Source organism: Mustela putorius, unplaced genomic scaffold (assembly GCF_011764305.1).
Source record: "Mustela putorius furo isolate JIRA1106 unplaced genomic scaffold, ASM1176430v1.1 tig00000596_pilon_pilon_pilon, whole genome shotgun sequence".
NCBI classification, from domain to species: domain Eukaryota; kingdom Metazoa; phylum Chordata; class Mammalia; order Carnivora; family Mustelidae; genus Mustela; species Mustela putorius.
The window spans coordinates 10,111,074-10,384,367 of NW_025421428.1; the positions used below are offsets into that span (position 1 = coordinate 10,111,074).

Here is a 273,294-nt window from a genome sequence, read left to right on the forward strand (position 1 = left end):
CCTCCCCTCCAGCTCTTCGCCGTCCCGGAGGGGTTTTTCCCGAACTTGGAGATCAGCGCACTCCCCTGCTTACAGCCCTTAACATAGACGACTGGGATCACCTCTCCAGCCTCTTGTCCTCTCTCTTGGCCTCCCTTCCATTCTCCAATCAACGCAGCTTAAAGCATCTTTGGTTCTTGGAATGATCCCCTTCTCTCCTGTAGCGTTCCCAACTGAACGCTCTTCTTGCTATATCCATACCCAACACACTTCTTGCTATCTGGATGCAACACGCATATAGATACATATATAGATACATATGTATTATATATAATATATTTATAGTCCTTTATAACCTTTAGTCCTTTATTATACATGTATATGTATATAATATGCATGTGTAGCTAAGAGCTAAAGCTAAAACTTTGAGGACAAAATATAGGAGTAAGTCTTGGTGCCTGGGTTAGGCAATGGTTTCTTACATGACAGCAGAAGTATCAGTGACAAAATGTAAACAAATAGGATTTCATAAAAATTAAAAACTTTTGGGGCACCTGGGTGGCTCAGCCATTAAGCATCCGCTTTCTGCTCAGGTCATGATCCCAGGGTCCAGGTATTGAGCCCTGCGTCAGGCTCCCTGCTGACTGGAAGACTCCTTATCCCTCTCCCACTCCCCCTACTTGTGTTCCCTCTCTCACTGTGTCTCTGTCAAATAAATAAAATCTTTCAAAAAAAATTTTTTTTTTTTTACTCATGGGGCGCCTGGGTGGCTCAGTGGGTTAAAGCCTCTGCCTTCCGCTCCCAGGGTTCTGGGATCAAGCCCCACATCAGGCTCTCTGCTCAGCGGGGAGCCTGCTTCCCTTCCTCTCTCTCCGCCTGCCTCTCTGCCTACTTGTGATCTCTCTCTGTCAAATAAATAAATAAAATCTTAAAAAAAAAAAAAGAAGGTGACAAGATAACTCAGAATGGGAGAAAATACTTGCAAGTCATATATATGATAAACAACTAGTAATCCAAAATATGTAAAGAATTTGCAACAAAATAACAAAAGGGCAAATAACCCAATTTACAATAGGCAAAGAGCTAAATAGACATTTCTCCAAAAAAGTTACACAAATAAAAGTCAGTCAGAGAAAGACAAGTAACATATGGTTTCACTCATATGTGGAATATAAGAAATAGTGCAGAGAATCATAGAGGAAGGGAGGGAAAGCTGAGTGGGAAGAAACCAGAGAGGGAGACAAATCATGAGAGATTCTTTACTATAGGAAACAAACTGAGGGTTGTTGGAGGGGAGGTGGGTGGGGGATGGAGTAACTGGGCGACAGGCATTAGAGAGGACACATGACATGATGAATACTGGGTGTTTTATGCAAATGATGAATTACTAAACTCTATGACGTTCAGTCATTCTGAACTGATGATGTACTCTATGTTGGCTAATTAAATTTAAATTTTAAAAGTTGTATAAAGGACCAACAAGCATGAAAAGATGCTCAACATTATTAGCCATCATGGAAAAGCAAATCAAAACTACGATGAGAGGGGTGCCTGGGTGGCTCAGTTGGTTAAGCATCGTACTCGTAGTTTCGGCTCAGACATGATCTCAGGATCCTGCAGTCAAGCTGTGTGTGTTGGGCTCTGTGTTAACCTAAGAGTTGGCTTAGGGTTCTTCCCCCTCCCCTCTGCTCCTCCCCTGACCTCTCTCTCTAAAGTAAGTTAAAACAACAATAACAACAACAATGAGATACAACTTCCTATTCTTAGGATGGATCTGATCAAAGAGACAGACAATGACATATTTCTGAAGATGTAGGGAGATGGGAACCCTCATATATTGCTGGTGGAAATTTCAAAAGGTGCAGCTGCCTTAGAAAATAGTTTGGTAGTTCCTCAAAAAGTTAGTTACCATATGACCCAGCAATTAAACTCCTAGGTATATATCTCTAGGCAATGTTCCCAGCAGCATTATTCATAACTATTATGAATTATTTCCTCCAGAAGAGGAAACAACCCAGATATTTATCAACTGGCAGATGGGAATGAGATGGCATGATATGTTCATACAATGGAATATTATTTGGCAATAAAAAGGGAAGAAGTACTGACAGGCTGCACCATGGATGGAACTTGGAAATGTGCTAAATAAAAGAAACCAGTCCCCAAAGGCCATACATTGTATGAGTCTATTCATATGTTCAGAATAGACAGATCTATAGAGACAAAAAGTAGATTAGTGGTTGCCTAGGTCCGAGGAGTGGGGAAAATGGGAATGATTGCCAGTGGGTACAGAGCTTCTTTTGGGGTTGGCAAAAATGGGTTAAAGTTGGATAGGGGGTGTCTGAGTGACTCAGTCTGCTCCACAGGAGGCCTGCTTCTCCCTCTCCCACTCCCCCTGCTTGTGTTCCCTCTCTCGCTGTGTCTCTCTCTGTCAAATAAATAAATAAAATCTTAAAATAAAATAAAGTCAGAGAGGGATGATGATTGCATGGTTGGTGGATGATAGTTCTATATGTATGACTCTGAATATTCTGAAAATCACTTGTAGAGGTTAAGGATAGGCGGACCTGAGATGGTCCACATTGGCATGAGGGTTATTTATGCAATCAAAGCCTAGCAGACGGGGCACCTGGGTGGCTCAGTCATTGAGCGGCTGCCTTCAGCTCGGGTCATGGTCCCAGAGTCCTGGGATAGAGCCCCACATCGGGCTCCCTGCCCGTCGAGAAGCGGTTTCTCCCTCTCCCACTCCCCTGCTTGTGTTCCCTTTCTTGTTGTGTCTCTCTCTCAAATAAATCAATAAAATCTTTTAAAAAAGAAAGATGCAGATGCAGGAAAAGCTCTTTACTCCCCCTGCCTGACTTGCCCCCCCCAACCCCCTGCCAGAACTGCCTTAAAAAAATTGATAGAGAACCTGCTCCAGGAAGAGAGCTATCACCATAGATAACTATATTATACCGTGAGTATACAGCAGAAGTATCCGTGCAAAAGAAAAAAAGATCCAAAAATTTTGCCGGACAGTAGTGACAGTCCTTGGCCCCTGCATTTCTCTCAGCTCTGGTTTCTGTCTCTCAGTCCTGAGCAGACCAGTCTCTCTCCTCCCCGAGTAGTGTCTCCCATACAGTCAGGTGCCCTTGAATTGTTCACTTTAAACATACACTCTGAATGTGCAGTATATGAATTATATCCCAATCAAGTTGTTAAAATGGACTTATTTTTTTAAAAAGATTTTATTTATTTATTTATTTATTTATTAAAGGTTTTATTTATTTATTTGACAGAGAGAGATCGCAGGTAGGCAGAGAGAGAGAGGAGGAAGCAGGCTCCCTGCGGAGGAGAGAGCCAGATGCGGGGCTCGATCCCAGAACCCTGGGATCATGGCCTGAGCTGAAGGCAGAGGCTTTAACCCACTGAGCCACCCAGGCACCCAGATTTTATTTATTTATTGACAGACAGAGATCACAAGTAGGCAGAGAGGCAGGCAGAGGGATAAAGGGGAAGCAGGCTCCTCACTGAGCAGAGAGCCCGAGGCGGGGCTCGATCGATCCCAGAACCCTGGGATCATGACCCAAGCCTAATGCAGAGGCTTTACCCACTGAGCCACCCAGGTGCCCCCAAATGGATTTATTTTTAATTTTATTTATTTATTTTTATTTTAGAGAGAGAGTTTGTGGGCATAAGCGGTGCGGGGAGGAGGAGAGGCAGAGAGAGAGAGAAAGAGAATCTTAAGCAGGTTCCATGCCCTGCGCAGACCTCAATGCAGGGCTCCTCTGCGGCTCTACCTCACGACCCTGAGATCATGACCTGAGGCCAAAATAAAGTCAGATTCTTAACCCGTTGAGCCAACCAGGTGCCTCTATCCCTTGTTTTTTTTTTTTTTTTTTTTTAAAGATTTTATTTATTTATTTATTTGACAGACAGAGATCACAAGTAGGCAGAGAGGCAGGCAAAAAGAGAGAGAGGAGGAAGCAGGCTCTTCGCGGAGCAGACAGCCCGATGCGGGGCTCGATCCCAGGACCCTGGGATCATGACCTGAGCCGAAGGCAGAGGCTTTAACCCACTGAGCCACCCAGGCACCCCAATCCCTTGTGAATGGAGATACAAACATTCTGTTAGGAAATTTTTTAAAAAATATTTTATTTATTTATTTGACAGACAGAGATCACAAGTAGGCAGAGAGGCAGGCAGAGAGCAAGGAAGGGAAGCAGGCTCCCCACTTAGCAGAGAGCCTGATTCCGGGCTCCATCCCAGGAACCTGGGATCATGATCTGAGCTGAAGTTAGAGGCTTTAACCCCCTGAGCCACCCAGGCATTCCCTGTTAGGAATTTTTAGCAGAATAAAAACTTAACAAAATCAACTGAATTCTCAGTAGAATATCCTGCCGCACAGTCTGTAGTAATTTGTTACAGAAGTCCGGGGAAATGAAAACAGTAGCCTATATAGAAAGTTCTAGGGAATCTAACAAAAAAGCTTCTCAAACTAGTGAGTGAGTATAGCAAGATTTCAGGAAACAAGATCAATAAAAGCAATTAAAAGTAAGTAATAAATAATAATTTATTATGAATTAATTTTATTATAGGCGCCTGGCTCACTCAGTCAGTAGTACATGTGACTCTGGGGTTTGTGAGTTCAAGCCCCATGTTGGGTGCAGAGGTGACCTAAACAAAACTTTAAAAAAATTAATTAGTCTTATTATTATGAACGATAATAAAATAAAATTTAGAACAATGGTATCTCTGTATTCCAGTAATAAACAGTTGGAAATGGAATTTAAAAATACCATTTGTGATATCATCAAAAAATACGAGATAGTTGGGGATAAATATTACTAATTATGCATACGACCTCTCCACTGGAAACTACAAAGCACTGCTGAGAGAAATCAGAGACCTAAATAAACGGAGAGGGATTTTATGCTCATGGAGCAGGTGATTCGGTAATGTTCAGGTATCAGTTATTTGAAAATTAATCTATAGATTCAGTACATTCCCAATAAGAATCCTAGCAACTTTTTTTTTCCCCCAGAAATTCACAAGCTGATTTTAAAGTTCGTATGAAAAGCAAAGGATGGAACAACTTTGAAAAGGAAAACAGGGACGCCTGGGTGGCCCAGTGGGTGAAGCCTCTGCCTTTGGTTCAGGTCATGATGTCAGGGTCCTGGGATGGAGCCCAGCATCGGGCTCTCTGCTCAGCAGGGAGTCTGCTTCCCCCTCGCGCTCTCGGCCTGTCTCTCTGCCTACTTGTGATCTCTCTCTCTCTCTCGTCAAATAATAAATAAATAAATAAAATCTTAAAAAAGAAATAAAAGTAAAATAAAAAGACCAACTATACTAAGTGTTGGGGAGGATGTGGTGTAACAGAGATTCTCATACGCTGCTGGTATGGGTGAAAAATGGTAGATCCATATTGGAAAATGGTTTGGCAGTTTCTTAAAATTTAAAAATTCATCCAGTCTTTCCAGTCCAAGAAAAAAGAAAGCATATGTCCCTATAAAGACTTGTGCATGAATATTCATAGCAGCTTTAGTTGTAATAGTAACAAATGGAAACACACAAATGCTCATCCACAGGTGAACCGATGGACAATGGTGTATTCACATAATGGAATTTACACAGCTGGCTCCGTCCACAGAACACGCAGCTCCCGATCTCAGAGTTGTGAGTTCAAGCCCTACACTGGGCGTAGAGATTATTTAAAAATAAAATCTTGGGGTGCTTGGGTGGCTCAGTTGTCAGGCGTCTGCCTTTTGCTCAGGTCATGATCCCAGAGTCCTGGGATCAAGCCCAGCTTCAGGTTCCCTGCTCGGCGGAAAACCTGCTTCTCCCCTTGCTTGTGCTCCCTCTCTCGCTGTGTCTATCTCTGTCAAATAAATAAATAAGGCCTTTAAAATAAAATAAAAATAAAATCCTTTGAAAATAAGCAAATAATTAAATAAAATTATTAAAAGTAGTGAAGGGCTGATACATGCTACAGCGTGCAAAATCTGAAAATAATTATGCTGACTGACAGAAGCCAGATAAAAAGGAGCACACAGCGTATTCCCTTTTATATACAATTCTAGAAAATGCAAACTAATCTATAGTGACGGAAAGCAGATGAATGGTTGCCTGGATGGGGCGGGTGAGGGTGTACAAAAAGAGGAAAAAAGGCAGGAGATAGGAAGGGTGAGAAGAATCTTTTGAGGGCAAAGGATATTCTTATTATTTTAATTGTGGTAACAGTTTCACAGTCACTATATATATATATATATATATATATATATGTCTAAACTTATGTAAGTGTACACTTTAAACATGGGCAGCTTATGGAACATCAAATATATCTTGCAGCTGGTAAAACTGTATAAAAATGAAACCAGTGGGGGAACTGGGTGAGGAGTACAAAGGATCTTTCTGTACTATCTTTGGAGCTTCCTGCAAACCTATAGTATTTCAATACAGAAAGTTAAAGGGAGATTTAAAAAATTGTATTAGTACTTGTTAAATTGCTCTGGGAAAAAAAGCTATATATATATTTTTTTAAGATTTTATTTACTTACCTGACAGAGAGAAAGAGAGATCACAAGTAGGCCCAGCAGCAGGCAGAGAGAGAAGGGGAAGGCTTCCACTAAGCAGAGAGCCCAATGTGGGACTTGGTCCCAGGACTCTGGGATCATGACCAGAGCCAAAGGCAGATGCTTAACCAGCTGAACCACACACAGGTGCCCTGGTCTAACTCATTTTTTTTTTAAGATTTTATTTATTGATTTGACAGACGGAGATCACAAGTAGGCAGAGAAGCAGGCAGAGAGAGGGGGAAGCAGGCTCCCTGTTGAGCTGAGAGCCCGATGTGGGGCTTGATCCCAGGACCCTGGGAACATGACCTGAGCCGAAGGCAGAGGCTTTAACCCACTGAGCCACCCAGGTGCCCCAACTCATTTTTTTAAAAGATTTTATTTATTTAGAGGGTGCCTGGGTGGCTCAGTGGGTTAAAGCCTCTGCATCAGGCTCCCTTCCCCCTCAGCCTGCCACTCCCCTTGATTGTATGTACTCTCTCTCTGTCAAATAAATAAATAAAGTCTTTAAAAAGCAAACTCCATATATGTTAGGAAGATTCACATTTTTATCACAAAGGGTGCATATTTTTCCCCTATGGATGTTTATCTTTTACTTTGCCACATAGAGATTTTAAATTTTATGTGGTTATTTATGTCTTATCTTTCATGGCTTTTGGATCTTGTGCCTTCATTCCCTAAGATTATGAACATTTTTCTATATATTTCTTCTAATCCCATAGATTTTCTCCTTGTAGAACTGTAATTCATTTAGAATTTATTTTTCTGTCAGATGTGAGATAGAAATAGGACTTTATTTATTTATTTTTTTAAATGATAGCCAACTGTCGGTAATTCTCTTAACATACTGTTTGTGTTTTTCCCTGTCTTCCTAACTACCATTTTAAAGAGCTGACTGATACTCTTTTACTTTTTTTTTTTTTTTAAGATTTTATTTATTCATTTGACAGAGAGAGATCACAAATAGATGGAGAGGCAGGCAGAGAGAGAGAGAGAGAGAGAGAGGGAAGCAGGCTCCCTGCTGAGCAGAGAGCCCGATGCGGGACTCGATCCCAGGACCCTGAGATCATAACCTGAGCCGAAGGCAGTGGCTTAACCCACTGAGCCACCCAGGCGCCCTTTCTTTTTCTTTTTCTTTTCTTTTTTTTTTTTTTTTTTAATCTGGAAACAATTCTTTTACTGTTGTGCAATTATGACATTTATTTATTTCTTGTATTTCCTACAAGAACTTAATCCTCGTATTCCACAGAAACATTTAGCTCTGTATCTACCACACAAGTGGGTGCAGAACTGTGGGGTTGACAAATAAAGGGACAGATACCTGTGTGCGGGCTTCACGGGAGCGGAAAAGTCCTCAGAGCTGGAGGGCGGGTTTGAGGTTTCCCAGCCCTGTGACAAAGTTTTCACCCATCAGTGGATAAATTTAAAAAAAAAAAAAAAAAAGGACATAAGCACATATGAGCCCCTAGGTGTAGAGAAAATCTTTGTAAGGCTGGCAACTATCTGTCCTCGGGAATGATCCTGAAATCTGGGCTTTTTCTCGTGTTCTGGTATGGGAAGTTTCACGTTCAACTCCGAAAGCCAAGGAAACACTGAACTAGCGGCGTGCTCATCCCTCCCGCAGTCACCGAACCACAGCCATGGAGCCCTCCGCTCGGCGCGGGCACTGCTGTCACAGGCGTGCAGGACTCAGCCGTGAAAAGACCAGCCTGGAGGCCTGGGTCGTTCAGCAGGGAAGGTCCCCATTCCCGAAACAAGGACGCCAGTTTATGGCCGCCGAGGGCCGGGTAAGGAAGAGGACAGGGTGACAAGTGCACTGCAGAGATGGAAACGGAGGCCCAGGAAAGCGCAAAGAATAGGCCTCGGGAACACAGTTCGGGCGGTCACCGGCGCGTCCTTAACTTGGGCTGCGGGGCCCGCGAGACGGGTGGGGGCGGGGGCAGGGGCGGCACGTGAGCGGGGCGGGGCCGGACCGAGGGGGGCGGGGCGAGACGAGACGGAACGCACGCGCCCGCCGCTGCGTTTCCGGTCGGAGGCCTTTGCAGACGGCCCCGCGGCCCCAGGGGGCGGCGGCGGCGGTGGCGGCGGCGGCGGCGGAGGCGGCGGGGGGATCCGGAAGTCAACGCCATGTCGAGTCTGCACAAGAGCAGGTAAGGACCACGGGGGCCGACCCAGGCACACCACTCCCGGTCAGGCCGCCCCTCTGCTTTGCAGGCGCGGCCAGGAACCCGGGAGCCCCCCTCGCGGTAGAGGGTCTTGGGCGCCCACTTTCCAACCTCATTGCCTGCGGGCCTGAGAGGGCACGGAGCGGAGGCACTTCTGCTCCCCGCTGTCACCCCATTTCTCTCCCTCATCCTGCACCCCGGGTTTCCCTCTTCCCCTCGTGTCTTCCTCATCCAAGGCCTCGAAGCTCGGTTCCCCAGCTCCCCCAACCCCACCCCCGTTTCTGTCTCCCCCTCTGCCCCAGCACCCTCCCCCCTGATGCTCCCTGTCCCCCGCTGGCCCGTTTCTAACTAGACGCGCTGGAGAACCTGGATTCTCCAGGCTCCCCTCCCCCAGGCCAAATCCCTCAGCACCGGCCAAAATTTTGCTCACTCTTCAATTCTCCTCCGCCGCTTGTTCTTTAAACCTTTTGTCCTTGCCTGCGGGTTAGCCCAGAAGTCTTCTAATGGTTATATATTTGAGCCTGGAGAGCTGCGTGCAGATTACACAGGCCCGTTGTCTAGGGATCATGTTACTCCTGGTTCCTAAGGTTCCTGGAGTTCAGATAGTGGCCCTGTGGGCTGGGCTTGGCCAGCAGGAAGTGCCCAATAAATGCTCGCTCACTAAATATTAGAAATGTGTCTGATTTCATGATGTTTGCTTGAGAACCTCTAGACAAGAATACCTCTATGTATTCTGGGTTTGAAGGAAGGAGTGATCTGTAGTTCTGTCGTTCCCCAAAGATGCCTTTGGCCAGGACCTTGACAGCTTTGCTGTCTTTCTGTCCTGAAGGGACAGGAGGAACGGGTTGAAGACGGGTGATATGAGAGCTCTGGGCTTCAGGAGTGATCACTAAGTCTGTCACTGTGGGGTTTGGGTGTGTGCTTCACCTGCCTCCCCATCCCGCCTTCTAGGATTGCAGATTTCCACGATGTCCTGAAGGAGCCCACCATCGCCTTGGAAAAGCTTCGGGAACTCAGTTTTAGTGGTAAGCGGCGGTTCCTCCGGGATCAGAGTTTTCCTAGAGCAACGCTGTGTGTGGTTGGAATGGAGGAGACAGCCCACAAGGCCACACCTGGGCAGTTCTTGGGGGCCAGGGTGCCTCCAGGGACTTCGCCAGATTCTGTGACTCTGAAACAGCCCTTGACAACCCTGACCACCAAAGACATGTCTGTGGGCCTGGATGTTTCCTGGTGTTTAAATGGTGCTTGCTGCTTGCCGGGAGTAACTGGAGAGCGGGTCTGGGAGGCTGGAGCTGCTGCAGTGTCTTCCTCACTCCTCAGACAACTTCCTGTGTTGTAGAATTTGGTTAGCTGCAGAGTGGTTTCTGGTTCTCTCCCAGGCTCGGGGATCAAAGCCGACTCAGGCGATCGTGAACTTTGGTTAAGGCCTTGAGACCCTGACTCTAGGAGCCGAACTTCAGCAATGTTTGACTTTGCCCTCCCGGGCCTGGTTACCCTGGTAACACAGAGATTTCTGCTTATCTTTTAAAATACCCTAAGGTGTTCTGTGCAGCTTCTTGTTACTGCTTGGCCCTTGTGACTTGGTCAGCAAGGAATTCTTGAGTTGCTCTTCTCCCCGTGCGGATTCTGAGGTGGAGGCATTAGCTCCTGTTCGTGGTGTTGGGGGTCTGGGAGCAATAGCTGCTTTAGCAAACTTCCTCACAGTCTTGCCGCAGCAGTTTGTTTTTTGTTCACGGGTGATATTTAGACCCTGAAGACCTTGAGGGGGTCCCGGGGTGTGTACTGAGCTGGAGACTCTTCCAGACCCTGGGGGAGCCATTCTGCGGGAGCTGTGGAGTTGGGACTGTAGGATTCACACACACCCATATTTGAGTCCCTGATTGCTCTGTGCTAAGCATTGGTTTCCTTATTTGGAAGATGAGGACACCGATGCTAATCTTGCCTATTTACTAGAGTTATAATGAGGGTTAAGTGAAGCAGTGGGCATAAGGCACAAAGCACTTACCATTTATAGCTTAATTTATGTTCCACAAGTATTTATGGTTTGCCTTCTGTGTGCTGTGTCCCATGCTAGAGAAAGGGACTATAGGACGCATTTGGCTCTTGTCTTTCTGGGGCTTACCCAGTGCTTGGGGTTACAGATGTTAAATAAATACACAAACTGTGTTATAGTCCTGATTGTGATGGACACTGTGAAGGAGAAGTCACGGAATCAGTATCGCTTGTAACGAGAGATCTGACTTTAATTGGGAAGAGATGGTGGTGGGTAAACACTGCTCCGAGGAAGAAATACCGAGAATGAGAAGGTGTTATCCTCAAAAGAACATTCCACACAGAGGGAGTGCGGGGCTGGGGACAGGGGTCACGGAGAGAAATACGCAGGATTAGCATCCAGTCCAGTCATCTTTCTGACAGAAAATGAACCTGGAAGAAGTACTTCTTGCGCATTCCATTTCCTGCCAGCTAGCTCTGAGGTGGAGGGCTGGGGGTCTGGGGACTCTGGCCTGGGGCGTGACTCTTGCCTGCTGTGTCCACAGGCATCCCCTGTGAGGGCGGACTGCGGTGCCTCTGCTGGAAGGTGGGTGTGCCTGGGCTGGGGCGTCTGCTCTGCTGAGAGTCCTTGGGTTCCTGCATGGGCTATCCCCACCCCAGCCCCTTCTTCTTGTTCTGCGCCTTTCCTTGCTTGTTCGAGGAAACTTTTCTGGGAAGTTGGGGGTTTTCTGTTCTTCTTGGCATCCCCTCCAGGATCCCCTTGGGGATGGAACGCTTTGTATTTGCCAGAGAAGCCCTCTCCTTCCTGGTTCATACAGAGAAACGGAAGTGATGCTTCATGGGACAAAAAAAAAGGCCTTGCTTTGCCCACGGCTCTTAGCTGAGGTGGGAGCCAAAGCCCAGTGCCTGGGTTTCCAGCCTCTTTGAGCACCACATTTTATTATCATTTGGAAGTCTGTGTGAAGAAAAGCAGCGGAAAGGGCTGGTTTGGGGTCAAGGAGGAGGGAGTCAGTGGAGGGAAAAGGGAAGGCTACCCTAGTCTACACCTCCGTTCGTGGGTTTCAGCCCGTCTGGTCTGCTCTGGGCTTTATTAGGCATTTTCCGTGAGGCCAGTCCACCTCCATGTACTGTCTGGGATTGAGCTGGAGAGTCGCCAGAGCTTTATTCCTCTCCCTTGTGCAGATTCTCCTGAACTACCTCCCCTTGGAAAGAGCCTCATGGACCTCCATCCTGGCCAAGCAGAGGTGAGACCATGAGCGAGGGGGATGATGGGAGGCCTTTGTGTCAGATCGCAGGTCCACGCTCCCGGGATGGGACCTTTGGGATCATCCGTGTCTCCTCTTCTCTTCCACAGGGAGCTATATTCTCAGTTCCTGAGAGAAATGATTATTCAGCCTGGCATTGCCAAGGCCAACATGGGTGTGTCCAGGGAGGATGTGACCTTTGAGGACCACGTGAGTAAGGATGACAGCAGGGACCAAGGCTACAGAGTAGGGAGGGATGCAGGCTTTGGAGCTGGCAAGTTCCCCAGCCCCGGAGGACAGGAGGAGCCAATCTGGGTCCCCTCTTGGCCTACCCGGTACCTCCTTTCTGCGTGGGGCCCCTTGGCCCATGAAAGCTGTTGTCTCTTGTTTCTACTTCCCGGGCTCTGGACCCAGTAGAGAATGTTAAGTCATATCTTGGGCTCCGAGGCGTGCGTAGCTCCGAGCCGGGTCCTCGTGTCGGCACGGTCTCCTTTCCACCCCACCTCTGTTCCGTGGGGAAGGTTTTGATTTTAGAGTTGAAGAAAGTCAGAGCAGGCAGGAGTGAGGATAGACTATGTTCCTGTGGCCAAGAGGAAGCCTCATTCTCTCCTCAAATACTGAGCCCCTCCCCATGTGCAGGAAGTGAGGATAGATGGACCCAGGCTCCGAGGATTAGGAGGGGCGATTCAGAGTGTTGATGAGTCACATTTCAAGAGACCTAATGATACCCCGTGCATTCATTCAAGCGTTCAGCAGCGCCTGGTGTAGGCAGCGTTCGAGAGCGGCAGCCACAGACAGAAGGGACGCTCCCTGGCCAGCAGGGATGTCGTCAGGACAGACTGCGGGGCTCTGCTTGGAGTTAGAACGTGATGTGGGAGGCTCCCCGTCTGGCTCACGGGCTGTCTCAGAGGCTCAGCAGGGCCCCTGTGGGATTGTTGGTTTGGGGCCTCTGCTCCGGCCCCCAGACTGGAGTCTGTCGGCTGACATCCTTGTCGGACCTAGAACAGAGCCGTTGATTCTCTCCACACAGCCGCTCAACCCCAATCCTGACAGCCGGTGGAACACTTACTTCAAAGACAACGAGGTGCTGCTGCAGATCGACAAAGACGTCCGGTAAGTGGGGCCCTGGGGGGTCAGGAGCTGGCCCATGGGACTGTTGGGGAGTTTCCCAGTCCTGTGCTTTCCAGCCCATGCCCACAGGTGGGTGTTTGAGGAACTAGTGGGTCATCCAGTAGGTGGGTCCAGGCCCCAGCAATGTCGGCCTGTGAATGGGGCTGGCAAGCGAGGTGAGTGCTTGACGCTCCTCTTGCCCTGCCTTAGTGGCATTGGTGCCCCAGGCGTGTACGGATGGTTCATCCGATGGTTCCGGCAGCAGGTACTGAGGCCCTGCTTTATGGCAGGCTCCATGCCAAGCTCTGGGTTGAGCATGGAGTCGACAGACATAGCCCTTCTTAGGAGCTTAGTACCTGGTGGGGAGGACGGGAAGGTAGTTGTTCAGCAAGACATCTTCCAAGTAACTAGCATTTGTGGTAAATGCTCTGAGAGGAGAGTTCAGGGCGCTTTTTACAGTTTGGGGGAAGCCTTGGCTGAGGTCTCAGGAGTGGTAGACCTTGGGGGATGAGGAAGAGAAAGGTCGTGGCTGGGGAGAGCTGCCTGCAGGAAGGCCCTGGAAAGCGCACAGAAGCACATTTGAGGAGCAGTGTGAAGGCCAGCGTGCTTGAAGCCACACTAGAGGGGGGGTGGGGGTTGGACCTCGGACTTGATCCGGAAGACATGGGGCAATTGTGCAAAGGTCTTAAGCACAGGAGTGACGGGGTCAGGTGGGTGTTTTATGAAAAGTGGTGAGCTACAGTGTGTACGTGGGTGTGCTTTTCCACTAGGCAGAGAAATGTGGAAACACACTTGTGCTGTCCTGTGGGGTTGGCGGGTCTGGCCGTGGGCGGGATCTCCCACAAGGCTGTGTGAGGAGCGGGAAGGGAGCCTTATCTGCAGTGGGGCTGAATGGTTGGAACTAGAGTTCTGGAGGCTGTTTGGCTGGTTTCAGTTCCGCCTTCAGCGGGTGTCAGCTGAGTCTCCAGGCCCTTGCCACGCTGGGTGCTGCTCCTCTGTCTCTGCTCATTTGGCCCAGGCCTGTCTTCAGAAGGCCCCAACTGGATACCTGGCCCAGTGTGGCTCTGCCAGGATGCCTGGGGCTCGTCTCCTGCATTCTTTGGCTGGTGTTGGGGCATCCTCTGTCCAGAAGGTGTCTTAACCAACCACATCTTGAACCCGGTTCTAGAGAAATTGGTTCAGTCTCACGCTGGTAGCGACTGTAGCACGTCGCGCAGTGTTTCTGGAGAGCAGGTTTGCAATGTGCTGTATGTGAGAAGTCTGGAAAACGTGCTTCTGCTGTCTCACGGACACGAGAAAAACCTGGTGCCTTAAACTCACATGGTGCTGTGTGTCAGTGATTCCTCAGTCAGACCGGAAGCAAAACAAAAGCAACTCTGTCACATTCTAGAAACTATCTCCCACCTTGATTTGTTCTCTCCCTCCGTCTTGGACATCTTCCTGTGTCAGCTGTATATGCGGTCCTTTTATACCACGTGCAACGTCACTATTTTAAACCACGCTATACCTAACACCCTGGCATATTGGATAAATGTATATTTTTAAAGATTTTATTTTTTGTCAGAGAGAGAGAGAGGGAGAGAGAGCGAGTGTGTGCCTGCACAGGGCTACCTGCACACAAGCAGGGGGAGCGGCAGGCCAAGGGAAAAGCAAGGCTCCCTGATGAGCAGGGAGCCCAATGTGGACCTTGATCCCAGGACCCTAGGGTCGTGACCTGAGCTGAAGGCAGATGCTTAACTGCTTGAGCCACCGAGGCTCCCTAGATAAATATTTTTGACATGGAGAGATGTTTGTGGTTTAAGAGAAGAGTTGGAGGGCAGCCCTCTTGTGTCCCTTCCCTTCTCGGGAGCTTTGTACTATCACTTTGCTGTTGCTCAATAAATCTTGCTTTGCTGCCCACCAAAAAAAGGAAAAGAAAAAAAAAAAAGATTTGGATTAGAAGATCATAAAGACCCCGAAAAGTTTATATGTGTGTGTATCTATTTACAAATAACACATAAGAATATGGGTATATTTGTGTGTGGATATATATATAAAATACGTGTCTTGCTCTTTAAAAACTAACCTTTTAAAAATAAAATGTTGTTTTTTATTTTATTTTTATTTTTTTATTTTTTTTTTATTTTTAAAGATTTTTATTTATTTGACAGACAGACCACAAGTAGGCAGAGAGGCAGGCAGAGAGAGAGGAGGAAGCAGGCTCCCTGCTGAGCAGACAGCCCGATGTGAGGCTCGACCCCAGGACCCTGGGATCATGACCCGAGCCGAAGGCAGAGGCCTTAACCACTGAGCCACCCAGGCGCCCCTAAAATGTTGTTTTTTAAAAACACATAAAAAATGCCTTTTGGGGGGCGCCTGGGTGGCTCAGTTGGTTGGACGACTGCCTTCGGCTCAGGTCATGATCCGGGAGTCCCAGGATCGAGTCCCACATCGGGCTCCCAGCTCCATGGGGAGTCTGCTTCTCCCTCTGACCTTCTCCTCGCTCATGTTCTCTCTCACTGTCTCTCTCTCAAATGAATAAATAAAATCTTTAAAAAAAAAAAAAAAAAAAATGCCTTTTGGGATACTGGTGCACCCCGCAGTGGGGCGCTGATAGAATGCCCCAAACCTCCACCCTGAGTAACAGAACTCTCTCCTGTTTCCTCTCGACAGGAGGTTGTGCCCAGACATATCTTTCTTCCAGAGAGCCACCGAGTACCCCTGCCTCCTTATCCTGGACCCCCAGAATGAGTTTGAGACCCTTCGAAAGCGGGTGGAGCAGACAACGCTGAAATCCCAGACAGTGGCCCGGAACCGGAGTGGAGTCACAAATGTGAGAGCCAGCCTGGGGGCCCCAAGGGACCTTTTCCTCCATGCCTCCCTTGGAGCCCTGGCCACTGGCCATCAGGCCTCCGACCGTCTGCCCTAACAGTTACCCAGAGCGACTTTGGGTAATTTGGTCCTGCCAGGTTCACCTCTGGGGTTCCTTGTACAAGTCAGGTCTCCAAAAGCTGGGTGTCAGGGGTTCCGGGGGAGGGCCCTGCTGTGCAGTGTAGGAGTAGCAGAGGAGATGCCTCTTGAGAAAGTAACTACCTGTTGATGTGGAAAGTATGGTGGGAGCAGTGATGGCGGTGGGGAGCTCACCTGCCCTGGCCTGGCCACGACTTCTCTGAGGAGATGACATTTAAGCTGAGCCCCCAAGAACTAGGAGGAAAGCTCATTCCAGGAGGAGAGGAGGGCATACGTGGAGGCTTCAGGCAGGAGAGAGCCGTGGTGTGTTCGGGGACTGGGGGTGTCCAGCCTGGCTAGATGCTGGCAAGATCAGTGGTGTCGAGGCTGGCTGGGGCCTTGGTCCTGAGGGCTGCGGAGCCTTGCAGCATTCCTGGCAGGCCAGTGACACGATTCGGGTCTGCTTCTGGAAAGGACTGCTGTGGGCCCCATGAGGGTATTGATCAGAGGGGTAGGAATGGAGGTTGGGAGGCAGCTGCATTCTCCAGGCAAAGGCATGTGAGGGCCAGGGTAGAATGGGGGGCTGGGGTAGAGCTGAGAGACTTAGGAGCTAGAATTTTTTTTAAGATCTTATTTTTTTAAGTCGTCTCTGTACCCAGTGTGGTGTTCAGATTTACGTCCCTGAGATCAAGAATCGTGTACTCTGCTCACTGAGCCGGCCGGCTGTTCCAGGAGCTAGAATTAATAGGACTTGTACTGGCCAAGTCATGCTGAGTGTTTGAATCCCGTTCTTCTAGCAGATTCTGTAACTCTGAGAAGTTGCTTGTAGCCAGATGAAGCACATTGCCTTGTTCTTTGATTTACACCTGTGCTTTGTTATGTGGAACTCCCAAATTGTTCCTCAAAATTTTTCATTGTCCTCCAACAGTGGAAAAACCTTTCTCTGGAATCACCCAACAAACTAATGACAGATAATTTCAGAAGCTTTTGGCCTCCCAAGTAGAATGACTGATGAGGTCTCTGTGTCTCTAGGAGAGCAGCCATTTTCTATTTCAGAGGTGACAAGGGCAGTTACAACTGATCCCTGGGTCCCCCATTCTGGGACAGAATGCTTGGTTTTGTGGGTGACCTTCTTACTCACTGCTGATGTCTTGGCTATAGGGCAAGGTGGGGATCTGACTTCATTCATTTCACTATAATAATTGGGGGTTTGAGAGCCAAGGTCTTACCCACTTTAGGTTCCAGTCTGGTCTTCATGGCAGAGAACCTGACCAGAAGCTTCATCCTTGGACCTCGGAGCCTGTGGTTGGACAGTTTAGTTGAGCATCCATCTAACTTTGGGACAGTAATACCTGGTGACCTTCCTGGGCTTCCATCTCCTCTTCTATAAACTGGACATAATCATTTCCAACCTCCTAGCTTTTAAACTGGCCAGAGGTTGAAATGAGCTTGTGGCTCTTTAGATTTTGGGAAGGCTGGAAAGCGCTTCTCTGAGGTCTTGGCTCTGGGCCCTGTGGTCAGCCACTCTGGGTGCTGCTACATAATGCAAGCATTTGATGAGTAACCCAGCATGTTTGTTTGTTTAATATTTTATTTATTTATTAGAGAGCACGAGCAGGGGGGAAGGGCAGAGAGAGAGGGAGAAGCGGACTCCTCACTGAGCAGGGAGCCTGACTTGGGACTTAATCCAGGACCCAGAGATCATGACCCGAGCCGAAGGCAGATGCTTCGCTGATGGAGCCACCCAGGCGTCCCAAGTGACCTAACATTTCTGAGCCTCAGTTTCCTCATTGTGAAAATAACATCGAGCAGATACCGTCGATTGTACAGAGGATTTGATGGCTTGTAGAGCGCCGTCTTGCATTCGGCAAACTCTCAGGAAATGTTAATGATGTGTGTATGAGCACACGTGGATGCATGTGCATAGGAGGGAGAGGGACTTGGTCTTCAGGACCCTGTGCTTCAGGGACGGCTCCATACGCTGTCCCTGCCCGCACTGGCCTGTAGCTCTCTCACCCTGGGAACTCTGGCACCTGACTCCTCACAGAGCCCCTGAGGCTCCTGTTGGCACCTGCTGTTGGAGACCTCTGCCCTGCTTTACGAACGGCCCCCTGGAGCAGGGATCTTCTTCTATTTACTGCCAACTTTTTCTTTTCCTTTCTTTTCTTTTTTGTTTAAGATTTATTTTAGAGAGAGTGAGAGAGAGGGAGTGTACGTGTGCACTCAGGGGACGTGCAGAGGAAGAGGAAGAGAATCTTAAGCCGACTCCCTGCTTAGTGTGGAGCCTGGTGTGGGGCCGGAGCCCACCACCCTGAGATCATGACCTGAGCCGAAACCAAGGTTGGATGCTTGACATCCTGAGCCACCCAGGCTCCCCTCTAACTTTTTCTTAATGGAGAATCTGAGGAGCGCCTGGCTGGCTCAGCAGGTAGAACATGGGACTCTCAATCTCAGGGTTGTGAATTCGAGTCCCTCCTTGGATGTAGAGATGATTTAAATGAATCAAACTTAAAAAAAAAAAAAAGAGAGAGAGAGAGAGAGAGAGAGAGAAAATCTGAAACTTGCAGAGAAGTTGAAAGAAGAGTACAGTACTCAACTATATACTTTGCACCTGAATTCAACAGTTGTTAACTTCCTGCTGAACTTGTGGGTATATTCTGTATGGAGTGAGTTGCACGTGGCCTGACCCTCGCTCCCCAGGTATGTCAGCAGGCATCTCCTGGGAGCGAGCAATTCCTCCTCCTTAACCGCCATCACATCTATGAAAATTAATAATTCCACACTAACATCCAGTATCCAGGCCATGGTCAGGTGTCCTCCATGGTGCTGAGAATATTTCTATTGTTTGACTCCCAGCCAGGACCCAGTCAAGGTGTATATGTTGCATGGAGATGTTACGTTTCTGTAGTCTTGTGATCTAGGGCGGCCTCCACTGTCCCCCCAGGTGTAGTATTTGACTTTCTGAAGAATCTGGGCCAGTTGTCTGTTATTTAAAGGTTGGTTCTTGTTGTTGTTGTTGTTATTTTTAATTTATTTTAGAGAGTGTGTGCATGCACGTGAGCCAGGGGGAAGAGAAGCATGGGAGATGGAGACAAGTAGACTCCCCACTATGCAGGGAGTCTGACTCACAGCTGATAGAGGGCTCAGCTCTAGGACCCTGAGATCATGACCTGCGCTGAAATCCAGAGCTGTATGCTTAACTGAGCCACCCAAGCGCTCCTGTTGAAAGATTTTTTAAAACAGTAAAATATGGGGCACCTGGGTGGCTCAGTCGGTGAAGCGTCTGCCTTTGGCTCAGGTCCTGATCTCCAGGTCCTGGGATCGAGCTGGGCATTGGGCTCCCTGCTCAGCAGTGAGTCGGCTTCTCCTTCTCCTCTGAAATCCCTCTCCCTCTGTGATTGCTTTCACTCTCTCTCAAATAAATAAAATCTTAAAAGAAAAAAAAAGTAAAGTATAACTTACATGCAATAAAATGCCAGATCTGAAGTGTACAGCGGGGTGAACTTTTTCTTATGTCCGTATCTTGTGCTGCCAACCCAGTCAAGACACTGAACATTTCCATCATCTAGAATGTTCCTTAGTGTCCCTTGCCAGTCAGTACGCCCTCACCTCAGGGGCAAGTGTTGTAGCTTTTATCACCATAAATTAGACTTTAGTCCAGCTGTCTTGTACAATGTCCCACATTCTGGATTTGTCTGCTTGTTTCTCCTCATGGTATTAGACACATCTGCTTTGCTCTGTATTCCCCATAAGCTGGAAGTTGGGTCTAGGCTGAAGGGTGAACATATCTGAACACATTATCTGTAATGCCGCCTGCCTTCCCGGGTCCTCTCCTCCCACAGATGAGCTCCCCGCACAAGAACTCCGCGCCGTCCTCCCTGAATGAGTATGAGGTGCTGCCCAACGGCTGTGAGGCCCACTGGGAGGTGGTGGAGCGCATCCTGTTCATCTATGCCAAGCTCAACCCTGGCATCGCTTACGTGCAGGGCATGAATGAGATCGTGGGACCCCTCTACTATACCTTTGCCACTGACCCCAACAGCGAATGGAAAGGTAAAAGGGCTCATGGCTGCCCCCATCCCCCCGGCGTCTCCCTAGAAAAGTGGACCAAGGAAATCCAGGCTGATGGGCCTTATCAGGCTGTGCAACTCTCTTCCCTTCTCTGGGCCTCCATCTGCCCTCCTTCAGATGGGAGGGGTTCACCTGGATGGTCTCCGGGTTCCTTTGCAGCTCAGGTTTTCTAGAATGTTGGAGGCATACTGATCCCTCTCTATTTATCACTGAAATCCTGGTAGAGGGGATGAGATTAATATACAGGAAGCTGAATGATTGACAAGGAATTAAATAACGATTGGGAAGATGTCATCAGAAGAGCATGTGATAGTTGCTAAGTGAAAGTACAGTGTTGCCAGAAGACATGAGAAGCCATGATGTCCTTAGTGTGGGGGTAGAGCATGGTCAAGGAGCGAGGAGGGCCCGAGTCCAGCCGGGAGGGTGGGTGGCCCGGAGAGGCTCAGAGGTAACGGGGGAAGCTGTCCTATGAGTGAGAGTTGGGATGGGTCTCAGGAGAGCATCAGTTCCCTTGCAGCTGTCCTCCCCCTGCCCCTGTCACCAGAGCACGCCGAGGCAGACACCTTTTTCTGCTTCACCAACCTCATGGCTGAGATCCGGGACAACTTCATCAAAAGCCTGGACGACTCACAGTGTGGCATCACCTACAAGATGGAAAAGGTGTACTCCACCTTGAAGGACAAGGACATGGAACTCTACCTGAAACTGGTGAGGGGCACCAGGACCCCTGGGCCAAGGCAGACAGATGGGAAGGGGCACAGATAGCGGGCCTCCTGAGCACCCCAGGCCCCGGGCAAGGTCTGGCTTGAGTCTGGAGATGAAAAGTGGCCACTCCACTGGGGACCGCTGGCCCAAGTGCTGTGGCACGACTGGGAGACAGAGGCAGCAGTTGATGTGGAGACTAGCAGGCTGGGTGTGAAGAGGAAGTGGGCAGGGGGCCTGTCATGGGCCAGGCACGGCATAGGCTGTTTACTGTGTGCTGGATGCCTTTAGCCTGGTGGTAGTCCTCTGAGAAAAACGTAGGAATGTCATTCTTAAAAATCAAAAATAATCTAAAAAGTTACTGGACTGGCATTCCCTGTTTATTTCAGAAAACAGTTTTGTGAAGAGACATTCTATATAAACAAAAATCATTTGAACAGAAAAATACATATAAACAGGTCTTTTTAAACAGAAATGGAATTATGGTTTTGCTTTCCCTAACAATTTTACTGTTAATATTCCCTGGGGCTGACCAGAGGCTCATCTTTCTGGGGAATGATGGCCCATAAGGCTGTAGTGTAGCGGAAATAAGTGAAATGATCTGTTTCACATGCTAATAAACACAAGCCCAGGCTTTTTAGTAAGTGCCCGATAATGGGTCTGTCTGCTGCTAAATCCCATACCGTATCTTAAAAATAATTAGAGCAATCACTTGTAAATCTAGAGAGCTTACACCAAAGCTTGGATTTCTGGCTTCTCTTGACAAATTGGAAGATCTGACAGCACTGGCTGGCGGCAAGCAGCGGCTGCCCCTCAGCTGGCTGAGGCTCTCCAGGCACCCCAGTGCCTTTGCCCACTCAGTGTGCCTGGCCCAGGCACATGTGGCTGGTGTGATAGGCCGCCTGGCACCGCGTGGTAACCAAGCACCCCACCCCATGCCCGTGTCTCCCCAGCAAGAGCAGAACATCAAGCCCCAGTTCTTCGCCTTCCGCTGGCTGACACTGCTGCTGTCCCAGGAGTTCTTGCTGCCCGACGTCATCCGTATCTGGGATTCCCTGTTCGCTGACGACAACCGTTTCGACTTCCTCCTCCTGGTCTGCTGTGCCATGCTCATGTGAGTGTGATGGCCAGCAGAGGGGTTGGCGGGGCCTGTCCTCAGGAGGAGTGAGCTACCGTGGGCTGGGAGGAGGGAGTGGGAAGGGGCCCGCTGGGCCTGCACTCCACGGCCTGGGGTTCCAGCAACTTCTCCGCTTGTTTCCCTCAGACTGATCCGGGAGCAGTTGCTGGAAGGGGACTTTACCATAAACATGCGGCTCCTGCAGGTAATAGGATCTGGTGTGGTGAGCTCTGTCTTTAGCCGAGAGAGGCATGTGCTTACCAAGCACCCACCCACGCCTGTGGGTGACAAGCTGCTGTGACAGGCTGGGGTCAGGAACCTGGGACATAAGCGTCCAAACCCTTGGGCAGATCTGGGCTGGATCTAGGTTTGAGTCCCACTTCTGCCACTTGAGTGTGGTGTTGCCTTGAGTGAATGACTCGGCATCCCTGGACCAGACGCTCTACGGAGCTTTGTTGTAACTGGGACACAGTGGCCCCAGGTCCATCGCAGTACTTGTTGGTGCGAGTGCTCGGGCCTGGGGGAGGACGGGGCACATAAGGGTTAAGAACCTGGTGCCAAAGCAGACAGCTGTGGGTCCACGTCTTCGTGCTGCCATGCCTGAGCCAAGTGACCACCTCTCCAGGCCTCGCGTTCTTCAACACCTGGCCTGGGGTTGGTGTGCAGTAACTGGACTGGCCAGGTCTGTAAGAGAGGAGGTGACCCGTGAACTAGTGTGCCAGCAATGTCCTGTCCGCTCTCAGGCGGCTCGTTACGAATGCGCTTGGGTTTGAGGTTAGGAGAGAGATGGGGGGTGGGGGTTGGTCCTGGTGCTAAGGAAGACGCTGTGATCCTAGCTGGTGCTGATCGGGTTGGGCTGGTGAGGGCTGCAGCAGGTGGTGTTCACTCTATGCGGGGGTTTGGGCAGAATGCCGCCTCTGGTAGCCTGTGGTCCTTGTCCCTGAGGCTGGGGGCCCAGGGCGGTGACAGGGCCCATGGGAGGGGCGTGGCTGTGGCAGAGGTGGTGAAGGGTGACTGACTTCAGAGGCACATTGTTGACCTTTCCCATACCTAGGATTATCCCATCACCGATGTCTGCCAGATCCTCCAGAAAGCCAAGGAACTCCAAGACTCAAAGTAGCCCGCTGGCAAGAGGCCCAGGTTTGGGAGAGAAGACACCGACCCCTGTACCGTGGCTTCTGGGACACACAGGAGCCTCTGGGATCCCAGCCAGCCCGAGGGGAAGCTGCAGGACCGGCCCGCTCCGGGCCTCCTCATTTGGCCCTCACCCTAGGCCGCGCCCCTCTGGGGGCACACTGTGCCATGCTCCTTTCTAACCACCCAGCCCTGGCGCTCTCCTTCTCTTCGACCCCGGGGACCTTTGGCCCAGGCTGCCGAGCAAGGCTGGAGCTCATGAGGTGGTTTCTTGGGGCTAGGGCACACTGGGGGCACTGGGGGCTGGCAGGGGTCCTCCCCCGCCTGTGCTCGGCCGCTCCCTTCCTCCTCTCCTGCTCAGATCTTCTGGGCTCTGGTTGCAGGAGGTGCTGGGCAAATGAGCCAGAAACTGCTTCTGGTTCTTGGTGCTTAGGCTTCTCCGTGGGGAAGGTGACACTGTGAAGGAGCTAAGAAGCTGCCAGGCCCAGGTCACGCCCTCTGTCCCTCTCCCACCGAGTGTGTGTTTCTGTTTGTAGTCATGGGTGTGTGTGTGTGTGTGTGTCTTCATCCCCCAGGTGTCTGCTGCTCCTGTGTGTGCGTCTGTCACACTGTGTGAGGGGGGTGGGGGTATCTTTGGTCCCTCGAGGTCTTTCTTCTTGGTCTCCCTCCCTTCACAGAGTATGTGTGACTCTCTGGCTCTGTCTGCCCCTCTCTCCATTTCCCTCTGCCCTTCTCTCTTGGGGTGCCTTATCCCCAGCCACTTCACCCCCCTCCCCTCCATTCCATGAACCCCAGAGACAGAATGAAGAGTCTGGCTGAGCAGAGCCCCTGGGGTCAGCTTTGGTATGTTCCCATCCCCAGCCCTAGGCCCCTGGGTCCCACAGACTGGGAGGGAGTCAGTGCCTCGCTAGAGGGCCCTGAATCTGCTCCCAACAACAACCTTGGACACCAAGAGCTGCTGAGAAATGGTGGCCCACAAGGCCCCTTGCCCTCCTTTCTGCCCAGGGCTGGAGGAAGATGAGGGAGAACCGCATCTTCCAGAGGTTCCCCGCAAAGGCCCTTGTTTCCCAAAGGAAAAGGATGCACAAATGGTACTGTGCCAGGGGTTGGGATCCAAGTGCTTCAGAAGACTAGTCATTCCCATGGCTTCCAGGTCCCGCCCAGGGCGGTGAGTCCCATAAAGGCTGGGGGCGGGCGACGGGAGCCTCCCTGGGCCAGTGGTAGCTGAGCTTAACAGCCCTGGATCCTGCCAGTGCCAGGAAAGGCATGTTTCCCCCAAGCAGGGTGAAGGAGCTGCTGGCCCTTCTTCCCTGGGCACCTGCGTGGGCTGCCCCCAGGATTTGGGACGGGGCGCCCTGAGCAGGAGCAGCCGGCTTCTCTTGCCCCTGGGCCGTGGGAGGAGTGGGCTTATTTTGACCAAACCCCTCCTCCTCCTGTGAGGAAGCAGGTGGCTTGTGTCTGGAAGGCTGGGCAATGTAGCAGGGGTCCTCAGGCTCTCAAACTGGCCAGCGGTCTTTTGTCCCCAGAGCCTTCCCGAGTCTGGCATCCAGGACTTCGTGCTGCCCACCCAGGCCTGGCTGTGGGCCAGGAAGAGCTGTCCCCAAGTGGCTCCTATACCAGGCTGTACCTTGGGACGTTGTGCACATGCCTTTTTGCCTCCTCCTCTCCCAACATACAGTGTTTGGGAGATTTTTTACTATTTATTCAGACCCCTGGTTATTTATTGCCTACTGGCTAGTGCTTGATTCGGAGGTGAAGGGTGGGGCCAGGAGGGTAAAAAGCCGTTGGAGATAGTCTTCTGACTTTCCAAGTCAGAGTCTGCATTCTCTCCTCCTGCCTCTGGGACCTTCTTGATTTCCCAGCAGGTCCCGGCTGGGAGGGCTGTGAGCTCTGTACTGGAACTGGAGTAAGGGATACCGGAGGGCCGGTGTTGAGAGGGCTGTTGTGGCCTCCGGACTGCAAGACCCCAGCATGGCACAGAGACACACTTCCCACCAGCCTGGCTTGACCTCTTCCCAGAACTTGTCAGCTGGTGGTTCAGTCCCGACTTTGACCCCTTCCCAGTCTGAGGCTTGGGCCCCAGCCTGGGATGCAGCAGACTCTGCCCAGGACACCTGATGCATTCCCTCTTGCCTGTCCCTCTCCTTTCCCTCCTGGGGCCATACTACTTGAATCATTGCATCTGATTCGCCTCATTGGCAGGCTTAGGTCCAGTGCTCTCTCCTTGACCTTGGGATGAAGGTCAAGAGCAGAGGGATCGTGTCCAGATTGGGCTGAGCTCTCCAGATTCTCCAGGGAGGCACCTGAGAGCCAGAGTGCCTGAGGCTTCCCCATTGGGAAGCTGCCCCCAGGACTTTGGACACTTAAGAGATTGGGCTGTATGAGCTCAGCAGGTCTCGCTGCGGGCTCAGAATGTGAGTCTGCTTTTGTTCTTTTCATCAGTTTTATTCCTTGAATCAATGCTGTTGATGACAAGTTGTCTTTAATAAATCATGTGTTCTTTGCAATGAGCTTTGGTGTTGTGATGGGCTGAAACCTTTGAGACCTCAGAGAAGGACAAATCTGAGTAGGGGTAGAGTCCAGAGACTGAGAGTGGGCAAAGAAAAGGCGGGGAAATTCTTGTTGAAGAGCCCATTCAAGTCTTCTCATTCAACAATTGCAATTTGCACCTGCCAACGAAGGGCCAGTGGGCTAGGGAAGGAGGTACTTCACACTCGATCACACAGCAAGTTATTTTTGAGATTGACAGAATTTTGGAATTCAAGTAAATACAATCCGGACTGCCCACAATCTAGAGAAAATCACTGAGAACATGTTAGTCTTTGCTTTATCATTGTCGTTTTCTTGATAAAATTTTGCGTACTGTCTCATCCCTGAGGTTAGGTGGTAAGCAAGTTGCTGATATTTGCGGGCTATATAGTATTCCCAAAGACTAAAGAATGAGTCCAGCCTCTACTTGGGGTATTTTGCTTAGTTCACCCTCCATTAGGAGTAATACTGCCGCGTTTAAAATCCTAGCGTTCCGGATTCATTTTCCCAGGCGCAGCTCTCTAAGTAGGTTGAAAGGTATGAACCTTTTAGGGCTGTTAAACATACTGCAAGGCTGTGTTCTAGAATCGTGCCGGTTTCCCACCCAACCAGCCATTCCCCAGCCGCCTGCATCCTTGTCCTGTTGCTCGGATTTGCCTATGTCCTAGAACTTTTGACGTACGGTGTAGTGGGTAGGAGGGTAGATTTTGGTGTCAGACAGACCTGGGGTCTTGTCCTTGTTCGCTTGTTTTGCCAAGTAGGAACTTCCTCTCGAGGTTCTTCTGAAGGTTAAGTCAAGTAGTGGAAGCGGATTAGATCAGTGCCTGAGACTTCTCAGCGCGCCTAAGTCAGAACTCGGCCGCGCGGAGGTCGGGGTGCTGTCGGGTGAGGGGCGGGCGGGGCGGGGCGGTGGCAGCCAGTCACGAACCAGGAGCGAGGGGATACGCCCGCACGGTCCCGCCCCCTCTCTCGCGGCGCGCGTCTTAAAAGGGCAAAGAAAGGGCTCCGGGACATTCGCTCGGCGCCAGTCCTGACCCATTCTCTTGGGGCTCCCTAGATTTTCAAAGCGTCCGTGAATGGAAACGACGAGGATCCCACCCTCTCGCGCCCCTATCCGGCCTCCTTCCCGCGGTGGGCCCCGTAGACCGGCGCGGCCCCTTTAAGAGCCTGGCGGTCGGCCGCCGGAGGTCGCGGCGTTCCCCCGGCGCAGCGGGCCGCTCTCAGCCTCCGCTCCGGCCGCGCTCTCCGCCATGCAAGCGCTGCGGGCAGGCCTGACCCTGGCGCTGGGCGCGGGGCTGGGCGCGGCCGCCGAGAGCTGGAGGCGCCGACGGCGGCCGGACGCGCGGGAGGCGCCGGGGCTGCTGGGCCGGCTGCCCGTGCTGCCCGTGGCCGCGGCAGCCGAGCTGCCCGCCGTGCCCGCGAAGCCCGGGGCCCCGGTGGGCACCGGCGAGCTGGCCAAGTACGGGCTGCCGGGGCTGGCGCAGCTCAAGAGCCGCGAGTCGTACGTGCTGTGCTACGACCCGCGCACCCGCTGCGCGCTCTGGGTGGTCGAGCAGCTGCGGCCCGAGCGGCTCCGTGGCGACGGCGACCGCAGCTCGTGCGACTTCCGCGAGGACGATTCGGTGCACGCGTACCACCGCGCCACCAACGCCGACTACCGCGGCAGTGGCTTCGACCGCGGCCACCTCGCCGCCGCCGCCAACCACCGCTGGAGCCAGAAGGCCATGGAGGACACCTTCTACCTGAGCAACGTCGCGCCCCAGGTAGCGGCCGCGCCCCGGCCCCTCAAAGACTCTCGGAGCCTCGGCTTGCGCTGCGCGGAGCGGGGAAGCTGCCGAGCGCGCGCTGCGGCTCAGGCGCTTGGCTGCTCAGTCCGCGCGCCCCTGGCGGGAGGCACTGAACACCGGGCCACCCAGCACCCGCTCCGCAGTCCGACCTTAACTGTGGGCCTCCGGGCACCTCCCTGAGCTTCAGTTTCCTTGCAGCGCCAAGGAACCGAAGACAATGCGTACAATGTACTGAGCACACTTCCCGGCCCTTGGCAGGCATTCAGCAGGGAACTGAGGCACAGAGAGGCAAAGGGACTGGCCCATTGTCACACAGCAGAAAACTCGGGCCGTCTGTCTAGAGGACCCTGAGCCATTGTCCCTACTACCCTGCCTTGCCTCCCAGGAGTCAGAGGAAGTTCATTTGCAAAGCCAGCTGTTAGCAGTCACTGTGTGCCCTCTTTCAGGCCCTGTTCAAGTAGGGCCTGGAGGCTTGACTTGGGCTCTGGATAAGGCCCAGGGGGTCTGAGTCTGCCATCTGACTTTTGCGCTCCCAGTGTCACAGTTCCCTGCCCATTTGACTTGACACAACAGGAGAGCTCAAGAGCAGACCCAGGAGTTCAGCTGGGATCTGCATAAGGTTCAAAAAGGAGAGGGTAGGGCTGGCAAGGCGCCTTCCCATGGGCCCCTGGGGATGGGCACGGGGAGCTTGTTACTCTCTCTGAAGAGGGAGACGTGCCTCTTTCTTTCCTTGGTGTGGCTTTTTGGACCCGAGAAGCTGTTTTGAGGCCTGGGATGTTAGTCCTCCCATTCCGTCTGGGGGCAGGCTAGCACCCCCTGAGCTCTGTTCGGCTCCACCCTCATGGCCAGGTGGCCTAAAGGGGTCTCTCCTTCCTTGAACCCATTGCCTTAACATCTGACAGTCTGAGCCCCACTTCTTCAACCAGGTGCCCCATCTCAACCAGAATGCCTGGAACAACCTGGAGAAGTACAGCCGCAGCCTGACCCGCACCTACCAAAATGTCTACGTATGCACAGGGCCGCTCTTCCTGCCCAGGTAAGGCTAGAACTTGGGGTGGGGGGCACTGGGGATGCCAGGGCCTACCATTCACCTGAGGCCTCCTCCTGCCACTCACCCTCCAGGCCCGCCTCAGCTTCTGGGTCCACCTGCAGTCCCAAGTCACATCATCTGGTTTCTTGCCAAGGGTGTCCGTCCCCTGCACTTCTATAGCTAGAGGCCTATGGGATACCCGCCAAGATGGTCTCTTCTGCCCCTGGCAGCAGGCCCCAAACCTGCCTCTGTTCCTCTCTCCTCACCTCTTGCCATGTGCTCCTGACTCCCCTTCTGTCCAGATAGAAAGCCTTGCACCAGGCTCTTGCTTTCAGTCTCCTCTACTTGGAACAACCCTCCTCACCCTTCTCCCGAAGCCAGGGTTTGACCTCCATCTCCCTGATCCCGAGTCTTCACTCTTGTCCCTCTGCAGCCCCACCTCCGAGGTAGAAGGGATCGAGCTCCCCTGGGCATGCTCAGTGAGTTTTCTGCCCACTGAAGACAGACTGGGGAGGCAAAGGGAAGCCATCAGCCCTGGAGTCCACAGGCTTCAGATGGAACCCAGGCCCTGACACCTGGTCTCTGGGTGCCATGGGCAAAGGACCCTGGAAAGTGGGCATAATAGCCATTCCCTCCCTCGTGGCTGCTTAGGGGTCAAAGGGGGGATGGGGGTCATTGCAGTAGGCGCTTGGCACGGGCTGACCGAGGCACCGATCATTAGCAAGTGCCTCCTGCGGCCTGCTGGAAGGAGTAGGCTCTGCTAAGGGGAGGATGGGAAGTCCTCCGTCCCGTGATCTGGGCCCCAGGCCCAGTGCACGCCCCAGGCCCAGTGCACTGGGAATTCAGGGTCTAGCCCACTTGGTGCCCACCCTCCACAGGGGAGGCAGACCGGAACTCCCGGGTCTGCACGAATGAAGGTGAATGCCCACGAGGCCTGGTTCTCTTAACAGCATTTATTGCCACCCCCACCCTGCTGACCTGTTGCTGGGCCTGAGGAAAACAGGGGAAGGGTGTGTCTACCCAGCAGGGAGCACCTCCTGCCTCCTGGGGGAGCCAGGAAGGGCATGGACGCCTCCTGCTGAGGGGGCAGTGCTACGGGCTGACACAAGGTGCAAGTCAGGTGCAAGTCAGGTCAGGGAAGGCTTCCTGGAGGTGCAGCCTCTGGTCCGACCAGACCCCTTGGGAGCTCAGAAAGGCCACGTGTGCCCCGCTCTGCCCGCAGGACGGAGGCTGATGGGAAGTCCTATGTGAAGTACCAGGTCATCGGCAAGAACCACGTGGCAGTGCCCACCCACTTCTTCAAGGTACTGATCCTGGAGGCAGCAGGCGGGCAAATCGAACTGCGCTCCTACGTGATGCCCAACGCCCCCGTGGACGAGGCCGTCCCGCTAGAACGCTTCCTGGTGCCCATTGAGAGCATCGAACGGGCGTCGGGGCTGCTCTTTGTGCCAAATATTCTGGCGCGGGCAGGCAGCGTCAAGGCCATCACTGCAGGCTGCAAGTGAAGGCTGTACCCCGCCGGACTGGGGGTGCTGGGTCGCATTAAAGGTGGTGATTTTTGGAGACAGAAGTCCTGGCTGTGTCTGTCCCAGGGGACCCTCAGGAGCCTTTAGCTTCCCTCCTGCTTGCCTTGCTGTCTTCTGCCTGATGGCACCTTCAGCTGGGCCGGGCGCCCGCCTGGGTGAGGCCAGGCTGCAGGGCGGCCAGAGAGATGAGGATGGCCTCCTGGAGGGGGAAGTGCGGCCACGGGCTGGGGTCGGGAGGCTGCCAGGTGCCTGGCTGCCAGCCTCACCCACCCTGCCAACCTCGCAGGGCTCGACTGTCCGGGACCCACCGCCAGGGGCACGCTGCCCTCTGCATGGCCCCAGAGAAGTTAAGAACAAGCTCCCCCCCATCCTGCCCATCTGCTGCGGGCTGGCTGCATGCCTTACCCCCACCCCACTCCCCCCACCCCCGCCGGAAGGGCCTTGCCTCTCTGCTTCTCACTCTTCCCCTCTGTAAATGTGTTCCTGATATGATAATACCTACCTTTCACAGTCAAGGTCAGGGTCAGGATTAGGGAAGTTCTCAGCCCACAGGACAGGGTGGGTTTAGGGGTTCCTGCTGGTAGGGTGTGCCCTCAGGGACAGACTGGAGCAGTCCACCTGTGTAGTCCTCCCTTGGAGACTACTGGAAGCCAAGGGCCTCTAGCATGCAGACCTCCCAGGACTGAGTCTCCCAGAGCTGGCTGCATACTACCCCCCACAGCACTGAGGGGCCAGTGAGGCCCAGTGTGGAGGGCTGCCCTGCCCACCATGGTCACGTGTGAGGAAGTGGAACACTGAGCATACAGCTAGGGAAACAGGCCCAGAGCTGGGACGGCCAGGGTCTCCTGGGTCACCCAGCCTGGGAACAGCTGGGTGGGCAACCGCACCCAGGATTCTGGACGCCCAGCTCACCCCTACACTATCCCTGCTGGAATTCACAATGGTGCGAGGCTGAGGCTGTCAGGAAACCATCTCCAGGGAAGGCTGGCTCGATACCACCCCTGCTGGGACAGACCCTGGCTGGCAGCAGAACCCTGAGAGCAGCCTGGGGCAGGAGCGGGAGGCAGGCAGGCTCACCTCAGTGCGGATGGTGCGGCTGCCCTGGCTAGGACAGGTGTTGACATACAGATCGAAGAGGACGCTGGGTTCAGCCACCTCTAGGTTGGGGTCAGCCTCCACTCCAGCTTCCAGCCCCTGGAGGCCCCCAAACACCACGAGAGCATGCCTGGCACCACAGGAGGGAATCGGTCACTGCTCACCGGGCCACACCGAATCTAGCTAACGAGGGCCTTCAGCCCCCAACTCCTGGGACACAGTAGGGGCCCTGTCTGTACAGCTCTGCCCCCCACCAGACTTGTTTCCGGCTCCACTCCCGCTACCCTGGTCCTTGCCCCAGGCTGTACCCACCTGAAGCTGGGAAGCTGGGCAGAGGTCACATCCGAGCCTCTCTCTGACGTCCCAATGGTCAGGTCATACCCGTCTTGGAAGGGGGCCTCAGCAAACACAGCACCTAGGGGAGAAACCAGGTCACTGGGGGTCCTGCTCCAATGCCACAGCCACTGGGCTACGTGTATCTACGTACTTGGGGAGTGTGGGAGGGTTTGGGCCGGAGAAGGGGACTCAGGTAAGGGAGCCACACCCAGCCACACAACACACATCCACCATTCCTGAGACGTCTGCGACTCAGGAGGGAGAAACCACACCTGTGCTAGACGGGGGACACAAAGCAGAAGATGGGTGGGCAGGAGATCTGAGACCACGTATTACACCCTATACCCATCTGGTCCTTTTGTTCCATTCCCAACCCCACGGCAGACATTTCTAGTGATCACGAACGACCCTTTTCTCAGGAGTCCTTTACGGTATTCCAAGCAGCACAGTCAGGAAGATCAAGGCCCAGAAAAGGGAAGGCATTTGCCTAAGGACACACAGTAATGTAGAAGGACAAGGACCCTGGTCTGCCTTTTGTGTCAGGCAAGGTTCTCTGTGGCCTCCCAGAGAGGGTCAGCTCTTCAAAGGAGGAAGCGCTGCACTTACTGAGGCAGGAGGCCAGTCGGACTGTGTAGCCCCAGTACAGACCGGCTTTGGTGCGAGGGTCCTGCGACGACACGACTTTTCCCCGGTAGGTCTTGCTTTCTGAAGAGGAAGTGGAGAGGCTGTGAAGATGGGGCAAGGGACAAGGCGTAGCAGGAGGCGGCTCTGAGCCCTCCGGCTGGCCAGGCTGGGAGGTTTCCAGATACCTGGGAGCTGTTTCTGGTTCAGCTGGACCGTTACCCGAAGTCCAGGCTCCAAGTTCTTGTCAATCTTCACCTCCTGGGGAGAAGCCAGGAGAAATGGGTGCTATTCCCCAGAGGGCCAGCAGGTGTCCCTGTTCTCCCAGATGCTGGGGGCAGGGGGATCTGGGCAGCTGGCAAGGTACCCGAGGGGTCCAGGTCAAAGGGGTCCTTTGTCCCCTTTCTCTGACACCTGGGCCAGGCCTGCTCTCAAGAGACCATTTGTGGTGTGCCTGGGTGGCTCAGTCGGTTAAGGGGCCAACTCTGGATTTCCACTCAAGCGCAAGATCTCAGAGTCCTGGGATCGAGTCCCAAGTGGGACTCAGCACTTAGTGTGGATTGAGTCTGCTTCAAGACTCTCTCCCTCTCCCTCTGCCCTGCCCACCCCCCACATGATCAGGAGTAGGCTCTCTCTCTCTTTCAAATAAATAAATCTTTAAAAAAAGAGACCATTCGGGGCGCCTGGGTGGCTCAGTGGGTTAAGCCGCTGCCTTCGGCTCGGGTCATGATCCCAGAGTCCTGGGATCGAGTCCCACATCGGGCTCTCTGCTCAGCAGGGAGCCTGCTTCCTCCTCTCTCTCTCTGCCTGTCTCTCTGCCTACATGTAATCTCTCTCTGTCAAATAAATAAATAAAATCTTTAAAAAAAAAAAGAGACCATTCTTGCAAAACAACTACCACAAGACACACTACCACACTACCACACACACTACCACAAAGATAAATGCTCTGGGCCTGGCACAGAGCAGGAAATAGTTCACGAGATGAAATCCCAGTCTTCTGTTTTGAACACATGTGGCTATGCCACTTCCTAGCTACAGCAGTTTGCGCAGCCACTTAACCTCTGCGAGCCTCGGTTCTCTCCTCCATCAAAGAGCAAACCCTCCATAAACAGCCCCTGTGACACAGCCCTGGGCCCGGTGTGGGGTCAATTGTCTGTGACGAATGACAACCAATGTCTGTGTTTCGTGCCAACTCTGAATTCAGGATAGGGCACTTTCTTTCCCTTCTGAGGTTTCTCTCTCCTGTTTTCTCCTTTCGTCTGGGTCTTGGTCTAGGTCATCCTGGTCTGCATTTAGCCTGTCATTGCTGGTCTGCTTTTTGAGGGGAGGGGACCGTCCACCTGGAAGGGTTTCTGTCTCGACTCCAGAAGATTTGAGAGTAAGCAGGTGGCAGACGAAGGCGCCAATCCCAGTGTGGCTCTGCGTCCTGACAGAGCTGCCCCAGAGGGATTCTGAACTTATTTCTATAGGGTTTTGGTTGGGGTGTTTTGGGTCTAAGCATGAGGACTACCTTCTGTTCATTTACTTTTTAAGAAACAGTACATTTGGGGGGCGCCTGGGTGGCTCAGTGGATTGAGCCACTGCCTTCGGCTCGGGTCATGATCTCAGGGTCCTGGGGTCGAGTCCCGCATCGGGCTCTCTGCTCGGCAGGGAGCCTGCTTCCTCCTCTCTCTCTCTCTGCCTGCCTCTCTGTCTACTGTGATCTCTCTCTGTCAAATAAATAAATAAAATCTTTAAAAAAGAAAAGAAAAGAAAAGAAAAGAAACAGTACATTTGCTCTAGGCTTTAGCTACCAACCCCTGTTTGGGAGCACTTCTTTGGCCCAAATCTACATCATGGGTGAACTGCAGGCACAGATGCCTGGGTCCAGGGCTCCCTAGACCCTGCTTGCCCTCTGTGGCCGCCGCGTGTCCAGAACGTATGTCCCAGCCTGCTCTCCCCATCCCTACCTTCTTCATGCCACAGTTGACAAAGGACCCATGGCCTGGCCGGGTGGGCCGGTCCACCACGATGCCTTCTCTGAACTCGGACTCCTCATCCTGACGCATGTGGTGAGGGCTGTCCAAGGGGTTCAGAAGCCCTGTGTGTTGGGAGACGCAAAGGCACCTAGTGGTATGGCAGGAACACTGGAGGCCCGGTCCAAGTTTCAGGCCTGCCACAGACCTGCCACTCTCCACCAGGCACAGGCCTTGCCCTGCCTGGGCCAGTTTTCTCAACTGCGCAGCCATTTCTCAGGGTCTGGGAGATGAACCCTGAGAAATGGGGGTCAGTACCCCCTTGCAGCCTTACCTGCAAACTGGAGATCCTGATGCTTGGGGAAGAACGCCTTTCTTAGGTACCTAGTAAAGAACATGGACCTCAGGAAGTTTGTGGGGGAGGCTGCCCCTGCCTGACCTGCACCTCGACCACCCTGCCCGTCCCTGTCAAGTTCAGGGAAGTCCGCCCTTCACGCCCTCACTGTGGACACTCCAGGTACTGCAGGATCCGAGCAAGCTGCACGCACGCCTGCCCTTTCTTGCCGACTCCCCTGAATTCTCCCTCCACGGTCCTGGAAAGAGAAAGACAGGGTTTCCAGAGCCTACTGTGGTCCCTTCGAGAGTTCCTCTACCCAACCTGACCCTTGCAGTGCCCCTGCTTTGTGACTTTTCCCACCAGATTCACCAGGGACAGTGTTCTCAGCCCAGGCAGGTAGGCAGCGACAAGGACCAAGCAAAGTCAATCCTAGCAGGCCCTCCCTCCTTGCTGAGGACCCATGCACTGTTGGATGGCCCCTCACTTGGCATCCTGGCCTTCTTCATCGAACACTACAATCTCATCCACACAGAAGATGGTGCAGGCCCTGGCGATCTGGCCAGCCAGGTAGGTGCGAAGTTCTGGTGACTGGGCATTGTCCAGGATAGAGCCGGGCAGGGCCACGCTCAGGGTATAGGGCCGACCTGGGAAGTGGAAGGGCATTCATGGTCAGTCTGAGAGGCTAGGGCTGAGCTTTCCCTCCCTCCCTCTAATCCCAGAGCCCAGAGTTACAGAACTTTCCCCCTGGGAGGAATTTTGAGGCCAGCAAAATAGATCCAACTCCTCTTTCCAGGCCTCAATCTACCCAGGAGGAAAATGGACCTTGTGGTCCCCAAGGCTCCTGTGAGCAGGGCACACCACTGGGCAAGGCTGGAGAGTGGTTAGAGGCACTGGCCAAGTTCATATGCTATCTCTGCCCGTTATTCCCTTGGTTCTCCAGCTGGCAAATGGGGATAATAAAAAGAACTAATATTATTAGACCTTTTCTGTATGCATTCACCCCATAACCCTAAGAACTATTACTATGATCCCCATTGAGAGGTGGGACCCAGAGAGATCAAACATGTGGCCCAAGGTCACACAAAAGGCAAGACAGCTGAGATCTGGGTTTAGGCTGTTTAACTCCAGGGAGATCACCATATTCTCCCTCCCAGAGTCGCCCAAAGGGAGCCACATAAGGGAACACTCAGGAAACATTTCCTTGGTGTCTGAAACAGCTCACATGCGGTTTCTGTCCCCACTGTCACCATCATCACTGGTAACCAATGGGCTTAGAAGGCACATTATGACACCCTAACCGTCCTGAGGTTTGAGTCTAGACAAGGAGAAAAGATACAATTTGTTAGGGTAGATCCAGATGTACTGATGTGGAAGAACACACAGGGCACAATGTGGAATGAGAAAAACCACGTCCAGAAGCTAATGGATAAAGTGGTCTCACTTCTGTAAAACTGTATCTACATATTCTCTGCATACGTATCTATGATTTGATATAACATAACATCTGGAAAAACTTACACTGCCAGGTTTGCTGGGATTTTTCTTTTTTACAGTATTCTGCATTTTCGGGAGGGGGGCTGTTTTGAACAGGTATTATTTAACAAGAGAAAAAAAAAGGCAAACTCTTATTATAATCAAAATAAGGGGTGCCTGGCTGGCTTAGTTGATAGAGCATGAAACTCTTGATCTCAGGGTTGTGAATTCAAGCCTCATGCTGGGTGTAGAGCTTCCTTAAAAAAGAGAATCAAAATAAGTAAATGAAAAATTCAATTAAAGCACACAGAAAATGCTCAATAAAAAGTAAAAAAAAAAAATAGGGGTAAAAAAAAATAGGGGTTGCCTGGGTGGCTCAGTGGGTTAAATCCTCTGCCTTCAGCTCAGGTCATGATCCTGGGGTCTCGGGATCAACCACCGAATCAGGCTCTCTGCTCAGCAGGGGCCTTGCTTCCACCTCTCTCTCTCTGCCTACTTGTGATCACTGCCTGTCAAATAAATAAATAAAATCTTTAAAAAAAAGAAAAAAAATATATATATCTGTCATTATGATGATGATTTCTGGAGGTGTAAAGTTATGATATGTGATGTTTAGGCTCCAAAAGACTGAAATCTAACTAAGTATGAGGTTAGGACTCAGGTTTTCCCATTCTCTGGGCCTCAGTTTCTCCCTGGGGACCCACTGGTCTCTAACAACTCTTCCAGATATGACATTCTCTTCCCTGCCCACGACCCAGCCTGCTCACCCTGGTCCTCCCTCTGTGCAGCTGCCTCTTCTTCCCGCTGGAGCTTTGCCTGTTCCTCCTGTGCCCGCTGCCGCTCCAGTTTTTTCATCAGCTTGAGATCTTTCCACTTCTTTTTCTCCTCTTTCTCTGGAGAAGAGGACACTTGGATTGGTAGAGGGGAGAGGGACTTGGAGGGAGAAGGACATGGAGCAGTCCTGGAGATGGTGCCCTCCCGGGAAGGTCAGCCTGGGCTCTCCAGCGTTGCTTAGTGAGCCCTTCCTTTCCCGCTTTGGGTGCTGGGCGACCCAGAGGGACAAACCCGAAGGCTCTCCCCAGGTTGGGCAGCGCCCTCGGCCAAGGCTAAACAGATCCCCTCCCCTCCAGCCCTTTACTTACTCTGCTGCTTCCATTTTCGCCACTCGACTCTTTGGCCATGTTCACCCTAGAGCAGGACTCGGAAGAGGTATAGGATTGAGGCTGAATGATCACGGCTGGGAGAGGGTCCTGCCTATCAACGGGGGTAGTGAGGAAACCACGGAACGCCCCCACACTGCCGCGGCTGGCAGAGTAGGACTGAGTCTGACACTCTGCAGGCCCTCAAGTTGTTGAATCGCGTCTGACAGGAGAGAAGAGGACACTGAAGCTCAGGGGGAGACCTGCCTACTGCCGCCCTGGTTGTCAGAGGAGATGCGCCACGGAAGGGCTCGAGAGGGCGGGCAGGGTCCCACCCCCTGAATCCAAGCCTCGGTCGGAGTAGCCGCAAGGGTTACCTGAGGCTGTCCCAGCCCTGGCTCGGACCCTGGCACCTACCTCCTGTTCCTACCCCGGCAGGAGCGCACGCGGCCACCAGCATGCGGCACCTCGGGGCTCCCGGCCTCGGATCAGCGACGAGCAGGGAGCGGGAGGCTCGGCCTGGCCCCGCCACGGGCCCCAACACGTTCCGTTCTCGCGCCCCCACCCCCCTGTCCTGCCCGAGACCCCAGCTCCAGCCACTTACCGGGCCGCAGGGTCGCTTCTTCACGCGCTCCGCCATGTTCGTCGCACACTGTCGGCCACGCCCTGCCAATCAGACTCACCCCTTCCGGCCACACCGCCTCCGAGCCGTCCAATCGGAGAGCCAATGCCGTGCGGGGGCGTGGCTAGGCGTCCGGAGGCTTTGCGAGCGCGTGGCCTGGGACTCGCAGGCAGTGGGGCTCGAGCCGGGGAGGGGTCTTGTCGCAGGCTTCGGGGGTCCAAAGGGCAACTTGTGCAGTACTGTCCCGGATCCTTGGACGACCGGAGAGCCGCCCTCCGATTCCACACGAGCGCGACACTTAAAACTCAGCTCGATTTTATTTTACGTGGGGACCCTGAGGCCCAGAGCTGAAGTGTGATTCAGAGCTGGAAATGATCTTAGAATTTAATCGAGTTTTTTAATTTTAATTTTAAATTTTTTATAAGATTTTATTCATTTATTTGACAGAGATCACAAGTAGGCAGAGAGACAGGCAGAGAGAGGGAGGAAGCAGGCTCCCTGACGAGGAGAGAGCCCGATGTGGGGCTTGATTCCAGGACCCCGAGATCATGACCTGAGCCCAAGGCAGAGGCTTAATCCACTGAGCCACCCAGGCGTCCCTAATTTTAATTTTTTTAAAGATTTCATTTATTTTATTTGATAGAGATCGCAAGCAGGCAGAGAGAGAGGAGGAAGCAGGCTCCCTGCTGAGCAGAGAGCCCGACGCCAGGCTTGATCCCAGGACGCGGGACCATGACCTGAGCCGAAGGCAGAGGCCTTAACCCACTGAGCCACCCAGGCGCCCCGAATCCAGTTTTTTTTTTTTTTTTAATAGATGCATTCATTTGCTCTCTTTTAATTAATAGACTTTATTTTTTTTAAGATTTTATTTATTTATTTGACAGGCAGAGATCACAAGTAGGCAGAGAGGCAGACAGAGAGAGAGGTGGAAGCAGGCTCCCTGCTGAGCAGAGAGCCCAATGCGGGGCTCCATCCCAGAACCCTGAGATCATGACCTGAGCTGAAAGCAGAGGCTTTAATCCACTGAGCCACCCAGGTGCCCTTAGACTTTATTTTTTTAGAACAGATTTAGGTTTATCAAAAATTGAGCACATAGTACAGAGTTCCCATATACCCCTTCTCCCCTACTCATTTCCCCCCACCCTCAACATTTTGCCTTACTGTGTAGGTTTACTGTAGTTGATGAACCAATGTTGATACAGTGTTATTAACTAAAGTCCATAATTTACATTAGGGTTCTTTCTTTGTGTTGTACATTCTGCAGGTTTTGGCAAAGACATAATATCAGGTGTCTACCGTCACAGTACGGTACAAAATAAGTCCACTACCCTAAAAATCCTGTGTTCCTCCTACCCTCTTCCAAGCCCCTGGCAATCACTAATCTTTTTTTTACCATCTCTTTAGTTTTGTCTTTCCCAGAATGGCATATAGTTGGAATCTAAGTATGTCGCCTTTTTATTTATTCATTTTTATTTTTTATTTATTTTTTCAAGATTGTATTTATTTATTTACAGAGAGAGAGATCACAAGTAGGCAGAAAGGCAGGCAGAGAGAGAGGGGGAAGCAGGCTCCCTGATGAGCAGAGAGCCTAATGGGGGGCTCAATCCCATGACCCTGGGATCATGACCTAAGCCGAAGGCAGAGGCCTAACCCACTGAGCCACACAGGTGCCCCCATTTATTCATTTTTAATTACTTATTTTAAATAAGCTCTACACCCATGGTGGGGCTCAACCCACAATCCTGAAATCAAGAGTTACCGGCTCTACCAATGGAGCCCTAGAAAGGCGCCCCCAGAAAGCATGTAGCCTTTTCATACACCCTTTCATTAAGCAATTTGCATTTCAGTTTCTCCCATGATTTTTCATGACTTGATAGTTCATTTCTTCCCATTGCTCAATACTATTCCATTGCAGGGATATGCCAAAGCTTGTTTATCCAGTCACCATTTGAAGGATATCTGATTGATCCCAGTTATGAATAAAGCTGCTATAAACACTCATGTGCAGGGATGCCTGGGTGGCTCAGTTGGTTAAGCAGCTGCCTTCGGCTCAGGTCATGATCCCAGCGTCCTGGGATCGAGTCCCACATCGGGCTCCTTGCTCGGCAAGGAGCCTGCTTCTCCCTCTGCCTCTGCCTGCCATTCTGTCTGCCTGTGCTCGCTCGCTCTCCCCCCACCCCGATAAATAAATAAAATCTTAAAAAAAAAAAAAAAACCACTCATGTGCAGGGTTTTGCATGGACAGGAATTTTCAGCTCACTTGGGTCAATAGCTGCGAGCCTGATTGCTGGATTGGGGTGTTAAGACTGTGATGAGCTTTGTAAAACACTGCCAAACTAGCTTTGGAAGTGACTAGACCATTTGCACTACTGCCTGCCATGAATGAGCTAAGCTCTCTCTTATGTTAGTAAATCTGAGGGGCACCTGGGTGGCTCAGTCGGTTAAGCATCTTCCTTTGGCTCAGGTCATGATCTCAAGGTCTTGGAGTTGAGCCTCGGTCCCCCAGGTCAGGCTCCCTGCTCAGAGTGGAGTCTGCTTCTCTCTCCCCCTCTGCCCTCCCCCTGGCTCAGGCATGCCCACACTCACACTTGCACGCTTTCTCTCTCTCAAATAAATGAAATCTTAGAAAATATATATATAATAAAAAGAATAAATAAATTTGAGTTAACTGTGGGAGCAAGTCCTGGTTTAGAAGGGAAGGGAGGGTTCATAGCCCAGAGTGCCCTCCAACAGTAAATCTCTGACCCCAGGTGGGTGTCCTACACTTCAGTTCAATTCTGACCATTGGTGCAGATCCTAGAGGTTAAGGGCTCAGTCCCACCAGACCATCCTCCCCACCCCCGCCATTTCAAATGCCAGGATAGATTGGGACATTTCCAGATTGGGGCATTTCCAGCATTCCCCTGGAGCTCAGTAATTCCATGAAATGATTCACAGCACTCAGGAAGGTACTGTACTCACATTTTCATTATAAAGGATACAACGCAGGAACAGCCCAACGGGAGAGATGCACAGAATGAGGTTTTGGGGGAGGAAGGTCCACAAACTTCTGTGCCCTCTCCCGATGCATCACCCTCCCCACACATTGCTGTGTTCGACAACCCAGAAGCTCCCCGAGCCTCACTGATTCAGGGTTTTTTAGGTGGGGTTTTATTCCATATGTACGATTGCTTAAATCATTGGCCAAGGAAGTGACAACTCAATGTTCAGTCCCTTTCCCCTCCATCGGGGCCTGCAGTTGGGACCGAAAGCTCTGACCCTCTACTGACATAGGGGCCCATTATGAGTACAAAAGACAGTCCCAGGGGCGCCTGGGTGGCTCAGTCGGTTAAGCGTCTGCCAGGGGCTCAGCTCATGATCACAGGGTCCTGGGATCGAGCCCCGGATTGGCTCCCTGCTCCACAGGGAGCCTGTTTCTCCCTCTCCCCACCCCCTGTTCATCTCTCTCTCCCTCTCAAGTAAATAAATAAAATCTTTAAAAAGGAAAAAAAGAGACAAAAACAAAAGACAGTCCTATCTCTCAGCGAATTCCGAGGGTTTTAGGAGCTCTGTGCCAGCAACCAGGGACAAACGCTAAATACACCCTATTATGTTGCATGTTGCCATCAGCTCCCCCAATTAAAAGGCTCACAGGAGCAAACACATAGGTCTGCAACGTTAGGACGACTTCAAGCCCCGAGCACCACCTTCCAAATGAATTCAGGGTTACTGTTGCTTTCCAGAGAGACGCCCACCCCCGGGAACAAACCTGCTTCTAGGTGAGCCAGATGGCTTTGGGCAAGTCACATCACCTCCAAAGTGGCTTGCCTACCTGTAAATGCAGACAGTAACTCCCCTCTCAAAAGTCTGTTTAACAAGGCGGTGGGCATCTTGGCCCTGGACACAGGGAGGTACACAATTGCATGAGCTACTTCTTCCCCCTTCTGCCTAAACTTCCTGACCCTCCTGGCCTGCGCTCTGACCCCCTGTGAGACAGGAGACTGTTCGTGTCTTCCTTTTCAGACACAAAGTGGAGGCCCTCACCTCCTGCACACACGCACAACATGCCACAGTCACAACCCCCATCTGAGCCCTGGGTTCTAGGCTGGGTTTTACCACTAACCGTGACTTCGGACAAGATCCCCGTCCAGGCCCTGCTTCGGGCCTTGGTTTTACTCCACAAAACACATTTGTGCTAACAGGGGCTGGGATCTAAGTTTCACTGAGGTGCCTTCCGCTCTGCCCCTGTTCCCATCAGCCATCAGCACCACCGTGTGAAGCAGAGAAGCCACTAATAAGAGTGTAAATAACTTATAACTTTATTATGGATGAAAAGTACTCGCTTGAGAACTCGAGCCTAAAGGCCACTTCCCGAGGTTACCTAAGCAGATAAGGAAAGGCAGGGATGCCGGAGCCTGGGCTGGAGCCAGAGCAGGGCTGGGACTCAAGGCCAGGACACTGCTGGACTCTGTTCCCTTGAGTCCCACACAAGGAGGGGACCCAAGACTCTGTGACCCGATCTAGGGAGGAGCAGGGAGAGGCCCGGGTCAGGTCCACCTTCCCATATAGGTCCTGTGGGAAGCGCTCCAGAACCCACCAAGACCCCGAAGGAGGGCTCTTCCCTGGGGGACATCCTGTGTCGCAGAGTAGGCAGCCCCGAGCTCTATCTACGCCCAGCCTGGGAGGGGCTGACACGCAGGCACTGAGCAAGCCGGAACCAGGCGGGGCCACGTCAGGGCCTGAGCTCATCCTTCCACTTCTGCAGCTTCTCGTCCATGGCCTGGAGCGTGGACTCGTCCTGCACCAACACAGGTCAGTCCTACCCCGCCCTCCCCCACAGCACCAGTGGGCCACGGGGAGCCGGCGGAGGTCCTCTCTCCCCTCCAAACCCCCGTCCTTTACCTTCACAAAACAGAAGCGGACATAGTGGTCAAATTGCTTCCGATGTGGGGTGCTGTAGAAGACGGAGACCGGGATGGCCGCCAAGCCCTAGGAAGGAGGAAGCCCACATCTGAGAGCCTCCCCACGGCACGGCAGGCCCTGGCTCTGGGGGACAGAGAGCTTCCTGTCGTGGCCCGGGGCAGGGACAGTTAGCTTGGGTGCAACACCTCCCAGGGTCAAGGTCAGAGGAAAAGAATGGCAGAGCATGGTTCCCAGTCCCTCCCTGTGTACAGAGGGGAGGCGAAGGCTGGGGGGGCGGTGGAGGCGGCGGGGGCGTGCCATGTGTTAGATTAGGGCAGACACAGAGGAGAAATCAACCTCCACGTCAGAGCCCAGAGCCCACCCAGCTGGGCACCAATGCGCCAACCCCACACCCTACAGACAAGCCGGCCAAGGCCCGGAGAACCCAGGGATGCCTGCCAGTCGCACAGCATCTTTCTGCAAATTCCAGACAGAGATGCACACTGGTCCTAGCGCTGATAGCAGAGGCTGGGCTGGACTGGGGGCCTGGCCTTGCTTCTAATAACGCCCACAGGACCCTGGCCGAGCCCAGCCCACCTTGTTCCTGATCATCCACTTGACGAAGCGTCTGTCGTAGGGCTCATCTGCATCGCCTGGCAAGTCCGGCATCTGGGTCTCTGGAAGGACAGAAGCCACGCTGAGCCCCAGCTGCCTCCAGCCACCCCCCTCCCACCCTGCCTCTGCCCGGCCTGGCCAGTCCTGCTCACTGAAGTCTGAGATGTCTGCGATGAGGAAGTAGCTGCCCTGGGGGACCACGGGCTTCAGGCCCACAGACTGCAGACTGCGAATCATGTGGTCCCGGTAGCGCTGCACGGCTTGCGGCAGCTGCACGAAGTAGCTGCTGGGTTGGCCAAAGTGCAGTTGCTCGTGCTGGAAGCTCTGGGCCACGGCAGCCTGCGGAGGGTGGGCAAGTATGGGGCGGGCCAATCGGACAGGAGAGGGAGGGAGGTTGGCCCGGGCTCTGTGGTGCCTCTCCCCCCGTGGCCGGATCCCCTGCCTCTCCTCACCTGGCCCTGCGTGGGACAGTGATAGATAGTGTTCTGGTGGACGGTACGCAGGTGCTTCATGAGACTGTCCGGGCCCAGGGCCCAGCCCACCTGGACCGGGAATACAGGGAGGGGGTGAGGCCCTCTGGGGCCTGGCCACCCCCTTTCCTAATTCCCAGTGCAGCCTTGCCTGGCCCGGATCATGGGGGGAGGCGGTACCCCGATGGTACCCCAACCCTCGTCGACTCACCTTCCAGCCGGTGGCGCTGAAGCTCTTACCAGCGCTGCCAATGGTCAGGGTACGCTCCCACATGCCAGGGAGACTGGCTGCCCAAGGCCAAAGAGAGACACTGCTCAGACGGGGGTGGTGGTGGGGGGTGACTAAGCCCCAGGCGCGCACTCGGGCTCTGGGCACCCCGGCCCCCGCTAGGTCCTAAACTATTTATGGGGCTCACCTGGGCTCATGTTCATGACCACCCCTGGGGGCAGTGCCATTGCATCTTCCTGCTCTCTGAGAGGCTAAGTCACTGCCCCAAGGTCACACAGGCCCTAACCACGGGGCCTGTGTGGACTCCCAGACTGGGCTCAGGGCCCTGCCTCCAATGTCCAGGGGCAAGAATGGGCCCCAGGCGGGCAGGGCTCACCGATGCTGATGTGCTGGTGACCATCGTAGACCAGCCACTGGTAGACCTCATCACTGATGCAGATCACGTCATGCTGCTGACACAGGCTGGCCACCAGCTCCAGCTCGGCCTTGGAGAACACCTGTGGGGACCACCCCCAAACAGAGACACCTCCTCAGGGAGATGAACGGATACCACCGAGTTGGCTGCTAAGGGCTTTTCCATCCCATTCTATCGAATCCCTTGCAACACTGACCCTGGGAGGTCTGTTGCGAGTTAATAGAAAATAAACACATTGGTCTCTGCCCCCAGCCCCCGGGGCTCCAGGCACAGAGCTCCTACAACCCTTGTAAATGTCTTACTGACAGGAGCACTAATATTGGGTCTTTGACCCCTGACAACAGGGCTCCTAAAGCCCTCATAAATTCCTTAGTGAAAAGAGCACTAGAAGTGCTTTTTTGTTCTAACGAGGTGACGTTGGGCAGGCACCTGCGTAGCTCCGGCATCGGGGCTGGTCACCAGAATGACCAAGCGATGATTAGAAACTGAAATTGGAATTTCAGCCCTACCTGTATCCTACAGAGAGCAGAGGGGTTGGAAATGGAGTTGATAATAATTAATCATGGGGCGCCTGGGTGGCTCAGTGGGTTAAGCATCTACCTTCAGTTCAGGTCATGACGCTGGGGTCCTGGGATCGAGCCCAGTATCGGGCTCCCACTCCCTGGTCAGTGGGAAGTCTGCTTTTCTTCTTCCCCCTCTGCCCCTCCCCCGGCTCATGCACTTGCTCTCTTAAATAAATAAAATCTTTAAAAAATTATAAGGACTAATGATGTCTATGTGAGGAAGCCTCCATAAAATCCCAATAGTACAGGGTTCCGAGGGCTTCCAGACTGGTAAACATATCCATCTACTGAGAGGGCAACACACCCAGGCCTCGGGGCCCTCCCAGACCTCGTTCTGTGTATCTCTTCATCTGGCTGTTTTCTCCTTTGTCATCTGTATCTTTCTCAACTCCTTAATAAACTAGTAGGTGGAAGGTGGCATCTCCCTGAGTTCTGAGAGCTGCGCCAGCAAATTAATAGGAACCGAAGAGGGTATGGTGGGAACTTCAAATTTATAGCCAGGCTGGCATCTGAAGGGCGGGCAGCCTCGTGGGGCTTAGCCCTAACCTATGGGATCTGACGCTACCCCAGCTGGTGTTGTAGAACTGCTGGGTGTGGGGTCCCCCCACACCTGAGGTCAGAGTGTTGTAAGGGCAATGGTCGTATGAGGGAGAGACACCCAGTTGGACAGCTGGATTTCCCTCTGCGTCAATTCTGTCATGTTCCCATTGGACATATGAGAAAATACTTCGAGAGGTGAGGTCACCATTCCCAGGGTCTCGGGGGTCACAGAGGTACCCAGTCTGCTCCAGCAACCAGCACTTCTGCCTTCCAAGGGGATTCCCACCCCTGTCCCTGGGACCTTGGGGAGTCTCGGTCCTCAGAGCTCATTACAAGTTGCCTTCCCATTTCACAGATGAAGAAACTGAGGCCCAATGCAGCAAATCAGTAACACAGCAGGGACCTGAACGCAGTCGGGAGGGGTTCCTGGAGGGTGGTGTCTCGGGTACCTTTCCCACGGGGTTGTTGGGGGTGTTGAGGATTAGGGCTTTGGTACGAGAGGTAAACTTGCTGGCCAGCTCTGTGGGGTCCAGCTGCCAGTTGCTGGCGGAATCCAGTTCCCCGTCCTGGGTGGGGCTCTGTGAGAGGAGAAGAAAGTGGGCACCAATTAATTCCCTGGCCGACCTTCAGCTCCTGGGACTTGGCCCTCCTCCATGGGCATCTGTTTCCGCCCTCTCTCCTCTGGGACCCTGGACAGCCCCCCATCCTTCCTTCTTTCCCCCCTCCCAGGGGCCAACACGACACACTCCTTGGACCCCTCTGCCTACCCACACCCTCCCCAGCATCCTCACCGGCTTCAAGGTCACAAACACAGGGCGACCCCCTGCCATCAATGTCATGGGTTCGTAACAGTCAAAGAAGGGCTCCACGATGATGACCTAGCAAAAGGATCAGATTAGCTGGCCCCTTGGCCCTCATCCCGACCCAGCCCGAGCCCTGCTCACTCACCTCATCTCCTTCGTCCACCAGGGCCTGGAAGGCTGTGAACAGGGCTCCATAGGCACCCACAGTCACCAGCACGTTCTTGAGCGGGTCTATCTCCTGTCCCAGGAGCTTCCCAAAGAAACTTGCCAAGATCTTTGTCAGGGGTGGGTAACCCTGGCAGAACAGCAGCCGTCAGCCCGCCTGGCTCAGCCTGGGCCCACCCTCCTGCTCAGCTGCATCCAGGGAGTTCTGGCACTTTCCAGCCGCAAGCCTGAGGCAAATTTGGCCTTTCATGTCCTCCACCAGCGCTGGCCATCGAGCCTGTTCTGTGCAGGCCCAACGCCCAGGGCTAGAATTTGGTGGAGAACCGGACAGAGTGTGTATTTTGTGGAGAACCGTCCAACGGAGCCCCATGGTGGTGGCAACTCCATGACTGAACCCCTTCCTTCTCAGTTTAAGAAGCACATCTGTGCCATCGGCTCATCCCAAAAGCCTTGGAAGACACGTATTATTTGATCCCCACAATTTGCTAGGTAGAGAAATGGAGACCCAGAGGTAGGAAATGACGTGCTCAAGGTCATGCACAGTTGAGCAGGAAGGGGGACTTTATGGAAGCACCCCACTATGAGAGGAAGGTTGGATCCATACGCTTGTCTTGAGGCTAAGCCAAAGGCCTGAAACCCCAAGGTCTAGAACTTCACCAACTAATTCACTCAACCAGTCTGGACCATGTAAAAATTAAAAATTTCTGTCCAGCAAAACATACCAGGAGCCAAGTTAAAAGACAAAACATTGCAGACTAGGAGAAAGAGGTCAGATATTTAATATATAAAGAGCTCTTGCAAAACAACAAGACAAAGATAGAGACCCAAATGAAGAAATGGAGTTGGTCACGAAAGAAAAAGGACCGATGCCCAGTGCACATATGAAAAGGATAATAACTGAAGAAAAATAAAAGCAACAATGAAATATTGCTCTAAGAATATGTCAGTATTAAAAAGATCGGAAATGCTCATGGCTGGCAATAGTAGGAGACCAGCGTGTTGGTGGGGATGTGAGTAAACCTTTTTGGACAGCAAGATATCCATCACATCTTTAAATGCTTACACCCTTTGACTCTCTAGTTTGGCTTCCAGGGTTTTATCTGAGAGAAAGGCTCACACATGTGTAAAGACATACACACAGCAATATTCACTGTGTCATTGTTTATAAAAGTGAGATAGTCAAACCAGCCCATCAGAGCAGGGCAGGTTCAAGAATTTATAGCACAGCTAAGCAGGGGAATACCACGTGGCCCTTAAAGAGAATGAGGCTATTCTGACATGGAAAGTTGCCCATGACAAGCTGTTTAGTGAAATAAACAGGTTACAGAGCATTATAGTATGAGTCTGTTTGTGCCAAAACCCTCAAATCTCATATGTTAGGTATATGGGTATGTGTGAGCATGTGTGTTTATATAAGCACTTTAAAACGTTAAAAGTTTAAAGTCTAAATGCTCAGTGAAGTAGAAAACTCTTGGTCATAGTTACCTCTGGGTGGCGGAACTGGACAAAACTCCCTCCAGGTAATTCTGATGCATACCAAAGTTTAAGAAGCATTTACTGCTTTACTAAACCAAGGACTGACAAATATTTACCCTATGACCTTTACAGAAAGAGTCTGGATTTGGAGTCAGATGGGTCAGCAGCTTGTCTTTTGAGACGCAGCTTACACGCCACCTCCTCCAGGAAGCCTTCTCTGGTCTCCCCAGATTTCATTCCCTTCTTCTTGCTCCCACAGCACCCCATCTTCCCCTATTACAGCATATCAAATACCTTTATTTTCTGCTTTGTTTTCTTTCTTTCTTTTTTTTTTTTTTTTTGTCTGCTTTTCCTACTAGACCCTGAGCTCCCAGCTCATTTTTTTTTGTCTGTCTCTCCCCAGACCATGAGCGGTCCCAGGGCCTGGAACAGAGGAGACACTCAGTGAACAATGAACTACAGCCACACTGAATTCTCTGGGCTCTGCTCCAGAACGCTGATACCCACGTGGGCCTGATGTTCAGAAAGGCCTGACCCTTCCTCCCCCAGGGCCTCCTTGAGGCCTGCATCCCAGGGCCCTGGGTGAAGCTGAGACTCACAAATGCCTTGGTGTACTGGTTGAGCATGAAGTCACTGTTGAGGGCGAGCTGAAAGGCTTGAATGGCGAAGTCTGGGGGTGGGAAGTCGGGGAAGCCTTGGCCCAAGTTCACGACATCATACTCACTGGCCATTTTACCAAACTCCACCCTGAGCAACAAACAGAGAGTTGACACCAGGCCACCTGGAACCTGGAGGTGAGCGGCTCTCTCCAGGACAGGATGAACAATGCACTGGGCTCATTCCAGAAAAACTGGGCAGTTAAACGCGTCTGCCCCAGCCTGAGATCAGTGTGAGGGTCAAAACTGGTCCCTGCTTTGGGATTAAGTGGGCCAAGCACTGGGCCACTTAACAGTGGGCCACTTAACAGGCCGGGGTCCTGTTTTTTTTTAAAGTAGGCTCCATGCCCTGCATGGATCCCAGTGTGGGACGTGAACTCACAACCCTGAGATCAAGACCTGAGCGGAGATAGGGAGCCCGACGCTCCCCTGACCGAGCCCCCAAGGTGGCCCTATCCTACACATTCTTTAGAAATATCTGTTGAGACTTCCTAAGTGGATTTCACGAACTACAGTTTGAAATATGTGCTCAAGGGGCGCCTGGGTGGCTCAGTTAAGCATCTGCTTAGGCTCAGATCATGATCCCAGGGTCCTGGGATCAAGCCCCATATTAGGTTTCCTGCTCAGCGGGAAGCCTGCTCCTCCCTCTCCCACTCCCCTTGCTGTCTCTTTCTGTCAAATAAATAAAATCTTAAAAAAAAAAATAATGTGCTCAATAAAAAGTTTCCCATACGTATGCATTTGTCCTATTCCCAAGTCACAGTGGGGATGGAGACGCTGAGGCTCGTAGCGATTTGCCCGAGGACTCCCAGTTTGTGCAGGGCCCAGCCAGCCTTTGTTTCTACATTGGCTCCAAGCAAAGTTTATGCTCTAGACCATTTGCCTGGACAGACTGGGGTCCCACCAGCCCCCACCATCTGCCATTTCTGGCCCCCGCTGGTGGTCAGCTCCTCAGGGAAACAGAGAGAGGCTGAGAGGCTGCATGAGAGGCCGTTGTGTGGTTGCAGACTGGCTGGCGGGCAGAGCAGTCAGCCTTGGCTGCGCTGAATTTGCATGCCAATAAATATTGTTGCATCTAAAACTGTCATTTTCTCCCCAGAGCCCCATAATACTTCTGAAGTTGCTGACGCTCAGAGAGGCTAGTGACCTGCCCAGAGTCACACAGCACCTGAGGGCAGAGCTGAGATGCAAAATTGGGTGGCAGATGTTCCGTGGTAATCGAGACAAGGAAACTAAGCTCCACTAAGCCCTGCAGAAACCAGCTGCCCTCTAGGTTGGGTTCTGAACCTCTCAGGCCAGCACTTTGGGGTTAGCAGAACCTCAGGCCCTTTTTTATCTAGACTCGCATGGCCCTCTGGCACCCCCACTCCTGTCCTGTACATTCTCCCCAGGCCTGCTTCTGCTCCGCCCTGCCTTTGCCCATGAGACTTGGCCTCCTTCGGCCTCAACCTCCCCTTCTGTATAATGGGGGTGTTGGGTTCAAGAGACTGCTGGGTCTCTGAGTCAGGAAAGTGTCTTGCTGACTCTCCCAGCCTGTCTCCTAGTCCGAGTTGGACTCTATCTTATCTGCAAAGGCCCACGAGGCTGCCCAGCCTCCCTCACAGACAGGACAGAAGGTGGCATTACCGAGGGGGGCAGTCAGATACTAGAGAGGTTTTGGGTCTGGCTCCTCTGTCCCAAACACCATGGAGTATCAGGCAGAGGATCTTTGCAAATCACAAAATGCTGTACATGGAGGTGGGGGGGTTCAGGGGGGGTCTTGAAAGAAAAAAATGGTTGTGGGGGGTGCTCCTGGGTGGCTCAATCGATTGAGGGCCCAACTCCTGAATTTGGCTCAGGTTCTGCTCCCTGGGTCGTGAGATTGAGCCCTGAGCCGTGCTCTGTGCTGGACAAGGAGCCTGCCTAGGAGTCTCTCTCCCTCTGCCCCTCCCCCCACCTTCCATCCCTATGGCAGGAGCACACCTGCTCTCTCTCAAAGAAAGAAAGAAAGAAAGATGGGGCGCCTGGGTGACTCAGTGGGTTAAAGCCTCTGCCTTCGGCTCAGGTCATGATCCTGGGGTCCTGGGATCAAGCCCCGCATCGGGCTCTCTGCTCAGCGGGGAGCCTGTTTCCTTCTCTCTCTCTCTCTGCCTGCCTCTCTGCCTACTTGTGACCCCTCTCTGTCAAATAAATAAATAAAATCTTTAAAAAGAAAGAAAGAAAGATAAAAGTGCTCCCATGTTTTATGAAAACGACAGCCAACAACTTTTTTTTGAAAGTACAGGGATGTCGGGGGCGTGGCTGGCTCAGGGGGTAGGTAGAGCATGTGACTGTGGATCTTCTGAGTCTGCGCCTCTGTGCTGCTGGCCAAAGGTGAGGCGGGGTGGGGCGATTAGGAAAAATCCCTGCATTTTTCTTATACACCTTCTTACTTCATCCATTGTATTACTAGTAACCACGGGCACACGTGTCTTTCAAATTTAGAACAAGTCAACAGAGAAAAGAAATTAACCTCAGCTCATGTCCAGTGCAGAGCTGCCTGTATTTTACATTATCTTACTTTATTTTACTCTGTACTAAGTGGGAAATAAAATCCCTGGAAAGCCCCAAGCCTGATGCCTTCATACAGCATATCATTCATTTCATTTCATACGTTGATACAGCATTTAATACAGCGTTTTGCCTTATCCCCCCAAGGCCCTTCAAGGTAGATGTAATTAGCTCCATTTTGCCATTGGGGAGCTGAGGTTCAGAGCAGGTGTCACTGCCCACCCCCCCACCCCACCCCGCGCCCCAGCCAAGAGCAAGGTGAAGCTGAGATTGGAACCCAAGCCCGTGGCTCCCAGTCTCACCTCTCCCAGGCTGTGGCTGCAAACCTCAGTCCCAGCACGGTGGCCGTCCTGGGTACCCCCGAGTTAATGCAGACCCAGACCCCCCCCCCCAGCCCTGTCCCACCCTCACGCCCGAGAGAGGACCCCACACGCTTCCCCAGCCCTGCGGAGCTCACCATGGGTTGTGGTCAATCCCGTCCAGCCGACGAGCCTGGAGCCGCTTGGACATGGCGAACTGGAGACAGAGCGAGCAGAAGGTCAGAGTGGTGGAGTCGGGCTTTTTTTCCCACCACAGCCCCCGCCCCCTTGAAGCAGCGCGGCAGATCGGCTCTCCCAGGGAGCCCGCCTGTGGGCCTGGCTCCGCCCCATGCCGGCGGCCCCGCCCCCACATGCCCCACCCACCAGCCTTGGCTCCGCGGGTCCTGAGACTCCGACCAGATTCGGACCGGACAGGCAGGTTGAGGAGGTGGAGGGGCAGCAGGAGGGGGAGGAAGGCCACACCTTGGCCAACATGCAGCCTGCGTTTAGGACGGCAGCTTCCCTTTAGGACGGCCATGCTAAACTCAGAACAACCTGGCTGGGCCCATTTTATAGATGAGAAAAATCACATTTAAAAAAAAAATGTTTTGGGGCGCCTGGGTGGCTCAGTTAAGTGTCTGCCTTTGGCTTGGGTCATGATCCCAGGGTCTTGGGATCGAGCCCCTCATCGGGCTCCCTGCTTGGCAGGAAGCCTGCTCCTACCTCCCCCCACTCCCCCTGCTTGTGTTCCCTCTCTCGCCATCTTTCTCTCTGTCAAATAAATAAATAAAATCTTAAAAAAAAATTTTTTTTAAAAGTAAACGTTATGCCCCACATGGGGCTCCAACTCACGACCCTGAGATCAAGAGTCTCATGGTCCTCCGACTGAACTGGCCAGGTGCCCAAGAAAAATCATGCTTTTCGAGAATATTTATCAATTGGATGTGCTGACATCAATAAAACGGGCTACAAAACAGTACATACAGTATGATTATGTTTTGTAAAAAAAAATACCCTACTACGTATTTGTATACACGTACAGTTTTCTATAACCATATAGGAGTAGGCGAAAAAAAGTTTGGAAGATAAATACATCAAAATGTTAACAAAGATTCTCTCTGAGTGGTGGAATTATAGGTGATTTAACTACATGTGTGTGATTTTCCCTTCTTTCTTTCTTTCTTTCAAGTTTATATATTTAAGTAATGTATACACCCAAGGTGAGGCTTAAACTCATAACCCTGAGATCAAGAGTTGCATGCTCGGGGTGCCTGGGTGGCTCAGTGGGTTAAGCCACTGCCTTCGGCTCAGGTCATGATCTCAGAGTCCTGGGATCCAGCCCCACGTCCAGCTCTCTGCTCAGTGGGGAGCCTGCTTCTCTCTGCCTCTCTGCCTGCTTGTGATCTGTCAAATAAATAAAAGAAATTAAAAAAAAAAAAAAAAGAGTTGCATGCTCTTCCAACTGAGCCAGCCAGGTACCTCATGTGTATATTTTTCTATGGTTCCATTTTTTCTTGGTATGGAGATCACACCAGATGGGATTGATTCTGATATATGGTTTGTTTTTTTTTTTTTTCCCTTGCATGTTCTCTGAATTCAAACGTATCTCAGAATCTCCAGCATGAATCTGACTGGCACTTCCCGCCCCCCTTACTAGCCCATACAATAACAGCATATCATTGATGGGATCGTGGTTTCAATGCTATAAGGAATTACTGTTGAATTGGGGATACATCATTTTTAAGAAGATAGAGGGGCGCCTGGCTGGCCCAGTCAACAGAACATGTGACTCTAACCTCAGGGTTGTGAGTTCAAGCCCCATGTTGGGTGTAGAGGTTACTTAAAAATAAAATCTTAAAAATACATACAATGAAGATGAAGTTGGGGGGGAGGTGAGGGTGCATGTTGGGGCGAGGGAAGTTTGAGAAGGTTGGGGTGGGGTAAGGGGTACCGGGCTACAAAGGCATAGAGAGAGAGAGAACAAAGTAGGTGAATGGAGGTGAATGAGAATAGGAAGGAGATAAATATCATGCAAGCACAGAAACCTGGGGGAACTCAAAGGAGTGACCCTCAAGTATGACACACAGTAACTGCATTAAGTGAGGAAACAGTGCCTGTTTTTGGACTTATGTATAATGTATTCCTCAGCCAATGTCTACTGAGCACCTACTGTGTACTGAACACTAGGCTGGGCTTAGGGGATGAAGGGCAGGCAGCACAGCTCCATGCAGACCATTCAGATGCAGAGCTACAAGTTCAAGGTTAGAGGAAAGAGCAAGGGAGGGGTTCCCTCCAGGCTAGAGTCAAGGAAGGCGTCCTGAAAGAGGGGCATCATGCACAGCTTTGAAGCTGGGACCATGCCAGGTCATCGGGGCTCTGAGCTGGACAGCAAAACAGGTGGGACTAGAGCACTTACAGTCTGGTGCATGCACCGAGTGAGAGAAGTTCCAGCCTTCTTTCTCTGGAAGAGCCCAGCCAGGTGCAAATAGATGGCAGCCACATTCCTGAACATGCCTCCCTTGGGCCTTGGGACACTGGTGACTTCTCCTCCAGAGGCAGAGAAGAGGGAGGAGAACGCTCTGGCCAAAAAATGGCTCCGAGGCCAGGGTATGGATCCCACACACACAGCTCTAACAATAACAACAACAACAGCAGCAGCAACAATAAGAGCTAATATTTATTGACTGGTCACTGTGTGCCAGGCATGGCAACAAGTGCTTTCTTGCATGATTATCCCTCACACCTACAACCCCCTGACCCCCAGAAACCAGAGGGACCCTTTCAAAATATAAATTACCTCTAACAAAAGAAAAAAAAAAAAAGATCCAGGTGAAGATCATGGATGACCCCTAACACCACAGGGAGAGTTGATCCCACATTATGTTCTGAGTCTGGAAACACACACACCTCCTGCAAATCACCTCCGTGCTAAAACCAAATCTAGATCAGATCCTGCCACTGGGTTACTAAAACACAAGGGACAGAAGAATATGTTAAATGATACCATGGAGAGGTGATCCACAAATGACTTTGTTTCTTCAACAAATAAAGTTAAGGGGGAAAAAGTCCAGGGCAGGATAGATGAAAAGAAACTTACATTTAAAAAATGAATGCAGGGGCGCCTGGGTGGCTCAGTGGGTTGAGCCGCTGCCTCAAGGTCATGATCTCAGGGTCCTGGGATTGAGTCCCACATCGGGCTCTCTGCTCAGCAGGGAGCCTGCTTCCCTCTCTCTCTCTAATGATCTCTCTCTGTCAAATAAATAAATAAAATCTTTAAAAAAATGAATGCAAAAAAAAAAAAAAAGAATGCCTTGGAAAGGAAGAAAAATGTTGGAGGGCTTGATGCACAATTTCAAAGCTTACAAGAACCAAGAAAGGATGGTATTAGCATAAGGACAGACATATAAGTCAATGGAATCATAGTGAGAGTCCAGAAATAAGACTCTCCCATGGTCAGTGGTCATATGGTCACTTGCCATATGACAAGAGTGCAAAGAAAATTCAATGTGGAAAGAACAGTCTTTCAACAAATGGTGCTTGGATAAGGATATTCACAGGCAGAAGAGTGAATGTGTACCCCTACCTCACACCATACACAAAACTAACACATTGTAGATCATGGATCTAAACACAAGAGCTAAAGCTATAAAACTCCCAGAAGAAAACAGGAGCCTGTCTTTGTGATCTTGAGTTAGAAGACGGTTTTGTAGGTACGACACCAAAAGCGTGGGCAACAAAAGAAAAAAATAGATACAAGGGACTTTACCCGAATCAAAAACTTCCGTGCCTCAAAGGATACCATCAACAGAGTGAAAAGATAAAAGTATGGGGGTAAGTATTTGCAAATCATGAATCTGAATTTCTCCAAGGAAGACTACACAAAGGGCTAATATAGGCATATGAAAAGGTGTTCAGCATCCTTAGTCACTGGGCAAATGCCACTTCGTACTTGCTAGAATGGCCACAGCAAATATCGGGGGTAATTACAAGTGTTTCAAGGATATATGAAGCTTATCAGCTAGAGACTTACATGGCAAAACACATTCTCTTTATTTTTATTCTTTAGAGATTTTACTTATTTATTTGAGAGAGGGAGAAAGAGCATGAGTGACAGGTAGGAGGGGCAGAGGGAGAGGGACAAGCAGGCTCCTCATGGAGCCTCGAGCCTGACCCCCGGACCTGGAGATCATGACCTGAGCTGAAGTCAGATGCTTAACCGACTGAGCCACCCAGGAGCCCCGCAAATTCTCTGGAAAGTAGGAACAAAATTCAAAGAAATCTCTATCACCACTTCCTTTCACCACTGTGTTGGAAGTCCCAGCTGGTGCGCCAAGAAAAGGAAATTACATGTATAAGACCCGAAAGAAATAATATCCCACTATTTGCAAGGGGATACAGTTAACTACACACAATAATTCAAATATACAAACTGGTAAAATTAACGAACGCTCAGCAAGGTGGCTGCCTTTAAGATCAAAATGGGAAAATAAATGGCATTGCCACCCCTTCCCCAAAATGCTGCCTTTCTCTTTCTTTGGCCCTACAGCCTGCAGGTACGTTAAATACCCTTGGGCACCAGGAAAACACACACCCAAAAGACAGACACACAAGTCAGAGGATTACAAATGTCTAACGATGCTTCAAGGATGTTGAGAAACTGAAAGCCTGGTACATTGCTTCTGGGAATGTAAGTGGTGTGGCTGTTACGCAAAATGGTCTGGCAGGCCCTCCAAATAATAAACACAGAACTACTTAAGATATGGCCCAGCGGGACACCTGGGTGGCTCAGTTGGCTGGGCGATTGCCTTTGGCTCAGGTCATGATCTTGGAGTCCCGGGATTGAGTCCCATGTTGGGCTCCCTGCTCAGTGGAGAATCTGCTTCTCCTTCTGACCCCTCCCCCTTCTCGTGCTCTCTCTCTCTCTCAAATAAATAAATAAAATCTTAAAAAAAAAAAAAAAAAGATATGACCCAGCAACTCCATTCCTAGGTATGTAACCCAGAGGAGTGAAAACATGTGCTCACACAAAGACTTGTATGTGCATGTTTATGCCAGCATTATAAGGTGGTAGCAACCTAAGTGTCCGCTACAGGATGGTAATAAAATGTGGTAGATCCATGGGATGGAAAATCATTTGGCAACAACAGGGGAGGAGGTTCTGACACCTGCTGCAACACAGGTGAGTCTTGACAGCATGGTGCTGAGTAAAAGAAGCCACTCACAAAAGACCACACATTATATGATTTCATTTACACTAAGCAGGCAAGACTCTCGAGATAGAGAGTAGATCGTGGATTGCCTTGGGCTGGGGGTGGGAGGGTGGGTTGGGGAATGTGGACAGACTGCTACAGTTACTGGGTATCTTTTCGCCCTAATGAAATGTTCTGAAGTTAGACGGTGGTGTGGCCATGCTAAAAACCGGTGAAAGGTACACTTGGAACGGTTGAATTATACGCTATGTGCATATCATTATATCTCAATAAATTTTTTTTTTTTTTAAATCACCAAGGTTAGGGGTGCCTGGTTGGCTCAGTTGATAGACCGTGCAACTCTTGATCTTCGGGTCATAGGTTTGAGCCCCACGTTGGGTGTAGAGATTACTTAAAAATACAAAATCTTTAGAAATGCCTGCATGGCTCAGTCAGATAGGTGTCTAACTCTTTTTTTTTTTTTCCTTAAGATTTTATTTATTCATTTGAGAGAGAGAGAGAGCCCGACATGGGGTTCGATCCCAGGACCTGAAGGACATGACACGAGCCAAAGGCAGATACCCAACTCCCCAATTTTTTCAGTTGTCTGACTCTTGATCTCAGCTCAGGTCTTCATCTCAGGGTTGTGAGCTCATGCCCAGTGCAGAGCCTACTTAAAAAAATAAAAATAACAATAATAAATAAAATAAATAAATAACCTTGTAAAAAATAAAAATAAAGTAAAGTAAAAATCACTAAGGTTTTTTTTTTTTTTAAGGCAGTATCCCTGTGATGGCCACAACAATATGTGCCTCTGCCAGGAGCCTAACTGACTGAGGAAACGGTGAGGGCTCCATCCCGAGTCCCCAGTGCTGGGTCTGTACCTCCATGTGCTTCCCTGGCTGTTCCTTCCAGTGTCTGGAAGACAGCGAGGCCGACTGTCATTGGGAGATGAGGTACTTCCAAGGACTCCCACTGGTTTCGCTGAAATTTTCTTTTGAAAAAAATTTTATTTATTTTCAAAGATTTTCTGTACTTATTCATGAGACGGTGTGGGGGGGGCGAGGTAGGCAGAGGCAGAGGGAGAAGCAGGCTCCTCACTGAGCAGGGAGCCCGATGCAGGGCTCGATCTCAGGACCTTGGGATCATGACCTGAGCTGAAGGTCGATGCTTCACTGACTGAGCCACCCAGGCGCCCTTGCTGAAATTTTCTGAGAACTGCGCCGCCGTCTGAGACTTTTCCTTCCAGCCTTCCTTCCTTCCATTTCTCTTCCAGGGGGGTCAGAACACTGCACTGACAAAGAGGTGAGGGTTTGGGGACCTCAGGGGTGGGGGCGGGGGTTTGCTGTCAAAGAGACCCAGCAAGCAAATGCAACATATGACCCTTAACTGGATCCAGGATGGGTGACAAGAACAGTGAAAGTTCCTAAAGGGTATCTGTGGCACAGCTGTGGCATATCTGAATATGGCCTGTCCATCGGAGGGCACGGCTGGTCAATTTCTTTGAGGGCGATAACGCGGGGCGTTCCCATGGGGGGATGGCATTCTTAGGAGCCACGTGAAGTATCTAGGAGTGAAGGGTCGGATGTCTGCAACTTGCTTTCAAAAGATTCAGAGGGGAGCCTGGGTGGCTCAGATGGTTAAGCTTCTGCCTTTGGCTCAGATTGTGATCTCCCGGTGCTGGGATGGAGCCCCACGTAGGGAATCTCATTGCGGAATCTGCTTCTCCCTCTGCCTCTCCCCTTCCCCCTGCTTGTGCTCTCTCTCTCTCTCTCAAATAAATAAATAAAATCTTTGAAAAAAAAATAGCAATAAGCACTTATCATCTTAAAGTTGCTTCGGCCAGAACATATCTACCAAAAAAGAAAAGATTCAGCAAAGACATTCAGAAACAAGGGTAGGGCAGAGAGAGGCGTTTGCAAGTGCCGGTGGTCCACGGGAGCGAGGGCTGAATGTGGGTGCTAGGCAGATGTGTGGCCACTGCACGGTTCTTTCTCCTTTTCTGTAGGTCCGACTTGGTCAAAACAGAAGGCTGAGAGGCAGAGGAGACCCCCCGCATGCAGTGCATGTGATGAGGGAACAGAAGGCAAGCAGAGGACAAAGCAGAAGCTGACACCCCACAACACCCCCTCCCACGACCCGCGGGATACATGGGACATGGCTCTGGGCTGCCCTAAAGGCAAAACAGTTAACTCAGGAGATCACAATCCTGCAGGACCTGAATCTCCTTCCGTTTACAAATGTCCTGGTGATTTACAAGGAAGAAGCTTTCCTATCAATAGCCTGACTTCCAGAGACCTGTAACTCAGTTTCCCGAAGCCCTAACATCACCATAAAATTGAGGGAGGCTGAGGCAGGAGGAAAGGTCAATAAAATAGAATTTCTTTTAAACCTGCAGCTCATTAACAAGGACGTGTGATAGGAGGAAGCTCCCAACTGTCTTGCTCTTAATGCCTTACTAGAAGGAAAACCAACTTTGACAAATAGCAAAGCCTCCGGGATCCTGTAGGTCTTCTTTGATAACATGAAAGTTCTTTCTCGAAACCTCCCTTTTTCCTTACCTCCCCCAAGTCGCATAGTCTATAATCAGCTGCCCCTCACAACCTGGGGCAGCAGCTTTTCCTGCTCACAGGTCCTGTCCCCGTGCTTTAATAAAATGACCATTTTGCACCAAAGACATCGCAAGAATTCTTTCCCGGTCGGCGGTTCCAGACTCCACCCTGCTGAACCTCATCTATGCTCATTCTAGAACCACATCACATGGGCACCTGGGATTGTGATCCACAAAACCCCGGGCTATAAATGGTGCCCCTGCCATCCAGGACCCCTCCCCCACAGGGCAAGCACTCAAGAAAAACACACCAAGGTGTTTATTCCTTATCAATTTCTTAGGGAATGTCTGGAAAATCTGGTAACTGATTGAGCAAGCGGGGTTACGGGAAAAGGAAGAACGGGTTGAACTGGACCTCTTTGACCTGAGGATGCAGGGCTCAGAGCCAGAGATAGAGACAGGGAGAGACAGACAGAAGGCTCACCCTGGGAGTTGCATGTGGAGAAGACCCCACCTGTGTTTGGGGGGTGGGTGTGGAGGGTGGTGAACCAGAGAGAAAGAGTCTGCTTGGTTTTGAGCTAGTCACTTCAGGTTCCCCAGGTAATGGGGCGCCAGCCTCCTTGAGACCCTACACCGCCCCACACCCCGCCCCCTCCAAGCTTGACTACTTAGGACTTGTTAGTTCTCATTTCAGGTTCGAAACTGTGCCAGGCAGGAAAGGCTGGGTAGATCATACCATCCTTAGGCACTGTCACTCGAGGGTGGTCCTTGGGGAGAGGGCTGTGGGGCCCGGGGCGGGGGGAGCGCCCCCCAGCAAAGCTTCATTAGACTTGCAAATATCTAGACATCCGCTGTGTGGGCTCCATTGAGGGTCCCCAGATGTTAGGGGTGAGTCTGAGGGACCAATGTGAGCATTGACTGGGTAACGTACGATACGAAGAAATCAGTAATTTATTGGCTGTGCTAATGGTATCGGGGATATCTTTCTTTCCTTGTAACAGTCCTTATATTTTAGAAATGTCTCTTTTTTAAAAGATTTTATCTTTTTTAAAAAAGATTTTATTTATTTGTTTGACAGAGACACAGCGAGAGACGGAACACAAGCAGGGTGTGTTCAGTCTTCCTGCGGAGCAGAGAGCCCGATGGGGGACTCGATCCCAGGAACTTGGGATCATGACCTGAACCGAAGGCAGACACTTAACCGACTGAGCCACCCAGGCATTTTAGAGATGTCTCTTGAAATACTGACAACATAATATCTGGGATTTGCTTCAAAATAATCCAAAATGATCCAGATGGTGGAAGTAGGAAGTGGATAGGAGAACAGAGGGAGTAAGCCAGGCCATGGGTGAGACTGGGCAGGTCAGCACACTCTACTCTACTTTTGTATGTATTTCGAAGGTTCCACACGTCTGAGGTAGAAGTCACAGCCACAACATGGAAGGAGCCTGGGCCTGTGATAATCGGGGAACCATCGGTGATCTCTGGACTTGGGGTAGGGGATGGATCTTGTTCAAGATGCTGTGATTTTGTTTTCTTTTTCATTAACAGGAAATTAGGTCTCATGGCTAAACCCTCATCAGTGCCCTCAGTCGCAAGAGATCAGGAGAGACTGAGAAGTTGCGGTGAGGGAATGCATGCCAGGGGCCCGGGGGGTCTCAGTGAGAGGCTGTTGGAACTTATTATGGTATTTGGACTTTGGCAAAGTAATTTGGGGGAGGGTTCAGGGAAGCTAGATCACTTTATGGTTCGATATCACAATAATCTTTTTTTTTTAAAGGTTTTATTTATTAATTTATTTGAGAGAGAGTCTGCATGAGCGAGGGGAGGGGCAGAGGGAGAGGGACAAGCAGACTCCCCGCTGAACGCAGAGCCACAGGCAGGGCTCAATCTTAGGACCCGGAGATTGTGACCTAAACCTAAATCAAGAGTTGGATGCTTGGTTGGGGCGCCTGGGTGGCTCAGCAGGTTAAAGACTCTGCCTTCAGCTCAGGTCATAATCCCAGGGTTCTGGGATCGAGCCCCGCATCGGGTTCTCTGCTCAGTGGGGAGCCTGCTTCCTTCTCTCTCTCTGCCTGCTTCTCTACCTACTTGTTTTTTTGTTTTTGTTTTTAAAGATTTTATTTATTTAATTGACAGACAGAGATCACAAGTAGGTAGAGAAGGGGCGCTGGGTGGCTCAGTGGGTTAAAGCCTCTGCCTTTGGCTCATGTCATGATCTCAGGGTCCTGGGATCGAGTCCCGCGTCGGGCTCTCTGCTCAGCGGGAAGCCTTCTTCCCCCTCTCTCTCTGCCTGCCTCTCTGCCTGCTTGTGATCTCTGTCAAATAAATAAATAAAATCTTTAAAAAAAAAAAAAAAACAAAGAGTTGGACGCTTAACTGACTGAGCCACCCAGGCGCCCCCCAATAATCATCTCTATAGGGAGGCAGGTTCAAGTGAGGCTGGCTATACTTAGAGAACCAGCCCAGGTGTGCCAGGAGAGGGGGGCACTGGGTTTCCAATGGCTTCGACAACGTTCATGTCCGTTTGTGTTCAGACATGATTGCAGAGCGTTGTGTTTTTTTTTCTTCCGGATTTCTCATGGTGGCCACGTGGCCTTGTCTGATACCGATGTACCGCGCAGTTGTGTTCAACACAACACAAGTCCTATCTGTGGGTGTCAGGCCAGCTCCTGGATTCTAGAGGCTGCTTTTCTCTTCCTAAATCCTCCTACTAAGAATAAAATCCAAAATCTTTACCATGTTCTAGAGGGCCCCGTGAAATCAGCTGTGAGGCCACCTGTCCCAGCCATTTCCTGCCACTGTCCCTTTCGCTTGCCGTCCACCCCCGGCCACACTTGCCACTCCCGTCTACCTGTTAGTTGTGGCCCTATAGCCACTCTCCTTCCAGAGCAGCGTCTGCAAACTTTTTCTGTACTGGGCCACAGTATATACTGTGGGCTTTGCAGGGCCTACAGTGTCTGTCACAGCTCCTCAGCTGTGGCAGGGGACAGTCTGCTACTCCCTTTCCCTCTGCCCCACTTCCCCGCTCATGCTTCCTCTTGCTCTCCTTCCTTAAAAAAAAAAAAAAAAAAAACTTAACAAAAAATAAAGCTGTATTAACAAACCCTGGTGGCAGACCAGGGTTGGACTGTGGACCCTCCTAGTGTCTTGAATTCTCAGACATGTCCACGCTGGGCCTCCAGCAATTTGTCCATTATGTTTAAGTTTTCGTCCCCCAGAATTGGGCCACGTGGAAGTCTCTGTTCCTCTAAGTCACGATTGTCTGTATCTGCTGGTTTGTCTAATTTTTGCCCTGTGAGCTCCTTTCTCAAATGGGCCTAAGGTGTTGATTTTTCGATTTGGCCAGCTTTCTGCTTGCGAGGATGGTGGGATGACTTCCAAGCTCCTTATAAACAGGACTGGAAACCAGAAGTCCAATGAAATCCGCCTGTTCACGGAATTTCATCACTATCCGTGGAATGCTCTAACTTCATTACAAAAGAGAAATAAACAAAAATAATTCATCACACAATAGTCAGGCTTGCCCACTCTAGAAGATTCCATGAAGTTGATAGCGGCTTGCACCTGCTTATAAGAAGTAAGTTCAGTCTGACCAGGGCAGCTACCCAGCTAGTCCCTCCTTAACCCCGACGCAGCCCAGCCTCTTCTTTCAAAGCATCTCAGAGCACTGACAGTCATCCATTCTGTCCAAAGGAGGGGCACTGCCTCCCTCCGTTCTTCAGTCATCACCTTCTCCTCCAGAGCATCTTCTGGGGCCCAGCCCTGGCCTGGGGCTGAGACTACAGTAGGGACCAGGAGCTGTCGGCCGGGGTAGGCGGGAGGAGAAGAGATGCCCCCAAGCACTGTCTCCTTCATTCGTCCTGCAAGTATTTCCTCATAAGTTTGAACTGTGTCCTCCAAAAGTGAATTTGAAGACCCCGGGCATCCATGAGTGGAAATAGGGTCTTTGTAGATGCGATCTATGTAGAATAAGGTCATACTGGATTCGAGTGGACCTTACTCCAGGATGACTGGTGTCCTTCGAGGAAGGGAGAAGAGACACAGACACACAAGCAAAGACAGAGGCAGAAATGGGGGTTGGGGAGGTGTCTGCAGGCCAGGGAGCTCCACGGATTGCCAGCAACACCACAAGCTAAGAGAAAACTATGGGACAGATTGACCTCTAGAGACTTCGAGAAAGCAACCCTGCGGACACCTTGATTTGGGACCTCTAGTCTCCAGAGCAGTGAAAGAAAAACTTTTGTGTAAAACCACCCAGCTTGGCGGGACTTCGGGCTGGCAGCTCCTGGAAACTAACGCAATGGGACACCAGAGGGCGCTCCAGGAACGGGCTGGGGGAACGTGGGCGTTTGGGAGGGCTCCCTGGAGGAAGTGGCATTAGCACAAAGCCCCAAAGCAGGGAAAGTGACTCTGGTGGAGAGGGAGGTGCAAAGGCCCAGGAGTGGAGGAGGGCTGGGAGATGTCAGGGGCTGAGAAGTCCTCGGGCCAGAGTTGATGCTCTAGTTTCTCAAACTGAGTCACTTCCCAGGGGAACCCTGCAGGAAGTACTCCCTGGTGGCTATAGCTAAAAACCAGAGCTTGGAGCAACAAGAGGTAGTGTAATTATTATCTGAGGAAGGACATTCCACAGTGTCATCTGGGGGGGGCATCCGGGTGCCTCGGCCTCAATCAGCCAGGGGACATGAAGTCCATGGTCAAGTCTGAGTGTAGTGCTGGTCACAGGAGGCACCTTCTGCCTGTTGCAATGTTCTAGGGGGACCAGCTGTCCTGCTTGCTCAGGATTAAGGGGTTTCTCAGGACCGCGACCATCCTGGGCACATGGGGAGGGTTGGTCTCCCTGCCCAATACAGGGATGGCTGCCCTGTTCTGGGCCCAATGTCCTGCTGATTCCTCCAAAGGGACCCTCTTCTGTCTCCTGACTAAAATCTCCACATGTCCAGCAGAACAGTCCTCTCTCTGACACCCTTACCCACATCATTCCACATCTATGAATTCTGTCCTTTCTCCTAAAGTGACAGTACTTCCTCTGCCCTAAATTATACCTCTATCATCTCCCTGGATTCCAGTGGTGGGACTAATATTAACACAATCAGCAATCAGCTCTAATCTCCCGAGCGCTTGCTTTGTACCAGGCACTGCGCTAACTAGTGACTCCGTATGTCATCGGACCCTTTTAACAGCCCTGGAAAGCAGGTGCTTTCCTCACCTCCATAAACAGGCAAAGACACTGGTAATAATGATAAAATAACAATGAACACTCATACTGAGCTCCCAGAGATTGGAGAGGGGTCTGCAACACCCAATGCCTAGCACAGGGCAGAGGGTCACACCCCCAAGGGAAAAGATCCCAGCTCATGGCTCTCACCTGTCCTCTGCCACCACCACAGACCCTCACCCCCTCTGGGCACCGCCTGACTCTGGGCAAAGGAGGTGCCTTGGAGTAACCTGGCTCCACAGAGGGCAAAGAGAGCCCGTGCTGGATGAGGATGTGCTGAAGCACTGGTACTGCCTCAGGGCTGAAGCTGGACACCAGCAGCCGCTTCTCCTGCAGCAGACTGCCCGGGCAGGGGGTGGCTGGTGTGTGTGGGCTGGGGCAAGTCTCAGGCCATGGGAGTGAGCATCACACTGCACCATCCGTGGACAGTTCTGTCCTACTGTCGACAAACTCCGTGCCTGCCCACGACTGGGCCCTGAATAATTCCCTGGAGAGATGATTAGAACATAGACTTCGGGGTGCCTGGGTGGCTTGGTGGGTTGAGCCTCTGCCTTTGGCTCAGGTCATGAGCCCAGGGTCCTGGGATCCAGCCGAGCCCCAATTCAGGCTCCCTGCTCACCTGGGGAGTCAGTTGGGGAGTCTGCTTCTCCCTCTTTCTCTCCTTCTGACCACCCCCCACCTGCTTATGCTCTCTCTCCATCTCAAATAAATAAAATAAAATCTTAAAAAAAAAAAAAAAGCAGCACAGACAAATGGATACTCAGGGGCAGATACTCAATGAGAAATAAGGGATTTTGGTAAAGTCACTCATATTTTATGGATGGAGATACTAATGACCAGGGAGGGGAAATGACCAGGCCAGATTCTACCAGGACATGGTCATCTGAGTCATGGTCCTGGCATTTTCCTCATCTCTGCATGCTGGCTGATCCAAAAGACATTATGCACTAGGCAGAGAGTAAGCTGCTACATAAACTTTCGCTGAATGACAGAATGAATGTCTATTACTCTCACCAGACAGTGAGCTCGGTCAGACAAGGACTCTCCTCTGTTTATCTTTTTATCATCACCACTTGGCTCAGGGCCTGCCACACACGATAGGTGCATATCTTTTCATTGCCCCAGCAAATTGTTATTGAATTTCTATTACATGCTATGCCTGTGCCCTACGTCCCCACGTCTATTAACAGTGAACAGGATACCTTCCTTTTCTTCAAGGAGCGCACAGTCTAATGAGGGAGACAAGTAATGAGACCATTTTAATTTAGTATGAACCTCAATATACAAGCAGCTCTTATAAATCAATGACAAAAAACTAACATCTCCAAAGGAAATAAAAAGTGGGCGAGATATAAATTCACAAAAAAAAGAAAATAGTTGATAAACTTGAAAAGGTGCCAAGCCTTACTCATAATTAACAAAATGCAAATTAAAATGAAACATTATTCTCTGCCTCTCAAGGTGGCAGAGGATAAGAAGACTGAGACTCACCAAACTGATACTACCAGACACTATGAGGTTATAAGCCATGATGATCTGGTAAACACCAAGTTAGAATGTTCACCGGTGTAACTTTTGGAGGGCAACTTCACAGTAACAATACACATTACTCTTTGACGTTGGAAAGACTTCCTCTTTAGAAATTTATCTTACAGGGATACTCACACATACTCATAAAGAGCTCTCGATGATCAATGCAGTGTTGTGTATGGGACAGAAAAACCTGGAGACAATCCAATGTCCATCAGGTGGGGGCTGGTTTAATATATTCTGACTTATCCATACAATGAGAAATGGTGCAGCCCCTAAATGGAGTAAGATTAAGATTGCCCTTAGCGTTCTAACATGGAAAGAAATATAGGTTACATGAAAAAGGCAGGTTGATATCAAAGATTACTACAAAGCTTCAGCAAGCAAAACAGTGTGGTACTGGCACAGACACAAAGACCACTTTTGAATAGAGAGCTCAGAAATAAACCCAAACATATGGTCAACTAATTTTTTTTAAGTCTTTTTAAAAAAAAAAAAGATTTTATTTATTTATTTGACAGAGAGGTAGAAGGCGAGCACAAGCAGGCAGAGCGGTAGGCAGGAGGAGAGGGAGAAGCAGGCTCCCCGCTGAGCAGAGTCTGCGGTGGGGTTTAATCCCAGGGCCCTGAGATCTGAGCCAAAGGCAGTCACTTAACTGACTGAGCCACCTAGGTGCCCCCATATGTCTTTTCTTTAAAAGTAATCTCCAGGGGTGCCTGGGTGGCTCAGTGGGTTGGGCCTCTGCCTTGGGCTCAGGTCATGGTCTCAGGGTCCTGGGATCGAGCCCCGCATTGGGTTCTCTGCTCGGCAGGGAGCCTGCTTCCCCCTCTCTCTGCCTACCTCTCTGCCTACTTGTGATCTCTCTCTCTCTGTGTCAAATAAATAAATAAAATTAAAAAAAAAAAAAGTAATCTCCACATCTGGCATGTGGTTTGAACTCACGACTCTGAGATCAAGAGTCCCGTGCTCCACTGATTGAGCCAGCCAGGTGCCCCCAGTCAATTGATTTTGACAAGGGTGCCAGTAATTCAATGGCGGAAGAAACAGTCTTTTCAACAAATGTGCTAGGACAGCTGGGTGGCCACAATCGAAAGAATGGAGTTGGGGGGTGCCCGGGTGGCTCATTCTAAGTGTCTGCCTTTGGCTTGGGTCATGATCCCAGGGTCCTGGGATGGAGCCCCACATCAGGCTTCCTGCTCAGCGGGGAGCCTGCTCCTTCCTCTGCCTCTGCCACTGCCCCTGCTTGTGCTCTCTCTCTCTGTCAAATAAATAAAATCTTTTAAAAAAGCTGTTAATTATTAAAAAAAAAAAAAGAATGGCGTCAGATCTCTACCTCACTGAATCCACAAAAACTGACTTGAAATAATCAATGACCGTGATCACATTCTTGCTACTGTCCTTTGTGTTTTTAAAAAATATTTATTTATTTATCTATTTATTAACATATAATGTATTATTAGCACCAAGGGTGCAGGTCTGCGAATCACCAGGTTTACACACTTCACAGCACTCACCATAGCACATACCTTCCCCAATGTTCATAACCCCGTCACCCTCTCCCTCCCCCCCTCCCCCCAGCAACCTTCATTGCTAATGTCCTTTGATGTACAAATTTTAATTTTTATGAAGTCCAAACATAGAATGACCTTACAACCTGGCAACTTCACTCCTAGGTATATACTGAAAAGAAATGAAAATGCACGTGTACATAGAAACTCATGCACCAATGTTTATAAGCACCGTTATTCCTAATTGCCAAGAGGTGGAAATAATTGTGTCCACTAATGGGTGAGTGAGTAAATTGTGGCATATCCATACCATGGAATATTACCAAGCCATTAAAAGGAACAGGGACATAACAATCCATGCTACAACTTGGCTGCACTTTGGAAACATTACACTGAGGGACAGAAGCCAAACATAGTCACATAGTATGCAGTTCCAGAATAGGTGAATCCTTACGGTCAGAAGGTCAGTTACCAGGAGACAGAAGGGAAAACGAGGAGTAATTATTTAATGGTAAGGGTGTTTCTCTGTGGTAATGAGAAAATTCTGAAAACTAGAGGTGGGCGTTGCACAATGTCGTGACCATTGTAAAAGCCACAGACCTGTATGTTTCAGAACAGTGGGTTGTATGTTATGTGAATTTCACCTCAAATCTTTAAATTGTATGGTAATTAAAAAAAAAAAAACCCATTGGTTGAAGAACAATATAATCCCAGTTGCTTTTAAATTACAGAGTGACAGGTACGTTATGAGATGGTGTGCAAATGTACGCATATAGGAAATCCTCACTCCGCACTCCCCACTATAATGTGAGACTGTAAAAATGGCCAGGTGACCTGAAATCAATCAAAGAGAAGTTAATAATTAGTGGGAAAAATTATGATTGTTCTGTGATCTTTGGAAGTTGCTGTCAAACATTAAAAACTCTCCAGTGGTTTGTTATAAATGTAGAGGGAAATGAAAAAAATAGTAAAACTAAAAATAATAAATTTAGTGTTTACTAAATCAATGCCACTTAAATTAGAAACATTAAAAATTAAAGTGTTTTCTTTTCTTTATAAAAATATGTCAGTGGAGGGGCGCCTGGGTGGCTCAGTGGGTTAAGCCGCTGCCTTCGGCTCAGGTCATGATCTCAGGGTTCTGGGATCATGTCTCACATCGGGCTCTCTGCTCAGAGGGGAGCCTGCTTCCCTCTCTCAATCTCTCTCTCTCTGCCTGCCTCTCCATCTACTTATGATCTCTCTCTGTCAAATAAATAAAATCTTTAAAAAAAAAAATGTCAGTGGAGGGGCACCTGGGTGGCTCAGTCGTTAAGCATCTGCCTTCAGCTCAGGTGATGATCACAGGGTCCTGGGATGGAGCCCCACATCAGGCTCCCTGCTGGAGTGGGGGGAAGCTGCTTCTCCCTCTCCCACTCCCCCTGCCTGTGTTCCCTCTCTCGCTGGTCTCTCTCTGTTAAATAAATAAATAAAATCTTAAAAAAAATAATAAATTAGTGGAGGGGGGCACCTGGGTGGCTCAGTGGGTTAAAGCCTCTGCCCTTCGGCTCAGGTCATGATCTCAGGGTCCTGGGATTGAGCCCTACATCGAGCTCTCTGCTCAGCAGGGAGCCTGCTTCGCCCTCTCTCTGCCTACTTGTGATCTCTGTCTGTCAAATAAATAAAAAATAAGTAAAAATAAAAATCTTTTAAAGCGTCTGACTCTTTTTTTTTTTTTTTTTTTTTTATTTTTTTTTTTTTTAAAGATTTTATTTATTAATTTGACAGAGAGAAATCACAAGTAGACAGAGAGGCAGCCAGAGAGAGAGAGAGGGAAGCAGGCTCTCCGCCGAGCAGAGAGCCCGATGCGGGACTCGATCCCAGGACTCTGAGATCATGACCTGAGCCGAAGGCAGCGGCCCAACCCACTGAGCCACCCAGGCGCCCCAAAGCGTCTGACTCTTGATTTCAGCTCAGGTCACGATCTCAGGGTTGTGGGGCTTGCTCTGCACACGGCAGACCGTCTGCTTCAGATTCTTTTTCCCTACCCCCTGTTCGTACATGCAGGGGTAAACTTACTCTCAGATGAATAAATAAATCTCCAGAATTATATATACATCAATGGGGTGCCTGGCTGGCTCAGTCGGTAGAACATGTGACTCTTGCTCTTAGGGTCACGAGTTTGAGCCTCATATTGGGCATGGAGCGTACTTTAAAAAAAAAAGTATCAAGGAAGATCTTTTGGGTAGATAGCCAAAGTAAATGCAGAGGCTTTAACCCACTGAGCCACCCAGGTGTCCCCCGTGTTCATTTTCGCATTAGTCACAATAGCCAAGATATGGAAACATCCTACACGTTCCTCAGTGGATGGATGGATAAAGAATGTGGTCTGCGTACATGTACAGTGGAAAGTTATTCAGCCTTAAAAAGGAAGGAAAGCCTGCCATTCGCTACAGCAGGAATGAACCTGGAGTGTGTAATGCCCTGTGAAATCAGCCAAAGACAAATACTGTGCGGTGTCATTTATAAGTGGGATCTTTAAAAAAAAAAAAGGTACACACTTGGGATGTCTGGGTGGCTCAGTTGGTTGGGCAGCTGCCTTCTGCTCAGGTCATAATCCCAGGGTCCTGGGATCGAGTCCCACATCAGGCTCCTTGCTTAGCAGGGAGCCTGCTTCTTCCCTCTGCATCTGCCTGCCACTCTGTCTGCCTGTGCTTGCTCGCTCTCTCTCCCTCTCTCTCTCTGGTTAAAAAAAAAAAAAAAAAGTACACACTTTTTTAATAAGATGAAGACGTGGGTGCCTGGGTGGCTCAGTGGGTTAAAGCCTCTGCCTTTGGCTCAGGTCACGATCCCAGGAGGTCCTGGGATCGAGCCCCGCATCAGGCTCTCTGCTCAGGCTCTCTCTCTCTGCCTGCCTCTCTGCCTGCTTGTGAGCTCTGTCTGTCAAATAAATAAATAAAATCTTAAAAAAAAAATAAGATGAAGACGTTCTGAGGACCTGACATAGAGATGGTGACTCTACTTGATCATACTGTATACTAGAATTTAAATTTGCTGGAGAGTAGTTCTTTTTCTTTTTAAATATTTTATTTATTTATTTGACAGACAGAGATCTCAAGTAGGCCGAGAGGCAGGCAGAGAGAGAGAGGGGGCAAGCAGGCTCCCTGCTGGGCAGAGACCCTGATGTGGGGCTCAATCCCAGGACTCTGGGATCGTGACCCGAGCCGACGCAGGCAGAGACTTTAACCCACTGAGCCACCCAGACGCCCCAGCTAGGAGAGTAGTTCTTAAACGTTCACTCTCTCGCTCTCTCACACACACAGAAGGTAGCTCTGTAAGGTGATGGATGTGTTAATGAACTTGACAGTGGGAGTCACTTCACAATGTCTACATATATCAAATCATCACCTTATGCACTTTGTTTTTTTTTTAGGGAGGGAGAGAGAGGTAGGAGAGGCAGAGGGAGAGAGAATCTTAAGCAGCCTCCAGGCCCAGGGCAGAGGCTGACTCGGGCTTGATCTCACAACCCCGAGATCATGAGCTGAGCCAAAACCAAGAGTTGGATGCTTCACCGACTGAGCCACCCAGGGACTCCATGTATGACAATTTTATTTGTCAATTATATCTCAATAAATCTGGGGGGAAATTTTCCAGAGCAGTGCGAACATTGCTTGCTTTCTAGTTCCCTAACTTGGGAGAGGGAACAGCATCTTTTCTCAGCCCTGATGAGTTTACTTCCTTCTTTCTGAGTTAACATCAACTTCAAACATTTCCTCCCTTGTATTTTCACTGTTGTGAAATATATCTGGGCGTTCCTTTGATATGACCTCTTTGCCTGGCAGCCCTTCCTCTGGGACATCTTCATCCTTCTGGTTACAACCGCATGCATCAGGTACAATGGTCAACCTGCCTTCACTAAGTTTCTCTACTTGCTGGAGTTTCTAGAACAGCGAAGGGCTGTGCTGTCAACCTCCCTACAGCCAGCGCTTTCTTTCATCATTCCACTTAGGTTCAATGCACATTGTTTAAAGATTTTATTTATTTTTTTAAAGGTTTTTAAAGATTTAAAGATTTATTTTTATTTACTTATTTATCATATTTATTATATATTTTATTTATTTTAAAGATTTATTTTTAAAGATTTTATTTATTTATTATTTATATATTTTACTTATTTATTTATTTCATTTATTTATTTGACAGAGAGAAACACAGCAAGAGAGGGAACACAAGCAGGGGGAGTGGGAGAGGGAGAAGCAGGCTTCCCGCTGAGCAGGGAGCCCGATGCGGGGCTCGATCCCACGTCCCTGGGATCATGACCTGAGTCGAAGGCAGACTTGCAAGGACTGGGTCACCCATGTGCCCCTCAATGTGCATTTCCTGCTGTCTCATCGCTCTGCATTTCTCTGCAGCACTTTCATCTTGGTTGGCCAATTCCCTCTTCTGATGATCACTTGTGTAGTCTGTCCTGTGGGTTCACCACGGGGAGGCAGGAGGCAACGCAACTACGGAGCTTTAGTGTGTGTGTGTGTGTGTGAACTGCAGAGCATGAGAGCATGCCTGGGGCCAGTCCCGGATAGGCTTTCAAAGAAGTGATGTGATTAGTCAAAGCGCGTCTTCGATCACCACAGGGATCCGTGGGCTAAAAAGGAGCAAAGTTCGCACTCTGGACCTTGACTTGTAGTTAATGGGACACGCAAGGGAAGTTGGAACGGTGTGGCTGAGGGACCAGTGTTATTTAACTGAACCTTTGTGCCTGAAACTCATTCTGTTGTGCAAAGCAAGGGCCGCTTGGTTATGTACAAGGCTGTCTCCAGGGACACAGCTAAATAATTAATAGTGGTTTTCTCTGGGATGGGGTTAGGGTCTTACACACTTCAATACTTCCCCCCAAAATTTTATATATTTATCTGACACAGAGAGAGAGCGAGCGAGAGAGGGAGCACAAGAAGGGGGAGTGGGAGAGGCTGAAGGTGGCTTCCCGCAGGGCAGGGAGCCCGATGGAGCTCGATCCCAGGACGCTGGGATCATGACCTCAGCTGAAGGCAGATGCTCTACAACTGAGCCACCCAGGTGCCCCTCAACACTTTGTTTTGTTTTGTTTTGTTTTCACGCTGTGAGGCTCTGGAATCAGACAGACCTTGGACTGAAGCCATTTAATAGCGGTGTGACTTTTGGCAAATTTTAAAGTTTTTTAAAGACTTTATTTTACTTATTTGAAAGAGCAAGAAAAGAGAGCATGAGAGGGGCGAGGGGAGGGGCAGAGAGACGGGGGAAGCAGACTCCCCGCTGAGCAAGGAGCCTGCTGTGGGGGCTCCATCCCAGGACCCCCGGATCATGACCCAAGCCGAAGGCAGATGCTCAACTGATTGAGCCACTCAAGTGCCCAAAATTATGCAAGCTTTCTGAGAACCATGTCTGAATCGGAATGATAATAGCACCTGCCTCATAGAGCTGTCGTGAGACGTCAGTGAGAGGCCATGTGAAAGTCACTTAGCGTGGCGCCCCGCGAAGAGTCAGTGTTCCACAAATATCATCACTGTTACTGTTCCCTCAAGAGTATTCACTGGAGCAAAGTACCACAGTGCGGGCAGCAAGGGGCTCCATCTCACAACCCTGATATCATGACCTGAGCCGAAATCAAGAGTTAATTGACTGAGCCATGCAAGTGTCCCTTTTCCTTATTTTTTAAGATTTTATTTATTTATTTGACAGAGAGAGAGCACAAGGAGGGGGAGTAGCAGAAGGAGAGGGAGAAGCAGGCTCCCTGATCAGCGGACAACCTGAAGTGGGGCTTGATCTCAGGATGCTGAGATCATGATCTGAGATGAAGGCAGCTGCACCCCTCAACCCTTTCCTTATTTTTTTAAAAAATATTTTATTTATTTGACAGAGAGAGAGATCACAAGTAGGCAGAGAGGCAGGCAGAGAGAGAAGGGGAAGCAGGCTCCCTGCTGAGCAGAGAGCCTGATGTGGGGCTCAATCCCAGGACCTCGAGATCATGACCTGAGCCGAAGGCAGAGTCTTTAACCCACTGAGTCACCCAGGCGCCCCTCCTTTCCTTATTTTTTAAGTAGGCTCCACGCCAAATGTAGGGCTTGAACTCATCACCCTGAGATCAGGAGTTGGACATTCTACCAGCTGAGCCAGACAGGTACCCCTTGCTTGCTTTTGGATAGACATCTGTGCCCCTGCCTGGCATACCCCTAACCCCCAGTCCTATCTCCCTAGCAGGGCCCAGTCCCAGCTCTGCCTCCTCTTTGCCTGTGTCCACCTGGGCCTTCCTCTGAACTCCGAGGGAGCCACTAAACATCTGACGCCTGTGCTAAATTCCCTAATCTTCAAAACAACCTCCTAGGAAGGCATTATTATCCCTATTTTGCTCAGAGAACAAAGGCCACTGAGCTGAGAGCCTGAGCTGCGATTCGAATCCTGGTTTGCTGTTTTCAGTCGTCCAAAGGCTTTCCCCAAACACCCCTCTTTTAGGAGGTGGAAGCTGTCGCCTCCATTAGCTCCCCTGTCTACAGACCAGCAGCCCTTGGGGGCTGGAGCCTTGCCTCTTCCGGCCCATATGCCGGCTGTGATGCCCAGCCCCAAGCCCCCCTAAGCCAATTCCATGCAATATGGAGATCTGGTTTCCGTGTTTTGCAAAAGGGGCACACCTGTATTTGGGGTGAGTCAGTCCTCCAGGAGGCAGATCTCTCCGGTGTCTGGAAGGATGTTTAGCATCCCCTGGGCTCAAAATGTGAGGTGCCCCAGTTACTGAGAAGACACAAGCCACAGTGCTCTGGAGATGGGGCCCAGGGAGGGGCAGCTTGTTACATGAATAATCCCAGAAAATGAAAGCCTGGGCGTGGATAGAAGCTCCACTCTGAACCAGCTGTGGGGCCATGGTCACGCCATACCGCAAGTTCTCTAGGCTCAGCTTTCTTGTCTGTCCGAGGGGATAACAAATAAAGCAGCCATTCACAGAAAGCGCTCAGCACAGGTCCTGCCCCGTGGGAACCTGTCCAGAAGAAGCTGTTAAAACAGGGTGCCTGGGGGACGCCTGGGTGGCTCAGTTGGTTGGGCAGCTGCCTTCGGCTCAGGTCATGATCCCAGAGTCCTGGGATCGAGTCCCATATCGGGCTCCTTGCTCCGCAGGGAGCCTGCTTCTCCGTCTGACTCTGCTTTCCACTCTGTCTGCCTGTGCTCGCTCTCGCTCACTCTCTCTGACAAATAAATAAAATCTTAAAACAAACAAACAAACAAAAAAAAAAAACAGGGTGCCCGGGCAGCTCAAGTGAGCGGCTGCCTTCCGCTCAGGCTATGATCCCAGGGTTCTGGGATCAGCCTCGGTCTCTGCTCATCCGGGAGTCTGCTTTTCCCTCTCCCTCCACCTCTCCCCTCTCTTTATGCTTGTTCTCTCTCTCAAATAAATAAACAAATAATCTTTAAAAAAAAAAAAAAAAAGCTGCTAAGATTTAAACCTATACAGGAAAGTTTCTTGCCAGATAATGAATCCTGATTTTTCTTCTCTTCTCTTTTCCCTTTTCCTTCTTAGTTCTCAGTCTAAAACCAGAGTTCCTACAAGCCAAAGATTTTGTGAAAACCTGTTGAGTTGGGGCACCAGGGTGGCTCAGTGGGTTAAGCCTTTGCCTTCAGCTCAGGTCAGATCCCAGGGTCCTGGGATTGAGCCCTGCATCATGGGGCTCTCTGCTCAGCGGGGAGCCTGCTTCCCCCCCCCCCCGCCTGCCTCTCTGCCTACTTGTGATCTCTGTCCGTCAAATAAATAAATGGAATCTTAAAAAAAACCCACAAAAACCTGCTGAGCTCATGGTTCTGCCCCAAGGGAGGCGACAACTTGTTCGGAGGGATCTAGTAAGCACAGTGACCTACACCTCGTTTCCTCTGACTTTGGAATCAAAGTCAAAGGCAAAGCAGAGAGAAACCACTTCTGGAGCCCATACTGCAGGTTTCTGGGCTGCCGGGGGAGGGGGTGGTGAGTGGAGACCCTGAGTGAGACACGCAGTAGGTAGCCCCCTCTTTATTCCTCCTGGCACAGGATCGAGATCCAAAATTGACATCTCATGCTAAGGCAGTTTTACACCTGGGGGAAAAACATCTACATTTACATACTTAATGCCTGGCAAGAACATTAAATAGAGTCACATCAGTTTTTCAGAAACTAAGGCTCAGAGTAGGGAAATGACTTACCCAAAGTCAAAGTCCCGGAAAAGCACCGAAAGACCTTAGCTGCAATTCCAAAGCTTATACCATGACCCAGGAATGAGGAAGTAGGATGAGCGTTTGCCTGTATTTTTTCAAGGAGCTGACAGTGCAGTCTGGGAGTGGATTGTGGCCCCACCGTGTGTTGGCACAGGACTGGCAGTGATTTCTCTTCCACTGTAGCTGGAACGACTTTGACCTGCTGGCCACAGAACTGGGGCGGGGAGGGCAGTGTCCAACTGGATGTCCCAGGGCACTGGCAACCTGAGAACCCGAGTAACCGTAAACAGCCGGAAAGACAGGAACTTCCAGTACTCACACCTGGATTTGCAAAGGCAGAGTTCCTGCTTTAGCCAGCTGGCTGCTAATCAGGAGGTGGGGAGGAATTTAGGGGTGGGGGAGTCCAGGTGGGAGGTGGGCGTGTCCCTAGAGAAGCTCTTCCTTGTTACTAACTCTCCTGTGTTCCTTTGTCGCCCCCACCTGGATTCTAAAATCGGGAAGTCCTACTCTGGCTTATGCACAGAAGTGAAGTGTGGATGGAGCGTGGAAAGCCACAGAGGTTGGCATGGGAAGGCATTCTCCAGGAGGAAAGATGGACTCATGCAGGTGTTTGACTGAATTTTTCTAACCTGCATGGTCTCTGATCATGTCAGTTACCTTCAGGTATGGGCACGCCTCTGCTCGGATCTCCAGCCTCATCATTCCGCCTTCCAGGTACCCTACACGTTTTTTAAGACACAGATTAAGTTACCTATTTTGAGGGGCACCTGGGTCGGCTCAGTCGGTTGGGCATCTGCCTTTGGCTCAGGTCATGATCCTGGAATCCTGCATGGAGTCCCGCATCGCATCGAGGGCTCCTGGTTCACAGGGAGTCGGCTTCTCCCTCTGCATCTGCCCCTCCCCCTCCACTCCCCACTTGCCCAACTTGTGTTCTCTCTCTCTCTGTCTCTTTCTCAAATAAATAAATTCTTTCTTTTTTGCCTTTTTAAGGTTACCTACTTTGAGAAGCTCTCTCCTCCACCCAGGCTGAGCCAGATCCCAAGGCCTGAGCTGCGGCCCACCATAGGGCTCCTCACAGATGCTAAGTACTGGGTTGTCTGTCACCCTCACTAGACTTCAGAACAGGAGCTGTGTGTCTGTCCTGTTCTCCACCAGATCCTCAGCCTCTGGCAGCTCAACTAGGACTGGCGGTCTCCCCAAAACATTCGTGCGGATCATCCCTGGAGGCTGAGGGGGACCCAGAAGCCCAGCAATCTCTCTCAGTTAGTGGGGGTGTTTCCTCTTTGGGCAACTCTCTTAATTTCTCTTTGCTTCCCTTACCGATCTGTAAAATGGGGCTCATCTGCACGTAAAGCCCTAGGTACGACAGGTGGGGCACTGGTGGCCTTGTGGTCGCACTGGCTAGTTGTAAAGGTGGGGACAAGGGGGGAGGGATGTGCCATGTTCACAGTCTCCAGGCAGCAAAGGGGGCAGGCCTTGAACTCTAGCCTGTGCTCTTGCCTCTAATGTCCCTCTCTTCATTCTTCACTCGCCACTATCTCCAGTCCGTTGTACCTGTTCGGTCACAGGTAAAAACAGCCATCAACAGTTACTTGGATAGAGCTGCCTGCTGGACCCCACGCTGGCTGTCACGTGGTTGTTAACAGAAAATGATTCTCAGTGGGAAGTGGGATAAGGAGATCCTAGCCATTAGCCTAAAACCCTCAGGGGCTCAAATTCCAGTATCTCAGCTTCCAGACAGGGAGGTAGTAAGTCCCTAATCTCGCAGCCATATTCCCGCAGGAGGGCTGAACTCAGACACTGGCTCAAGGCTTGATGGATGTGAGCCCTTATATCTTCATCATCTTATTTAAAAAATAAATTCTCCCCCCTTGCCCGGGTACCCAGGACTCCAGTTCCCCTGTCCGAGGCTACCACAGTTAACCCTTTCTTGTGCATCTTACCAGACGGCTGGTGCGCACCCCCCAGACGCGCACACTCTCACACACACGTTCTTTCCCACAAACTGTAGCGCCGATCAACGCAGGTCTTTTTGCCCCTTCCTTTTTTTTTTTTTTTTTTCATCTAAGGTATCTTGGAAGTCGTTCCATGTTAGTGCATACGGAACATTTTTCGTTTTAATGGCTGCACAGCATTCCGTGGTATGGATTATTTCCTAACGTGGCGGGCGTTACTATTGTCAGTGTGGGAGCCGCGAGGACTCCGGCCCCACGGAGCGGTGCCCCCGTGCCAGCCCCGGCTCTGCCCATAAATGGCCTAGCTACCTTGGGCTTCTTCCTCCCCACAGACATCACCGCGGGGGATGCGGGAGCTGGGTGCAGAGAGGACAGCCTGGCGGGTCCCAGCGTCCGAGTGCGGGTCAGCGTCAAGCGCGCGCAATTTATCCCCAGGGACGGTTCGCCGCCACTCCGCCGTACCAGCAGCATCAAACGCAGCGAGTATTCTGGCACAAACGAGCTCGGAACCGGTTACCAGGTCCTCCGGCCTCGGCACCCGGCCTCGGGGCAGCAAAGCGCAGGCACCAGCTACTCACCCTCGCCTCGGCGGCTTCACCGCTTCGTCCCCCAGCGCGCCCCGAAGGTTACAGGTGTCCATGTGCCTTTAAGGGGGCCGAGCCCGGTCTCCGCTACTTCCGCCCCAAACAAACATGACGCCACCTGGGCGCCCAGGGTGTGAAGGCGCGAAGAGAATTCCCATCAAAAAGATGGCGACGCCCTAGCCGCCGCGCTCGCGCCTGTGGTGACGTCACTTCCGGGGCGGAGGAGGCTGAGTGGTGCAGTGAGGGACAAACAAAAGGAGGCGCCGGAGGGGCGCAGCGGCCGGCGGCGGGACGGAGCGGCGGGGGCGCGGGGCTGCCTACTGGGCGGCCGGACCGGGCGGGACCAGGTGAGTGGGTGGGGCGGGGAAAGGGGCACGAGCTGTCACTTCTCGAAACCCACTCCTGCACGCCCCCGGCCAGCTGCCGGGCTCCGGGCGCTTCGGGCAGCTGGGGCTCTGCCCGCCGCGGCTGGCTCCCTGGGGGCCTCCCGCGGCAGCTCAGTTCGGCCTACCTCCTGGCTCCCCAGTACTCCGGGTCTTCGGGGCCCCACCCTCTCCCCGGCGCCGCGGCGCGCGAGCCCCCTCCCAGGCACCCCAGTGCCTCCCTGCGCTCTACATACCGGGAGTTTCCGCCTGGGCTCCCCCAGGTCCCCTTGTCATCCCTTGGGTTCCCCCAGAGCCTAACTCCTACACGCACACCCTCCCCACTTCGTAGAGGTTCCACCTTGAAACCTTTCCTTGGCAGCTTTTTTTTTTTTTTTTTTTCCGTTTTCAAAGGTTTCCCCTGTTCTCTTCTCCTGGGCTCCTGGCCCCCTCCACTTCCCTCGGACCCCTCCCTCCTCTTGATCCGGCGGGAACCGTGCCCTGACTTGGGGGCCGGATCCCTAGCTAAGATCTTGGGGCTCGTCAGCCCCGGGGGTTCGCGGGGGGAACCGGTTCAGGGTCTGAGGCCCTGCCCATGTTCTGTGCATCTGTATGGGCCCGAGAGCCCGATCCGATGAGGTCCGGACTGGAGATCCAGCAAAGTTGGTTCCCAGGCTGAAGAAGCGTAGCCAGGGTGTTTGGGGTTCACGATGATTCTGCTTCTTTTGTTGACTGCTTTTTCCCCTTGGTCTGGACTGGAGTGAACCAAGACTGGGCTGGTGCTCAGCTGATGCAACTACGGACTGCCTTTTTTGGGAAGGAGGAGAGATGGTTGGGGGGTGTCCGACACTCTTCTGATTAGGACTTGACTGGAAGGGTGGGGCTGAGCACGCTCTTCTGATGCTTCTTCCCCGGCTCTGTCCCAGGAAGCCTTTGGAGGATGAGGTGTGAGGGTGAGGAGAGCGAGAGCTTGTGAGGGAAAGGGAATTTGGGCCTAAATTGTGGAGGAGGGATTTGGTGGAGCTGAAAGGTCCCCATGGGCCTCACCCATCTTTTCCATTAGGAGTTTCTTTAACCTCTTTGAGCAGACAGACCAGCAGACAGACAGACTGTGGGCAGGAGGAGGAGGAGGTGGTCTGTTGCTGGTCATATTTCCTGCAGAGCGGATGGGGGAGTGGGAGTTCGTTCGTTCAGAGGGCTGGGCAGTGCCCGTGGTTCAGTCACACTGGCATTGCCTTCATGAAGGTCAAGTCTTCCTCTGGCTTGTGAGGGGAGGCAAGGACAGATGGCTTGTGCTGGAGGACTGGAGAGATGCTGGGGCATGAATGGTGGGCCTCTGCCTTCCCAGTCTTAGAGGTGCTTTGGGGTCTGGTCTCATGTCTCTCTGCCTTCCAGGATACAGAGCAGGGGCCCAAGAAATGTTTGTGACCCCCCCCCAACTCAATGCTATGTTTTTGTACTCCATTCTGTGGGCACACCCACTAGGAAGCAGTTTTCTTTGCAAACTTCAAGTGGCCTTTCTGGACAGAGGGGACTCCTGAGGATTTCCCCGTTGGGTCAGAACTTGGGGAAGTGGCTGGGACTTGGGTTGTTGCCTGGCGTGGGCCGGACCTCATCTGCAGGAGCTGGAGGGAAGAGATCACCCGGGTTCCTGACTCCCTCTCCTGAGAGTGGAGGCGATCCCAGATTTTCACATGAGGACACTGAGGCACAGGTTGATGGTCTAAGACCTCATGGGATGGGTGTAGGGTCCTAGAGCCCAGCACACCGTCTCTCCATCCTGGATCCTTCAGTCATTCAATCATTCATTCGTTCATTCATCCATTTAGCCATTCTTTAGTAAGTACCTGGCCCGGACCAAGAATGATGCTAGAGAACACAGTTCCTGGCCTCCTGAGCTGCGGTCTGGGAGGAGAGGCAGGCAGGAAAGCACTGCCACAGTGGCCAGCATAATAATAGAAATATTACAGAGGAAGGAGGCATTAGCTCTGGGTGAATATGTTGGCGGTGGTCAGCGTGTATTTCCCGGAAGAGGGAGGACTAGAACAATCAGTGACCGGGAGTCCCAAGGCCTGAGTTCTGGTTCAGGCTGTGCCATGGTCAGGTGACTGGGTTGTCCAGCCTCAGCGGGGACCCTATCCTTGAGGAGCACAGGGTGGGGGTAGAGTCTGGCTCAGAGGCCTCTGTGCCTTTACAACTCTAGGTACTTTTCTGCTGGTTGCCGTCACCCTGTGTGGGTTTGCTGGTTAACATGACCTATCTCTCCTCCAGGCTGAGGACTGTCTTCTGCTTCTTTCCTCCCCGCATGATGCCTGGCATGGAGTGGGTGCGTGAAGTGCTCACTGGTACCCATGGTTAAAAGGCTCCACAGTCCCTCCCAGAGCCATTCAGTTCTCTGTGTCCGCCGGTGCACTCCCCACCTGCACTCCCTCCTTCCTCTCAACTCCTGCTTATCCTTTGGCCTTTCCTGGTGGCTGAGCCGCCATCCTGGCTACGTTTAGACACTCCCCGCCCACCAACCCCTACTGTGGTCTGATCATAACTTCCCTCCTTACCCTGCTGACTTATCCTTTTCAGTTTTGTGAATGGTTCTGAGCAGTGCCTGGGGTGTAGTAGGTGCTCACTAAATGCGCCCTGACTCATAGGTGCCGGCTGGAATTTGTGTTTGAGTTGAACTCATCTGTCCGGGCTGAGGCTGTGCCTTGGCCTGAATTCAGCCCCCCCCCCCACCATGGCTCCTGTCTTGCCACCTTTCTCCTCCGGTCCGAGATCTACTCAGACTGAACCACTCCGCGCTGTCTAGATGTGCTGTTGCTTCTGCCTGGGATGTTCTTTCTCCCGCTTCTGCTCTTCCTCAAAAGTCAGTTCGGGCAACACCTTGTCCAGGGAGCGCCCCCCGCACTCCCCGGTCTCGGTCTAGGGCTTCCTCCACGTTCTCCTCGCTGCCCGGTGCCCCCAGCAGAGCCCTGGGCTCCCCAAAGCCAACTGTAACCGTAACTTGGCATCTCCCAGCAGCCTGTCTGGTTCCCTCTTGTCACCCCGGGTGCCCAGCTGTGGGCCTGGCACCGAGCAAGCGCTCAGAGAGCGTTGGCAGCCCAGCAGGGAACGCTGACGGAAGCTCTTACTTCTCGTAGGGAGGCTGCTTCCATGGAGCGAGAGGAATGCCAAGACCCTGCCCAGACAGACGTGGGCCAGCCCCAGCACCGGCAGCCAGCACGCAGATAGCAGAGTCGTCCACGGGGTAAGGATGGGGCCCCTCTCCCTCCAGGCCAGCCCCGAGTCAGGTGTCTTCCCCAGCTTAGAGGGCAAAGGGCGCGCTCTCCATCTCTGCGGTCCTTTGCCCTTACCGTACACCCAGGGCATCCAGGGCAAAGGCGGCAGGAGACAGCACGCTTCTTCTTCCTTCTCCCCGCTCAGTGGCTGGCGGGGGAAGATGCGGCTGCTGGACTTGAGATGCCCTTGTTAGGTCTCGTTGTGAACCTCAGTTCTTTTCTCTCTCGGCGCAGATCTTGTCAGTCTAGGCTGTTAACCAGACCGTCTTGTGACCACGTCTCCCGAAGTGTGTTCCATGGAACACCAGCTTCTGCGGTCGTGGTGGTTTGATAACCCTGGGTAACAGGTTGTCCCCGCTGCAGGACTTAGCCTTGACTGCGTGGAGTGAGCTTGACCTCCTCAGAGAGGGAGCCAGCGCACTGTGTGTCCCCACACTTATTTGATCATGTGGACCCCTTTGGGGACCAGGGTTCCTGGGCCTGCACTTTGGAAACCAGTTCCCAGAGGCAGGAGAGTGCCTTGGTTAAAGACCCAGACTTCGTGGTCAGACATGGGTTTGAATCTTCTCTGTCAAGTGTTCAGTGAGTGATGGGGGGCCAGTCACCCTGCCTCTCTGAGCTTCAGTTTCCTGAGCTGTAAAGCAGCCATAATTTTAGCACCTTACCTCGCCGTAGGGTATTTTCAAGATTCAGTGTGTTGATAGAGGGATGGCACTTAGCAGAGTATGTCCCGGGACCGTTCCGTAAGCTGAGCGGCATTGGGTGGCCCATTTTATAATTTATAAAACCACCATTATCGGTGATTTTCTCTGGCCATTTGAGGACGTGTAGGCAGTGGCCTTTGTCCCTTGTTTACAGTTGTGGAAACTGAGGTTCGGGGTGGGGGGGAAGCCGCTTGCCCAAGAGTTCAGGAAGGAAGGAGGGATGTGGGGCTGGAGCCAGATCCCAGAATCAGGTCAGAGTCCTGTGTCGCACACCTGAGACCTCCCTGCAGCCACCTGTCCCCTCGGGTTTTGGTTAAGGAAGACCTGGCCCTCCCTAGCGTGGATTTTAAGAGAAATAAGAATCTTTGGGGGCGGGGGTAATTACCAACCTAGTTGCGCGTTTGCTGTTATGTTTTTATAATGTTTTGATTTCGATGTCATGGAAAGCGAAAGTCTCCCGTGATCCCCATCTCCAGAGATACGGACGGGGAGGAGCGTGCGGTTCCACGTGTGCTATTACCGTTCGCTCACCTTTCCCGCGCCAAGTGTCCGTAGGGCTGTTGCTTCGCAGTTTGCCTCCATTTCATTCCGCCCCCCCGACCCCCCACCAGGACCTCTTTCCCAGGCAAGGGGGGATCTGCGTGTGAGTCCCATCCGTGTGAGTCCCGTCCGCACGGCCCTGCTGCTCCCCTCTTTGCCACCCTGGGCTTCAGAGCCACGCGTGAGGGCATTTACAGCAGCAGCACAGGGGGGGGTTAGGAAACGCCTGGTGTGTGATTTTGTTGACTCTCCTGTTTATTGGGACAAGGTCAGCAAACCCCAGCCCTGCCCTGCTGGAGTTTCCTGTTGGTTTTAAGGAACTCTGCCTCCTGGAGAGGAGAGGGGAGGCCTGAGCCGAGGTCTCTCTGGCGAGGGATGAGCAGGAAGCAGCAGGTCCTACTTATCTGAGATCAGAATTCCTCCTCTGTGCCAGGGACAGTGTGGAGACAACAGCATGGGCAGGCCTGGGAGGTTTCAGTCTCTGCTGTCGCCTGGGGCAGTGGCCAGGTTGGGGGTTGGGAGGGACACGCACGAGTTGCCGTGTTGTCTGAGTGTGGCCTGGGCTCATTTACCCCCGGCAGTGCCCTGGGGACGCCTCGGTCCCTTCAGAGGGCTCTTTTCAGGTTTTGGATTTTTGTGTTTTTCTTTAAAGATTTTATTTATTTGACAGAGAGAGAGAGTGGGAGAGGGAACATGAGGCAGGGGTAGTGGGAGAGGGAGAAGCGGGCTCCCTGCGGGGCTCGATCCCAGGACCCTGAGATCGTGACCTGAGCCAAAGGCAGATGCTCAACTACTGAGCCACCCAGGCACTCCTTAAGATATCATTTTTAAGTAATCCCTACACCCAGCATGGGTCTCGGACTCACAACCCCAAGATCAGGCGTCACACCACCAACTAAGCCAGCCAGGTGCACCCCTCTCCTTTCAGGTTAGGTTGTTTGTTTTGTTTTGTTTTTTAATTTATTCATTGAGAGAGACAGTGAGAGCATGAGCAGGAGGAGGGAGAGGCTGAGAGAGAGGGAGAAGCTGATTCCTAGATAAGCAGGGAGCCTAACATGGGGCTCGATCCCAGGACCCCGGGATCATGACCTGAGCTGAAGGCAGAAGCTTCGCCGACTGAGCCACCCAGGTGCTCCTCCTTTTGGGTTGTAATCTGGAGGGTGGGCAGGTGAGGAGAGGGCTGCCCTGTGACCTGGGTCTAAAGACACTCTGTAGGGACAGGAGGGGTTTCAGGGCTGGCCGCCTGCTTTGTGGTCTGGCAGGGTCCGACCCTGGTGGGCTCGTCAGGCTCACTGGCCTGTCTTCCTCACCTGTGTTTCTTCCTGTTCTTCCCTACAGTCTCTTTTTCTTCTTGTTGGAGACACTTCTGACCCCAGGAGCTGGCCTCTCCGCCTCCTCCCTCCTCCTAGTAGCAGGGCCTTCGTGCCCCCGGTCGTCCTCCGAGGCCGAGGTCTGAGCACCGGGCGGGCAGTGTGCCAGGTCACCGCATACACATAGCAGCCCCTCCCCTGTGATGTGGTTCCACCACTTTTGCAGGTTCAAGGCCAAGGCTTGGAGGGACGAGGGCTCTTGCATGGGTGGCAAAGCTGGGACTTGAACCCGGATGTTTGCCTTGGCAGCCTGGGCTCTTTGTACCCTACCTTCCGGTTTTCTTCTCCAGGTTCTCAGGCTCCGGGGCACTTCCGAGCTGCCCAGGGGCTTGCTTTCAGTGCTGGGTTCCCCGGGACTGCCCTGCCCCCTCAGCAAACACCTGCAGAGTCGGACCTGGGGATGGGATCGGGGGCAGGAATCTGCCTTTTGAGGACACTGCCAGGCGGGCATGAAGCTGGCGGGCTACAGATGCCAAGCAGGGCGACGCATTCAGCCCTGGTCCCGGCCTCTGATCAGTCCTTGGTGTAGAAGCAGGGCCAAGCTCCCCTCAGGACCGGGGGTTCTAGTGACTCCCCAGTATGTGCAGGGGGGTTCACCATCCCTCTTCAAGGATGTGTGGGACTGAGGTTTCCAGAATGGCTTTTACTCCCAGCCACAACATCCCTTGCTGTCTTTCCCAGTGCGTTCCTACTGCATCTCGTAGCAAGTTCTAAGTTTAACTGTCTCTTGAGGGCCAAAAACCTCAAAATTAAATGGACTGCTGCCGTACAGCCTGCCGGGAGCGATGTTTCTCCGAAGGGAAAGTGGCTCTAGAATTCCCAGACGCCCTCAGAGGCGCCGCGGCCAAACTCACGCCCTCTGACGGGGTCGGCTGTGGACAGGTGTGCTGAGCAGCGCCTGGGCACGCAGGGATCCTGCCTTTCCCCCCCTCTCTCCGCCCCCTGCTTCTCCATCTCTGGGGGGCAGCCCCCCTCCAGCCCGGAGAGCTGGGCCACAGGCAACAGGTTGGCCTCGGTCCCGGTCCCCTGGGGTCTCACAGATGTGTCTGCAGCCTCCCGTGGGTGCTCTAGCCCGCCATTCCGTAGCCAGTCCTGGCATGCGGTGCTGGTGCTCGTAGCTGACTGAGGCCCCTCTGTCCCCATGGGCCCAGACCTGGCAGAGTGGGGCTCCCTTCTAGAGTTTCCTTCGAGCTATCCCTGAGACACCAGAGGCATCTGCGTGTGTTCCACTGGGGTTCCCTGCAGACCGCTTGGTTCCTCAGGAAAAGGGGGTCTTGTTCTAGGAAGCATTTCTGGAGTTCTGGATGCTCAGGGAGGGCTCAGGAGGCCTGCTTGCCTTTGAGGCAGATTGGTATCATAGAAAGTCAGCCCCGTGGGGCTCTGTCCCACCACCTCCTGGCTCTGTGGCCTTGGGCGGGTCATTTAATCTCTCCTCAGTAAAGGCACCGGTGAAACCTGGCAGGACAGTGAGGGCAGCTAACACCGCAGTCTTAAATATGCGGCGGGCGCTGGGCCAGAGCTTTCCACGGACTCTGTCATTCAGTCCTCGCTATAAAGTCATGAACCATTTTACAGATGAGGAAACCAGAGCCCTGGGAGGGAAAGTTGGTGACTTTCCCAAGGTCACCCGCAAGTGAAGTGACAGGGAGCTATGGCCAGGAAGCAGTGGGCACAGTGTTGGCACGTCACCCGTCTCCGTAGCTGGGGGCTCCAAAGCCAGCCTGGTGGGGTGAGGGGGCAGCTCGGGCCTCCAGCTGGCCTGCTGCTCCGTGGGCTTGGCTTGGGAGCCCCCGGTGGGTGTCCCTCACTGGTTACTCTTCGCCCCGAAAGGTAGGCCGCAGCCTGGCAGGATCGCAGGAGGACACACCTGCCTGGGAGGCGCAGCCCAAATGTGAGAGCAGTTTGGAAACAACTTGTGCCTTCCGCCTCCTGCCCTGACGGTGTCCCCTCTTCCTTTCCCGGGAAGTGAGGGTGTGCCTTTCTCTGCGGGCTGAGTGCCAAGCCAGGCAGTGCCCCCAGCCCGTGGCTGACTCACCCCAAGTGGGTGTGGGGGCCTAGAGGGCAGTGCCCCGCTCCCGAGTGGGTGGGGGCTGTGCGCAACTGATGACGAGGGGAGACCTTTCCTCCCACTCCTGGCTCTGGGACCAGAGGAGGCCCAGGGGGGCTGACCGAGGAGGAGATTCACAGGCCCGGAGCCCTTCCGGAACAGGGCCGCTGACCCACTGTCTTCCTCAGGCCTCTGGGGAATGGCCCTTCCCCCTTCCCTGGGAGCGCGGCGGAGGGACAGACGGCCTTCCCAAGTGTGGTATGAGGAGCAGCGCCGGCCTCCTGCCTCCCCTCTTGCCCGGGAAGCTTGCCCAGCATCTCTGTTTGGTCTTGAACAAAAGGCTTTCTGTGCCCTGTTTCCCCACAGCCCAGCCCGCTGGCCCTGGCTCGAGTGTGAAAGCCGAAGGCCTGCAGGCTGACACAGGGGCTAGGGCATGCTTGGGTGGTCTGCCTCTGGGCCGGAGTGGGCTGCAGGGCATGTCTCTGACTCTCTTCCCCGTCTGGAAGAAGCGTTCAAGGGAAATCAACAATGTCGAGGGGTCCCTAAGGGGCGGTCTGAAAGCAAATCCCCAGCTCTCAACCTCCATCCTTTCCTGGGGCCCTGAGCCTGGCAAGGCTCTTGAATGTGGCCTGTGTGATGGAGCAGGTCCTGGAGGGCTCCTGTGCCTGTCCTTGTGGCTCAGCCCCGACCTGGGTGTCTTCCCCCACTGAGCTCCAGGAGGGTTTTCTGCGATGGCAGGTGAGCTGTGACCAGAGCGCACCTTCCTCTGGGCGACAGGCAGGATACATTATGTCACTGAAGTAGTCACAGTAAGCCCCTGAGGTCGGTTCGGCAATATTCCCATTTTGCAGTCAAGGAAACTGACTGCAAGGGTCTTTTGTTCCCAGGGTCTGAGCTTACCCAGCCTGGGCTCTCCTTCTCTACAGGGAGGACGGTGCCCTGTGGCGTGTCTGTCACCTGGGTGGGGCGGGCTGGGCGGGTTCACCTTCTCCTAACACGGTAGAAGGCAGGTACTTCTTGTCAACTTTTACAGTCTCTGAAACCACACAGTGAGGAAGGTCTCTTCTCCCCAGATATTTTTCCTACTCCTAAAAGCTCCAGTTTTAAATGATAGAAGAGAGTGTGTCGTATAGACAACCCTCCCCAATCTTGCCCACCCGCGGACTTAACGATATACAATTCTATGTATAGCTTTCCAGATTTTTCTATGCGTACAGCCATAAGTTACTGATAGAATTTTTTTTCGAAGAAGAATGAGATCATGCTTCTCTTTTCCTAACTTCATTAAATTGCGGTCAGATGCACGTAACTGGAAAATTACCGTCCTCACCATTTTTAAGTGTCCCTTCAGCAGCATTAACACCGTCATGTCCAGGGGCAGCCACCACCGATCTCCAGAATTTGTGTTCATCTTGCAAACCGGAAACGCCCTACCAGTAAACACTCGCTCCGCACCCTCCCCTCCCCCAGCCGCTGGCCGTACCCTGCTACTTTCGGTGTTTATGAATTTGCCTGCTTACCTCATATGAGTGGATTCCTGCAGGATTTGTCCTTTGCGACTGGCTTCTTTCACGGAATCTATGTTTTCCTCTACTGGATAGCATCTTTTTTTGTGTGTAATATCCCTTTGGACATATTTTGGGTCCCTGTATCCAGAGAGATGAGACAGGGAGCACTATTCTTATTTTAAAGTTGTGAAAACGGAGCCTGGGGCTAGTAATTGGTCCTGGGGTCTTGGAAGGATTTCAGACGAGAGCTGGCTTTGAACCTGTGTCTTCTGCAGCTCCAAAGCTTATGCTCTTTGCACTCCCTGAGATCTGCCTGTCATCAAGGGAAAGATAGGGACTCCCCCGGTTGCATCTCTGACCTCCCTCCTACCTCCCCGGGGCAGGAATCCTCCAGCCTCGCCAGAGGGATCCAGCCCAGCGTCTCCCCACCTGTGCTGTGATCTCTGTGGAAAGGGTCTGGCTGCCTCCTCCCGACTTGGGCAGCTCCCTAGGGGCAGGGCAGCACCAGGCAGGGGTGGGACTGCCTTCTGCAGGGTCAGGATCGTCGGAGACCACAGGTGCTGCCGCTCTGGTCAGCAGCAGGCTGGTTGGAAGGAGGAGCTGAATTTGCTGCCCTGGCACTGAATGGGTCCAGACCCGCTGCCTCCCGCTGAGCCTGGCAGGTGCGAGGACCAGAGAGGAGGCCTGCCAGGAGGGGTAGAAACAGGTGATTATTTTGGTAAATTTTGTATGAAGTAGTCTAAGTACACAGAAAAGGTTGAAACCAGAGCAAATATCATATCCAGGACTCAGCTTTGTCAGACCTTCATGTTTTTCATGAATTGCTTCAGATATAGTCTCTCTTTCTCAAAATATTTGGGACACAAGTGAAGCATCTTCCCCAATCCCTTTCTCTTCCCTCTCTGGATGAAATTATTATCTTTTTTTTTTTTTAAAGATTTTATTTATTTATTGGACAGAGAGAGAGAAAGAACACAAGCAGGGGGAGGGGGAGAAGAAGAATCAGGCTTCCCGCCGAGCAGGGAGCTGATGTGGGGCTCAATCCCAGGGCCCTGAGATCAAGGCAGACGCCTAACGACCAAGCCACCCAGGTGCCCCTGAAATCATTATCTTGATCCGGGGCCTCTCTGTGCACGCTTCTATAGATGTACTAGGGTACATACGGTATAGAAACTCTTGTGTAACCCGTAAGGAATTAGTCTGTAGCGTGTTTTTTGGCTGAGGTTTGTTTTTGAGGTCTGTTCTTGTTGGTACGTGCAGGTATAGATTATTAATTCGCTGCTTTAGCATTCCAGTGTATGAGGATGATGATTTATCCTTCCTCCTGTTGATGGATAGGTGGCTGCTGACTTGCGGCCATTCGGAACAACACCTCAGTGAGCATTTTTGTCCATGGCTCCATGTGTGTGTAAAGCGGTTCCCTGATTCTCTGAGATCTCGAACTAGGAGAGAAGTGGCTACATTGTAGGATGTGTGCTTCCTAATCTCAGGGGGGAATTCAGCATTTTTGCCAGTCACAGGGTAGTGAAATGGCCTCTGATTGCATTCCCTGATTAGTAACGAGGTTAGGAATTAATTTCATATATTAATTGCCATTTGCATTTTTTCTTATGAGTTGTCTATTCATTTTTTTTCAAGATTTATTTACTTTAGAGAGAGAGAGCGTGCACGTGCACACGTGTGTGTGCATGAACTCACGGTAGGTTGTGGGGGGTAGGGGGAGGGAGGGAGAGAACCTCAAGCAGATTCCCTGCTGAGTGCGGAGCCCAACTCCAGGCCGGATCTCACGCCCCAGAGATCATGACCTGAGCCGAAATCAAGAGTCAGATGCTCAACTGACTGAGCTGCCCAGATGCCCTATTTCTGTATTTTGCCGTTTCTTTCTATCGGATTGTCTCTTTCTTGGGTTTGTAGGAGTTCTGTATTTATCCGTGATAGTAATCCTTTGAAGTTATGCACATTGCAAAGATCTCTAACAAGTCTGTGGGTTCTTTTTACTTATTACGTTCTTCAGTGTGCATACGTTTTAACTTAATGTGACCAAGATATCAGCCTTCTCCTATAAGGATGAAGGATGCCTCTTTGTGATGGGAAATCCTTTCCCGTCCTAAGTTGATCTTTTAGCTCTTTCTTTAAACATTTTCAGGTTTTGGCTTAGGTCTTCAGTTCATTGGAATTCATTTTCATATAAGGAAGTGGATGAGGCTATGCCTTTTGCACACGAGTAGCTGAGAGCCGGATCCGTTCCTGGATGCCCGCTCTTAACCCCGATCCACAAAGCCAACACTGTCAAATCAGTTTCCCGACATTTCGGGGTCTGTTTTTAGGCTTGCTCTTCTGTTCCTGTGGTCCGTCCATCTATCCCTTCGTCAGCACCACACTGGCTGAATGCCTGTAGCTTTGTAGAAAGTGTTCTCCCACCTTGTTCTTCCAAATTGTTGTAGGTATTCTTTTTTTTTTTTTTTTAAGATTTTATTTGTGAGAGAGAGAGAGAACGCATGAGCAGAGGGAGGGACAGGAAGAGAGAGACAGAGAATCTCAAGCAGATTCAGTGCTGACTGCAGAGCCCAACATGGGGCTCGATCTCACCACTCGGAGATCATGACCTGAACCGAAATCAAGAGTCAGATACTCAACTGACTGAGCCACCCAGGCTCCCCTGTTACCTACGTCGGCATTAACATACTCCAGACAGTTTTCCTCTCACCATCAGGTGTCTTGCTCTAACGTGTTTTCATTATTTCATAGTTTTCTATCGTCTGATCATTTAATAAGTATTTAACCAGTCAGCTCATAATGGGCATCTGGGTGGTTTCCAGTTTTCCTAGGGCATGAATAACGCCGTGATGAACATTCCCGTAACTGATTCTTGTGCTAGAATCTGTCCCAGACAATGGCCGCCTCCCTCCCACTGCCTCCTTCCCGGGCTCTGCCCAATTCAGCAGATCTCTCCACCGTATTCTGGGCTCTACCTAAGGGACCCAGATGAATCGGGAGTGGCCGCTGCCCTGCGGGACTCCTACCCTCCCCAGTCCCTCTCGGTGGCCTCTTGGCCACTGCCTCCTGAGCTTTTCCTGCGTGCAGCCAGAGGTCTCCCATCTCAGTGGTGATGTTGATCCCCGACTTCTAGGAGGGCCCAGTCTCTGGCTCAGAGTGAGGCCTCTGTTCTGGAAGAAGGAGAAGTAGCCGGACCAGAACTCAGAGGACAGCAAGGCAAATTGCCTTTTTGTCTTTTCTCAGCCACCTGAGTTTAACTTGTTCGTCTTTGTCCTCTCTTCAGGATCCTTTCCACACCCCCCTCCTCTTATGGCAGAGACCTGACCTGATCTGACCCAATTCCCCATTGTCCTCTCTGAACTGCCCTCTCAGGGCTTTAAAAGAACACCTGATCACCATCCTTGAGGGCCAGCCTCTCTCTCTTCTCCTTCCTTCCTCTTTTTTCTTTCTTTCTCCCTCTCTCTGCCTTCCTTCCTTCCAAGATCTTATTTATTTATTTGAGAGAGAAAGAGAACTTTGAGAGAGAGAGAGAGATCACAAGCAAAGGAGGTGGGAAAGGGAGAAGCAGACTCCCTGCTGAGCAAGGAGCCCAGTGCGGGGCTCGATCCCAGGACCCTGAGATCATGGCCTGAGCCGAAGGCAGAGGCTTCACCGGCTGAGCTGCCCAGGCGCCCTCTTTCTTCCTTTCTTTTTTTCTTTCTTGCTTTCAGCTGTTTCTTTGGAACTCTGCTCTTGTTTCAATCACAAAGATAATGCACACTGATTAAAAAAAATTACAGTTTCCTTTCATTCTATTTCCTTTTTTTTTTTTTTTTTTTTTTTTATTTAACAGACAGAGATCACAAGTAGGCAGAAAGGCAGGCAGAGAGAGAGGGGAAAGCAGGCTCCCTGCTTAGCAGAGAGCCCGATGCGGGGCTCGATCCCAGGACTCTGGGACCATGACCCGAGCCGAAGGCAGAGGCTTAACCCGCTGAGCCACCCAGGCGCCCCCCCTATTTCCTTTTTTTTAAAAGATTTTATTTATTTATTTGACAGAGTTCACAAATAGGCAGAGAGGCAGGCGGGGGGCGGGGGGAAGCAGGCTCCCTGCTGAGCAGAGAGCCCTATGCAATGCGAGGCTCAATCCCAGAACCCTGGGATCACGACCTGAGCTGAAGGCAGAGGTTTTCACCCACTGAGCCACCCGGGCGCCCCATCCTTTCATTCTGTTTCTTATTCCCACTCTGAGAGGGCAGTCCTCCCCACAGTGCAGGGACTTTGGTCAAGGGCTTATGGGACTGTATTTATTTATATTTGTAGATCTCACTTGTTTCCTCAGTAGCCTTACAGACAGAGCTCCCTGGTCCATTGAAAAGGCCACATTGTGTTCTAGTGGCAGGAGGTGCTCACTGCCCTTCTCGGGCCAGGCCCCGCCTACCCGCGTCTCTGCCTGGTGTCTGCGAGGCCTGCGGGTAGGGCTCTCCTTCTTCTGTTTCCTTCCTTTCTGCTCCTGTTCTGGGCACTTTTCAATGACCCCTGACTGTCTGTTGAAGTTAGGGTTGGTCTGGGGGGTCAGGCCCGCATGTGATTCAGCCCCCTTCCTCAAATCAGGGGTTGCTAAGGCTCAGAGACATGAAGACACCTGCCCAGGGTCACTCCACTATCCAGGCCAGAGCCCCAGCTGGCCCTGCTGTCCCTCTAGCACTAAGCTCACACCACGTAGCTCGGCGCTTGCTCTCCTCCTGACCCGGGGGCCACACACAGGCAGTTTGGAAATACTCATTTCTGTGACTTCTTATAGTCCTGAGAACTTGGTGGGGCATCTGTTCCCACCCCCCAGTTTATGGACAGGGAGACCAGTGTGCCACCTTCTAGGGAAGGAGTCCTGACTCCTGGACACGTCATTCCCTCCATGCCAGTGAGAGGCAGGAGTGACCAGGACAAGGGGGTGTCTGCTGGCATCAGCGGCTCTGGAACCAAGTCTCGCGGGCAGACCTCAGGGCGGGATGCAGTTGGAAGGGAGGCGTCCACGATGGGCCCAGGTCTGGGATCACATGCCTCTGTGTACCTTGACCACCTTTTACAAAATGTGGTCACATCCACAACAGAGTCTCTGCTCCCTTCAGGGCAGGGAAACAGGCCCTGGGAGGGAAGCTGTTCCACACCCCTGCTAGGACGCCATACCGTTTAGGGAGGGCTCAGTACAGGGAGGGGATGAACACACTAGCTGCCTGAAGTGGCCTGGAAAGGGTTTTTTCTGTAACTGGGAAGGAAAATCCCCACTTCTTGGATCTGCCCCATTTCCCTGTGGTACTCTCCCGACCGGACCAGCTGCCATGTGGGAGCTGTCCTACCACTGTGGCCCCCTGGAGGCCCTACATGCCCGGGCTCCCCTGTGGATCTGTCTTTGAAGGTGGCTTCTGTCACTTACAGGTGGTGTGAAGTTGGGGACATGGCTTTTCTCTCTGAGCCTCAGTTTTTCCCTGTCTGTAAAATGGTTATAGAGAATATTTCAGCCTTGAAAAGAAAGGGAAGGGACGCCAGGGTGGCTCAGTTGGTTAAGCAGCTGCCTTCGGCTCAGGTCATGATTCCAGGGTCCTGGGATCGAGCCCCACATCAGGCTCCTTGCTCAACGGAGAGCCTGCTTCTCCTTCTCCCTCTGCCTGCCAGTCTGCTTACTTGTGTTCTCTCTATCTCTCTGTCAAATAAGTAAATAAAATATTTTTTTAAAAAAGAAGAGAAAGGGAATTCCGACGTCCATGCCAAAACATGGATGAATGTTGAGGGCGTTCTATTACCCAAGATAAGCCAGACATCACGAGACAAACACTGTTACGATTCTGCCTCTATGAAGTACCCAGGCCAGTCAACTTTATAGAGACAGAAAGTAGAGGGGTGCCTGGGTGGCTTAGTGGGTTAAGCATCTGCCTCTTGATTTCGGCTCAGGTCCTGATTTCAGGGTCATGAGATCAAGTCCTGCATCTGGCTCCGCACCAGGCGTGGAGCCTGCTTAAGACTCTGTCTTAAGAACTGTCTTAAGAACTGTGGAGCTAGAGTTTAGTTGGGGACAGGATTTTAGTTCAGCCAGGTGGAAGCGTTCGGGAGACCCGTGGTGGCAACGGCTGCACCGTGGAAGTGTATTCAGCGACACTAAATCATAGACCTAAAAAAAGGTTAAAGGGATAAATTTTATCCTATGTATATATTTCAGAATAAAACAATCTTGAGAAAAAAATGGGTGGGGGTGCCTGGCTGGCTTTGTCGGTAGAGCACCACTTTCGATCTCAGGATTGTGAATTCAGCAGGTTGGGTGTAGAGCTGACTTAAAAAAAAAAAAAAAAAAAGGTGCCAGAGCAGTGTGCATGTCCTAGACTTGGCGGGGAGTCTTCAGTCTGGGAATGGCAGCTGCCCCACCCGCAATCCCACCCCTCCCATTGGGTGTTTAGTGCCCTTGAGTCACTGGCTCCTGGGGCCGGTCCCTGCAGGGAGATCCCTGCCTAGGGGATCTATTTCCTTCCCCAGGGCCCTCTGGGCTGGGTGGAGCTGGTAGAGCCAGAAGCCCCTGCCTCGGCTTCCTGCCTGCCGGATGCATAGCCCTGCCCACATCCCCCTGAAACTCACTGCTGCGCTCCTCCACACCACACCCAGACCCTGCCCTGCCCTGACACCCTCGTGGCCCTCTCTTGAGATGGGCTGATTTTGCTGAGCGTCCGCTTTGTTCCAAGGACTTCTGCCCCAGAGGAGCATGACGGTGGGCACCTTGGCCCACCTGCCCCAGTCTGCGCTAAGCACAGCCGAGTGTGACATTCCAGGGGCGCTTCTCAGCGGCGCTGGAGGTGTCTGTGCAGAACCTGAGGGCAGGAGCCAGCCAGGGCCTCCCCAGGCCCTGCAGCAAGGTCAAGGCCGGCAGATCCCAGTCAGCCTTGTTGGCCTCGACTTCCCCCACGCCCTCAGCAAGGGCTGCTGGAGAGCAGGCTGCCCAGCCTCCTAGCTGTTTCTTCTTGGGGGCCTGGTCTTGGAGCAGGAGCCCCTTCCCTGGCATCCCTGGGGACTAAGGCCTGGGGTTTGGCTCCTGAATCTTCTTTCCGGCGTTCTCCCAAAACCCTGTGGGGTGCCGGGGGAGGGGAGCGGAGTACTGCGACTTGTCCGGAATTCCACAGTGAGTTGGTGGCCAAGGAGCGACGGAAGCACGGCAGAGCGAGAGGGTGACCCCACCCTCTGAACAGGCCACCCCCACCCCCCACCCCCACGAGGCTGGTCCTGCACTGGACCCCCGGCTCTGCTTTCCAAGCCAGGGCCCCTGGCTCTGCTCCCCTGACCCTCCAGGAAGCCTTTCTCCGCGGGAGGTGGCTGTAGCCACGACGGCCCCTTGCCCTGTTGCAGGCTCGCAGGTTCAGTGTGGACACTCCCCTGCCTCTCCCACTGCTGCCCACAGCTCACCGAGAGGTCCCTGAGGCGTGGAACACACCTTGGTCACTTCTATTGTCCCCGGAGGGCTGAGCCAAGGGCTGGTGGCCAGTTCAGGATGTGCTTGAGACCAGGTGTTTAGGGCTGGAGGAGGGGAAGAGCCAGACATGCCAGAAGGGAACTGATGGGGCGGTTTCCTCTCGCTCTCAGCCTCCCGTTCCCTCACCTTAAACGGAGCAGTGAACAGTGTCTACCTTGGAAGTCAAGAGGTGACATATTCAAGGAAAGCCCCGGGACAGCAGGGGCCCAGAGGCAACTCCTCACGGGGAGGCTGGGTATCCTCGCTGGGAGGCTGGCACACCCATTCTCCCTAACGGGGAGGCGGCAGCCACATCCTGCCTGGTCATAACCTGCACCGCCCCCAGCGTCTGGCGTCCTGCCGGGGTGGGTAGTCTCTTTCTGGACACTCCAGGGGCAGGCTGTTACATGCCCTCAGGCCTTCTGCCTTGGCCCCTCCTCCTCTCCTGTCCCCAGCCTTTGGGTGCCTGCTTGGATGTGGACTTGGGGAACTGGGAAGGGAGGGACAAGTGTCCAAGTGTCTTTCAGCTGAAGGCCAGCTGTATGACTCAGCGGGCCGCCCCTGGAGTGCCCCCTTCCCAGGAGTGTGGGTGGGACGAGGAGCCAGCCGGTCATTAGCGGCCGGGGCCTTCCTGTGGGGTGGCCGTTCACCCTGGCCTGGGAGTCCTGGCCTCCCTGGGAAGGCTGACCTCTGGGCTGGAGCTGGTGGCCCAGGGCGGGTGGTGGTGTCTGCTGGCCCAGTCGTGACCTGAGTTCTAGGAATCCCAGGGGACAGGGAAGCTGGACTCTGGGGCGTGATCTCTTGGTGCTCTTGGCATAGGCAGGTGGACAGGGGGCCTGTGAAGCAATGAAGACCCAGGTGGGGAGGTGGAGGGACAGCCCTGGGCTTGGTCTTACCTCTGCCAGGAGCAGTACAATGATGTTGGGCAGGTGACTTTACTTCCCTGAGCTTAGTTCCTTATATACATGTAGATGCACAGAGCCGAGGTAATAATCATACATGTGACGTCATCTAGTGTGGGGCGGAGACCAGTCTTGTTTTCTTGTCCTTTCTCTGCTTGGCCCCACCCCCTATCATGCATGCGCATGTGTGAGTGTGCCTGTGTGTGTGTGTCTGTGTGTCTGTGTCTCTCCCCTCAGATCCTATATGGACATAATTACATGAACCCTTGCAGAGTTTTTTAAACATCCCCATTTGTTTTACAAAAGTGAGTTCACATCAAGTCCCCTCTTGTACGTTTAGATTTCCAACACTTAGAGGGAACCTCTTCCGGTCACTGGGGCAGCGTCATGGCACCGGGTTCCAAGCGAACTGAGAGATTTCAACAAGCCCCTCTGGTCAGTCTGATCATTAATAGGATGGAGTCTGGACAGGAATTCCCGATGGCTCCCGCTAGAACCCTGGGGAGGCCACATTAGCAATCTGTCGGCACAGCTCCTGCGTCAGTGCTCAATCTTCATGTCTGTTAAATGGGGAAGCGGCCTGCCTTCTCTGGTGGTGGTTTCCCAGCTATCTGGTGACCAGATGGCTTCTAGAGAGAGGCCGATCAGTGCGCCCCCATGTGAGTGGCAAGGCTGTGACGTCTCCCAGCTAGACACCAGGTGAAATTTTGGACAGTGGGTGTGTCAACTCCAGGGTCCCAGACGGCCGGGCCACCCTGGTTAACCCCCTCCTATGGGTCCTTTTCAGATTGAACCATGATTCCAGTGACAGAGCTCCGCTATTTTGCGGACACGCAGCCAGCATACCGGATCCTGAAGCCGTGGTGGGACGTGTTCACCGACTACATCTCCATCGTCATGCTGATGATTGCGGTCTTTGGGGGCACGCTCCAGGTCACCCAGGACAAGATGATCTGCCTGCCTTGTAAGTGGGTCACCAAGGACTCCTGCAATGACTCATTCCGGGGCTGGGCAGCCCCGGGCCCGGAGCCCAGCTACCCCAACGCCACCGTGCTGCCGACCCCCGGCACGGGCCCCACGGGCATCAGGTACGACCTGGACCGGCACCAGTACAACTACGTGGACGCTGTCTGCTACGAGAACCGCCTGCACTGGTTCGCCAAGTACTTCCCCTACCTGGTGCTTCTGCACACGCTCATCTTCCTGGCCTGCAGCAATTTCTGGTTCAAGTTCCCGCGCACCAGCTCGAAGCTGGAGCACTTCGTGTCCATCCTGCTCAAGTGCTTCGACTCGCCCTGGACCACGCGGGCCCTGTCCGAGACGGTGGTGGAAGAGAGCGACCCGAAGCCGGCCTTCAGCAAGATGAACGGCTCCATGGACAAGAAGTCGTCGACGGTCAGTGAGGACGTGGAGGCCACCGTGCCCATGCTGCAGCGGACCAAGTCCCGGATCGAACAGGGCATCGTGGACCGCTCGGAGACAGGCGTGCTGGACAAGAAGGAGGGGGAGCAGGCCAAGGCGCTCTTCGAGAAGGTGAAGAAGTTCCGTACCCATGTGGAGGAGGGGGACATCGTGTACCGCCTGTACATGCGGCAGACCATCATCAAGGTGATCAAGTTCGTCCTCATCATCTGCTACACCGTCTACTACGTGCACAACATCAAGTTCGACGTGGACTGCACCGTGGACCTCGAGAGCCTGACGGGCTACCGCACCTACCGCTGCGCCCACCCCCTGGCCACGCTCTTCAAGATCCTGGCGTCCTTCTACATCAGCCTGGTCATCTTCTACGGCCTCGTCTGCATGTACACGCTCGGGTGGATGCTGCGGCGCTCCCTCAAGAAGTACTCGTTCGAGTCCATCCGTGAGGAGAGCAGCTACAGCGACATCCCTGACGTCAAGAACGACTTCGCCTTCATGCTGCACCTCATCGATCAGTACGACCCGCTCTACTCGAAGCGCTTCGCCGTCTTCCTGTCGGAGGTGAGCGAGAACAAGCTGCGCCAGCTGAACCTCAACAACGAGTGGACTCTGGAGAAGCTGCGCCAGCGGCTCACCAAGAACGCGCAGGACAAGCTGGAGCTGCACCTGTTCATGCTCAGCGGCATCCCCGACACCGTGTTCGACCTGGTGGAGCTGGAGGTGCTGAAGCTGGAGCTGATCCCGGACGTGACCATCCCGCCTAGCATCGCGCAGCTCACGGGGCTCCAGGAGCTCTGGCTGTACCACACGGCGGCCAAGATCGAGGCGCCGGCCCTGGCCTTCCTGCGCGAGAACCTGCGGGCCCTGCACATCAAGTTCACGGACATCAAGGAGATCCCGCTGTGGATCTACAGCCTGAAGACCCTGGAGGAGCTGCACCTGACGGGCAACCTCAGCGCCGAGAACAACCGCTACATCGTCATCGACGGGCTGCGCGAGCTCAAGCGCCTGAAGGTGCTGCGGCTCAAGAGCAACCTGAGCAAACTGCCGCAGGTGGTCACCGACGTGGGCGCGCACCTGCAGAAGCTGTCCGTCAGCAACGAGGGCACCAAGCTCATCGTGCTCAACAGCCTCAAGAAGATGGTCAACCTGACCGAGCTCGAGCTGATCCGCTGCGACCTGGAGCGGATCCCGCACTCCATCTTCAGCCTCCACAACCTGCAGGAGATCGACCTCAAGGACAACAACCTCAAGACCATCGAGGAGATCATCAGCTTCCAGCACCTGCACCGCCTCACCTGCCTTAAGCTCTGGTACAACCACATCGCCTACATCCCCATCCAGATAGGCAACCTCACCAACCTCGAGCGCCTCTACCTGAACCGCAACAAGATCGAGAAGATCCCCACCCAGCTCTTCTACTGCCGCAAGCTGCGCTACCTGGACCTCAGCCACAACAACCTGACCTTCCTCCCCGCTGACATCGGCCTCCTGCAGAACCTCCAGAACCTGGCCGTCACGGCCAACCGGGTGAGTGCGGGCCCACCGGCTGCAGCGCCCCGGGCTGGTGGGGGCGTGTGGTGGGGAGGGGTTTGCTCCCGAAGCTGGGCATCTCCGACTGGTCGGGATGGTCAGATGCTCCTAGCTGGGGCAGGTCCTCACCTGTGGTTCCCAGAACCACCTGGGAGGGGCTGGTTGTCAGATTCCAGGGCCATCCCCTACTCCTCCCCTGGATCTCCTGACTCGGGATCACTGGGCTGCCAGGGGGCTGTCTCTGCCACAGGATGTTGCAGAATCCTTTTGCTGGGAGGGATGGTGGTCTGTCCCTGCCGAGGTGACCTGGGGCAGATTTCTCGTAGGCAGGGATGTGCAGGGACAAGAGATCCAAGGGTTGGGTTGTGGGAGGTGAGGCTTAGCCTGGAGCCTGTTCTAGACCACATCGGGAGCTGAGGGGCCGCCCTGGGCCCGTGGGGCACAGGAACCGTGGGTGCCTGGTGCTCACTGAGGCGGAGCCGGGTGGTCTCTGCAGCTCTCGCCACCCCCCCACCGACACACCCTTCTCCCTCTGCTTGTCACCACCCGCCTTTCTGGAGAGGAAATTGTGCAAACCATTTCAGGCCAGCCGTATGGGAGGCCACGCCCTGGAGACGCCCAGGAAACCGTGTGTTCCAGCCCCTTGCCTGGCCAGGGAAGCCCCCACACCCACGGGCCCCTTCTCAGAGGCAGGCGGGTGGGGTTGAGGGCTGGGTGCTCCTGTGGCTTTGTGGTCTGGCCCCTGTGGGGCTAATAAAGCCGCAGCCATGGAGGGATCACCCCCTGCCCACCCGTCCTGGGGATCTGTGTGAAGAGTGATCTGTTCCGGTTTTCTACTTTCAGGGTGGGACATGGTGAGGCAAGTGGTGGTGGGATTCCAAAGCCCGGGGTGGGGACTGTGGAGACCTGGTTCCGATACCGCCTCTGCGCCTCCTTCCCTCGCAGCCAGGGGCACCGAGCAGCCCACGCTGTGTGGGCACTGTGCTCTGGGCAGCACCTCTCTCCAGCAGCCTCAAGCGCAGGGGCAGGTGGGACCTGAAATCCCCACCCACCCGGCCCCAGGAAAGGACGCACTTCCTCCAGTGTCCCTCAGATTGGAGGGTCTGGGCCTCCCTCCCCTCTTCCCTAAGCCTCCCTTACTGCTAACCACCCTGACTTGTCCATGTATCCGAGAAAGAGTCACAAACTCTCTCTTCCTCCCCCAGATTCTGACTTAGTGTCCAAGGACCGAGGTCAGATCCCAGATTGCTTCACGTGGGAGCATCTGCCCCCAGGGCCTGGGACAGACTGTGGATCAGAAAAATTGGACTCCTGGAGGGAAGCCACATGTGGGGAGCACCAGACAGATCCCAGCCCCTTCTTTAAGGGCTTCCCAGAGCATACTGTGGGGGCCGGATTGCCCCTGGAGTTGGGCCCGACTAAGGCACCTCAGGACCCTTTGTAACCTGCCTCCTATGTCCTGGTGGCCCACGGGCCCTGCACTGGCTCTGTGTGGCCCCCCCAGGGCTTGCTGGGCCCCCCTTCCAGGTGGAGGACCCATCAGGCATCCAGCCTGGCTCGCAGTTCTGTCCCCTACCCCTGGCTCCTCACCCCTAGCAGGACCTTGAGGTCACATCAGGCCTTTCGGCTGAGGTCACCCCTCAGGAAAGGAGCTAGAGACAGGCACGCTGTCCCGAGGAAGGAGATCCCCTGCTCACTGCTTAATCACATCCTGTCCCCGCTCCTGGAATGCCAGAGGCCTTAGTAGGGGAAAAGTTCACTTGGGCTGGTGCTTGTCAGGCCCATCCTTTTAAATTGGAGCCCCTCTCCTCCCTTGTGAGCTACCTGGGGCTTCAGGTAGACCAGGAGGGGAGGCAGGACCCAGCTCGGGCCTCAGCCGCTCTTTCCCCAGGTTTAAACTCAATGAATAGGCGTGAAAGATGCTCGTGGTCTTCAGATTCATTTATTCATTCTTTCATTGATTTGGCAGATGTTTTTCGAGCATTCGTAGGGTAGAGGAAGGTGACCCAGGGACAAATAAAGCCCCCGGCTGCCCATCTCGAGGCTCCTGGTCAAACACAGGGGTGGTGTCAGCCCAGATTTAGGGCAGGCAGACGTCCTGGAGGAAGGGACATCTCCCGTGGCCCCGAGGACGAGGGGAAGTTAGCCAGATGAAGGGGAAAGGGAGAGTCCAGTAGGTCCTGACAGTGCGGGGCGGGGGGTGGGGGGTGGGGGATCGGTGATCTAGCAGCCCCTGGAATTTGGACTTTCCCCTGAGGTCAGGGCCGGAAGGCGTCCTGTTCTTCCCTCTTGTTTCCATGCGATCTTTGTTGCCCTTGTCTGGTGACGTGGATCTTGGCTCTTTCATTCAGTGCCTGACACAGAGCAAATGTTCACCAAATTCTCCAAGTAGATGAAGAAACGAGTTGACTGATAATTGGGAGAGATTGTTCTTGCTGCAGTGAGAGGCGTTGGGTTTGAAGGGCACGACGGAGAAGTCGAGCTGGCAGAGAACCCTGGTGGTGCCATTGGTGGGCAGGGTAGGGGGTGAGGCCTTGACTGACAGAGGCTGCCCTGGGTGGAGAGATTTTGGTGGGAGAATCCGCAGGATAGGGCTGGATTGGACGAGGGAGACAGGGAGAGGTCTGAGGGACTAGGGGTTTCTCACTTGGCTGCCTGGGAAGATGGGTCGTTGAAACAGGATGCAGGAGGGGTCACCACTGGTTTTCCGAGAGGAGAGTGTATGTCCCATGTTGGGGGTCTGGGGCCCCTGGGACATCCAAGGGACCATGTTGGGTCAGCTCGCAGCTCAGGGAGTCCTCTCTGTCCCTGCCAGGGCTCCTGGAGGAAGAGGTGTCCTTGTTGAGCTCACTGCGGGGAGAGGATGGCGGGAGAGAGGAGTCTGGCTCAAGCGCGTGGGCTTCCAGCACGTGGGGCGGTCGGCTGAGGGACGGATTCGGGTCCAGTGGATTAGGAGGGACTGTTGGTGACTCTGGCCATGTGGTTTCAGGGGTAGACAGGGGCAGAAGCTGGATCACAGCTGAAGAGAGACAGCGTTTTCTCCCACGTGGTTCGTCGGGATGGGGGAGGGCGATGGAACAGCCCCAGAGGCTTCTGGGAATATTGTCTCTTTTTTCAAAGACTAGGGGAATCTGGGGCTACTTAGTGCTGAGGGGGGAGCCATCAAGGTCCCTGGGAGGGAGGAGAGGACAGGACCCCAAGCCTTCCGCAGCCGAGTGACACCTTTGGGAAAGGACAGGTCCAAAGGACGGGGTGACTATGGCGAGGCACTGAGCCACTGGGGCACCTTCTCTTTTCTCTGGGGGACCTGGAGGCAGCTCACTGGCTGGGGCAGGGGTGCTGGGGAAGGGGCGTTTTAGGGAGGGAGCTCTGCACGTGAACCCCAGCTGTGGCACTCAAGGGGCCAGGCCTTTCATGCTGCCCTGACCCCTGTCTGAGCCACCAGACAGGGGTCGGGGGTCCCTGTGTGTGTGTGAGGGGGAGTGGACTCTCTGGGAGGCTCAGGCCTCTCTGTCCTTCGAGAGCCCACTTCCTGTCACGCCCTCTCACCTTCTTGTCCCTGACCTTTAGCCCTGCTCACCTGGAGGCCACCTTGGCTCCATCCTTGACCAGCACAACGATGGCTGTTTTTGGAGGCCCAGGTCGGGGTCTCTTTTCAGACAATAAGTCACCCAAGATCCAAGTCTGCCCAAAGGCCCTCAGCCACAGAACACTGAAGGCGAGAGGCATTGCCCGTCCTACCTCTCATTCTAAAAGGTCCAGAGAGGGAAAGGGCCTTGCCAATGAGTGCCATATTTGGAAGAATGGGAGCATGGCGTGGGCTCTGAATCAGAGGAAGCAAGGCTTGCTTACACCCTCTCCTGACCTTTGTGGCGGTGCATTCTTGGACACCCCGCCTCTGCAGGCCTCAGCGGGACAATGGGGACCGTGACAGAGCCACCTCCCAGGGCTTATTAAACAGTCTCTCCATCATCCTCACGCGGGATCGAGTGGGATCCGTTCTGCCCAGCCCTTCTGAAGGAGACTGTTCTGGTAAATAGGTTCAATGAGAACCCGGGTTTATAGCCGACTCCTCACAGAGGGCCGGGGAGAAGGCAGCATTTATGGACCTTTTCCTATGTGCCAGAGACTCAGCAGGGGCCCACTTGGGCCTGACTGTTTGCTCCTTGCTTTGCCGGCAGTGTGGACAGATAGCCGAGCCCAAGCTGTTGAACCTGGTTCCAGCTTGGCTCCCCCCTGTTCCAGCTGTGAACCTCTGGGCAGGTTAGCTTCTTTAGGGCCTCCTTGGTGAAATGGTACCCGACCTGGAAAGCAGAGGAAGTGTTGATATGGTATTTACCGGGGCTTCTGATGGGCAGATGAGCTAGTAGTATCAGTGCTCAGGGCAAGCCCACTGGGGAGGAAGCTGCATGGGGCATAATGATCCATACTGGACCCCCTGCTCTCATGATCAGGGTGTGACTTGACACATGAGGGGACTGAGGCCCAGGACAGGGAGGTGTGACAAGGCTGGGGTCCCCACCCCTATCAGAGTGCTCCCCGCACTTCTCAGCACCTGGGGTGTGTGACTTTTTTCAGCGTGCTGCTCTCTTTCATAAATCATTCTTAAACCAAGCAGGCCCCACAGCCTGGCTCCTAAGGAGCCCTGGGCAGTGGAGGAGGGGGCAGGATTGACAGTAGCTGGCCAGCGTGACCTGCTTCTTAAGGTGCCAAGCGCTGGGAGACAGGGAACTAGGGAGCCCCAGCCCTGCCCTCTCAGAGCCTGGCCAGGAGTGACAGGTGATTAAGCAGCTTTGCTGCAGAGGGATCGGTGACACTGGGGGCCATGAGTGCCCGAGGTGACCCAGGAGGTCAGGGAAGGCTTCCCGGAGGAAGTGAGCACAAGAGCTAAGACTTCCGAACCAGGTGGAGGTCAGGCGGGCTTTAGGCCAGATGGTGCTGCGGCCGGGGGCCCGTAGAGCTGAAATGGGTTTCAGAGGAGTGGCTGGTGCCTGGGGTGAGGGGCTGGGGAGACGCCTCAGCCAGGGCCCCCGGTCTGAGCTGCACCCCTCACTTTGGCTCTCTGCTCCCGCCCTTGCAGATCGAGGCGCTGCCCCCAGAACTCTTCCAGTGCCGGAAGCTGAGGGCCCTGCACCTGGGCAACAACGTGCTGCAGTCGCTGCCCTCGCGGGTGGGCGAGCTGACCAACCTGACCCAGATCGAGCTGCGGGGCAACCGGCTCGAGTGCCTGCCCGTGGAGCTGGGCGAGTGCCCGCTGCTCAAGCGCAGCGGCCTGGTGGTGGAGGAGGACTTGTTCAACACGCTGCCCCCCGAGGTGAAGGAGAGGCTCTGGAGGGCGGACAAGGAGCAGGCCTGAGCGCCGGCACACGGCTGAGCACCAGCCGCGGAGTCCGCAGGGGCCCAGGACCCAGGGACGACCAGCCGGGCCTCAGTCAGGACCGGAGCCTGGGGCTGGACGTTGGCCGGGCTGCGGCCCCAGGACCAGGACTGGACCCAAGGGGCTGGCCCCTTCTCTCCTGCTGAGACTCATGTCCCCCAGGGCAGGCGCCTGTCGGGGAGATCAGAGACCTATGTCTTCGAGCGCAGTATTTGGACAATCAGGGCCGCCCCCCTGGAGGCCGCCTCTGCGGGAGGCGGATCCCCGGGGCTGTCCATTTAGCTCTGGTATTTATTTTTCTGCACTTCCCCTCCCCTCCCTCCGGGTAACTTCTACATTCCCGACAAAGTTCAGCTCGGATCGGGAGTATGTAAGGAAGGGTGGGCAGTTTCCCTTTTCCTGTTTTCGTGATGCCACCGGTAGGACCTCCCAGACTTGAGCAGAGGGGTCCAGGGAGAACCAGCCACGATAGTCACCCCAGTGGTGCTGGGCTGGGTTCTGGCGGTGTGGCCCAGGGGACAGCAGGCCACCAGGTGGAAAGGCCAGGCCTGGGGCTTGTCTCATAAATTTTAGATTTTTTTTTTAAGTAAAAAAGGAAAAAAAAAAAAGAACTTTTTTTTTTAAAGCTTTGAAAATTGATGGTTTGGGTATTAAAAAGAAAAAAAAACTAAAAAAAAAAAACAACTGAAAAAAAAAAAACAGTGAAGGCCAGTGAGTTGGGGTCTCAGGGCAGGACGGCAGCTTCTCTTGAGCAGAGCAGCAAGACACTGAACTGTTTCCCCCCTGACCCCCCCCCCCCGCCCCTTCGGGGGCCTGCAGGCTACAGGATGTATTTGAGTCTGGTGTGACCTTGGTCCAGGAGTTCTGTTTGTTCCTCTCCTCTCCTAGGGCGGGGATTTTGTTTTGTTTTGTTTTGTTTTTGGTGTCTTGTTTTCTTTTTCCTCCATGTGTCTTGGCAGGCACTCATGTCTGTGGCTGTTGGCCAAAGGGAATGTTCTGGAGCTGCCAAGAAAGGAGGAGACTCGGGTCGGCTAATCCCCGGATGAACGGTGCTCCATGCTCCATGCTCCCCGTCCGTCCCCTGTCAGTGTTAAGGAGCCAGGAGGAGCTGCCCCGCCCGGACTCTGCTTCCCACCTGCTGTGTCAGGAGTTTGCCCAGTGCCATCCGTAGCCTCAGCTGCCAACGTCAGCCCCGTCACCTCCTGGTCCTTCAGAAGAGACCCTGGGAGGCGGGGTTGTTGGGGGCAGGCAGGGTAGGTCACTGCTTGGAGGGGCAGGCTCCCCAGGTTTGGGTTCCGGTTTCTGTCCCAGGTGCCAGGCATACACACGCCGCCCTCTCGGCGCCTGGTGGCAAGAAGCTCTTCACTTTAGATAAGCCACGGGGGTCCCTGCATTAGAAGGGTGCCCCGCCTTAGATCAATCACTTGGACACTAAGGCACGTTTTAGCGTCTCTTGTCTTCATGATTATGTCCCTTTGTCTGTCCATTTGTGTTTCTGTGTCATGTCAGCAGATGTAATCCTCAGAAATAATGCACACTAGCCTTTGATGACCATGAAGCAATCCGTTACATGAGGGTCTGAACTTGCAGACTCCATTCAAATATCAAATAAATCTATAACAGAAAGTAGCCTTTGGAGGTCTCCGTGTCATGGGGGGGAACCTTCCCTCAGCTCTTTGGGTCCCACTGGACTCTGAGGACTAGTTTGTTGAGTGGCTGCTGCCGGGCACCTAGAAGCAGGTGCCCCTCTCCCTGTCCCTTGGAGGCCGCTCCTGGGTGTGGGCTGGACAGAGCCTGATACAGGTCAGGTGAGGCCTGGGCCTGGGGTCTTGCCTCCAGCCTGGTCACCTGGAGTTTGGGCCTTCATGAGCTTTGATGGGAGGGAGGCCACGAGGGGAGGGGGACACTGGGGTGGGAGCCAGTAGTCTCCAGTCTTGTCCCTGCTCTGTTATTCCCTGCATGAAGTTGGGGCAACCCCTTCCCTCCCACAGCCTCCAGAACCCCATCTGTGCAATGGGCATTTCCACTCTGTGCTCTCATAGGTCCCTTGTAATTCCCAACAGCCATTCCCCCGGGTTCCGCAGAGGTGGGCCCGCCGAGAGTCACTGTGGGAGAGCCAGCTCCTGGCCCCTTTGGGAGCCTGCTGAATGTGCTGGGGTCAAGGACAGAGGCTCAGGGAGATGGGTGGAGCTGCCTTCAAATCATAGCTCGGCCACAATTTCCTCGTTTGTAACATCAGGCTAGTATATGCAACCTTGCAGGACTGTTCTGAGGCTTACCTGATGATGACTTGGTAGTGGGGCTGGCTTTCAGTGCCCAGTAACTGGTCAGTCTTCCACCTGGACCAGTGAGGTTTGCGGTGGGCTGACCTGGGGACCCAGGGGCAGGGGGCTTTTGGCGAAGAAGAAAGGCCAATCCCCTCTGAGACCCTCCTGTCCGGTCTGGTACCCCCTTACCGACTCCCACTCCCCCACCCAGTCTTGGGGCCACCCTGCGTGTTGGACCTGGAGCTGGTTAGCTCTTGGAAAAAACAAACAAACAAACAAAACAAAACAATGCAAACCCACCTCCCAAAGCCTGACCTGGATGTATGAGCAAATCTTGGAGGCCCAGCCCCTCCTCCTCCCGTCTGAGCCCCCCTGCGGGCTGTCCCCTCCAAACTTCAATAGTGTAGTCATTGCACAGATGACAACAGCAGTTTGGACAACGGGGAAGCTCAAAATAAGAACTACCCTCATATTTCGCCCAGAACAGTCCCCCCAGCTAACTTCTGGTGAACAGCTAGCTGATGGGCACTTTTCAGTGAGTCCCGGGCCCTGTGCCGAATCTCTTTATCGGCAGGTAAGTATTCCTCTTCCTCCTTACGAGAGGTTATCCCCAAACTACAGATGGGGAAAACAAGGCCCAGGTCTGGACTCAAACCCAGTCTGCCTCATGAAGCCTCCACTATAAGCTGTTGGTGGGGACTCCCAGGGGAGCTGCTGGCCCGTGGGATGGGGACCCTTGCTGTGCCCCTGACACATGGCGGGGGTCCCTGTAGTGGACAGCTGCGTCAGATGAGGCCAGGACAGCTGGGAATGGGCCTTGCCTCAAGTGAGCTGAGTCTCATAGAAGACAAACTATGCCTGCCTTCCTCACCCAGCCGCACTCTTCAGAACCTCTTCCCCATTCTCAGGAACCTGGCCACCCCTCTCCCTAGCCTTTGGGAATTGGGACCGAGCAGTCACTCCCAGTGCGGTGGCCCAGAAAACATGACTTGACTTGGGGCCAAGGCTCCTAAAGGCTGAGCTCATGTCCCCACACTTACTCCCAAGACATTCTGTCCCTTCGCCATTCAGAAAAATGTCATTTCGGGGAGGGCCAATGACCAGTTTTCAGGAGCTACAGCCAGAATGGCCCTGCTGGGCAGGCCATGGCGGCTGTAGTCCTGGCTGGTGGATTTGAGACACCCAACATCTTGGGCTGGGGAACAGGAACATGGTTTAACCCCTCATTCTGGAGACCCAGGTTCCCGGTTGTATCCCCTTCCTCTTTCTTCCTTTCTTTGTTTTTGTTTTTGTTTAGGCTTATTTACCTAAGTAATCTCTGCACCCTTTGTGGGGTCTGAACTCAGGGCCCAGAGGCAAGAGTCACGTGCTTTTCCAACTGAGCCAACTAGGTGCCCCCAGCCCCTTCCCTTCTCTAAGATTTCCCTTTATCTGCTGTCTTCCTCTGAGCTGTAAGCTGACCCTTCCATCTTTCCCTAATCCTCCCAAGACGGACAGAGTTTCCGGGGATCAGAGCTGGGAGGGGCCCAGACAATTCTCTGAAGACCTTTTACACCTCTGGAACGCAAAGCCACTTGCCCCAGTCCGACCTGTCTGATGTGCAAGCCCCCCAGGCCCACCCTGTGTCCCCCCCACCCCACACTGATGCTGGTGGCCTGGGGATTTTCTAATCCACACATGAAGTCCAGAGAGAGGCTGACATTCCTGCTTGCTTCAGCAGTACATATGCTAAGAAACAGACAGGGGCTGACATTTGTCAGAGGTCACAGTGAGTCCTGGTGCCTAGGATCAGGGATCCTTGGGCCTCCCCAGCTTCTTCGCACTGACACCCCTCGAATACAATTTCTAGGCACCTGGTAAGCAGCCAGAAGGGGGCGGTTTCTGCAAAGCAACTGGGAGGGAGCCATTAAAAACCACGAAGGAGATTGGAAAGGGCTAATCCTAGATTAACTAGGGGGATGGACCCAGGGTATTGGGCTGGGGCAGAGGCAAGGGCCCCATCCAGGTACAGAAGTGACTTGGGGTGGGGGGGGACAGTGTGTGCTTGGGGGAAGGATTGGGGGTTGGGATTGGGCTTCCTCTGGGTGGGAAAGGGTTAAGTCCTCCTCTGTGCTTGGGGGAAGGATTGGGGGTTGGGATTGGGCTTCCTCTGGGTGGGAAAGGGTTAAGTCCTCCTCTGTCTCCCAGGCTCCAGCACTTTGCACCCGTCGCCCCCATTAGGCACTTCCAAACTGCTTAATTTGTACTTTCTCCTCTCCGGCCTCCGGCAACAGCAGCGGCACCCAGAGCCTCAACCTCATGTCCTGCCTGAATCCCTCGCAGCTCCAGAAGGTAGGGCCATGTGGGGTGGGGGTCTCTCCGACTTCTAGTAGACCCTGGAAACTCAACCCCACCCTCTGCCATTTTTTTTTAAATTTATGTATGTATGTATGTATGTATGTGACAGAGATCACAAGTAGGCAGAGAGGCAGGCAGAGAGAGAGGAGGGGAAGCAGGCTCCCTGCTGAGCAGAGAGCCCGATGCGGGGCTTGATCCCAGGACCCTGGGATCATGACCTGAGCTGAAGGCAGAGGCTTTACCCCACTGAGCCACCCAGGCGCCCCTGCCATTTTTCAAAAGATGAAACAAACCCAGAGTAGTCAGTGTCCAACCACCGAGTGACGGAAACTGTAATAAAGAGTAAAGATCAGGGGCATCTGGGTGGCTCAGCCTTTGGCTCTGCTCATGATCTCGGTGTCCTGGAATCCAGCCCTGCCTCAGGCTCCCTGCTCAGCGGGGAGTCTGCTTCTCCGTCTGGTTCCCCGCCCTGCTCTTGATCTGGCACACTCGCGCAACTCTCTCTCTCTCTCAAATACATAAATAAAATCTTAAAAGATCAGGCAGCCTAGGAGTGGTTCCTGATTGCGAGGAGAGAAGCGGGAGGAAGGCAGGCGAAGCTGGGGCGGAGGGGGGGGGGCAGGGCCCGGAGTGGGGGCGGGGTGAGGAGAAGGCGGAAGGCCCCGCCCCGCCCTGAGCCCTTGGAGGGCCGCAAAGTCCCACCTGCGGTCAAACACGAAAAGCTAATGCTTGGGAATTAGAGTGACGCAGACTTAAAAAACGTGTCGCTCGTTTATTCCTGACGACGAGAGGAAAATGCTGAAAAATACAGAAAGTCTCAAAGAAGAAAATGAAAAACCACCCATAATTTCCAACCCCAAGACTTAGTATTTTGGTAGACATCTTTTTTTAAAAATTATTAACCTTTTTTTTAAAGTTCCCATATAATGTATTATTTGTTTCAGGGGACTGAACAACTTTAAAACTTTAAAAGTTTCAGAGTACAGGTCTGTGATTCATCAGTCTTACACAATTCACAGCACTCCCCATAGCACATGCCCTCCCCAATCTCCAGAACCCAGCCACCCCATCCCTACCACCTCCCTTGCCTCCAGCAACCCACAGTTTGTTTCCTGGGATTAAGAGTCTCTTATGCTTGTCTCCTCTCTGGTTTCATTTTCCCCTCCCCTCCCCTAGAATCTTCTTTCTTGTTTCTCAAATCCCTCATATCAGTGAGATTATATGATAATTGCCTTTTTCTGATTGACTTATTTTGCTAGCATAATACCCTCTAGTTCCACCCACACTGTTGCAAAGGGCAAGATTTCATTTTTGATGGCTGCATAGTAATCCTGTGAGTGTGTGTGTGTACGCACCACATCTTCTTTATCCATTCATCTGTTGATGGACATCTGGGCTCTTTCCATAGTGTGGCTATTGTGGACATTGCTGCTATAAACATTCAGGTGCATGTGCCCCTTTGGATCCCTACATTTGGATCTTTGGGGTAACTACCCAGTAGTGCGATTGACAGCCCTAGAAACTTTAAAAGTCGATCATAATAGCTACTTCTTATGAGAGCTTGCCCACCGTTTTTTTAATGTTTTTTTCTTTTTTTAAAAAAAAGATTTTATTTATTTATTTGACAGAGATCACAAGTAGGCAGAGAGGGGGAAGGGAAGCAGGCTCCCCGCTGAGCAGAGAGCCAATTCAGGGCTGGATCCCAGGACCCTGGGATCATGACCTGAGCCGAAGGCAGAGGCTTTAACCCACTGAACCACCCAGGCACCACTATTTTATGTTTTAAAAAGATTATTTACTTATTTATTTGAGAGAGAAAGAGTGAGCAGAAAGGGCAGAAAGAGAGGAAGAAACAAACTGTCACTGTGCAGAGAGCCTGATGCAGGGCTCAATCCCAGGACCCTGGAATCATGAACTGAGCCGAAGGCAGAGGCCTTAACCCACTGAGCCACGCAGGCGCCCCTACTTCGTTTTTTTTTTTTTTTTAAGCTGCTTTTTTCTTTTCCTTTTAAGACTTTGTCAGAGAGAGAGAGAGAGCACAAGCAGGGGGAGCAGCAGGCAGAGCAGGCAGAGGGAGAAGCAGGCTCCCCGCTGAGCAGGCAGCTTGATGCAGGACTGGATCCCAGGACCCTGGTATCATGACTTGAGCCGATGGCAGACATTTAACCACCTGAGCCACCCAGGCGGCCCCCACTTTTTTTCCATCCCCCAGTGTATCAAGCACACATGTCCATGTCAGTAAATATTTTTCTGCCACATGATTCTTGTCAGCTGTGCTGAGTTCCACATAGAACATACTTTGTTGAATGATTCTCCTCGTGCTGAGCACTTAGGTTGTTTCTGATTTATTGCTCTTGTTCAACTAGCCTCAGTGGAGACCCCATCAGTATATCTTTGCCGCCCTATTTGCTGAGCTCCCAACTTCTTATTTCCGAAAGTTCTCGCCGGAGTGTGTCTGCTGGGTCAGAGTTGGCTGTGGGTGACCCAGTTCCCAAGGAAGAAGTGTTCAGCTCGATACTGATGTGAAGATTAAGTATCTTTAAAAAAAAAAAAAAAGATTTTGGGGGGCACCTGGGTGCCTCAGTCATTAAGCGTCTGCCTTCAGCTCAGGTCATGATCCCAGGATCCTGGGATGGAGCCCCGCATCAGGCTCCCTGCTCAGCGGGAAGCCTGCTTCTTCCTCTCCCACTCCCCCTGCTTGTGTTCCTGCTGTCACTGTCTCTGTCAAATAAATAAAATAAAATAAAAAAAAATAAGGATTTAATTTATTTATTAAAGAGATAGAGAGAGAGAGCAAGCATAAGCAGGGGGAGGGGCAGAAGGGAGAAGCAGACTCCCCACGGAGCAGGGAGCCTGACAGCAGGGCTCAACCCCAGGACCCTGAGATCATGACTTGAGCTGAAGGCAGACGCCCAACCCACTGAGCCACCCCGGCGCCCCGAGGATTAAGGCTCTATCACACACAGCTGTCCAGAGACCAAAGGGCCCACAGTGGGTGGGTAGGAATGTCCCAGATTCCCACATGTGGCAGCCAGAGCTGGGCATCATGGGGGAGAAAGGGAAGGGGTGGGGGAGGGCTGTCAGCAGTTGGAAATCGGGTACTTCACAGGGGGGTCAGGAGGTGACGTCCAACGCTGAGATCTTACGAGGGTCTGCCGGCAAGCAGACCCACCTCTCAACAGCTGCAGAGTAAGAGGTCTGGAGGCAAATGAGAATAAGCTCACTGCTTTAACCTCCCCCGCCCCCAACCCTGGCTGTCTTAGTACAAAGCCCATTTCCTTGCCTGGCCTGCCCCCCTGCACCCCACTCCACTCACCCCCTGTCCCCCCTTCTGCCTCCACCGTCACTTTGCTCCATCTGGCCCCTCCCATGCTCATGTACTTCACCCGTCCTGCTCCCTTAGTCTGGAAAGTTCATCCTTGTCTCTCCCACTCCCATTACCCTGCTGGTCCCTTTATTGATTGATTGATTGATTGATTTAATAAAAGACTTTATTTATTTATTTGACAGAGAGAGAGAGATCACAAGCAGATAGAGAGGCAGAGCAGAGAGAGAGGGGAAGCAGGCTCCCTGCTGAGCAGAGAGCCCGACACGGGACTCGATCCCAGGACCCTGGGATCATGACCTGAGCCGAAGGCAGAGGCTTTAACCCACTGAGCCCCCCAGGTGCCCCCCTTTATTTATTTATTTTTTAATTTGAGTCACTTTTTTTTCTTTTCTTTTCTTTTGAAATTTTATTTATTTATTTGACAGACAGAGATCACAAGTAGGCAGAGAGGCAGGCAGAGAGAGGAAGGGAAGCAGGCTGCCCGCTGAGCAGAGAGCCCAATGTGGGGCTCGATCCCAGGACCCTGGGATCATGACCTGAGCCGAAGGCAGAGGACTTAACCCACTGAGCCACCCAGGCACCCCTGCTGGTCCCCTTTAAATGTCACCTTCTCAGAGCTGCTCCCCTGAGACTCCTCTGTCTCCCTGCTGAGCAGAGAACCCGATGCAGGGCTCAATCTCAGGACCCTGAGATCATGACCCAAGCCAAAGGCAGAGGCTTAACTCCCTGAGCCACCCAGGCGCCCTTTGTTTGATGTCAGCCTCCGTTGCTAGACTGTAAGCTCCAGGACGCCAGGCTTCCTCATTACTGTAGCTCCAGCTCCTAAAACTGTGCTGGTACACAGTAGATGCTCAATAAATTTTAGCTGACTAAATGAATAAGGTTGTATTACCCTGTGCCTCAAAGCCCACTGGAGGGGAGGGATGGTGACACTTCCCCTTCCGCCTTGCTTCATTCAAGCAACTACTATTGGTTGCTCCCCACTGGGTCCCAGATGCCGTGCCTCCGGTAGGGGTGTGTTGTGGGGGGAGACCAAGCAATGAACAGGACACTTGGTCCTGTCCTCCGGCACACTTGGGTTTCAGGGACGGGTCAGGTCAGTCCTCACAGAGAGCATTGGAGAGGGGGGAAGCCTGAGTTTTCTCCTCACCTTCAGTTTCAGGAGGATGGATTCCTGGTGCTGGAAGGATTTTTCTCGGCTGATGAATGTGCCGTCATGCAACAGAGGATTGGCAAGCTAGTGGCTGACATGGATGTCCCTGTCCACTGCCGCATAGAATTTTCTACCCGGGAAGAGGGGCAGCTGAGAACCAAAGTAAGTGTCTGTGGCAGGTGAGAATCTGCGGCAGGGATCTGGTCTTTGAAAGGGAGGGGAGGGGGCTCAGGCCCCAGGCAGAGAAGCAGCCTGGGACGGAGGCCCCCAAAGCCCATGGGCTCATTCTGATAAGAGATGGAGCCCTGAGCCCTCCCTGAGCCAGGCTCAGTGCCTTGTCTGCGTATTTCCTCGCTCCTCACTGTGGATTTATAAGGTCAGTATTATTACCCCTGTTTGACAGCTGGGGCAAATGAGGCCTGGCTCACTGGCCCCACACCGCGTGGTCAGTAAATTGATAGAATGAGGATTTGAACCCCGATCGTCTGTTCGCTGCTCTGCCGAACTTCCTCAGTGGTTCTCCTGCTACAAGGGCCTCTTCTGTGGCCAGCAGCCCGGAATGAGCCAAGTGACTCTGATGAACACCACCGCCCCTCCCCCAGCCTTACCCCTCAGGGAGGCTAGAAACCCAGCTTCTCCACCCCCACCCCTCGTGACTTAATAGGACTCAATATAGTTTGAGAAGGGTAAGTTGAGACTCGGGGGTTCTCCCACACAGTTCACTTAACCCTTTGGGAGCCTGTCTGTGGGGGCGCCTGGGTGGCTCAGTCATTGCATGTCTGCCTTGGGCTCAGGTCATGATCCCAGGGCTCCCGGATCGAGCCCCGCATTGGGCTCTCTGCTCAGCAAGGAGCCTGCTTCCTCCCTCTCACTCTCTCAAATAAATACAATCATAAACATAAAGAAAAGAAAAAAGGATCCTGTTTGTGGTGTGGCCCCGGAGCCAAAACTGTGGTCCTAGCTGCGCAACACGGCTCCTTCACGCTGAGGAGCTCCTGCCATCTGGTGGGTGTAAAGGGAATTACAATGTCCTGAAGACTGGGAACCCAAAGAAGCTGAGTGGGGGGCACTGTTCAGCAGGACTAAGGGTTACAGAGTAATTTCCTCTGGCCTCACCCCCGCCTTTTAGGTGGGGACAGCAGAAATGGGGGTCCAGTGCCTAGAGACAGGTCACTCAAGGCCCCATGGAGTGAGGGTGCCAATCTTGTGCCCTCCTAGCTACCTTCTGAGAATATTCCAGAGACCAGTGAAGGGTTGGAGGGAGGATGGGAGAATAAAATGTATGTATCTTGGTTTATAATGCTTGCAAAGAGCTCAGCACAGTGCTGTATTCAGTAAACCCTCAATATTCACCACTGATATTAAGACTTAGAAATGGGGGGGGCTGCTTGACTCAGTTGTTGAGCATCTGCTTTTGGCTCAGGTCCTGGTCCTGGGGTCCTGGGATCAAGCCTGGCATTGGGCTCCCTGATTGGCAGGAAGCCTGCTTCTCCCTCGCCCACTCCCCCTGCTTGTGTTCCCCTCTCTTGCTGTGTCTTTTTTTTTTTTTTTAAGATTTTATTTATTTACTTGAGAGAGAGAGACAGTGAGAGAGAGCATGAGCGAGGAGAAGGTCAGAGGGAGAAGCAGACTCCCCATGGAGCTGGGAGCCCGATGCGGGACTCGATCCCGGGACTCCAGGATCATGACCTGAGCCGAAGGCAGTCGTCCAACCAACTGAGCCACCCAGGCGTCCCTCACTGTGTCTTTATCACATAAATAAAATCTTAAAAAAAAAAAAAAAAAAGACTTTGAAATAGGCATTAGGAGGAAAAAGATCAGAGGTGTCTGGGTGGCTCAGCCAGTTAAGCGTCTGACCTCGGCTCAGATCCTGATCTTAGGGTCCTGACTTCAGGGTCCTGGATTGAGCCTTGTGTCAGGCTCCCTGCTTGTCCTTCTGTTCACCCCCCACCCATGGGCATGTGTACACACTCTCCCTCTTTCAAATAAATGACAAAATTTTAAAAGATTTTATTTATTTATTTGACAGAGAGAGACACAGCGATGAGTAATAGTTAATATTCATCATTTAGCCAGGCTCTGGCTGAGTGTTTTCTGTTTCGCCACAGCAGTAGCAGTACGATGATGATAAAAGCAGATACTCATGTAGCACTCACCACGTTCCAAGGACTGTACTAGCACTTCATGTACACTAATTCATAATCGCTGCAACACCCGACAGGATACCTTTAGTCATATCTATATTTTACGAGGAAACTAAGCCCAGAGAGGTTCAGCAAGTTGAGTTGTGGTCACACAGCAACTCCTTGGCAGGGCTGGGATTTGAACCCAAGTATTCTAGCTCCACGGTCTGTGCTCTCAACTACTGTAAGATTCAGCCTCTGTCCGAAGCCTCCATCAATCCTGACGAGGTCAGTTCAATGATTATTTCCCTTTACAGATGAGGAAACAGGCGTGGAGTGATAACAGGTGACCCAAGGCTACTTGGGAACTGCGCCTGTTGGACTACGGTGCCTAGACTCAGAATCACACTGTATTGAGCATAAGAATCATGTGACTTACTAAGTGGTTTCCAAGAAATTTTATGCTGGGGCTTCCTAGTATGCTTCCAGGCACAGGCACTGGGGGTTCCTGTTCACTGTGCCTCAGTAGATGAGTTTGAGAACTTACTTCTGGGCGGTTGGGAAGCATGAGAATCCTCTTGCCTCTTGGCCAGCCCCAGCTCTGACCCTGTGATGCTCTCTCAGTCCGTCTGATATCCCCTCTCCCCAGGGCCAGGGTGACAAAGACTATTTCTTGAGCAGTGGTGACAAGATTCGCTACTTCTTTGAGAAAGATGTTTTCGACGAGAAAGGTTCGGAGCTGGGGCCCCTGGGGTGTGGGAAGGGCTAGACTGGGGTATCTCCCCCCAGGGCTGAGGGCTCCCCACCGAGGCCAGTTGCCCAGCGGAAGGTGGACTCCAGCTCTTTTGTCTTTACCTGTTCCTTGTGCTACAGGAAATTTCCTGGTCCCTCCGGAGAAATCCATCAATAAAATTGGCCACGGTAAGCAGGTGCCTGGGGGCAAGAAAACAGGGAAGCTGAGGCCCGAAGAGCCCTGGGGCCTAACCCAAGGCCCACTGTAAGAGTTAGTGGCCCAGCAAATGGCACTTCTGGCTTCAGCTCACACTTTGGGCCTGCTGCTCTGGCCTTATGATGCTAACCCTAGATGCTACCAACATAGCCCTGGGAGAGGAGCCAGCTGAATCCCCGTGCAGATGATCCAAACCTCAGGCCTGGGGCGCTCCTGGCCCTTACTGCTTTCTGGAGCCTCCTTCAGGAGTACCTAACATGTTGGCATGGTCCCTATTCTGAGACCCCAGATGAAGCTAGGATGTCTTCTTTTTTTTTTGTTCCCCCAGGATCATATATTATAATTTATTTTGCAGACCGCTTTTTTTTTTTAAAGATTTTATTTATTTAGAGAGAGAGAGAAAGAGATTTTATTTATTTAGAAGGAGGAGGGGGAGAGGGAGAGAGAGAATCTCAAGCAGACTTCCCATTGAGCGTGAATGGCATCGTGGCTGTGGGGGGGGGCAGAGTGGGAGACCTCGATCCCAGGACCCTGAGATCACGACCTGAGTCAAAATCAAGAGTCAGGCACTCCATCGACTGAGCCACCAGGCGCCCCCACTCGTTTTTAAACTTGAAGTTACATCATACTAGTAGAAAGAATTTTTGTAAAAAATTCTTTGTTAAATCTTTGTAAAAAGAATTGTGGTAAAATATATATAATATAAAATTTGCCATCCTAACCATTTTGAAGTATAAATTCAGTGGCAATAAGTATATCCAACCATCATTTCTAAAGTTTTATTTATTTATTTTACTATTTTTAAAAAATATTTTATTTTATTTATTTGACAGAGAGAGACACCGCGAGAGAGGGAACACAAGCAGGGGGAGTGGGAGAGGGAGAAGCAGGCTCCCTGCTGAGCAGGGAGCCCAAGGCAGGGCTCCATTCCAGGACTCTGGGATCGTGATCCGAGCCGGAGGCAGATGTTTAACCGATTGAGCCCCCCAGGTGCCCCCTATCCCTTGCTTTTTGTAACAACAACAATAGTTAAGAGACGACCAGACCAGGCATGTGTTAGCCCTTCGAGTCTTGGGGCAGCCTGAGAGGCAGGACTGGTCTTCCGGTTCTGCGGTACAGAGGAGAAACTGAGGCTCATAGGAGATGAAAATGGTCACTTGAAGCATCACAGAGTAAGTGGCAGGACCGAGACCGCTACCAAGTTACAGATCCCTTTGAATCGGGTCTGGATTGAGGTTTCCAGATGGCTGCAAGGCCGAGAATCAGGCTGGGGCCCGATCTCTCCGTTATGAGCCGGCAGAAAGCTCCATGAGTACAAACAGGTGAGAAGCCATAGTAAGGCCCCTGTCTGGGTGCTCAGGGCCAGGCTCAGGGGGACGCACGAGGGCAGAGGGGCTGGCCCGTCAGCCTGCCTCTGTCCTGCAGCTCTGCATGCCTATGACCCTGTCTTCAGGAGTGTCACACACTCCCCCAAGGTGCAGGTGAGTGAGGGTGTGGGCGAGGGTGGGGGGGTGGCCCAGGTGTGAGTGTGGGCAGGCTGGAAGTCTGACCTCTGTCCCGTTTCCAGGCCTTGGCCAAAAGTCTGGGCTTACAGATGCCGGTCATCGTGCAGAGCATGTACATCTTCAAGGTGAGCTCCCTGTCGTCCCCAGGCCTCAGTTTATCCTCTGTAATATGGGCAGAGTACTCATACTAAGCCCCTCCTTACCATGGGCCAAAAGCTGCCTCCCTGAGGAATTCCTAAGTTGCAAGGAGAACATGGGAAATCTGTCTCCTCGGGGTAAGGCGCCTTGCACTTAGTAGGTGCTCAGTTAAAATTTGGTGGCAGGAAGGAGGGGGCCCCCCAGGACTCTCCCCCGCCTTTTTTTTTTTTTTTTTTTTTTTTAGATTTTATGTATTTATTTGACAGAGACAGAGGGAGAACAAGCAGGAGGATTGGCAGGCTGAGGGAGAGGGAGAAGCAGGCTCCCTGTTGAGCAGGGAACCCAATGCAGGACTCAATTCTAGGACCCTGGGATCATGACCTGAGCTGAAGGCAGACACTTAACCGACTGAGCCACCCAGGCATTCCTCCCTTCTCCCTTCTTTTGCTATTGAAATGCTCTGCTCCCAGCTTCAAGGCCTAGCTCACTGCCACCTGCTCTAAGCCGACTTCCAGTTTTGCCTTGGGAAGAAAGGGACCCATCTCTGATCCTGGGGCTGAGTGGCTTAACTTCAAGCCTCGGCCCTGGCCTCTCTTGCCACCCCTCACTTCTGCCTTTGCTCTCAGGAGGCGTGCATGTGTTCGGACTCGGAGCACCCTGTGGGCAGGGTGGTTTTTCTCTCTGCCGCCCTCCTGGGCCTGGCACACGGTGGGACTCCATAGCTGGGTGCTGGCGTGGAATCCTTAGAGGCAAACGCATCCAGGACTTAGAGTGGTCCCTGCTCCAACCCACTGTCCTCTGGCCTCACCGGCCCTTCTTCTTTCTTGCAGCAACCTCACTTTGGTGGCGAAGGTGAGCTGAGAACAGGCCATGGGGTCCAGCAAGGGTCACGGTGGGACATCTGGGGCATCAGGGGTTGTCAGGTCTCTGGAGGGAGGGATGGCACTTGCTGAGATGTCCATGGGCAAGAGCCTGGGCCAGGAAGGAGAAGCTACCTTTTGTTCCTTTTTGGAGCTGTCTATTGGGAGGGTGTTCTGGAGTCCTTGGCATAGTGGTTCTCGAACCTGGCAGCACCTCCTAGCTGGTTAAAATAGATTCTGGGGCCCCAGTCCCTGAGCTCTTGAGTCAGTAGGGTTGCAAGAACCTGTAAACATGTATTTTTCTTTTTTAAAGATTTATTTATTTGAGAGGGAGAGAGAAAAAAACACACATGAGTGGAAGGATGAGCAAAGGGGGGGGGAGAGAGAGAGAGAGACAGAGAAACAGATTCCTGCTGATTGTGGAGTCCCACTTAGCGCCGGATCTCCGGCCCCCCAAGATCATGAGCTGAAATTAAGAGTCAAATGCTCAACTGACTGAGCTACCCAGGTGCCCCATGAACCTGTATTTTTAACAAGTTCCCTGGAGGACTGATTTAACAGAGAAATTGCTGTTGTAATTTCAAACCCCCTGGATGCACAGATCCCTTTTATAGCCTCCCTCGTGGGTGATTATCTACTTCTGCTTAAATACCTCCCATGACACAGGCTCAGCCCCTCAGAGCCAGACCTTTCCTTCATTGCATGAGCCCAAGTTGGCCGCCTTGGGACTGCCCACTTCTTCCTACCGTGCAGCCCAAGGACAGTCTCCCGAAGGGATGAGCAGCCCCTCCCTGAGTTTAGCAACCCCACCTCCTTTGGTCTTCCTCCAAATGCTGCGGAGTGCCCGCTGTTAGGACACCTTCCTCTGGACACTGTCTGTGTGGATCGTTCAAGTTTGGGGCTTGGAAAACACACAGTTTCCTGGGAAGGAGGGAAAGGAGGCTAGCATTCGTGGCCTGAAGTCCCTTGTTCAGTGGTCTTCCGTCCTGGCTGGGCCCCAGCATCACGGGGAGGGGGTTGAGATGTGGATGGGGCAGTCGCACACCCTCGTCTCTTTCCGTACTGCCCAGTCTTACGCCACCCGGTGGACCCTCTGGTGGCTGGAGGTGCTTGTTCTGGTTCAGGACGGTGCCTTTAGTTGCCTGGCTGGAATCAAACCACAGCAGCCACTTTTTAGTGATTACAGTGTTGGGCCCGGTACTGAACACTTTTCACACGCTGTGTTGTGGGGGCCTCCAGCCACCCTAGGAGGTAGGTTACTGCCGAGGCCACTTCACCATTTAGGAAAGGGAAGGTGTTTTGTTTTGTTTTGTTTTTTAAAGATTTTATTTATTTATCTGACAGAGAGAAATCACAAGTAGGCAGAGAGGCAGGCAGAGAGAGAGAGGAGGAAGCAGGCTCCCTGCTGAGCCGAGAGCCCGGATGCGGGACTCGATCCCAGGACCCTGAGATCATGACCTGAGCCAAAGGCAGCGGCTTAACCCACTGAGCCACCCAGGCCCCCCAGGAAAGGGAAGTTTTGAGAGGTTACATCTCGTGCCCCGAGTCTCCAGGCCGGGAAGCGGTGTGTTTCCTACTGACCCCGGAAGGCTCTGAGAGCACCAGGGAGTGGGGAACAAGGCCAAGGTGAGGTGGGCTAAGTTCCTCATGCCCAGTCCTGTTGCAGTCGACCCTCACCAGGACTCCACCTTCCTGCACACGGAGCCGCTGGGCCGGCTGCTGGGCCTGTGGATAGCGCTGGAGAATGCCACTCTGGAGAACGGCTGCCTCTGGTTCATCCCAGGCTCCCATACCGGTAAGGACACCTGTCTCGCCCTGCCCACTTGTATCCTACCCTCCCTGGCAGAGAGACCCGGGTAAAAGAGAGGCTGAAGACTCCACCTTGTCTTGCAGGTGGGGTGTCAAGGAGGCTGGTACGGACCAGTGATGGCTCGAAGCCTGACGTCAGCTTCCTCGGGTCAGAGCCTGTCCGGGATGCCAGCCTCTTTGTGCCCACCCCAGCGCGGAGAGGTAGGCGGGATGCAGAGGGCAGGGAGGCGGGCCCCAAGGCTGTGCCTGTGGCTCTGTGCTTGCTCGGAACGCCCAGCTCCCCGGAGGGCCGTGAAGTCACAGACTGGGAGGTGGGGCTGGATGGGCTCTGGGAAAGTGAAGGCCGCACCATTACCTGGAAGGCCTCCCGGATCAGGCTAGAATCCAGACTCTGCTGTCTCTTCGGCCAAATGACTGAAACTTTCTGAGCCTCAGTCTTCCCGAACGTAAAGCGGGGAAGTCAGTGAGATGGACGATGTACAGAAGATGGGGCACAACGCAGATGCTGAACCAATGCTGGCCGTTTCTTTTAGAACAGGGCAACCTGATGTCCAGTTGGCCTTTTTTTTTTTTTTTTAAAGATTTTATTTATTTTTGAGAGAGAGTGAGACAGAGGGAGAAGCAACTCCTGGCTGAGCAGGGAGCCCAATGTGGGAAGCCCAAGGACCCTGGGATCATGACTCGAGCCAAAGGCAGATGCTTAACCACGGAGCCGCCCAATCGCCCTCCGGCCCAGCTTTTGATAGCGAAGTCCCAGCTGCCGGGCACAATATAGACACTTGGGCCTGGTTCCACAAACACCGCAGAAGGGGAATGCCCTTGCCAAGGCTTGCCAAGGGCACAGGTCACAGCAGAAGGGACTTGGTCCCAGGGGGACCTCCGGCCAGCAGCACAGCCTCTGACCCTGGGGCAGGCCCCTGAGCTCTCCAGGATGGGAATGGGAGGGGGGAGGGTCCTTTGTCCCTCCCTGCCAAGTGTTCTCCTGACTTGCTGCATTCCTGCCAGGGGACCTCGTCCTAATTCACGGGGAAGTGGTACACAAGAGTGAGAAGAACCTCTCCGACCGCTCACGCCACGCCTATACTTTCCACCTCATGGAGAGCTTGGGCACTGTCTGGAGCCCGGAGAACTGGTAGGTGGCAGGGGGTGTGTGCGCATGCCCTGGACAGGCTCCTGAAGAGGTCCTGGAGGCTGGGAGCAAGGTCATCTCTCTCTCCGCAGGCTCCAGCCCTCAGCTGAGCTGCCTTTTCCCCCACTGTACACCTGAGCGCCCTCTCCGGGCTGGGCCTGGCCCCTCTAGGGGAAGCTGTGGGCCCCACGTACCAGCGCCTCGCCAGCTGCCCAGCTGCCAAGGGGAAGTCGAATCTGTCCCCCTGCGCTTTCTTCCTGCCAGGGTCTGTGCCCCTCAGCCCTGCAGACAGAAGGGCAGGAGGTAGCCAGCAGGCAGCAGGAGCCCCCGGTGGGATGGTTGGCTTTCGGGAGACCTCCCTCTCTCTGCCTCTCTCTTGCCCCACCCCAGCCTCCCCCAGGGGAGGCAGCCTTTCACCATGAAAGCATTCTGGCCACTTCTCTGCTAGCTTCCCACTGTTCTCTCCTCTCAGATGCAATTCAGATTAATATGGTACAAGACATACAATAAAACCAACTTCTGGATTCAGCTTCTTGACCCTTCTTTTTCCCAAGCTGCCTTGCTTTCGAGATGAGAGCCCTGCTGAAACTTTTCCCCGGTGTCCTAGCCCTGCCTGGTGAGGTCTGCACGATTTTAATAACACAGTGGGCGTTTGCCGTGCCAAGAGCTTTAAGTGTGTTGTCACACTGCATCCTCACACCTCCCGGTGAGGATCTTATCATCTGGGTTTACAGACGGAGAAGGTGACACATGGTGTGGGAAGTCTCAGTGACCTGTTCCTGTCCTGGGGCTGTTCAGATTAGCGACTCAGCCAGCGCTTCTAACCTTTGCTCCCCAGTACTCCTTGCTCAGGGAGGAGAAAAAACCAGGGCTGGGAATAGAGTCCCAGATTCTGGCCCTGGCTTTGTGACAGACTTGTTTTCTGGTCCCAGGCCAAGACCTTCTTTTTTTTTTTTAAAGATTTTATTTATTTATTTGTCAGAGATAGAGGGGGAGAGAGCGAGTGAGCACAGGCAGACAGAGAGGCAGGCAGAGGCAGAGGGAGAAGCAGGCTCCCTGCTGAGCAAGGAGCCCGATATGGGACTCGATCCCAGGGCGCCGGGATCATGACCCGAGCCGAAGGCAGCTGCTTAACCACCTGAGCCACCCAGGCGTCCCCTATTTTTTTTTTTAAAGATTTTTATTTATCCTTTTGATAGATAGACCACAAACAGGCAGAGCCAGAGGCAGAGGGAGAGGAGAAGCGGACTCCCCGAGGAGTAGAGCCCAATGTGGGACTCAATCCCAGGATCCTGGGATCATGACCCAAGCCTAAGGCAGACGCTTAACTGACTGAGTGACTCTTCTCTCTGGGCCCGCTTTGCCACCTGTACCATCAAGGGGCCAGAGAAGGCCTCCATGGCCCAGACCTTCTGTAGGGGCAACGTGGTTGACATTCAAGATCTGCACAGCCGGGGTTTGGCCCAAAGGTTACAAAATGGGACTGCAGGGGTGCCCGGGTGGCTCAGTTGGTTAAGCGTCTGCCTTTGGCTCAAGTCATGATCCCATGGTTCTGGGATCGAATCCCCCATCGGGCTCCCTATTCAGCAGGCATTCTGCTTCTTCCTCTCCCTCCCCCCCTGCTCGTGCTCCTTCTCGCTCACTCTCTCTCAAATAAATAAATAAAATCTTCAGAAACAAACAAGCAAACTGGGGCTGCAGATGTGTTTTGTCTGGGGCCCATATTTAAAAAAAAAAAAAAAAACAAACGAAAAAAACAAAAAACATTTTAAGTTGGGAGGTTTCACATGACAGCGCACGTTTCTAAGCTTCCATGAATGAGCAGGTTAGCAACTCTGGGCCTACGGCTGAGCGTGGTGTTGCCCGGCCAGAGCAGCCTCCTTGGAGGCTCTTATGCTCCTCGCTTCCCACGTCCCCAATCCTCTGCATTGCCTGCCTGGCCTCAGCAGTCATATGAATTTGTGACCTTGATTTTCAGTCCCTGCTCTGTTTGTGGGTAAACTGAGGCCCAGAGGACAGAGCCCTTCCCCACAGCCCACCCAGGGAATCAGTGAGGCAAAGCTCTCCCTTGGCATTTTGCTGCCTCTTTTAGCAAGGAGAAAGCAGCCAGAGAGAAGGGAAGGGTTTCTTAAGTCTTCTGTAAACCCCAAAGGAATATCTTAATAGGTTCTTCTGAGGGACAGGGCTTGGCAGTGATCCCTAGAGCTCTGCTCCTGGCTTCTGGCCTTGGTGGGCCAAAGTTCTCATGTCTTCCATCTAGGCTCCTTCCTGTTAGGTTGTATAAGAAGGAGAGAACCTTGTCAGGCAACTCCCTATGCTATCTTCCCACTGATGTGAAATGCTCCATGCACTCGGCAAATGTCCACTGGGCTCTCGCCACAATGTAGGGCTCTGCTGGCATTGGGGGATACGGTGGAGAATGGGGCAGCCCTGGACTCTGCCCTCACAGAGAGCAAGGATAGAGCCTGGGCCCCACAGTAGAGCCATTCTCAGTAAACCCCGCCAGTCCCTGGTCTCTAATTTCTTACCAAGAGAAGAAACACAGATTTGGGCATAACTGGAGTGTGAGAGGCTCTCAGGAGGAACCCCTTGCTAAGGACCCTGTGCCATCCAGCCTGGCCTTCAACAGCACCGCTCAGCTAGACAGCAGAGGTCTTGAGGTCAGGAGTGGAGTTGGCTGAAACAGGAAGTCAGCCCAGGCCAGATACCCTTCCTCCAGTCTTTCCACATGTGCAAAAGACAATCTCACCTCTCCCCTTCAGCCCAACAGGGAGAAAGCACATGCACTTTCCTCTTGGGTTCTCTTCCAAATGTAGTCAAGAGAGTAAGGTCATGCTGGTCTCCAAGCACAACCCATAAAAACTCTTGGCTTACCTGGCTTTTTGCTGACATGAGGGCTGGCCTTGGCTAGTAATGACCCTTTTCCTTATTATTTGTTCCTTATGCACGGGCTGCGGGCCAGACCCTTCACACACCTCACCTCCCTAGCTCCTCACCTGTGAGGTGCGGCCTCTTACTACTCCCGTCTTGCAGACAGCAGAATTGAGGCCCAGAGTGGGTAAGCAACTCACACAGTTAAATAGTGACTCCAGAACCTGAGGTGGTGATCATTACACTCCACTGCCTCCAGGGTCCCCCCTACACCCCCGAGGATTGCAAAATGGAAGGGGGGAATCCTACACCACACTCAGGTTCTTTGTGTTGTTGTGCTCCCTTTTTTTCTTTTTATATATCAGCAAAAACTAAAACCAGGAGAGCTTTGATTTTTATTTTGAATCTGAATCAACTGAAAAATCAAATCTGCTTCTCACCCCTTGGTGCTTCATGCCCAAGGGGCTGGCTGCTGTGGGGACCATTCATCCTCCCCATGTCCGTTTCCTCCATCACTACAGCTCAGCAGCTAGGCCATCAGCAATATCAGGAGGTAGAGAGGCAAGAGGAGATTGTCTATCTGCGTAGTGTACGCTTCTAGGAGGGACACGATGCTGATAGAGCCCAAAATCCAAGCATAACTGTAGTTTAGGTCCACTCCACTGTCAAAGATTAAAATCAGAGCTACAGAAATGATCTGGGCAAATATAGAGGTCATGGTCCCCTCAAAAGTCTTTTTGGTTCCAGGCCAGTGGATTTCCCCCATGGTGCTGCCAAAGATGGAGGCCACAGTGTCGCCCACACCCACAGCCAGGACCCCTGCATAGGGTACTAGGGCCCTTGCTCCCCCCAAGCTGCCCTTCTGTGTGCAGGGTCTGGGCACTAGCCAGATGGGAAGAGACATGCCCAGGAGCAGGTAAATGTGTGTCAGGATGAGTGGTCCACTGTCTCGTTCATCTAGGAAAAGGGACAGGAGGCTCCTCAGAGTGTGGCCCAGGGGCTTGATGCGGAAATAGCGCACGTACTCCAGGAAGATGAAGACTGCCAGACATATGGTGGCAGCTACATAGAGCAGTGTCCGGTCAAAGATGATACCCGGGATGTAGGTGGCCACCACAATGAAGTGGAAATACTTTCGGGTAATGGTGGGGGCCTGGTGCTTCTTGGACTCAGAAGATGACCGCTTGGCATTCTGGTAAAGTACCACCAGGCAGGCTAAAATGGCCAGCAGAGACCAGTAGACTAGGAGGTAGACGCGGGTCTCTGTCTGGAAGAGGAACTGTAGAAGCCAGAGCAGGGGGTTCTTGCGGATGAGCCGGTGCAGCCAGGGGAGGACCACGCCAAGGCCCAGCACACAGGTCATGAGGTGGAAGAAGATGGAGGAAGCCCAGGTACCTGAGTCCATGAAGACAAAGAGGGTGCTGAAGAAGATGCCCACCAGCACCATCCCGACCACTACCACCAGCAGGAAGAAATCCACTGGGTCTCCCTGGCTTTCCACCACAGTCAGAGAGCGCTTGATGAGCTGGTTGAGCATAAAGCTGATGCCACCCAAAACAAGCAGTGCCTCCCCAGGGGTAAAGCAGCGGGGCAGCAGGTACAGCAGGATCATGTTGAGGTAGACGAAGATCAGCAGGACCTCCAGGACCTCGATCACCTCGCCCACACTGAGTGAGTGCTTCATGATATAAATGATGACACCTCCAGCCAAGCCTGAGATGACACAAGTGTTGGTGGGCACTGGGCGAGTGATGCCCAGGGCCAACACCGAAGAGAAGAGGGCCACTGCCATGCCAGTAGCTGCCACCACAATTCCAAAGCGCTCAAAGTATGGGTTCCCCACAGACTGGCAACGCTCCTTCATGACCAGTCCCAGCAAAGGCATGACCATTGATGCCGGCAGCAGACCACTGTTGGCGGACATGCGGAACTGGAAGACAGCGCTTCCCTGCTGTAGCAGCCGGTCCCACTTGTACTGGACGTAGAAAGCCTGCACTGCGAGAGCCACGGCGCACCACGAGTATCGGTCCCACACGGTTGCGTGGATGCTTAGCACCACTGCGAACACTACTGCTGACTCCGCCAGCACCGACCCGCTCAGCGGAGCCCCGGTCGCCGACGCCGGGGGAGCGTGCACTCGAGTCATGTCTCTTGACCTGGAGCCCCGGAGAAACCGGGGTGACTAGCGATGCCTTGGCCTCTGGGTCCCTCGAGCTCTGCCAAGCCTACAGCGGCAGTTTCACACAGCCAGCACCTTCTCTTATCGTTCTCCAGCTGGGAGGAGGGAAGCTCCACTGTAGGCAAGCCACTTTCTGAGGCTTCGGAACTGGCGCTCAGATATGCTCCGCCGCCTCGCACCTAGGACGTAGACGTTGCCACTCCGCTGCTCCCTTCACAGCCCCGGCAGCTCTCGCCCCGCGGTCCCCACCTCTCTGGGCGTCGCCATCTTGGCCTCGCCCGCCGTCACGTGACGAGAAGCCCTCCCCTCACAGCCCGGCCGGAGGCGAAGGGTCACGTGGGTGCGGCGTCTGGGGGCGGGGCTGGGGCGCGCGCGCGCGAAGATGGCGGCGGCCGCCGGCGAGCCGTGTGTGAGGTGAGGAGCGGGCCGAGTCCGCGGGGGTGGCTGTGAGGCGCGGGGTCGAAGTCGAGCGGAAGCCGGGCGGGACTTGCGGGCGAGATGTGGCGGCGGTAGCCGGGCGAAACCTGGCTAGGTGGACCGGCGCCGAGACGGGAGGCGGTTACGTCCAAACAGTCCCCGCGCGCGGGGATCTCGGGCGACTTCTCCAAGACGGGGTCGGTGCCTCACCCCTTCCCTCAGCGCCGGCCTCCCGTCTCCTCACCCAGTCTCTTTCCCTTCCTTCCTCCTTCCCACGGGCGCGTTTCTCGGCGCTCCGCCCCCCTCCCCCCGCGCTTCCTCGTCTGGCGTGACGCTCCCTCGAGGCGCGACGGGACGCTTCGCGGTCGCCCGGGGGAGCCCCCATCTCGGTCTCCGCCGTAGCCCGGTTGCCCTGCCCCGGCGACGTTCCCAGGTTCTTCCATGTGTTCCTTAGGAGTCTGTTCGTGTGTCGCCGAGCCACCTCCCTGCAGCTGCTGCTCTCTGCGCGCTGCCTTCCATTCATCCGTCTATTCGTGTCCTCCTGTATTGGTTCCATCCGCGGACGTGCCCGAATGCTTTAGGAGATCGTGGGCCCCGGACTGGTTTTTGGGGATGAGATGATGAAACGTTAAAAAGACCGAGACCGTCCTTACTTTATAGAGCGCTTACGAGCACCAGACCCTGCCAGACACGCTTGCTGTGCATTCGCTCATTGCATTCTCTCAAGTCCGTGAGGCACCTTCTCTTTTACAGATGACTCACAAATCCAGCTCAGAACTAGCCAGGTGGTGAGGCGAGGATTCAAACCGAGGTCCGCCTGGCTCCGAAGCTTTGACATGATCGCTGCGTCTCTATCTTCCACCTTCCCGCTTGAAGTGTCTCCCCTTGGCTCTACTACTGTCCTCCATCCTAAAATTCCACATCTCTGTCACTTACTGTGCCAGGACTCTTTCCCCCACGTTTCTGTGTGATGCGCTGCTGTATCCTCAACACCCAGAGGAGCATGTAATAGGTGCTCAGTAAATACTTATTGCAAGCATTGTCCATCTTCTCTGTAATCGCTTACTTCACCTCTGGGCTCTGGTGAGATTTTCTGCTTTGGGGTTTCCACTGGATTGCTTCTGAACTTTGCGGGGGACTTTTGCTTTTTCCTCCGTAGCTGTTTCATCTGGCAGCATTGTGGTCACTGTGCCCTCCTTTTCTTTCTGTCTTTCTTTCTTTTTTTTTTTTTTTTAAAGATTTTATTTATCTATTTGACAGAGAGAGATCACAAGTAGGCAGAGAGGCAGGCAGAGAGAGAGGAGGAAGCAGGCTCCCTGCGGAGCAGAGAGCCCATGTGGGGCTCCATCCCCAGGACCCTGAGATCATGACCTGAGCTGAAGGCAGCAGTTTAACCCACTGAGCCACCCAGGCACCCCACTGTGCCCTCCTTTTCTTAACATTTCATCGTCGTTCTGGAGGTTGGGTAGGTTTAGCTCCTGCAGGGAAAGGCACCCTCTTCAATGAACAAGAACAAGGCAGGGGGCTAGTTTGCTTGAAAGATGCCTTGACATCTTTGGGAACCTACCAAACACACATGTGAAGTTGGAAAAAAATGACACTAGGGTTTCTAGGCACTGGCTGCTTTGCTCAGAGCATATATTACAGTGATCTTTCTTTTTGTGTTGGAAGGCACATTACAACAGCTGGACGACACCCAACAGCAGCCTTCTGTTTGAAATGCTTGGAGGTGTGGACTAAGAGAAAACTTAAAATTTATTCCTGGTGCCTGCTGGTATGCAAGTGACCTCAGACAGTGCACTTTACCCCTGGAAACTGTTTCTCCAAATGAGTCCTTTTTAAAGTAGTGTTGAGGTGGCTCTAAAGCATGTAGGAGAGTCCTTGTGTATGTTGATAGGGGCTGGCACTAGTCAAAAATAGAATAATATACGTTAATCACTCAGAGTTTGGGGAATGTCCCTCAGGGTTTGGCAGTCAGTTAGAATATTGGCATTTTTAGGTATCTCTTGTGTTCTTCAGTTAATGTGTTTGTAGACGTTTGAGTGGTGTATGTGAATGAAAAACAAAACCAACAACAGCAGTTCCAAAAGCTTGTCGTTAAGCTTAAATCTCAGTTCACACAAGAGGCTTGTACCTAATCTGTGGAGTTAGGACATCCATGGACAGTGGCCACTTTTATTATCTCCCTGTAGATTTTAACTGTGTTTCTCAAAAGAACTGTTTCAGAGTAGGTTGGCTGTGTTGCAGCTTTCTACCAAAAGGACTCCCATCCTAGAGGCTCTTCTTCCTCACCTCAAAGATTTACAACCATGTGGATCTCCCTAGGGAAGGTGATTTCCAGTTTTCATTGAGTCCAGTTCTTTTAGGAATGGAGTTCCATGTTGTCTCGTAGAACATTGGGCTGAAAGTCAATAACTTTTTACAACTTTACCTTTGAGGCAAGGTATTTAGTTTCTGTGGTTTTGTTTCTCCTCCAGATACTTAGTTCAGATTTATTGTGCAAATAAATGAGGCATACTATAGTACATATTTTGTTTCTTGAAGAAATACGTAGAAGATGTTTCCCTGAGGCTTTGGGTTGGGCATCACAGTTCCGGCTGTGGTTGTTGTGTCTTGAGATTCGCCTGCTAAACCTTCAGGTTCGGATTTGAGGTGAAGTCTTCTGTCACCCCCTGGGTCAGTTCCCAGTGGTCTCTCTCCTCTCTATTTTCTGTTTAACGTGGTTGTATTCCTTTGTAGTGTCTAATTCTTAGGATCATGCTTTTTATTACTTTATGGTTTCTTGCTGATTTTATGTAATGTGTGCTTAATTAATATCCTTGGTCATTCCCAACACTAGATGAGGATCAGGAGGCTCTTAGCTTTATTTGTATCCCCCTTATTCCTAGACCAGAAAATGTCTAGGAATCAAAGAACCAGTGACATTTGTTTCCGCAAGGATTTCCTTCCTGATAAATTACCATTTTCTCCTTCTTTTTTTAAAAAAAGATCTATTTATTTATTTATTTGCGGGGGAGGAGTTGGGGGTAGGGGGAGAGGGAGAGAGAATCTTTTTTTTTTTTTTTTTAAGATTTTATTTATTTATTTGAGAGAGAGAGACAGTGAGAGAGAGCATGAGCGAGGAGAAGGTCAGAGGGAGAAGCAGACTCCCCATGCAGCTGGGAGCCCGATACGGGACTCGATCCCGGGACTCCATCCCGGGACTCCGGGATCATGACCTGAGCCGAAGGCAGTCGTCCTACCAACTGAGCCACCCAGGAGTCCCAGGGAGAGAGAATCTTAAGCCAACTCCCTGCTGAGCACAGTCTGACACGGGTCTTGATCCTGTGACCCTGAGATCATGACCAGAGCTGAAATCAAGAGTTCGATGCTCAACTGACTGAGCCAGCCAGGTGACCCCTACTGTTTTCTCCCTTATTCTGCCTTCTCTTGGCAATTGTGCATATCATACGGGTTTCCTAATTTTTCTGTTCCACTCGGATTGCTGGCATTGCAGGTCTAAAAGGGACTCCTGTCAATCTCCTTTGATACTTCATCCGCGTGTACTCCTTGAGCCCCTCTGTGCCGGCCACTGTGTTAGGGGTAGATGTTTGCCACTGGAGAACAGAAAGCCTCAGCTCCACCTTTGCTCGCTTGTAGGATGAATTCGTGAGTGCAGCTTGATGCAGCTTGCACTCTGGAGTCGTGAAAACCCGGGTTCAAGCACTGGCTCTATTATATGTTAGCTTTGTGACCCTACACAAATTATCTAACTACTTTTAAATCTTAATTTCCTGATGAGGTAATGGGGCTAATAAGAGGGTCAGCTTCATAAGTGAGTTTGCAGTTTGTTTTCAAAAAGTCAGAGTGTAAAATGCAGAACACAGTGCCTGCATGTTATAAATGGTCAATTAATGGTAATGCTAACAGTGCTTGCATATTATAAATTCTCAGTGTTAGCTCTTTTTATTATTAAAAGCTCCTTTTCAATAGAGATTATTGTTTTTGACTTTTTTTTTTTTAAAGATTTTATTTATTTATGACAGAGAGGTAGCGAGAGAGGGAACACAAGCACTGGGGAGCACAAGCACGGAAGAAGCAGGCTCCGCACTGAGCAGAGAGCCCGAGTGGGGCTTGATTCCAGGACTCCCAGGACACTGGGATTGTTACCTGAGCTGAAGGCAGACGCTTTAACGACTGAGCTGCCCAGGTGCCCTTGTTTTTGACATCTTATAACAAAAGGAGTTTAACAGGACACGGTTTTGCCAATAAAAAAATTTCTTGTTCTTGCCAACAAAAATTTTAATTTTTAAAGAAAACTTTTTTTTCCTTTTTTTTTTTTTTGAGTAGTAAGTGTAAATCTTGTTTAGTAGCAGAATCTTTCTCTTCCCTTCTCTCCTCCCAAAAAGAGGCTAATATTGCAAACATAAAAGAGAGAGGGTCTATACTGACCAGGTCTTTTACCTGCTGCTCTGAAACAAATTGATACCCTGGAGCAGTGGTGATTTAGGAATTCATCGGTGTAGTCGTTTTAAAATGAAGATTGCCAGGTGCCTTGGTGGCTCAGTGGGTTAAGGGTCTGCCTTTGGCTCAGGTTGTGATCTCTGGGTCCTGGGAGCGGGTCCTGGGATCGAGTCTTGCTTCCGGTTCCCTGCCCAGTGGGGAGTCTGCTTCTCCCTCTCCCTCTGCCCTTCCCTCTGTGTTCACATACACACATATTCTCTCTCAAATAAATAAAACTCTTAAAAAATAAAATGTATATTTCCCATACCCAAACTTTGAGAAATAGTAGCTCTAGGCTGTGACCATGGAATCTAGGATTCCATGGTGTTGCTGTGTTGTTCTTGGGTGACTTCACATATTTGAGAAACACTCTTTCAGGATATTTTACTAAAAAAAGAAGAAGCAGCATGGGGCACCTGACTGGCTCAGTCGATAGAGCATGCGACTCTTGATCTCAGGGTTGTGAGTTTGAGTTCCACTTTGGGTGTAAAGATTACTTAAAAACAAAATCTTAAAAAGAAAAAAAAAAGGCAAAATTCTATAGATTTTGGTATAATCAACACCTACAGCTTGAATTTGACAAAACAAGAAATTCTGGGCCCTGGCAGCAGGTCCTTGAGTGTGGGCTGTGGTCTTCGTAGTTTCTTCTGGGAATCACTGCTACTTCGCTCACTAGAGGTCTAAGTTCTGAAAGCAAATGTGGATAAATTAAAGCTAAGTGATGTCCAGGCTTTTTGAAATTGGAAGATGGATGACCAAGAGTGATTTATTTGCTCAGGCATACAAATACCTTCAGTTAATGATAAATTTCTTTCCATTAATATGAGTGTACTCTTAGCCCCATTATTAGCTATGTGTTATATAGTAGGAATCTAATACATTCTGTGCAAGTCAGAAGCTGTCCTTGGTCAAATTCAAGTATATGCCATTTTAAATAAAGCCCTTCCTTAATTTTTTGTTAATTCAGATTTATCAGGGCGCCTGGGTGGCTCAGTGGGTTAAGCCGCTGCCTTCGGCTCAGGTCATGATCTCAGAGTATTGGGATCGAGTCCCACATCGGGCTCCCTGCTCAGCAGAGAGCCTGCTTCCCTCTCTCTCTGCCTGCCTCTCCATCTACTTGTGATTTCTCTCTGTCAAATAAATAAATAAAATCTTTAAAAAAAAAAATTCAGATTTATCAAACAAGTAAGTTAGATGACAATTTTTCTCTTTACAAAAGGCAGTCTTACTTTAAAATTTTACTATAAATTTCTTTAAATGGTGAGCTTACTTCTGTTTTTAATTACTTAGGGCTTGGTTTACTCAGATGTTTTAATATACATTTTCAATAAAGAGTCCTATTTGTTCATTTACTAGGTCTAATATCCAGATTTTTGAAGAGTGAATGCTGTTTTGTCATCAGAAAAATGATTAGCGATCACACAGAGCCATTGTGGGAGCTGGTGTCTATTGATGTGGCACGACTCAAGTGTTTTCTTAAAAGCATTAATGCTGAGAAAAGAGATTTATAATTTTAAGTGTGTTTAAATTTCTTTTGAGGGGAAAATCTGGACTCTTTTTGGGGAGGGTGGTAAAGATTTTTATTTTTGAGTAATCTACACCCAAGGTGTGCTTTGAGTTAGCAACCCTGACATTAAGAGTTGTATGCTCCACCCACTGAGCCAGCCAGATGCCCCCTGAAAGAAAAAAAAAATTTTTTTAAGATTTAATTTATTTGACAGAGAGATCACAAGTAGGCAGAGCAGAGAGGCGGGGAGGGGGGAAGCAGGCTCCCTGCTGAACAGAGAGCTCGACGTGGGGCTTGATCCGAGGACCCTGAGATCATGACCTGTGCTGAAGGCAGAGGCTCAACCCACTGAGCCACCTATGCACCCCAAAAATTTTAAGTAGAGCCAGTGCTTGGTGTTAGTTTTTAATGGGAAAAACATTTTTCAGTTTATCCTCATAGTTAAGAGAGCTTGTGTCCTTTTTGTTAAATGTTTAGTATATCTTCTTAGACCTTTTCGTTTTCTCTGCAGGCAGGCTTTCTAAGCAGTTTTAATTTTTTAGAAATCTTTATTTATTTATTTATTTATTTATTTATTTTTGGAGAGATGGGGAGAGAGAGTGGGTGGGGGGCAGAGGGAGAGGGAGAGGGAGAAAATCTCAAAGTTTGACTCAGGGCTCCATCCCACAACCCTGAGATCACGACTTGAGCCAAAATCAAGAGTCAAACATTTACCTGACTGAGCCACCCAGGTACATCTTGGGAGAATTTTTTTTTTTTAAAGATTTTATTTATTTATTTGACAAACAAATCACAAGTAGGTAGAGAGGCAGGCACGGGAAGGGGAGTGGTGGGGGTGGGAAGCAGTCTCCCCGCTGAGTGGAGAGCCTGATGCGGGGCTCAATCCCAGGACCCTGAGATCATGACTGAGCCGAAGGCAGAGTGTTAACTCACTGAGCCACCCAGGTGCCCCTCTTGGGAGAATTTCTTAATGGCTACATTTTGAAATTCAGTTCTAGACTTTAAAAAACCCTATAACATGTTTCCTGAAGTTGAAAGGCATGGATGACGGAAGGAACGTGGGTAAGCATGTAGTGGAGAGTATATTTGAAGAGCTCACAGGGGCAGGGACTATAATGCGTTTTTATGTGTCTTACACAGTGTTTGGCACCTAGTGGCAATTAATAAATGAACAAATATAGTACCACTTATGACCATTAGACTTTTTTTGATTGAGAAAGTGAATCATATCATGCATTTAGAAAATTTTCTGGAGACACCTGTCTGGCTCAGTCAGTAGAGCATTTAATTCTTGATCTTATGGTCATGAGTTTGGGCCCCACATTGGGTATAAAGATAACTTAAATAAATAAGTCCTTTTTTTTTTTAAGATTTTATTTATTTATTTGACAGAGATTATAAGTAGGCAGAGAGGCAGGAAGAAACAGAGAGAGGGGAAGCCGACTCCCCACTGAGCAGAGAGCCCAATGCAGGGCTCTATCCCAGAACCCTGGGATCATGACCCAAGCTGAAGGCAGAGGCTTTAACCCACTGAGCTACCCAGGCGCCCCAATAAATAAATCTTAAAAGAAGTTTCTGAAGGTGATGAGGGGGTTGAAATATACACAGTCCTTTTCTACATTCTCCTTTTTACTCCCTACATTTAATGTAAAGGGAGGAGAGAAATCGATACACTGATGTGCCTTAGCATAGGATATGTAAGATAATTCATTAACTATTTATTACATTCTAAAATGTACATTTTTTCATTTTTTTTTTTTTTTTTTTTTTTTTTAAGATTTTATTTATTTATTTGACAGAGAGAGATCACAAGCAGGCAGAGAGGCAGGCAGAGAGAGAGGAGGAAGCAGGCTCCCTGCTGAGCAGAGAGCCCGATGTGGGACTCGATCCCAGCACCCTGAGATCACGACCTGAGCCGAAGGCAGCGGCTCAACCCACTGAGCCACCCAGGCGCCCCATTTTTTCATATTTTAATGCCCCTGATGTTGCATGCATTTTATTATTGATGGCTGGTAGGACATAAATAATCATGTATCCTGCAATTAACGGCATCTTAAATGCATTAAAATACAGTAGCCATCCTCCTTTTTAACAAGCATCTGCTTAGTTTAGGTTATATGTCAAGTTCTTAATTTTTATTTTGAACTCAGACTTCTAAGAACAATATAATGGAAATAATGTCCAGAATTTTAACGAATTATTTTGTACATTGAGTTTCCTGGTTTCAGAGAATAAACAAAATACTGGAAGGCAACTTAGTCAAATTTGTATAATCTGAAAGTTCAAAATTACCCCTGCTTTCCGTCATTTTTCAGGAGCAGCAGGGAACTGTGGACAATTCTGCTGGGAAGGTCAGCTCTGCGAGAACTGGTAAGTGGGTGGTGGTCTTGAGTGGATTCTATGGTTCTTATGTAGTTTGTGTTACAATAAACCTCCCATATTGCCTTGTCTTTGAAGGAGGAACTAAACGCACTTTTTTTATTTCTAAAACTTTATAAACGTTATGCATTCCCTGCTTCTCTCTGCTGAAACATAGTGTGTCTTCTAGCTCAGCTGCTGAAGTTTCCAAACTTCTACCTCTTTTTTTTTTTTTTTTTTTGGGAGATTCCGTATCTAAAAAGATACCTGTGCTGCTCGACTGGCTGCTCAGGGTTGGGGACAAATACCACTTTGCTGCCTCCGGCTACGGAAAGTTCTAAGTCCTTTTCTCTGTGTCCTTCTTTACTTGCCTTTTCTTTTGTTTCCATGTTGTCAGCTTCTTAGGTCATAGGGGCTGTGGTTTCTAGGACATTTCCAAGTATAGTAAAGGACAGTTTTTCATGTTGATCCTTGATGCTTCTTCATTTTGACCCTGTGAGGGTAGAGCGTTAAGATGACGTTCAATTTTTACTATTGTTATTATGGTAATCAACATAATGAGTATTATACCTTTTTTAGAGCCTTTTTAAAATTATTATTTTTTAAAAGATTTTATTTGACAGAGAGAGAGAGCACAAGTAGGCAGCGAGGCAGGCAGAGAGAGAGGGGAAGCTGGCTCCCTGCTGAGCAGAGAGCCCGATGTGGGGCTTGATCCCAGGACCCTGAGATCATGACCTGAACTGAAGGCAGAGGCCTTACATTGAGCCACCCAGGCGCCCCTATTTTTTTTTTTTTTTTTAGTAGGCTCCACATCCAACATGGCGCCTGAGCTCATGACCCTAAGATCAAGAGTCACATGCTACACCATCTGAGCTAGCCAGGAGGCCCTAGAGCCTTAACATTTTTGATATGCTTTCATCTGATAATTCTGCTTCTAGGAATGTATTTTACAAGAATGAAATCTTGAAAAGTTTTGTGCACACAGCTCCTTACAATCATGTTATTTATATAATAAGGAATCACAGTTTAAGTATATCTAACATTAGAGGCATGGTAAATAAATTATTATCTAGACACTTGATAAAATATTATGCAACTGCTAGAAAGGATGTTTATCAAGATTTTCATAATAAGATTAAGGGACGCCTGGGTGGCTCAGTCTGTTAAGTGTCTGCCTTCAGCTCGGGTCATGATCCCAGGTTTCTGGGGTTGAGTCCCACATTGGGCTCCTTGCTCGGTGGGGACCCTGCTTCTCTGTCTGCCTGCTGCTCCTCCTAGTTGTGCGCATGCATGGTCTCTCTCACAAATAAATAAAAGCTTTTAAAAAATCATAAGGTTAAATCATTGTCAGAATGTTAAGCAAGGAAAAGGAGGCTACAGAATTCTCTTTTTCTTAAAAATTTTATTTATTTATTTGAGAGACAACATAAGTGGAAGGAAGGGCAGAAAGAGAGGGAGAAGCAGACTCCCCACTGAGCAGGGAGCCCAAAATGGGGCTCGATCCCAGGACCCCAAGATCATGACCTGAGCTGAAGTCAGTTGCTCAACCCACTGAGTCACCCAGGTGCCCCCAGAATTCTCTTTTCAAAATGACTTCAATTATGGAGAAAAACATTAAAGGCTCAGGATTATGTAAATCCTTATATAATTTCTTTGTTCTTTTCCAGAATCAGATTGAGGCAGAACTGAATAAACACTGGCAGCGACTCTTGGAAGGGCTGTCCTACTATAAACCACCCAGGTATGGCTAATCCATGTGTCTGGCTAGAGTAACTCCCCTGAGGAAGCTGGCATAGCAAGACTGTCTTTGTGTAGGATTTTGTGATACCGCTGGATTAGGGAGATAGCAGAGAATACAATTTGGTTACCAGTGGAAGAGAGTTGGGCACATTATTTCTGCCTGTTGAACGAGGGGGAAATTCCTTTTAGAAATATAGTGTTATTGAATCCAGTTATATAACCCTAGTGTCTGGGGATGAGGAGTCATTAACTTCTTCAATTAATAGTTCTAGTGTTTATTTCCGTCCTCCGTGTCTGTGTGAGGTGCCACCAGCAGCCGGTGCTGGGACAAGGCAGTGAGCAGTGATGAGAGCAGCTGCCCGCTTACGGAGGATTTACTGTGTTCCTGTTGTTCTTCTGAGCATGCGTAGCAAGTCATTCAGTCCTCATGAAAGCCCACTAATTTCATTCTGTACTAGAATAGATTTTTTTATGGGGTAGTGGAAAACAACAATAACATCATATAAAGTAGTTTAAAAATGAAAAGAATACATCTTGTAGGATTAGACTCTTTTATGTTAACTCCTAGTCCAGATCTCATTCTGTAGTGCATTGTAGTTGCCAAGCCACCCTTGTTTCCTTTCTACTTGGGAATATTTGTTTTTTTTGTTTTTTTTGTTTTTACATCTCCACCTTCCATCATCATTTTCTTAGGTTAATGAAGAACTTTCTTTTTTTCGTTGTTCACTAACCCTCCCCCCATACCTGTTTAGAAGTAACTCCCGGACATGGTGGTGTTGTATGTGTAACTACCATGTATCTAAAATAACGGACCTAAGAAAAAGAAGATAATCACTGTATTATCACATGTAGGTACTTTGATTATTATCATTTCCATTTTACAGATGGGGAAACTGAGGCACAAAGAGGTTAAGTAACTTGCCCAAGGTCACTCAGCTAGTAAGTGTAGAACCAGGATGTGAACCTGGCAGTCTTACTCCAGTGTTTGTGTTCTTAATCATCATTCTGTGTTGCCTCTTTCAGAACTGACTGTTTCACTTTATCTAGCCTTTGTGTTGTGGATTTCCTGTGAAATGTGAGAGTCTCTATTAAAAAAAAATCCAACAACAACATGCTTGTAGTTCGCAGAACAGACATTTGTGGCATTACTTTCTTTTTTTAAAGATGAAGGTTTCTTTTATAAGCAGCATGATATTTAAAGTCCGACAGACCTTTTTTTGTAACTTCAGGCTTTATTTGAATTTAACCCCCCCCCCCCTTTAATGTCCTCTTTCTAGCCCAGGATCCACCCAGGATCCCACATTGCATTCAGTTGTCATGTCTCCTTAGCTTGTAACTGTGACGGCATTTAGTCTTCCCTTAATTTTCATGATCTTGAACAGTTTTGAAGAGGACTGGTCAAGTATTCTGTAGAATGCTTTCAATCTGGATTTGTCTCATGTTTTTCTTATTATTAGATTGGGGTTGTGGGTTTTGGGAAGAATGCAAAGAGGATGTGGTTTTCCACATGAAATTGCTGGTGACCTTAACCTTGCTCACTTGGGTAAGGTGGCATTTGCCAGGTTTCTCTTCTGTAAAGTCATTTTTTCCCTTTCCCCTACTCTGTGTCGTAAAAGCGGGTCACTGGCATATAGCCCACTCTCTGGGTGGGGGTATAGTGAAATTAAACTGTACTTCCTGAAGGAGTGGAATCTGTATATATTATTTGGACTTCTTGTGTAAGGAAGATTTTTCCCTTCTCCATATTTATTTCTATCATATGGGCTCATGTATATTTATTTTTTACTTTGCTTATACCTTGTTGTAGCTTTGCTCACTGGGAGTTCTTTTGGGTTGTCATCTACGTCCTCTCGACATTACCCCATCTTTTTGTTTTCTGAATATTTCCTTTCTGGCATTCTGAGATGCTCCAGGCTCATCTAGTTTCTCTGCTGCAGCTCTAGAATTAGCTATTTCTCTAAGGAGTCCTGGTAACTTTTATTAGATAATGCTGTTAGAAACCAAGATCTGGGGGCTGGGTGTGCTCACTGCTATGGGGGTTTTTAGCTTCTCGGCCTTCTCAATAGGTAGAGCTAGGTAATGTATGTATGTATACTAACAGACCTGGTTTTAAATTTCATCTTAACTTTTTACTAGCTGTGGGGTTTTTGGTAAGTTATTTATTGATTCTGAGTATTAGCAATTCCATTTGTAAAATGGGATTAGTAATATTTCCCTTTCATAGTTGTAAGGATAAAAAATAATGTAACCTAATACATCCATATATAATATTATTATAATGACAGTTTGTAACAGATAGATACCATATTTGTTATTTAGGCATAAGTAGTTCTGTGTCATAAAGTCTATAGAGATGAACTTGTTGTATATGTGTGTATTTTCATAGGCACCTACAGGGCAGAAAAAGGTCTGTGGTAAAAATATCTTTAAGTATGTTTATTTAAAATCCTTAGAGGGTCATTGAGAATGAGGAAATGATTCACTGTTCTTTTCATAGTTCAAATTCAGCTGAAAAAGTGAAAGCTAATAAAGATGTGGCTTCACCGCTGAAGGAACTGGGTTTAAGAATCAGCAAGTTTTTGGTGAGTAAAAATTAACATGGTCTCAGTTTACTACCTGCATTGTGGATGTGCATTGTTTCGTTGTTACTGGTTTTCAGTGAAAATTCAGTTTATTTCAGTTTTGGAGATTAAATTGAACATATTGGGTTTCAAAAATATCCATGTGGTAACTCTTCTTATTAAAAGCCACAAAATAAGTTGCCACATCTGTTTACTATATATAGTATGGAGTTTTCTTCTTCATGCGTGTAGTGTACTTTGTTTTATTTTATTATTTATTTAAAGTTTTTTTTGTTTTTTTTTTTTCCCTTTAATCCATTTGAGAGAGAGAAAGTGAGAGAGCGTGTGAGAGGGGAGAAGGTCAGAGGGAGAAACAGAACCCCCCCATGGAGCTGGGAGCCCAATGCGGGACTCGATCCTGGGATTCCTGGATCATGACCTGAGCCGAAGGCAGTCGTTCAACCAACAGAGCCACCCAGGCACCCTATAGTGTTCTTTAAATTGCCTAGATTATATTTAAATATATAGCTATTTCTTTTTAATTTTGGAAACCCAGATCATGCCTGTGACTGTATCAATGGCTTGGTAAATAAGCACAGTTGTAAATTTAATTGTCATGTAAATTACATGTCTATGACCGGCTCCTTTTTCTCCTGTTTGGGGCAAACTTGTGTTGTGTCTTTTAATCTTTTAAAAGGATTTTTATTTATTCAAGTCTGTGTTCATTCCAGAGGACAAATCTTTAGAATGCTTTACTTCCCATGTGTGTTTTCTGAGCTGAGGTGGCTGTGCCTCTCTTAACGACCCCTGTATTTCAGGGTCTTGACGAAGAACAGAGTGTGCAGTTAATCCAGTGTTACCTTCAAGAAGATTATAGAGGTACTCGGGACTCACTAAAGGTTTGTAGTTATGTCCAGCTCCTTTCTCCTTCCTTCTCCATTTTTCTTTGTGGGTTTTAGATGTTTAAGGGTTTTGGTACCAGTTCTTTGCAACAGAGGTAGGTGATCAGATACAGTGATTCTCGGAGACACTTTCTTTTTTTTTTTTTTTTTCCCTTAAAGATTGTATTTATATATTTGACAGAGAGAGACCACGATAGAGGGAACATAAGCAGCGGGAGCGGAGAGGGAGAAACAGGCTTCTTGCTGAGCAGGGAGTCTGATGCGGGGTTCAATCCCAGGACCCTGGGATTATGACCTGTGCCAAAAGCAGATGCTTAACGACTGAGCCACCCAGGCTCCCCAGGAGAGATTTTCTAAAGGCTTAAAAAATATGTACTTAAACTGAAGTCTGTCCTCAGACTTCACAGGCTGAAGAGGTCAAAGATTGACGTGTTAATGATAGAATCTCAGGACACCAGAGCTGAAAACAACCTGGGACTGTATGGAGCTTGTCTGGCCTTAGAGGGAAGGGAATTTTGCATGTAGGGAAATTGAGTCCAGAGGAGTGGGCTGAGATTTGAGCACAGATTTGAATACATTTAGGTAAAAAAATACTTCCAGAAATGAATAGGCACTTAAAATCTTAAAAGGTGAGGTGAAGATATTTACCTTTTTCTTTGTTAATTGAGCTTTGCTTATAAGATGACTGCGTGACTATTCTTTCCTTCAGACGGTACTGCAAGATGAGAGGCAGAGCCAGGCCTTAATCCTGAAGGTGAGTGGGAGTTACTGTTTTCATTCTTTGTTGTGAAATTGGGTGATGGGTTCCTGACTTATTCTCCTGGGCATTGCTGGCTTTGGACTCTTACTGGGTAAGCATGGAAAGTGTCAGTGAAGTAGGTTAGTAAGATACTTGTGAAACAAGAGGCTTTTTATCCACTGACCCCAGCTGAGACCTTTTCCAAAGGATACTGTCCACCTACTGGGGATGAAAACTACTTCATGTGTCTTTTTTCTCTACGTCTAAATGCAGGAAGGTTAATGTATATTTCTTTATTCCTCTGTCTTCCCCTACCCTCCAAAGCAGCCTTCTCATTTAGGATCTCATATAGAATGGAGCTTGACTGTGACTTCAGAAGTAGTTTCCTATTTGGTATTTAGTGAGAACCAAGTACCTTAGTTATAAGCATGATATATACAAGTGGTGTTTTTATATTTGCCTTCATGTATTTGGCCTTTCAGCCATAGCTGTGTTGTGTGTTATTTGAAAGCTTTGAGAAATCATGCAAGACAACTTGTTTATATTTTTAAATAATTCCTTTAACTTTGCATGGCTTTACTTGTATACTATTTCATGAAGGTCTTTTGCTTTCTTTGGCCTAACACAATCTTTCTGTGTCTAGGATTGCTAGTAGAAACCAGCCTTTTCCATTCTTATCTTGAAGTGATCTCTTTATCAATAAATTTAAAATTGAGTGTCTTTTGTGCAAAGGTGAGTAACTGATTTTGCGTCTTTGGGTTCTTCCCAGATTGCGGATTATTACTATGAAGAAAGAACCTGTATTCTTCGTTGTGTCTTACACCTTCTCACTTATTTTCAAGATGAAAGACATCCCTATAGGGTAAGCCCATTTAGTCCTCGTGGTTCTCTGTATCCTATAAAATTCAACACAGTTTAATAATTTTATATTACTCCTTTTCACTTTCATTTGAATATTTACCTTTTATCGTAGGTATAAGTTACTCTGTTTTGGGGTTTTTTTTTTTTTTTAAGGTTGAATATGCAGACTGTGTTGATAAGTTGGAGAAGGAACTAGTCACAAAATATAGAAAGCAGTTTGAAGAGCTTTATAAAACTGAAGCACCAACCTGGGAGACACATGGAAACCTCATGGTATGTGGTTACCGGGCCTCCTGTAACTCTGAGGAGAGTTGTAAGCCTTGTGCATATAGCTCTCAGTTACATTATTTATTGATTTATTAACTTGCAGTATTTATAGATGATCTTCAGAAAAGTTTAAGCGTGTCATGGATCAAAACATTGATGACTTTAAGTAATAGTACTTCATTCTGGACATTTTCACTTGACTTTGTCTATCGACTTAATTTACTTTCTGTTCTTACTTAAAATTTTCTTTAAGTGGTTAATAGAACTCTAAACTCAAGATTTCTTCTACTTGGGGCACCTGGGTGGCTCAGTGGGTTAAAGCTTCTGCCTTCGGCTCGGGTCATGATCCCAGGGTCCTGGGATCGAGCCCCACATCGGGCTCTCTGCTCTGTGGGGAGCCTGCTTCCTCCTCTCTCTCTGCCTGCCTCTCTGCCTACTTGTGATCTCTGTCTGTCAAATAAATAAATAAAATCTTTAAAAAGAAAAAAGATTTCTTCTACTTTATTATCGTTATCCTTTTTTTTTTAAGAGTTTATTTATTTATTTGAGAGGGAGAGAGCATAAGCAGGGAGGAGAGGCAGAGGGAAAGGGAGAAGCAGGCACCCTCACCGAGCAGGGAGCCTGGCGCGGGGCTCAGTCCCATGACCTGAGCCAAAGGCAGATGCTTAACCAACTGAGCCACCCAGGCACCCCTATTATCACAGTCTACTAAATATGTGACATTAGCCTGATTATTTTACCCTAAATTATAAAGGAGCCTATATTTATAGATTAAAATGTGTCCCCCCCTTTTTTGAAAATAATATGTGTTTGTTAAAACAATTCAGCCGAGGGCGCCTGAGTAGCTCAGTAGGTTAAGCATCTGCTTTTGGCTTAGGTCATGATCTCAATATCCTGGGATCAAGCTCCAAGTTGGGCTCCCTGCTCAGTGGGGAACCCTCCTCTTCTCCCTTTCCCTCTGCTGTTACCCTTGCTTGTGCTCACTTGCTCTCTCTCAGATAAATAAAATCTTAAAAAGAAACAAAAAAACCCTGAATTGTCAGCTAAAACATGGACAGTAACTATTGAAAATATTTAGTAGAAGAAAAGGGCCCAGAAAATATTTAGTAGAAGAAAAGGGCCCGTTTATAAATAGCAATAAAAGCATAAATTTCTCAGGAATAAGCTTGCAACTCTCCAAAATCTGAATGAAGAGAACTTTAAAATGAGAGAATAGACATACATTTATTTATTTATTTATTTATTTATTTATTTATTCATAGAAAATGTACATGAGTTGGGGGCAGAGAGGAGCAGAGGGAGAGGGAGCAAGAAAATCTTAAGCAGGCTCCATGCTCAGCATGAAGCCCAACATGGGGCTTATCTCACCACCCCGAGATCTTGACCTGAGCTGAAATCAAAAGTTGGATGCTTAACCAACTGAGCCACCCAGATGTCCCGATGCTATATGGGTATAAAAGAAGTCATAACTGAATGGAAAGACACAGCATGTTCTTGAATATAAGGACAGCACCATAAAAGTGTCAGTACTTCTTATGTTAACCTATGGATTTAGTGCAATACCAAAAAGATACTAAGAAGTGTTTGTTTCACCTTTTATTTTGGAACTGGATAAGCTGATTCTGAAATTCCCATGAAAAATAAGAAACAATAGTGACGCCTGGGTGGCTCAGTTGGTTAAGCAGCTGCCTTTGGCTCAGGTCATGATCCCAACGTCCTGGGATCGAGTCCCACATCGGGCTTCTTGCTCCGCGGGGAGCCTGCTTCTCCCTCTGACTCTGCCTTCCACTCAGTCTGCCTGTGCTCGCTCTCGCTCGCTCTCTCTTTGACAAATAAATAAAATCTTTAAAAAAAAAAAATAAATAATAGCCAGGAAATTTTTGAAAAAGGAAAATTAGTTTTATTAGATAATTAATACTACAATAATTTAAAGCATGGCATTGGCATGTAAGTAAATAGACTTATAAATAGAGCATAATAGAAGGTCTAGTTATAGACCCCAGACTGAGTTAGTATATGATAAAGGTGGTATTTCAGTCAGTGGGAAGTACTGTATTTTTCAATGAATGGTGTTGAACTACTGGATAAATAACCATGGGGAGAGAAATTGAACTGTTACCTCTATCTCCTACCTTCTATTAGAAGAAAATCAGATAGAGCAATGATTTAAATTTTAAAAATTTAAGTGTAGGGGCACCTGGCTAGCTCCGTCAATAGAGCAAGCAACCCTTGATGTCAGGGTCTTGAGTTCAAGCTCCATGTTGGGTGTAGATTTTACTTAGAAATTTTTTTTTTCTAAAGATTTTATTTATTTGACAGAGATCACAAGTAGGCAGAGAGGCAGGCAGAGAGAGAGGAGGAAGCAGGCTCCTTGCCAAGCAGAGAGCCCGATGCAGGGCTCGATCCCAGGACCTGGGATCATGACCTGAGCCGCAGGCAGAGGCTTAACCCAGTGAGCCACCCAGGTGCCCAAAACTCACTGATTTTAAACATACAGCTTTGACAGTTGTAAGTAGTTATATGCACAATCAGTACATAGAACATTTCTATATCCCCTAGAAAATTTGTAGTCAATCTGTGATCTTTGGCCCCAGATGACCAATAATTTGCTTTCTGTCACTATAGGTTGTTTTTATTTTTAATTAATTAATTAATTAATTTTTAAATATTTTATTTATTTATTTGACAGAGGGCACAAGCAGGCAGAGAGGCAGGCAGAGAGAGAAAGGAGGAAGCAGGCTCTCTGCTGAGCAGAGAGCCCAATGCGGGGCTCGATCCCAGGACCCTGAGATCATGACCTGAGCTGAAGGCAGAGGCTTTAACCCACTGAGCCACCCAGGCGCCCCTGTTTTTTTTTTTTGAACTATGACTTTTAAATTCTGGTAAAATAATATGTAATTAAATTTCATTATTTTAACCATTTATTTAATTTTATTATTTTTAAAGATTTTACCTATTTATTTGGGAGAGAGAGAGGGAATAGGGGTAGAGCAAGAGGAAGAAAGAGGGTCAAGCAGACTCTGCTGTGCATGAAGTCTGATGCAAGGCTTGATTCCACGACCCTGAATCATGACCTGAGCTTAAATCAAGAGCTGGATGATCATCCAGCAGACCCACCAGGTGCCCCTCTAGTAGGTTTTTTCTAACAGGATTTTCTAATACACATGATCACGTTGTCTGTAAATAAGGGCACTTTAACTTACTTTCAAATCTCTATGCCTTTTATTTCTTTTTCTTGCCTTATTAACTGATCAGGACCTCTGGTACAATGGTGAATAGAAGTGGTAGGAGAGCCAGCATTTTTGCCTTGTTTGTAATCTTAGATAAAAAGCATTCAGATCTTTACCCCTGAATGTGTTATTAGTTGTAAATTATTTTTGTAGTGTTCTTTATCAAAATGAGGAAATTACCTCCTAAGTTTGCTGAGGGATTTAGCTTTTATTAGGAATCCTGTCCCATTTTGTTTTGGATTTTTTGAAATAACATTATGACTTTCCTCTTTTTACTTTGTTGTGAATTACATTGAGTCTTTGGATGTCAGATGGATCTTGAAATCCTGGCATAAACTCCACTTAGTTATATATTTTGCTTTTTATATATTGTGAGATTTGAGTTGCTAAGATTTTGTTAAGGAATTTTATAAATTGCCTATGTTCATAAAGGATATTAGTCTATAGGTTTTTTTTTTTTTTTAAGATTTTATTTATTTATTTGACACAGATAACAAGTAGGCAGAGAGACAGGCAGAGAGAGAGGGGGGAAGCAGGCTCCCTGCTGAGCAGAGAGCCCGATGCAGGGCTCGATCTCAGGACCCTGAGAACATGACCCGAGCAGAAGGCAGAGGCTTAACCCACTGAACCACCCAGGCGCCCTAGTCTGTAGTTTTCTTGTGATGTCTTTGTCTGGTTTTGGTATTAGTGTAATGTTAGCCTCATAAAATAAGTTGGGAAATTTTCCTTCTTCCTCCGTTTTCTGAAAGAATTTGTGTAGTGCTGTTTCTCTGCCTCTCATGAATAAACAAATTTTAAAAGATCTTGAAAAAAAAACATGTATTTGAAAGTAGTTTGTTGTGCTGGTGAGACATACCAGGCGGATTGAGACTGTTTAGATCTGTGGTTTTGCCAATTTTTTTGTATATTTGTTCTATCAGGTATACATTGTATTTATTTAAGTTTTTGGTGTGCGGTTGACACATTTCAGGTGTACAGCACAGTGATTTACCATCTGTCACCAGGCGGGGTTAGTGTAGTGCCATTGACTGTGTTTTCTATTCTGTGGCTTTTATTCTCATGACTTACTCATTCCACAGCTGGAAGTCTCCCACTCCCCTTCACCCATTTGGCCTGTCCGCCTCCTTTCCTTCTGGCAACCATCAGTTTGTTCTCTGTATTTATAGGCCTGGTTCTGGTTTTTGCTTGTTTCTTCATTCGTGTTGTTTTTTAGATTCCAGATATGAGTAACATCATATGGTATTTGTCTTTTTCAGTCTAACTTATTTCATTGAGCATAAGATCTAGGTCCGTCCATGTTGTCGTAGATGGCACGATCTCATCCTTTCCGCAGCGGCGTAGTATCCCATTGCTGCCTGCCCGTGCATCTGTGTGTGTGCCTTATTCATCTGTCAGTGGACACTAAGATTGCTTCCATAGCTTGGCTATTGTAAATAATGCTTTAGTAAACATAGGGTGCATGTATCTTTTTTTTTCTTTTTTAAGATTTTATTTCTTTGAAAGAATGAATGGGAGAGAGAACACAAGCAGCAGGAGGGACAGAGGCAGAGAGAGAGGGAGAAGCAGACTCCCTGCTAAGCAGGGAGCCTAACGTGGAGCCTGAGCCGACGGCAGACGCTTAACCGACTGAGCCCCCCAGGCCCCCTGCACATATCTTTTTGAATTAGTGTTTTCATTTCCTTTGGGTAAATACCCAGTAGTTAAATTATTGGATCATATGGCATTTCTGTTTTTTAATTTTTGCTTTTTAGAGAGAGAAAGAGATCATGAGCAGGGGGCGGAGGGGCAGAGGGCAGAGGGAGAGCAGGCTCCATGCTCATCGCAGGGCCTGATGCAGGGCTCCATCTCAAAATCCTGTAATTGTGGCCTGAACTGAAACCAAGAGTCGGGTGCCTAACTGCCTGAGCCACTTGGGCGCCCCTCTGTTCTTTAATTGTTTGAGGAGCCTCCATACCGTTTCCCACAGTGGCTGCACCAATTTAGATTCCGGCCAGCAGTGCACGAGGGGTCATTTTTCTCCACATCTTCACCAACACTTGTTTGTACATCCAAGGAAGCTGATTAAATTATGGAGAATATATAAATAAAAATAGGGCATTTCATTAAAAGTAATGAGGGGACTGGTAATGAAAAATAAGGGGCGCCTGGGTGGCTCAGTCAGTGAAGTGTCTGCTTTCAGCTTAAGTCGTGATCCCGGGGTTCTGGGATCGAGCCCCACATCTGGCTCCCAGCTCTGCGGGGAGTCTACTTCTCCCTCTCCCTCTGCCCCTGCTTGTATTTCTTCTTTCACTCCCTCTCTCTGTCAAATAAATAAATAAAATCCTTTTAAAAAAGAGAAAAATAAGGAAATTATTAATGTACTGTTAGAAGAAATGATTTGTAAGATACACTGTTAGTTAAGAGAAGTATGGAATAGTTTGTATAGTATATTTGATGTAGAGATGGCTGGATGGGTAGGTCAGTAGGTAGACAGAGCTTAGAATGAGTGAAGGAATGAATGAGTGTATATGGCAAAAGACTGGAAGGGGAAACAAGAACCTCTACAGCAGTTGCCTCTGGGGACAGGTTAGTATGACTGGGCAGTGGGAATTGTACAGAGGGAAGCTTATTTTTGGTATCTCTCCCAAACCCTTTTGCTTTAAGCATTTAACAGATTCCTTAATATATGGCAAAGAGGGAGACTTTTTGTACTCTCTCCTTATACATGTATTATCTAATAAAAAATAACTTAAAATTTTTAGATAGGCTTTTAAATCTGACTTTATTTCTCCCATTTTTTTCTCCATTGGTTGTGCAGACTGAGCGCCAGGTGTCTCGCTGGTTTGTTCAGTGCCTTCGGGAACAGTCCATGCTGCTAGAAATTATTTTCCTTTATTATGCCTACTTTGAGATGGCACCTAGTGACCTGTTGGCATTAACCAAGTTGTTTAAAGAACAAGGATTTGGTAGTAGGCAGACCAACAGGCACCTGGTGGATGAGACCATGGATCCTTTCGTAGATCGGATTGGGTAAGTCTGAATGAATTGAGGCTACAAAACTTGTACAAGGTTTAGAACGTTGGTATTAATAGATCCTGTTAATGGGTGAAAGGATGGTCTAGATGTACTTTTCACTTGCTGGTAGGGAAACAGATTGATGCACTGCCATGTTCCAGGTCTTACAGGGAGTAAAGACTGGGATTAGAGGGCCATGTTTTCTCAAAATAAGTATTGCATTCTGGTATTTGACTGTCTTCATCTAAGAGGTTCATCCATTCAACAAAAAATTTGGTGAGCATCTATGGTAAGCCTTTGCAAATGCTAAGATGGTGATACGGTGAGTGTGTCCCCTGCCCTTTTTGAGGTCATCATCTGTGGACTTTGAATTTTATGGCAGTGGGTAGATCCATTTTTTTTTTTCCCATATATACAAAAATACATTGTTTGTGTGTTTTTGTTTTTTGATGTAAATGGTGTACTTTTTTACAACTTAACTTTTCACGTAACTAGATGTCCTGGAACTCTTTTTACCTCAGGATGTTCTTTAGCTGCTGCATTAGTACATGGGTTGGATGTTTATTTAACAATTTCACTAATGGTAGGCAGTTAGCTTGTTTGGATATTTCAAACAATGCTGTAAGAACATTCTCTACAAGCCTTTCTGTACATCTGGGTGAGTATGACTGTGAAGGGACTGGAAGTGGCTTTTTTGGGTTGAATGGTGTATGTGTTTGTGTTCTAAAATATTGCCAAGTTGTCCTCACAGAGGCTGTACCAACGTACACTTCACTGATTGTAGGAGGAGAGAACCAGTTTCCCTACAGTCTTGCAAACCCGTGTTCTTATCTATCATCCCCTCATTTTTTTCCCTTTTGCTGCCCTGATTTGCCTTTCCCTGGTTATCTGTGATGGTGAGCATTTTCTTACCTGCTCTTGGTATATCCTCTGGAGTGAACTGCCTATTTGCATCTGTGTCTGAGGAGAAGATTCAGCTGCATTTAACAAAAAGGATGATGTTACAGTGGTTCAAATAGATAGATCCACGTTGTGAGGGCGATTTCCTCTGTGAACAAAGATACCCACTAGAGTGGTGAGATGGTTTATCTGGGTCATGTCTCATTGGTGGCCATGGAAGCTTTCCACACCGGATCTATGCTCTGGCCTGCGCGAGCCCCTGTCAAGTACAGTCAGGCAGTTTAAATGTGGCTGGATGACTTGAGGTGTGTTGGAAGTATAAAATACATACAGGGTTTAGAAGACTTAGTATGAAAAAAATGCAGAAAAAACCATTAGTAATTTTTTGATATTGAAGTGTCTTCCATTTCATCTTGTTCTCCACAAGGTTCAGAGTTGCACATGTGACACCATGATACCATTTTTCTTCCCAGCTACTTCAGTGCCCTTATCCTGGTGGAAGGCATGGATATTGAATCCTTGCATAAGTGTGCTTTAGATGACAGAAGGGAACTGCACCAGTTTGCCCAGGATGGGCTTATTTGTCAGGTAAACTTGGAATGGCTTCCTTTCTCTTTTTAAACAATTCATAGTTAGGAGTATGTGTTTCACCACTCAGCTAGACTGCCATGTAAAATTTTTCTTGTGGTGGAATTTAAGATTCTACAGTGTTAAGTTAATTGGAAGAAATCTCAGATTTCAGTTTTCTGCACATTGGTCGTAGTCGAGTCTGTGAGAATGAATAGAGTCACTCAGAGAGTTGGCACCAGGACAGAAGAGGCCCAAGGACGGACCGCTGGGGATTGTCTTTGTTTACGGACCTTGTGCAAGAAGAGCAAAGGGGAAACATATTCAGATGGCATGGTGGTTAGAGAGACAGTGGGGAAAGAGCAGAGAAAGTTCAAGAAGGATTGGGAAATTTTCTAAAGGAAATTCCGTTTGAACATGTATTTTATAATGTTACATTAAGATTACTTAAAATTAGAAGAAAAAAATTGTGGGGAAAGGAAAGAGTAATGGAGGAGTTGATTAGTGAGGTGTGATGGGGGTTGGGGAAGAGTAGACGTATCAGAGTGGGACAAGGGGCTACTGTGGGCAAATGGAGGACATTTGCTCTCACCCTTTCTTTTCAGTGACACAGGTTTTGTTTTTTAGTTTGGTGGTTTTTTGTTTTTTGTTTTTAATCAGGATATGGACCGTTTGATGTTGACTTTCGGGGACATTCCACATCACGCCCCAGTGCTTTTGGCCTGGGCTCTCCTCCGCCACACCCTGCATCCAGAAGAGACAAGCAGTGTTGTCCGGAAGATAGGTGGCACAGCCATCCAGCTGAACGTATTTCAGTACCTGACCCGACTGCTCCGCTCACTGGCCAGCGGGGGCAATGACGTGAGGCTCGGGCTGTTGGTGTTGGAGCATGAGAGAGCCGGAGAGCAGGGCAGAAGCCCGTGAATGAATCATGAGAGTAGTCATGAGAATTGTAATAGTGACGTGGATGACGATGACAGTTGTTTCTAACTTTGTAGCTCATGTAGTATGAGTAGACACTGTTATCAGCGCTTTCTGCGCATTCTTGTGCTTCGTCCTTACAGCACTTTGCGCTAGGAATTGTTATCCTATTTTACATATTAGGAGATTGAGACGTAGGGAGATGTAATTTGCCCTCGAATTACTGGCGGAATAATACTGCCAGGCAGTGGGAGGTGCAGTCTGAACCCTTGGCCTGTACTGTGCCACCACAGTAATCTGGAGGACAGCTTTGACCACCCTGACTGGAGAAATCTTTTTTGGGAGCTTACTTATTCAGCCATAGAGGGATAAATTAGCCATTCTCTTGAGTCTCGTGTTGGGGTTTAATTTCAGAGGCACTGTTGACTGAGTTTGTTTTGACATGCAAGCAGGAAACCTCCGCCAGCAGGCCCTGCTGGCTGCCACTGGGTCATTTATCATGGTGACCATGCAGACAGCTGCGTCGTTTGTGTCAGCACATAGAGACTCTTGATCCTTTCTCTGGACTGGTTCTGCTTGTCTTCCCCATGAAAACTAGTCATTTTGAAAATGGTGCCCTTTTGATTTTATTCTTGGGAATGTGATATTTTTGGTTCCTGCTTTCTCAAGGGAGAAATCCCTTATCTTCCTGATCTTGGGACTAAATTAAGAAAATTACAAAGCCTTGGATTCCCTTCCCATTTGTCTACAGAGACTGTATTAATGTGTAGGATTATGCTAAACCTGGGGACAGAGTTTTGTTCTTCAAATTAGTTACTGACTCCTTTGCCCATACAGTGTACCACCAGCACCGCAGGCATGTGTGTCTACGGACTCCTTTCTTTCGTTCTGACCTCGCTGGAGCTGCACACACTGGGCAATCAGCAGGTCAGTATCTGGCTTTGGTGAGACTGTCTACACTGCCTGGCTTTGCAGTCATATCCCTAAGATATCCCTTTGGACCCGTTATCACACACACCCACATACCCCAGGTATTAATTTGTTTATTGCTGTTTCTTTTCATTTATTGTATTATACAAAATACATATTAATGACAAAAAAATCAGAAAGTGCTGATAAAAAGAAAAAAAAATGTAATCGCACCACACAGGCCAAGCTCTTAATATTTTTGTGTTCCCTTTCATATATATATATTAAAAATACAATGATTCTTCTCTAAAACAGAATCACAATGTATATACTGTTTTTGTTTTTTTTTTTAAAGATTGTATTTATTTATTTGACAGAAATTACAAGTAGGCAGAGAGGCAGGCAGAGAGAGAGGAAGGGAAGCAGGCCCCCCGCCGAGTAGAAAGCCCAGATGTGGGACTCGATCCCAGGACCCTGAGGTCAAGACCTGAGCCGAAGGCAGCAGCTTAACCCACTGAGCCACCCAGGTGCCCCTATATACTATTTTTTAATCTCATTTTGGGATAGAGCACTGTCCCAAACATCAGTGGGTGTAATAAATATCCTTCTGTAATATTTTAAAAATGTGAAACATTTCAAACTTATATCAAAGAAGACAAAAGTATGTAACAAGCTCTTAAATGGTCCTCTATCACCAGCTTCCAGATTATCAACTGAGAGCAAATGTTGGTGCTCTTTCTGTCCTATGACTATTGTGACTATTTTGAAGCAAACCCCTGACATCATTTAGTGTCATCTATGAATATTCGATGAACCAGAAGAGGAGCTAATAAAACTTTACAACCATTAGCACATCTAAACAAATACTATCTTCAAATAACAAGTCAGGATTTAAATTTCTAATTATCTAATAAATGTTGTAAGTTTGTTATAAGTTTGTTTTGATCAGGATCTAAATAGATAGGGTCCGTACATTATTGGTCGATAACTGTCGAGTTTTGATCTGCACCCACGCTTTGCACTGCGGTGGACATAAGCTGTATCATTGTCTAGATGATGGTTGTCTAGATCCATTAGTTCCTCGGGAGTCACAGAATGACACTATTCTGTTTCCTTTCTTGTTTGTTGGTTCGAACGTTGCTATAGAAGTTTGTTTCATGGTATATACAAATATTAGATTATGTTGTACACCTACCATCAATGTAACGTATGTCAGTTATACTTAAAAAAAATCTTGCTCTCATTAGCTATTAGGTATCTGATACTCTGGTATAGAATACTGTACATGCTTGTTTTCCTATATTTACTAGTTTTCCCTACCATCCTGCAGAGGTGGTTAACACTCTAGTAAGGTCTTTAAATTTTTACATGTCATTGTGAACTCCTGGGTATAAATAAACATGTTAGCTATGGTTTTTTTTTTTTTTTTTTTTTTTTTTTTTAAGATTTTATTTATTTGACACACATAAATCACAAGTAGGCAGAGAGGCAGGCAGAGATAGAAAGGGAAGCAGGCTCCCCACCGAGCAGAGAGCCCAATGCTGGGCTCGATCCCAGGACCCCGGGATCATGACCTGAGCCGAAGGCAGAGGCTTTAACCCACTGAGCCACCCAGGTGCCCCATTAGCTGTGTTTTAATCCACTGCAGTTACTATTCCTATGTTCAGATCCCCCAACCTTTGGCCAGTAAGAACTTTTTGATGAGCTTCTGGATGTGTCTGAAACAAAGCTTCTGCGCTTTGATAGCTCCGTTCTTTCTGGTATGACCCACCATCATGGGGTTATCTTACAGGATTCTGGTCCCAGACCTGGGATATGCTGTTTCTCCAAGGAACCCTGGTTCTTTGCAGCAGAAAGTGCTGTTTGAGGAGTTCTTTATAACTGAGTCGTTATATTCATTTTTAATGACTTGTTTTGGAAATTGAAGAAATTGGTGAAGTTGATAAAAATAAAAATTTCTTACCATTATTAAAGAAATTGGTGTGAACCAGAAAACTCAATTTCCAAAGCTCTAGGGGCACAGAGTAAGCTTTGCATCCTTTGCCAAAATTCTAGTGGTCATATTTGGACCTCATCATTTATCTGGAGGGTCGGTATTAACATATCTGGGCTGCTAGAGTCCTTGTAGTTGGGTTGTTTAAAAAAAAATCATTCCCAGCGTATGCCAAGCACCGTACTAGGTGCTGAGGATTAAAAAACTTAAAAAGGCATTATTCTTGTCCTCTAGGAGAGCAGTTTAGCCGAGCCTGATAATACTTCACATTTACATGGCATCTTAAAATTTATAGTCCACCTCTCCATTTGTTACCTCATTTAGTCCTTACAACAGTACTATGAAGCGATAACATTATCACCATTTTATAGGTAAAGATTTTGAAGTTCAGAGAGGTTAATTTGCCAAACTGCATATAACAGATATAACATACACCCTAGACAGTATAATTTTACTTTTTTTTTTTTTAAGATTTTATTTATTTATTTGACAGAGATCACAAGTAGGCAGAGAGGCAGGCAGAGAGAGAGGAGGAAGCAGGCTCCCTGCTGAGCAGAGAGCCCGATGTGGGGCTTGATCCCAGGACCCTGAGATCATGACCTGAGCTGAAGGCAGAGGCTTAACCAACACTGAGCCACCGAGCGCCCCTATAATCTTACTTTTAAAATCTACGGTTCTTTCTGACATAGTATGTGAAAGTATTGTTGGTATTTTTATTTGAATAGAATGCAGTAAAAAAAAAAAATAGTGGTTCAAAGAGGGAAAATAAGCTATTTTCTTCCCCCTCCCCCAACAGGATGTAATTGATACAGCATGTGAAGTCCTGGCAGACCCTTCTCTTCCAGAACTATTCTGGGGAACAGTAAGTGTGTCAGAGGGAATTATGCTAAGATACTCTTGTAGTGAAAGAATTTATCAAGCACTTACTTTGTGATAGGTCTGATATTAAGCATTTATGTCTTTTCACATTAATCTTTAGAAAAATGTATGAAGTAAATAGAATTATTGTCATCACCATTTCACATATGAGGAAAGGTGATGCTCAGAGATGTGGAGTGACTTGCCCAAGGTCACACAGCTAGACAAACAGGATCAGGAAGCAGTTTCAGCCGACTGAATCCGTAGCCTGTATTATTAACTAGCATATTCGCTAGCCGACCTACCGAGTCTTTGTTCATATTGACGGGCTCAAGCATCAGTGTTACTGTGACTCTTGAACATGGTATTGGGAGATTGTGACTCTGAGTAGTCAGAGTATTGTAACTGGTTAGATAGGAATTTGGCTTTAGAGAGAACACTTTCTCACCAGTCCTCAGGGTTAGCATTGACAGCAGCCTGAATCCCCAGGGTCCAGCTGATGAGTAAATCTATTCTCCTTTGTACTGTGGCCTGTATGTCTTATCTTCTTCCTGAGTTGCTATCCGGCCTCAAGCTGTTCCTGGGAGAAGGTGGCGTGAAACAATGTATAGATTGAGGATCTGTTGCTTTTGTGTGGTAGCCAAATGCTGGTATGTGTTTGGTGCTTTTCACTTTATTGGAAACACGTCATGCGGAGGTGAATGCTGTTGTCTTCCTATAGGGAGGATGGCCAGAAGAGGTCACCCGAGGCAGTGATGTTCTCTTTTCAGGTCCTGATAGCCATTTTCAGTGGAAATATGGAAGTCTTAAATTGTTAGAAAGGAGTGATGTCTGCCTAAAGGAAATGATTGGTTTTAGGCTTTCTTATGATTGCTGGGCAGTTCAGAGATCTATAATTCGTGGATTATGTGGTCAGTGACTTCTCTCCTTCTACGATAGGAGCCAACCTCCGGGCTTGGGATCATTCTGGACAGTGTCTGTGGGATGTTCCCCCATCTCCTCTCCCCACTTCTGCAATTGCTACGAGCCCTCGTATCAGGGAAGTCCACTGCCAAAAAGGTAGGTGGTTCGGTTAGATGCCTGAATTCAGAGTGTGGGAGGTATGTTTGTGGGTGCCACTGCCACAGCAAGAATTAGTCTGAAGTTGAATGAACACTGCCAGAGGTAGTGTCTCAAGTCTATAAAATTTAAAGTACCTATTGTAGATGCTGTGGGAGAGGACAAAATATAAAGTTCCTTACTATCTCATTGGCAGAGACTAACAGTAAACACAAAAAGGGAGTAACTAATAAAGCCACACAGTCAGCGTCATTTGAGTAGTGAAGACCCACCATTCAGGAGAGTCAGCTGTCTGTGAGTGAGGGCTCCTTGAGCTCAGCGTTAGAGGATGGTGAGGGCTGGCAAGGAGTGCGGAGGCGGGTTCAAGAATTAGGGAGTCCCCACGTGCATGGTCTGGCTAAAGGGCAGAGACGTGGACATGGGACCCCTTGCATGTCCCCCAGGTAAACGTGTAGGTGTGTTTTTTTCTGCATGTTGGCAGGTGTATAGTTTCTTGGATAAGATGTCTTTCTACAATGAACTTTATAAGCACAAGCCCCATGATGTGATCTCCCACGAAGATGGAACTCTCTGGCGGAGGCAAACGTCCAAACTCCTTTATCCTCTTGGTAAGATGGAGAGACCTTGGTTCAGTAGCTCTTTTCCTTGGCCTCTCTTGAGGCTTCGTCTTTGCTGCTTCAACTTTTTCATGCAAGCTGCCTTTAAAGCAGTTCTCTCACTATGCTTGTTGATAACTGAGTGCATTTATCCCTTTTTTACGTCATTGGATTGTTTTATTTCAAAAATAATGCATGTTCGTTGTAATGAGAGACATGGCACCAGTCTATACCTCACTGAGTTTGCCTCTTGGGACTTAGCTGTTGGGTAGTAGGTGCTGAGAGTTGGTGTGTCCTTTTACATACTGTGTATGCTCTTCTAGACTCATTCTGCAAGCTGCTTTCCTTATATACAGATCTGACCCGTTCTTTTTAGTAACTACAGAATTATTCTAGATATTCCAGAGTCTTGTATCTTTTTCATTCTAAAGGACATGTAGGCCATGTCAGGTTTCTGCCACTACACACAGTGCTGCCTCGGGTACGTGTCCCTCACACACTGGTGCCTTTATTTTTAGTACATAGCGTCCCCACAGTGGGGTTGTTGGGTAAAAGGGCATATTTAAAAACAATTTTAAATTGTTTTTAAACTGGTCCATCAGTGTTAGCTACTAGCAAGAGAGTGTGTACATCTCTGTGTGACTAAATACTGGTGTCTGGTGTAGGAGGCACTTTTTCCTATTGTATCCCCAGATATTAGACTCATTTCCTTTCCTCTCTCCCACAGGGGGCCAGACCAACCTTCGCATACCTCAGGGCACCGTGGGCCAAGTAGTGCTGGACGACAGGGCTTACCTGGTACGCTGGGAGTACTCCTACAGCAGCTGGACCCTCTTCACGTGCGAGATCGAAATGCTGCTGCACGTCGTTTCCACTGCAGGTCAGGTCTGCGGAGGGAGACATGACTGTGGGGACGGAAAATGGCTGTGCTTAGATTCGGAGGACAGAGACTCTCAAGATAAAATTGAAAACCATCCAGACTGGGATGAGTGTAGTGTTTTTCTGGGTCTCAGAGACTATTCCATGTTCTTGAAGGAATTGTTTGCTTTCTTTCCCCACAGATGTAATCCAGCACTGCCAGCGGGTCAGACCCATCATCGATCTGGTACATAAGGTCATCAGCACGGATCTGTCCATAGCAGACTGTCTGTTGCCCATCACGTCCCGCATCTACATGCTGCTGCAGCGGTAAGCCTCTGTCTGGTCGCACACCTGCTGGGTTAGCATCCATACTTGTTCCTCTGTGGGAAGCCCTGGTCTGATACTGTCCCCATCTGAGGGCCTTTCTGTGTTTCTGTCTTTGCTGAGAGGAGGGACTTGGGCAGAGAGAAATGGAAAATGTTTATGGAGGAACAAGTTGTGTTATTCACTTTACCGAGTAGAGTACGCTGTTCTCCAGGCTAACGACAGTGATCTCCCCGCCAGTGGATGTCATTGCTTCTTGTGTCAATTGCTTGACTGTTTTGGCTGCCCGGAACCCAGCAAAGGTGAGAGATGCCAAGGCTTCCTAAGAGCCAAAAAAGGGTGCACCTGGTGGCTACCTGAAGACACGTGGACATTGGGCTCTTCTTTTCCCTTGTCAGGTGTGGACTGATCTTCGTCACACAGGCTTTTTACCATTCGTGGCGCACCAGGTCTCCAGCATGAGTCAGATGATTAGGTGAGCCAGGTCTTCTTCATTGGGCAGCGTGTACTCCCTGGGAGCGCCATACACGTTTCAAGTCCAGGCTAGCTTCATTCCTTTTCAAGAAACTTCGCTGGACGTTTCTGGATATATTTCTCATCCAGTGGCAACCCCCCTAGGTGTGTGGGAGTTAACTCTCCCACCTGAAGAATCTGGAAATGACTAGATCCGGAGACTTGGCTTCCCTTTCTTAGGCCATAGTCACTCTGTACCTTTCCTTGTTTCGTGGTTGCTGGAGCTCACCTGCTGGGCAGTTATTAATACACAGGCTCCATTTTCCTATCTGAGCATTCTCTCCTTGCCTGCTCTTAACTTAGAAGACAAAAGGATGTTTTTTGGATGTTTACTTGATTTTTTGAGGTTGTACATCACTAAAACACCTTCTTAATGTTCACTCTGGGTAGGAAGTAGCTGAGATTTGATGAATTCTTTTGTGGAGATTTCCTGTTGGAGGCCCAAGCCATCTACGTAATAACAAGAGTGCTCTGTGATTAGTTTCTGGAAACCCTGAGATTGCCCCACCCTGATTCCCCTGCCTCTGTTCTCTCTCAGTGCGGAGGGGATGAATGCCGGAGGGTATGGAAACCTCCTGATGAACAGTGAGCAGCCCCAGGGCGAGTACGCGGTCACAATTGCCTTTCTGCGCTTGATCACCACTCTTGTCAAGGTAAGAGTGAGTCAGTTGGAATCATCCGAGAAAGTCTCTCCTGCTGTGGTCCTCAGGTCTTCAGGCCCATCAGTTGTCCTGAGGTTACGGCATTAACAGTTTCTATGTATTGACTCTGTACCCATTCTGTGATGGGCACTTTTCCTGAGTTAATTTATGTAATGTAACCCTCGGAGGCAGGTGATATGATGGGGTGACTGTCAAGCTGTTTTCACTGGAGCCCGGGGTGGTACGCACGTTTTCTGTCACGCCTCCGTATACACGTACGTGTGTGTGGAACCCCGAGGCAGAGGGTCACAATTCAGCACTACTCTGACGACGCAAAAGGCATTTGGATATTTTCTCATAAGCTGGTTCCGCAATCCATTAATGGATTCCAGCTCAGTTTAAAAAATAGATGTTGCAGTCTGATGGAAGTCAACATTTCAGGTTGACTTTTTGCCTGTTCCATCAGCCTCGGGCGGGTAAAGAACTTTTTACAACCTCTGTGAAATAGGAGTCGTTGAACGGTCTCTACTCCACAGAGTTGTGGAGAGGGCCGCATGCGAGAAGCGCTCGGCCCACTTCCTGCCTGTGAGGGTCAGTGAACAGGTGCTTACAGAGGTAGAAAGAGCCCTTTGTAGAGATAGGGATGAAGATCTGTTTATGCAGAAGTGAAGAATCCCCATTTACAGGTGAGGAAGCTGATGTTTCCGAGTAACATTGGACAAAGAATTGTGAGTAGTAGAGCTCCTTTCTGGTATTCTAGGGGCAGAGGATGTGGCTGGCATCGTGACCATGAAACCGGCATTCCTTGTCCCTGACGGTCCCATGTCCTTCATGTTTATGGTACCTCTCCCCTGCACCAATTTAACCTTCCTCCGTCCCCTTCACATAGCTGCCTTTTGGGACATGGTGACGTTGTTTTGTTAGTCTTTTTCTCTGTGTCAGAGAAACCCACAGCTTGGACCCCGTTGAATCCTAATGTTTGCCAGGGTTTGCCAAGATTTCTTGTGGACCTGTGGGTTTCGAGTTCAATTTCTGATAGCTAAAACCCTTCCTTAAATGGCAGAAGTCCTCACAGTATGGTTTCTTGTAGGGGCAGCTGGGCAGTACCCAGAGCCAAGGGCTGGTGCCCTGCGTCATGTTTGTGCTGAAGGAGATGCTTCCCGGCTATCACAAGTGGCGTTACAACTCCCACGGTGTGAGAGAACAGATCGGTAAGGAAGGCGGTGTGTCCAGGGAAGACCAAGCAACTCCAGGCTCCCTGGAGATCTTGTCTTCCCCTTTCTCGGGATGCGGGTTAGCACAGAATGCCACAGCATTCCTGTGTCTTTTCTGGAGTCTAGGTTGCCTAATCCTGGAGCTGATTCATGCGATCCTGAACTTGTGCCATGAGGCCGACTTACATGGCAGGTATAAGGGGGAGGTGACTGCTTGAGCTGGCTGTGCCCAGATGCCACCACTCCTCATGGGAAGACAGGGCCTTCTGTGCGGAGCCCCCTTGTTCTTCCAGAGAACTCCCCTTGCTTGAGCCCAGAGCTCAGTACTCTTGAGGTTCTGATTTGCTTTCCACTGGAGGACATCCTTTCTACCTGTGAGTCGAGAAGAGAAGTGAAGGGGAAATGAGCTTGTCCCCAGTGAGACTGCGCACGTGGGCATGCACACACACACACACACAAATTGTTTTTTATGATCCTTAAAAAAGTAACACGTGTTCATTGTGAAGTAGAAAGCGCCCTTCCTGAACCTACCTCTGGGAGATTACTACGAAGTTAGTATGTTTTCTGCTACGTGATTTCCTCTGCTTATACTGACTGCTCTGGAATTTCATTTCCGTGCCACTTCATACAGACCTGTCTCGTTTGAGTGGCTCCGTGCAGTCTCTTCTGTGGATTAATAATTACTCATTTCAGTAAATCTGTCCATTAATTGATAAGACAGTAAGATAGCTTTACAGGGTAGTTTCTAAGATCAAATCTTTTTTTTTTTTTATTTTTTTTTATTTTTTAGGACTTTTATTCAAGAGAGAGAAGCACTCATGTTTGTGTACAAGTTGGGGGGGTGGTGAGGGCAGAGGAAGAGGGAAAAGCAGACTCCCCACTGAGCAGGGAGCCCTACATGGAGCTCGATCCCAGGAGCCCGAGATTATGACCCGAGCTGAAGGCAAACTTTTTTTTTTTTTAAGATTTTATTTATTTATTTGACAGACAGAGATCACAATTGGCAGAGAGGCAGGCAGAGAGAGAGGAGGAAGCAGGGTCCCCGCTGAGCAGAGAGCCCGATGCAGGGCTTGATCCCAGGACCCTGGGATCACGACCTGAGCCTAAGGCAGAGGCTTTAACCCACTGAGCCACCCAGGCGGCCCTAAGAGCAAGTCTGTTTAAGCAGAGTGATCAGAGTGTGTTCATCTGGCAGAGAGCTGCTTTGTATTACTGATGTCCCCTTGGTTCGGTTTGGACAGTGCTCTTCCCTTCCAGTCATAAACTTGGTGGCTCCCTGGTAACTTGGAACGTGTCTGTCTTGCAGTCACAGCCCCAGCCTGCAGTCTCTCTGCATTTGCAGCCTGGCCTACACAGAAGCTGGGCAGACGGTCATCAATATCATGGGCGTCGGGGTGGACACCATCGACATGGTGATGGCTGCTCAGCCCCGCAGGTAGGGCTCCCAGCCCCCTTCCCCGTTTGTCTTTACTGAGCCTGCGTGTTCTAAGAATTCCAGTGTAAGCTAATGTGTGGTAGCTTTTTAAGACAGTCTTGTTTCCCCTAGGACGTAGACTTTATGTACCCTGGTGGCTGCTGTGTAGACTGGCACACAGCGAAGGGAGCTGATTGCTCCTCCTCGCTCCTAGCTTGGACTGGGGCCTCTAACAGAAGCTGTTGACCTCTGGGATTATTGTTGGAATCTAATTCATGAGAGCACATATGTTGTGAATGAAGTCATGTTGTCTGAATCAACTTTGGTTTCCATTTGGCACCCTAGCGATGGGGCAGAGGGCCAGGGGCAGGGCCAGCTGCTGATCAAGACAGTGAAACTGGCATTCTCCGTCACCAACAATGTTATTCGGCTGAAACCGCCTTCTAATGTGGTGTCCCCCCTGGAGCAGGCTCTCACACAGCATGGTATGTATCGCTCTTTGACCAGCAGGGCTTCTGCCCACAAGGGCATACTTCAGGCTGTGTTGTTGGAGACCAGCAGTATTTTCTCACTAATTCCTGGAGAGAATTTGGGAATGAGCACCAGCTCCCATCCTGGACTTAGAAACAAGAGGGTGGGAACATCCTTTGCTTCTGCCTCCTGTTGATGACAGAATAATAGTTAAGGACCCGTGTTCACAGTCAGGCTGCCTGACTTCAGATTTTGGCTCTAATCAGCCGTGTTACCTTGGCTTATTATTAAGCAGCTCTGCCTCAGCTTTCTCGTCAATAAAATTAGGATAATAGTAGTGCCTACTTTATAAGATTATAGTGGAGGTAAGATTGCTCCTTGTCAGTCATGGAGAGAAGTTGGTCGTACCTGGTAAATATTGACGGTTTGACTCTCTGGGTCTTACACTATTCATTTAATCCCTCCGGGACTGTGTTTCCTCATGTTTAAGTAGGTGGTTAGGTACTGTCTAAGATGTATTCTACTTGTATCATTTTGGGATTTGGTAATATGTGCATTTCAGTGTAGTTTTTCAGTGTGATATATTTTTCTAACCTGGTAAGAGACTACCTGTTTTTTTTCAAAATGTCTTACAGCCCCTTTCTGTTCTTAATGAATTGGATTGGGGTGTTTACCTCCAAATCTTGGGTATCCCCTTGGCTACTAAAAAAAAAGAACGGATGGTTCCCTGGATTTTCTCTGGCCTTCCCAGGACTTGAGGCCAGTAACTTCCCTTGTGTGTGAGCCTTTGTGACCAACAGCCTCTCTTAGGGTCTTGACTCGGCACACTTGCTGTCTAACCTATTTCCTGTGCTGCTTCAGGTGCCCATGGGAACAACCTCATTGCTGTTCTTGCCAAGTACATCTACCACAAACACGATCCTGCTTTACCGCGTCTGGCCATCCAGCTGCTGAAACGTCTGGCCACAGTAGGTTCCCACTCAATCAGCTAAAGCCCCAGAAAGCTCACTTGGTGTTTGAGACCGCTCCTGCCTTCTTTCAAGGGAAACACCTAACTTGGACTTTTCTGACTTTGAAAGATTTTTGTTTATCTATTTGAGACAGTGAGGTCACCCACGTGTGCATGAGCTGGGGGTGGGGAACCTGATGTGCAGAGGGAGAGGGAAAATTTCAAACAGACTCCATGCCCAGCATGGAGCCCGATGAGAGGCTCAATCCCATGCCCCTGAGATCATGACCTGAGCCAAAATCAAGAGCTGAGCACTCAACTGACTGAGCCACCCAGGCGCCCCAAGACTTCTCTGACTTTTAAAGTGATGCGTCATACACACAGCACACATATTGTGTTGCCATACACACCACACATAAATGTTGTTCTATGATGGTATTTTTTTCCTGATTACAAAAGACAGACTTATTTTAAAATAATGAAACCTTAACCTATAAACGTGACATAGAAAATTAAGGTGCACTTGATCCCTTTGTTCCACGAATCCCTAGGAGCAGATTGGTATTCATTGGTCTGATTTCTTTTTTTCCCTTAAGAGAGGAGAGAGAGAGGGGGGCGCCTGGGTGGCTCGGTGGGTTGGGCCGCTGCCTTTGGCTCGGTCATGATCTCAGAGTCCCGCATCGGGCTCTCTGCTCAGCGGGGAGTCTGCTTCCCTTCCTCTCTTTCCGCCTGCCTCTCTGCCTACTTGTGATCTCTCTCTGTCGAATAAATAAATAAAATCTTTAAAAAAAAAAAAGAGAGAGAGAGAGGGAGAAGAGGCAGAGAGAGAATCTTAAGCAGGTTTCATGCCCAAGTGGGGACCCCAATGCAGGGTTCAGTCTCATAACCCTGACCTGAGCCGAAACCAAGAGTCAAGTTGCTCAACTGACTGAGCCACCCTGGCAGAGTTCTTTTTATCTGTGTTTAAAGGACGTTTGGTGTGTTCTTTTATTCTTTGCAAAAGTAGAAGGGCCCCATTCATGCTGTTGTATGCCTAGCTTTCTTCATGGAACACCAGATCTTGTGGTCTTTCCGTGTGGGCACATTTAGGCTGCTTCATTGTCTCTGATGCTTGCGTGGCATGCCCCAGCATGGATGCACCCTAACTGATTGGGGCTGTTTTTTTGTCTTTCACTATTACAGGCAGTGCTGCAGGACTTTTATCCCTAGAGTTCCATTAACTTCTGTTTTCAGTTCCTTAAAATTAGGTATTAGTGAACATTTTAACTTTTTTAGGTATTTCTGAATTATCCTCCAAAAAGGATGGTAACAGTTTATGCCTTTTTTTTTTTTTTTAAACCTAATCTCCACACCCATCATGGGGCTTGAACCCACCGCACCAAGATCAGGAGTCTCACACTCCACCTGCTGAGCCAGCCTGGTGCTCCAACAGTTTGTACTAATGCTAAGTCCTGTATCCCTGCCACAATGGCCCTATGAGTTTTTTCAATCTTTGCTAATTGAATAGGCAAATTGGTATCATCTCATTTTTATACCTTGCATATTTTTAACCATGAGAGAGGTCATGCATATTTTTATGTTGATTACTTTTTCTTCCATGAATTGGTGGGCCTTTTTTTTTTTTTAAGATTTTTTTTTTTTTTAATTTATTTGCCAGAGAGAGAGAGAGAGAGAGCGCGCGAGCACAGGCAGGCAGAGTGGTAGCAGAGGCAGAGGGAGAAGCAGGCTCCCCGCCGAGCAAGGAACCTGATGTGGGACTCGATCCCAGGACGCTGGGATCATGACCCGAGCCAAAGGCAGCCGCTTAACCAACTGAGCCACCCAGGCATCCCAATTGGTGGGCCTTTTGTACTGTAGTTTGACGCAACGTCCCTTCTAACCTAGAGCTATACATCTGGGTGTTTCCCTTTCCACACATTTTCTACAAGTTCTCCAGTACGTTTTGCAGGAGCCCGTGGAGGTTTTTCTGAATGTAGAGCCCTACGTTTGTGTGTTCGGTGTCTGCCAGGTGGCCCCGATGTCCGTATACGCCTGCCTGGGCAACGATGCAGCTGCCATTCGAGATGCCTTCCTGACCCGGCTGCAGAGCAAGATTGAGGACATGCGCATCAAAGTCATGATTCTGGAGTTCCTCACGGTTGCGGTAGAGACTCAGCCAGGCCTCATTGAACTGTTTCTGAACCTGGAGGTGAAGGATGGCAGTGACGGCTCCAAGGTGAGCCGGTGCCTGGGAGGAAGCTGGGGGAGGGGGTGGGTGCGCTGCTGGGTGGCGGCTGAGGGGCTGAACTGTGGCTTGGCCCTCTTGCAGGAATTCAGCCTTGGCGCGTGGAGCTGCCTCCACGCGGTGCTGGATCTGATTGATTCCCAGCAGCAGGACCGCTACTGGTGTCCGCCCCTGCTGCATCGGGCAGCCATTGCCTTCCTGCACGCCCTGTGGCAGGACCGGCGGGACAGTGCCATGCTGGTCCTCAGAACCAAGTGAGTCTGACTCTGGGAGGGATTGCCTTCCAAGGCTTATGTCTGCAAAATGGGAATAACAGTGGTTTATACTTTTGAGGTTTGTCGCGACAGCTCACTTGGCAGACGCATAGTCTGTGCTCAGAGCCTGGTTTGGTGTGCGGGAGCCTGACTCGGCGCCGTTCTCTGCTGCTGCCGCTGCCAGCAGGTGTCCTGTTCACCCGAAGGCAGAGATGGGGTTGTCTTGGGGCACCTTCCTTTTCCTGCCTTGTATGTTCTTCCCTTTTGCTAACCCCGTCACAATCCCTTGTTCTTGGTACCAGTAGCTGCAGATGAGGGTGGTTTCCTTGGGCCCTTGAACTGAATGAAACCCCTGTTCTCCAGGACCCTATTTGCAGAAAGGGAAGGGACGTTCAGAAGGCTGTGACCACAGGCGTCCCGTGTCCTTATGCCCTCCCCACTCTTTGTGGGACTGAGGAAAATGTATGGTGGCACAAATCACGAGAGTTTTTATTTACTTTTATGTATGTATTTATTTATTTGAAATGTTTTATTTATTTATTTCATAGAGAGAGAGACAGCAAGAGAGGGAACACAAGCAGGGGAGTGGGAGAGGGAGAAGCAGGCTTCCCACTGAGCAGGAAGCCTGATGCGGGGCTCGATCCCAGGACGCTTGGATCATGACCTGAGCTGAAGGCAGATGCTTAATGACTGAGCCACCCAGGTGCCCCATGAGAATTTTTATTGGTCAACTCTAGAATATACATACAATTGTGTTTTTAACAGGAAAACATAATTTTTATCTTTGGAACCTGTTTCATTTATGTAGGAGCAGCTGACCCATGAAACATGTTAGGACTGAGACGGGTACAGGGTACAGTATGGACAAGAAACCAGCTGGGGCGGGGGACAGAACTTCAGGAAGGCTTGCGTCAGAGAAAGTAAGATTTCCAAATGTGTTTTCTTTTCAGACCCAAGTTTTGGGAGAATTTAACCAGTCCGCTGTTTGGAACGCTTTCTCCTCCCTCAGAAACCTCTGAGGTAAGCCAGGGTGAAGAGTGGGACGGGGCGGAGAGTCCGCGGGAGGGCAGGCTGGGCGGCGAGACTGCGGGCTAGGAAACGATACATCCCCTCGGTAAGCAACGGGAGTGTTTTCTTCACTGGAGGCTTCTTTCTCAGAGACGTGCTTGCTTCCTCTCCCTTTGCCATCTGCTGGGAAGGAACGTGGCATGCCCGGCCCTGCGGTGATGGCTCCGTCCGTGGTCTTCTCCACTTGCTTGGAGACCCCGCAGACCTGCCATCGTGGGTGCCGTTCACATCTGATAGAGATTGGGCTTCCTTGTTTCCCAGGTGTCAGGTCCCTGTTCTGTTCCATTGAAGGGGACACCAGGGCAGGGGTTCTCCTCATGATTGGTGTCTAATCTGCTCTTCACTCCACAGCCCAGTGTCCTGGAAACCTGTGCCCTCATCATGAAGATAATTTGCTTGGAGATATACTATGTAGTTAAGTGAGTCCTTTCCCCTTTCAAGATTTTAATTTAAGGTTTGGGTGAGGGGTTGCGCAGTGGCCTGCCATGGGGGGCATGGCTTTTTGAGCCAAGGCAGAGGAGAGAGCTGGTTTGGAGCCATTGGTGGAGGGCCGCTGAGTTGTGTCCCTGGCCAGTCTATTGATGGCATTTATGATTGTCAGAGAGAGTTATTGTGAAGCAAACTCCATGTGCCTGGGATTTTATGGAGGAGGAATCCTGGAAAAGGCCTCAACCTAACCCATTATGTTGAGCACGAAGTAGGAGCCCCACACAGTGGAGGTGACCGGAGCCGTCTGCCTTTAAGCCCAAGTGAGGTTGCTTTCTCTGCCTCGACAAGGGTCTGTGCCCATCACATTTCCGTCCTCTTTCAACGCCTAACTGTAGGTTTTGTTTTTTCTTGACACCTAGGGGCTCATTAGATCAGTCATTAAAAGATACGCTTAAGAAATTTTCCAGCGAGAAGCGCTTTGCCTACTGGTCGGGATACGTCAAGTCACTGGCGGCTCACACAGCTGACACGGAGGGCAGCGGCTGCACCTCCCTGGTGGAGTATCAGATGTTGGTCTCCGCCTGGAGAATGCTGCTCATCATTGCCACCAGCCACGTAAGAGCCTCTCGGAGTGGTTTTCGCCTGGGTATCCTAGCAACCGTGTGCCAGGATGCCTGACAGAGACAGCCCCCGGGGATGAAGGATGAACCAGGGATCTTCCCTGAGAGCTGAAACGTAACAGTTGTGGGCCCGCAGACCGGGCCTTCTGTGGGCTCTTCAGGGTGTTGGAGACAACTAGGGACCTGGAAGAAAAAGAGAAGTGTTTTAAAATCTCTTGCAACACTCATAAAAGCCTCCGGGAGCTGCCATTGAGGCCCTGGATGGGTCTCAGGGGCTCCCTTCCTGCATCTGCTTCTCCTGCACGTGTCGCGTCACCTGTTCGGGTGTGTGCCCTGAGCTGGGTAAATATTCGTGGACTGGTCAGCAGGCAGCTGGGACAGCTGCCACAGCACCCTCTCTAAGGAGCAGTTTGTTTTCATTACTTCTAGAAACTGCATTTCTTGGTCTCAGAAAAAGAACAGAGACATTGTCTATGTTCTATGTCTGTGAGTTGGTTTTTAGAGAGTTGGTTTTTAGAGAGAGAGCTAGCTTTTGAGAAGAGTCTGTGTTTTTTCTTTGTGCGTGCGTGTATGTGTATGTGTGTGTGTGTGTGTGTGTGTGTGTGTGGTTTCACCTGGTCATGTTGTGCAGTGGGGACTTAGTGTTGAACTGTTCTTCTCTGGGGAATCCAGATAGATATCTTGACTTCATGAATAATTTGGGCTTGATGCATGTCCCTTGTTCCAAGCATACTCTTAACCTTACATCTTCCCTGAGTGACTTGTTCCCTGTGCCAGACTGCCCATGACCTGGGGACATTGCTGTGTCACTGTGGTTGCAGCCCCAGAGATTGCAGACACAGCAGAGGGCAAGGCGGTCTTTGGGGAATGCTCGAGTCCGACGTGGGGAGCCTGTATGTCACCTGCCTTAAGGCCCTAGCTGGACAGCAGCTCTTTTTTTTTTTTTTTTAATTGAAGCGTAAGTGACAAATAATATTGTGTTAGGTTCAAGCGGACATCAGAATGATTCAGTATTTTTATACACCATGAAAGGATTCCCACAATAAGTCCAGTGATCATCATTACCACCAGAAGTTGTGAGTTTTCTTACCTGTGTTCCCAGGCAGTACAGGATAGGCAACAGGTCCTGAACTGTAGCTCCAAAAATCCTGCCACCCTCTTTCTTCTTAGGAGAACAGTCTGATTTAGTCTAGGATATGGACCATCCCCTTACTCATTTAACAGATATTAATGGAATGGTCACCATGTGTCAGGCATCCGGGGATACAGCAGTGAAGAAGGCAGATAAGGTTTTTGATCTAGGGGAGAGTGGCCCACGAGGGAGGCAAATTGTAAACTAATTCCCAAAGAAATCTGTGTTGAGGTTGTGACACGAAGAAGCAGATCATCAGGATGCTAGGGTTGTGAGCACTGGAGCAGGAAAGGAGCCGTGAGAGAGTCCCTCTCCAAGGAGGCCATGTCCAGTCCGAGACCTGAATGTACAAAGGCGCTCTCCAGGCAGAGAGCACGTGGGGAGTAGTCGTCTCGGCAGATGGTACCACATGTGCAAGGGGCCTGAGCGGAAAAGAGCCTGGTGTGCTGTGTTCAAGTGGCAGGAGGGGGTCGGGGGGCTGAAAGGGGGCGAGCACAAGCGGCAGTGCTACCAGAATCCTCTGGACCAGATTCCCAGGGGCCTCTTGGCCTCTTGTATTTCCAGAGCACTGGGAAGGGAGCCTTTGAAGGGTCTGAGCAGAAGACATTGTCAGGAGGAGGAGGAGGCGAAGCTGACCCGGTTTTGACCACATCTCAGGGTTGACAGACAGCAGGGAGACAATTAATTAGGAAGACTGTCACTTAACAGTGACTAATTGCCTGATGGAAGACCCTACGTTTCCTGGCTCCTAGAGTCTGGAATATTTTCCCCAGTGCCCTGTTTCTCCTGTTCCTTTGTAGGCGGAGGTCATGCACCTGACAGACTCGGCGGTACGCCGCCAGCTCTTTCTTGACGTGCTCGATGGGACCAAAGCCTTAGTAAGTGTGTCTGGGAGATTCCACATTTCTTCCAGGGAAAAGGTGTCAGCTTGCAGGAAGCCCAACTTCTGACGCATCTGCTGTCCCCCCCCCCCCCCCGCCCCCAGCTCCTGGTCCCGGCCTCCGTGAACTGCCTCCGCCTGGGCTCCATGCTGTGCACCCTGCTGCTCATCCTCCTCCGGCAGTGGAAGAGGTGAGCCCTGCCCGCTCCTCTCCACTGAGCCTTAACTTTCCCGAGGGGGAGAACATGGGTGTGGAACGGGCTCGCTTCCCATCGCCGGGAATGGGACTGACCTAGCAAGCAGATGGGGGCAAGGCAGGGGGCCCGGTGTGCCTCCTGAGATGAAGTGGGGGCATTTTGTGGTCTCATGTGGGGTGTGTTGTCCTACCCTCTCCGCCCCTTACTGTTTTTAGAGAGTTAGGGTCTGTGGATGAAATCCTTGGGCCCTTGACGGAGATTCTAGAAGGAGTGCTACAGGCAGACCAACAGCTCATGGAGAAGACCAAGGCCAGGGTGTTCTCCGCGTTCATCACAGTGTTGCAGATGAAGGAGATGAGAGGTGAGGGGCAGCGGAGTGGGGACAGCGGGCTTCCCACCCCACTGGCAGCTGGCCTGGTGGGGCTTCGTCCGGTTTTGAGCCAGACGTTTCTGCTGTGTGGTTTGAGCTGACAGTCTTAGAACACATGTCAAGAAAATTTTGGGGGGGATCCCTGGGTGGCTCAGTCAGTTAAGTGTTTGCCTTTCGCTCGAGTTATGCTCCTGGGGTCCTGGAATCGAGTCCTGCATCAGGCTCCCTGCTCAGCGGGGAGTCTGCTTCTCCTCTCCCTCTGCTGCTCCCCCTGCTTGTGCACTCTCTCTCTCGAAATAAACAAAATCTATAGAAAAAAAATTCTTGGGGTGTCTGGGTGGCCCAGTGGGTTGGGCCTCTGCCTTCAGCTCGGGTCATGATCTTGGGGTCCTGAGATCGAGCCCTGCGTCAGGCACTCTGCTCGGCGGGGAGCCTGCTTCCCCCACTCTCTCTGCCTGCTGCTCTGCCTCCTTGTGATCTCTCTGTGTCAAATCAATAAATAAAGTCTTTAAAAAATAAAAAATTCTTCCTCTCCCATCTTATCCCCCCAGCCCTGGCAGATTCCCTCCTCTCAGCACTGTACCTTCTCTCTGGGGAGGGAACGTTCGGTGTTCCCTGAGAGTTGACGTGAGCATGACCGTGTCCCTCCCTGCCTGTGCTCTGCAGTGAGTGACGTCCCCCAGTACTCCCAGCTGGTGCTAAACGTCTGTGAGACCCTCCAAGAAGAGGTGATTGCGCTCTTTGACCAGACCCGCCATAGTCTGGCATCAGGCGGTGCCACAGAGGACAAGGACAGCATGGAGACTGATGACTGCTCGCGGCCGCGACACAAGGACCAGCGTGACGGGGTGAGGGAGCGCCCTGGGGAGTAGTGTGTCCTGCCCTCGCACATCCAGCAAGTATAAACTGCCTGCTTGGTGCCAGGCCCTGGGGCGGTTAGTGAACGAGACATGTAGTCACTGCCCTTGGAGTTCGCAGCCTGGTGGAGGACATTGACAAAGCAGATCCGACTTGGAGACGTGGGGATTCAATCATGGCGAGTCCGCACGGAAGAAATGCCAGGAGAACCCACACCTTGGGGTTCTCACCTAACCTAGGGACTCAGCGAGAAACCACCCTTTCAGCCATGACTTAAAGCGTTGGTAGAGCCAGGCAGGCACGGGAGCAGGGAGGATTTGGGAGCGAGAACAGGGCTGGTGAGCCGTGGTCTGAGTCTCCTGGTGCCCGGAGGAGAGGCTGGGGTGAAGCTGGAGTGTGGGGGGCGGGATGGTCAGCGGCTTTAGCAGCATCTTTAATCTGGATTCCAAGTGAACGAGGAAAGGACTTGAGTTAAGCGAGGAAGAGCTGGGCTTTGGGAGGGTCACGCTGGATGCGCTATTGAACATTTTCTAAACCGCGTCCTGATTCACTGTAGTGGGTCTCAAACTGAGCTCATTTGGTTACAATTAGTATTTTTTTAATGAAGTAGGATAACGCGTAAAGAAAGTTCAGTGTGCTTTGCAGGTTGGAAGGGAAGGAAAATACACCAGCATGTGTATACAGGGAGAGGTGTAGAAAGTATTTATTACTGGGTCGTTATGGTGAAAAATAAGCTTAAAGACCCACTCGTGTGAAAACTCCACTTGGGAGGGGCTGGGAGGGTGGAGGAAGACCACCTGGGCGGTGGGTGCAGTGGTGTGGCGAGAGGGGCAGAGGTGGGTGCAGCGAGCAGGTGAGAATCGGGAAGTTTGGTAATTGGACAGAAGAGTCGAGAACTGTCGCTGGCAGGTGGCTTATTAGCAAGGATGGAGTCATTGTGCCCTGAGAGGGTCAGGAGAGACCTCGGGTCGTTGGAGTCAGGCTCACTTGGAGTCGTGTGTGAGGGCCGCCTGTCCTCCTCCTCCTCCCCTGCGCTGCGTTTTTCACTCTCGCCCATCTCTGCCCCTGGGCGCTGGCAGGTGTGTGTCCTGGGCCTGCACCTGGCCAAGGAGCTGTGTGAGGTGGACGAGGATGGTGACTCGTGGCTCCAGGTGACCCGCAGGCTCCCCATCCTGCCCACCCTCTTGACCACTCTGGAGGTGAGCCTGCGCATGAAGCAGAACCTGCATTTCACCGAGGCCTCGCTGCACCTGCTCCTCACGCTGGCTCGCACTCAGCAGGTAGGACGCAAGCCCGCGGGCAGAGGGGAGCCTCTCACTTGTGCTGCGCGGCTTCCAACCCTGCTTGTGATGGTCCCAGAAGCTCTGGTCTGCCCGAGAGTGCCAGCTGCCGCTGGGCAGGGTGGCTGCAGGGGACAGGTCCCAGGAGTGATGGGGCTGGGGAAGTCCCAGCTCATTCCTATCCTTTCCCTCTCAGGGAGCCACAGCAGTGGCTGGAGCTGGCATCACCCAGAGCATTTGTCTGCCCTTACTGAGCGTGTACCAGCTTAGCTCCAATGGGACGGTGCAGGTGAGTGCCGGGACCCGCCCGGGGGCCGGGGCTGCCGGCGGACTGTGGCTACAGCAGAAAAGCCTCCCTGTCTTTGATCTCCTACTCACCCAGGAAACCGCTCTTCAGAGGCTCATGTGATGCCCGATGGTGTGGCCTCCTCCCCGTCCCCGCCCCAGTTCCTAGCATGAGAAGCTCACATAGGTAGTTAGTGGCTGACCTGAGTCTAGAACCCAGGATTCTTAAATCTCCGCCGAGTGCTCTGGCCGTGTAACAATGGGCCTGGGACCCCTCAGGCCCTGCTGGCCACCAGGCCATGGCCGTGGCCGTTCCAGGTTTTTTTCCTCCAAGCAGCCTGGCTGCCTTCACTGCTGTGTTGTGAGGAGGCCATGCTGCACTCCTCAGCTGGATACATCGGTGTGTGTCCTGGTCTTGTCTGCTCTTTGTGTCTTAGACCCCGAGCACCTCTCGGAAGTCCGTGGATGCCCCCTCTTGGCCGGGGGTCTACCGCCTCTCCATGTCTTTGATGGAGCGGCTTCTCAAAACTCTGCGCTACAACTTCCTGACCGAGGCCCTGGACTTCGTGGGGGTTCACCAGGAGCGGACCTTACAGGTGAGGGGCTGCCGACATCATACGGGTGGGGGCTGAGGGTAATGGGGGGTCTGGGCCATTCTGGACCATCCAGAAACTTCTAAGCCAAGGTACCCATTGTGCCATCGCCTCTGCGTTTGTGGGCTCAGGAGCGGTCCTGAAGGGAAGAGCAGGTGGGTCAGGTCCCTGATTGAGCCCGTCCACCGGTCTTCCCTCCCAGTGCCTCAGCGCAGTGAGGACCGTGCAGAGTCTGGCCTGCTTGGAGGAGGCTGACCACACGGTGGGCTTCATTCTGCAGCTCTCCAACTTCATGAAGGAATGGCACTTCCACCTGCCTCAGCTGCTGCGGGATGTCCAGGTGGGGCCCTGGACAGGGTTCCTCGGGTCGGAGTCTGGGGACGTGTTTGTGTGTGGTTGGGGTGGGCCCTTCTGGCGCCCTTCTGGTGAACTGCGGGCCTGTTCCTGGAACGTGGGCCTTTTGCCCAGTGAATACAGGCTTTGCTTTCCTTATGTAGCTTTCTCTGAGGTGGACGCTTTCTGTCCGCAGTAAAGGACAGCCTTGTAGCTTAAGAACTTGGGCTCAGCTGGAGATGTTGGTTCATATCCCTTAGGGATGGGCCAGCAGGGTCGGAGGTAAGGGAGGTAGGGAAAGAATGGTCCCAGAGTCAGATAGAGATAGGAGTCTCATTTTTCTGACCTTGGTTAGGTCACTTCAGGGTCTCTGAGCCTTTTTCGTCTGTAAAATGGGAAAATGATCCCTATCGTCTTTCTTTTTTAAAAAGAGTTTAAGCAATATCCATACCCAACGTGGGGCTCGAACTTACAACCCCAAGGTCAAGAGCCACGTGTCCTACGGAAAGGCACCCGGAGCCCCTCTCCATCTCCCTCCTTTACTTAGGACCCGTCGTATGTGCTAGGCCTTGAGCTAGGTCCCAGGGAAACCTCCCGGGCCCCTCTTGCCCTAGTTCGTAGGCAGGCGTCCTTAGCGGCGCTAACATCTGCAGCCCGAGAACATGGGAGGTGAGCCCCGTGGGAGCTCAGGGATGGAGGACTCGGGGCTCGGGGGGAGCTCTGGGGGTCCCGCTCGGTTGGGCTGCTGCTGAGCGCCCCCCAAGCCCCGCCTTGGCCCTGCATCCCCTGCAGGTGAGCCTGGGCTACCTGTGCCAGGCCTGCACGTCCCTCCTGCACAGCCGCAAGATGCTGCAGCACTGCTTACAGGTGAGCGGGGTAACCTGGCTGCCTGCGGGGCCGCGGCCCGGTGTCTCGGGACTCCACCTCGGTTTCTTGTCTCCCTCAGAACAAAAATGGGGATGGCATTCCCTCGGCTGTTGCCCCCCGAGTTCAGCGACTACCCGCTGCTGCTCCCACGGCCCCCTCCTGCTCCTCCTCCAAGCAGCCTGCGGCGGACACGGAGGCATCGGAACAGCGAGCCTTACACACAGTCCAGTACGGGCTCCTCAAGATCCTTAGCAGGACCCTGGCGGCCTTGCGCCACTTCACCCCAGACGTCTGCCAGATCCTGCTGGATCAGGTACCGGCCTGCCCAAGTGCCGGGCTGCCCCGAGTGCCCGCGGTGAGCTACTGAGGCTCCCCTATGCCCCGGGGCCCTCGTGGAGCTCCACATCACTCCTGTCTTGCTTTGCAGTCCCTGGACCTTGCTGAATACAACTTCCTCTTTGCCCTGAGCTTTACCACTCCCACCTTTGACTCTGAAGTGGCCCCCTCCTTCGGGACCCTTCTGGCTACGGTGAATGTGGCCCTCAACATGCTTGGAGAGGTAAGCTGGGGGCTGTCACACTCAGGCCCCTCAACATTCCCGTCTTCTTCCTGGTCTCCCGCCGCCTAACTGTGGCCTCGAGCACGTTCTCAGCCCTCCCGAGCCTGTTCCTCTTCCCGACTGAGTGTGCGAGAGCCGCCCCAGGAGGGCTATCGTGAGGCCCGAGTGAGGTAGCGGACAGCTGCTCCGTGCACGGCCTCGGGTAGGAGGCTCACAGGGAGTCCCACCTGTTAAGAACTGTTACCTTCTTATTTTTTTACCCCATTTCTCTTCCTCCAGCTGGACAAGAAAAAGGAGCCCCTCACCCAGGCTGTGGGGCTCAGCACCCAGGCGGAAGGGACCAGGACGCTGAAGTAAGAAAAGCCCTCCTTCTAGAATTCGAGCTGGGGTCAGGGCCCCCGTGGGTCAGCCTTCTTGTTGGCTCGGTGCTGTGCCTCCTGCCGGCCAGCTTGGCTCCCCGCACCAGAGCCGCCCCGCCCTCTCCGCAGGTCCTTGCTGATGTTCACCATGGAGAACTGCTTCTACCTGCTCATCTCCCAGGCCGTGCGCTACCTTAGGGACCCAGCTGTGCATCCCCGGGACAAACAGCGGATGAAGCAGGAGCTCAGCTCGGAGTTGGTACGGACAGCGGGCTCGGACGAGCAGGGGGCGGCTGATGGGGACGAGCCTGTGGGGTCCCACTCAGCCCCCCACCTCCCAAGGCCGGCCAAGGGCCCAGGGCTCCGGGCCTCACCTAGTACCTTTCTCTCGTAGAGCACGCTGCTCTCCAGCCTCTCCCGCTACTTCCGCCGGGGGGCGCCCAGCTCCCCTGCTGCCGGCGTTCTCCCCTCACCTCAGGGCAAGTCCACCGCTCTCTCCAAGGCCAGCCCGGAGAGCCAGGAGCCTCTGATCCAGCTAGTGCAGGCCTTTGTGCGGCACGTGCAAAGATAGGGCAGCGGCCTGCCCGCCCACCCCCCGCCAGCCTGTGCGGCGCCCCGGGCAGCAGGGGTGCTGCCGGCCGGCCGGACGGCCCGCGTGGGACTGAGCAGCACCTCTCGCCTGCCCGCAGCCCCGACTCCAGCCACCCGCCCACTGGCGTTATTTTTATAATAGATCAGGAGGTCCACAGCCAGGTGGGAGCCACGAGTCGGCTGCACTTGCGCCCTCAAGTCCAAAATGTCGCAGGGGTATGCTCCTTCCCTCCAGCATTCCCACTGCACTGCCCCCCGCCCAGCGGAGGCCGGGAGCCAGCGTCACGTGTGGCCGGGAGAGGCTGTGTGCCCGGGTCTGAAGATGTTTTCCATGCTCTGTTCTTGCAGTTTTTGGTAATACTGTGGTCTATTTATACAAATATTAAAAGACTGTTTATAGATAAACGGCTGGTGTCTTCAGGACCTGGGGGTGAGCATCGAGCTCTCGGCGCTAAGCACGTCCTTCTCGGCCAGGTGCCCAGGAGTGGAGCGGAGGTTTGGGGAAAGCAGAGTATTCGCTGCGCAGGTGGGCACGAGTTCTCCCCTCCCTGGCTCGCGCAGCTCTCGTCCCCTCGCCCCTACCACACTGCATTTGCCGGCGGCCGAGCTGCTCATGGGTGTGGCCTCTCCTGAAGTCCCAGTCCGGTTTACAGCCCCGCGCCCGGGCCTCCCTCCCTGCCCCTCCTGGGGAGCAGGACCTCCTCACCAGAGAGCAGGGCCTGGTGAGGGGCCTTCACCTGAAGTTTCTAGAACCAGACTGACCTGGGCTAGAGTCCCTGCGCGGCCACTTGCCCGTTATGGAAGCTCGAGGAGGTGACTCTGTTCTCTTCCCTCATCTGTGAGGACGGCCTGAGCACATGCAGACCGGCCACAGGTCGGCAGCTGAAACCCTCACACACGGTACGGTCCGCTCCGCTCGGCCCGCATCTAGGCAAGTTTCTCTTAGGCACAAAAGGTTTCCGCAGCCTCCTGTGCAGGAACAGGGCCGCCCCCCGAGCCACGCGCGCCCTGCGGGAGGCAGGGCGGCCCGGGAAGGAGGGAGCAGGAAGCCGCCCTTCGGAGGTTTCCCTTGCCCACCCTCAGGGCCAGCCCCGGGGGGCCCACAGCCCGACAGGAGCCGAGGCGACGTGCACGTGAAGGACAGTTTATTATTTGTCACTGGCTAGAGAGCAAGCAGACAGGCAGAGTAAAAAGATCCGTTAAAAAGTGAGTGTGGAGAAGTGCAGGCTGAGCCACGGAACTCGGCGTGAGCGGTCCGCGCGGGAGGGCGGGGCAGCACCTGGGAGACGCCGCTCCGCCGGCGCCCCTCTGCCACCCGGGCCCCAGCCCTGCGGCACACCTGCCTGCCCCCCCCCCCATCTTGTTGCTTTTGGCAACCAAAAGGCAGGTGCTCTCTGGCCAAGGGCACACCCCAGGCTTCCCGCGGGGTCAGGGTGCCTAGGGCAGCACTGCGGCCAGTCCCTCCATCCTCCTTAGGCGGAGCCAGGAGGGCTGGGGAGCCGGGGTGCTCGGGGGATTGCAGGCGGGGTGGGGGGCTCCAGAAGCAGGGCTGGGGGAGGGGCCCCCTCACAGCTGGACGACCGGGGGGCACGGACAGAATGGGGCCAGTCTCCCCACCCTGAGCAGCTGAGTCACCAGCAGACAAGTGGCAGGGCTGCCTCCTGTCCTCTCCCGCCCAGGCCAGGCTGGGCAGGGGCCTGGAGGGGGCCGGCTTAGCTGAGCAGTTCCAAGTAGGTGACCGGGACCTTGCCCTTCTTGTTGCCTCGCTCGCCGATGAGCCAGTCTGGGTCCATGCCGGGCAGGCTGTAGACGGTGATGAGCTGAAGAGGAGGGCAGAGGGGTGGTCACAGCCCAGCCGGGGCAGGACAGCATGGGGACAGGGCTGTCAGGGCCCCATGAGACCCGGGCATCTGCACCTCCAGAGGCGGGCGTCTGCCAACCCCGCGGCACCAGACCCACCTCATCAGCCAGCAGGGCCAGCTCGCTGCTGTCGGCCGCCTCGTAGTCGTAGAGGACCCGGGCCTTCCGGGTCCCGCTGGCGGGGGGGGTCACCTCCTCTAGGCGGAGAGCGGCCTCTCCTGGAGGGGCCAGGCCAGCCACAGAGGGGCCCACGGGCATAGTGGCCGCAGCGGTGGTGGGCGAGGTGCTGCTGAGGGGCGGGGAGGCGGGCTCCGTGGTGCCCACAAAGGTGCCTGGGAATCTGGAGAGGGTGACATCTCAGCTGGGAGCTGTGTCCCCGTGGGAGTCCCATGTGTTCTGCCAAACACCTGGGCCCACTGCCACAGAGGCAAGGGGACCCCAGCTACTTACATGGCTCCCTGGGAGCTGGCAGCATGAAGAAAAAAGCAAGGCGAGGGGAATCGTGAGCCGTACCTCCCTGTCCCTGCCATCCTCCTGCCCAGGCCAGCCACCTCCCTGTCACCCACACAGGCCTGTGATGCCCCGACAGAGGGCTTGGTCAGGGGCCCTCTAACCCGCCCTGCGAGTCTGGGGGCTTACTGAGCCTGGGGAGAAGGTCTTTGCCCCAGGGGGAGAAGGGGATGGGCTGCTTGTGGGGCCTGGGAGCCGGGGGACCCCAGCGGGCACCTGCCCAGCTGCTTCTGTAAGTCCAGCATGTGGCGGTAGCACTGTGCGTAGTAAGTTGTCTGGGACTCCACAAACTCATGGAGGCAGCGAAGATGATTCACCTGCGGAGGGGGGCGATGCGGGGAGAGCGGTGCTGGCTTGGGAGGCGGCCTGGCCGACCAGACGCTCCCTGTCTCCTGCCTGACCGCAGACCCCGGCCTTTAGCACTCCGCCCTTGGCCCCAAGCCACCGGCTCCCTGCAGGGCAGGGAGGGCTGCGCAGCCTTTGGCACTTGGACCAAAGCTGAAGTTCCACCCTGAGGACCCTGGGCTCAAGCACTGCCCCTCGCCACCTGCTTCTGAGATCCAAGTTCATGGTCTGACCCCTTGTGGAGGAGTTCAGTGGGGGGCCCGGGGCGGGGCCAGGAAGATGGTGGACAACAGAGGGGCAGCACAGGGCGGGACTCACGTGAGTGCTGCTGATCCCCTCCAGCAGGAGTCGGGTCACTTCCGCCTGCCGGTCAAACTCCGTCTGGGCCACTCGGAGCTCCTGCTCGGCCTGGGAAAGGCAGAGTGGGGCGGCGGCTGACAGCAACAGTGGCCCCACCTTCCCTCCCATCTGTGGTCCACCCTGGAGCAGCCACCTCTCCTACTCTGGGTGCAGAGGACACATCCCCCTGGGGACGCGGATAGAGATCTTGGTGGCAGGAGTGCACTTCTCACCCCTGACTTCAGGCCTGGAGCCCTGCCCCCTTGCTGGGACCCCTCTGGACCCAGTCCATTGCAAGCAGCCAAAGACGGACTGACCCATGGGTGCCCTGACACAACCTTGCTGTGACACTGTCCCTAGCCATCTGACAGCGCCATTCCCCTGTGTGCTCAGAGGAATTGTGGGGGCAGTGTGCCCAGAGAGAACAAGTAATACCCCCGACAGCGGCAGAGCCCAGAACCAGAAACCAATCTGACCCCTACCCTACCCCACCCACGGCCCCCCACCCGCGGCCAGCCTCCCGAGTCCAGACTCACCTTGTCCACCTCATCATTCCAGAGCTTCGGAGACCACGACAGGACCGGGCAGCAGGGGAGGGAGGGGGCACCGGTCAGTGGGGGAGTGGGGTGAGGACGGCTGAACCCCAGAGCCCGCGCCCTGCCCCAGCTCCCCAAGGCCCCCCCGCGCCCCCCATACCCTTCCTCACTCCCCCGAACCCAACCAGGAGCTGAGGCTGGGGCGCGGCCTGGTGTGAGCAGCGTCGCTATCCACCACATCCAGCCCAACATGCCGCATGCAGGGGAGGTAGGGGACAGCCAGCTGGGAAGTCCTGCTTGGGTTTCTCCTACAGCGGAAGCCCCCGGGCCCTGATGGGAGACCCAGTGTCCCCCATCCCACCCTGACAATTAGCTAAGGCTGGTGGGCTGGGACGCAGGGCCGTGTGACCCTAGGCCAGTCACTGAACCTTTCTGTCCTTCGGCAGAGAAAGGCAGCCTCGTGCCCGAGTCACACTGGGGTTCAATGGCAAAAGAAAAAAACAGGGCGGTCTCCACCCTCCGGGATATTCCTCCTTCCACTCGGCCCAAGAAGGGGGGCAGGAAGTGTCATCCAGAGTCTAAAGAAGAAAGACCCCCCTCCCCCCGCCACGACTTAGGAGACCCATTTCTCCTGCCCAGCGCGGGAAGTCTGTCCTAAGATGGCGACCTGAGGGACTGAAAGCGGAGCGGGGCCAGCCCTGTGTCCCGAGATGTCCCACCACGGTGCCATTTAGAAAACCAAAACGTGGGGAGTGACCTCTGCGCGCATGGCCGGAGGACACGCAGAGAGAGGGGCTGCTGGAGTGCTCCGGCGTTGCCACCCCGAGGGACGATGGCCCGGCCGCCGCCTGAGGGCACAGACACACACACGGCAACATGCTATGATGGGGCGGAGAGAGCCTGACGGCCCGAGCAAGTGCGTGCCACCCCCCGGTTGGAAACGGAAGGTCAGAGAAGAAGGCAGAGAAGGCACAGCCGTGGTGGGGGCGGGTACGATGGGGCAGGTGTGACTGGCCCGTGTCCCACCCACACTGAACGGTGAATACCCAGGAACAACACAGGAGAAAAGAACCCACGGCACTCGGAGTCTTCAGCCTCCATGGCTGCCCTGGGCCCCCGGACACGCCTGCCCCCAGCCCACCGGTCCCCACCCTCCCTGCTCGGGCTCGGGGCCCCTCCTCGCTGCCAGGATGCTGGGCAGGTGTGCCAGAGAGGTGGCTGGATGAAGAGTGCCCCCCTCGTCACAGCTGTGGGGTCCTCAAGCCCGACGTGGACTGGGGGGCAGTGCCCTTGATGGGGGATGGAGGGCAGACCTTTGGGTCCCAGAAGATGAGCCTGCGCTGTCCCCACGCTGTCTGGGGCGGCTGACCTGGCCCCAAGCTCCAGCGTGGCACAGAGAGGAGGGAGGCCCGTGATCAGGCGCAGGGCACAGGCAGGCGGCCAGGAGCAGGGCTGGTGCCTTCCTGGCTCGGGGGATGCGCCCTGTGTTCCTGGTGCCACGCAGTCCCCTGGTGCCAGGGCAGAGAGAGGCCGGGCGGCCGGGGTGGGGCGCTTACCGCGGAGGCGCTGGCCGAGAGAATGTAATTACGCGGTCTAGTCTCCTGAAAGTCAGGCACCGTCTGGCGGGAACAGAGGTCACGGAGGGGAGGGGGGTCATCCCGGGCCAGGCGCTGCCCCAGCATCTCCCACGGGGTGGGGTTGTCGGGGGAGGCCAGGAGCCCCGGCCCAAGGGACAGGAGGCTGTAGACACATACCACATGGACCCTTTTCCCCACTCCAACCTCCTGGACACAAGGTGGGCTTGGGGACATGGAGAGTCAGACAAAGACCAGGTGGGTGGTCACGCTGGGAGCCCAGGAAAGCAGATGCCAGGGAGCCTTCAGGTGAGTCGCAGACTGGGCCTGGCCCCCCTCCTCCCCGGACCCGAGCCTGGCTCAGATATTCCGGTTAGAGCCACAGCTCTCCAGACCAATCACCCCCAACCCTGGCTTTCTCCATCCCAGAATCTCCACACAGGACCAGGCCCCTCCCCCACAACAAGGTGGATGGATGGACGCATGGATGGACAGGGTGACAGGCTTTCCACGTTTGCAAAAAGCTGACTCACAGGCTCCAGTGCCTGGCGTCTCCCTAAACCAGAGGCTATGCACGGCAGAGGCTCTGGTGGGGAGACCAGCTGCTTGCAAAACGCCCAGGACGTCCCCTGGGCCGGCCAGGCCCCTGGGCCCGAGGCTGGGCCGGGCAAACCAGAAGCAGCACAGCACGCAGGAAAGGTATACTCACATCTCCCTCACACTGAGCCAAGTTACCCAAAGCAGAACGGAAAGGAACAAAAACACAGAGGTTAGTGAGTCCACAGCGCAGGCGGGAGCAGGCCCCCCGAGGTGGGTGGCAGGCAGGTGGGCAGACGACCCTGCCGTCCGGAAGGAGTCCTGCTCTGCCCGTGTGCCTGGGTCTACGCGGGAGGGCAGGGGTGACCCGCCGGGCTGCGGTCCTCTGGGGCGCTTGCTGCGCCTGGGTTGCCCTGGGCCTCTCTGCAGAGGGCGCGGGGCCTAATTCAAGGGCTTGAGGCTGTCTGGGCCAGACAACTTGGAGAGGAGGTCGTGCCGCTCTGGTGACTAAGGAAAGGCTCCCCTGGCCTGCCTGGTGGAGGAGAAGCCGGTTCTGGCCGAGGTACTCCAAGGAGACTATCCTGTCCAGCTGACTTCAAGAGGTCAGCCCTGTAGCCATGGGTCATCTCACCCAACCACAACAAGACTCCAGTGGCTGAGCCCCTGCCTCCGATCGGGACCCCACACACCCGGGTGTGCTGAGACCCTGCCCTTGGCTCTCACCAGAGGTGGCACAGGCCAAGACTCCGTGGTCCCCAGTGGCCACACTGTGGGAGAGGGACGCAAGGAGCAGTTGGGTCAGCTGCGAGTCTGGGAAGACACAGGTGACGGTACCCCCGGCCTGCCCTCGACCTGGTTCCTGGGTGTGAGGTGGCCTCTAGGCCCCCACACTGCCAAGCAGCCTGACATGCCGAGAGCGTGCTCCCCCTCAGGCCGGCTCTCCCCACCCTGGCCTAAGCCCCGGGCAAACTGTGCCACACTCCATCGGCCGGCCTGGCCAGGCCGGGCGGGCCTCAGTGAGCTGAGAGCAGAGGGAAGTCCTGACCCAGGGCCACGCGATTACCTGAAAGGGCCCTCGGTCACGTCCCTAAGCAGGTGCACGGTCCAGCTCCAGGGTTCCCACCATCAGGGCACCCTGGGACCAGCGCTGGAGCAGCGGGTGGGGTAGTTAGTAAGGGGGAGCCATGCCCGGGCAGAGCCGGGGGACAGAGCCGAGCATTCAGGAAGGACAGGGCAGGGCCATGCGAAAAACTCCAGTTGGTTGTCTGTCTGGGGAGGCTGTGGCGTGCCCTGAGCCTGGGTCGGGGCACTGCTGGTCAGGCCACTCCATAAATGTCTGCCCTGGGACCCAGAGCTCTGGGTGGCCAGGGTTCCCGCGGGGGAGGGGCAGAGAGGCATGACCTGAAGCGGTCAGCCAGGACCAGCATCCCCCAGCCAAGCCTCTCCAGGCAGGGAAAGGGAAGAAAGGTCATGCCAAACGTCAGGTCCCTTCACCCTCCCTTGGCTCCGAACAGAGCTGGGGGTGGTGGGGCGGGACACCAGCAGGGACACCTACCGTGGCTTTGGCCTCTGCAGCCTTGGCCTTCTTCAGCCGCGCTTTGCAGGCATCCAAGTCCAGACGCCGGTTTTGCAGGAGACGCCTCTCCTTCTGCGGGGAGGGGGAGCAGGGCAGAGTGAGAGCCTGGGCTGCGGCAGGACTGGCCCACCGGGCCGTCAGGGCCATACAGGGAAACCGAGGCCCCGACAGGGAGAGGACACCCACTGTGTCATTCGGTCCACAAGAGCCACATCTGGGGAGCCCTGGGAGTGCCGGGCTCCCGGGATGGGAGGAGAGCCTGTCTCGGCGGCCCCGCGGAGGAGGACAGCAGTGACCAGGAAGCGGGGGCCCCCAGTCCTCTCACCGAAATGGTCTTCCAGTCCCCTTCCAGGAAGTTGCGCAGAGGCGTGAGGAAGTTGATGGAGGCCGTGTGGATGAAATCCCTCTCGGCGGCTCCCAGGCGCTTTTCAGCTTCTGCCACCTTGATGAGTGTCTTCCCTGGTTAAATGGAGTTTAAGGGTGAGGAAGAGGCTCGGGCTCGGGCTGCTCGGACCCTAAGGGAGCGCCCAGGGAGAGGCAGGCCGCGGAGGCGTGAGCACTGCGGGCTCAGTGCGGATCGGCTGGCCTGGAAGCCTGTGGGGCGACCTGCGTGTCTGTCGACAGGAGACTGACATAAATAGCGGGACGTCCCAAACGCGGACTAGGACACAGTGTGACAAAGATGAGGGGGGCGGTGGGGGGAGAGACTTCCAGAACACAGAAGGCACCTCAACAAATCTTGTTCCCAAAAAGCAACAGTAAAAATGGGTATCGCTGTCAAAAGCAAATGTTTCCGGACTCTGGAAATTGACCAAATGCAAAGAAACTGAGAATATTTACTCAAGAACTACTGGACCTTGGTAGGAACAAGATGGGAACCCGTGGCTTCCCAGCCTGGGGCGGGGCGGGCGGCGGGGTGGGGCTGGGGGGGTCGAGGGCGGCTCCCATGGTCATGGTCAGCTCTTCGGCTCTGCCTCTGCGGTTGTTGTAGCTCTGCCTGGGCGGGGCAAGTCCGCAGGTGGGCAGCGGATAGGGGTGGGGGGTGGGCCGCAGGGGAAGGTAGTGGTATTGGGGCTGACTTGATTTGGGTGGGAGCACAAAATAATCCAGGGGACCCTGCTGGAAACAGCAGTGATCTCAACGGCAAATAATTGAGGAAGACCAACGTCACAGCTGACTTGAATAAAGAATACTGGTTGGAAGAGCTCTGCCACAAATTTAACAGATCTGGAAACAACTACATCAATAATTATGTTAAATACAAATGGATTAAACATTCCAATCAAAGAGTGAAGATAGAGTGGATTTTTAAGAAAAAAATCCAAATACAGGGGCGCCTGGGTGGCTCAGTCGGTTAAGCGTCTGCCTTCGGCTCAGTTCATGATCCCAGGGTCCTGGGACCCAGCCCTGCATCGGGCTCCCTGCTCGGCAAGAAGCCTGCTTCTCCCCCTCCCTCTCCCTGGCTTGTGTTCCCTCTCTTGGTCAAATAAATAAGTAAAATCTTAAAAAAAAATCCAAATATGTACTGTCTACAAAAGACTTTGGATTTAAAGACATAAATAGGTTGAAAATAGAACAGAGAAAGGTATACCATGTGAACTGTCCTCCTAAGAGAACAGGAGTGCGTGAACTGCTGTCGGATAAAATGGACTTTACTGTGAACGTGACCAGAGACAACAGCATTTTACAATGATATAAGTCAATTCATCAAGAAGATACAACAAGAGTAAATACACAGACCTCACAACAGAGCTCCGAAAACATATGAAGTAAACACTGACGATCTGAAGCCAGAAACAGAAATAGTGGGAGACTTCAGTACTTCTCAGTAATGCAAAGGACCAGACAAAATCCGCAAGCCCACAGAGACTAGAACAACCCTGTCACCCAATTTGGCCTGTTGTCTCTACCCCACTCCACAGCAACACAGCATATGATCTCCAGTGAACAACACTCTCCAGGACAGACCATATACTAGGCTATAAGCAAATCTTCATAAACGTAAAAGGTTAAAATCATACAGAAAATGCTCTCTGATCACAGCAAAATCAATTAGAAATCAACAATAGAAGGAAACTTGGAAAATCCAAATATACGGAAATTAACCACCATCCTGCTGGTGGAAATACAAAATCCCACAGCCACTTCGGGAGACAGTTTGGTAATTTCCTAAAAAGCTAAACTTAAGTTTACTGTGTGACCTAGCAAGTCCATTCCTAGGTGCATATCCAGGAGAAGGGAAAACACATGCCCTCACAAAGTTCTTTGTGCAAACGCTCGGAAGGACACAACCCAAATGTCTAGCCATACAACGGGACACTTACTATCCCGCAATAACAAGGAATGAAATCCTAAAACACATTATGGCACAAATAAACGTCAGAGATGCTATGCTCAAAGGAGCCGGATGCAAAACACAGCACACCGTGGGGGGCCTGGGCTGCTCAGTCATTCAGGCAATCAACTCTTGCTTTCGGCTTGGGTCATGATCTGGGGTCACAGGATTGAGCCCCACATCCGGCTCCATGCAGAGCCTGCGTGGGACACACTCCCCCTCCCTCTCCCTCTGCTCCTCATGAATGCATATGTGCTCTCTCTCGCTCTCAAATAAATAAAATCTTAAAAACCACCCAACACAATATGTGATTCCATTTATATGAGAGGTTCAGAAAAAGCACATTTATAGGCACACGAATGTGCATGAATAGTTAGCAGCAGGGGGACTGGACTGGGGACTGACTCTAAGCAGACATGGCCTTTTGTGCAGGGGACAGAAATGTTCTGTAAATAGGCTTGGGGGGGGGATGTTTGCACAACTCTGTAAATTCACGAAAAAGCACTGAATTATATACTTAAAACAGGTGCATTTTATGGCATGTAAATTTTATCTCTGTAAAACATTAAAAATTAAAAAAAAAAAAAAAAAGTATGTGCCACTGGGAGAAGGTAGCTAACACAATACCCAGATGAAAAATCAGGTCACAGAAGGGTACGCACAGTACGATCCCATTAAGAAAGGCACAGAAACCGGAACTGGGTAAGAGAGACTTCCGTTTCTCACTCTGTTTTCATCTGCACTGACTGAGGTGTTTGCAAGGCAAATGAATTTTTTTCACTTGTTTATTTGTTTATTTATTTATTTATTGAAGATTTTATTTATTTATTTGACAGACAGAGATCACAGGTAGGCAGAGAGGCAGGCAGAGAGAGAGAGAGAGGAAGGGAAGCAGGCTCCCTGCTGAGCAGAGAGCCCGATGCGGGGCTGGATCCCAGGACCCTGGGATCATGACCTGAGCTGAAGGCAGAGGCTTTAACCCACTGAGCCACCCAGGTGCCCCTCACTTGTTTATTTTCATTTATTTCAATTTTTTTTTTCATTTTCTGCACTTTCATTCATCCATTTCATGAATGTTGACAAGGAGATATTTGTGTACTTCACAAACACAAAGCAAGAAAGGAAGGAAGAGAGAGATGGAGGAAAATTCGAGAGCAAGAGACTGTGACCCCGGACCCTGGCTGGGGGCTTGGCTCACCATAGGGAGTCGTGGGCCCCAGCTCACTGGCCGCCTCCGCCATGTACTGAGCCAGCAGCTCCCCGTTGGTGACCCGCGAGGGCACCTTCCTGTCCAGCTTCTCATACAGGAACTCCTCCACGCGGGCACCTGCAGGGAGACAGCAGCCAAAGCCACGGGGCTCTTCAGTACAACCCAAGGATGGCAGCCATGGGGACAGAAACAGACCCAGACCAGGGCCCCCCATGGGGGTGCCTGGCCTGGTAACAGGCAGATTACTCTCTCTTTGGAGCCTATTTCAACCTAGTGAAACCAGCACTCAACCCCAGAGGACCCCTCACTCCAGAGAGGAGGAAGCCACAGCTCGGAGACATGAAATGCCTACCCAGGTCACACGGCTGGGGGTGACGGGCCCAAAGTAAAGGCCCACTCACTTCTCCCTCCATCTGATATGGATTTACAGAACCTAGTACACACATGGACAGTCGTCCGGCGCTGGCTCCAGAAAGCTCCAGGGACACCCACTTATACAGGAGACTTGGAGGCAGATAGCTTCACGACCCCAAGACAGCCCGCCCCGCCCCCCAGGTTCTCCTGCCCGAGGCTTCTGCGTGCTCCCTGCTCACGCTCGCTGCAGTGTGACTCAGGGCAAGCCCTTCTCCATCTCTAGGCCCCGCCAGCCTCTCAACAGATTGAGCTCATGCTTTCCCTGCCTCTTCCCAAGCGTGTTTTAGTCTCAAGCATTTCTCCAACTCCTTGGTGCAAAACTCTTAAACCTCCTGCTGCCCCAGAGAGCGCATCCTGGAGCCCATCACTCTCTGCTGGGCTCTTTAACTGCTCGCCTCGTCCTAAGCAGGCCTCAGAAGCCTCAGTAACCTGATCCAAATCCCGTGTGCCACCTGCGGCCCAGGCCTCCTGCCAGTGGCCTCTAGCCCCTCGCCCAGGACCGCCCGGTGCCCACTCACTGGGGTTGGGTTGCAGCAGCACCTCCGTCTGCCGTAGGATTTTCTCCGTCCAGTTCTTGGTGCTGTCTGCCCGGGCAAGAAGGTTTTCAAAGTGTGCATCCAGCTCAGTCCTCTCAGCCTGGCCGAATTTCTCCTCTGTGAACTGTGGGGTGGGTAGCGTTGAGGGATGGGGAGGGCTTGGCAGCGGGGAAGCAAAGACTGCCCCTGCCCCACGCTTCTATACCTCCTCCCCACTCACCCAACTAGAACCAAGCCCAAGGTCAAGAAACTGGCTTTGCCCCTAACCTGCTCTGTGACCCTGACCAAGTTATAACCCTGCTCTGTGCTTCAATTTGCCTCTCTGTAAAATTACGCTGGACCAAAGGTTGGGGATCACGGCTTCTTTTGGAAACCCAGAAAGCTAGAGACCCCCCCAAAAAATGCACATGTGTACAAAAATCTACCTTATTACTTAGGGGGATAAGGAGTCATTGGGGGCCTAGTTCTAAGGGTCCTCCTAGCTTGACTTTTATTCCCTGAGCACCTGGTAACATAGGTGCAGAGCACAGAGCAAAGTCTGGGGTGATTACAGGCTCCTTGGGGGACTGGGAGCCAGTGGGGAGGGGGTGCCAGGGGAGTGAGTGGGAAGAACCCAGCTCTCAGAGTCAGAGGGACCTGATTTGAGTCTCAGGTCTGCACTGATGAGCGGTAGGACCTTGGGCAAGTGGCTTTGCCTCCCTGGCGTCAGTTTCCTGAGCTGAAAAATGAGAATAATAAAAAATACCAGCTCCCTCATAGCTGAAATAGGATGAAATGAGAAAGATGTGGGTAAGGGGCGCCTGAGGGGGCTCAGGGTCATGAGTTTGAGCCCCAGGTGGAGTGTGGAGTCTACTTAAAATAAAATAATAAAATAATTAAAAAAAGAAAGGTCTGGGTAAGACATGAAGGCCCGAGTCTGGCAGGGAGTTGGTGCCACTGCTGCAAAGAGCTGATGGCGAGGCAGCGGGAAGGAAAGGGAGTGTGTGGGCATGGGAAAGCCACATGGCTGGCCTCTGGTCGCCTGGTGCAGTGGACAGGGAACACCACTAGCCCCTCAGAGCCAACTGCTGGGCACGCACAAGGCTTAGAAAGCTTGGCAGCCCCGCCCCAAGGCCAGGCAAGAACCGGGATGTCCCAGCAGTCAGAGCCGGCAGAGGTTGTGCAGGCCACGCGAGAACAACCTGATACTGGCCCAAGTCCTGGCCCCTCTGATCCAGAAGGCTCTGGTAGAAAGAGCCTGTTCAAGGTCGTAGTCAAATAGCAAAAGGGCATAGACCTGCAGGAGAAAGATCAGTACTAACGCAGCAGCACTGCTGACTGCGGGGTGCTCCAACCCTGGGCTATAAGCATTTGACACCAGTGACCCATTGACGTCTCCGAGAGCCTCTAGGACAGTTAAGTCAAGTTTCCCATGTCACAGATGATGCCACTGAGGCTAAGCAAGGGGCAGACTGTGCTCAAGTCAGGGTCACTCTGGGCTGGGAGTCTGGAGGCCCTTCCCAGATGGCTTGGCGTCGATCAATCATCCAGAGGCCAACAACAGCTCCAGCCCAGCTGCAGGGAGGGGGCGGCAGCCACGGAGAGTCACTGGGCAGCGTCACTGGGCAGCCATCCATTATGCAACAGGGCTTGGGTTTCTCGCTGTAGGCCTGACCCGGGTGGGCCAGGCTGACAGCCTGTGGCTCCCGACCTGGGAAGCAGCTGCTCCCCGCTTCCTCCCGCCTCTCCCTACTCCTGGGCCTTCTCACATTCCCTAGACTGGGGCCTCCCAGAGCCAGGCCCCCGAGCAGGCCTCACCTCTCCCAGCCCCTTAGGGGTAGCCTTAGCTCCATTTTCCAGATAAGGAAATCAAGGCTTAGAGAGGCAAAGCCACCTCTCTGGTCTTCGCCAGGGGCTCCCCTGCCCTGGCAAAGGGTGATAACAGGACCTATCTCACAGAAGATTTGGAAACACACAGCACCGCCCTAACAAGCCTTAGCTGCTCTCATCATGACCACGGACAGAAGGGCTTCTTCATGTTCCTCCTCAGAGCTACCTAGGAACCCCCGTACCCCAGCAGGACCAGGCACCCTACTTTAGGTGGTTATGTCACCCGAATGTGCAAGGTTAACGGAGCCTCGGGGCAGCCATCCCTCACACTCCAGGTCCACCCAAGTTCAGTATCCTACAGGGCTTTCCGGACCTCCATCCCTTGTCCAGTGCTGCCTGCCCGGCTCAGACGATGACAGAGCTACTGCCTCCTCACGGCCTTTACTACTACTAGTTCTGCCACTACTCTTACTATTACGGCAGTTACTACTAACAGCCTTGGTACTATGGCTTCCACGGCCCACTCGCACCTACGCTGGCATCATACTCAATATGCCCTAGGTTTTCCTGCCTCGGTGCCCTTAGCTGGGCATTTCCCAGCCCCTGGACCAACTTCACAAACTCACCCTCACTTTCAAGGCACCGTTCAGGGACCTGGAATCCCAGAATCACCCATGCAAAAGGGATCCCCATCACCAGGCTCCCTACTGGATGGCGATGGGGCAAGGCTCTAAAAGGTGTCCCTGGTATGCAGAGGGGCTGACGGCTTACCCAGTATGTCCTGGGGCCTGGCATGGTGGCCCCTAGGCAGAGAAGCTGCCCACACACTGAGAATGAAGAACTCCCTCCCATCCCTACTGACGCCTATCTCCAGGCAGCCTGGCCTCAGCAGGTCCCAAGGGTCCTACGCAGGTGATATTTCAAGACTTCTCTCCTCTGGCCTGTCACCCTGCCCCATCACTACCAAGAGGAAGGGACCCATGCTTCAGGGGCTGATATCTGCAGAGTCCGAGGCTGCTCCCTGCACAATGGCAGCAGCAGGGGGTGGGCGTGCAGAGCCAGAGAAAGCCTCTATTTATAAAGCTCCCAGCTCCCTCCTCCACCCCAGAGTCTGGAGCCTGGGCGCTGGCTCCCACTCCAGTACGGGTGACCCACTGGGCCTGCCCCGACCAAGAGAAGGGAGGCCACAGAGCTCAAGCTTCCCCACACCCCAGGCTCTGCAGGCCCTGGCTAGGTCAGGTGCCAGCACCCCACAATAGCAGGAAACTGGCAGATCAGGTTCTCCCAGATGTGGGAGATAGAGCGGTTGCCATACCGACACTGGGATGGTTCCCATCTTACAGATGAACTGAGGACAGCCAAGGGGCTCCAGGGTCCTAGGAAACCCACTAGGGCTGGGATCACCCTGCGGGGCTTGAAATACCAGGCAGCAAGTACTCACTGGGGCACTAATCCTCAACGGGACACGGGACATGGTGCTTTCTAGTAAACATGAGCACATGGGTTTCCCAGAGACTGTCTGGGGCTGGGCTTCTCCAGACAACAGCAAGGACAAACAATAGGACTGGCTCCCAGAGCACTGCGACAGGCCAAGCCCCAAGTCTGCAGCCACCTCTGGAGGCAGACCGGGTGTCACACCCGATTGACAGGAGGGGGAAAAGTGAAAAGTGACTTGCCCAAGGTCACATGCCATACTAACTACGTTAACACTACTAGTATTCGTGCCTTTATTTTTTTTAAGATTTTTTTTTTTTAATTTGAGAGAGAGAGAGAGAGAGAAAAAGCATGAGTGCGGGGGGGGGGGCAGAAGGAGAGGGGGAAGCAGCCTCCCTGCTAAGCAGGGACTCCAACATGGGGCCCGATCCCAGCACCCTGGGATCACGGCCTGAGCCGAAGGCAGATGCTTTACTGACTGAGCCACCCAGACGCCCCACAGCTTTATCTTTATGGAGCATGTACACGCAGAGTACCCAGCTCTCCTCACAAGCTTCCTGGGAGGGAGGGATTGCTAATCCCATTTTTCAGATTGAACAACTGAGGCCAAGAGATGAAGCCCCTTCCTCAAGGTCACAACAGGGAGCATCCACGCCCATAGCTGCCTCCAGGTCTTCACCGTTACATTAAGATGCCTCAGTTTCTCTCCTGGCCCCAGAATGTGGATAGGACTTGTTCCGATTCTGGCACCATCAGCGGACAGCTGTCCAAGGAGGGCACCCAGCCAGACCTCAGCCCTTTCCCCATCCTCCAGGCTTGGAGGAAATAAGAGGAAACAGGCCTCCCGTGGAGCAGAAAGGAAATAATCCCAGCCCTCCTGGCTTCCGGACTGACTATCCAAGCGTGTACAGGGGACCTGACGGAATCAGTACCACCAGCCCATTGCACGGGTGCAGAGACTGAGGCTCAGAGAAGGGGTCGTGGCAGGTGCATGGTCCTTGGGCCTGGGGCTCAGGCCTCCGGACGACTGCCAGAGTCACTGCTGGGCAAGGGCGGGGAGGCAGGGGCCTCCCAGTGCTCTCTCCCTCCTGGGGCGGGAGCTACGGCAGCGGGGTAACCCAGCCTGCAGAAACCGTGGGCCCCGATACTTCCCCCCAGGTAACGGGGCCGCGGCCCGGCTCAGTCCCGGGGCCCGGGTTATGCTGAGTGTGCGGCCAGAGTGGCCGGCCGCCCCGGGCTCTTTCTTCTGGGCAGCGCCGCAGTAGGGGATGTGAGGGCCAGGGTGTCCCGCAGCCGGGAGGGCGCGGCAGCCTCCAGGGGCTTCTCCTGCGCCACCCCCAGGCTCTCCCGCAGGGGTGCTCCCGGCCCGCCCCACATCCGGGCCGCGAGGCCCAGGGCGCACGGCCTCACCTGCACCGCCCGGGTGAAGAAGATGCCCGCGTCCGACGCCAGCTTCTTCATGTTGAAGTCCATGGCGCGACGCACGGCCGGCAGCGCTCAGCCCGAGCGCAGCCTGGCAGCCCCCGGCCCGCCGCCGCCGGCCCGTACCCCGCCCACCTGCTGCCGGTGCGCCCTCCCTCCGCGCGCCCTGCCTCTGCGTGCCCGCTCGCCAGCCCGCAGCCGCCGCCGCCGCCGAGCTCACCCGAGCGCGCAGGGCGGGGCGCGGGCATCGGGGGAGGAGCCAGCCAGAGCGTGCAGGGCGGGGCACGTGGGAGGAGCTAGCCAAAGCGGGCGGGGCGGGGCGGGGCGGGGCGGGGCGGGGCGGCCGGGGAGGAGTCTTAGGGACCCCGGGGGACCAGAGGTTGCAGGGTCTTGCCAAGACCCGCTACTTTGCCCTGAGGCCTCCGTCTGCCACCTGGGGGCCTCTCTCCATTCCTTGTCCCACAGCCCCTTGCCCATTTGTGCCTCTTCGTGTACCTTAGACCATTCGCACCCCACTCATCTACTAGGCCTTCTGTCTTCCTATTTGTCTGCCTCTTTTGCCCTGGGTCTCTCTGGGCAGACCACCACCACCACCACCACGTGCTTTTATTGATCTATACTGATCATTCATTTATTTATCAATGTCCATCTATGGTGGTCTATATCATTCATTGAGTCAGCATCCAGCCCTATCATCTTCAACAGGCATATATCAATTATCCTTATATGTTCACTCATCCAATAACTCATATTGAACACTGTTTGAAAAAAAAAAAGATTCAGGGGCGCCCGGGTGGCTCTGTCGGTTAAATGTCTGACTCTTGATTTCAGTTCAGGTCAACGGGAGTCTGCTTCTCTCCCTCTTCCTCTCCCTCTACCCTCTGCCTGCTCGTTCTCTCTCTTTCCATAAATAAATAAATAAATAAATAAATAAATAAATATTTTTTAAAGTGTGCCAGCAGCCGACAGCACGCACAGCTTTTTTTTTTTTAATATTTTATTTATTTATTTGACAGACAGAGATCACAAGTAGGTAGAGAGGCAGGCAGAGAGAGAGGAGGAAGCAAGCTCCCCACTGAGCAGAGAGCCCAATGTGGGACTGGATCCCAGGACACTGGGATCATGACCCGAGCCAAAGGCACAAGCTTTAACCCATTGAGCCACCCAGGCGACTCATATTTTAAAAAGCATTCACAGTACTTGTTAAAGATGGTAAGGAAGACTTTATTCAAGAGGGACCACTGGGAGGGAAATGGGGCTCGAATACAACAAGGGCAAGTGGAGATTTAGAGCTAAAGATCAGGTTGGGGTCCGTGGATGGAAAATGACTAAGTGGAAACATCAAGGCTAATGGGAATCTCCCTGAAGGCAGGACAAGATATGAGGGTAGAAAATGAGGAATTTGTTTAAATATGGAGGGTGATCAGACACCAGTGGGGGTGGGGGGAAAGGGCAGGATTCTTGCTAAAACTGGACTCTACAAGTCACAGATGGAAGTTCAGGGTCAATCTAGTTGAGCAGAGTGCTCAGAGGAGCCTGATTCAGGTTTGGTCAAGGAGAAAGTCTTTGTGACCCAGGCATTGTTCTAGGCTCCAGGGATAGAGAACAACAACACAACAAGGCCCCGCCCCTCTTGGGCAAACAAATATGCAACATGTCAAGTGATGAGTCCTGAGAAGAAAAACACAGGAAGATAAAGGGGAGAGAGAGCGGGGTACCCAGTTGGCTCAGTTGGTAGCTCATGCAGTGCTTCCTCTAAGGGTTGTGAATTCAAGCCCTGTGTTGGGTATAGAGCCTACTAAAAAAGTAAGATAAATAAGTAGGAAAGAGAGTAGGAAAGAGAGACAGTAGACAGTAATTATTACTTACACCTGTCCCAATGAACCTACGCTTCATCTACTTATCTTGGTTTACAATTGCCTATTGCCGTTTTCTTACTACCAATGGCCCAAATGTCCTGAGACTATGCCAGGTCCAGCATTGAGCACTTTTAAGTGAATAATCATCTAGAATGGTCATAACAGCTCTGAAACCATCCCCCTCCTCATTTTAGGGGTGAAGAATGTGTGTTTTGTTTTGTTGTTGTTTTGAAGTCCATCCTTTTTTTTAGTTGTTCTTTCTTTTTTATTTTATTTTATTTTATTTATTTATTGGACAGAGAGAGATCACAAGTAGGCAGAGAGGCAGGCAGAGATTGGGGGGTGGGGGAAGCAGGCTCCCTGCTGAGCAGAGATCCCGATGTGGGGCTTGATCCCAGGATCCTGAGATAATGACCTGAACTGAAGGCAGAGGCTTAACCCACTGAGCCACCCAGGTGCCCTGAAGGTGTGGTTTAAAGAAGTTAAGTGATTTTTTTTTTCTTTCAAGATTTTATTTGTTTGAGAGAGAGAGCAAGAGCACAAGCAGCGGGGAGAGGTGGAGGGAGAAGCAGACTTTCTGCCAAGCAGGGAGCCTGATGCAGGACTCCATCCCAGGACCCCGGGATCATGATCTGAACTGAAGGCAGATGCTTAACCGACTGAGACACCGGGGTGTCCAAGAAGTTAACTGATTTTTTTTTTAAGGATTTTATTTATTTATTTGACAGAGAGAAATCACAAGTAGATGGAGAGGCAGGCAGAGACAGAGAGGGAAGCAGGCTCCCTGCTGAGCAGAGAGCCCGATGCGGGACTCGATCCCAGGACCCTGAGATCATGACCTGAGCCGAAGGCAGCGGCTTAACCCACTGAGCCACCCAGGCGCCCAGAAGTTAACTGATTTGCACAAGGTTACAGAGCACAGAGTGAGAGTGGCAGACTGAACCCAGAATCCAGGCAGTCCGACTGTGGAAACCACTCTTCTCTGTTCTGGCTCCCTCTTCCTTGGCTCATTGGGTACCAGGTTCTCTCTTGCCTTGGGGTCACAGTCCATGCTGCTCCTGGAATGCTCTGTCCTCTCCCTTTTACCCAGCTAGTCCTTGTTCATCCTTTGGGTTTGCATCTGGCCTTCCCTTTCTTTCAGGAGTCTCTCATCTCCCCCTCCTTAGTCTTCCCACATTCCTGAGTTTCTCGCAACAGAGCAACTATCACACAACATTGTAATTAGGTATCTGCTTCCTCTGAGCCCCCTGGGACCACCACCTATCTTGCCCCCACCACTGTGCACCTGTGAAAGGCTGGCACACAGATATATTAGTTGTGCAATGAATGAAGAAATGTGACCTTGCTGATAATTATATTTAAAAACAGCTCTTTGCAGTGGCGCCTGGGTGGCTCAATCAGTTAAGCATCTACCTTCAGCTCCAGTCATGATCCCGGAGTCCCAGGATGGAGCATGCCCCAGTGTCTGACTTCTTGCTAAGCAGGGAGTCTGCTTCTCCCTCTTCCTCTGCACCCCCTTCTGCTTCTTCTTTCTCAAGTAAAGAAATAAAATCTTGAAAAACAAAAACCAACCAACCAGAAACAGCAGTTCGCCGTTATGAAAGGACTTGCCACACTGTTTTCTGCAAGCCTCACCAAAGCCTTGTGACTTGGGCAAGTCACGCCCACTTACAGGGGCTCGGCAAACCCCGGGAGCTCCAGCGAGCTTAAGTAAGTGGAGGAACTTGATTCCAACTCAGGTCAGTCCTAGTCCCAACCCAGTGTTTCCTTCGAGGCACCTTTGGGCCGTCGGAACGTAATCACTTGACTTCAACTCTCAGCGGGACAATGTCTGATAGGGGAGGTTTGCAAACAGCTCCAAAAGAAAGTGGAGTGCCAAGTTTGGTTTAAGAAGATGCTGTGTGGGGAGCCTGGGTGGCTCAGTCATTAAGCGTCTGCTTCGGCTCAGATCCAGCCCCACACCGGGTTCCCTACTTGGCGGGAAGCCTGCCTTCCCTCTCCCACTCCCCCTGCGTGAGTTTCTGCTCTCGCTTTCTGTCAAATAAATAAAAACTTTTTCAAAAAGGAAGAAGAAGAAGAAGATGTGGGAAGTCAGAGGCAGGGCATGGGCCCTGGAAGGGCGGGCAGAATTTGCGTGGGGACCGGGAGGAGCAGAGAAGCCAAATAAGACTCAGACCGATCACAGGTCCCTTCCAGAAAGACCCTCCGAGACCTGATAGCTCCGCCTCAGTCTCTTTAAGGATGGCCCCGCCCCACTCAGCCAACGCAGTCAATCGAATCCCGATGGCCAATGGTAGGGGAGAAGAGATCACTTCCGCGCCTCAACCGCACTTAGGGGGCGGAGCAAGGGCCAAGGAAGGTGGGGCCAGGCTGGTCACGTGACACCGCCCATTGGCCAGAGGCCGGAGCTGTGAGGAACGCTTCGGCGACATTCATTGGGCAGAGGAGGGTTGGCCCTGCATGAGGCCACGCCCCCCGCGGTGGCCCCGAGGTTGGTTGCGCGGGTGCCGGGGAAGGAGACGCTGCCCTTCCGCAGCGATGGGATCCTGGGTGAGTGGCTCCTCGGGTTGAGCCTGTGCGGCGGGCGATGCGGCAGGGCCGGGGACTGAGGCTTGCGGCGGGTGGGTGCCAGGTCTGAGCAACGAACTGGGTGGGAGCGCAGATGTCCGGGCTCAGAGGGACTAGAAGGGGCCCGGGTTGGAATAAACAGGTACCGCGGCCGTGGGCGGCGCGAGAGGTGGAACGGAAGATGCCAGGTCAGTGCGGAGATGCCCGGGGCCTGGAACGTTGCAGGGTCGCGGGTACCTGAACCTAGGCTAGCAAAGTACTCGAGATGGAGGGGGCAGGTGTGCCGGTCGTGGGTGGCGCCAGTGGGCACCTGGACGACCCTCAAGGATATTCCAGGGGTCGGACAAGAGAAAAGGGGGCTTGAATTGGGGCTGCGCAGGGAGATGTCCGAGATGGGATGAGCAGATTTTGAATAAGGGGATATTGCTGAGGTTCAGTAAGGGAGTGAGCGCCCAGTACCTAGCTTGGTCAGACTTGGAAAGTAGAATGAACAGAGACGGGGCAGAGGGTGCTTCATAGGAGTGCCTGGGCCTGGGGCATTGCTGGGGTCAGGGAGGAAAGATGGGCTGCTCAGGCCAGAGTCATTAATAGGATTGCCCAGGGCAAGGGAGGAGGTGCCCCTGTGGAAAGTGTGGGCATCCAGGCTGAGGGTGTTGTAAGTGCCACAGCAGGGGTGCAATGAGGGGGGTTCTTGCCCAAGGTTATAGGGTGACTTTCCCAGCTGGAAATGGTGCTGGAAGTGTGTGCACAGGATGGGAGATGTTGCTGCAGGCGGTATCATGGAGAAGAGGAGGCTTCTCCCCAGGTTACGTCAGTGGGAAAGAAGGGGGCACAGTTGAGCTGAGTCTGGATCCAACCCTGGAGTGAAGCAGGCTTGGGGGCCAGTGTTGTCACCTTGGACTTGCCAGTCTTCCTCTCATCTGGAGCAGCAGAGGCTGCTCTTGACGCTCCTGCAGGCAAGTAACCAGGCCTCCCAGCCACACGTGCCCAGGAGGGAGCCGTGGCAGCTGTAGCAGGTGCCTCAGGGGAAACACCGTAGCTCCAGGATCCCTTGCAGCTGAGGTTCCATCCCAGCTTGGTCAGTTATCGAGTTCAGTCAGGTCGCTTAGCTCTCATGGCCTCAGTTTCCCCATCATAAGCAGTGGACTAAACTCCCAGCCAGATCCTGTTTCGAAGCCTGGCCTATAGGATAGGTGCTGGGGAAATAGTGGCTGCTGATCCTCGGGCGTTCTGAGGCTTGGGCCGGGCTGGGGGGATGAGAGGGCTGGCTTATGATACGAACCCGGGCCCTGACCACTGGAGGTCACAGCTTAATTCACAGCCTCCTGGCAGGGTGTCTCCTATCTTGACAGCATGATCGTTTCCTTGGCCTTAGACTGGCTCTTCCCGCTTGCCCCCCTCATGCACGCAGCCCAGTGCTGGAGCTACACTGGTAGGCTTGTCCATCCTTCCCACTCACTGGGGATAAGCTGTTTCTTGTGCTGCTCCAGTGATTTTGGCCGCCGTCCCAGGTTGATAGGGTCTGTCCTGGCCTGTGTATTCCTTCCGCTTGAGGTCCCAGGAGACCTTGAAGGCATCCTTGGTCTTTGTGGTGGCAGTTGGGGAGTGCTGTGCAGGATGTTGGGGACTGGCAACGTGTGCTCAAATCACTTATTCGCTGACCTTGGAATGGGGCAGTGGGGTACCCTGGGGGGCCTTGAAGGCCCAGGGGAAAGTTGCTTTTGTAGTTTGTAGTTCTGCTGGGGCTTGTCACTTCCTGGTGCAAGTTAGATTTTGCTAAAGGGCTGTATTGAGCACAGAGTCTAAAGTCCAGGAGACCTTGGTACAAGACCTTGGTTGCCTCATACTAGCTGTGTGACTGTGGACTCCTCCTGGCTTAACCCCGCTGAGTCTCACTTTACTCTTTGGAAACTGGCAGAGATGGGGTGCGGGGCCAGATACCATCTCCTTCACAGAATTGTAATGATACGAAATAACGTATCTAAAGAACCCAGAGCAGAACAGACCCACAGGCTGTCATGGTTTTCGTTATCTGGGCGAGCACCCCACTGCTTTCATAATACAGTCCACGGGAAAGAAAAGCATTCTTGGCTTTATGGGAGATGGACGGGCCTGGCCCTTTCGTGGCCTGGGGTTTTTGTGTAGCTAGTGGAACATGGGTTTAAGAAGATGGTGCAAGTGTGCTGTAGAGCCCCAAGTCTGAGAGTGACCTCTGCATCTCCCAGGCCTTGGGTCTGTTATCGGGCCAATGTGCTAGAGATGCTGTCTCCTGCTCCTAGGGCTCTGGGTGGGCAGAGGGTACGTGGGGCATTTGGCTGCCTTCCTGCTTGAATCCAGGGCTGGCGTGCCAAAGGTAGGCTGTGCTCCCACTTCATCCCCCGGGGCACTTTTATGGGCATTTCGCATGCCCATATGCTCATATGAGCATATCCTTGTGTCTAACTTGGTCATCCGTCTCTCAGCTCTTTGCAAGGACGCTCTGGTATGTGTGTTCCTGTCTTTTCGAAGCGTGGACGGTGCCTGGGACCCAGCCAGCAGCCAGTTGAAGACATTTTTCTTGGACGCTCTGAGACCCGAGGGTGCTGGTCCTGCCATGGCGTTCCGGAGGACTGAGGGCATGTCCATGATCCAGGCGCTGGCCATGACAGTGGCTGAGATCCCTGTGTTCTTATACACGACCTTTGGGCAGGTAAAGATTGGGGTGGGTTGTGGGCCTCCTGTTATCCCTCTGGCCTCTGAAATACTGAGCCACTCATCCCAGGGTCCCTAGTATTTGGGAAAGCCTATCCCTCATTATAGCTCCAGGCTTCTGGGGTCTCCTCTTTGAGCAAAGCAGGAAGGACAAGGTTAGGAGTCTGGGGCCCCAAGCCTGGTCTTCACTCTGGGCTATCTGAACTCTTGGCCTCAGTTTTTCAGCCTAAAAAGGGTTCAATAATGCGCTCCCTGCCAACCTCAGATGTTTGTGGCTGACCAGGTCTTTTGACACTTCGTAAAGCTTTGCTGTATGCAATGTAGGCTCCCCCCCACCCCAACGCCGCCCCTTGAAGGGCTCCCAGCTCAGCAGGCAGAGAATGAGGAGTAGGGAATTGTACAGAGGGGGCAGTTAGGTGGAGTGAATGTTATCGACATCAAGGAGTTGTTACGAAATGGGGTCAGGAGACTTAGGCTTGATTTCAGACTCCCTGTCGTCTCGAGTGCATGTCTTAACCTGTGTGAGCCTCACAGTCTCACCTGGAAAAGGACAGACAGACATTCATTCAGCCAGGTAGCGCAGGTAGAATCCTAGTCCTGTGCCTGGTGTAGTAGGTGCTCGGTCATTGCAGCTGTTGGAGTCACGACCGATGGAGTTAGGGACACCTATTAGAGCCCAGATGTGATCTCTTCGGCATTGTCGCTTTGCTGTCCCCAATCCCCCTCTTTACGTCTGCTTGGTCCACATTTCAGAGGTGCTGGCCAGGTGCCTCCTTGGGGTGGGGGCAGGGGGTGGCTGCCTCTCGATCATTTTTGGTCAGCAAATGTTCCCTGAGTCCCTGAGGCTTCCTGTGTCTCTCATGTGCTCCCCAGCACAGCTCTGCCCACCTCAGAGCTCTTCTGGGGAGATGTAGCCCAGCCACCTCCCTCTTTTCCTGCAGTCTGCCTTCTCCCAGCTGCGGTTGACACCAGGCCTACGGAAGGTCCTCTTTGCCACAGCCCTGGGCACAGTGGCCCTGGCCCTGGCCGCCCACCAGCTAAAGAGGCGACGGCGGAGGAAGAAGCAGGTCGGCCCCGAGATGGGAGGTGCACATCTGGGCACGGTGCCCCTGCCCATCCTCATGGCCAGGAAGGTCCCATCAGTGAAGAAAGGTGGGTGTGAGGCACTCGGGGAGGGCCTGACCTGGAGTCAGGTCCCAGCTGGGCCCCCGGTCACGGTCGGATCTTAGGCTAGTGATGTCCTGTCTCCAAGCCAAGTTTCCCTCCTCCGGGAGGCAGGGTTGGCAGTAGACCTTTCCCTGAGTCTTCACCAAGTCAGGGTCCTGGTGGGTGATGCAGCCCGATGCGTGTGTCCTCTTGGTGGTGGTAATTCTCGATATCCGCAGACCCCTTGGAAGCAGCTGTGTCCAGAGGGGGCTGGCGGGGCGCAGCTTCTCTGCCCAGGGAGGGAAGTCCCCTGGCTCAGGAGCAAGAAGGGCCACGTGGTCCCTGAGCCAGATGGTATTCTCCCCATCCCCCGCCCCCTGCACCCTTTTTCTTTTAAGTTCAGTTCAGCCTTTTGAGCATACAGTTCTTGATGCAATTTCGTGGGCCACCAGAGACCTGTATTTACACCACATCGAAAACCGTGCGACCATGCTCTCAGTCCCTGTGTCCTGTGTAGTCAGCCCCTCCTTCCTCCCCCCCAGCCCCCGGCCCTGGTAGCCTCTAAGCCATTTTGAGTCTGCTGGTGCGGCTTTCAAAACCCTAATAGACCCCGTTTCATTTTGTAACCCAGCAACCCCGTGTTTGCCACGCCTGAACGTCCCGTGGATCTCTTCCCCAGGCAGGAAGTTCTCACAGGCTCCCATCTGGGGAGAAACCTGGTTTAGGAAGGAAAAATCCCCCTTGGGGTGCCTGCTTGGCTCAGTCAGTAGAGTTTGCGACTCTTGATCTCAGTGTCATGAGTTCAAGCCCCACCCTGGGCATGGAGCCTCCTTTAAAAAAAAACAAACCAAAAAGCAAAAAACGAAGAGGAGGAAGGAAGAAATCCCCTTACCCAAAAATGAATTTTCATTGTGAATTATCGTCCCAAAAGGAAAGTTTTCTCTTTACATCTGGAAAAAGAAGTTTTAAGACTAGTCTAGAACAGGACCTGAGAAGTGCAGCTGTAGCTGGGTTTCTGTGTCCACGGCCCCCGGGGGGACACCTGGAGTCGCCCCCGCGCCGGCCCCTCGCTTGCTTTCCCCGTCCTACCGCCATCACCTCTGGGGCTACCCTCTTGCTCCTTCCCTACTTGTCTCACTTCAAAAGAGAAGTTTGATGTATGTTTCAAGAAGTCGCGGTCTCAGATTCTTTCTGGAAGGAGGAGAATGCCAAATCAGTCAGTCAGTCAGCAACACAGGGAGACGGAGTGAGAAGTAGGCAGAGAAGTCGCCAGCCCTCCTTCTCCGGCTTATCTGGCAGGTCCGGGGCCCTCTGGGCCAGGCCCTGTGCCAGAGGACAGGGATGGGGAAGTGAGCAGGCCCGACAGGCAGAGGCGCCTCACTCTGCCAGGCGCATGCCCCTGGGCGCTCTGCCATCCCCCGGCCTTCGAAGGGGAGGTAGAACAAGCTCCCAGATGAGGAGGGAGAGGGTTGTCTGGAGGTGGGAACAGCCTGTGCAGAGGCTGAACTCCACGGCCACGTCCCCTGGCCCTCCCGTTCCTCACAGGCTATTCCAGCCGGAGGATCCAGAGTCCCAGCAGCAAGAGCAACGACACGCTGAGTGGCATCTCCTCTCTCGAGCCCAGCAAGCACTCGGGCTCCTCCCACAGCCTGGCTTCGGTAAATAGCGGAGGGAGGAGGGCGCCTGGGTGGCTCAGTGGGTTAAAGCCTCTGTCTTCGGCTCAGGTCATGATCCCAGAGTCCTGGGATCGAGCCCCACATCGGGCTCTCTGCTCGGCGGGGAGCCTGCTTCCTCCTCTCTCTCTTTCTGCCTCTCTGTCTACTTATGATCTCTGTCTGTCAAATAAATAAATAAAATCTTTAAAAAAAAAAAAAATAGAGGAGGGAGGACCAGCGGGCTCAGGGCTTAGGCCCTGGTTCTGAGGAGGCTCGAGTCTCTGCCCTCAGGGAGCTCACAGACTGGAAGGAAGACAGGAGAGATTTCCTCTGGTCTCTCATCCATCCACACGGGCTTTCTGAGACTGTCACTAATCACACCGAGGGCCAGGCTTCGGTGAGAGAGGGGGATGGGGCAGAAGAGAGGTGGGTGGCCTCTTGCGGGGAAGATACCTGTCTATGAAAGTTCATTCATTCGTTCATCAGACACGGAGCAGGTGACTGCCTGGTGCCAGGGACTGTGCTGAAGGTAAAGAGATAAATGAGACAAAGAGAAGCTTATTTTCTCCTGGGGAGTGGCTTTGGGCTCATTCGCTCATCTAGTGACCTGTTCGTGCAGTGATCCCTGAGCCCAGGTCTGCACTGGGAACCCAGGGGTGGGCAAGAGAGGGCTCGTGGCCCAGAGGAGCCCACATCCCAGCAGGGCGAGAAGTGGGCCCTGCCCCGCCGCGTGATGGTGGGAGCTCCCTCGGCCTTCCTGGCCCCATCTAGTTGCAGAGTGCCAAAGCAGGGAACAGGCCCAGGGCGGCTTCTGTAGGAGGCTGCTGCTTCCTGGGCTGGCCACTGGCCTCCTCCCTCTTCTGTAGCTTCTGTGAAGTGTTGTCCAGTGCTTTGAGTTTTGGGGACTGGGCCCTGCTGAGGGCTTGGCCATGTGCTGTGGGCTCCCTTCAAGGATGGTCTTCAGAGAGGGTGTGTGACATAGGACCAGGCCATGGGAGGGGCTTGGGTCCTGCAAGGGACCTGGGAGGGCCTTAACCCCTTGCCCTTGGATCCTTGTGCTGCTTGGTGCCCAGACAGTAGCCGTGAACTCGTCCAGCCCCACAGCTGCGTGCTCAGGACCATGGGACACCAGAGGGATGGAAGAGTCCGTGACCACCAGTGACGGCAACGCAGAGAGTCTGTACATGCAAGGTACGGGCCAGGAGGTCAGCTGTGGGCCTCCCCTGGGGCAGAGTTGGGGGACAAACGGCCTCCTCCCAGGAGCCCAGGCGGGGCTCAGGACATCTTCCCAGGTGCTGGTTTGCAACCCCACTCCTGACCCCAAAACCCTCATTCCGTGGGGTCCGCCGAGGTCAGACTCTCTCCCTTGTCTTCCCTCCCGTGCTCAGGCATGGAGCTGTTTGAGGAAGCTCTACAGAAGTGGGAGCAGGCGCTGAGCGTCGGGCAGAGAGGGGACAGCGGCAGCACCCCCACACCAGGGGAGAGCCTGCGGAACCCCGAGACTGCTTCGGAGGTGCTCTCTGAGGTAGGTGGTCCTCTCCTGCGTCTTTCTTTCCCAGCCACGGAGGAGGTTGGAGGTGGGGCAGAGAGACCGCCAGCCTCTGGGAGGCAGCGTAGCACCCTGCCTTCTGCTGGGCTGTGACTTCCCCTTCCACCGGGATGTCAGTCCACCCAAGGGGCTTAGCACATACATGGCGCTCGGTACTCACTCAGTCATCCGGAGGCTCCTCACACTCCGGTCCCAACTGTGTGAGGAAAAGGTGCCTTTTACGAAGGACTGGTGGGAAATGGCCTTCGTTCAGCGGAGCGGATCACACAGCCTTTGTCCCGTCCTTTCTTTAGACATTTTTGGGGGCACTGTCAGTATTTATTTCAGTATCAGGAAAGAGAAGTAAAGCAAAAAAGCTAACATAAAAAATGTGTGTGCTGGATGGACGTTTACTGAAACATTATCTTCTAACAGTGAGAAATCAGAAAAAACTAGAAACGGTCTGTATGTCCATCCACAGGGGTCCGGAGTCCAGTATGCGGGAAATCTGCCTGGGCTGATAGGCTGCTGTGGCCACAGTATGTCATTAAGTGAAAAAGAGCGAGACGTGGAATGTGCGTAGGGGACCCACGTGTGTACATGTTCAGAAGGACAGAGATCCCTGCATATGTGTGCCTGGGGGTACCTGGGGTGTTTGTGCATTTCTACTTTCCTCTGGACAGATAACTCGGGAAACTGTTGACAGTGATCTGGGAGGAACATCGGGCTGAAAGGGAAAGGTGGAAAAAGGCTTTTACTGTATTTTACTTTGTGGCATTCCTAATTTCGAGCTAGGCTTAATGGCAGGGTTTGTACAGGTGATAGGATTGTGGACTGTCTCTTTTAGTCTTTACGCTTTTATGTATTTAAAAAAAAAAAAAGCCCTATGAGCTCCTGTGCTCTGCTGGAGTGAGGGTAAAGTCGGGGCTCTTCAGGGAGTACTCTGACGGTATCTGGAGAGTCTGCAAGGTCAACTTCAGGTCTTAAAAAGGGAGGTTAACCCAGGGAATTGGTTGCACAGGTGAGGAGTGTGGCCAGCCTTTAGGAGCCGCAGAACCTAGAACCAGGCTAGGGGCTGACCGGCCGGCCGGCAGGTGTCCCGCCGCTGAGGCAGGGTGGGGCAGTGGTAGGGTGGGAGGCGGGACTGGGAGGGGGTGTTGGTCTCCGCGTTTCCATCCCATTCTTCCCATTCTTTCTCCACCTGTGCCTTTGTGGGCCAGGGGCCAGCTGGCAGGGGAGCCTGGAAACAGTTTGCAGCACCAGGGTGAGGACATGCCTGGAGCAGCGGGTAGGAAGTTGAGGGTGCGGTGCCCTGTACCCCAGCTGGGAACATCAGCTCAGAGCCGGCCTCCCCAGCAGGAGAAGTAGCTACAGGACAGAGGACATTGTAGCTACAGGACAGACATTGGAGAAATGCCCTGGAGGGTGACAGAGCCTTTGGTGTCCAAGGGCACAGCTGCATCAGGTCTCCCCTGTCTATGGGCAGATAGTAGTTCCTGAAGGAGGGTTTCAGGTCGTGGGAAGGAAGAGAGGCAGCTCTGTTTCCAAAACAGTATTGATTGCTAATACTACATCTGAAAATTCTAGAACTTTCATTGTTCGTGTCATGAAAGCAATAAAAAAGAGTGAGAACTCAGAGTGAGAACTACAGAACTAGAAAAGAGCAGGGGAGGCAAAGGCCCAGTCTTCCGTCTTTGATCAGGTGGCTCGTGTTGTGTGATGCGGGCAAAGGCCCTCGGCCTCCCTGGGCACTGGGTGGGGGGAGCCCTTGGCGGGACACCACTGCCAGCCCTAGATCCTGGCGCAAAGTAGATGCTCAATAACTGATCTCTGTTCTTGGTGTTATCAATGCCTCTAACCCTTCATCCAGACACAACCGCCTGGTATCCTTCCGGGCGTTTCTCTATCCTAAAGATATTTTTTAGCAGGTTTATTGGAGTATTACTCGTATACCATAAAATTCATTTCAGCTCAATTCTGAATTGTGCAATTAATTGGCTTCTAGTATATATTCAGAGTTGGGTGTTCATCACCACAATTAATTTTAGAACATTCTCATCTCGTGTTCCCATGGAGTCCCTTATGCTTCATCAGACGCTCTCGGTCAGACACAGCCCCAGCCCCGGGAAACCCTTCGTCTACTTTTCATCCCTACAGATTGGCCTGGTCTGGGCATTTCTATAAATAGACTCATAACTAGTGGTCTTTTTTTTGTTTTGTTTTTTTAAGATTTTATGTATTTATTTGTGAAGGAAAGCATGAGAGGAGAGAGGTCAGCAGGAGAAGCAGACTCCTTGCTGAGCAGAGAGCCTGATGCGGGGCTCGATCCCACGACTCCAGGATCATGACCTGAGCCGAAGGCAGTCGCTTAACTAACTGAGCCACCCAGGCACCCCAACTAGTGGCCTTTTATGCCTGGCCCCTTTCCTGGGGCATTATGTTTTCAAGGTTCATTCTTCTTCTTCTTTTTTTTTTTTTTTTTAATTTTTTAATAAACATATAATGTATTGTTAGCCCCAGCGGTACAGGTCTGTGAATCGTCAGGTTTACACACTTCACAGCACTCATCAAGGTTCATTCTTGTAACTTGAATTACCACCTAATTTCTCTGTATTGCTGAGTGATACTCAATGGTGTGGCTGGACCGCGTTTCATTTAGCTGTTCGTCCACTGATGGCCATTTGGGTTGTTTATACTTTGTGGCTCTTCTGAGTGATGCTGCTGTGACCATTGTGTGTGCAAGTGTGTGTGTGGACGCATTGCTTTGAACTCCCTTAGGAGTTCCCAGTAGGAGCAGAAGTGCCGGGTCCTCCAGTAACGCTCTGTTTGACACTTGGAGGAACCGGACCGTTTGCCACGGCAGCTGCGCCGCTTTACACTCCCACCAGCCGTGTAGGAAGCTTCTGGTTTCTCCATATCCTCGCCAGCACTTGTGTTCATCTGTCTTTTCGGTTCTAGCCATCCTAGTGGGTGCGAAATGGTTATGTCGCCGTGGTTTTGATTTGCATTTCCCTGGGCTAACTGGAGCTTTATTTCATGGGCTTGTTCACCATTTGTATGTCATCTTGGGAGAAATGTCTGTACAGATCCTTACAGTTTTTAATTTGGTTATTTATCTTTTTTTTAATGATGTAGCAATTTTTTTTTAAAGATTTTATTTATTTAGTTACAGAGAGATCACAAGTAGGCAGAGAGGCAGGCAGAGAAAGGGGGAAGCAGGTTCTCCACTGAGCAGAGAGCCTGATGCAGGGCTCGATCCCAGGATCCTGAGATCACAACCTGAGCCAAAGGCAGAGGCTTTAACCCACTGAGCCATCCAGGCGCCCCCGATCTAGCCATTTTATATATTACTCGGTGCTCATCACGGTGAGGGCCGTCTTCATCCCTTTATCTGTCTCACCCATCCCCCCCAGTCAGCTCCCCCATCTGGCACCCACCAGTTTGGTTTCTATATTTAAGAGTCTGATGGGGTTTTTTGTCTTTTTTTCAGTTTGTTCATTTGTTTTGTTTCTTAAATTCCACAAATGAGTGAAATCCTATGGGTTTTAGTCTCTCTGGCTTATTTCACTTGGACTTTAAACTCTGTAGATCCATCCATGTTGCTGCAAATGGAGATTTCATTCTTTTTTAATGGCTGAATAAAAAAGAATAATAATATTCTTTTTTATGGTATATATACACATATATGTGATATATATATATACATATATATATGTGTGTATGTACATATATATATGTCACTTCTTTATCCATTCATCTCTGGATGGATACTTGCATTTACAATAGCCAATATATGGAAGCAGCCCAAGTGTCTATCCACAGACAAGTAGTTATGTCTTTTTATTCTTTTTTTTTTTAAGATTTTATTTATTTATTTGACAGAGAGAGATCACAAGTAGGCAGAGAGGCAGGCAGAGTGAGAGGGGGAAGCAGGCTCCCCGCTGAGCAGAGAGCCCAATGCGGGGCTCGATCCCAGGACCCTGAGATCATGACCTGAGCTGAAGGCAGCAGCTTAACCCACTGAGCCACCCAGGTGCCCTGTCTTTTTATTCTTAAATTGTAAGGGTTCTTTGTATATCCTAGATATAAGTCCCTTATCAGAGAGAGGCTCTGCAGATACTTTCTCCCATTCTGCAGATTGTCTTTTCACTTGCTTGATGGCATCCTTTGAAGCACAAAAGTTGTTTTCTTCATCTTTCGCTCGTGTCTCCGACTGAGCCAGCGAAGCACCCCTGAAGCACAGAGGTTTTTAATTTCAATGAGTTCAGTGTATCTTTTCTCTTCTGTCTTTGCACTTTGGGTGTGACATCCAAGAAACTGGTCCCTAACCCGAGGCCACTTGACTGAGAAAGAGTACACAGACCTTCGCCAAAGCTATGGGGCTGTGCCGGCTGCGCTGGCGGGGAATTGAGCAAAGCGGACGGGGTCCCAGCATTCCATGAGCCTTACTGGGGGGCTAGCTGAGTGAGCTGGGCCACTTAACATCCTTGCGTTTTCTCTGTGAATCGGGGTCACGGCCATGCCTGCCTTCAAGGGTGCTGCAAGGCTGAATAGCAGGTGCCTGATCCTAGACGAGCTCTTGTGTGTAGGAGCCATTTCCAGCATTGCGTACTCTCTGAGCCCGTCCAGCTCTGTCCCCAGAGGCCGCAGGCCCGAGCTGGCCTTCGGCTCCTCCCTGGGGTCTGGTTACATACAGGTGCAGGCTCTGGCAGCCTTGGTAGAGAATGGAGTTGGGCCTACCTATGCCTGGCCTCTTGGCCGAGAAGCTGCTGGGATCAAAGGTGCGGTGCCTCCTCCTTTGCACATACCAACCTGGAAGCCAAGGGCAGGAGGAGGCTGTTGTGTCTTCAGCGCAACACTTTCCCAAGCACGCACAATTTGTATTAAGAGTGGAATTTGAACCCAGCTCTTTCTGGGATCCTGACCGTGCTTTTATGATAATGATCTTATTATCATCCGTACATGCTATGTTATATATGTACATTACATGTTATAGATTATGTATTATAGTTTAGTTTATGTGTTATATATGTTATATATTATATCATAATGATGATTATAATAATCAACACCGGTCATCACCACAGGCCAGGCTTGCATGGAATGATTTGCATACCTGCTCTCCTTCCTGTTTCCCCCAAAATCCTGGAAGTAGGTACTCTCATCTCATTGATAGGTAAGGAAACAGAGGCTTAGAATGAGGAAGTAATTTACTTGCGGTCATACCATTTGGAGCTGGTGGTGCTGGGGTCAGAGCCCAGGTCAGCATTGTTCAGTAGGAAGTCACATAGCTCATTTAAAATTTCTTAGAGACCACACTAACAAGCAAAAAAGAAACTGGTAAAATCAATTTTAATAATACATTTTATTATTTGTTTATTTATTTTAAGTAGGCTCCATGCCCAGTGTGGAGCTCGTGGAGCTCAATGTGGGCCTTGAACTGCTGACTCCTGAGCTCAGATCAAGAGTCAGACGCTCAACTGACTGACCACTTAGGCGTCCCTTAATAATGCATTTTATGTAATCTAGTATATGGAGAATATTACCATATCAACATGTGATCAATGTGGAGCTTCATTGAAATATTTTATTTATTTATTATTAGAGAGAGATAGAGAGAGCATGAACAGGGAGCAGAGGAAGAAGCAGGCTCTCTGATGAGCAGGGAGCCCAACGTACGACTTGATCCCAGGACCACGGGATCATGACCTGAGCTGAAGGAAGATGCTTACCTGACTGAGATACCCAGGCACCCCTTATTTTATTTCTTTTTAAATATTTACTTGAAGTAGAGTGTGTTTGCACGTGCGCACGCTTGCAATGGGGAGTGGCAGAGGGAGAGAGCCGAGCTCAAGCAGACTCCTGCTGAGCACAGAGCCTGATGTGGGGGTTCGATCCCACGGCCCCGAGATCATGGCCTGAGCCAAAACCAAGAGTCAGACGCTTCACTGAGTGTGCCACCCACACGCCCCGAGATGTTTTAGAGTATTTTTGTTTGTGGTTTCTTGGTACTAAGTATTTGCGATCGGTGTGTGTTTATACTTAGGGGACATGTATAGAAGAAGGCCACATTCCCAGGGCCACATTCCCAGGGCTCCTTCGCCATATGTGGCTGGTGGCTCCTACGTTGGGCAGCTCCACTCCAGACGTCTGCTCCTGCTGCTGGGTCCCAGATCCTGTTCCCCTTTCCCGCCCCTGTCATTGGTGAGGGGAGACCGTTTGCCTGGGGAGTGTGGAGGGCCCGGGCTGATGTTCATTGTCTTAATTGCAGCCAGAGTCCCAGCGAAGGGAGTTTGCAGAGAAGCTGGAGTCCCTGCTACACCGGGCTTACCACCTGCAGGAGGAGTTTGGGTCCACCTTCCCGGCCAACAGCGTGCTGCTGGACCTTGGTGAGCTGGCCTGCTTGTAGGCTGGGGTGGGACAGGGCTTGAGAGACAGGGTGGAGGTAGCAGGTGGCAAGGGAACTGGGGTGTGGCTCTCTCCAAATCCTCAGAGCCTTTGGACCTCATTCGATCGGTGCCTTATACGTAGATGGGGAACAGGCCTTAAGGGAGAGAAGCTTTGTTTTGTTTATTTCTTTGTTTTAAGATTTTATTTATTTATTTATTTTTTTAAAGATTTTATTCCTTTATTTGAGAGAGAGAGAGAGAGAGAGCACAGAGGGAGAGTGATAGGGAGAAACCAACTCCCAGCTGAGCGGAGGGCCCAATGTGGGACTCCATCCCAGGACCCTGAGATCATGACCTGAGCCCAAGGTGGCCGCTTAACCTACTGAGCCACCCAGGCACCCTTAAGATTTTATTTTTAAGTCATCTCTACACCCCCAACCCTAGATTGAGAGTCACATGCAGTACCAGCAAAGCCAACCAGGTGCTCCAGAGTGTTCTTCTATATGTGGTAGGCAGCAGCAGGGCTTGGTGGGGCCCAGAGTCTCCGGCCATTGTGCCTTGGCCCATCCCTTCGGGAGCAGGCCTTCAGGCATGTGTTTCAACATCTCCCCTGAAGGGTTCCAGGCCTTTGATTCGAGCCCTCTTCTGTGGGCACCAGGCGGGCAGAAGGGATGGCTCATCTGGAGGTTAGTTGAAAACAGGTCTTACTGCTGGTCCCCCAACCCCCGACTGAGGTCAAGGCATGTGACATCAGGGAGAGAGAATGAAGCTGTTTGGCTGGACAACCAGTGTGCTGGTGCCCACGGTGTGCCAGACCCCATGCAGTGAGTGGACCCCAGGACCCTTCTCTGGGTGCTCTCAGCTCTGAGGGAGAGCATCAGACTCCTGTGTCCAGCTCTCCAGTTCAGCCAGTGGTGACACAGGCCTGGCGAGGGCCTGTTACAGTGACACATCCTCCCACGGCCTATCCCCAGTGGCTTTCCCCAGAGAGGAACCCTGCATCCTCTGGCCTCCCCTTGCGGCAGAGAGGGCTGGTGGGGCCCTTAAGGCCATGGCCTCTGGTTATCTGTTCAACAGAACTTTCCTAAATGCCCTGAAGGCCCAGAACCCCGCAGCCCCTGAGCAGAGGAGGCTAGAAACACCGAGTCCACGACCGATGCGTTCCTTGAGCTCTCTGTCATCAGTGGTTAAGTTTGAGAGGGGAGTCCGGTCGCTCAGGGCCACACAGTATGGCGGAGCCTGTCTGAGCAGAGTTCAGGAGCCCTCGGGCCTTGGGGTGCGGCTCTATGGCCGTGGGCAGTCCCCCTCAGCAGCCCAGTTCCACACCTGACTGTGCCCACCTCCAGCAATACTGGAACATCGAAAGAAGCCCTTCTGTTGAGGCACTGAGCCCAGAATCTTCTCGCATATGTGTTCAGTACACGGCAGCTGTGCGATCGGCGGCCCCAGCCAGCCCATCATCAGGCGTCGGTCACCTTGCGCGCTGCGTTCCCAAAAACCCGGTGATTTCGGAGTCTCAGCTCAGCCCTTCTCTTCCTGCTCTTGCCAGAGAGGACCCTCATGCTGCCCCTGACCGAGGGCTCCTTGCATCTACGGGCGGATGATGAGGACAGCCTGACCTCTGAGGATTCCTTCTTCTCCGCTACTGAGGTGAGGGGGGCGGGGTCGAGGGGCAGAGAGGGGGGTGGGGAGTGAAGCCGGCCCCGTGGGACCGTCACCATGAGCACTGGGTCGTGGGAAAGTGAAGGCATTTCCTCTGACAGGAGCAAAATTTGGCAGTTTCCAAGTGCCGCTCCCCAGGGACCCCACGCACTGGCTGGAGACAGGGAGGCGTGAGAAGCTGGGGTCCTGGGTCCTGTGGGGGAGGGCCGGGGTCTCCCCCACCCCGTGGCTCCGGCGCATGCCGACCTCTCCCGTCTTACACTGCGTGGCCACGGCTTGGCATTAGTCTCCTGCCATGGCCACGTGTGTCAGGCCCAGCCACCTGCCTGGCGTGAGATGTGGGCACCTGTCCAGTCAATGGTCCCTTTGGGTCAAGCCCCTCGCGGAGGTGGGGACGCTGAGAGTCAGAGCTGGACTCAGATCGAGGCCTCCTGCCTGTTGGGTCAGTGTTCCCTCCAGCAGCCTGTCTGAGAGGCTGACCACTAGGGTGTCCCCTGGGCAGGCCCCCACACTCCACAGGCCGTGACCCCACCTTCCTCTTCCTGTGCGCCCTCCCCCAGCTCTTTGAGTCCCTGCAGGCGGGAGATGACCTGATCCCACTGTCCAGGCCGGCTGCGGCTTACGAAGAGGCCCTACAGCTGGTGAAGGAGGGCAGGGTGCCGTGCCGGACCCTCAGGCGAGTGCGTGGGGAGGAGGCGGGGAGCAAGGGCTGGTGGGGCGGGCCCTGTCCCCCTGCGGCCAGAAGCCAGAGAGGCCAGCAGTGCCCCAGCGGCGGCTCGTGGCCCAGCCAGGGAGGGTCTAGAAAGGCCTGGAGTTCTAAGACAGGCAGGCCTACAACTAACAACCGCAAATTAATATAATTAATTAGTGAAATAATAGTTGTTTCTACTTATTCTAAGTTATCACAGGGATCTAACCACAGAAATGCAGTGGGCTTTCTTCCAAAGCCGTGCCCTGAAGTAATCTGTCTCTGCCACGGCCCTGAAGCCGGGCCCTGGGGACACACCTGATTCCTTCCAAGTTCTGGCTCTTCAGAACATGTGGCCCTGGACGAGTTGCCTCACCACCCTCAGCCTCAGCGTCCACATCTGTGGCATTTTTAGGTTTTGATCCATCTTAAGTTAATTTTGCTGTTTGATGTGAAACTCGGAGAACTCGGCTTTTGGCCATGACTCTGGATTTAAATACGTGTGTTTAAAGCTCATTGACTGAAAATAAGGTTGAGAGTCCTGGTTCCCCAGTGTGGATGAGGGGAGCCAGCCCGGGGGACCTGCAGGTGCCCCAAAAGGGGTGAGAGCTGGGAGCAGTCCTCTGCGTCCTTGGCTGGCTGGGGCCTGAAGGAGCCCGAGGACAGCCCAACTCCCAGGGCCCAGACCTGCCAGCTGTGCTCAGTGCCACTGAGGACAAGACACCCTCAGAGGGTGTCCAGTCAGCCTCTTCCCTTCGGTTTGGGGGGCACCGAGGCCTAGAGGAAGGCAGGCACTCGCCCACAGTTGTACTGCGCGGCTGAGGTAGGACCACTCAGGGCTCCCCCCGATCCCAGCGTGACTGACTGTGCTGCTCCTCAGGACTGAGCTGCTAGGCTGCTACAGTGACCAGGACTTTCTGGCCAAGCTGCATTGTGTGCGGCAAGCCTTCGAGGTGGGTGTCGGGGGCACCTGGAGAGAGCCGGGGCTGGGGGGCCGTCGGGCACACCTGCCTCCCCTGTGCAGATGGGTCATGGGCCCACCCCATTATACGGACTTCGCCGCCAGCTCGCTCCCCTCCCTTCCTCATTCCTCAGGGTCTTCTAGAAGACAAGAGCAACCAACTTTTCTTCGGGGAGGTTGGCCGGCAGATGGTGACGGGCCTGATGACCAAAGCCGAGAAGGTAGCTTTTTTCAGGTTTTCTTCCTACCTTGGCTTTTTTAATTTTAACTTTTGTAACTTTTATTTGGTTCTGTTTATTTATTTATTTATTTATTTTTTATTTTTTTTAAGATTTTATTTATTTATTTATTTGACAGAGAGAGTAGGCAGAGAGAGGTGGGGGGGAAGCAGGCTCCCTGCTGACCAGAGAGCCCGATGTGGGGCTCCATCCCAGGACCCTGAGATCATGACCTGAGCCAAAGGCAGAGGCTTAATCCACTGAGCCACCCAGGTGCCCCTATTTGGTTCTGTTTAAAAAAAAAAAAAAAGCCCAGGACGCCTGGGCGGCTCAGGCAGTTAAGCGTCTGTCTGTTGATTTTGGCTCAGGTCATGATCTCCGGGTCATGGGATTGAACCCTTGACTGGGCGTCCTTTTCCAGCCCTGCACCACCCCACTCGCATTCACGCCTTCTGTCTCTCTCTCAGATGAATAAATAAATCTTTTTTTTTTTTTTTTAAGATTTTGTTTATTTATTTTGACACACGGAGACCACAAGTAAGCAGAGAGGCAGGCAGAGAGAGAGGAGGAAACAGGCTTCCCGCTGAGCAGAGAGCCCGATGCAGGGCTTGATCCCAGGTTTCTGGGATCATGACCTGAGCCGAAGGCAGAGGCTTTAACCCACTGAGCCACCCAGGGGCCCCTGAAGAAATTAATCTTAAAAAAAAAAAAAAGCCCAATCTGAAAGCAAGCTGAGGAGCTTTGACTTCATCCTGAAAGCTCAGGGGGTGCTGGGAAAGGCTTAGGAGGGGTTTCCTGTGCTGATTCTGAAAAATACGGTTCTGTGTTGCTCTTACTTCTGATGATATGGTCACTCAGTTTTATAGTTCAGTGACTTCCAAAATGCAAACCTTAGGTCTCCCTGAACCTGCCAGGGGGAGCTACCACCCCAGTCGGCTGTGTTTCTCCTCCCCGGGTTCACGGACTAATCTTGAACGTGGTTATTGAATTTCCTAAGTTCCCTACAGACTGTTCTGCAGCTGTGTTTTGTTGCGTAAGAGTATATCTTGTCTATCGGCTCATGTTGGCGGATGCAGTCACTCTTACTGATTGTGTAGTGCTCCCTCGGGCCGGCTCGCCGTGGTTCAACTGGTCCTGCGGTCAAGGGCCGTTTGGGTTGTGATTTTCCACTGTCGCACCGCTATTACGATCCGTCTGTTAGAGACCTCTTTAGGGACCTGTGGTTTTCTGTGGGGCAGAGCCCAGTTGTGGCAGTACCATGTCTCAGGCACATCTGGGTTTTGCCAGTCCGCTCTTGGAAATGCCCTGCCAGCCAGCAGCATAATCGTGTGTGTCCTTATGTGACTTCAAATGTAAGGCGTCGGTAATTGGACGTTAGTAACCCTTTTAATCTATGTTATGCATCCTTTCATGTTTCCTTGATTATTAATAAGGCTGTGTGAGTTTTCACGTTTATAGGCCACTTGTTGGAGCGAAGCCCCTGAGAACACCCCTCCCCTGAGTCCTTTTCACCTCACCCGTCCAGCTAGTGGTTCTAACATGCACCTCTGGGGGCACCCGGCCGCCTCAGTTGGAGGAACCTGAGACTCTTGATCCCGGGATCATGAGTTCAAGCCCCACGTCAGAGGCAGAGATGACTTAAATAAATAAACTTCTAAAAACAAATAAATAAAAAATAAAACACGCCTCTGACCACAGCACCCAACTGCCTGAAAATGTTCCCTTGTTCCCACCGCCGTTGAGGGAAAGACCAAACTTTGTTTCATGGCCGGCTGCCACACACCCTTTGCCCTGTCCAGACTAAAGGGCTCAGGCATTATTGATTTATTTTAATTTAATTAATTTATTTTTTAAAAAGATTTTATTTATTTATTTGACAGACAGAGATCATAAATAGGCAGAGAGGCAGAGAGAGGAGGAAGCAGGCTCCCTACTGAGCAGAGAGCCCGATTCGGGGCTCGATCCTAAGACCCTGGGAACATGACCTGAACCGAAGGCAGAGGCTTTAACCCACTGAGCCACCCAGGTGCCCCTTATTTTATTTTTTAAAAAAGATTTTATTTATTTATTTGACACAGAGAGAGAGATCACAAGTAGAGAGGCAGGCAGAGAGAGAGGAGGAAGCAGGCTCCCTGCTGAGCAGAGAACCCAATATGGGGGCTCGATCCCAGGACCCTGAGATCATGACCTAAGCTGAAGGCAGAGGCTTAACCTACTGAGCCACCCAGGCACTCTATTTATTTATGTTTAAAGATTTTATTTATTTGAGAGAGGGACAGGCAGATTCCCCACTGATCAGGGAGCCCACTCTGGGGCTTGATCCCAGGACCCTGAGCCAAAGTCAGATGCTTACCTGACCAAGCCACCTGGGTGCCCCGAAGGCCTCAGGCTCTTAGTGTACACCTGTACCAGACTTTCTCCCCAATCTGGGCCTTCGCCTATGCTGCTCCCTCTGTGCCCCGAACACTGCCGCCCAGTGCTGTTGTCGTCAGCTGCTTTATTGTAAGTATACACATGGGAATATGAAATGTATTTATAGGATTTAATGAGTGAAAAGGTGAACCCCTGCATACCCAGCCCCAAAGCTAGGAAGTACCAGCGTCTAGAAGCTCCCTGGTCCCCATTCCTTCCCCTTCCCCTGGGTTCCCCATCTTTTAAGTCCCTGCTAACCATCTGTCTCCCCAGGAGGGCTTTGCCAAGAGTCCTCGGGCTGACCTTGCCAGCGCCGCCCCATGACCCGTCATCCTGTTGGCAGGTTGCCCTCTCTCACTACTTGCCAAGCTCCCCGAGGGCCAGGACCACAGCTGCCCCAGCACAGGTGTGTGCCCGGCCCAGGGCCTGGCACGGGGCAGGTGCTCCCTAAGTGTTCCTGATTATTCTTCCAGAAGCTGCTGTTTAGCCAGCAATGAGCCCAGCACTTTATCATGTGTCTTTTACCTCTGGTCGCTGATTTGGTCCTGACCACAGTCTCTGCTCGGTGGATAAGGAAACACTCGGTGGATAAGGAGAGGGCCAGGGGCTTGCCCGGGGCCCTTAGCCAGGGAAGGGCAGAGTTGGCCTTTGAACCCAGATTAGCCTGACCTCAGCCTAGCCCTTGGCCTGTTCTCTGTGGCCTCCCAACACAGGGAAGGAATGCACATGTGAAGGAAGGGCAGGTGAGGGCCGAGTGGGTACCAGGCGCTTAGCAGGTGTCCGTTCTCCGTGGCCCTCCCCAAGGGGCCTGGAGGTGCGGCTGTCCTTGCTCATCTCAGTGTGGGGTGTAGGTTTCATGAAGAGCTGGGGGGCAGCTCTCGAGGGCGGGGCCTGCACTAAGCCCTGGGACCCCGGCAGGCACGGATGCCCTGTCAGACCCTTGCAGGCAGGTGGAGGCAGGTGAACCCTCACCCCACCCCACTCCCCACCCCCCCGGGAGGGTGCCCGTTCGGCGGGCAGCACCTAGGCTCTTGCTAGATCAGCCCCTGTCATTGCTGCGTGTCCATGGGCCAGACCTGCGCCCTCTCCGAGCCTCCTCACTAACGTGTTCGTGAGCGTGTCCTGCGGACGTGCGGAGAGCGTGTCAGACGTGCTTGGCCACAAGCCCTCATCTTCATCGTCCCCCTTTACAGGTGAAGCAACTGAGGCTCAGAGATTAAGGCATGGTCTGGGGTCATTCTAGCAAATTCTCTTCAAAACTTAATGAAAATAGGGTTTGTTTATTTTTTTTAATGATTACAAAAATATTCATTTTAGCAAAACCCAACAGACACATAAAAGCAAAAAGAAAATTCGTCCCCTACTCCACCACATTTCCATTTTGGTGAACACCTGTCTCGTGGCTCCTCTACCCAGGGTTCTGCGTGAGCGGCATCAACCCGCCTGTGCTCTTCTGTGTCAGCTCCATCCTGCCTGGCTCTCGGCCACATCACTGATGTCCCAAAGCCTCAGCATGCCTTTCTGTAGAGTGGGTGTGCTGGTGGACCGTCCCTCTTAGTACCACGAGTTAGATATGTTGATCCATGTGAAGATAGACCATGGCCCACCCCAGCTTCCCAAGTCCATCTCTGCACACCCCTGTGTGTGCACATCCCTGCGTGTGCACGTCATGTCACACGCCCCAGCTCCACCTCCCAGCCCCAGAGCGTGCGGGATGTATCCTGTGAGCCAACAGCAGCAGCAGGTCTTAGACGCTGTTCATTACTTAGGTCCAGGCGCTAAGTGTTACGTGCGTGAGCTCACTGACTCCCCCAGAGCAGGCCCCGGAGTGTGGGCCGTAGTTTCTCCCGCTTCATCAGGGACACCCTGGGGCACGAAGATTTTCATCTTTGGCTGCTTGACTCAGCTTCCTGTCCTCATGCATCTTTGCAAAGTGAGCTCACGCTGTCGAGTGTTTGCATCTCCTGGGCGGCGTTTGGTGCCCGGTTGTGAGTTGGTGTGAGATTTCGTGGGGTGTGCTGTTGTTGGATCTCTCCCAGACGTGTCCTGGTCTCTGAGAGGCACATTGCGGTGGTCAGAGAACACTTTTTGCCCGATTTTCTTGATGGCCGCCGCTCCAGCATCGACCTCAGCCCCGCCTTGGCTCGTCCCTCTACGGGCCTGTTCTGCCTATTCCTGTGGATCTCGTCCAGGTGAGCCATGGAACCTCTCTCATGACCACAGCAGGCTCTGCTTCTCCCCACAGAGTCCCAAAGGCTTCCTGGAGAGTTACGAGGAGATGATGGGCTATGCCCTACGGCCTGAGACCTGGGCTACCACGCGGCTGGAGCTGGAGGGCCGGGGGGTGAGTCGGTTTATGCTGAGCCCCGGGGCCACGGGGTCCCTCGTACCCGAGATCCTTGGGGGGGGGGGTGCCTGTGTGGAGCTCCACCTTAATTCCGAGGCCTGAGATGGGCCCATCACTGCTGCTGGCCCTCGGGTCCTGCCCTGCCACGGGCCCAGGCTCTGCCAGCTGTGCCCCACTGTGGCCTGGAGAGGTGCCCACTCACCCGTGTGTTCCCACCCAGGCCCCCCACGCACCCGTGCCTCTCTGGACTCGGTCTTCCCATCCGGACAGTGGGCCTGCTGCCTTCAGAGCATCCCTGCCCTCTCACAGGTGGTGTGTATGAGCTTCTTTGATATTGTGCTGGACTTCATCCTCATGGACGCCTTCGAGGACCTGGAGAACCCCCCATCCTCGGTGCTCGCTGTCCTGAGGAACCGGTGGCTGTCAGACAGCTTCAAGGAGACGGTGGGTGGCTGCCCTCCGCGTCCAACATGCACTCCCATCCCCCATGCCTTGGCCCAGACTCTGTTCTCTTCCCTCCCTGGCTTTGAGCACCAAGCCTGGGCCCCCCACCCGTCAGGCAGCAGTCACCCCTCTGGGCAGCTTCCCCTTCCCCGCATGATATGCAGCTCCCGAACCTCGGCAGACCAGGTATCTGCTTTGGATCAGCTTCCCAGGGGACCCCGTTCAGAACCCGCAGGGTGGGTGTTTTCCTTCTGCATCGGGGTCCTCGTTAATTCTACCCCGTGTCCATGCATCTTACTGAGTTAAGACACAGGAAAGAAAAAGGAACAGCGGGAGAAGTTGAGTGTGGGCCCCATGGGGCAGGCGTGACCTGGGGCTGGTCTTTATGCAGTTTGCGGGTCCACACAACCTCTGAGTGAGGTGGGCGTGCTGGGTCGCGGCCATTTTACAGAGAAGGAAACTGAGGTCTGGGGAAGTTCCGTGGCGAGTGCAGAGGCCTGCAGCCACGAGGGTTGGCATCAGGATTCCGGCTTAGGTGTGGCCAGTTCCGGACTGAGAGGAGGGAGGCAGCAGAGCTGAGGCACCGCCGAGCCCTGTCTTCCTGCTTGGGGTGATGGGAGCTGGGGGCACATAGTGCGGGGCTGCAGGCATGGCCTGGCCTGGCCTTCTGAAACCTGGCCGGGGTCCCATCTTTGGTTTAGGCTCTGGCCACTGCTTGCTGGTCAGTCTTGAAAGCCAAGAGGAGACTGCTGATGGTGAGTGACCCCCTCCGGCCCCGGGCGTGGCCCCCACCTCAGATGACCAATGGGCGTGCACTAGCCCTTGTTCTAGCGGCAGGGTGGCGTGGGGAGGGCTGGGCAGAGGAGTGGGGCTGGTGCAGGGAGATCTTGCTAAGTCCCCAGGCCCTGCTGTACCTCTTGTACCTCTGCCACAGCACTGGCCCCCTGTGGCCGTTTTCTGTCCCTTGACCAGGAGGACCGCAGAGATGCACAGAGTTGTGCTTCCTCTCCTCCCCAGGACCCCGCACAGCACGGGCCAGCAGGAACTGTGGGAGGACTCACGGGAAAGGGCATCCTTGAGGGAGGGGAGGCGCCTGGCTTGGTCGAGGCATCTGGTGGGGGCAGGGCGCCCGGGGAGCAGACAGAGCAGCCTCCCTCCCACCCCCAGGCTGCTGTTATCTGCTCCCCCGGGCGGCGACTGGCTGCTCTATCTGGGCTGCGATCCATGGCTCCCCTCTGCTAGCCAGACTTGGCTGCCTGGCAGATACCAGCCGCCACTGCCATGTTCACTGGGCACTTCCTGTGCTGAGCCCACCCCGTCCCCTCCTCATGCAGTCCTCCCAGCAGCTTCGAGGTTACCCCCGTTCTGCAGAGGTGAAAGCCCTATCCCTTGCCTGGGGTCACCCAGCGAGCCCACAACTGAGCCAGCTCTTTGCCAGGCCCCCTGGGCCCGGCTGCCGCCCCCTTCCGGCATCTCAGCTCTGAGCGTCGCCACCTTTTCCAGGTGCCCGATGGCTTCATCTCTCATTTCTACTCCGTATCGGAGCACGTTAGCCCCGTCCTAGCCTTCGGCTTCCTTGGACCCAAGCCCCAGCTCGCAGAAGTCTGTGCTTTCTTCAAGGTAAACAGGGGGCGTGGCCCACCTGGGCTGTTGGGTGCATGGGAGTGCCTGGCGGGAGCCCGGCCCATGTGGGTCTGCCTGGGTTGTCCGGTGCGCGGGGGTGCCTGGGGAGAGCCTGACCCACGTGGGTTTGCAGTAAGCATGGGGTGGGCTGCGGAGCCTGTGGACGGGCTGGCACTCCGGTAGCCAGGGAGGGGCCTGGGGCGGTCTGGAGGGCATCTGTTTGGGGGAGCGTGGCCCAAAGCCCCAGCTGACGCCAGCCTGGCCCCCCAGCACCAGATCGTGCAGTACCTGCGGGACATGTTCGACCTGGACAACGTGCGCTACACGTCTGTGCCAGCGCTGGCGGATGACATCCTGCAGCTGTCCCGGCGCCGCAGCGAAATCCTGCTGGGCTACTTGGGGGCGCCCGTGGCCAGCAGCGTGGGCCTCAACGGGGCACTGCCGCGAGAGAACGGGCCCCTGGGGGAGCTGCAGTAGCGGTGGGGGCAGGCCTGCAGTTGGGGGTGGGGCGCCAGGGCCTCGTCTGTGAGGGCGGGCGCAGAGAGAAGGCTGTTTCCTCTTCTCTGGGTTGGCATGGAAGGGCCTGGAGATCCACGGCCATCAGCAGCGGCAGAGCCTGGGCTTTGGTGGCCAAGGGCGATTGCCCCTGACCTTGTCCCTCGTCCTCATTTGGGAATCCCCACGAACTGCCTTGGAGAGGGTTTGGAGCCCCTGGGAGCCCACCCGACTGCCCTCAGCCATCCCTGGGGGAAGCGGCTGCGGGACCAGTGATCTGTGGGGCCGGAGGGAGAGGAAGGTGGTGGGAGAGAGGGAGGGGTATTGTGAGGACAGGTGGGACGTGCGGAGCTGGGGCGGCCTTGGTGTGGGACCCCACAGCCTCCCCTGACCCCGGGGCTGCTGATGAAGGAGGCTGTGGAAGATGGGTGCCAGGGCTCTGCGGCAGAGGCCACACTGTCCTAGACAGAAGGAACCTGGGCGAGACGCTGCCCGGTCCCGCCGGCCACCACCCAGAGTGTTGACAGCTTCAGAAAGGGAGGGCGGGGCCACAGAGTGCCAGGGGCACCCCTTGGGGGGTGGCATGCCTAGACCGTCGGAGGGTGGGACAGGGCAGGTCGACTTTCCTTGTGCTCAAGTCTGGGCAGGGACTGGGCCCTTGGCAAACCTAAGCACGAAACCAGAATGCTGTCCTCTGACATGCCCTTGTCCTGCCAAAGAGCTATCTCTCTTTCCCCTTTGCCACCACCAAAGACGGACAGGGGAGGGGGTGCTGGTTCTCGCACCCCACCCTCCTGCCTCGGTGAGCCTGGAACCCCTGGGTGGTGCTAGGGCGAGCCGGAGGCTCCAGCCAGGGCTTATCTCAGGCCTGTCGCCTGTGCTGCCGTTGGTGGCGGGGGCCCAGGGACCACGTCAAGAAGGTCAGAGGACACACAGGGCTGGACCGAATCCCCGGCCCTCATTAAGCCAGGCGCTTTGCCTTCGGCTCGACACATAAAATGCTCTAGCTGGGCAGTGGCTGGTCTTAACAGTCATCCCCATGTTGTCCCCACATCTGCGGGGTGCTGTCAGCCCTGCAGGCTTATCTCACAGTGTTTTCACCGGAGGTGGGATGTTTTATTTATTGCCTTAACACTTTATTTTGAGGTCTGCCCCTATCAGGCCGAGAAGCCTCCCGGAGACACAGAGGCCTCCCTGGTCTCTGTACTCCGGAGGCTGGTTCCCCAGACCAGGGCCCCTAGCCCCTGAATGGCAGAGGGGTCCTGGCAGGGAGAGAGAGGAGAAACAGAGGGGTCGTGCGGGCCCAGCCCATCAGCTCTGAGCCCACTCCTCTGCACACTCCCTCCTGCTCCCCAGGCTGGGGGATCCTGTGTCAAGCCAGGGCTCCCACTCTCCAAGGTTGGTGCCCAGGAAGGAGCAGCCTCCTGGGTAGGGAGGCCTGGGTGGCCCTCCCCTCCAGCCCCGCATTCCATTCATTTGCACTTACCCTGCGCTATGAGTGTCATCTTGGGCCGGGGGCCCCGGCCTCTCTGATTTGCTCCCGAATCACTCAGAGCGGCATCTTGGTTTTGTCTTTGTTTACGCGTCCATGCACTGCCTTGGGCACTGGATTTGTTGCAGCTTCCAACTTTTGTATGGTAGAGTGTGTGTGCATCGACTTCCAAATAAATGATTTAAACAGTGGCGTTCCGGGGCGCCTGGGTGCCTCAGTGAGTTTGGCCTGGGATCAAGTCCCGCGTCGGGCTCTCTGCTCAGTGGGGAGTCTGCTTTTCTCTCTCTCTCTCTGTCTCTTAAAATGGGGGATCTTAACAAAAAAAAAAAGTTAAAAAACAATGCCCTTCCATGTGGCCATGCTGATGGGTACATGGGTGGCCATGCTTCCTGGGCCTCCACTGGAGACTCGCTCTTTGGGGTGCAGGGGGTGGAGTTTCCAAGAGGGCAAAGGTGGAGGGAAGCTTGGTGGGGGCTGCGAGCCCCCTTGGGGCCACGTGGCAGCCTGGCAGGGTCACTGGGTCCCAAGGCAGGGAGGGCCCCCAGGTTGGGGGACAAGTGGGGGAGTGTCAGCACAGTACTTAAGGGCACAGATGGGGGCAGCCTGGGTGTGGATCCAGTTCAGGCAGCATCTGGGTAATGTCTCTTCTCTCTGGGCCCCAGAGTCCATATCTAGAAGATACAGGTGTTGGCCCAGCTGTGGGGGCGTGGGGGGCAGTCCCAGGTTCAGTCACTGTAGAGCGGGGGCCAAAGGCTGGAACGGGTAAGAATGGACCACATCCAAGCTGGCTAGATTGAGTGTTTTCACAGTCAGACCTCGGGAGGTTTATAGGAAAGGCACTCAAAAAAAACCCTTCACTTAGAAAATTTTAAATGTACAGCAAAGTTAAAAGGAAAATCCTAGAAAGGACGCCCATCAAACCAACACCTTGAATCATTCATTTACATTTTGTCATATTTACATCGTGTAAATACTTCTCTAAAACATTTCAGGGCACCTGGGTGGCTCAGTGGGTTAAGTTGCTGCCTTTGGCTCAGGTCATGATCTCAGGGTCCTGGGATCAAGCCCCGCGCTGGGCTCTCTGCTCAATGGGGAGCCTGCTTCCCCCTCTCCACCTGCCTCTCTGCCTACTTGTGATCTCTCTGTCAAATAAATAAAAACTTAAAAAAATAAAAATAAAACATTTCTGAGTGTGGGACATGGACTTTACCCCTAAACACTTGAACCGACAAATCTTAAATAAGGTAGCTTTCTGGCATAAGCATAACGCCATAATCATGCCTAGGAAAATATTATTGGTAACTATTATCTGCTAGGGTTCTGAAAAAGAGCTTTTCCTGATGGACTGGAGGTGGCCTTCAGTTCCACCTGAAGAAGAGGACAGATGCTTTCTTTTACTGTTCCCGTTGATGACTTGAGTGAGGACCTGATCCTTACCTCCAACGCTGGCAAATAAGTTTGCATTCAATGGTTTTATTAAGGTACAATTTATATGCTATGAAGTGCACTTGCTTTAATTATTTTTTATTTTTTTAATTTTTTGTATATATTTAGGGGCACCTGGGTGGCTCAGTCGTTGGGTGTCTACCTTCGGCTCAGGTCATGATCCCAGGATCCAGGCCGATATCAGGCTCCCTGCTCCGCAGGAAGCCTGCTTCTCCCTCTCCTACTCTCTCTGTGTTCTTTCTCTCACTGTGTTTCACTCTGTGAAATAAATAAAACATTTTTAAAAAATTTATATATATTAGGGGCACCTGGGTGGCTCAGTGGGTTAAGCCTCTGCCTTTGGCTTGGGTCATGATCTCAGGGTCCTGGGATTGAGCACCGCATCTGGCTCTCTGCTCAGCGGGAAGCCTGCTTCCCCCTCTCTCTCTGCCTGCCTCTGCCTACTTGTGATCTCTGTCTGTCAAATAAAATCTAAAAAAAAAAAAAAATATATATATATATATATATATATATATTAGGGGCACCTGGGTGGCTCAGTGGGTTGAGGCCTCTGCCTTTGGCTCAGGTCATGATCCCAGGGTTCTGGGATTGAGCCCTGGATCAGGCTCTCTGGCAGGGAGCCTGCTTCCCCCCCGCTCTCTGCCTACTTGTGATCTCTGTCAAATAAATAAAATCTTTTTAAAAAATTTATATTTAAAAAGAATTTTTTTAAGTAGGCTCCACCCCCACATGGAGTCCAAGTGGGGCTCGAACTCATGACCTGAGATCGAGACCTGAGCTGAGATCAAGAGTCGGATGCTCAACCAACTGAGCCACCCAGATGTCCCAAATTTAATTATTTTTTAAAGTAAATTTACAGAGGTGGGCAACTGTAATCAGAGTATAATTTTAGAGTAGTCCCATCACCCCCAAAAGGACCCTTTGTGCCCATTTGCAGGAAATCCCTGGCCTCCGGGACCCTACCCGTTCATGTTCTCTCTCCACTTGCCTTTCCTGGGCATTTCTGTAAACGGAATCAAGTGTGTGGTCTTTTGTGCCTGGCTTCTTTATATAGAACCACATTTTTGAGATCCATCCATTTTACCGCACGTCTTAGTATTCTATTTTTCGGTTACTCAGCAGCATTCCGCAGTGAGTTTTCCCCCTTCTTTTTTGCACACCCGTATGGATTCATGAGTTTCGACGTATTTGGTAACTTACAGTCACTTGCAGTCATTCTGGAGATGCTCAAATGGTCACAAAATTGACCACCAGGAGTACCTTTGAGCTGGCTCCCAGGTCTTTTTGACACCCCCTGCCCCAATCAGTCTTTGGGCACTCCCTTCCCAGTGTAAGATGTCCCAGAAAGCTGAGGATCCCAGAGACCAGAGCTGGGAAGGCCGAGGGGAATGCTGGTCCGTTTCTGTGGCGGACAGCAGACTCTAAGAATCATGGTCCCCACCAACCATGACTTTAGGAATCCGTGTCCTTGTATGGGCCTTGCCTACATCAGCTATGGGCTCAGCTGCATGACCTACTTTGGCCAGTGGGACAAGAGCAACATGATGGAGGCAGAGGTTTGAGCGCAGGAGCTCTGGGGCTCGCCCTCTTGGAAAGTAGCTGCTGCCGTGAAGGAGACCAGGTCTCCTCTGCTTGGGAGGCCACGTGGAGGACAGCGTGGGCACCCTGGCTGGCAGCCCCAGCTAACTTCCAGACTTGGAGGAGGCTGCTTGGACCACACAGGTGCAGTAGTGACCCCAGCAGAACTGCCCAGCTGAGCCCACCCAAATTCGCCGATCTTGAGCAATACAATGGTGATGGTTTTACGGTACTACGTTTTGGGCTGGCTCGTTACACAGTGGTGGAGAACAGGGTCTAAACCCCTTGTTGATCCAAGGGGAGATCACAAGGGGAGGGGTGACCACCCCAGTGCAGACAGTGAGTCTGCGGCCGTCCCTGGGATGGATGCCCAGGTCTCCTGAAGTCACGCCCTCTGTCCTTCACCTTGGAGTTGTTTGTATTTACATCAGGTCATGATCAGCCTCTGGGCTTCTTTTACAGGAGACTGATGCTTGCATAGCATGAGGAGGGGTGTGGAAGGCGAGATCTCAGAGTGCTTTGGGGTTCACAATGTGGTTCACGCCAAGCGCTCAAAAAACAGTAGTTTGAATTACAACAGAAGTGGCTCCCGGATGTACACACAAAGGGGACAGGACATTCACTTGTTCTCAGAGTATTTACTGTGCACCTGCTGTGTGCCAAGCTCTCCTCCAGCTGCACGGGCAGTGGCGGATGTGAGAGCTGCCTGTGTGGTGGGCACATCCACTCTCCATTCAGGAACGTCCCAGTGGTAGCTTGAAAGTGGCCACAGGAGAGAGTACTTACACCACGGAAATCAGAAAATGCCACCAGCACAAGAGATGAGCCAGATGATTTGTCTCGAGGACTTGGCACCCTGGTGCTTGTAACTCCAAACCCTGGCTTCTACAATCTTCTGCTCTTGGAGACAGATAATAAATGGCTCCTCCCAGAGGTTTTAAAGCCAAACATCACCTCTAGAATGGGTCCTCTCTAACAAAATGTCACTTCTAGTTTGAGGCCCTGGGTCTTTTTTTTTTTTTTTTTTTTTTCCCAATTTTGAGTAAACTGTACACCACACATTGGACTCGAACTCACCACCTTGAGATCAAGAGCCAGGCACCCCGAGATGATGTGGCTTTGTCACCGGCATCTTTGGGCTCCAGGATTCCCACAACCTCCCCTGGAATGAGTTCCCTGAGGGTGACACGCCACTGGTCACGTCCACTCTTCATCCCTGATGCTCATTCCTGGTCTGGCACTGGCTGGGAACTCTGGGTCTAAAGTGAACGAATGAACCTCTCATCCAGTGGGTGGCAGCAGACACATTTTGGGGAGACAGAGATGGGGAGTTTCCTAAAGAACTCAGCGCAAACAAGTGCAGGTGGGGTACAATGCCCTGGCAAATGGGGGGGGGCAGTCAGGAGTCTCACTTGTCCTCAGCTATAAACCGGGAGCATTCAGCACTGCCTTGCTGTCCTGACAACTGTGCAAGTGACTAAGACTGGGGCACCTCCCAGTTTGCTCAGAGCGATACCAGGGGCCCTGCTGGTCCACCTCTCAGCTCAGGGAGGAGGCAGGTGGTTCCTGCAGCCTCCCGGGGGGCTCCTCGCAGCAGGCATGTCTGCACTGCTCAGCCTCTTGTCCGCTTGCTTGACAGGTCAGACCGGTCATCTCTGGGGACCCTGCTTTGGCTCCCAGGCACATCTCCATGAGAAATGTCCTAACTGGTACCCCAAAGGTATGCACAGCATACCATATGAGCAGCACTGTTCATAACTCCCTAAACCCAGAAACACCCCAAATGTCCACTGAGTCGGATGGGAAATAAACTGTGGTGTGTGCTGTGTTCACACCAGGGAATGCTGCACAGCGGGAGTGAACATATTAGAACTACAGGCCACAGCGCGGATCACAAACACAATGCTCGTGAAAGAAGCCCCGGGCAAAAAGTACCTACTGTAGAATTCTGCTTCTAGAAAGTACAAAATTCAGATCCAGCTAATGCGGGGTGTTAGAAATTGGGATGGTGGTCACCAGAGGGTGACAAGACAGGGTGTCCGGGGCTCCTCGGGTCTTGCTTGTTGGTCTGGGGGCTGCTCACATAGATGGGCTTAGTTTGTGAAACGACCTCAACTTGTACACACCCGATTTTTGGAATTTCCTATATGAATGTTTTATATATATATTTATATATATATATATATTTTTTTTTTTTTCAACCCACTCTTCAGAGCTCCACTTTGTCCTCACCACCGGTGTGACCTCAAAGTTTGGGATGGCCAGGCCCCTGCTGGCTCTCCTTCCCCAGCACCTGTCCCCTCTCCCTCTCTCTTGCCCCCCCCACACTCCAGGGTCAGGACACTTGCTTATGCTGTTGCCTCTGCCAGGAAAATCCCACTTGGGAGAACGCCCTCTCATTTTATTTTATTTTATTTTTAAGATTTTATTTATTTATTTTTAAAAAATATTTTATTTGGGTGCCTGGGTGGCTCAGTGGGTTAAGCCACTGCCTTCGGCTCGGGTCATGATCTCGGGGTCCTGGGATCAAGGCCCGTGTCGGGCTCTCTGCTCAGTGGGGAGCCTGCTTCCCCCTCTCTCTTTCTGCCTGCCTCTCTGCCTGCTTGTGATCTCTGCCTGTCAAATAAATAAATAAATAGATAGATAAATAAATAAAATCTTTAAAAAAATAAAATATTTTATTTATTCATTTGACAGACAAATCACAAGTAGGCAGAGAGGCAGGCAGAGAAAGAGAGGGAAGCAGGCTCCCCGCGGAGCACAGAGCTCCACGCAGGGCTCAATCCCAGGACTCTGGGATCATGACCTGAGCCGAAGGCAGAGGCTTTAACCCACTGAAGTCACCCAGTTGCCCCCGCCCTCTCATTTTATAGTCCCCTGTCCTTGTCACTTCCTCCACAACACTCTCCCTGAGGTGAGAGGGCTCTGGCGTCAGACAGGCTTGGGTTTCAGGGGCTCTGCATCTCTAGGCCCATTTGCTCATCATTGAAAGGGCTGCCAGCCAGGGAGGGGCAAAGTAGCGGGGCTCAGGATGGATGCCCTGCACCAGGAATTATTCTGGGAAACTCACAGCCCCCTCCTCACACCTCCTGCTTCTCACTGGCTAATAATGGCAGTGCCTGAGGGAGCCTGAGCGCGGGTGACAGGGAGAGGGAGCCAGCTGACCCGCACAAGCCCAGGCTGGGCTGGGTGGGGGCTGAGAACAGCTGAGAGGGCCCCGGGGCCCTCCTGGCTCATGGGTGGGTTGAGTGCCCACCATCCCCCTCCACCTGACTCCTCAGCCCAAGCCCATGGTTGCAGCAGAGTGAACCACTTTGGGCAGTGAAACCCTTTGCTTTATTCTCACTTCGCACAGGGACTTAGGCAGTATACTTACTGAGCACTTGTTCTAGCACTAGTCTGGGTCAGGCTCAAACCCGTAACAGGACTTTTTTTTTTTTTCCTTTTTAAGATTTTATTTATTTGAAAGACAGAGTGCGTTCACACGAGAGCGGGGTGAGGGGCGAGGGAGAAGCCAATTCTCCAATGAGCAGGGAGTCCCATGAGGGCTCCATCCTGGAACTCTGGGATCATGACCTGAGCAGAGGGCAGGTGGTTAACCCAGTGAGTGATGCAGGGGCCTCCAGGCCCTGTCTTTATGTTGCTCAAGCTTTTCCATGTGGCTGGACCTACTTTTGTCAGAACCCCCAGAGCACAAAGAAATGCAGACTCCACGGCTCTGACTCAGATTTACTGAAGCAACCCAGGCCCCGGTGGGGCCCAGGAACCTGCATTTCTACAGCTGATCTTGGTGCGGCACGAAATCAGAGAACCACTGCTTATTGGGAGACTGACAAGGAACCAGTAATGGTCCAGGGTGGCCAGCGCTGAGGTAGAAGAGGAGACACAACCGGGAACCCAGCAGAGGCCTCTCACCTGCCCGTGGAAACCTCTGAGAAGAGACACCTGAGCCAGACTTGGGGCAGACACCTGAGCCAGGCGAAGTGGGGCAGGAGGGGAGATGCTTTCCAGGCAGCAGAACAGCCTGTGCCAAGTCTGGGAGACAAGAGGGGCCGGGCATCCTGGCTGGGCTGAGTAATTCAATCCAGCCGGAGAGACGGGGGCGGGGGGTGCGGGCAGGAGACTGGGAGGTGCGTGGAAAGGTGTGGCCCTGTGGCCACCGAGAGGAAGGTTTCGGGGAAACCGAGGCGTAGGTGAGACACCGGCTTCTTGTTTAAAATGCTCCCCAAACGTGGCTGAATCAAAACATCTTAGTTAATTCAATGAAAGAAGGAAGGAGTCTTTCTCAACTTGAGTTAAGCCTCCATTCTGTAAAGCATTTAGGGCACCGACTGCGCGCCCCGCTCGGGCAGCTCCGTCCGCCGCCCCACATCCTTCTACCCCGGGGCTGTCGGCTTGGTGAGACCTGGCCTGTCGCCGGTCAGTACACGGGTCTTCGGCCTCAGTTTACTCGTAACTAAAAGTGGGTCGGCTCAGATCCCAACGAGCTGAGGCTGCCTCCCCGCTTCGAGCGTGCGTTCTGACCGCAGCCCAGCTCCCGCCAGCTCTGGCCGGGCTTGGGGTACGGAGGAAGCCTCCACTCCGCGTGTGTCCCAGCCAAACCAAAGCTCCCACCACACTTCAACACGCCCCCCACGCTAGCGCCTGATTGGCCCGCCCTGCTCACACTGTGAGCCCGCTTCACCTTGTGATTGGCTGTTCTGCTCTCGGTTGTGTGCTGGGACCCTCCTCTTTTCTGATTGGCCAGGCTCCTACCTGTGCTCGCCATGGATTGGACGCCGGCTCGGTCGGCTCGCATGCTCCGGGGCCCCGCTCTCTGATTCGCCGCTCGGGTCAGCCTCAGAGCCGGCACGCTAAATGGCTGCGCCGCTACCTGTATCGGCCTCCGATTGGGCACGCGGCGCCTCCCCGGCGTGATAGGTCAGGACCACCGCCCCCCTGGCTCCCCATTGGCTGCTCGGCGAAGCCCGGTCTCCGGGTAAGATGGCAGCGGACGGACAGTGCTCGCTCCCCGCTTCATGGCGGCCGGTGACCCTCACCCACGTCGAATATCCTACAGGTAAAAGGCGGCCCCGCCTCGGAGGACGCCTTCCTGGGGTCGGCCCGTCAGCCCCAGGCGCTCCGGCCCGCGCGAGCTCGCGGAGGGGGTGCCGGGGGACCCGGGTGGGAACTGTCAAATAGTGAGCCTTGGAGGGGCTCGGCCGGCGCGCGCGCCGCGCAGGCGCAGTGGTGCGGCGATGAGCTGGGCGAAATTGTGAGCGGCTCGTTCGCGCACTCTGCGGCTGCGCGGCCGGGCCGCTCCCCCGGGTCCGGGGATGCGGGTGGGCTGTAATGGGGCTGGGGTCTGCGTGAGGCGGGAATGGATGACCGGCCTGGACCTGGGGCCCTCTTCCCTGCCTTCCCTGGAGGCCGAGAGGCCAGACTCCCTCTTCGGCGTGCAGGGAGTGCCGCTTTCCTTCAGACAGCGCTTTGGGGCTGCAGAGAGCTCCCCACTGCTGGGAGTGTGCAAACCGAGGCCGGGAAGCTATTCGTTGTTTGAGTACTTGGGCCACGCCATGAGTAGGGCACTGCCCCACAACAGAGGGGGCCGGGTTAGGGGACTAGAAACCCCTGAGATCTGACTTCTGGAGTTTCCCAATCAGATACGTCTCTAGAAGTGCAGGTTTTTCCAGCCGAGAGGTCCTGTAGCGACAGGCTAGTAGAGTGGTGCAGATCTTGGGCCTTAGGGTCAGAAGTATCTGGGCTCCAGGTCAGGCTGAGGCCTGGAGCTAATGACTTCACCTCTCTGTGCCTCGGTTAGTTCGTCTCTAAAGTGGGGCTGATCACAGTGCCTTCCTTCCAGTGGTGATGTGAGAAATGCTGAGTGCGTTGCCTGGCACACAGTAAACTTTCAGTATATAACTGCCGTAAATATCATCTCACCTTTCCACGACCATCTCGAGCCCACTCCACCCTCCCTGAGTAGGACGACTGGGTGTTGGGTGAGGCTGGGGGCCTCTCATTGAGCCCTGGTGGCCCCAAGAAAGGCCTGTGCATGCTGCTCTCGAGCGCAGAGATAGGAGTACCTGGCCCTGCTGAGGGCTTCAGGGCTGGATGCCCGGAACTTTGACCCTAGGTGTTCTTGGTTATATCGGGGGTGGGGTGGCCCTGCCAGGCCTGTGCCCTGCCTGCCTGCCTACCCACCATTTATCCCTCATTCATTCAGCCAGTATTCACCGAGACCTCCCGAGAGCTAGGCCCTGGGCTAGGTCTGGTTTAGAATGGTGAACAGGCCCATACCTTCTCTGCCCTATGGACTGTGAAAAACAAAACAAAACAAAACAAAACCACCGCTTTACAGGAGGCTCGCTCCTGACAGGAGGGAAACCAAGGCCTGGAGAGGGGAAGGGGCTTGAAGGCCTCAGTGCTTTCATATTTCCTCTCCGTGGCCTCAGAGTAGCTTCTCTGAGTGCTCACAAACCAGAAGAAGGAGCCTGGTGTTCGGGAGCAGCACGACACAGGCTGTGACAAGGGACCTTTTGCAGGGACTGTGAGTGCCTGGAGGAGGGAGCTGGGTGAACCTGGGGGCCTCGTTTGAGGTCTAGTCCGTTGCTCACTCTTCTGTAGCCCCTTTTGTGCCCTCACCACACTGATCGTTGCTTCCTTCGTCCCTTCTCTACTCACGTAGCATTGTTTTTGAGCCTGGGTAAGTGCCAGGGGCTGTGCTGGGCTTGGGAGATGGGGCAGGGTGTAGAGACCCCGTCCCAGCTCTCCTGGAGCCTAACGTGTAGAGAGAGGGACTGATACTGGCCCCATAGCTACACTAGCGAGTGTATCATGAGCAGTGCCCTGGTTACAGATTCCCCCACAGACCGAGAACTCTGCGATGGCAGCAACATGTCTTTTTTTTTTTCCTTCCCCCCCCCCACTGTGGTGGCTACTTCATTTATTAATGTTGCATTAACACAGACAGCATTTCAGTTGGGGGAGCCTGGGTGTGCCAAGGTCCAGAAGTGGGACAGGGCAGGGGGCATTCAGGGAATGCTCTGAGTTATGTTCCTGGGGACTGGAACAGAGGTGGGAGGGAAGCGGGGCAGGTCTGGGCAGGGCCTGATGAGCTGGGCTGAAGTGGGATTCATCCCAGGGGCAGAGGGAACCACACAGGGGCCAAGATCAGAGAGTGATGAGGCCAGAGTGTCTGCAGCATCCTCAGGAAGACCCAAGGGTAGCGTTGGCTGTGGGACAGGCTGTGGAGATGGTCAAAGGTTTTGGGGCACCAACTACTCCCTGTCCTTAAAAACTGGTGCTTGGGGCATCATTTGGGCAGCCGAGAAACCCAGAGTCTCAGAGCTGGAAGAGACCAGGCCCTCACGTGGATGAGATGGAGGGCCTCACCCAGTGTCACCCAGTGGGCCCAGGGCAGCAGTGGCCCTCGCGCCTAGGTTGCTGGGCCCTTCCCTCATGCCAGTTCTGCCAGCCAGTCCTACTGTGGGTAGATGTGAGTGAGGCCAGGTGTGTGACCGTCTCTTCAGCCTGGAATCTGGGCTCAACCCTGTGTGGGTACTTTCCTGCTGCCTGTATGAGGCCAGGCTGGTGGTGTGGGATGTTTCCCATGCTGAGCTCTCCCAACATGGAAGCGTCCTGAGTGCTAGGGGCTGAGCTGGTCTCATGGGCCTTGCTGCATCAAAGCTCCCACCGCTGTAGGACGTGGGTGCCCTTCTCACTGGCTCAGGAACTGAACCATGAGGCATGCATGCCCTCTGACCTGAGAGTGGCCCCTCAGCCACCCTGTCTCTAATGGTGAGGGCAGTCTTTGGACTCTGTCAGCCCTGCCCTTGACCGAGAGGGAACGTGGCTCTTATCTCTTGGCTTCCGTGTCCTCAGCTCTCAAAGGGGCTTCTGATTCCCTTACAGCCTCCTTTCTGGGCCTGTAAAGAGGTAAAAACAGGTCGTAGGTAGCCAATGTCTTGCCAATGGAGAGGCTACCGTATTGGCGAGAGCAGCCTCTCCCCTCCCCTCGCTTGGTCCCTGACAGACTCTTTCTGCAAGGTCTAGAGATTTCCAGGTTCCTTTGGCGGCCCAGGGCTTGGCGGGGGGAGCCTCAGCACAGCGCTGTGTTCCAGAGGCGCCCGTGTGCCTGCTGGCTGCCTCCTCCTCTGGGACCTGGCCTTGAAGGTCAGGCCAGGCCAGGTTCAAATTCCTGCTTTGGCAGGGTGATGGGCTTACTACCTGATCCAGGCTAGAGAGTTGGATTTTAGGTCAGACCCCACCTCCTTCTGGCTGTGTGTCCTTGGGCAAGTCACACAACCCCTGTGGGACTGAGTTTCTTCCTTTACAGAATGGGGCCAGTGAAGGCACCAGCTTTAAACTTACGATCTATGCACATGAAAGCTCAGTGATTGGACACTGGTCTCTCGTGCCCGTGGCTGAGTTGGTGTGGTCACCTGGTAGACTGAGGCAGTCACAGCTGCCTGGTCCTGCTCTTTGCGCCCTTCTGGGGCCTTCTTTCTGGCTCAGGTCCCACTTGACTTGCCCCTCTTGTGATTGTGGTGCTCTGGCCTCATCCTGTTCTCCCTGTGCCCACCCCTCCCCCTGCCCCTCCCCAGGTGATCTCTCTGGCCACCTCCTTGCCTACCTGAGCCTCAGCCCTGTCTTCGTCATTGTTGGTTTCGTGACCCTCATCATATTCAAGCGGGAGCTGCACACGGTGAGTAAGTCTATCCCTGCCCATGCCTGCACTGCTCCTCTGGTGCCCCCATGCCGGGGAAGGGTGCGGGGCTTGGGGGGGCGGCGGGCACACCTCTGCATCCCAGGCGCTTCGCTCTCCTTTCCCTGCCTCCACCTTTCTTGGGCGGAGCTTCCCAGCCGGTTCGGGCTGTTCGCTCGCTGGGCGGGGAGGGTCAGGCAGGGCCACAGGCTTTGGGCCTGGGTGGCGGCCAGCAGGCACACTGAGGCCCAGCTGACCGCACATCTTCCCGGCAGATTTCGTTCCTTGGGGGCCTGGCACTGAACGAGGGGGTCAACTGGCTGATCAAACACATCATCCAGGAGCCACGGCCCTGTGGAGGTGGGGTCTGGGTCGTGGGGTCCGGGGGGGGTCCCCTGGTCGGGATGTGACCGGGAGGCCTGTATCCCCCCATCCTGCTGTGTTCTCGCTCTCCCAGGCCCCCACATGGCAGTGGGCACCAAGTACGGGATGCCCTCCAGCCATTCTCAGTTTATGTGGTTCTTCTCCGTCTACTCTTTCCTCTTCCTGTATTTAAGGTGAGATTCTGTCCTGGCCGGGGGCGGGGCGGGGGGGGCTGAACCAGCCCAGGCTGGCCTCTGCCAGGGACTCGCTCTTAGCTCTTTGGACATCCTTGGGGCTTGGCCTCTGTTGGGGGTGGAAGGAGCTGCAGCCACGGAGAAGGTGCCCTGGTGGCATTTGGATGGGACCGGGGCTGTCAGGGAGGCCTGAGGTCCAGGCTGTGGGCTGAGGCTATCTGACGGGCTTGTTTTCCCAGAATGCACCAAACGAACAACGCCAGGTTCCTGGACTTGCTATGGAGGCATGTGCTTTCCCTGGGTCTCCTCGCTGCAGCTTTTCTAGTCTCCTATAGCAGGTATGGAGGGGCAGAGAGCCCCACCCCCACCCTGCCGCCTGGGGTCTTGCTGCATTTGTGGTCCCTGTTGGACCTCCCCATGGACCCAAGTCCCAGAGCCTGTAGAGCAGGTCTGGGAAAGGGGTTCCAGGCCTCTCATTTTTAAGGGCTAGGGCTCCACTACCCCTTCCAGCCTGGTCCTTCTCTCTCCTCCTGGCCGAGCCCACTGTTTTGGGGACACCTGCACACATCAGCCACCTGTTCCCAGTGTCCTGGAGGAGCTTCGTGCAGACAGACTCAGAGCTGAAGGCTGAACAGAAGGGAGGCGCACATCCCGACAGAACCATCCCTTCCCTTCTGTGGTTGGGGGAGCCACTGCTGGAAGGAGCAGCTCCTTCTGGAAGTAGATTGGAGGCTGTGTGTTCACAGAAGTCTGTCCTATCTGTGTGTGTCTCCCTGCGTGCACACGCAAGTTCCGGGGAAGCCAGTGCTTGGGCATGGGGAAATCGTGCAGGCCTGTGCCCATCTGGGTCTCATGACCTTCCCTCTGTCCTTGGCCCAGGGTCTACCTGCTGTACCACACCTGGAGCCAGGTGCTCTATGGGGGCATTGCTGGGAGCCTCATGGCCGTCGCCTGGTTTGCCTTCACCCAGGAGGTCCTCACCCCACTGTTCCCTAGGATAGCAGCCTGGTAACTGCCTCCTGCCCCGTGACTGCCCCACCTGGCTCTGCCCCTGGGAGGGCCCTCGTGTCCCCCTTTTCGGCGGGCATGGGCTGCAGGCCCTACTTTCCTGGCATCCTCCTCCCTCTGGTGTTTTTTCAGGCCCAGAAGCCAAGGGGCCATCCTCTGCATCTTAGCTCTCGGGGGCTTGGGAAGCAGCCCGAGTCCTGCTGGGCTGTGTGTACCATGGGGCAGCACCCCTGCCTGAGTGTCACACAGGTGACACGTCTGGGTCTCTCAGTGGCTCCTGGGTCACAGGCCAAGCAGAGACTCTGAACAGTGGGGGAGGGTGCATTGCCAGCCCTGGGCACTGAGGGGGCGGGTTGTTTGACTTGGTGGCAGGCTTGTGCCCTGATGTGGTCCTGGCTTTCTGGATGTCTGTTTCTCCAGGCCTATCTCTGAGTTCTTCCTAATCCGAGACACGAGCCTCATCCCCAACGTACTCTGGTTTGAGTACACGGTAACCCGGGCAGAAGCCAGGTGAGTTAGGTGCCAACAGTCACGGGGTCCTGGCTCAGTGGGGCAGAGCCTCATAGTGGCTACTGTCCTTGCTTTTTGGAGGGCTCCCCTGCACCTTTCCCTAAGCCCCATTTTACAGCGGAGGAGCTGAGGCTCAGAGAAGAGAAGAGGAGTGACTTAGCTGGGGACTTGCAGTTGGTGGGTGTGGGAGCTGGGCAGGGAGCCCGGCTGTCTGGCCCAGAGCTGTGCTTTTAGCCTCTGTAGCCCAGAGCCAGACAACCGGGCGGCTGTGATTCTTGGGCTGGCTGTATGTGGCTATCCCTTGGAGTTGTGTGGTCCAGATACTCTCCTACGGATGGGTAAACTGAGGCACGGGGAGTTGGGGCTGCCTGTGGTTGCATAGCAGGCTGGGGCAAAGCTGGGCTTGGGAGCCTCCTGACTCCACTGTCCCTCTCCACTCACCCCGGATCCTGGGTTGGGCGCCAGCTGGGATGGGGAAGGCTGGGTTTCTCCTCAGGTGCAGAGGGGGAGCTGAGGTGAGGTGAGACTCCAGAGTAAGCCTGGGAGGTTTCCTGACATGCTGGTGAGAAGAACCCTGGGGCAGGCCCCGGCAGAGTCTTCCAGCATCCGGGAAATGTGTCTGGTGCCTCATGCTCCAAATTATCCTAACGAGCTTAAGGGTAAAGCCCTGGATGCATGAGGAAAGGAGATTTGAGGGGGTTAGGGCAGGCGATCCCATTATCGATGGAAGCGCCCCAGCTGGCCGCATGTGGCTGGCCCCCACCTGCTCTCATCAACCAGAATTTCCCCGTGCATCTGCTCTGGGCCAGCCCGTGTGCTGGGGGGTAGCACCGAGGGAGGGGCTCATGGCAGGCAGGGGAGATGTGAGGAGTGAAGCGCCTGTCTGTGTGGTCTGTGTCCTAGGCCTGAGAGCTCACGGCAGGGTCCTGAGTGGGGAGGGAGGGGGCAGGGTAGTTGTGCGGGCTGCCCTGGGGAGGCGGGCCCGAGTGTGGAGAGAGTGGGCCTGAGGAAGTGGAGGTGGCAGGGAGCGTGCCCTTTGCAGAGGGAACCGCACCCGCGGAGTTTCTAAGGCAGGGCAAAGCGGGGGGGGGAGTCCACTGAACAGACAGAGGCAGGGGTGGCTGGAGCCCAGGAACGAGGGGACAGAGCAGGGGATGAGGCCGGGGCGACATCATGCAGGACGTGTGGGCGCAGTGAGTTTTCTGTATTTTATTTTTAATATTTTTTAAAGATTTTACTTAATAATTTGATGGAGAGAGAGCACAGGAGGCAGAGCAGCAGACAGAGGGAGAGGGAGAAGCAGACTCCCCGCTGAGCAGGGAGCTTGATATGGGACTTGATCCCAGCACCCTGGGATCATGACCTGAGCCGAAGGCAGACATGCTTAACCGACCGAGCCACCCAGGCACCCCAGTTTTCTGAGTTTTAAATTCTCCTTTCTGAGCTTCAGTCAGCCTCTCTGGAAAATGGGGGAGATTGTCCCTGCTTGCCTCAGGTTGCAGGGCTCATCGTGGATATAGCCATTCCCCCAACCAGACACTCGAATCCTCTGTAGAACGTCCATCAGTAGTTCTACCTTTGCCTACATAGCTCCAGGTGCAGAGCTGTCTTTCATCCACTTGGGTCAGTGATAATAGAACCCTGCTTTTGCTGGCTTATCTCTAATCCCCAGCGTTTGTTGGATTCTAGCCAGGTCCCTCTAGCCTCAGGCCTCTTCCCTGGCCCACCTCTGACCCAGTGTCGTGGCTGGGTTCCTGAGCTCCAGAGCTGAGGCATCTGGATAAGGCCCAGCCTGAGACACTGATCCTCTCTGGGATTCCAAATCCCAGGTCTCAGGGCAGGGAGCTCCGACTGGCTGCTACATGGGTAGTCACTACCGGAGTGGGCAGTCACCCATTTTGATGGGACTGTGGATAGGGAGGGGACAGCTGAGGGTGTGGGTCACGAATGCCAGGGGTCCCCTCATTTGACCCCCAAACATCCTGACCTGTGACCTCCACCCCCACTTTGTAGGAACAGACAGCGTAAGCTGGGAACGAAACTGCAGTGACTGGTGAGTGTGGCTGGGTCCAGCCTCCAGATCTGGCCTGCTTGATGCCTTGCAGGATGGACAGAACGACAGACAGAGGGATGAAGCAGAGACCTCTACAGACCCAAGTCACCAAGTGGAGCCTTTTTTTTCTTATTTTAATTTTAATGAACAAGGTGGACCAAAGGGCCGAGGCAGCCCCTCAACCCAGGACCCTGGGGGGCCTGCTGCCAGGGGGCCACACGGCCAGAGACCCTCGCTGTGCTGCTGCCAGCCCCTGGTCGGGCAGAGAGTGCCCTCGGCATGGGCACCGGGGGGTGGTGTAGAGGAGGAGGGCTTGCACCTCTGGTCGCGGGGCCAGGAGATCCGGGTGGCGTGAACAATACACACTATTTATTTTTGGGTTTTGTCAAAGGCAGACGGGCTTTTGGAGATGGGGCCCGAAGGAGCCTGCCTGCCTGCTGCGGTTGCCCTGCGTACAGGGAGGGGCCGAGGTCAGCCGCCCGGGGGCCCTTTGCCTGGGGCCCAGGGGACACACCGCCTCTCCCTGGGCCAGAGAGGTGGCGTGGGGGCCCCGGAGGAGGGGAGCACCTCCACGCCCTCCCTGCCACCAATGCCATTCCAGAACCTTGTTCAGTGTTTCCTTGTCTGGGGGCCAGGGCCCCATGAAAGCGCGCTTTTGGCCGCGGCTGTCATTGTGCTCTACCCATTATGGACCCTGCACCACAAGGGCTTTTTCTGGTCCCCTGTCCCCAAGACGATGGTCCCCTTCTGACAAAAGAGCCTGCACATGTGGGTGAGCGAACCCAGGCTGTTTACAGCTCTTTTCCTGTCCTGCCTTCCCGTAGCCATTAGTTGTCAACTCCTCCCAAACACAGTGCAGAGGAAGCAGGAGCCGGGTGAGGGAGCGGAGCTGAGGGTGCCTGGCGCCACTGTCCTCCCCTCCCTTCTCCCTTCCCCTTCCCTCCGTGTGCTCTGAGCCCTCCCTTGTCCTTCTCGACACCCTCCCGAGAGCCTGGGTACTTGCTCAGGCATCCTAAAGCCTGAGTCCAGGGTGTGGTTGCACAGACCCCCACTGACCAGTGTGGAGGGCAGCTACTCCTGAGCGGACCCAACCTCTTAAGTCACTCTTGAATGGCGTTGTGGAGAAGAGATGCTTCCAGACTCTTTGGAAGTTTCTAGAACTGAACCAGGCTGTTCGGGACCTGTGTTCCACACCCTCCTAACCCACCACCCTTTTTCTTTGTGGAGGTTCCTAACCTGCTGCTGAAGCACAATATTTCGGTGCTTTCTTTTCTCCTTTGTTAAAGACAGTGTCCAAAAGCCATTCCAGATGCCAGGACCAGGGGCCTATTTCTGGGGAAGGTTGGTCAGTCCCCACATTTTCCTCCCCTTCCTTTCTTATTTTTATTTTTTACTTTTTGCCTGAGACAAGCCAAGTGTGAGGTGGTTTGATTTAAGAAAAATCAATGAAATTGTTTACTATTGTTTTAAAATAAAATCTTGAACTCTGGCGGCTTGAGCCTATGTTGCCTGAGCTCATAAGAGGAGCCAGGGGCAGGGTGTGGCTGTGGGGACATGCCACTCTAAGGGGCAGGAATGTGGTTAACACCATAAAATCATGAGCATCTCCAAGACATCTAGTCCATTCCAGCCCCCAAACCTGGGGTTTGAACAGCCTCTGTGATATTTCTCCCCAGTGCCTGAGGACATCTTGCTGCCTGCTATTCAGTTCCAAGTTCCCCCTTTCGGTGGTCCTGCTCTGCCCCCCTGTGTGGTCCGGCTGGCTCTGGCTGTGCGCTCAGCTTCACTCTCCATGGGACAGCCCTTGAGGACTGGGCAAATGAGCCTTTCCGAAGCTTTAGCCGCCTCCTCTCCCTGTTTAATTCAGTGAGTTTCTTGCTTTGGGAGAGACAGCTGCAGACAGCTGGGTGTTTGGAGGCCTCGTGGGAGTGCCGTGGGCAAGGGCTGGCCCTTGGTAGGGAGGCTTCTTCCTTGATTCACACAGCAGAGATGCGGAATGAACACACCTTCGGTCAGGGTCAGGGTGAACCAAAACTGTCTGTTGTCCCGTGAGCTTGGAGGTTGGGTTTGGATCCCTGTTGGGTCCACAGAACCTTGACATTCAATCACATTGACCTCACCCCAGGTATGTGGCAGAAGCAAACAAATCTCTGGAGAAAACTTCATCTAAGACTTCAGTTATTTGTGTACATAATTTTTAAAGATTTTCCTTATTAGAGCATGAATGGGGGCAGAGGGAGAGAGACAAGCTGACACCCCCCTGAGCGCAGAGCCTGACATGGGGCTCGATCCCAGGACCCTAAATTATGACCTGAGCCAAAAGGAGATGCTTAACTAACTGAGCCACCGGCCCTGCCCCCCGCCATGTATGAAAGTTTTTTAAATCACAGTGCACAAAATACAAGCCGAGATGGCCAGGTACAAAAGGAAGTGGCGCCGTAACCGGGAACCAGCAGAAAGCAGGCAACGGAGGCAGACCCGTAAATACCGGGACGTTACCGGAATGATCAGGCACAGACAAAATCGTTCTACTATTTTAAGGAAATAAAAGACAATCTTGAAAATATCTGTAGGGGACAGGAAACTAAAGTGAGATCTGGCAGATACTGAAATGAATCAAAAGTGAAAAAGAATAGGTAGGTGTAAGGCAGACCAGATGCAGTTGAGAACAGGCGAGCTGGAGGACAGGTGGGTCAAAAATCCAGCAGGCGGGGAGGAGAGAGGGAAGGGGCTGTCCAGGGAGCTTTGGGGGTTCCCCTCATCCCAGGTAGACTCGCTGCCTTCACCCCCATTGGCAGTCCCCCGCCCCTGCTCACCATCCCCACCTTCAGGCAGCCCAACTTGTCCCAAGCCTAGCTGACCACTTCTTATATGATAAACATCTTTCAAATGTCGCTCGTCCCACCTGCCAAGCCACTCCGGGTCCAGGGCCCCACCAGTCCCTCCCCTGGAGACCGTGAAGCCTCTGCCCATGGCTCCCTCATCCACAGCCCAGCCAGGCCCCCTTCAACCCATTCCTCGGCATCTTCCTAAAACACCCTCCTCACTGTCTTGGGAGAATCCCCCTGTATGGGGCCCTAGGTGGTCTGGCCCCATTCTCTGGGCCACATCTCTTGTTCCCTGGGACTTTGGGCAAGGGGCATACCCTCTCCTGTCTTCATCAGAGAATGAGGAACCCATCTGTGTGGCTGTGAACAGGCTTGGGCTGGACAATCCCTAGTGCCTAGGACAGGTCAGTTCCACCTGTCTGTTCCTTGGGCCAGCCAGCACCTTCCTGTGCGTCCCGGGCTGGGGCCCTCTGTCCTCCTCCTATGGGGCTGAGTCTCGGCCAGTGTCCACCTGGCTCCTTTCTCCTCCACCCGCTGCCCCGGGTTGTCTGAGTGGGTGGGGTGTTAGGGCTGGGTGCTTAGCTACCAGGGCTCCTCTGGAAATCTCTGCCATTTAGTGGCTGGGTGACCTTAACCTCTTAATCTTGTTTCCGCATCTGCAAAATGGAGGAAGCCAGAGGATCTACACGTCTCCACCGACAAATTTCTCCTTTATTAATCACCTTGCATGTTACTGTTACACAACCATCAATGTGGTTCAGGAATCAAGCTGAGTGGAAGCGAGCGAGTCAGGGCTCACGGGCCACATCACCCAAAAGAGCACAGCAGCACCCCGGGAAGACAGCACTGCCAGGCAAGGGTGGGCCGAGTCGAGGCCTTGGGTTTCCCTTACCGGCACACCCTGCACTCTGGCCTCAGCCTCAGGGAGGCCTGGAGACCCCTGGCTCTAGAGAGTCCTGTCTCTAGATCCTCGGGAGCCTGGGGATCGGGGCACAGACACTGGCCCAGCAGCGTAGAGGGCAGGAGGCTGGCTAGAGCTGAGCTAGCAAGAAAGGGACTTGCCAGTCTGCTCCACTGGCGAGGGACAGGCTCTTCTGGTTCCTTTCCCTGTAGGTGGGCTCATGGGTAATGCGCGCCGGGTGCCTGGGCCTTCTGTCCTACTCAGCCTTGGAGCTCAGCCCAGGCCCCGGGCCCCAGTGCAGGCTGCGGATGAGCCATGGAAGGTACTGGCTCACGCCCGCAGGCCCTGCATGATCAGATCCCTGTGTGATCAGATGCACAGGGTCTGGGGTTGGCGGGGGGGTGGGGGGCAACGGAGCAGAACCCTGGTGGGCGGCCCACTGCTGGGGTCGGCTGGGCTGTGACGCCGGCAGGCCTGAGCACCGGGGGCTCAGAGCTTGGCTCGGGGGTGACTCTGCAGCAGAGCGCGCATGTCCAGGAGCGCCTTCTCCAGGTAGTGCGCCAGGCGGGCTGCGTTGGTCTCTGCGCAGCTGTTGTAGGCCGACACGGAGAAGTTGATGTGCGCCTCCATGGGGTTGTAGCAGATGCCGTAGCCATCGGGGACCACGGGCCCGAAGAACATGACACAGTCCGTCTTGGCAGGGACCTGGAGACAGCACGGGACCGAGGCTTTTGTCCCACCCCACGGGCTCCCCTCCAGCCCCGCGGGGGCACCAGCCAGCCTTTCTGCATCTCCACACGCACTGTACTCTGCCCGAGATGCCCCCTCCCCTTCTCCAGCGGATGCCTAACTTCTCCTCCTCCTTGGGGTGCAGCTCTGGAGCCAGGTCTCTATGGAGCCTTCCTTGCCATTCCCGAGGGAGCTTTAAGGGCTCCTTCCTTGAGCCTTCCCTGAACCCCAGCACTCCCTGGCGGGAGGAGTGGGAGAGTGGGAGGGGCACCAATGTCCCCGTCCCTGTGCTTCCAGCCTACTGTGTGAGCCCCCAGGGACAGGGACAGGGATGTGTCCTTGTGTCCCAGTGCCCAGCACTGGATGGCAGGACTCAGACGTTCCTTTGTGTCTGAACAGTGAATGGATGAAGTCGATTCTCCCACCTGGGGGGAACTCGGACTCCTTCTCAGCCTCCCTGAGCTGCAGCGTAGCCCCCTGACCCCAGCTCTTCCACTGGAACTCAGCTGCTTTGGCAGCGGACATGGGGTGCCCTCTAAGGGTCACGCCACTACAAAGGTCTGACCATGCTCTGCACCTTGGCTCTATTCGGGATAGCCTTTGTCCAGCTCCAGCGAGGGTCTGTCCTGTCCCATCCCAGGGCACCTACGGCAGTGGCAGGGGCCCGGAGTGCAGGAACATCCAGATGGTTCTGGGGCAGTGGCCTACCTGGCTGGTGGAGAGGTTGAAGTGCATGGCGATGGCATAGGAGGTGTCCATGAAGATGTCGGGCATGCTCACCAGGTCCTCAATGGCCTGTAGCTTCAGGCCCAGCAGGTGCCGGTCGAAGGCCTCCCCCCGGATGGCCTGTGAGAGGGGGAGCTGTCAGGCACAGCGGCTGCAGGCCCAGAGGGTGCCCATGACCTTCCTCAAAAGCCTACGGCCGCAGCGCCTCTTCCATGCAGTGGTCCCTTGGACTCATGAGAACAGAGGGTCCAAGCAGGACAGCCCTCACTTTACAGATGGGGAAACTGAGACCCAGGGAACTGCCCAGAGAGGGGCAGGGCAGGATTTAAGAACACAGGCCTATAGCTGGGTGTCCTGGCCCTATTCTGGCTATGAGACCTTGGCAGTTCCTCTACATCCTGGAGGCTCAGTATGTTCATCTATAAAATGGGGGTGGTCACTGAATTTCCCTTTACAGGGTGTCACTGAGACCGAAATGGACCTCTGTGTGGCACGTGGGCAGAGCCTGGCACACAAGGTGTTCAGAGGCGGATGGGAACCCAGACCTCACCCCCTTGACTGCCGCTCCAAGCTGTCAGAGGGCAGGATGGGTGCTGTTGGCCAGACCCTGCAAACCCTCAGAGTCCTGGGCTCCGGGGCCATTGAGGAGAGAGCATGACGCCAAGATCCAGAGGTTAACCCGGGACCAACAAAGTCACTGGCCTCAGCCTCGGTTTCTCCAACTTTAAAAGGGGGATATTCAGCCTGGCTCCAAGTGCCCCAAGGGTCTCAAGGTTTGGGGAGGAGGGATTCATGGTAAGGGTGAGCAGCCCTGGAGATCTGGGAAACCAGGTCACGCGGTCACGGTCACCTGGTCAGTATAGGCTCTGTGTGCCTGCACAGCCTTCCGCAGCAGCTCCACCTTCTGGTGCTCCTAGGGGTGAGGGAGTCGGAGTACAAGTTCCTTCCCCATCGCTGGCCGCCCACACCCCAGCAGCCCACTTCCCAGCCAGCACTGGTGTCCGCGCCCCCTGAGAGCAGGAACTGGAACTACTGCCTCTCTCCTATGTCCTCCCCCGAGGCCTGAGCCCCAGGGCAGATGCTGGCTGCAGAGCAGTTCCTCTTGGTGTCTGACCGCAGGGAAGCTCAGGGCCAAATTCATGACTCCAACCCCTGGTAGATTTCCAGGGCCCACCAGAGGGTGGGAAGCAGTAGGTGCTCAATCGAGGTGGAATGACAGAACGTACAGGAGAGGAGGCCAGCTTGCCCACCCTTACCCCAGACCTCTCACCGACACACTGGGGTCATCCATGGCTTTGACGAAGGCCAGCGAGTCCACGGAGGCAGAGCGGATGGTGTCTGTGCGCCCCAGGTGAAACATCCGCAGGGAGGCGCTCTCGTACGTGGCACACGCTTGTTTGTAGATCCTGGGGTGGGAGAGGGGGCTGAGCACGCCCCGCAGGCAGCCTGCCCCGCCTCCACCCTCCCCAACCCCCCACCCGCCCGGCCTCGAGCCTCCTCCGCAGGCAGGGTGCCGGTGGAGCACACCTGTAGTAGGCCAGCTGTAGTGCCATCTGGACAAAGGCATCCGGGCTCAGCTTCTCTGACTTGGGGAAGTCTTTCCCAAAGTGGTGGAACACCAAGACCACGACATCCAGGTCCTGGATCATGCTGGGGCGGGGGGGCAGCAGGAGGGAGGTGGGTGAAGGAGACGGCCCAAGAGCTCTCGGTCACAGCCCTGCAGGATGACAGCTGCGAACAGGAGCCTGGCAGGCCCCAGGGCGCCGGGCCTTTAACCTGACGTAAGCCCCCCATTCCCGGTGCTTACATGCTGAGGTTCTGCTTGGCCTTCTCAATGTCACTCTTGATCTCGGGGGTGATGTTGAACCGCAGCTTCTTGGGCATGGGCAGGGGCACCATGGGGGACCGCACGAGCTCAGGTTTCTTCCTGCATGGGACATGGGGGCCTCGGGAGCCTGGGTCCATACCTAGGCCTGGGGTGGGGGGCATGGGTCCCCAAGGCTGGAGGGAGCCAGCCTAGGGAGACCCTGGGTGTGCTCCTTAGAAAACTGCCTTCACTCCCGTTTCCAGGGGCCTGCAGAGGGCAAGGGACTTGTCCAAGGTCCCGTAGCTGGGAAGTGGCAGAGCCACAGCGCAAACCCAGGTGGGACAAGCATGCTCACGTGAACTCAATGACGTGGTCCACAAGGGCGATGATGGGGGGCCCCTCCGCCGCCGCGTGCTCATAAACAAGCCCACAGGAGCCGTCTTCGGCCACAATGAACTATGGAGGGGAGCGGGAACCCGTCAAGCCCGGGGCCCTGGGGCCACTCTGTGCTGGCTGGGGCCGTGGGAAGCGCCTCTCTGAAGCCATCTCAGGGGTTAGGCTGACTTATTACTGTCATTAGTAACAGCTGACGCTCAGCAGGGGCCTCAGGCCCATTCTAGGCCACAGCAAGCAAGCACATCCCATACCCATACACCTCACTGAGTCCCTGCAGTGCCCTCCCCGGGAGTCGTCTTAAAGGTGCAGAGAAGGAAAGTCACGGCCAAGACCACGCCGCTCTGCCAGGCCCCACAGCCCAGGCTCCCTCTGATGTGCGGAAGGGGTGACAGCGGTTTCTGGGCCAGGCCCAGTAATGACAGGCTGACCTTCCAGTAATTACAGCCACATCCCTCTACTGGCTTCCCGCCTGCTTTATGAGCTGGGAGGCGAGGGACGCCCAGGTGAGGGGCCGGAAGTCCTGCGGCTGCAGTGGGCCAAGCCTGGGTGGGCGTCCCGGGCAGGGAGTCCCAGCCCCACGGGGCCCCCACCTGTAGTGTCTTGTCGAACCAGCGATTGCCGCTGTTAAGCTTGCTTCCGCCCCCGTGCAGCATCTGGCCAGCCACATGGCTGCGGTACACGTCCTCGGAGACCCGAGGCATGGGGGCGTCCAGGCACAAAGTGAAAATGCTCTTCTGGATGGAGCGAACGGATTCCCGGTTCACCTTGTCTGTGGAGGTAGGCGGGAGGGGGGCGGGACGGGGCCGAAGGTTAGGCCCCAGAGAGGCCTTGGAGGCTTCTAGAGCATTTGCCTAGTGCCACGTGTGGGTGTCAGAGCTTCACACTCAACAGGGCCCCCGCAGCCCCCTGGCACCCCATGAAGCAGGGCCCGATACCGGACCCATGTTAGAAACGAGGAAACACAGGGGTACCCGGCTGGCTCAACTCCTGATCTCAGGGTTGTGAGTTGGAGCCCCACGCTAGGTGTAGAGATTACCAACAAAATAAAAATAAACTTAAAAAAAAAAAGGAAGGAGGGGGCACCGGGGGGGGGCTTAGTCAGTTAAGCCCCCAACTCTTGATTTTGGCTCAGGCCAGGATCTCAGGGTCCTAAGGTCTGAGATGGAGCCCCAGGGCTCAGCGGGGAGTCTACTTGTCCCTCTCCTACCACCCGCCCCTCCCCCTACTCTTGTGCAAAACTAAATAAAATCTCCAAAAAGAAAAAAAAAAAAAAAAGAGGGCACAGGAGCCCCAGATCATGTGGAGGGCCAGTGTGGCTCAGGGGGCCAGCACAGGGGTCTGGCTCCGGGGACGATGCGCCTGACCCACACAGGATTGGAAAGAACACGGAGGCACAGGTGGGGTCCGCAGCCAGAGGACCCGGACTGTTACTATAACTTTGCATCTTAATAGAGGGAAACTAAAGCCATCCAAGCCTCCTGGTCTGTGAAATGGGCCATCAACAGCCGCTCCGACTGGAGCGCACTCAGTGAGAATGGTGGTGGGGGGCTCCACTCCTTCTTCCACCCCCACCTGGGGGCACCTTTGATGAGGGTGCTGTATGCCTTGGCCCAGGAGTTGCGGTGGTTGGAGGTAAGGATGCCCACGGGCTCTTTGTTGGTTTGCAGGGACGAGTTCCAGATCTTCTCCAGCTGCACGAAGATCTGATCTGACGTCAGGGGTGTCCCATCGCTGTGGTACACGTCCAGCTCAAAAAACTATCCAGGCACAGGCAAGTGGAGAGAAGGGAGGCGGGTGGGGTGAGGGTGGAGGGAGTTTTCACGCCGGCCACCGCCACCTCACACCCTGGCCTCCTCCTGGCCTTGGCAGCCCAGGCCCCACCGAGGGGTGAAGTCAGGTCACAGGTATGAGAGCGGAGGAGGACCTTGCCTGGCTCTCCCCCAGGCTGGGCAGGACCACGGCCCCCTCCTGGCTGCCCTCAGGCTGGGCTTGTGGGGGTAGGCAGGCGGTGGAGACGCCCAGTTTCCTGGGGGCCTGTGGCCCTGGGCTGCGGGGGAAGCTGATTTTCGGCAGCATGCTGGGAGCCCACCCACTTGGTAGTTGTGGACGACGGTGATGTGCATGGGTGGCTTCTTGGTCTTGCTGAAGCTGATGACTGTGTCCTGCTTGGGGCCCGGCACGCGGCAGGAGGACAGGATCTGATAGTACTGGTTCATGCACAGCGGCTTACCCCCCAGGTACTCCACGGGCAGGGTCTCGCTGCAGGGGCGGGGGCAGAGGGACAGTAAGGGGGCCACCAAGCCAGTAAGCAGAGATGAGGACGACACCGCCGGGGAACTGCTGCTAGGCACGGCTGAGAAGGGGTCTCACCCAAGTGGCGACCTGACCCCCACTCGGTAGGAGCCCGGGGGTGTGTCAGGGGCTGGCGGGCTGTCGGGAGGCCTGTATTCCACCCTGGGTGGGCCCTGCTGGGTCGCCCTGTAAACCCCTTTCCCTCTCTAGGCTCTGGTTTGCCACAGAACAGATGAAACGGTGAGTCTGCCTCTGGGGTCCTCTCTGGCTGGCTGGGACACCAATTCCAGGGGTCTGTCGGGCCCATGTCACCAGGCGGTGGCCTCTGCAGCTGGAGCAGAGGACCTAGCATCCCAATCCCCACACTTTTGTCTCCCCAACCCCTACAGAGTCTGGGCCAACAGGAAGTGAAAGCCAGGAGCTCTGGGCCGCCCCAGCACGGGTCTGGTCATTGGACTTGCCCCAGCCCAGGCTGTGCGGCTGTGGCAATGAGAGAGGGGCAGGGGCAGGCTGCTCACTTGTCAACCATGGCCTTGAAATCCAACACGCCCTCGATGAATTTGGCAGCGAACCTGGGGGGACCAATGAGCGATCAGAAGCTGTGTCGGCTGTGTGGACTCCATGCGGGAGGTCCCCAATCAGGGACGCCCGCGGGGGTGAAGGGAGGGGCCTAGTTAAGGGAGGAGACAGATTGCTTCACTCCTGATTCACTGCTTGCTGTCAGCCTGAAGGAGTTTAAGTGCAAGACCAGTCTAGCGTTGAGTCCTGGCTTGCCTTTCTGAGCTAACTTTCTCTTATCTCTAGAAGGAGGACTCCTAGAGGGCCCAGGGAGATGCTTCGGCCAAGCTCTGGCAGATGTAGGTGTAATGAATGAACTATTGCTGGCTTCCTGGTCAGTGTTGGCGGATTCTACCCACAAAGGGCCTGAACCACTGCCTGGAGCCTGGAAGGTCAGCCTTCCCTGAAGCCTCAGTTAGAGAGGGACCTGGGACCTTGCGGGACAGGGAGTGTGAATAGGAGGGCAGTAGCTCCGGGTATCCCCTCTGATAGGGAACTTCCTGTTTGAGGGCCTCTGTGTCTCCCAGGCCACCTCTCTTAACCTGATCTTCCTCCTTGGATGGTCTGGGCCACACCAATCACGCCTGACCCCTGGGCTGCCCCTGGCTGCCAACATAGGGACTGGGGACTGGAGTCCGAGTCAGAACTCTTGGGGTGCCCTGGTCCCTTTAAGAGAAGCCCGTGGTAGCCCCGAGTGGCTGGTCCTTGGGCAGGAGATCCCTGTCACTGGTATTTTTATCCCTGGTAGTCTGGGCACAGGGGCCAGGGCAAGTGACATGGCTGAGTGTGGAAAAGGGAACTGTGTATAAAGGTCACCCCTGTGGCCAGCTGGACAGAGAGAGGAGGGGGGGTGACGTGTCAGAACCAGGGTGAGGGACAGCCTCAGGTTTAGAGGGAGGGAGGGGACATGGTCCACAGTGCAGTGACCCGTTATGAAGCTTCAAAACCAGGAAGACCCTGCTTTCTGGCCCGGATCAGCGAATCCTGAACGGTGCTCTTGGGCAAGTCCTTTCATCTGTAAGAGAGGGACGATACTCCGGACTTCATAAGGCTACGCGTGCGGATAGAAGACAATGACTAGGACTGGGGCCCTGCACTCTCGGGGGTGGGGGGGGGGGAGGTTGGACATCAGGGCCCTGGACATGCCCGGAGCCCTGTCCCAGCCAGAGCCACTCACCGGAGCTGTCCCTGTAGGTCCACGAAGTCCTGTTTGGGCAGGGCCACACCGGGGCTGGAGTAGATGACCAGGGGCTGGCGGTACTGGAGGTAGGCTGTTTTGAGCCACCATTCGGACAGCTGGGAAAAGGACCAGAGCCTGTGAGGCGTGGGCGGGGACCTGGCCGGGTCCCTCCTACCCCCTCTATAGAGCGTATATAGTGCGCAGATCCTCACAGTGAAGGCGCAGATCCAGAGCCCCCTCCCCGCCCCCTTCAGCCCACCGCCCACATTTCCCCTTCCGCCTGAGGCAATCCGCTTTAGCAAGAGAAATCAGACAATACTGCCAAGCCAAAGACTCCAGAGGGAAAGATGGGGCAGGAAACTTGCGGGAGTAGGTGGGGTGAGGGGGGGAAGAGGCAGAAGTGAGAATCATTTGCCTTTCTCTTACACACCCCCCTTTTTCCCCCAGAGTTTACTTATTTATTTAACAGATAGAGCACAAGCAGGGGGAGCAGCAGGCAGAGCAAGAGGGAGAAGCAGGCTCCCCGCGGAGCAGGGAGCCCGACGCAGGGCTTGATTCCAGGACCCCGGGATCATGACCTGAGCTGAAGGCAGACATTTCACCGACTGAGCCACGCAGGCGTCCCTCTTACACACTTTTGGTCAATGATTTTACTACTTTCAGAAAGAAAAAATATATATATATATATATGCCAGGTGGACAAAAAAGGGAAAAAGGAAAAAACCCTATAAAGTCTGACAATCGTGTTTTTGACCGTCCCGGGTAGACACTATCCAGGAAGCCAGGAGCAGAAGGGCTCAGTGCAGTGTAGCCCTTGGGACCCTGGTCCTCCCTGGCCTGGGTTCTGTTGGTGTCAGACCGGGCTGCAGACACTCTCTCGGGTCTCAAGGTCAGGGCCATCTGCAGAAAGCTCCCTGCGAGGGTGAATCACACTGCCCTAGTGCCCAGACATGGGCGCCAACTCCTGTGTCTCCACCTGGTGGTCTGTCCTCTGCTCAAGGGGCGTGGCTTCCATCAGGTGAGCAGTCTCTCTGGGGACCCACCACAGACAGCGTGTTGAAGGCTCCTGTCCCCAGGCTGTGCAGACTGCCACTGCCTATCATCCTTGAGCCTTACCTGCTGACTGTCATACCTGCTCACTCCGCCCCTGCAAGCAGATGCCTGAAACTCCTTTCTGGCCGGTCTCTCCACCCCAGGGGCTCTCCCACCTCCACTGTGTTTCCTCTCCCCTCTCAAACAGCAGTGGGACCTGCCTCTTCACCACTCGGGTTCTGCTTGGGGAACTGCTGGCCTGAAGCACCAGGCCATCAGCTGTGGACCACGCGCCCACGTGCCAGTGAGCAACAGCGCTCTGCTGACTTGCGGCCTGAGGACAGCACTCCTGGTCAGCCAGACCCCCCTGTGGAGCTCAGGGCCTCCCTGAGAGTGGCTGTGTGGCTCTGAGCTTCCCGTCTACCTCTCTGAGCCTCAGCCTCCTCATCTATAGATCAGGGAGGGGCCGACAGGAATTCCTTCCCCTTGGGGACAGCCGGTCGCCCTCCACCAGAGGCCCCTACTCCACCAGGGATCTCAGGGCTTCTGACCAGAGCTGGGAAATAAGGGCACATCCTACAGATGTGGGCAGCCCCCCGCTGAGAATCTGCTGGGCACGAGGGCCCTGTGAGTGCAGAAAGGGACACGCTTACCCCTTCAGCTAGAAGGTACTCCTTCTATGGGAAGGAGCAATGGGCTAGAAATGTTGGCAAACTGCCAGGCCGCAGACCCCCTAAGCCCCTGCCAAAGCTCAGGACGTGCCACCCGCCCGCTGAAGACTCCCACCTGCTGTGTGCAGACCGCACCCTCCACCTGCTGCCCTCAGAGCATCTCCCACCTGATCTGGCCAAAACCCAGCTCTGTTTCTCTCCCACAGACCTGCTGCCCCTCGGCTTTTCCTGTCCTGGCCGGTGTCCCTCTTCCCTCCCCCTACGCGGTTGCTTTAGGTCAGGACAGCTGACCCCGCAGCCCCCATCAGCAAGGGCCACTGGTGGCGCTTCCAGAACATACACCGGGCAGACAGAACTGACTCACCCGCCCTCTCCCTGCCGGTGTCCCCCCTTGGGCTGCCGGCGCCCGTCTCATCCCATGGTTCCCACCCCCACGCCCGCTTCCTTCCCAGCAGACAGGGTGGTCCTTCCCCACTGTGTCAAGAGGTGGCAGGTGCATAGAAAAAGCGCACGGAGCATCCGTGTGGACCCGTTTTCATGAGCTGCGCACACCTGTGTGACAGATGGGGACAAGGAACGGGGCAGGAGGGGGGGTCTGGTCTGTCACTGAGCAGCATCAATGCCCTGCTTGGAGTCACCCTGCGGCCCCTCCCACCGAGCTCAAGTCCGGCTTCCTTCCTCTGATGCTCACCACCCCCAACCCCAGCGCCAGGCCATCGCGCTACATTCCAACCTCTGTTGCTGAACATGCTGGGCTCTTGCTAGGCTCTTGCCACCTTCGCCCCGGTTGTCTCTGTCTCGGATCCAACACCACCTCCTCTCTGCCCACGCAGAACAAAGACACTGCCCTTTCCCCCCTCCCTTTTCTCTCCCGGCACCGGCAAGAAACTCATCCACTCACTCACCTGTGCGCTGTTTCATCACCTGGCAGCCCACCCTCCGTGAATGTGAGCCCCAAGGGACCACGGCCCGTCCCCTCGCTCACTCAGGGCCTGGCCTAGTTCGAGGCACAGAGGAAGCACTCAAGAAAGCCCGTGGCACGAAGAATGTGCCAGAAATTCTGCGGGAGGCCACCAGCAGGCCACAGCAAGGGATCGTCTCCCGACCTGAGCCTCCGAGAGGGCCCCGTTCTCAGAACTCACCCAGTTCTCGGTCTTCCTGGCCCGGCGCTCCAGCCCCTTCTGTAGGCGCTCGCCCACACCCCCCGCCGCCTGAAACTCTTCCACCAGCTGCTTGGTTTGGGTCCACTCCTCCTCGCTCACGATGGGCTGCAGTGCCTTGAGGTAACGGTCCAGGGACTGATGGAGCGCGGGCACGGGCAGCCGGGGCAGCGAATCCTGGTGGGCCTTGAAGCGGCCGGAGACCTTCACCAGTGACGAGGGCTTGAGGAAGCTCAGGGGCTTCACCTGCAGGCAGCAGAACATCTTGCTCATCCTCTCACCGGCTCTGGGAGGCCCTGGCAGTCCTAAAGCTAGGGTCCCCGGCCCTTATGTGCCGATCCCCAGGGTCAGAGCCAGCCTCTTGGGTGGTGCCTGCTTGGCTACCCAGCCCTCAATCTGTAGGTGTCTCCACCTCTCCGGGGCCTGGAGATGCGGGCAGGAGGTGTGGCCACTGATCCCAGTAAGGCTCCTAGGAACCAAGTCAGGATGAACGGCACTTGTTGGGGGTGGCGGAGCTGAGCGTGACCTCTCACCTGTCTGGATGCACCAAGGCCCCGCCTTCTTCACCCTGGCACAACGGCCGGCCAGCAAGCTGTGGGGCGACTGCTCCCGCCCAGGGCCCCCCACCTCCTTTTCTCCCACCCTTGCCACGCTGGGAAATAAGAGGCAAAAAGAAAAAGTCAGAAAGAGCCGGCAGATGACAGCAACTTTGGGTGAGGGCCAGGCCTTGGTATCTGTCTGTGGGTTGGGGACAGGGGCAGCATAGGAGCAGCGCTGGGGCAAGCAAGACTAAATGGCCTGACAGGTGGGTGAGAGGTGGCAGAGAGAGAGAGTTTGGGAGACTCTGGTGGTAGACAGAATGAGAGAGAGGAGAACCGAGGCTGTGGACAGCAGTGGGTAGGCAAGTGGCAGAGGATCGTTCCATACCTTCTCTTTCTGCTGCCCGTCCTCCATGGCAGGACTGAGGTTCTGAGCCCTGTCTGTCTGACTTGGGCTGGGCCTCTAAGCCTAACTGTGCTACCCAGTGGGCGAGCAGAACCTAGCAAGAGACAGCCACTTGCCCGGGCTGGAAAGAGAAGACAAGAGCCAAGGTTCAGGGGGGAGGCAGAGGGGCAATGCCGAAGGCTTCGGTGGCTAGGGTGGCATCTTGGGTGGCGGCTGTGGCAGGCACCTTCCCTAGCGGCCAGAAGTGGAGGATTAGGGAGCAGGTGAAGGGGCCGGCAGTAGGCATCCGAGTAGGAGGAAACCTGGAATGTGTTCTCTCTTCTCCGGGTGGGCCTGGTGCCAGGAGGAATTAAAAAATCCACCTGCTGGAATCTGCACAGGTCTGTTTAATGATGGAAAACTTGGCTGGAGGCAGAAGCTGCCTGGCTACTGAGGTTATACCACAACTCTGAAATTGGTTCTGTAAATTGGGGTTGATACAAGAGGGCAGATGCTGGGAAAGGGCCATTACGTGGGCAGTGGCTGCTAAGAGCTCATCCTGTCTCCCTCCGGGACTCTTGGAGCCCTTCTGGGCCTCCCTTCCACCAAAGCCTGTTTCTCTTGAGCTGTGGCTCACTCAGCTGGGGGCCAAGAATGAAGGACTTTGGCCACAAAAAAATAAACTGAAGGAGGAGGCTGGTTTTGGGATTCTGCTTGATTCGAGTTTCCAGATCTGGGGAATTCTGGCCAAGTCTCTCCTTGTCTCAATTTCCCAGGTAGTAAACTGATCGGGCCACCCAGTGGGTCCTGGAGGATGACCTAGAAGCTGTCTGTGAGATGGGGGCACCAGTCGGGTGTCAGTGGCAAGGGTGACGTGGAGCTTTAGGGTTCTGGGAGACCTGGAAGAGCCTTTTGGACAGCGGATGGGTACCCTGAGCCCTCCGGGCTAAGTAGTGTCTGTTTGAACATCCTTCTTGGCATAGTCAGAAGGAGATACAAGCAGAGATATGCTTGGAGTAGAGAGGAAAGGAAGTTGTATCAGAGCGGCAGCACTTCTTGCTGCCCTGTGGGGAGGATTCTGGGGTAGACTCGGACAAGCTGGGGGGGAGGGACTGGTGGAGACAAAGGGTATGGGGTTGCCACCTGCTGCCTCTTGCCAGTTCAGAGGACCTTCAGAGCAGCCCAGCTTGAGGCCTCCACGTGCATTTCTCCGGCCACACAAAATTCTCCAAGGGCCATTTGATAAGCCCAAGGAGACCGACCAACTGGATGTGGTTGGAGAAGTGGCGAGGCCTGGGCGTAAAGGGCTCAGGCTGACCATGCAACAGGTGTGTGAGTCAGGAAATAACCGGGGAGAGACTGCCGGTCTCTCTGCTCCTTGGCCCTGGGTCGAAGGGTGGAGGTGCTGCCTGAAGCCAGGGTCCTCGCTATCTTTCCTGGGTGGTTGGAATTTAGAACCACACGATGTGTGTTCGATCGGATCTCTGACCTTGAGCCTCAGTCTCCTCCTCTGCCAAGCAAGGTTAGTCCACCTGCCGATCCCACCCCAGCAGCTGTTGGCCAGGCAGGACAGTGGCCACGGGCCGCGTCGCTTCCAAGGCCCGTTTCTCCATTTCGGCGCAGCTGCGTGTCTGGCTGGCCCGACTCTCGGCCCGCCCGCCCCGTCCAGGGCCCGTCAGTCCAGGTTCCTTCCCGCACTCACCACGGTCCTGGCCGCGAAAGCCAACATCTCCGCGGCTCGCCCGCGAACACACAGTCCGCTCGGTCCTCCGCACTGAGCAAAGTCCGCGCCGCCGCCTCCGCCGCCGTCGTTGGCAGGTCCCCGTTAGTGCCTCCGGGCCAAGGTCGCCGCGTCACAGCCACCGGCCGGTAGAGGCGGCCCGGCGCCCACCCACCGGGCCGGGCGGGCGGCGGGCTGGGGGCCCCCGGGAGGAGGATTCTCGGGGCGGGGCCACCAGCCGGTTGCGGGCCGAGGCCGCTAGCCTCGAGCGCGGGGCGGGACCACAGCGTGGGGCGGGGCTGCACGGGGGCGGGGCCGAGGGCGCGCTTAGTGGTCGCGAGACCCTGCGAGGCAGTGGAACCCAGGAAGAGGGGCGAAAGAGGCGCCTGTCCAACTCGCCGTCTCCCCCCTCCAAATGCTTTCTAAGCTGTTGGAGACAGTAGCATGCACCCCTCTCAGTCCGCTTGGTGTCCTTGAGCGCCGCTCTCAGAGCGGCAGGAAAACACGACCATGTCAATAAGGGAACGGCCTCTCCTGTGCCTCCGGACAGGGTCAAAGAAGACAGGTGGGACGTGCCCCGCACAAGCATGGCTGCCGCGCTCCCGCGGCCGGGCGCCCGCGGGCCGGTAGGGAGACGAGCCTGCCGTTGGCGCGCATGCTCCCAGCTGCCCCGCACCAACATGGCGGCCGGCTGCCCGTGAGCGCCGCAGCCGCGAGCCGGCCGTTGCTGGGCATGCTCCTTGCGTGCCCCGCACCAGCATGGCGGTCGTCTTCACGGGGGTGACTTTAATTCTCAGTTTTCCGTTCTAGCCGGCTGGTGCTCCTTTCTTTTCAGAAAGCTCTGAGCGCCTTGGTGAAGCCGGGGAAAGGGAAGGGGTGCGGGGGTGAAAGGTGAGAGGGGACTGCAGGCATCCGGGCCGGCTCCTGGCGGGAGGAAGATGGCTGAGGGCGAGCGGCAGTCGCCGTCAGGTAGGACCGGCCGGGCCCTACAGGGGTCGGGCAGGGGCGCGGGGGCGGTGCCGGCGCGGGGGCGGGGAAGGGGTGTGGTGTGGGGGGCTCGGCGGCGGGGTAGGGGGCGGGTCGGGAGGTGGAGGAACTCCAGTGGCGGGAGCTGCTGGGCGGGGAGGAGGACGGGTTGGGGGGATCTGGGGAGCGGACCCGGGGCTGCGAAGGGGTGGCGGGTGGGGCGCAACACCTGAACCTGGGGAGCCCGGGCGGCCCGAGGGCCCGGTGGGCAGCGCCGTGGCCAGAAGGGGAGGCCTTTTCCGCATCTGGGCTGTGCGTGCTGAAGTCAGCTCTTGAGCTGCTGGGGAAGCTGCCAGGGATGGGGGCGACCGTGATTGCTGTGGCTGCCTTCTTTATTAGCCCCTGCCCCCGGGGTGAGGGGTGCTGCTCTGTGGGCCTGGGCCTGCCTGCACCCGGTTTCCAGACTCCTCCGCACCCTGCCCACCCTCATCCACCTCCCCTCTCTCCCTCCTGGAGGCGGGGCTGTGCAGTTTGTTTCAGTAGCTGAACATTTATTGAGAGAAACTGCCCTTGGTTGTGTAAACCACTAATTTTAAAAAGCTGGTTGTGCGAGATGAGTCTCTCCCTGGCATCACGATCCGTAACTTTTATTTACGCTGTGGCCTGGCTTTAGTTCATCTCAAATAACTGGGGTGGAAATACTAGGGAAAGGATCTTACAGAGAGACCCATTTCCTGGAGGAGGGGAAGGCTGTTTGCTGACGCGCACCTCCCCGCAGCCGAACTAGGAAGGACTGACTGCAGATAATTTTTAAAATTCTGACAGGGCCAGTAGGTTGGCCAAACACAGCTAATGTTTTGAACGCATTGGATATTCCTTCTAACTGTCTTGCATTTGGGGATCTGGAGAGGTCTCAGGGAGGAGACAGTATGAAGATCAAAAAAAAGCATTTCCCTCTTCCCCCATCAAATAGATGAACAAAGAGCTGGGTATGGTCTCTTATGGCATCTGAAACCAGACATTTACTTCATTTAGTACAAAACTTCTGTGCCTGTGCCCTCAGAAGTTCTGGTGTTGCCTGTGAGAGATAGAAGCCAACCAGAATTCTCAGTGAGATGAATGTGTTTCCCGAGTTGGGTGGCTGGGGAGAGAGCCCATGCACTGAAAAAGATGAAGGCTCAGGGGGGATATCTATGGCTGGAGAGAGCCAGGTGCCGGGAGGGGGTCCTTCTTTGAAGTTTGAAACAGGACGTTTTGGAACAAGTAGAAAGAACTACTTCACTCAGACAGTGTAGTGATGAAAACCTTGGATTTTAGAGTTGTACAGACCTGGCTCTGCCGGGCTGATCCCATTCTCTGAGCCTTGCTTATCTCTGAAAATGGGGCTGTTAAATACCTTCTCCGCAGAGTTGTAGTATATGTTCCATAGACGATGAGGGCAAAACATGGGGCATTGGGAGACAGGGATAGTCAGGAAATGTTGATTGCTGTTGTCCTTTTAAAAGGTGGTACAGGTTGAACGTGTAGGTTGGTTCTCAAATGACGGATGATATTACATTATGCTTTTGTTGGGGAGGAGGTTAGGGAACATCTCTAAAACTCCATTTTATACTGTGAGTTTATAGGCACTGGCACCTTTGCCAGAGATAAGAGTCTGAGGCCAGAGGAACTCAGTTATCATAGCTCCCAGTTTGAAGGCTTGTTTTTTTGATTTGAGATTGTGTATTCTGTAACAACATGTGTGTATGTTTCTGGTAACAACATGTGTGTATGTTTCATCAGTGGTTGTTGCAGTGTTTCCTACAAAGTAGCCATTATATCCCCCCCCTCCCCCCCAGCAGCAGGCCTGACTTGGAGGGTTTCCCACCTGTGAAATAAATTCAGAAGGCTGTCTCCTGGCAGGGAATTTACGGAAGTGCTCTCTGTTCTTAATGATCATTTGCAAGTTGATTATTTGGAATGTGGAACACATTTTCCCATAAAAACAATAATGTTAGGTTACTAGCCTGACTTATAAAGCTTTTAATTTAATAGCATCTTTTTTTTTTAAGATTTTATTTATTTGTTTGGAAGAGAGAGAGACAGTGTGAGCATGAGCAAGAGGGAGGAGGCAGAGGGAGAGGGCGAAGCAGACCTCAGCTGAGCAGGGAGCCGGAAGTGGGGCTGGATCCCAGGACCTTGATATCATGACCTGAGCCCAAGGCAGATGCTTCACCGGCTGAGCCACCCAGGCACCCCTATTTAATAGTATCTTAAAGTAGTAATTTACTAATAGTAGGGGCCTCAAGTTGGGTTCTGGGAACAGGGCTTATAGAACAGGTGGGAGGAGGAAGAGAGTTTCTGATTTGTGTTTTGGGCTTTGTGGTTTCAATTTTAAATTAGGCAGAGTTTGCCTTGGTCTCAGCACAGGTATCAGGTATCAGCCCAGGTCTCCAGGTATCCTAGAGCTTTCCCTTTCCTCAGGGCCTCTCCAGGCATGCTCCATTCTCCCAAATGTCACATGGTCCAGAACCATCTTGGGCCCCTGGCCCCTTTCTCCATTCAGGCAATGTCAGTGAGGTTTTAGGAGGACAGCAGGGGGACAAATTTATCGTGTGTTGTGAATGACTCCTTCTGGAGAGTTTGGGCTTTTCAAGGAAGGTGTTAATTAATACAACAGATCTTCAACAGTAGAATCAGGCACAGCCCCTGTCCAAGATCCTTGGGACCAGGTATATTTTGGAATTCAGAGTATTCCCAGATTTCAGAAAGCAGCACCCCATAATCAAACAAAAATACGTCTGTAGCAAAATCTAAATTCCCTAAGAGGGATCTGCAAAGCATAGAAATGTCCTCATGCTGGTTTAGGTGTAACTTTTGTATGAAATGAATTTTTTAAAAAAATATTTTTATTATTTGAGAGAGAGAGAGAATGAGAGAGAGAACACGAGAAGGTGGAGGGTCAGCGGGAGAAGCAGACTCCCTACTGCCGAGTAGGGAGCGGGATGCAGGACTCATCCGAGGACTCCAGGATCAGGACCTGAGCCAAAGGCAGTCACCCAAGCAACTGAGTCACCCAGGTGCCCTGTGTACCAAATGAATTTATGCCTAACTTACTTTAAAAACTTTGGGGTTTTAGAACTTTTTGGATTTTGGAATTACGGAGAAGAGACTGAGGGCATGTATTTCCTAGTGTCACAAAGTAAAGGGAATCCTACAGTGTGGGCTGGATATTTTCGGCAAAGGAGGCCACTCATACTAAGCAGTCCACTTTGGTGGGAGGTTTACTTCTAGGTCAGCACGTGGAACTGCCCTCTGTTTTCCTTTCCCCCAACTTCTGCAAGTATAGAAACTCCATTTGAAATAGGTTTTTTTTTTTTTTCCTGATTACAAAATTACTGTATGCTTTTTTTAAAAACGAGAGCGAGAGTGAGAGAGGGCGCGTGCAGGCCCATGAATGGGGGGGGGTTGGTGGGGGAGAAGGAGAGAGAGAGAAAGAATCCTTTTTTTTTTAAAGAGTTTATTTATTTGACAGATCACACGTAGGCAGAGAGGCAGGCTTCCTGCTGAGCAGAGAGTCCAATGCCTGATGCTGGGCTCGATTCCAGGACCCTGTGATGATGACCTGAGTGGAAGGCAGAGGCTTAACCCACTGAGCCACCCAGGCACCCCGAGAGAGAGAATCTTAGGCAGGCTCCATGTCTAGCCTGGAGACCGATGTGGGGCTCTATCTCATGACCCTGAGGTCATGAGATCATGACCTGAGCTGAAATCAGGAGTTTGATGCCCAACTGGCTGAGTCACCCGGGTGCCCCATACTGAATGCTAGTTTTTAATAGCAGTAAGTAAGTAGCTTAGGAATGGAAGTCTCTTACACATCTTACCTCCTAGAGATGACTGTTAACTAACTTTGGGGTTTCAGATTTTCTCCAACGCACATGCTGATAGACGTGTTATTTATACCAAGTATGTATAGCTCTTTCTGCAATAATGAGATTATATTATATATAACATAGCTTCATTTTCTTTCTTCACTTATTAATATTTAGGCTGTTTTCCTATGGCAATAATTTAGGCTTCATTTTCTTAAAAAGCTATGAAGATTTCCGTTCAATGGCCATATCATTATCTACCCATTACCTTGTCAGTCGATACGTACGCGGTTTCTACCTTTCTTCCGTTCAGTAAGGGCCTTTGTATCTATCTCGGTGTGTTTCTTTGGGCACCTGCAAGGTTGCTGTCTACATGTAGAACTGTTGGCTTTGTGGGTCTGTGTGGCTTTTTATTTCAGAAGTCAGTGCTGAGTTGCGTCCTCGGCAGATTCTACCCAGACTCCCACCAGCCGTGCAGGAGAGCTGGGGCTTCCCCCTCCCCAGTCCCTGCCAGATGGTTTTCATCTGCCACCCAGATCTGGAAAAGCCATCTCGTCTCATTTACGTTTCTTTGCTTATTCCGAGGTTGGCGATTTTTTCCCAGTGTTTATTGGTGGCCTTTTGTATTTTCCACACCCCCCTCTTTGAATTGCCTGCTTCTGTCTAAAAGGTCTACTTGGTTTTATTTTTCTAACCATTCTCCGGTGAGGGAGCCGGAGGTGAGGACACGAGCAGCGGACCGTGTCAGTTGTTGAGGGGCTCGCCAGTCCCGTGGGTCTCCGGGCTGGGGGTGGAAAGGCAGGAGGGGTTTGGGCTGACTGTCCTGGAGGTACATGTCTGGTTCACCCCAGGTACTGGGGGGTTGGAGTCTTGGTTTAAACATGTGTGTGTGTGTGTGTGTGTGAGAGAGAGAGAGAGAGAGAGAGGGAGAGACATGGTGGGGGTGGTAAGAGAGACAGAGAGGGGCAGAAGGTTGGGTTGGGGGGAAGATTCTATTTATCTGTTTGCCTCTTCACTTTCTTTGTCAAGATTCTTCGGAGGATATCCCTCCGGCCACTCAGAACTTCATCATTCCGAAAAAGGAGATCCACACAGTTCCAGACATGGGCAAATGGAAGCGCTCTCAGGTACCGGTGGCATCTGCACCGGAGGGCCCCGGGGGGGTGAAGAACTGGGGCTTTTTCAGAGGCAGTGAGTGAGCTCCTGACCTTTCCTGCTCTTGGAAGCAGAGCTGTTAGGAGCTGGGGAGAGAGCTGACAGGGGAGCCGGCTGTCCCTCTCTCAGGGCGGGGTGGGGTGGGGCGGGGGTGAGTTACAGCTGCTCTTGGAGCCAATGTGTCTAAGAGAGAAGAGGTTGTCTGTCTCATGGAAACCTAGGCCAAGGATGTGGCTGGGCCTAAAAATACCTGGGAACTGGGGCCTAGAGCAAGGGGAAGTGCAGACCAGCTTCCCGGGCTGCTCCGTCTGATGGCGGGCAGAAAATAGGAGCTTCTACCTCTTGGGCTTCTGGCATAGGCTGTGGAAAGATTGGGACCAAGAAAAAGAATGCCAATTTCCAAACCCCAGGGAAAGCCTTGGTCCCAGCTCCAGCCACGTGCCCACACCTGCTCTGCTCGGCTGGGGTGCAGTGAGGGGTCACTTGTACAGAAGGGCAGCCTCTCTTCAGGGAGTCTGCTGTGCTGACACCGAGCCCACGTCCTGCAATTGCCGTGGCTCCTTCCTGGGCCATGGAGCCTTTCTGGCTCCTCTTTCGTAAGCCTGCCTCCTAAATATTTGCAGATGGTTATCATTTCTTTTCCGAGTTATACTCTCCCTGAATCTTCCCCAGGATAAACACCGTAGTCCCTGCAGCCGCTCCGAGGACACGGTTTGGGTCCTTTCATCATCTGGGTTTGCCTACCTCAAGGTTTCTAAACCTCAGCACTGTTGACATTTGGGGGTGGTTAATTCTTTGTTGTAGGGGCTGTCCTGTGCACTGGAGGACATGTAGTGCCTTCCCTGGTCTCTGCCGGCTAGATGCCAGCAGTCCTGCCCCCCGCAAAGCCTTTAGAACCAAAAATGTCTCCAGAGCTTGTGGGAAGTTGCCTGGGAGCCAGATTGCCTGGGTCGAGAACCACAAGTCTGCCCTGAACCTGCAGATTGGCTGAATCCAAACGTGACTTTAGTTCCTTGCTTTCTGCCTGGGTCTTTTTCTAGGAGGAGCGGGTGTTTACGATGTGCCAGGTATTTTAGCTCATTTAAATCCTCACAAAAACTCTGGGAAGTTTGGGAATCATGACTTTGGGAATCATCTCCATTTCGAGGGTAAGAAAAGTGAGGCCAGGAAATAAAGACATTTAGCAAAATGGCCCAGTTGGCGAGTGGGTGGGGTGAGATTCAAGATTCATGCCCAGGTCCTCTGTCTCTAGACAGACATGGGTTGAGCCGTTTTAGGCCATGGGTCAGGACATTACTGCCTGCTCATCTAATCTGGACTTCTGCCTGTTTTTAGAAGTAGAGTTTTATTGGAACACAGCAAGGCTCATTTATATATTGTGTGCGGCAGCTTTCACACTAACTGGCAGAGCTGGGTGGAGTTGAGAGTTTGTGGACCAGGCTTGATGGCCTGCAGAGCCTAAAATAGTTACTATCTGGCCCTTTGTAGGCAGTTTGTTGATCCTGCTGTAGGCACCAATGCTTTTTGGGAAGTGTTGGTTACTTTTTCTGATGGGGTGTATGTTGAACTATTTTGGATAGAAGACTTCCACTTGCTCTAAAGCTCACCAGTCAAGTTTATGGCCCGACAAGTGACTCTGTGCCTGGTCCACACAGTTTCACTAGGCTGCAGAGCGTGGCAACCAAGAGCATGGACTTTGGGTCAGAGAGGTCAAAGCTTGAAGCCCAGGGTTGCCATTTTCTCTTCTTGTGACTTAGGCAATGCGCCTACGCTGGCCAAGCCTATTTCTTCTACCGTAAAATGGGTTGTTGGGAGGCTTAAATGACTCAAAGTCCAAAAAGCACCTGGCCCGGTGCTAGGCATTCATGAGCTGTCCTGAGCTGCGGGCATGGTTGTCACTGTCACAGGGATGAGGATGGTGGAGACATTGCGCACAGTCTCGTTTATAAGAATGACCTGAGCTTGAGTCACCAAGAGACTTGGGCCCACGGGGAGCAGGGACCATGGAGGATGACGCAGCCCCTTGCTGCTTCCTGTCTTTGCATCCTGGTGTAGTTGGTAGAAATGACTGTGAACGCTGGCTGCAGACAGCACGACGGCTCGGACCTGCTCTGTGACCCCTTATTTCCACTTGGGGCTGTTCATGGGCTGTAGGAAGGTCTTGGTACAAGAATGGTCCCTTCTAGATACACAATGGTCAGTTCCTGGGGCTTGTTGTGGCTCTTGCTGGCATCTTGGATAAGGAGGAAGAGAATGAGAGACAACAGAGATGAGGAAGAAACAAGACCGAACAGAAGTCACTTGCTCCCGGGGCCTGCAACTCAGTGCTTTCTTCTCCCTGTGCTCGTTGTAACCTGAAACTCAGCAGGGGGGAGAGTGCCCAGGTGGAAGCTGGGTTTGGCTGTGCTGGGGGACCTGGCCGCGGGCAGAAGACAGTTTCTTCTCCTTGGAGGGGGGTCTGCACTGCAGGCGGATAGCCTGGCCTGTCTGGTGGGGGAAACATCTGGAAGACTAGCAGGGGAGGAACCTTCACTGGTATTCCTTGAACTCCTGGTGGTATAGTGTAACTTGGAGGACTTGTGGGGTCCTAGCTCCACGTCTAATGAGATGCTGATCTTAGGAGACCTTGGGCAAGTCATCTCTCCTGAAGCCTTGGTTTCCTCATCTATAAAATGGGTATAGTGACAGTGTTTACCTTGTGAGGTTGTGAGAAGAAGCCACTGGCAGGAATAGTGAGCACACAGCAAAAGGACTGAGGGTTCCGGTGTCACAGAGGTCATTGGCTTGCCAGCTCTTTAGGCTGGAGGGCATGGGTTGGGTATTTGGCGTTATCGTTCTACTTCTCCTGCTGGCAGGCCAGGGTCCAGGGACAGCTTGGAGCCCTTTGGGAACTGGGTGGAGCTGGGGGCTGGCCGGGGTGTGGAGGGTCAGGGGTTGACAGTCCTCTCCTGACCCCCACTCCCCACTCTGTTTGGTAGGCATACGCTGACTACATTGGATTCATCCTCACGCTCAATGAAGGTGTGAAGGGGAAGAAGCTGACCTTTGAGTACAAAGTCTCTGAGGTAGGCACAGGCGGGGAGCCCGCTGTAGCAGGGCCCTTCCCGGAATAGCTCCAGAGAGTCACGTGTGGTCCTGGCCCCCAACAGGCTGAGGCAGGAAATAAGATCGCCAAGCACATGTGCGGTTGACATTTCGGTGTTTGTATTCCTTTTCCTTTAACAAAAATATTTATTTATTTGAGACAGAGAGAGAGAGGGAGAGCGCACGTGAGTGGGGGGAGGGAGAGGGACGCGCTGAGAGCGCTGTGAGCACAGAGCCCCACTGGTCCACCGGATCCTGACGGGGCTCCGTCTCAGGACCCCGAGGTCATGACCGGAGCTGAAACCAAGAGTCAGACGCGACCGCTCAACCGACTGAGCCACCCGGGTGCCCCATGTACCTTTTTAAATGAAAAAGGATTACAGATGAAGTAAGTGGGCTTCACTGAAGGGATCACTAGTAAAAGTGCGTTAACAGCAAGCCGCCCTCCCGCTGTCCTCCCCATCCTGCCCAGCTTCTGGGGCAGCCCTGGGAATAGTCTGGGGAATGTCACCCAGACCTGCTCTCTGAGCTCCTCCTGCTGCCCCGCCGCCTTCTAAATTCTGCCTCATTGAGGCAGGCCCCAACTGTGGACTTTTAGGTCGTGTCCCTAAATGGTGCTGCTTTGCACATCCTTACCTATGGATCTGTGGGCACTCTTTCCTAAGGAGTCGTTCTTGGAAGCGGGGATGCTGAGTTGAGGGTACAGAGAGGACAAGAGCTGTGGGGAGGAGTGCGCTTGTGGGCTACTGGCTCTTGGTGGATACCATCTCCCAGGGCTGGGTCCCAGGCCTCCAGAGGCCTCTTGGGTTCTTAGCCCAGTTGGCTCATAGTCACCTTGAGAATCTTATCTTACACACCAGGGCCTGAGAGGCCTCTCAGCGCCTTATTCCACCGTGTTGGGTAAGGCCTGGCCCTGTCGCAGCCGGGGCTCTCCACCGGACCCTCCTACCCCGCTCCAGCGGAGCTATCTCTTCCTGGGCCCTGACTGGCTGTGGGGTGGCTGAGGTCTTATGCTGTCACCAGAGGGAAGCCGGACCTGTGCTGGGGATAGACCTCCTTCTCTTGGGGGCTGGCCCCCCACTGAGTTCTTGGGTTGGGGGAGAGAGGGCTTGTCCTGGAGCCTGTGGGGACGGAAGCTCGGCTGTGCTCTGTGGGCAGGGAGTGTGGTGGGGGAAGGCTAATCACAGGGGATGTTCTCATTACCCCAGCAGATCCCGAGGTTCTATAATTTCCCCTCACGCTTTTGTCGTAGACTCCGCTCTGGTCAGGTGTCTCAGCTCAGGAGCTCTTCTCTCGGCAGAATTGCAGGGTGGTTAAGCGCTTGAGTGCTGGAGTCAGGCTGGCTGGGTTTGGATAACCTCTCCCTTCCAAGCTGTTGGCTTCATCCCCTCTGACCCTCTATCTCCACACTCTATCTGTGGAGTGTAGGAGCCAGCAGACCGACTCATGGCCCCTGGGGAGGATTCAGTGGGATCCCATACACAGGCTTGTTAGGACAGTGCCTCAGACATACTAGGTGACTAGTTTCTGTTAGCATGAGCTACTTTTAAGTTCTCATCTCCAGTAGTGGTGTGATTGCTTCAGTTGGGGGCGCTTCCAGAGCTGGGGTTCATTCCAGTGCCAGGGCGATGACTTGGTGGGCAGAAGTGACTAGTTTGGTCTCCAGAGGTCTCCCAGCTTCTGCCCACAGCTGGCAGGGCCGAGGAAGGCAGGGCTCACCTCGTGTGGTCTCAGCCCACAGATGGGGGAGGGCCCGGGCACAGCTGCTGGGGGCTCCTGCTTCCTCTCACTCCTGCCGCCTCCTGCAGGGCCTCCTGCAGGGCTGGCAGCTGGCCAGAGGGCGGCCCTAGGTGGCAGCTTCCAGACCACCAGCTGTGAAGGGAGCGAGGAAGGGCACCGTGAGTCCGTCTAGACCCGTAGACCGTCTAGACCCGTGTGTAGAAGACTCTCCTTGAGTTTGAGTTTATATTGGGTTCACATTTTGGGGTTTTGCAAAATGTGAGTAGATAGGGGCTTTTTTTTTCTTTCTTTCTTTTTTTCTGTTGTTCGTTTGATATTTAAGTTGGGGGACAAAGAGAAAGAAAACACTGGCAAGTCATGGTTTGGAGAAAATTTTACTGGACCATGAAATGTAAAAGGAAGCACTGGTGTAGGGAGCAGGAGGGTAGTTCAAATGGTTGTCTGTGCTTCCTGAGGGCTGGGCCCCCAGCGGAGGGGCAGACCCCTCAGCCCCAACCAGTCAGACAATAGAGGCCGCCCCTGCATTCTAAAAGCCCTCTCCAGAAAGACAAGCTAGGAGCCTTTTAATTATTCATGACTCCAGCTGAGCTGGCAGCTGGGGCCCCGGCTTCCGCCTCGGAGGCTTCCGCACACGTTCTTTATCCCCTTCAGCCCTTGCCCAAGACGGAGACCGCCAGGGAACTGGGTCTGCCTGGCGCTTCCTGGGGCCAGAATTACTGCCTCATCGCTCTGGAGTCCCGGGTGCTGCATGGGGCCAGGCTTGCTCTGTCCTTAATCAGTTCCTGGTGACCCGGTTCTTCTTCGCAAAGCTGGGCCGTGGTGGCACTTTTCAGCTGGGCAGCTTTCTGTCACCCGGGCCCTCTGCCTCGGCCTGGTACCCCGGGAGCTTTCCCCTCTTACAGGTGACTTTTCCTCGCTCTCCCACCCCAAGCACAGAGAAAGGGGAGGTCAGGGACCGTGACATTCGGGCCACTGTCCCGTTGCACAATGCCGGGGTTGCTGATTGTTTGGCCTGTGGTGCGATTTGTGCCTCTCGGAGGTGTGTGTGGTGGGGGTGGGCATTGGCTGACAGGTACTCCATTAGCTCAAGTCCACGTGCCCTACCCCCACAGCTCTTGGCCCGGACCTCCCCGAGCCTCGCCTTCCTCCGCACAGCTTTTCACCTGGGCACCATCTTGCTGGGCCCTACCCAGTGTCAGGGGCTCCTGGAGGTCTCTGTCTGTGCTGCTCGTGCCCAGTGGACAGGGCAAAACCTGCTCCTTGGCAAGGGCTACTCTTCCAGGGCTGCCTGCCTCTGAATACCCTCCCTCTGCCTTGTGCCCTCCGCCAGCCTTTCCTTCTGGCTTTTTTTTTTTTTTTTTTTTAACAAGCCACGCCTAGGAGTCCTCTCCTAGCTGCCCTGTGTTTTTGGATCAACAGCCTCACCTGATTTCCTCATTGAGTAACATTCTGTGTGCCAATGCTGCCCTGGCCTGTGACACTGATCTCATTCCTTGGTTCCTGCCTGCTGTGGGAAAGGTGTAGGGACATGGGTTCCCTGACACTGTGACCCTACAAAGCGTTACACAGGTTCGGACCTTTGACCCAGCAGCTCTGCAGAGGGGGACCGCCCAGATCGTTTGTGGGAGGGAACAGTTGGGAATAACCCAAACATTTAACAGTATAGTATGTTGGCATGATGAAATCCTATGAACTTACTAAAGGCTATTGTAGAATTATGTTTGCACGTTGACATGGAATGAGGCTCATGAGGAAATTGAGTAGGCTACAAAACAGTGCTTGCCCTGGGGCTCGTGTCTTAAAGAATTTATTTATTTATTTGTGAGACAGTGAGTGAGCATGAGCTGGGGGAGGGGCTGAGGGAGAGGAACAAGCAGACTCCTTGCTGAGCAAGGAGCCCGACGCTGGGTTCAATCCTAGGACCCTGAGATCATGACCCGAGTTGAAAGCAGACGCTTAACTGACTGAGCCATCTGGACACCCCCAGACAGTTGGATTTAAGAATTCAATCCTGTAGGAGTGTGTGATCTCCCCAGCACTTACCACTTAATGCCATGCCTACGGGTCATTGTCCAGCAGCAGCTGGGACTTCCTTTTGTGGCTCTAGCTGGGGGCCGCTAGTCATTGTGGCTTGGGCCCCTCTATTTGCTTGCTACAGGCCATTGAGAAACTGGTCGCCCTTCTCAACACTCTGGACAGGTGGATTGATGAGACCCCTCCGGTGGACCAGCCCTCCCGATTTGGGAACAAGGCCTACAGGACCTGGTATGCCAAACTCGACGAGGTGAGGCGCCACAGGACATGCTTGGGGCCTGGGCGAGGGTCCAGGAGCTTTCAGGCATCTCAGAATCACCGGGGAGTTTGTTAACATGATGATTTGCTTTACCAAAAGTACAGATGGTTTTACTCTCTGCCCCTGCCGTCTTCTGGGAATCCCCACTGTGGATGCCCAGTCCTCTGCAGGGGGCTGTTACTGAGGTCATCGTTTGCGTTAAAGACAGGTTCAAGTGTCCCACGTGTCTGTGTGCAGGGGGTCAGTAGGATGAACTAGTAGATCGAGCCCGGAGTGCCGTGCGGCTGGAGAAAGACCAGGAGCTTGCAGGGAGGCAGCCTGGGATTTATTGGTCGGTTAGAGGAACCTGGGGTCTGACACATGGTGGGCTACTTTTTGGTAGGAAAGAGGGAAAAATGACAAGATATGTTTGTGCTGCTCAGTTTGCATAAAGGAACATCAGTGGAAGGATATGCCAGAGGCTTCCTGGCATATTAGTTAGAGCCGTAACTTCTCTGAGGGCAGGGGAGAGTGGGGAAGGGACAGACTTCTCAGGGCATCCCTTTGTAATGTGTGTATTTATTTACTTTTTTACTTTTCGATATTTTTCTTGGCAAATCCCAACGAATTTAGCATTGTGCTTCTTTTTCTTGATTTTTTTTCATTTACTAATTAATTTTTATTTAAATTTCAGGTAGTTAACATGCAGTGCAGTATTGGTTTCTGGAGTAGAATTCAGGGTATTTTTATTTTTTTAATGTCTTTGTTTTTGAATGCTATAACAGTGACACCTGTTCAAAGCAAGCAAAAAATAAAAATGTAGGCTCATGGGCCCTGTCCTTAGAAAAGCCTTTTGTCTGTAGGTCTAAGGTCGGGCCTAGGAATCCAGATTTTCCTCGGGTCTGGAGATTTTCCTGCCAGGTACCCGTAGTCCGAGCCTAGAGAAACTTGGATCCTCATTTCGCTGGGCCCGTGTTTCCACCTGGAGCAGAGGGAGCCCCAAGGACCCAGCAAAATGCTGTCCCTGCGTAAGAGCCACCTGCGGCACAGGGTCTTTTTTTTTTTTAAAGATTGTTTTTGAGTTATAACTTAGAGGAAAATGATCCCGTCACAGCTTGCTGGGTCTCAGAGTGTGGTTTGGCCCTCGTGCCAACAGCTGTCTCCAGCTCTAAAACTTTTGGGCCCCCTTTGAGTTGATATCCCACCCCCTAAAACTCTCCTGATTTCCATCCCACAGAGTAGTCTTCTGTGTTTTTGAACTTGCAGGCGTCTGACGTGTTCCGTTCGGTGGCCTGTCTCCGCGAGTCCCTGTGTTGTGCGGAGCAGCCGAGCGTTTCCGTCGCTGCCTGCTGTCCCGGCTTCTAACCAGGCCACGGCCTGTGGGCGGGGGGGCACTGCCGTGAAGGGCTGTTCCCACATTTTGTTTACTGTGACTACTGCTGCCACGAGCATTCTGGCCTGCGTGTTTTGGTGGACATGCGGCACATGGTCTTGCTGCCCTGGGAACGTAGAGAGAGATGGCCCCTGTAGGGACAGCAGCAGCTTTACAGGTGAGGGAGTTGAACGGCTTCTTTGCGGTTCCCTCTTGTCTTGTCCCAGACTCTTGTCCCCCGGAGGAAGGGCCAGCAGACGCAAAGCCACCCCAGGGTCGTCGCTCTGTGGCGTAAGGGTCAGCGTCTCCCACCTCGTCTTTCTGTAGCCAGTCAGCACAGGGAGCCGGGCTGGCCTGGCGTGGCCAGCTGGGCCCCGGCCAAGTGCTGCTCCTGGGTGCCTGCCCATCAGGATGCTGCCTAATCTGCTGCCTCCACTTTGTGTCTCTTGTGTTATCAGGAAGCAGAAAACTTGGTGGCCACAGTGGTCCCCACCCATCTGGCAGCTGCCGTGCCTGAGGTGGCTGTTTACCTGAAGGAGGCCGTGGGGAACTCCACCCGCATCGACTATGGCACAGGTATCTGCCGCTCCCGGCGTTTGCTTGGCTCCACTGCACACTTTCCTTGGGCTGCTTCCTCTTTGCTCCAGGGTATCTTGGGGCCCTCTGAGCAGGCAGCCTTTTGGGGTCTGCTGGGGTGCAGGGAGGCCCCGTGCCGCTCCTGCGGTTCTGTCTTGGTCCGCCAGGGGGAGCTGATGCCACGTGCCTGGTGGCTCTGTGCGGTGCTGGTTTCTGTTCAGTCTCTGTACTTATCACTGGCAGCAAAGTAATTTATTGAGCACTTACTGTATCTCAAGGCGACCCCTTACCAGAGCCTAGCTTCTGGCAGCATTGTGGTATTTCCTTGCCCAGCCCAGTGTCTGTGTGCTGCTGAGTTCTCTGGGAGAGGGCACAGGCAGGCACCTCGGAGAAGGGTTGCCTGGTGGGGGGGGTGGGTGAGAGAGGACCCTGTGGTTGTAGGCTCCCCTTTCTGGCCTGCCCTGAAGTGGCAAGTGCAAGTTCGGCTGCTCTCTTAGGCCTTCCCCTTGCCTGGGGCTCAGTTTCCTCCACATGATCACAGGCCAGGAGGCAGGCCTGGAGAAGGGCCTCCTTGAACCTGGGTCCTGGGGAGGCATTGTCTTCTGCTCCCCTGTTGCTGGGGAGCAGTTTATCAAGTGTTTTGAGACTTCCAGGGGTGGGGCTTTGACTAAGACCGACAGGGAAGGACCCTGAAGGGAGACTGGCCAGGTCAGCCGAGGGTCGGTTTTTCTTCCGCTGTCAGGTGTGCGAGAGCCCCTGAGCGATGGTGGCTGGGACTCTGGCTGGTGGAGATCAGAAACAGTGCGGGTGAGAGGAACACTCACAAGTTTCCTGGGCCCTGGAGGCACCTTCTTTCTACAGAGATGGGACAGGAAGTCCCTGCCTCCCTCCAAATACTTTTTTTTTTTTTTTTTAAATATTACTGTGAACCATGCCATTTCAGTCCAGGGTCTGTAGTGCTGACTGGGAAAGGAAGGGCGGTGCCTTTTTTTTTTCTTTTTTTAGATTTTCTTTTTTTTTTTTTTAAAGATTTTGACAGAGATCACAGGTAGGCAGAGAAGCAGGCAGAGAGAGAGGAAGGGAAGCACGCTCCCTGCTGAGCAGAGAGCCCGATGCGGGGCTCGATCCCAGGACCCTGAGATCATGACCTGAGCCGAAGGCAGAGGCTTTAACCCACTGAGCCACCCAGGCGCCCCAGATTTTCTTTTTAAGCAATCTTGACACCCAACATGGGGCTTGAACTCACAACCCTGAGATTAGGAGTCACATGCGCCACTGACTGAGCCAGCGAGGGACCCCATGGAAGGGGCTGCCTTTTGACCCTGTAACGTGACCATGTGTTCCCTGCTTGGAAGCCTTCAGTGGCTCCCGTCACTCTCAGGATACTGAGTCTAAGCTTTTTACATGGCAGTTAAGGCCTGTCTAATCACCAGCCTCATCTCCTTACACTTTCTTTCTTGCCCTCTCTGCTTTAGCTATACTAGCCTTCTTAGTGTTCTTCAAACATAACCCATTTTTTCCCTCACCTCAGGACCTTTGCACGTGCTGTTCCTGCTGGGTAGGTTGCTCTTCTTGGTTCCTTCACACCCCGTGCCTTACCAACTCCAATTCATCTTTCAGATTAAATATTACTGCCTTAGGGAAACCTCCTTGAACCTTATGGCAGGGTCCCCCGTGATATCCTCCAGTTATTACCCTGTCCTCCTCCTTCAGAGCTAGAATTATAGAAGTGATTGTCTCCTTAATATTTGTCATCCTGACAGAACATAAACTCTCAAGCAAATTCATGGATGGAGTTTCCATGGTGCCTGACACGGACTCTGGCTGCCCTTTTAATAGGTACCCAACAGATAGAGTGCGATTGACGAGTGAGTTAAACCTACAAAACAAAATGAGAATGTCTGTTTAAGAAGTCCACAGCCTCGGCCTCTTGGGCCTTTTAGAATTATAGTAGTGGTAGTTCTCAAACGGGTTTGGGTCTTTCTGGAAGAGGCAGAGGCCCCATTATCTCCCATGTTAACCTTCCTCCATAGAGGGGCGGTTCTCAGTAAGTTGGACTCTGGTGAGACCAAGAACAGTCCTGCTCCTTTTTCTGGAAGACTCTCAACCTTGGCTGTTTTTTTCCTCCCCCAGGACATGAAGCAGCCTTCGCTGCTTTCCTCTGCTGCCTCTGCAAGATTGGGGTGCTCCGGGTAGATGACCAAATAGCTATTGTCTTCAAGGTGTTCAATCGGTGAGTGGGAAGACCAGAAGAGCAGCGGGGGTCTCTGTTCCTCCTCACTGCCAGGCTGGGGACAGGTGCCGGAGGGCTCTCCTGAGTGGTGGTTGCTTCTTCTGGCCTGTCCTAATCAAGCTTTGGCTGTGGATGGGGCATGCACAAAGCCTGCTGACAGGTTCAGATTCAAGTAAGGACAAGCGAAGGAAAGGGCACGTGCCGACCGCTCGTGCTTCCGCGGCACTGGCCATTTCGAGCCATGTCCCGAGCGCTCCACACGTGTCTAGTTCCTAGATTTCCCCACCAGCCTAGGCAGCAGTGACCATCATTTCCATTTTGTAGATGAAGAAAGGGAGGCCCAGAGAAATCAGCTGTCTTCTGATCCCTGAGGTCACACAGCCAGCTGAACCCCCCCCCCCCCGCAGTCCGGCTCTGACCACTCCTCCCGCCCCCTCCTGCCCTGCAGCACAGGTGTGTGGATCCACCAGAGGCCTCTGACAGCACCGTGCCGTGCCGGGCCCCGCTCTGGTGATGTTGATGCCTGGGCTTCCGGAGACAGGAACATAGCCCCCGAGAAGAGGGAAGG

General features: G+C 52.7%; 13 protein-coding genes and 1 long non-coding RNA gene across 44 annotated transcripts in view; 8 read left to right on the forward strand and 6 right to left on the reverse strand.

The window, feature by feature from the left end:
* The first annotated feature begins 8,521 nt into the window (after positions 1-8,521).
* On the forward strand, positions 8,522-25,503 carry TBC1D13 (TBC1 domain family member 13). 3 transcript variants are annotated; one of them, XM_004757423.3, is made up of 12 exons: positions 8,522-8,680; positions 9,647-9,720; positions 11,233-11,273; positions 11,870-11,931; positions 12,042-12,141; positions 12,962-13,044; positions 15,694-15,853; positions 19,812-20,022; positions 20,585-20,748; positions 21,696-21,856; positions 22,007-22,064; positions 22,914-25,503. In XM_004757423.3, the coding sequence occupies exons 1-12, from the start codon at positions 8,658-8,660 to the stop codon at positions 22,977-22,979; spliced, it is 1,203 nt and encodes a 400-aa protein (XP_004757480.3). In that variant the 5' UTR covers positions 8,522-8,657; the 3' UTR covers positions 22,980-25,503. The 3 variants fall into 3 exon arrangements, with proteins under 3 accessions (XP_004757480.3, XP_012914115.1, XP_044938488.1); XM_013058661.2 differs by lacking the exon at positions 11,233-11,273 and having other exon boundaries at positions 8,551-8,680; XM_045082553.1 differs by lacking the exon at positions 8,522-8,680 and having other exon boundaries at positions 9,645-9,720; positions 11,782-11,931.
* Positions 25,504-26,546: 1,043 nt separating this feature from the next.
* ENDOG (endonuclease G) lies at positions 26,547-29,902 on the forward strand. The gene is made up of 3 exons (XM_004757422.2): positions 26,547-27,285; positions 28,236-28,345; positions 29,562-29,902. The coding sequence occupies exons 1-3, from the start codon at positions 26,773-26,775 to the stop codon at positions 29,842-29,844; spliced, it is 906 nt and encodes a 301-aa protein (XP_004757479.2). The 5' UTR covers positions 26,547-26,772; the 3' UTR covers positions 29,845-29,902.
* On the reverse strand, positions 29,278-37,515 carry SPOUT1 (SPOUT domain containing methyltransferase 1). The gene is made up of 12 exons (XM_004757155.3): positions 37,429-37,515; positions 36,828-36,873; positions 36,453-36,578; positions 34,697-34,856; positions 34,379-34,468; positions 34,210-34,259; positions 33,870-34,000; positions 32,106-32,178; positions 31,903-32,001; positions 31,273-31,375; positions 30,943-31,090; positions 29,278-30,064 (listed from the first exon to the last, which is right to left on the reverse strand). Exons 1-12 carry the CDS (start codon positions 37,462-37,464, stop codon positions 29,996-29,998), a joined length of 1,131 nt encoding a protein of 376 aa, XP_004757212.1. The 5' UTR covers positions 37,465-37,515; the 3' UTR covers positions 29,278-29,995.
* Positions 37,516-41,726: 4,211 nt separating this feature from the next.
* On the reverse strand, positions 41,727-77,976 carry KYAT1 (kynurenine aminotransferase 1). Of its 8 annotated transcripts, none has more exons than XM_013058653.2 (15): positions 77,801-77,868; positions 65,711-65,850; positions 53,504-53,717; positions 51,246-51,304; positions 48,203-48,350; positions 46,108-46,257; positions 45,951-46,037; positions 45,609-45,737; positions 44,018-44,138; positions 43,624-43,700; positions 43,395-43,484; positions 43,095-43,281; positions 42,925-43,004; positions 42,328-42,414; positions 41,727-42,223 (listed from the first exon to the last, which is right to left on the reverse strand). In XM_013058653.2, exons 3-15 carry the CDS (start codon positions 53,597-53,599, stop codon positions 42,158-42,160), a joined length of 1,377 nt encoding a protein of 458 aa, XP_012914107.1. In that variant the 5' UTR covers positions 53,600-53,717; positions 65,711-65,850; positions 77,801-77,868; the 3' UTR covers positions 41,727-42,157. The 8 variants fall into 8 exon arrangements, with proteins under 8 accessions (XP_012914107.1, XP_012914108.1, XP_012914105.1 ...); XM_013058654.2 differs by lacking the exon at positions 77,801-77,868 and adding an exon at positions 75,256-75,888; XM_013058651.2 differs by lacking the exon at positions 65,711-65,850 and having other exon boundaries at positions 77,801-77,976.
* Positions 77,977-78,007: 31 nt separating this feature from the next.
* LRRC8A (leucine rich repeat containing 8 VRAC subunit A) lies at positions 78,008-105,934 on the forward strand. 2 transcript variants are annotated; one of them, XM_004757153.3, is made up of 4 exons: positions 78,008-78,153; positions 81,303-81,409; positions 96,761-98,925; positions 104,009-105,934. In XM_004757153.3, exons 3-4 carry the CDS (start codon positions 96,769-96,771, stop codon positions 104,282-104,284), a joined length of 2,433 nt encoding a protein of 810 aa, XP_004757210.1. In that variant the 5' UTR covers positions 78,008-78,153; positions 81,303-81,409; positions 96,761-96,768; the 3' UTR covers positions 104,285-105,934. The 2 variants fall into 2 exon arrangements, with proteins under 2 accessions (XP_004757210.1, XP_012914104.1); XM_013058650.2 differs by lacking the exon at positions 81,303-81,409 and having other exon boundaries at positions 78,022-78,153.
* LOC101694505 lies at positions 87,051-96,010 on the reverse strand. Of its 2 annotated transcripts, XR_006607446.1 has the most exons (5): positions 95,968-96,010; positions 95,026-95,136; positions 88,039-88,293; positions 87,622-87,747; positions 87,051-87,512 (listed from the first exon to the last, which is right to left on the reverse strand). It is a non-coding gene; the product is annotated as an uncharacterized LOC101694505 (long non-coding RNA). The 2 variants fall into 2 exon arrangements; XR_006607445.1 differs by having other exon boundaries at positions 95,026-96,005.
* An 86-nt stretch (positions 105,935-106,020) lies between the features above and the next one.
* Positions 106,021-122,431, forward strand: PHYHD1 (phytanoyl-CoA dioxygenase domain containing 1). 2 transcript variants are annotated; one of them, XM_013058660.1, is made up of 11 exons: positions 106,021-108,903; positions 113,394-113,552; positions 116,163-116,244; positions 116,387-116,434; positions 117,888-117,943; positions 118,030-118,092; positions 118,936-118,957; positions 120,632-120,760; positions 120,859-120,975; positions 121,780-121,906; positions 121,996-122,431. In XM_013058660.1, the coding sequence occupies exons 1-11, from the start codon at positions 108,871-108,873 to the stop codon at positions 122,039-122,041; spliced, it is 882 nt and encodes a 293-aa protein (XP_012914114.1). In that variant the 5' UTR covers positions 106,021-108,870; the 3' UTR covers positions 122,042-122,431. The 2 variants fall into 2 exon arrangements, with proteins under 2 accessions (XP_012914114.1, XP_044938491.1); XM_045082556.1 differs by lacking the exon at positions 106,021-108,903 and adding an exon at positions 112,956-113,245.
* A 2,725-nt stretch (positions 122,432-125,156) lies between these two features.
* DOLK (dolichol kinase) lies at positions 125,157-127,245 on the reverse strand. The gene has a single exon (XM_004757144.3). The coding sequence runs from the start codon at positions 126,918-126,920 to the stop codon at positions 125,304-125,306; it is 1,617 nt and encodes a 538-aa protein (XP_004757201.1). The 5' UTR covers positions 126,921-127,245; the 3' UTR covers positions 125,157-125,303.
* Positions 127,246-127,282: 37 nt separating this feature from the next.
* On the forward strand, positions 127,283-176,505 carry NUP188 (nucleoporin 188). The gene is made up of 44 exons (XM_013058806.2): positions 127,283-127,367; positions 135,675-135,729; positions 137,385-137,458; positions 139,955-140,039; positions 140,837-140,917; positions 141,630-141,674; positions 142,429-142,521; positions 142,674-142,793; positions 148,815-149,026; positions 150,385-150,499; positions 151,139-151,339; positions 152,237-152,326; positions 155,098-155,163; positions 156,099-156,218; positions 156,700-156,826; positions 157,542-157,694; positions 157,876-158,002; positions 158,214-158,301; positions 158,398-158,474; positions 159,051-159,165; positions 160,244-160,364; positions 160,494-160,560; positions 161,674-161,802; positions 162,127-162,266; positions 163,114-163,220; positions 165,210-165,416; positions 165,510-165,679; positions 166,630-166,699; positions 167,099-167,166; positions 167,596-167,791; positions 169,729-169,806; positions 169,914-169,999; positions 170,221-170,366; positions 171,042-171,223; positions 172,313-172,513; positions 172,710-172,802; positions 173,236-173,394; positions 173,594-173,731; positions 174,517-174,591; positions 174,671-174,904; positions 175,019-175,150; positions 175,430-175,503; positions 175,639-175,768; positions 175,904-176,505. Exons 1-44 carry the CDS (start codon positions 127,336-127,338, stop codon positions 176,078-176,080), a joined length of 5,256 nt encoding a protein of 1,751 aa, XP_012914260.2. The 5' UTR covers positions 127,283-127,335; the 3' UTR covers positions 176,081-176,505.
* A 723-nt stretch (positions 176,506-177,228) lies between these two features.
* SH3GLB2 (SH3 domain containing GRB2 like, endophilin B2) lies at positions 177,229-192,780 on the reverse strand. 12 transcript variants are annotated; one of them, XM_045082557.1, is made up of 14 exons: positions 192,526-192,780; positions 187,855-187,996; positions 186,911-187,039; positions 183,703-183,836; positions 183,357-183,449; positions 181,974-181,985; positions 181,247-181,309; positions 180,119-180,268; positions 179,691-179,714; positions 179,134-179,223; positions 178,600-178,787; positions 178,411-178,425; positions 178,060-178,300; positions 177,229-177,920 (listed from the first exon to the last, which is right to left on the reverse strand). In XM_045082557.1, the coding sequence occupies exons 1-14, from the start codon at positions 192,586-192,588 to the stop codon at positions 177,813-177,815; spliced, it is 1,452 nt and encodes a 483-aa protein (XP_044938492.1). In that variant the 5' UTR covers positions 192,589-192,780; the 3' UTR covers positions 177,229-177,812. The 12 variants fall into 12 exon arrangements, with proteins under 12 accessions (XP_044938492.1, XP_004757194.1, XP_044938493.1 ...); XM_004757137.3 differs by having other exon boundaries at positions 178,687-178,787; positions 192,526-192,779; XM_045082558.1 differs by lacking the exon at positions 181,974-181,985.
* Positions 192,781-196,845: 4,065 nt separating this feature from the next.
* On the forward strand, positions 196,846-222,908 carry MIGA2 (mitoguardin 2). 2 transcript variants are annotated; one of them, XM_004757133.3, is made up of 16 exons: positions 196,846-196,946; positions 199,427-199,653; positions 200,597-200,807; positions 202,347-202,459; positions 203,530-203,647; positions 203,845-203,981; positions 210,256-210,373; positions 211,923-212,023; positions 212,596-212,711; positions 213,604-213,676; positions 213,819-213,905; positions 218,560-218,658; positions 218,971-219,105; positions 219,807-219,860; positions 220,609-220,725; positions 220,999-222,908. In XM_004757133.3, exons 2-16 carry the CDS (start codon positions 199,558-199,560, stop codon positions 221,203-221,205), a joined length of 1,782 nt encoding a protein of 593 aa, XP_004757190.1. In that variant the 5' UTR covers positions 196,846-196,946; positions 199,427-199,557; the 3' UTR covers positions 221,206-222,908. The 2 variants fall into 2 exon arrangements, with proteins under 2 accessions (XP_004757190.1, XP_004757191.1); XM_004757134.3 differs by having other exon boundaries at positions 196,869-196,946; positions 199,473-199,653.
* Positions 222,909-230,594: 7,686 nt separating this feature from the next.
* On the forward strand, positions 230,595-240,042 carry DOLPP1 (dolichyldiphosphatase 1). 2 transcript variants are annotated; one of them, XM_004757131.3, is made up of 8 exons: positions 230,613-230,798; positions 234,325-234,425; positions 234,701-234,785; positions 234,883-234,982; positions 235,222-235,320; positions 235,862-235,990; positions 236,411-236,500; positions 238,514-240,042. In XM_004757131.3, exons 1-8 carry the CDS (start codon positions 230,723-230,725, stop codon positions 238,548-238,550), a joined length of 717 nt encoding a protein of 238 aa, XP_004757188.1. In that variant the 5' UTR covers positions 230,613-230,722; the 3' UTR covers positions 238,551-240,042. The 2 variants fall into 2 exon arrangements, with proteins under 2 accessions (XP_004757189.1, XP_004757188.1); XM_004757132.3 differs by lacking the exon at positions 235,862-235,990 and having other exon boundaries at positions 230,595-230,798.
* A 2,030-nt stretch (positions 240,043-242,072) lies between these two features.
* Positions 242,073-255,770, reverse strand: CRAT (carnitine O-acetyltransferase). Of its 3 annotated transcripts, XM_004757127.2 has the most exons (15): positions 255,460-255,767; positions 253,761-253,899; positions 252,816-253,079; positions 249,968-250,086; positions 248,751-248,804; positions 248,034-248,199; positions 247,523-247,697; positions 246,531-246,709; positions 245,900-246,000; positions 245,545-245,664; positions 245,265-245,387; positions 245,008-245,143; positions 244,588-244,650; positions 243,720-243,857; positions 242,073-242,987 (listed from the first exon to the last, which is right to left on the reverse strand). In XM_004757127.2, exons 2-15 carry the CDS (start codon positions 253,785-253,787, stop codon positions 242,772-242,774), a joined length of 1,881 nt encoding a protein of 626 aa, XP_004757184.1. In that variant the 5' UTR covers positions 253,788-253,899; positions 255,460-255,767; the 3' UTR covers positions 242,073-242,771. The 3 variants fall into 3 exon arrangements, 2 of the variants coding, with proteins under 2 accessions (XP_004757184.1, XP_004757183.1); XM_004757126.2 differs by lacking the exon at positions 253,761-253,899; XR_006607447.1 differs by lacking the exon at positions 242,073-242,987 and having other exon boundaries at positions 243,778-243,857; positions 245,265-245,454; positions 255,460-255,770.
* A 247-nt stretch (positions 255,771-256,017) lies between these two features.
* Positions 256,018-273,294, forward strand: part of PTPA (protein phosphatase 2 phosphatase activator) — a 29,637-nt gene continuing 12,360 nt past the window's right edge. The window contains exons 1-6 of one of the 4 annotated variants that reach the window (XM_045082565.1): positions 256,019-256,042; positions 261,324-261,421; positions 264,428-264,514; positions 268,432-268,557; positions 270,376-270,493; positions 272,627-272,726. In XM_045082565.1, coding sequence (XP_044938500.1) covers positions 261,398-261,421; positions 264,428-264,514; positions 268,432-268,557; positions 270,376-270,493; positions 272,627-272,726 — 455 coding nt within the window. In that variant the 5' untranslated portion in view covers positions 256,019-256,042; positions 261,324-261,397. Of the gene's footprint in view, positions 256,043-256,128; positions 256,447-261,323; positions 261,422-264,427; positions 264,515-268,431; positions 268,558-270,375; positions 270,494-272,626; positions 272,727-273,294 lie in introns of those variants that run through there. The other 3 variants (XM_045082566.1, XM_045082567.1, XM_045082568.1) reach the window with 3 other exon arrangements.

What these genes read in the sequence shown, in the direction of transcription:
- SPOUT1 (XM_004757155.3), bottom strand. Translation starts at nt 37,464, where the DNA reads ATGGCGGAGCGCGTGAAGAAGCGACCCTGCGGCCCG. An exon ending in CCGACTGGCCTCCTGCCTCA is followed by an intron (nt 31,376 to 31,902) that starts GTAAGTGCAGCG and finishes TTTCTCCCCTAG; the next exon opens with GTGCTGTGTTTGCTGAGGCC. An exon ending in GCCCAGCTTCCCAGCTTCAG is followed by an intron (nt 31,091 to 31,272) that starts GTGGGTACAGCC and finishes CTGTGGTGCCAG; the next exon opens with GCATGCTCTCGTGGTGTTTG.
- SH3GLB2 (XM_045082557.1), bottom strand. Translation starts at nt 192,588, where the DNA reads ATGGACTTCAACATGAAGAAGCTGGCGTCGGACGCGGGCATCTTCTTC. An exon ending in GCTGCTGCAACCCAACCCCA is followed by an intron (nt 187,040 to 187,854) that starts GTGAGTGGGCAC and finishes GTCTCCCTGCAG; the next exon opens with GTGCCCGCGTGGAGGAGTTC. An exon ending in AGGGGATCAGCAGCACTCAC is followed by an intron (nt 178,788 to 179,133) that starts GTGAGTCCCGCC and finishes CCCCCTCCGCAG; the next exon opens with GTGAATCATCTTCGCTGCCT.
- ENDOG (XM_004757422.2), top strand. Translation starts at nt 26,773, where the DNA reads ATGCAAGCGCTGCGGGCAGGCCTGACCCTGGCGCTGGGCGCGGGGCTG. An exon ending in TGAGCAACGTCGCGCCCCAG is followed by an intron (nt 27,286 to 28,235) that starts GTAGCGGCCGCG and finishes TTCTTCAACCAG; the next exon opens with GTGCCCCATCTCAACCAGAA. An exon ending in GGGCCGCTCTTCCTGCCCAG is followed by an intron (nt 28,346 to 29,561) that starts GTAAGGCTAGAA and finishes CTCTGCCCGCAG; the next exon opens with GACGGAGGCTGATGGGAAGT.
- KYAT1 (XM_013058651.2), bottom strand. Translation starts at nt 77,862, where the DNA reads ATGGACACCTGTAACCTTCGGGGCGCGCTGGGGGACGAAGCGGTGAAG. An exon ending in TCACCAGCACATCAGCATCG is followed by an intron (nt 43,701 to 44,017) that starts GTGAGCCCTGCC and finishes GGCCTTGGGCAG; the next exon opens with CCAGTCTCCCTGGCATGTGG. An exon ending in TCCGCTTCTGTTTTGTGAAG is followed by an intron (nt 42,224 to 42,327) that starts GTAAAGGACGGG and finishes GTGTTGGTGCAG; the next exon opens with GACGAGTCCACGCTCCAGGC.
- CRAT (XM_004757126.2), bottom strand. Translation starts at nt 255,486, where the DNA reads ATGTTGGCTTTCGCGGCCAGGACCGTG. An exon ending in GACCACGTCATTGAGTTCAC is followed by an intron (nt 245,665 to 245,899) that starts GTGAGCATGCTT and finishes TGTCCCATGCAG; the next exon opens with GAAGAAACCTGAGCTCGTGC. An exon ending in CTACAGCTGGCCTACTACAG is followed by an intron (nt 245,144 to 245,264) that starts GTGTGCTCCACC and finishes CTCCCACCCCAG; the next exon opens with GATCTACAAACAAGCGTGTG.
- DOLK (XM_004757144.3), bottom strand. Translation starts at nt 126,920, where the DNA reads ATGACTCGAGTGCACGCTCCCCCGGCGTCGGCGACCGGGGCTCCGCTG.
- MIGA2 (XM_004757133.3), top strand. Translation starts at nt 199,558, where the DNA reads ATGGCGTTCCGGAGGACTGAGGGCATGTCCATGATCCAGGCGCTGGCC. An exon ending in AGAGAGTCTGTACATGCAAG is followed by an intron (nt 203,648 to 203,844) that starts GTACGGGCCAGG and finishes TCCCGTGCTCAG; the next exon opens with GCATGGAGCTGTTTGAGGAA. An exon ending in CAGCGTGCTGCTGGACCTTG is followed by an intron (nt 210,374 to 211,922) that starts GTGAGCTGGCCT and finishes TGCTCTTGCCAG; the next exon opens with AGAGGACCCTCATGCTGCCC.
- LRRC8A (XM_004757153.3), top strand. Translation starts at nt 96,769, where the DNA reads ATGATTCCAGTGACAGAGCTCCGCTATTTTGCGGACACGCAGCCAGCA. An exon ending in TGGCCGTCACGGCCAACCGG is followed by an intron (nt 98,926 to 104,008) that starts GTGAGTGCGGGC and finishes CCGCCCTTGCAG; the next exon opens with ATCGAGGCGCTGCCCCCAGA.
- PHYHD1 (XM_013058660.1), top strand. Translation starts at nt 108,871, where the DNA reads ATGTCCTGCCTGAATCCCTCGCAGCTCCAGAAG. An exon ending in AGATGTTTTCGACGAGAAAG is followed by an intron (nt 116,245 to 116,386) that starts GTTCGGAGCTGG and finishes CTTGTGCTACAG; the next exon opens with GAAATTTCCTGGTCCCTCCG. An exon ending in CACACTCCCCCAAGGTGCAG is followed by an intron (nt 117,944 to 118,029) that starts GTGAGTGAGGGT and finishes TCCCGTTTCCAG; the next exon opens with GCCTTGGCCAAAAGTCTGGG.
- NUP188 (XM_013058806.2), top strand. Translation starts at nt 127,336, where the DNA reads ATGGCGGCGGCCGCCGGCGAGCCGTGTGTGAG. An exon ending in ATGCTGGTCCTCAGAACCAA is followed by an intron (nt 165,680 to 166,629) that starts GTGAGTCTGACT and finishes TTTTCTTTTCAG; the next exon opens with ACCCAAGTTTTGGGAGAATT. An exon ending in ACCAGGAGCGGACCTTACAG is followed by an intron (nt 173,395 to 173,593) that starts GTGAGGGGCTGC and finishes CTTCCCTCCCAG; the next exon opens with TGCCTCAGCGCAGTGAGGAC.
- TBC1D13 (XM_004757423.3), top strand. Translation starts at nt 8,658, where the DNA reads ATGTCGAGTCTGCACAAGAGCAG. An exon ending in TCGAGTCTGCACAAGAGCAG is followed by an intron (nt 8,681 to 9,646) that starts GTAAGGACCACG and finishes CCCGCCTTCTAG; the next exon opens with GATTGCAGATTTCCACGATG. An exon ending in CCCCAACAGCGAATGGAAAG is followed by an intron (nt 20,023 to 20,584) that starts GTAAAAGGGCTC and finishes CCCTGTCACCAG; the next exon opens with AGCACGCCGAGGCAGACACC.
- DOLPP1 (XM_004757131.3), top strand. Translation starts at nt 230,723, where the DNA reads ATGGCAGCGGACGGACAGTGCTCGCTCCCCGCTTCATGGCGGCCGGTG. An exon ending in CCACGTCGAATATCCTACAG is followed by an intron (nt 230,799 to 234,324) that starts GTAAAAGGCGGC and finishes GCCCCTCCCCAG; the next exon opens with GTGATCTCTCTGGCCACCTC. An exon ending in GTAACCCGGGCAGAAGCCAG is followed by an intron (nt 236,501 to 238,513) that starts GTGAGTTAGGTG and finishes CCCACTTTGTAG; the next exon opens with GAACAGACAGCGTAAGCTGG.